Source organism: Pagrus major, chromosome 2 (assembly GCF_040436345.1).
Source record: "Pagrus major chromosome 2, Pma_NU_1.0".
Lineage (NCBI taxonomy): Eukaryota > Metazoa > Chordata > Actinopteri > Spariformes > Sparidae > Pagrus > Pagrus major.
The window spans coordinates 30,601,983-30,890,340 of NC_133216.1; the positions used below are offsets into that span (position 1 = coordinate 30,601,983).

At 40.2% G+C, this 288,358-nt stretch overlaps 2 protein-coding genes and 1 long non-coding RNA gene across 5 annotated transcripts in view; 2 read left to right on the plus strand and 1 right to left on the minus strand.

The window, feature by feature from the left end:
- Positions 1-93,243: 93,243 nt before the first annotated feature.
- Positions 93,244-217,142, minus strand: LOC141008566 (uncharacterized). Of its 2 annotated transcripts, none has more exons than XR_012180086.1 (4): positions 216,824-217,142; positions 171,065-171,116; positions 141,321-141,377; positions 93,244-93,556 (listed from the first exon to the last, which is right to left on the minus strand). It is a non-coding gene; the product is annotated as an uncharacterized lncRNA (long non-coding RNA). The 2 variants fall into 2 exon arrangements; XR_012180087.1 differs by lacking the exon at positions 93,244-93,556 and adding an exon at positions 101,137-101,191.
- A 12,085-nt stretch (positions 217,143-229,227) lies between these two features.
- Positions 229,228-233,106, plus strand: LOC141016322 (transcobalamin-1-like). 2 transcript variants are annotated; one of them, XM_073490627.1, is made up of 6 exons: positions 229,228-229,304; positions 230,551-230,650; positions 230,750-230,806; positions 230,887-231,028; positions 232,521-232,657; positions 232,776-233,106. In XM_073490627.1, exons 2-6 carry the CDS (start codon positions 230,590-230,592, stop codon positions 232,835-232,837), a joined length of 459 nt encoding a protein of 152 aa, XP_073346728.1. In that variant the 5' UTR covers positions 229,228-229,304; positions 230,551-230,589; the 3' UTR covers positions 232,838-233,106. The 2 variants fall into 2 exon arrangements, with proteins under 2 accessions (XP_073346728.1, XP_073346720.1); XM_073490619.1 differs by having other exon boundaries at positions 229,241-229,327.
- Positions 233,107-280,688: 47,582 nt separating this feature from the next.
- The window catches only part of LOC141014543 (ATP-binding cassette sub-family G member 4-like), an 11,061-nt gene continuing 3,391 nt past the window's right edge, over positions 280,689-288,358 (plus strand). The window contains exons 1-10 of the mRNA XM_073488387.1: positions 280,689-280,852; positions 281,160-281,292; positions 281,527-281,577; positions 282,567-282,712; positions 285,903-286,026; positions 286,225-286,339; positions 286,451-286,590; positions 287,427-287,525; positions 287,677-287,845; positions 287,988-288,088. Of these exons, the coding sequence (XP_073344488.1) occupies positions 280,848-280,852; positions 281,160-281,292; positions 281,527-281,577; positions 282,567-282,712; positions 285,903-286,026; positions 286,225-286,339; positions 286,451-286,590; positions 287,427-287,525; positions 287,677-287,845; positions 287,988-288,088 (1,083 nt within the window). The 5' untranslated portion in view covers positions 280,689-280,847. The remainder of the gene's footprint in view (positions 280,853-281,159; positions 281,293-281,526; positions 281,578-282,566; positions 282,713-285,902; positions 286,027-286,224; positions 286,340-286,450; positions 286,591-287,426; positions 287,526-287,676; positions 287,846-287,987; positions 288,089-288,358) is intronic.

The following is a 288,358-nucleotide window of genomic DNA, read 5'->3' on the forward strand; positions in this document are numbered from 1 at the left end:
AAGAGCGGCGGTCAGTAAAAACCCAAATAAAAGAGAAGATAACACCTGGGAAGATTTATAAGCCAGCAGTCATAAGGGAATTAATAGTCAGTTATGGAAAGAATTGGACTGGAAATATCAAAAATCAGATATTTCAATATGCCTCTCATCATTTCTTTGTATGTTAAAGAACCTTCTGTCACAATGTGTTGGAAGAAGTGTGGAAATAAAGAAGATCACACACATATCTGTAGGGACTGCCCAATAATTCAAGGGTCCTGGAAAGGTGTTAAAGGAGGAAAAATGGAAAAAATGATAGAAGTGAATGTCCCCTTAGATCCTCTGTTATTCCTGCTGGCAGCTGTGCGTCAGGAGACATACAACATGGATCAGAGGTGCGTATTGCAGATACTTTTATTGATTGCCAAGAAAATGATGACTGATGTAAAAACCACCAACAAAAAGTCAGTGGATGCAGAGACTTAAACAGGTCTACACAATGGAACATCTGACTGAGCAGTGTTACATTATAATGGGTCGTTGAATGCTCTGTTTCAGTGCCTGTCTCTTTAAGGCCCCCCTCTTGGAAAGGCTGGTCTGCTCTAAATGGTCTGCTCTCATAGGCCCGAGCAGGCACCACTCATGGTGTTTCTGCATCAGATCAGCTGATGTTTTTGCTGGGGGCGTTGCCTGTAGAGTTGTGATATCACAACTTTACTGAAGTTCTTGTGGCTTGTTAAATACAGGTTGAGGATTGAGTCTTTTGATACTTTCACAGTACTCATCTCTACAAAATCTCTACAATATGGAACCTTTAAAGATAACTCTCTTGAATAGTTGAATGTGTTGGCAGGAGTCTGACCAATCAGCTCCTACTACTGAGAGAAAACTAGAATTAACCAAAAAAGAGCAGTTCGTATGAAAATATGTTGGTTCATTGACGACACTGCTAATAACCGTATATATCATTACATACTCCATATGTTACTGTGACTTTTTAATCACATCCTTTGGTGCAGAAAAGATTCCATGGTAATGATTGAAGCTTTTTATGGAGGAATAATGCCAGAAATGATCTGGTACCAGCTCAAAAGTGAGGATGTGCTGCTGGTCTTTGCTCTTTATCATTGTTATTTGACTGGATTTAGACTGTTGCCTTGACCACCCTTTGGGCAGCCCTAACGTTATGTAAAAATCTATATGCAAATAAAATGTAGTCTGGACCTGGAATTGACTTCTCACACTCCTGATAAGAAATGTTACCGTGACTCATTAAGTTTGACCCACTTATTTGACTTCTTCCTCCGACTAACTTACTGTTTCGAGATCTTGTGGCTTTCTCTGGTCGACAGAGTTGCTTAGTTGTCATGGAAATGGATTAGTCTGGAGATTGTATAAATCCATATGATAATAATAATGATACATTTTATTTACAAGCGTCTGAATTCTGGACATGCTGTAATCTTTTTAACCCCGTGGTGTTAAACTTCTCCTCTCCTCTCCTTCTTCCTGTCTCTGTTTATTTCCTATGTTCCACATTACTATCACAGTGAGTGCAGGCTATCTAGACCAGTGGTTGTCACACTGTGTGCCGCACACTGGTGTGCTTTGGGATATGTAAAAGTACTAATAGCACAGTGTAAAAGCCTGCAGAAATATTAGCATCAAAATAATGTAAGTAAGTATTCATTTTGCAGCCTGACTGAATTCAGAAATAATATATAACTGAGTTATTAGTAGTGAAGCAAGCAGTCAAGGCTGCAGCCTCGTACGTAGCCTTAATGACACCTATGTCAGGTAATATACACTGGGTTTATCAGAGCTCTTTCACTGAAGACTGCTGCTGCTTCTAGAAACAAGGCTAATGATGAGAGCTCCTTTGTGCTGAGGGAAGTAGAATCAGGTGATCATTCTCTGTGTGTTCACCTCTGTCACGTTACACATAGTGGTTTGTTCGATCAGTGCAGCTTTAATTCATTGTTTTATTGCTGGAAACACCCCTGTTAGATTACTGAACAACACAAGTGACTCAGTGATGGCTTGGTTTGATTCTGGCTCTAAAACTTAAGTTTCCAGTCCATTCTATGTCTAAGAACAAAGAGTTGTCTGTGTTCATGCCTGTCATTGGAAAGACTCATACAGTAATACATGTCTTTGAAAAATGTTCACATCTCACAGACCTATCGCTCGGGACAGATGGACTTCTGAGTCATCACACAGAGTTCAGAGGGGTGGTCTGAACTGTTGACCAAGAAGACCTGGGGCCTTTGACAGACCTTGAAGCTAGTTTCTTGTTATATTAGCCTTTCTTATTTTAACTTAGCACATCTACAGTATGAAGAGGATGACCTTAGGAGACAAGGCCACTTTCTCTGCAGAGATCGCTGCAGATACTAATAAGGGTTACCGTCTGTTCCCACAAGAGGAGGAATAGTGATAGTTTGTACGTCCAAGGTCTTCAGACACATTTACTGCCTGTGTTACTCCAATGGAGTGCTAACACACTATCATAAAGTTAGATGATTTTAAGAGACAAGAAAGAAAGAAAGAAAGAAGAGAAGAGAAGAAAAACAATGGTTGGCTACATATCAGCAAAGCAGAGGTCAGTTTATCTGACTTTTTGTCCCAGCTATCAATCTCCAAAATCACTGGACCTACACGCCCATAACGAGCCCATAACGCAATCTCTCAGAGGTGTTGACTTTGGTGATTTCAAACTGAACTTGACAAAAGAAAAGACCTGCAACTGAAATCACTTGGACTTCAGCCTTTGGACCTGGAATAACTTGAGATACTCTCTACGCCCAAAGATTCAAAATATATGCAGCTGATCAACTCTTGATTTTCCTGACGGTAGTGCAAGCAGGAGGGCATTTTGTAGTGCATACCAGTAGACCGACAAATAATAATAATAATGAGGTCCTCTTTGGGACCTGAAACACATTTTAGGACCAGGACTTGTGTCACAGAGGGTATCATACGTCTATCTTCATCGAAAATACTACATTCTAAGTTGAAGTTACATGAAAACTTGTTGTAAAAGTACAAAAGTATCAGCAGCAAAATATACTTAAAGTGTCAAAATGAAAAGAAGTTATTAGGCAGAATAATCTGAGGTTTGCATTATACAGTAAATAAACTATATCATTATCCCAAATGTTTCCAACAAAGTTCAAACTAGAGAAATCCACCAGTTTACTCAAGATAATGGTGCGTTTCATTCATCTATCTCTAGTTGCTATAACTTCCAGGGAAACAGCAGAAGTTGGTGGTTGTTCAACAATAAGGACAACAACTACCATGATCCCATGCTGCTTCATGACGTCATCATCTCCTTCTTTTGTTACTGTTTGACTGAGAGACAGCTGGCGGTAGAAATGATATGCTGTGTGTTTAATACAAACCTTTCATATTTAGGCTGAGGGCTGATGTCTAAAAAGTTATGAATGTCATGTTCGATAAAAATGATGAAGGATATTATCAAACTTTCATTTTAAATATCAAAGAGAGCATTTTAAAGAATATTATTGTCCTGTACAGCTAGGGGAATATCAGGTGGACAGTGCAAAGGCTGGAGGTGGAGCTCAGGGCCCGTAGATAAAAAGTTCTGTCCTGGTCAGGAAGTGAATGTTGATGAGCAGCCACACAGAACGCAGTGTTGGATAAAAGGATTGAACCCAGAAATAGTTCACTCCTCTGTAGGTCAGTTTGGTCCACATGGAGTCCTGGGTGAGCCTTGTGTTACTGCTGGTCAGTTGAAGCTGAAAACAGGCTGTGTTCGGCTTCTCGGACCCCTGAGATGGGCCTCAGGTTGCCGAGGAACAAGGATCCACTTTGGACAACAGCGTTCACAGAGCTCAACCAGACCGATCACTGCTGTGTCTGTGTCAGAGACAGCCACCAGGGGGCAGGAGTGACTCTGCAGCAGCAGCGTCATGTCAGGTGACGTTTCATTAAAGATGCATTTCAGGCACTCTTTTGGATCTGTGTCATTTTACTACTGTCTGCAGCCCAGTGTTTATGGTTCCTACAAATGAATACGAATTAATATCTTATTTTCTATAAATGACCCAAGCTTATGTAGTAAAACATGTAGTAGACTTTATTGTAACTGTGAATCAAGACATCTGTAGGCAACAATCAGACATGAGGTGTTTGCACTTAACTGACCTGCAGAGGGTTGTGTTACGTCACCAGCTGTTTGATGCAGAAGAGCTGAGAGCCTTGGTATTAAAGAGGAGCTCAGTGTGATGTGATCAGATCAAATCAGCCTGGAGTCACATAGCTTGAAACACATGCAACCTCATGGATACAGTGCATATATGCATGTCTACTGTTTTCTTTTCTGCTTACATATGTGTCCATGACAGTATGCAACACATGTGCTTGACCTATCTAGTTTTTGGCCATGCTAGCAGCAGAACTCCAGGGATGCTAGTGTCAGTCTGTCTGTCTGTTGGTTGGTTGGTCGACCACTTTGGTCCAGAATGTTTAGTTCAGTAACGATGTTGAAAGGCTGATTCCTACTGACCTCTCCTCTTGTGCCATCATCAGGCCAAAATTAGAATGTGTCCAGTACTTTGGTTTATGACCAAATACCTGCTAAATGAATGACAATCCCTCAGCCTCAGATGAACTTTGAGCTTAATGCTAATGAGCAAAAGTTAGAATGTGAACACACTGAACTAAAATGTTGAACACAATAAACATTAGACTTAAAGGTCCAGTGTGTAGAATGTAGTGGTATCTAGCAGAACAGACTTGGCAGAAATGGAATAGAATATTCACAAGTATGTTTTAGTCCTTGTCCTTAGAATGAGCCGTTTATATCTACACAGGGAGCGGGTCTCTCTCCATGGAGGTTGCCATGTTGCACCGCCATGTTTCTACAGTAACCCAGAACGGACAAACCTGGTACTAGTGAGGGCCTTTCCCGAGATCAGGACAAGCGACTGCATAAAACAAGAATAAACATTGGCGTTGCCTTTCCCAAAGTTAAATCTCTGATGATAGAGAAATGTTTCAAATGTCCTGCTTTCTGCTGGACAGCTCAGAGTAACGTTAAAGATTACAACCAACCGTGGTATATATTTCCCACTACTGTTAATGGTACACAACCTAGATAATGTACAGTGTTTGTTTGTGTTTTGCAGTACATTAGTTTCACTGAAAAGAAATGCTGCTGTATCACATTAAATGTTAGCACACTGTAGCCTCAGTTTGTGGAAACAACCATCCAGGTCGGCTATTAAGCGCTTGTTGTTGTTAGGAGGCAACCTCGAGAGGCTGAAGCAGTATTACTGCCGCAAAGGAGGAACTCAGGTGAAAAAGTATAAAGTGCGACAAAGTCCCTATAGACAGGAGGTTGTGGTTTGATGGTTGGGACAAAAAAGCACAGGACTTTCATGCAGGAGACAACTGTTCAGGTTTCTTTGTGAAGTTTGAGATGTTTTAAGCTAAATGTAGTTAAGTTACATCACATATACCCCTTTCACACTGGCCAAAAAACCCGCTAATATCTGGCTATTTTGTCCAATGTGATTGCAAATGATGGTGATGTGGTGTGAAATAGAGACTGTAACCATTGTTTATGGCTTCTGTGATCTGAGCCTGTCAGCCACCTGATCGGTATTGAGCATGTGCAACTCTGCAGTTGCTGTTATCAGCTATGGAAAAAATGATGTGTTTAATTCAGAATATTACTCATTGATACTTGTTAAAACAAGTGTAACATCCTCTGGATGATGAGGTATATGATCTGCTGATTGCTACTGCTTCCTTTTTTTCCGGTGCGCTCATGATGACGACAAGGGGAAAAAAGAAATGCAAATATTCTCACTAATGTATTTTGTATGTGCTATCATCCAGTAGATGTTCCTTGTAATAGGGGCATTTTAGTTGTAAGCATAACAAGACTCAAGGGCCGTCACACCAATAATGATAACTACTGTATAACAATAACTACAAATATATCGTTTAAAAAATCATTTCAACACAAGTGGATGTAGGAGTTCACACCACAACTACGACAACTACAGTGACAAACAATAACAATTGGATCACTTTTAGAGCAATTTGATGAACAACAGAAGCACTCACAGCCAATGAAATGACATCATTTATTTACAGGGCACAAACACATATATAACGCAATATTTCACTACGAATTACGCATTAAAAAGCAACCCTTAAACCTGAAACTGGAATTCTTCATTTCCGTTTTTCACTACTAGTTACTACTTTAATCAGGTTTCTATGTTTTTGGCTGACAGTGTTTGAAGTGAAAGACTGTGTGAACATTTACTACTGTGATCCGTAAAATTGCATTGTGTTAGATTTGTTCAGAATGCAGAGCAAACACACACACACACACACACACACGCACACACACACACACACACACACACACACACACACACACACACACACACACACACACACACACACACACACACACACACACACACAGTAAGTAACTTGGACCCATCAGGGAGCTGGTTGCTTCCTCATGCAGCCACTAGTCAAAGGTCAGAGAAGGTCAGACTGCAGTCCACACACACACACACACACACACACACACACACACACACACACACACACACACACACACACACACACACACACACACACCACAACAACAACAAACCACTCGTCTCACTATCCGAAGGTCAAGAGGTGGTCAAGAGGTTCCTGACTGTTTCTGATTGGCCAGGGTCAAAGGTCAACAGACTAGAGGCGGACAGCGTGAGGTCAAGAACAGGTGGAAGCCTGTGAGAGAGAAACAAGAACAACAGAGACGAGTCGGAGCAGAGGAGAACAAAGCAGAGAGTACTCAGCCTGACAAAGGCTGACAGTCCTCAGAGCATTGCTTTACCATCATGCTCCAATGAAGGACAATTACCATCAGAGTAAAGGAGGATTACACTGGTTTGAACAGAGGCTCAGCCTGAACATGTGCTTTTCTACACTCACTGATATGGAGACCCTATGGAGTGGTAGACCTGGATGATTTCCCTCTCATTATAAACAGTGTCAGATTAAACAGTGATGGGTAAATTTACCACCACATCCCTCACATCTGACAATTGTATCAGTTTCCATCATGCGCAAATTTTCGAACATTCTAATGTTGATTTTTTATGGATTTGTGGCTACAAAAAATCATGTTTGACGCTGGTAATTGGTATTCTTTCTACCAGTCAAAACAGTTCGCCCAAAAATGAAAAGTTTCTACATTATCTGCGCACCCTCATGCTGATGGAAAGTCAGGTGAAGTTTCGTAGTCCACAGAACATTTCTGGAGCTTCACAGCAAAACAGTGTTGCAGCATTCTCCTAAACAACTGAAGTAGCTGGAGACTTGTTTTAAAATGTAAAAAAAGAACCCAAAAACAAAACAAAATATAAAATGGCTGCCTACTGTTCGCCCAGCATTATTCAAGTCTCTGGACACCCTGAGAGCCAGCATTTTTTTTTTTTAGAAAAGACATTATTTACGCCCTTGACGCACTGTCCAGCTTGTACCCACTGCAAACAGGATGCAGGCTAACACTTTTAGCTTAGCAGCTACAGTGAAGATTTCAGCGTAAAAAGGGTAAAAATAATGACATTTCCAATCGATTTGGGATTTCAGGGCTTTTGGAGACTTGGATTATGCCAAATGAACTGTAGGGAGCCATTTTAAAAATGTTTTTCAGTTGACTTAATGTTTTAAAACAAGTCCCCAGCTACTTCAGTTGTTTAGCAGAATGCTGCAACACTGTTTTGCTGTGAAGCTTCAGAAATGTTTTGTGGACTATGAAACTTCATCTGACTTTCCATCAGCATGAGGGAGATATCTTCTCCTTTGACAATAACTTCTGTCTGCACTGTGAAAACAATCAGAAGTCCACAACAAAAATAGACAGATGATACATTGACTCAATTTCACTAAATGACACTTAATGAGTCAAAACCATGGCAACAACATGCATATCATGCCCCTGTGTCCTCTGGAAAATTTTTTGTCTGTGCTACTTGCAACACATTTTTTGTATTTGATTGTGTTTGATTCTGTATTTGCACTGCATGTGTTGGATTGATGATGTTTTCTTAGTGTGCTTGTCTCTGTCTATTTGCATATGTTTTATTAAGCTGGAGTGCAGTGAGCTCTCAGGGCCACCGTAATAAATCCATTTGTAGCAACTAAAGCATATTTAACATTATGGTTATGGTTAGGCACTCACAGCCCTTAGTTACATTTGGAATGAAGGGATGTCACTGTTTTACTTTGTGAACAGATGTCAACATAAGTAGTGGTGGTGTTATCAACCTTGAATGTTCCTTTGAATAACATTTTTAGGATTTACATTACAAAATGTACTTTCCCAACAATGCCAACACTCTTGTCTGTACTATAAGATCAGACACAACTTACAGGCCTGTACTTTAAACAGGAGCAGGGTGGACGTCTATAGGTGCAGACTAAGGGTGCACTCACACTTGGTCCAGTTGACAAAGCACAATTGTCCCTCCTCCCCAGTCCCCCCGCTGGCCTACACTCACATTGCTCCAGCCACAACTGGGCCTGAGCCCGGTTACTTCTTGTACATACGTCATCACATTGTAGCATCGTGCTTGAGCACGGTACGGAGTGCTCACACTTGTCAAACAAACTGGACTCTAGGGGTCAAACGTGCTTGGACAAATCATTTGCTTTAATTGTGTAATGATATCACTGTACCAATCGAAATATGTGATAGTTATACTGTGTATACTTATGTGTAAATGCAAGCTTTGCAGTCTTGAACAGATCTCCAGGTATGTTGCTGAAGGTCCAGTGGGGATTTGTTTGGCAAGAAAATGAGAGTTGAGATCAAGGTTGTGGTGATGTGGGTGTATGTCAGTGTGTCTGTTCACTAGATCTTAAACTTAATTTAACAAGGCAACTTGCACTGAGATTAGAATCTCTGTAGAGTGAGAGACCTGGACAGATGCATTACACCATATGTGAAGTGTATGATACTCCAACACTGAGGGGCAAAGCGCAAGCAGCAAATGTAGTCTGTAGCTGAACTAAATCTACAGCCATGCTAACATCTCTATGAGGCTGTACTTAGACAGAGCATTGCTTTTTTTGCTAAATAGAGCCAATTGTAGGAAGCAAAATTGCTGTCATTAACATAGTATGCACAGCATCTACACAAATCTTTAGTCTGGTGGTATGCACCTTTACACAGTGTAGACTTGAGGTGAAACATGCAGTCATTTTGGATTTATTTATTTTTACAGAGTAAAAGAAAATGATTGTAATTTGTAATACATGTTCCACAAGTGTACAGAGAGAAGGGAAAATGTCTTTAAGTTTTAAGACAACAAATCTGATTAGAGCTTTTCATCCATCTTTGCTCCCTAGATGTTAGTGTTTCCCACCCTCAGGTGTGCATAAACTACAGGTTAGGAACTTCCTTTTAAAATACAAAAATCTTCCATGAGAAGAAGGTAGTTATCGGTTATCTGTATTGCCTAAAAATTCCATATTGTGCATCCCTAATTTTGACCTGCTGGAGGCGCTACAGGAAATGTCATTAGAAATCATCCTTTGGGAATCATCAATGTCAATGTTTGTGTAGATAACATGGCTAAATGAATACCATTATTTTAACTTGCCAGAAGTAATCACAATTACTTTTCCAAAAATGTCCAGTCACAAATTCACTTGATTAATGAGTGGACCATTAAATACAGCACTACCATTTTTTTTTTTTTACTATGAAGAAGTGATAGCCTGACACAGAAGTGATGTGTAATGCTTTTATGTGGAAATGCTGTGAGCATTTGGAACATGTACAAATCAACTTCACAAACATGAATTAGGCTGCAGGAGTGATACTTTCTTTTACATGTCATGGACATAACTCTTGGTCGCTATCTCTGGTAACTACTTTGAATCCAAACTGAGTACAGCTGCTGGCACGTGCTACAAACATTAGGAACCTCACCCGGTGAAATTATTTCACTGGAGTATTTCTTTGAACACAATCCCAGCCATGAAGCTGATTGGAAAACTGAACACTCTGGGCTTTAGTACAACATTCTACAACTTCTTCACAAACAGACCCCAGAGAGTTCAGATTGGCAGTCACACCTCTTCTATGTTAGTGCTCAATGCTGGAGCCCCCCCAGGGCTGTGTGCTCAGCCTCCTCCCGTTCACACTGTACACCCATGACTGCACTCCCAGATATCAAGAGAACTCTATTGTGAAGTCATGAACGACACCACCATCATCGGCTGCATTATAAACAACAACAAGAGTTCATATCAGGAGGAAATCAACAATCTTGCAGAGTGGTGCACAGAGAACAATCTACTGCTCAACATCAGCAAAACCAAGGAGCTGATTGTTGATTTTAGAAAGAAGGAGGCAAAGACACACCTCCCTGTCTATATCAGTGGAGCTGAGAACAGGTGAACAGTTTTAGGTTCCTGGGAATCAACATCACTGAGGACCTATCTTGGTCATCACATGTCACCACCCTGGTTAAAAAATCACAGAAAAGGAAAACTTAGGAAGGCTTAATTCAACTTCTATAGAGGAGCAACAGAAAAGGATCCTGACTGGAAACATCACAAACTGTCATGGTTCATCATGGCCCAGGACAGGAAGGCTCTACAGGGGGTGATTAAAAGTGAGATGTGTGCACAGCGCCCAAAGATCCTAAAAGACAACACCCACCCAGCCACAGTTTGTTCACCCTGCTGCCATCTGACAACAGATACAGAAGTATCTGCTGCCGTACCACCAGACTACAGAACAGCTTCACTCCTCAGACTGTGAGACTCCTCAACTCATCATCAACACTCCTTTTTATAAAACAGATTCTTTTTCAAACCTAGTTTTGATTTTTTACCCTAGTTTTGTAAAAATGGCAATAAATTTACCTTGTGACCTTGTTACTTATATATTCTATATATTATATAATGGGCAGATATTGCTGTTGACTGTGGCTACACCACATATACACTTACATTATGGGATAAGAGAGTTTTATTTTGTATGCCATGGTTTTTAATGATAACACACTTGAAGTCACTATTCAATTTTTATTACTCTATTTTTTACTGTATATTTCTAGCGTAGTAGATACCAGTGGCCTCTCTGGTATCACTACTATGCTAAAATTATACAGTAAAAAATACCGGCGTTATATGTCTCTGACAGTATCACAGTTGGGGTGGTGCTTTGGGCTGAGTTCAGATTCTCCTTGTCTGCTTGAGGAATCACTGCTCTGACCTTGTCAGACATACAGACAGAAGTGAGAACCAGCCCCACAGGGATCTGTGGCTGCCTTTCTGCCCTTTAGAGAGATTTAGAAGACTTAAAAGTTTCTCGAGCTTTATGGGTATCACAACATCGATATAACCCTGAAGATGAACAGAAAGCAAGTCCAAATCCAAACTGCAATTATTTTTAGATAAGAGAGATTTTATTTCATCTTTTTTATTTCTTTACCTTTATTTTAAGATAGACTCCCATGAGAGAATAATATCATTAATTGACATTATTTATCCAAGGTGTAAAAGAGCACATTTTTCTCTTTGGACTGAAGTTCAAATGTTTTCAACTGTTGTCTGCAACTCTAAGAATTTACTGCTCAGATTTGGCCCCGCTGTCATAGCACCACCCTGCTACATATCACCTTCAACAACTGTTTGATGCATGCCTACTGTTGGGAGGCTAACATCAGTGTTGTGAAAGTTTCTGCTTACGTGATAGATTTGCAAGCACAGTGTTGCTAATAGCATGACGTTTTGTGCTTTCTAAATTCTGATGGCAAATGCTAATGCTAATATCTCTCAATTATATTGGTGACATTCTGACCAGCAACAACATCATAGATCCAAACAGGACTGTTGCTCTCATGAACGGCTGTTCCCCCACTTGGAGTACCAACTGATCCAATCAGAGCCATTGTGGGAAGGACTGAATTACCGTCAGTCAGCCATATTTGGAGTTCTTACAATCTGGTCTCCAGAACAAACATTAAAATTTGTAATTTTGCAAGCCCTGTTTAAACTTTATATTTCATGTGTTTCAACTTTCCGTTTCTTTAGGTTCAATTTTATGTTGTGATGACACTTTATGCTGTGGTTAGGTGTAGTTTCAATAACCACTTGGTTAGGGCTACGCTAAGATCATGTTTTACCTTACTTGGTTCTGTCCTGAAATTGGCCTACAACAGTGGCCTGTTGCTCTACAGTCGTGGTCAGCTGTCACACCAACTCCAGACGTGAAAGTCACCTCATATTCATGTAAAGTGAATGTGATATGACACATACTGCAGAAATGTTCATACAGTGTATTACTATAAGTGCCGGACCCTGGCCGTATGGTTGCAGTTAGTTAGATTTAGGAAAAGAAACTACTTGGTTAGGTTAAGAAAAACATCATGGTTTGGTATAAAATACTTACTGATGTAAATTAATATACGAAGGTACTGATATAACGTATGTTACTTAAGTTACGATACGTTTATGACGTGACCTTGCTACGTTGGATTAAGCACTCTCTTTCAACTTTTGTTTTCACAGTGGAGATGAACAGCCGTCTCCTGAATGAAATTCCTAGCGTTGTTTTTACTTTTCACTTTTTATACTACTTTAATTGAATGCCTCCTTTGCTGTCATAATAATTACTACAGCCACTAGAGGGTGACAGATGTCAATAAGGGACGTAATAAGCTGCCTTCACAGTGGACCTACAGTATATGGTCATTTTCTGATGAGGACTGCCTGGGTTTGCAGGAATGTAGAATGTCAACATTTTATTCTACCGACTGGCCTGGTTCTTAAAAGAAAATGGCTGGTGATATTCTATATTTTTCTTATTATTAGCAAATCCCATGAAAAGACCAAAACAATGAACTGAATCATACCATTGCACTCGATGACTCTGTAGCTCAATCCCCACAGACAGCCATAAATACTCACAAATTCAATTTATGTGTATTAATCTGTAGACCCTAGTGCCCAACAAATGCCACTAACCTAGTGGCACTACCGACCAAAGCACAAAAGATTTACAGATGAGCGATGTAGTGTACTTGTTCTGTTTGAATTGTATTAATGTGCTGGTAGGTAATATACTGTGGAAACAAACGGAAGAATCTAATCCTTGATCTTCACATTGGTCTTGCAAATTCACGGGACATGTGGCCCAAGGAGTAGATTATTATGAAGAAAAAGGTTTGAAGGTAATTATTGTTATGCTTTGAGATAACTAACAAGTAAGCAACTCAACATACAGACACATCATTTTACTATTTTATTTATAGTATCTCTACTTTAAGAGACATAGTAGCTGACACCCACACTCTCTCCACATACACTATTTAAATGCAAATTGACAAAGTTGCAAATGTGTGTGTGTGTGTGTGTATGTGTACACACAGTTTAACCCTCTCTCCCCCTCCAGCTGACATCCACCAACAACGCCATTGTCCTTGTCATTGACCTTTCCAACAGGTACTTTTCAGTCCACTTTAACGGCAGTCAAAGGCACCATAATAATTGTGTCTGGATGGCTATCACTGTCCTGCCGCTGTGGGGCTTTTATTGGATGAACATCCTAGCCAATAGAAGAGATTGGAATTACATCTCTCCTAGCAACAAGGCTCACTGGCTGTGTACTGCCAATAGCTAAGTGACACCCTAAAGAGAAACCATTTAAAAACTATTATTATTTGTCAGTTCGATAACATTATTCTTGTGGTGTGGCAGTGGTTGTTTAACACTTCATTGACAATGTCAATAATAATAATATTAAAATAGCATACAGTACAAGAAAGACAAATTAAGCAAATAAAATGCAATAAAATCAGATGCTTCACAAAATACAATACAGATGCAAAGAGCAGTAAACAAGAAATATAAAACACTGAGATAAGACAAAATATAAAAGAGCAACATTTAGACTTTGAAAATACATTATTCAAATGCTTCTCTGTACAGGTGTGTTTTTAAAAGCTTTTTAAATTGTGGCACTGACGCAGCTGCTCTGATATTTAGTGGGAGTTTGTTCCACAGTGTTGTCAGTGTTGGGGTGAGAACCATAAAAGCATGATCCCCCTTTGTTTCCAGTCTGGACCGTGGTACTGATAGCAGGATTTGGTTCTGCGTCTTGGAGGGGAATAAGGGGTGAGTAGTTCTGTAATGTAAAGTGGAACGAGACCATTTAGGACCTTAAAAGTAATCAGTAACATTTTGAAGTGAATTCTGTAATGGATTGGTAACCAGTGTAATTCAGTCAGGACTGGGGTGATGTGTTCTCCGGTCGAGTGTTAGTGAGGAGTCTGGCTGCTGTATTTTGTACTAACTGTAGGCGGGCAGCTGCTGTGTTGTTTAAACAGGTGAATAATGAGTTAATCTGTACAGTAATCTAGACGGGAGAAAATGAGGGTGTGGATGAGTTGTTCAAATATGTTTCTGGGTAGCACTGGTTTGACCTTGGCAATATTTCTGATTTGTCAAAACCATGTTCTGACTACACTGTTAATGTGTTTCTAGCTGACTGTGGGTTTGTTGTTAGTGGTCCAAGGTGAGGGTTGACAGTATGAGTGATATGATTTGGACCAATAACCAGTACTTCAGTCTTGTCTGTGTTCAGCTGGAGGAAGTTGGAGGACATCCAGTCCTTAATGGCAGCATGACAGCAATGCATAGTGTCCAGCTTATTGTGGTTTTCAGGGTTGAATGAAACACATATATCATATAATCATCAGCATAGAAAAGGTATGACACAGACCAAGGCCAAGGGGCAACAAATACAAACCAAACCAAATTGGACCAAGGACTGAGCCCTGTGGGACCCCACATGACATCAGAGCAGTTGAGGAAGTGCAGTTGTCCATAGTGACTGATGAAAAGCAGTTAAGAGCAGTCCCACCTAAGCCAATCCAGTTTCTGAGTGTGTCTAGTAGGATTGCATGATCGACCGTATCAAAAGCTGTGCTCAAATCCAGCAAAATAAGGACAGTGGTATTTCCAGAGTCTGCGCTCATTAATATATCATTTGTCACTCTAAGTAAGGCTGTTTCAGTAGTTGTTCTTTCTAAACCAGATTGGAATTTATCAAATAAATTGTTTCCTACCATTATTTATAAGAGTTGCTCAGCAACAACTTTTTCAACGATTTTTGAGCGTTAAGGCAGTTAAGACATGGGACGGTAGTTTTCTGGCAGAGTTGGATCTAAACCAGGTTTCTTAAGGAGAGGCTGGATACAGGCCTGTTTAAAATAGTCTGAGACCATAAAAGTGATGCATTTACAATGTTGGTAAGCCAGGGGGCGATCACTCCAAAAGTCTCTTTGAACAGGGCGGAAGGAAGACTGTCATGTTTGCAGTTAATGATATTAACACTGGATACAGTGTCAGCCAAGTCCTTAGGGGTTATGGGTTTGAACTTATCCAACAGTGTGGTGGAGGGTGGGAGCTCAGCTGATGGTAAAGGTGAACCCACAGGAGTAATAAAGGATTTAATATTTTCTACCTTTAAAACAAAACAATTTAAAAACCTCTTGCAGTCTGCTGCAGACGTAGTAAAAACAGCAGCTGGGGCGGGATGTACCAGGCTGTTAAAGGCCTGAATCAGTAACAGACCATCTATATGAATAGTATTTGAGTAAAAGTCTTAAAGTATCTGGCAATAAATATAGCTTACTTAAGTCTCAAAAGTACAAGTAAAAGTCAATTACACACACACACACACATATATATATATATACAGTTAATGAAGTGGAGTAAAAAGTACAAGATTTGCCTCCAAAATGTAGTGGAGTGGGAGTGTAAAGTAGCAGAAATGGAAATACTCAATAAAGTACAAATACCTTAAAATTGTACTTAAGTAGGCTACAATACTTGAGTAAATGTACTTAGATACACTCCACCTCTGGTAGCATAAATAGCTGACTAACTGTACTCCATGTCATCCATTCTGCTTTTCACTTCTGCCCTCCATCTGAATTTCACACGTCATCAGAGTCAAATGAGAGCAAACAGCTTATTAACTCTTTCCAAAGACTTAATTACACAGTAGAGCTGTCACTTGACTCAAAGGTGTTCTAATGTGACAAAATGTATGTACAAATATGTAATGATCTACTTTATAAAGTTCAAAGTGCAACAGATGCAACTAGTCTATTGTTATTGTCTTTGCTAACAAATGAAGTAAACTAGCACGCCATGCTAAACATATAATCATGACACCAAACCATCTGAAAATGTCTGAAAGGATTTTGGATTTGTAACTGTAGATGAATTGTTGGTAAAGCTAACACTGGGCTGCGTTAGAGCTGTGACACTGGAGCTGGAGCTGATCGCGGCCATTCTGGACAGTGCTCGTGTTTCCACCAGCTGCACCGAGGCACATTTCAGCAGCGTCTTAGAAGCTGCTCTCCGTTCTGCTGAGAATACACGCCGAGTCCATTTTTGACGGAAGTGAACCGCAGCCGCACAGAGCAGATTGAGACAGACAGGAAGTCAGACAGCGGAACAGCATTGTACATCCGGTCAGTTTTCAAAATAAAACACCATGTGCAGACTCAGCATCTATAGCACAAACACACTTACAACAAAAATGAAAATCCATGCTTGGTGTGAAAAGGCTTTTAATCAGTTAAAGCAAAGCAAGTGACACCCCTTTTTAGGATTTGACCATTGTGACAAAGGGGAGTCGTGTTACAATTTGCCTAAAATGTCTGTAACACCAGAGATGAAGGTTGCCTGACACACAAAGTTGCCAAGCTTTTTAAGTGTTTTTATCAGATTTGACTGATGATTCTACAGTATACATGCATTTTTATGACCCAGTGACCATAGAAAGTGAAGTCATGGCTTACTCCCCATTCATTCTTGTTACTGAGATAACTGTCTGCCAAGTTGGCTGCTGAATGGCGAGACTTGCTTAAAAGGACTAAGAATCTCAGGCAACGGTTGAGCAACATAGCTTTATTAGGACAAAGTTTTACATACAGCAGCATCTTGTGCACTGCATGACACACTGATCGCTATTCTCGCTAAGTTTGAATAAATGAGTTTCAGTTTTTTTTAACAATATTTCTGCTAATGAGCTTTGTTGACACACAAACATACTCACATTCACTCTTTTTCCATGAGACCTTTTCTCCTTGGCTGGTAAATAAATTAGGAGCACACCATCTGTCTCTGCTGTGGCATTAGATTTTGACCATCACACCATTCTGACACACACACACACACACACACACACACACACACACACACACACACACACACACACACACACACACACACACAGTGCTCTGCTGTTTGTAAGCTTCTGATTTGTATTTACAACCACTTTACTAAAGTGCTGTTGTAACTCTGTAGTTTCCCTCAGCTCTCCTGTATGTTTGTTCAGTCTGCAGACGCCTCCTTGTGCACGTGCCATATTTAAAAAGCCCTGCCTGTAGTACTTTTTAATGATGGTAAATATTCAGAGGGCTCTTGGCAGAAGTGTGCATCATTTTCACCTCTTCAACACCCAACATTCGAGGACAAAATTGCCTGTCCAAATACCACAAGTTTGCTTTCCTTCAATTGCTTATGTGCAATTACTGTGTGTATGTGTAACCCAGTGCTGCCACCTGTCCATAATGTCAGTCTGCTGTACCTACTGTATGTAAAATAATGTGGTTTTTAACAACTTTGCTATGTTACATATGAAATATGTTTATATATACATTATATGTTTCTTTAATAACATACTTTTTATATATTTTTTTTGTTTTTTTTCATTCACTTAAGGGGATTATAAAAACATACACGACAGACAGTGCACAGTGAATCGCCCACATACAGTACATTCTCACCAAAACAGAAACAACATGTGCATTCTTATGTGTTTTTGCACCATGGAAACAAAAAACCCACAACTGCTGTAAACTGTCAACGCAAATGCAGTCCCCATTTCAACATCTGCCTTCATATACTCATCCATGCTTATTTACAGGAGTAGTAAAACAAGAGAGTGTATCAACAGTCTCTTACTTTTAAGCGTTTGCCCCAGGCACAAGAAGCTATTCATGTGAATATGCCATAAAATGACAGCTTTTGCTGTTGTATGATCATAGGAAGGTTTTCAACTCATAAACAACACATTTCTATATTATTTTGCTGTATGCCCTGAGAGGCAAATAAGAAAAAAACACTCTGTTGATCCATTTTATAAGTCTGGTCTAATTTTTTCTCTCTCTCTGTTTTGTTTATGACTTAAGAACAGGTGAAAAAAGGTTTTACCATAAGAATCTTTTTAAGTTCCTTCAACTTTTAGAGGACTTTCTAAGATAATTGTGTGAAAACAGGTTAAAAAAAGTTTTGGCAGGTGAATTTCTGTTTTGTTTTTTGGATGTTTTAAATGTCAATGGAATAAGTAAAAGCTTCAGTATATCAATATCAACAGAGAAACGGTAATAAATGGTAATATTGATTAATAATATCGGATTCATTATTAATTTATTTTGAGAGGATCATTTTTCTCAGTGTTTGTTGTAGTAATTCTCATTTCAGCAACACTGAAGTTCACCATCACCCCATTATCTAGATTAAAGACTTAAAACAGTTGTGTTTTCTCTCAGGTGAGTTTTAATTTCAGGCACTCTAAACAAAAGGTATATACAATACATTGTGTGATAGCAAGTTTTATAACCATGCCATGTCTTTCTCTTGGGAAAAAAAATGTTTTTTTTAACATTGCAGTGAGTTAAATAAAGAGGAGTGAAAGACAACAGAACAGCGCTGTGTTCCTTGCAGAAGTCTAAACCCTGGATGGACAAGTGTGAGAGATTGTTGTCGAGATGTTTGGTGAGGCATGGGTGTGCCTCACAAAGTGCTGGAGAAACATGATGAAAGTCGGTCTCCTGCGTCCAGCCTGACCCACTGGCTGTGCCAGTGAAGCCAGTGGGTCCACCATTAATCATGAAGGGCTGGAACTTCTTTCTGGCAAAGATGAATTGGGGAGGCATGCCAACATGTTCTCACTCCCACTGCATCAAAGACGGCAGCTTGGTCAGTGGCCTTAAGCTTCGAACTATGACGCTACCTACCTACCCCTCTAGGGTCCGTTTTGCGAGGGCTCCATGGTCAAGTTAGCAATAATATGTAATACACTGTCCAGCTAGACTTTCAAAATAAAGGCTCTGTAGTGAAGTTAACAATAATATGAGATATACAACATTCAGTCAGACTTTCAAAATAAAGCTTGCTGACAAACAGTTCACATATTATGACATTTGGATTGTCATTAATGTTGCCAAACGGTCAGTGTATGACCCAGTCACCACCCCCTGACACTGACTTTTCTCTCTCTTTATGATACTAAACTAGTGGGCGAGTGACACTAGAGTGACACTGACCAGGCTGCTGAATTTTTGGCGTTCTGAGTGAAAATGGACTGGATATGCTGTTACCCTGTGCCTTAACTGAGACAGAGAAACTCATCCTATCATAAGTCACTGTATCATTAAATGATTTTGAAGCTGTTATTTTAAGGTAAACTGGTTACTCCTCTATGCATTGCTGTTACTATAGCTTTTTCGATTCCTCCACTAGGAGTCACTAAAGAAAGACATGTTCATATCCCATACATAGGGGCTTTCTTTGTATTTTTGTACTGTAATTGATCACTGATTTTTTCAAATCGACACCAATAATCAAACATGATGGCATTAATTGAACTCAATATAGCGAGATCTAACAACCATTATAGGTATCATTAATAAATAATGATCAAGCAATCTGTAACCTTATAAAAACCAGAGACAATATAATGCGTGGAAAATGTGGAGCAACAAACATTTTTTTAATCATAACTTTTTTTATTTTTTAAAATTATCTTTTCTTTTTATTTATTATTTTTTTCTTTCAATGGCTCCATTTTTTAATACACTCTGAAAAATCCAGCATACCACAGAGGTATTGTGAATCGTGCATTGTGCAGCGTATAGAGATGTAAGTACATGTCAGTGCAACTTTCCTCCGACCCCACAGAGGTGTTGCATTACTGCAGGCTAGAGTGGGAACTGTGTGTTTGAAGACTCCCCGCAGCTTCAACCAATAACACCCCCCACGATGCTGTCAAAGGGATGGAAGGATGGAGCCATCGAGGGAGGAGTAAAAACCCCTTATTGGCAGTGAGGAGGGGAAGACTACTGTAGCTGAAGATATAGATGTACGGCGCAGACTCCCCAGCTGCTCGTCTGGAGGAGCAGAATATGTTTGATGTGTGTGTGTGTGTGTGTGTGTGTGTGTGTGTGTATGTGTGTGTGTGTGTGTGCGTGTGTGTGTGTGTGCGCTTGTGTATGATGTCCTCCTTTAATCTCTGTCAGCATGCTAGGCCTTCCGAGAGAGTCTGGCTGTCAATATGAGCTCATGGTGGTGTCTGACTTAGATGCTTATGTTTGTGTGTGTGTGTGTGTGTGTGTGTGTGTGTGTGAGTGCAGATAGTCTCATTTCCATCTGCAGTGTGAGAATACACCCCTCCTCATACATTTCCCTATCCTCTCCTCCCCTCCATTCTCGGAACAAGGCCCCCACTGGACATAAAGGACACATTTGTTCTCAACCTTGTGCCATGCTTCTCCGCGCCATTGTTCTGAAAGCCTACTGTTAATATCCGTTGCAAATCTGCTTACTTTCAGATTCCATCAATACGGGTGGGGTGGACAAAGAGAAGACTATATGGCCCGTTCAAGGCCCGGAGAAAGGATGCAAACAGAGGTTGTCAGTGTGTTCCTTGACTCTGGGAGGGCACTGACAATGGCAGCAGTGTGCGGCAGCGTGGTGATTGATCAGTCTGATGTTGTGCTGTGTGGGATGGATTGTAGCAGACAGAATTAACACAAACAAAGGTTGAGAGGAAGTGGCATGATTTAGTTGATGGGATTTAGAAAGGATGAATATGAGCTGCGTGGATGTGGTGGGTCTACATCTCCTTCCTGTAATATATAAATTATTTCACACTGTGTCATGATTAAGGTCGAAAAATAGCAGAACCACCTACAGCAGATTTCTTTGAAGCAAATGACCAACAAATGACAACATGCAGCTGCTCTGGGTACAGAAACGATTCCATTCGGTGACATTGAGTTGCAATAGGCTGAAGCAAACAAAGCTTGAATAGAAACACAAGATCCTCGGTCAAAATATAAATAAAATATAATGAGTTCAGGTTGTATAAAAACCGAAGAGAAACATAGTGGTTTATGTCCATCACAAGCCAACAGAGAAAATTAAGAAGGATATGGACTGGAGTCTGTTGGGAATTGGCCGGGCCAATGATGGGAAAAAGCGAAGGACAAAAAAAAAAGAAGCTTTTTTTGCTCACAAACCAAGCTATCATTTTAGTGTATTGAATTTAGATGGTGTGAGTTTAGATGGCTTGAGTTCATAAAATGGATGGGTGGATAGAGTTTAGCATGGCTAAACTGCATTCTTAAAGCTGCACTGATATCTTTATTCCAACAATGGAACAAATGGCTATGTCTAATGTAAAAGGTGTCGCTCCCTCGAGCATTTTACCAGCTTTTAGCTCATCGTTTTAGTTTCACGGTCAATAACTTTACTACTTTGGTTCATCTAATCAGGCTTGTTTTGGGCAGCAGACAAATGTTTTCAATAAAAAGGCTCAGATAAACCAACCATCCTACCTGCCCATCCCAACAGTATACAGATAACGTTAGTATCTAATTAGTGAACATAATGTAGCAGCTCCAGATATCAATTCCTCAAAAAAAGTAATGCATTTCTTTACTTATCACTCCCTGTAGAAAGTATCTTGTTACAGCGCTCATTACATTACTTTTGCGTTACTCCACAACATCACTTGAAATGCATTGTAGCCTAGCCTAATTGTCAATTGAGAATATTATCAACAAACTTTGCATATGCCAACATATCAGCCCTATCCTAATAAGGACACATGAGATCTTATGCTCTTTAACAAAGTAATACCACAAAGCTGACAGGAGAAGTTGCTGAAAATTAGACCAAAGAGCGCTTAACAGAAACATGCTCTGCGCAGTAGGCTCAAGATAAAACTATATCAATACATAAAACAATGTAAAAGGTTGGCATTTCTAACACTACCTGGTACAAATATTAATAAAATATATCGAAAAAATGTCCTTTGGAAGCCCATTTCCACCAGTTAAAGACAAAAAATTGATGAAAACTAAGCCTTGATAAAAAATATATATTCTCATGGTGCCAAATATGGGTATGGGTATGTCAACATAATTGAGGTAAAAAGTATCATTTATGCAGCAGGTAGGCTGAGAGTTTATTCACAGCTGCTGCTGTTCACTCTAACTTTTGTCATCATGTTTTTCACACAGTGAATATTTTTACCTCTGAAAATGTCAGAGCACAAACTCCTGACTGACTCTGTGATCAGAGGACATGTCACGTTTTAAATGAATACATGTTAATAATGTGTTGACTCAGGTCTAAACACAGCTGCTGCTTCTGTTCCTGTGCTGTGACTCTTAGTTTCTTGTGTTGAGTGTGTAGGTCGGTGAAGTTCAGCCCCCTGCACACGGAGTGAATGACAGGGCGATACTGTATGTGTCCAGCTCGTTACATATGTGTCACATAATGTCACGAGCTGTGAATGCAGAGTTGAGAATCGCCAACCTTTGTTCAAAACATACCATATAACTAAGTAGTTTGAGCAATTCATCACTTTAACATTTTAACAATCCACCACATTATACTAACTGTGAACATTTTATTTTCTGACCTGGAGAAAAAAAGTGGTGGAGCGGTGCTCCGGCAGCACTACACTACACCCAGAACACCATGCATGCACAGCAGCAGCAGCAGCAGCTTCAGTGCCCCACCTGTGTCTACAAAGGATGCGTTCAGGCACCTTATGGAGTTTAGACCACCCGCTCAGAACCCAACACACTGTTGCTGTAGTTATATAAAACAGAAGTGAATAGAGTTGAAACCTAAAACTAAGCTTCATGCAGTATTTATGTATACATAGTGTGAGAAAAGCTTTTACACAGCCTCTGTAGCAGGTGGACAATCTATAATAGGAGTGCAAAGACGAGAGATGGACAACTGAAAAGCGTGGCTGAAAAGGCTTCTGTGTAGACACACTATTGCCCCCAGCCTGGTGTTGAACCACACGTGAGATGCAGGAAGTAAAACCATTTAGTACTCTATAAACAAAGTTGTCTGCAGTTACTCATAGCATCAGTACTGTTTTTCCCTAACTGGTGAGGAGATGACAGGCAGGCAGTGCCTAACCCGAACACCACAAAAACCTAGAAAACACAATCAAAGGAGACAGAAATGACAGGACCATGACACTAACACAATTATTCTATTGCAAATAATACAACTGTAAGAATGTTAAGCTTATGTAATGTAGTTTTGCTAAAGCATCAATTCATCAACAAAAAGTTGAACTTTTATACAAGTTATATTTTCCATTTACTGCTCCACGTTACACCACTGGAGTTTGACCCTTGTAGGTTTAAAGATAAGATCAAACATGAAGGATAGTGACACTGAGACATGTGCATGTTACATTGCACATGTCTCAGTCCTGTGAGGAATCTGCCGCTGATAAACATCCCATGTGAGATGTCTCTGTGATACGTCTGAGATCACAGCACAGCACATCAACAGCACATCACTCTTCTCTAACCTTCTGTCAGGTCCTTGTTTTTGATCTGACTGTTATTTGAAGACTTTAGACGGATAAACTATCTTTCCTGGCCCCTGATGCTGCTTCTGTTATACTGATAGATGTGTCTTAGTTGATAATGCTTTAATCCCTTTACATGCTTTCCCCTAATAGCAGTAGTGGTAAATGCGTCCTCTCTCATGTGCATATGACACACAGCTCAGCACTGCAGCAGAGTAGCATTGTTGAGAACAAATCCTGCCTTCTGACGATGAAAACCGATTTTCTTCTTGGTGCTGACAAGACTTACTGTAAATGCTACCTTTAGAGCCTGACTGAGTGCCAAGACCTGACCTGTTTGATCTCTTCTTCACCTGCATCGTTCCATTAGGAACTTAGAAATACCTTTGATCTAAATCTCTCCTCAGATACTTTAAGTATACAAGGGCAAAATGAGACACTTACGCCCAGGACACACTGCCTACCTGAGCAGCATGTGTGCCCATGCTACACAGTCCACAAGAGCAGCGTGGCGCAGGGAGTCACCTTGACCTTTCATGCATGAATTATTAAAACACAAAGTAACAATCATGCCAATACTTTTTTCAACATTTATTGAGTTATTTTTGAGTTACATGTGTATAAAAAGTGATTCAGGAATAACTGTTTACTCCTATTATTCTCAGAAAAATATTTTTCAGCTAAATAAGGTTTTAGAAATACTTTTTATTTGGATTTTAATAACATTTTTCGGCCGCAAGATAGGCAAAAACTAGAAATAATATGGTCTATATTAAATAGTAAACAAGGACAGTTAAAAGCTAAGTACACTAATAAAAGTTAATAATCCATAATTTGTATTAAATTAGGAAAAAACTAGAAATAATATGGTCTATATTAGACAGTACACATACACCGTTATATGCTAAGTAAACTAATTAAGATGTAATAAGCCATAATTTGTAAAAACTAGAAATACTATAGTCATTATTAGATAGTCAACAAAGACAATTATACTTACACTAATAACACATAAAAATCCATAATTTGTATTAAGTTAGGCAAAACCTAGAAATATGTTCCTTATAAGAACATTTTTAAAAAGTGTCCCAACAAGCTGACCTTTATAATAAATTAGACAAAAACTAGAAATAATTCAGATATTTATATCCTCATTATAAACCACACACCTAAATACCTAAATCACACTGTAATGTAAGTTTTTACAGGCTGTAATTTGACAAATGCAGTTCCATATTAATAAAGGTCAGTCAGAGAACAGAGCTCAGAGGACGATGCATTTATTATGCTTTATTCACGTAAGTTTCAATTTATTACAGGGTCATTTGTTGCTACTCTAAAATAAAGCAGAGAACATCTTCTTTCCTAACTGTTCGTCCTTTATTACTTTCTAGAGGTGGATTAGCGACGCATCCCATCAGACCACCTGTTGGTTGTTGTACGACTCTATACTTCTGACAAACATTTCCAGCAACATGTAGTTTTAAAAAGTGGCAGCAGGATAAATCATGTCCACTGTGCCAGTCACTCTTTCATACTCACACATGCCTATGTCATCCTTTGTTGTTATCTTGAGGATTAATCGTCCGACAGAGTCCGTTTTATTCCACCATGACACCCACTGGGTCATTAGCTTAGCGTTAGCTTGTAGCAGGAGCAGCCCACAGCAAGGCGAGAATTAAAACAGGCGTGGTTTTCACACATGCAGTTAGCTCGTTAAGCCACGGCAAAGCAGAACTCTTTAAAAACTAGCAGTCCACTAACCCTCTGCCACCAGTGCAACACTGATTAATCTGAGCATTAACTGTAAACTTTATTCTTACTGAAGTAAACTAACTTCAGTTGCCAACCACAGTTGCCGACCCAAAGCTTTTTAGACATTTAGACATTAATTATTAGACATCTGTAGATTTTTGGTGTGTCATTAAGCACATACTTTACAATATGATGAACAGGCAGTTATTTGCCAGTGTTACCACAGTACTAATGAAAACTAACTTTCCAGTGGTTACTTATGTACATAGAGCTCCTAGTTTTGCAGTGTATTTACTTTGTTATATGTTAAAAATGTAAAATGCAACCAGTTCCAGTTGGCATCCTTTGGGTTGACTCAAGTGCTAAAGGTTTTATACTCTGAAAAGTGGTGGTGAGCATTTTAGTCTCTGAGTCTATGACTGAGCCAGTCAGTGGCAATGACAAGCATCTTGTCTGTCACACCAAAGCGTACATTTGGGGGCCACTGGGACGCTATGGCCAACAACAAGGGAACTCAGAGCTTCAGTGTGGTTGTCAGCTCTGACTAGTTGATGGCCAATCCGACTGGCTTTAAAGTAATTCAGGTTTATACATGATGAAAACGTGTCTAATCCAAGGGAATACCTTTTGAGCTTTAGAGGACCAGAGCAGGAAATCATTTTTTGATGGCCTCTGGCCCAAAGTTTACACACCTGAATGTGTCAGCAGCCTCAAATTAAACATATCTACCTAGAGTAGCAGCTTTGGTTTCTAAGTGGCTAAGATCATGTACAGTACTGTAGCACTTGGCCAAAGGTGTTCATTTTGAAACCATAAAGTTTCATAAGTAAGCTCCTATGTTATAACGTTGTTGCCTGTGTTAATTACTTACTTTTTGGAAACAGTACACTACCTTCTCAGAGATTTCCTAATGGACATTGTGAGGCAAATATGAACAGCAACACTGGTGTAGGAGTCATTATTTGAAACCACTGATGGTCCTGTTACTGAAGGTTAGTGAACTATCAGCTGGCAACTAGGCATCTAAGTGCAAAACTTGACCAGGTAAACATAAGAAGATTCTGTCTGTATGCAGATAGTAAGTGCCGATGTAGAAAGTGGTGTGAGGCAGATGGTAAGTGTGTGGAGGTTGAGGTGGAGGGTAGGCATGTAGCAAGTCCAACTTTCATGCAGGAGGTTTGCCACCTGTCCCAGACCTGTTAAAAATATAACTAGCTATGATTTAGCTCCTTTTAGCTCTGTTCTGATCTCCACCATCTGTTGAGCTAATTACATGGTGCTTAGAGCAACATTATGTAACTTTTTTACCTTAAAATAACAGCTTCAAAATCATTTTTCTAATGATACAGTGGCTTTTAATAGGGAGAATGGTGTCTCTGTCTCAGCCACTACAACCCCCTATCACTTGTGTCTGCACTATGCCACTTCAGTGAGCAGGTAGGATCACAGTGGTTAACACTTTACAGCACTACATCACACACGGCAGCAACTATCGGTGATTTTGTAGAAACTGGATCATTCTTTATGGAGAAAATGTTTCCTGGTTTTCCCTCTGATGTTCACCAGCTGCTCTGCGACAACTCTCTGTGGTTTCAGGAGGTTCCTGCAAGCAACCTGAAGCTGCTGCCTACTGTAGCTACAAGTTAGCTGTGCTAATGTTAGCTGACTCTGCTCGGAGCACGTCCAGGGAGTGTTGATGTTTACACCACTATCACAGCAGCTTTGGACCACCGGGAGGAGGGACCAGAGCCGGTGCCGGGTTAGCGGGCAATAGAACCGGGCTCAGCTGCCTCTGTGGACATCATGAGAGAGGTGAAAAGACCAAAGAGGAAGGACGGAGGAAAAGAGAGAGTAAAAGAGACAAGAGCAAATCTCAGACTGGCTTTGAGTCGTTGGCGACAGCTTCTCTAAATAAGAGGCTGCAGACAGACACAGCTGGACTTGTTGCTGTTGAAGAGTCAGTGACATTAGCTGCATGCTAAGTTATATGTCTTGTGTTGCTGCACTTGCAGAGGTTTAGCCGGTAGCATGTTACTGCCAGGTGTTACTGTCTCTGGTTCAGGTTACAACAAACCTGAGCATGCATGTTTACTTCAAGACATAGGTTTTTAAGACATAACATTGTTACGACATGACGAGTTTGTTTGTAGTTAGCTGCTAACGTTACATTACATCTTACAGAAACCTGGAATTTGTGTTAACGACAGTTTTGCGGCCAAAGCACAAGTAATATGAATTTCTAGCTTCATATAGTCGTGTGATCCATTGTTAATGTAATAATATTGATTAAAAATGACAATCTTATATTGGACATAAAAAATTCATTGAATGTTATTTAGAGTTATGCAGGTTTGTCCAGCATTGACACTTCTGTCTAGTCAAAGGATTGATACCAAGATGTTATCTAATACGTAACATATTGGGTAACATCATCTGTAAATAATAGCATGCCGTGTGTTGATGACTGATGTCACCTCACAGTAATTTCATTCTCATTCTCTCATGATTTCATTTATAGCTGCCAAGGTCCACATCTCTCTGAAGCCCTCAATCTCACCGATTATTCTCAGTAGGAACTTTTATTCTTTTGTTCTTGCTGAAGTATGTTGTGGATGCTTTGCAGGGTAGTGTGACCTGGCACTGCTGCTTCAGAACAATGGATCCATCCGTGTGAGCTCTCATTGTGTGTCTCGTCTGTGTAATGAGGGAAGTTCTCCCCAGTGATGAACCCTCATCCATTTTATTTTAGACACTCGCTGCCCGCTGCCCCGCCTCGCTGACAATCTCCTGTGGTTAATGAAAACATAACAGACTGTTTAGCTGGTTTGGGCAAAATCCCCATCATCTCCCAGTCATACCAGCCAAAACTCCTGGCGGCCCACCCCCTTTGCACTCACCCAAACTGTCCCCCGTCTCTCTGTCTCCCCTTTGCTTCATTTACAATGCGCCCCTGTCACCCCCCTGGCCCTCCACCAGCATGAATGTCAGCCAACCCTATTCTGTTCCCTGCCTCTATATCCTCTGGGCTTCTTCTATCTTCCTCATCACTCCTCAGCCTCCATTCACTCGTCCTCCACTTTCTCACCTCTCCTCAGGCTCTCTCATCCCTCATTTCACAAAATTCTGCCTCCACCCAAGCCACAATTTGTCCTCAATTTGTGCCCCTCCAACCTCAGATCTCTTGGTGCCCAGCCACCTTTGCCCTAATACTTCCCCTTTCCCCTTGTACAAACATTTCTGGCTGTGCTCGTCTCTCTTCCCCCTTCCTTCATCCCCTCATCATCACTCTCTCTCGTCCCTTATCTCATTGCAGCCCCATTCTCCTGCCTTTTCTGCTGTTCTGTTTGCCGATTCAGTGGCTCGGTCCATTTTGCCCGACAGCCCAGTCTGGGGAGGCTGCCTAGTCCCTCTGAATGCAGCCTGGGAGACATAAAGCCCTGCCAGCTTCCGATGTCATTACTGGAACACAACACGGTCAGACAGGCAGACGCGAACACACACACCAACACGCCATGCACATTTCTGCACACACACAAAAGCATGCACATAAACCAACAAACCAACACACACATGCACACACACTGGGATGGAGTGAAAGAAGAGCCTACCAGAACACACTTCCCAGTTCAGTTTTGAATTGGCAAGACAAGTTAACTCACCAACAGTATAAAGAACTTCATAGACTGGGTCATTCAACACAACTCAACCTCCCAGTTCATGTCACGGATTTTCTTGAAAAGAATTAATGTAAAAACTTTTATTAAATTCGTGGGACCTTGCACAATCCTATAGCTGTACTTTTTTAGTTATGTATTTTTGAAGTTGGGCCCTGAGAGCTGAATTTCAGATTCTTTGTATGTGTATTCTGAGCCTTAACAAAGAAACCCTAAAGATAATGTATGTAATACATGTATTCATTTAAATATGCAGAATGTTTACAGTAATCAACATTAATAAAAACATTTTTTTTCACAAAGAATCTTTCATTTTCAAAAATATCTCCACTAGTTTTCATTTTGTTGCAACCACACTTGATTCTGTGAAGTATTAATGCAGCTCTGTCACATCTAGAAGTTATTTGGTCCTGCATAAAAAATTGAATGCCACAGGTCTTGCTAAATGTAGCTTCGACAGTTTTTAAGGTACTTTTACATTTTCCCAAGAGGGATTATTTTAATTCCAATTTTATGTGAAAGTGCGTATATTCATTGCAGACTTAAAAACTTTAAAAATCTTATATTACGCCATCATATTGTAACTTTTGAAAAACCACTGATATGCTCATAACTGTACGCGTCATAGGCTACGTACCGTATTGACATTCATACAAAATGTGTCGTATCATGTTCACACTATGTTCATGAACTGACTTTCATGTCAACAAGACCACAGGCATCTCCAGCTGCGTTTGTGGAGAGTTTAACCAGGTATGATCTTTTCCTAACCCGAATCAAGTGGTGGCCACTATCTACATCATCTACATCTACAGGTACACAACAGATTACCCACAAAATTTTAACTTGAATTATGAATATTTAGAGTCATAGAGAAATATGGGTTTGCCTAACTGGACCTAGGTTGGCAAACAAGGATGGATGCTTTGTGGCACAAGTCAAGAAGTGGACAATATTCTTACTTTGCAAAAACTTGTTGACAGAATGAAGAGGCAAAAAAAAAAAAAAGTCTTCTCATGGGAGGGTAAGGTGGAGCAACATGGTTCATGAAATGTAGTCTCCATGCAGACCGGTGTTAACAATAGTTTCACTAATGTTTAAAAATACTGGCTACAGGTAGCACATTTAAGAAATAAACACTAATCTGGCATGAAAATGTCAACCGCCTTTGTCAGTGGTTTGTGCTGTTTATTGTAAGCAGCTCTCTCTACCTCTGCTCCTCCTCCTCTTCTTTTGTTCTCACACATTTTTGCAAGACCTTCTCGGAAGAGTCTCCGCAGACGCATCATGCTTGAGTTGATGTGATTAGTTTTAAGGCTTATAGGATATAGATGAAAGGATACAGACGGAAGCCTTCTGTTGGCTTTTCCCACTGACAGTTGAATAGGCACTCTGTGGCTTTGAGAGTACCCCACACTTAATTTGCTGTGGCAGGCTTAGATAGCATATGACTTAAGATGGCCACCTCGCACAGAGGTACAGAGATACAGTGATCAGTGTTAGTCAGAGATAGGCCGCTGAACTCAGACAGTATTCATTAAAATAGCTGTTGTACTATTCGGTAATTCCTAAACAGAGAGGTCGACAATCACCTGGAGTACCACAGGGCTCAATCCTCGGTATGGCACATGGCTTATCTCAGTGTACATGTTTTTAAATCTGTCCAAACTATAGACCTCTGCTACTGAAAATACAACAAACCATGACAGAAAATCTAGTGTTCTATCTTTGCTCAGAAAGTACCAGAAAAAGCTGGTAAGCGGACCTTCAGTGATGATTTATCAAACAAAAACAGATATATACCATATACCATTCTTTCCAGATAGCAAAATTGTACCAGACGCCCTCACCCGGCCCGTCATCTGAGCCACGAGCAGGCCATAGCTTGGCCACATGTCAGCCAGGAGCAAATTGACCCAAATCTGGACTACAGTTCATTCTTTACTGGTGGGCTGGATCTGGCCCAGACTTGGTCCAGTTCTGCTTTATTCAGTTCGCTCTTGGCTGACGTGGCCATGCTATGGCCTGCTTGTAGCTAGGATCTGGCAACCAGGAGTGGGCCGCCTAAGTGCCATCACTCCAAGTGGTATGTGAGCCAGATTCAGGCCACAACAAGTTTGTTATCTGGGTTACACCATTCTTTTTTGTTTATCAAAATTTTTTTTAATAGATTTTACATTAGATAAAAAACAAACGTTCTTAAAAAAGAAAACATTACAAGTTTGATTGATATTTCCTGGAGTGTACATAAAAAACATGATTTAGGAAAATAAATAAAAAATGAAGATGTCTGTTTTTGCTAATGAATGATACACCGGCTGAACTGTAAGGGATCACTGTCTTTCTCCAACACCTAATGCATTAGAAAAAGGCCAATAAGGAAGAAGATGAGGAGGAAGGTTTTGCTCCCAGTGTGAGTCTAAAACTCCCAAAAGGCACTGCTGCACCATGCTGCCGCTTGTTTCGCTTCTGATGTTGTGAAAGTGAGAATCTGTCAACAATGCACGATGACAATAACGGTAAGAGACGCACACAATTAGCTGACAAACGTACCTATTTTTAGTCACTGTCAGTATATGTCATCATATGAAATAAACCTATCATGCTGATGTTTTTGTTCTTTCACTCTGAAGCTTATGTGTGATCTAAGATCTCATTATAGGTGTAGATTTTCAGAGGTTTCATACTGTATACGTACAAGCTTTTAGTTTTACATTGCTTTCAAGGCTATAACATTTTGTTTAAAAATGCATTTCATTGTATTTATAAATCTCAGTAGTTACTTTTGTCGTTCCCCCCTGGTGAACATATTAGCACATTTCTATCAGCAGTGTGATGATTGTCCTTGGGTGTCCTCCATCAGTTTCTTCCTTTGCCTGGAAATATTGCAGTTTGTCACCAATTAGAATGAAAATATCATAATTAGAATGCAAGTATAATGAAAGAAATCAGCAACTGAAGAGGAAAAAAAGAGCAGTATTCTAGGAATTACTTTTATTGTGGAAGATTCATTATCCTATAATTAACGTCCACTGACAATGACTGAAGCTTCTGCGCGGAGCAGAGTGGCCTTCATGTTGAAAGGAAGGATGTGAAGGTCAGGGTGGCATGAAAGGCGTAGAGCACATCAGACTTTACTGCTGGACACTGGAGTTTGTGTCCCATCACAAACCTGCAAGTAAACTTTGCCTTTTAATTCACTGCAACCACAACCTCACTAAATGTTTTTGTTGCCTCAAGCTTACTATACCTGAACCACTTTAATCGCCACAATATTTCCAAAAATACTGGAGTTTCTGGAGATACTGGAGTTGCCATTTGCAGATAATGTAGAAAGCAGGTATTTTCTTTTCTGTCATTAAAGTTTTTATTTGAAGTTGGCATTCATCAAACAATACATGAAACAAACTACAAACGTACAGCCATGTTAAATAAAGATACATAAAAGAATGTTCATTTCAGCACATAAACATAGTACATTGTCATTTGACACTAAATACTATATTCGATATGTGCTCAACTATGAAGGATATTAAATAAAATAATCATCTAGATCAGACCTGGTATATTGTTCCTTCATTATCAGTTAAACTGGCTATCATCAATTCAAAGGACGCATTACCAGTCATTTGCCGAACCCAAAAAAATCTGACTCTCCCAGTTAGGAAGAATAATTCTAGCTGCAGTGATGAAACCTGTCAGTTCTAAAGAAAGTATGTTTTTTGTTAAAAACAGTGACAGTGAACATAAAATAACGTCTTTGAATGTTATTCAGGTTCTTTCAGAATGGTCCATTATTACATTTGTTTAGTGATAGGTTTGAAACAAGTGACACAAAAGCCATTTTATACATTTAATATGTTTAATAGCGACCCAATCTACAGAATAAATGTTGGCAAAACTGCAGAACCAAAGATAAATTAAAACTCAGTGTTTCTTTAGGTTAAACATTTCACTCTTCTTAAAATGCTGTGCTTATGCCCTGGTGAGGTTGGTTGGGGTTAGGAAAACATGTTTTTGCCTTAAAATGCCTGTTTTGGTCGCCACAAATGGGGCTGGAGATGTCCCAACTTCACGATAAAACACATCTGTTTTTTTGTTGCCACAAACATAACTGGAAATTGTCCCGAAATATCCAGTGGTGTCAAGTTTTCAAATGTTGAAACGCAGATGCAAACTGCAGTCATCGGTTTGGAAGGCTTGTCGCCTGTAACTCCACCACCATCCCCTCCACCTGCTGACGTGACAGTCAGGTAAGAATCATAAAATTATGTGACATGTTTTGAGGTAACATCAATATGGTACGCAGCCTATGACACCTATAAATTTAAACACATCTGTGGTTTGCAGAAATGCTAACAGCTAACATTTCATCCTGTAGACTGGGCTGGTTTCACCAGATGTCCTGTACATTTACATTAAAACACATTAATGCAGCCTGGTACAATGTCTCATATGTCTTTAGACGATTAGACATGCTTTATAGATTATGTGGGACACCTGGTGGCAATGCAAAAAGCTGTAACCACAACATTGACATTCCATCACCTTGTAGGGTTCTTATGGATAACTAGTTATAAACAGTTTCCTATTTACAAAGTCATGGGGCAACAGTGGCATTCATTTACAGTACAGTACAATACCAACTTCTGAGGAAAACATCAGCTGCCTGATGTGGCTGGAAACTGGACTGATGAGTGTCTTGCCATTAGTAATTTAAATAATTAAAAAAAAAAATTAAATTAAAAAAGTTTTAATTTTTAAATCAATAAAATCCACTGCCATCTTGCACCCAGGCAGATTGACACATAGCATATGTACACATGCACACGAGCCCACCGCTAATGTTAACTAGTCACTGATATCCCGATGCCAGGAGGCTGAGTTAAGATGGGTCACACACTGTCACTGCTAAAAGCCTTGAGCACAGAGTATACAAGGTTGGAAGATGGCAAACATGATGGGAAAGAGGAAAGTAGGATGGCAAATGAGACTAAAAGAGAGGGAGAGAAAGAATAGGATGAAATGATGAGGCAAAGAAGGCCCAGGTGAACTAAACAAAAAAATATGAAGTGTACAAAGGCAGGGAGGAGCACTAGCAGTAAGCTTTTATTTCTACTTATTATCTTTTAACTTACTGCAGTACCACCATTACATTAGATGATACAACTGGGCACCTGATAATTGTGTTAGGTTATGATATTTACTAATAGCAAACAGCAAAAGTCATTGTTGGTGATTAATTGTGTTAGGTATTTCATTAGATTTTTTTGGCTCTATGTGTTGTGTTGTTATGTTATTTTCTATTGTTTTCTATTCTATATAAATGTGAGCAAATACGTATTTTAGACAAAAAGCTTTCTGGTTTGAATGTATTAACTGTTTGTTCAGTAATGGGTTTCATTTACAGCATCAAGTAGTCTGAGACAAAGAGTCGGTAATGTAACTACATTGAGCTGTGGGTGGGAGAGGAGCAACAGGATAAAAAGGACTGAGGATCAGAGAGAGGGAGAGAGAGAGAGAGAGAGAGAGAGCAACATCAAGGGAGAGAGAGGGGTGAGAGAGGTAGACATTTGGAGAGGTGGGAGGAGAGTGGGGCGGGGTGTTTGGGGGGTGGTGGGGTTAGTGCAGTGGAGTCAAGCTGCCGTCTGGCCTAATGTACCCGCAGTGTGATTGGCTGGGATTGCTGGCCTGCATACCTGATACTGGGCTCTGCTATAATCGTCCTTTTCCTGTAGCTGGGCTCGGACAACGCTCCTTTCTCCTTTTATCTCGCCCTGCTCCGCTCCCTGCTCAGATCAGGTTGCTAAAAGAAAAACGCCGCCCGCCACCAACTCTCCAGTTCTTTGCCCCCTCGCAGTCCCTCTCTCTCGTTCTCACACTGCTGCTGCAGCCCTCCTTTTCCTCCACCCTTTTGATTCTTACTCTGTCATGATGGCAAGAATCTGTTCTTCTCCATTCAGTAAAAATCCTCCACACTGGAAGCTGACACAAAATGGCTGCCAAGGGATAAAGAGACAGGGAGCGAAGGCCTACTTGTAGCGAGGTTGTTTGGCAAACTTGATGTAAGAAAGGACTTGAAGCACATTTCTGAGGACTCACAGGTGTTGAAAACAAAAACAATAACGCTGATAAGAGTTTGACAGATATTTATTTTAGAAACCCTATGTTGACATTTCAAAGTTGGTTTTTCCTGATAGTCACCTCAATCTTGTAATTATTGCTTGGTCTATAATTGTGTGGGACATCTTCTCACAAGTACATTCTTATATTCTGCGATAATTTAAAGCTGCACTTATCAATATTTTCATATTAACAATGGGAGAAATCACTATGTTTAATGTAAAAGGAGTCACAGATCAACGCTGGGTAATTTTAAAACAAACAGTTAGCTAAACTGTTTTATTTTAAACTTTCTTTGCTGTCATTTCCAGCTACAGCAGGCAGATGTGTACAGCTAAAAACCAACAACAAAAAACACTGTACATAACCTGCCCAGCTTCAAACAGCAGCAGCTGAACATAGTGGAGCATTTATCAGCTAAAGAGCAAACCATGGTGGAAACCAAAACCAAGCTAAAATAAAAGTGAATATTGTTGTTATTTTCATTGGATGAACAGTAAACTACTCCAAATAAGTGCGTATGTTGTATGTGTAAAAGTCAACTGTTTGGTTGCAATCAACCTGAGAATGTGATGACATGTCAGTGTTGTTCTGCTGCCCTCACATATACAAACAGACACAAAATAAACAAAGCAATGAATTGCTTTTAAAAAATCGTCTTGTCCAGAGATGTGGACTCTAGTCATTGTGACTTGGACTCCAGTTGACTGGAGTCACTGTTTTGATGTCTTGTAACTTGACTTGTCTTTGTTCATTTTATGTTTTCAGTTTAGTTTTTTCCTGTCAGTATTTCACTGTTTAAAAGTGATGGAGATTGAATGAAATGATTGACAATACATTAAGAAATATATAAGCTATTATAACGCTATTTTTTTTGTTATTTATTTTGATTACATGTATTTCACTGAATCACAATAATTATAATTCAAATTCAATTAATCGTGATACTTTCTGAAAGGGTTGGAGAAACTGACCAGTTACATCATTATTAGACAGGTGACAATACCTTGTCTTACGTCTTTATAAAGACTGCAGCATATTGTGGGTGGGGGGATACTGACAGGACAGGACATCCTGACACATGGACCAAATGCCTTGAGTCACATGTCTGGTCTTGTACAATAAATACTCATTGTATGCGTTCTTTATGGGTCAAATCTAACCCGATTGTGCATTTTGTAGATCTAGTGCTCATATCTGCAATATTGTTAGTGTCTTCCAAAAAGACCGATGTGCTCACTACAACTACGCACAGGCAACTGAAATTACTTGGTTAGGATTAGGGAAAGATTGTGGTCCGGATTAGTAGAGATAAAAATAGAAAGCAGCATTGACTGAGAACAATGTTCTCTCGTGTACTACACACTTTACTAGTTGTGGCAGGCCAATTGTATGACTCAAAGGGATGAGTGTTAGTCGAAGAGGTGCCATTGAACTCTGAAAAAGCAGAGATACAGGGAGGAGGTCCAATGTTATCAACAAGAATCACAGGTGGAGTACCACAGGGTTCAATCCTGGGTTCAGTGCTTTTCTCTGTGCACATGGATCCAAAGTCCAAATATAAACTATTAACCTACACACTTCCATCACTGCAGTACAGAGACAGCAAGTTTAGGGCAACAAAAACTACCTGGTTAAAGTTAGCAAAAGATTGCAGTGATGATAAAAATTACAGCCCAGTCTCACACCAAAGGGTGTAGTAGACCCACCGATCCACTAAAGGACAGTGTGTAAGTGTCACGGTTTGCCTCCTGTAGGTGCAATACTTATGAGTAAATAAAGGTGCAGGACCAGCAGGGGGCGATAACGACAGGAGTAAAGGACAAACATGTTAAGAGCCAGAAAGTCCATGTCGAGAGGTCAGGCTTGGTCAGGCGGTTCATTTATCAGACATTCACCCAGGCAAGCAGGGTTTAGGTCCTGCGAGAAGCCAATAGTCAGTAGTGACTTTTAAGGAATCACTTATTTTAGGTGAGATCCATTATCTTTTCCTAAACCTAACCAAGTCATTTTGGTGGCTTTATTTTGTGATGAGACGTTGCATGCTTGTCTTTCTAACTTTCTAACTAGGTCTGTTAAAAAGGTTTGGAGTGATACCATGTTGGGAAAAAAACTGCTGGAAGGAGACAGGATATGTATATGTTTCAAAGTTGATGTTTGTATATAGCCAACCTCGTCCCTCGGGAGTTTTGCACAACAATGCCTGTTTACTTCTACCTTTGCTTTTGACAGATAACAGTCATCATTTGTACGGCCACAAGGGGTCTCTTTGTCAGGAAATTGTTAACATTGGTGTTGGAGCTAACGGTCAATTTGGTATTCTGTCCTATCCTGTCTTATCTAGCGTTGTCCTACATTGTCCTGTCCTGTCCTGCCTCCTCCTGTGTTAAAGCAGAGGAGACACAGAGCGTTGCAGGGGCCAGGTGTTGCTGTGTGTGGATTCTCAGTGTCACTGTGCACAGTGGGAGGACAAAGACAGTATTGAGGAGGCAGGCATGGAGCAGGGAGCCGCACAGGATACTCTTACAGACCGGCCAGTGTTTGTGCCAAATCCTCCCTTCATACACACAACAGACACTGTGTTCAGTTTCTCCCCACTCCCAGCTTTGTCCTGTCTGGCTCTCTTTCTCTGCCTCCCATTCCCGCTACCTCCTCTCCTCCTTTTTTTTTTTTTTGTTTAGAGCAGGTTGGCTTCCACTGGAGTCGGCATCTAGGGTGTAGATGAGAGGCCCAGATAGCAGAGGGTCTAAGAACAGACTTGGGCATTCGAGACCGTTCTCTCAACCTCCAGGACACAAAGAGATGGAGGGTGGAATGAACTTGAAAGAAACTCTGTCGAGTTACACTTCAGACTGCATAACAAAGAGACAAGAAACATCACTCAATATATATTTTATTTTTAGGATGATGTCTTTTTCTCTCAAAACAGCAACGAAAATATGAGCTCAATCTTGAGGCCATATTTTCGTTGCATTTTTGTTTGTGTTGAGGCATCATGAAAAGATCAGATCTTGTTACGTACAGCACTGTAGGTGAAAGTATCAGATTTGTGCTGATAGCATAAGGGAGGCATCAGACACCTGAATACTCAGCATGCCAAAGAAAGGAAATGATAATACAATTGAAAAAGGACATTTAAACAAAAGCCCTGAAAGCACGAGGAAGCCTTCTGCTGTCATGGTTACAGATTCCTTGGAGACTGGCACTTTGCCACGACAAACGTAATTGGTTGAATTAGCCTGATATTCAGGCTGAATGGCCATTTCGTTCGTTTCACTCCATCATTCAGGCTTACATTTCCCTCTTGTTTGCAGTTTACTGTCTTTTTTCTTTCCCCAGTGGATGGCATATCCAGCCTCTCCAACATCATTGTTTCCTACACCGTAGTATGCATATGTTAAATGCACAGTGTGTCCCTATCCCCTGTTATACATGGGTGTGTTCAGACATTTATGACTAGGGGGCACTGACTTATGCAGGGGTGGCACAGAGTATGTTGGAATAGCATTCTTTTACCATTTTTACAGTATATTACATTAATTTAGCTGATAATAAATGCATTGAAAAGGATAATAGTCCTACCAATCACAACACAACAGAGTGGGACCAAACAAATCTCATATAAAGTTTCCACGCTTTACTCTTTTAGTCCTCAAAAACAACTCCAAAAGTACTCCTCAAACAGAACTAAGGTCTTGCCTCTCACTGGGCAGATAGCCAGTCATGGCCAGTGCCATCCCAGGCCCCCTTTCTAGACGCACTCCTACTATTAGAGCACCAACCCACAACTCCTAAACCCAAGCTTTCCTTCACATCAGGGCAAATGTTGTTGCTGCTCCTGTGAATTCTGCACTTTTTGGATGATTCTTAATATCTACATCTAACATCAAGCTTCAGTGCAATACAAGATGTAAAGTGTCCGATATGTAGTGAGGCAAATGTTTGCCCTTTAATTAACCATAACCATAATGTTTCACTAACCTCGACTATACAGTCCTTTTTAGAAAGTGAGAATCTTTAGATGTGTCATTTGGAGTTTCATTTAAAAGTTGGTGTTCATGCCTCAAGAAAATGTGGGAAAAAGGCTTTGCAGTATATGAGTGAAGTTTACAGTATAATGATCAAGTAAAGCCTTCCGTCTCTAAAACTTTGCAATGGGGCAAATATTTGTCGAAAAGGAAAGAGCAATACCAATAGAGAGCTGCAGGGATGACATATTTTTGTAGTCTAACCTGGAAGTTAGCATCGCCCTGCTGGTTCCCTTGATAAAAAGTCTATGGGATTTTTGATTATTGTAGAAAATAATCTCTGTGACAAACACAAGTTTCTGATACTTGCACGCTTTGTTCAGCAAGATAATCTTGACAGATGAGCATCACTTTCTCAATTTTTGAAGCTGAAATGCAATCACTAGAAGTTAAAACGCTTTGAACAAAGTACTTTGTGGTCACATATCATCAACGTCACCACCACTAAGCGTCTTACTATACTATACTATACTATACTATACATGCTTACTATAAACAGATTAATCTACAAGTTGTAAAGTCAGAGTTAGGAAAGTTGGCGATTAATATCGGTCTGTAAAGACGGACGAGTGAGTTAATGAGAAAAAAACCTATTGCAGATTGCTTCCATCCATCCATTTCAACCCCAAAACCTTCTTGCAGTGAGGAGACAGTGTTAACCACTAAGCCACCATGCTGCCCCTTCAATTTTATTTCCCAACTGTTTAAAATCAAATGAAATATTAGAAGCTCTTTCACACTGCAACAGCACTTACAGTCGGTACACATGTCAACAGGTCTGATGATGAAAAACAATGACACTGTTTCCTTGCTGAATATGATGAAGAAAAGTTGTTTTCAAGCTAGGTTTCAAATTATTCTCTGTTTATGTGTTCAATACAAGTTAAATCAAGTTTTATATGTGTCATACTTGAGTTTAGTCATGTTATGAGGTGAGTTAGCTTCGAAGTCTCAATTACTGGCAGTGATTATGCAGCAAGTGGGGACAGCTTCAGTCAATGGATGCATGGATGAATTTTGCACAGTGAGCATTAAACCACTTTCAGATCTGGCGTAGTATTGCTACTCACTCTACAGCTTATGCTTATGAATCTAAATCTGTTTTCTCTGACTATCTGTTATAAGTATCAAGTCATAAAAAATAAGGAGCTATGGCACAAGCATCAAAAGAACTAAAGTTCAGTACTTACAATAAAGAAAAAGAAGTGCAAAGATCTGTGCTTATGCTCACATTTTTTCCAACACAAATCAACTTTTTGCAAGTAATGACTTGAAGAGCGACTTGAATACAAAGATGTAACAGTAACAGTGTACTCAATGTAGGCTGTTGTATTGAATCAATCAAAAATATTTGATATTTGAAGTCTTGAATCAAATTCATTTGCACTAAAAAGAAAGACAGAACCTGGCTTGTAAAGATGGAGATTTCTGCAGTGTGCAACTTTATTTGAAATGGTCAGAATCATCTAGTTCTGCCTGACAAAGCCCGATCACATCACAGGCTTGAGTCCCGACTACAAATGCTCTGATTGGCTCAGTTGTTTCTCCAATCTGGGACGGGCTGCTGACAGGGGTGACACCAGACCTCTGAATCGCTGGGGCAAATTTAAAAAGTGGGCGGGTGATTCAGGGGGCTGGAATGAGGCCACGGTTACATTTCAAATAAAGCATTTGTGTACTGAAATGAACCCCCACCGCTCTGCACAGGCCAGCCACTGAACCTGTTGAACAAGTCAGGTTCAAATGATGATAGTTAGCAGCGTGCATTACACAGTGCAAGACACCTGCCCTGACAATGTTGTACCATGCATACAAATAAAGGACAGGCCCGTCTGATAACAGGCTATGAACTACTGTAGATGTGAAGACTGTGTGTGTGTGTGTGTGTGTGTGTCTGTCTGTCTCTGAGGGGTGTGATCTGGTGTTTGAATGAAAACAGAGAAAGATGACACTGATGTGATAATGAGAACCTCACCCTGTGGCTCCTGGTGAAGACCGCGGTGTCATCAGAAAACAGACGGTGGTGCGTAGTCTGCTCACTCTCTGTCTGTAAATAAAACAGTTAATTAGCCTGAGCTCTGTCAGGCTGTCTGCAACACCTGCAAGTCTCACACATCGCCCATCCCCCATTGATTCTCTTCTTCAGTCTTGAAGCAAGTAAAAAAGAAACCCTTCGGAGACAGAAACGCATTGATGCTGTGTTGTAGCGCACGAGGAGGCCATTGGACATTGCTCCAAAGGAGGAAATCCTGAACTATGCAACAGCTGTAATGTAGCAAGCTGCAACACTGCTACATGCTGAATTTAATTAATTAAATTAAATTAAATCAAAGGTGAAAGGTAAATTAAAGGTGCAACCCAACATGATTAGTGTTTCTCAGCATAAAGTGTTGGACATCTGTGATTCTATCAGGCAGACTGGACAAAGATACGACACATTAATAACAGGAAGATGATTCTCTCGCAAGTTCTGGAATCAAGGAGTGTTTTTGTTGTTTTTCTTTTAACTGTGATTTCTCATTGAAATTATGAACATTTATTCAGAATTACTCTCAGAGATAATGATATCCTGAATCCTGAATCCTAAAAATATGTGCATCATGCCTCTGCATTCAGATTAGACTGACATATTACTCAAAGAAGTAAGATTTCAAGTGCTGATTTTAAGCTCACACAGTATCTCTGCCCTGCAGCTCTCCCTCAACTCTACTACTCTACTACTCTCTCAGGAGTTGTGTCCCACAGTTCAACAACCTCTGTATGGTCTGTAGCAACTTAAGTGGCCTGTGAGTCTCATGAGAAAGCATAAATAAATTAATAAATGGCTTTATAATTTGCATCTCATTTACACAGTGTCACACACTCGGGGGGGCTGTGGCTCAATGCTGGTTTGATATCCCAACTCCCCCAGCTGCAAGTCAAAGTATCCTTGAGCAAGATACTGAACCCCAGATGGGTGGAGTTACCCATTAAGTTGATTTACTTCTGACCATAATAGGAGGCATAGGAGGTAGCTGTAGCTCATCTAGAGTAGGTCATCTAGTAATCGGAAGGTCGCTGGTTCAAATCCCCGTCTCCCCCAGCTGCAAGTCAAAGTGTGAGCAAGATACTGAACCCCAGATTGCTCCTGATGAGCAGGTGGCCACCTTGCATGGCAGCCTCTGCCATCAGTTAATGAATGTTTGTGTGAATGTGCCAAGTGTTGTAAAGCGAGTTACCACACATGGTGCTGGCCTGACCATTGGGAGCAAATTTGGTGCTCAGGATCTTGTCCAAGGACTCTTTGACATGTGGATAGGAGGAGCTGGGGATCAAACCACCAACCCTGTGAGCAGTGGACGACACACTCTACATCCTAAACAAAGGCTGGCCCAAAGTGATGTTATTCTAAAAAAATGAGGGTATATTTGTAATCTGTACATGTGGCCATTTTATTATTTCAGTATTGTACTGGTTCCATCATTCCATTGTATATTCACCTCTAAATTACATTACAACCGTTTCAATATATTACATGGTATTTCTTCTATATCTACTCATTTATGTCTTATGTAAGACAGTTTGATGGCCTTGTTCTTGGTTACCAAACCACCAAAGCTGGAATTAATCGTCAACCTGCTCTACCACCAGAGCTACCATTTAATCAGTAAAGGCTGCACAAAATATTTTACTTTATTTTGTCGTCATTTTAAAAAGTCAATAAGCTGAACAAAAACTGAACTGTGAATACAATCAAAGTGTAACACTCCTTTAATGTAGAGCAAAGAAAGAAAGGCCACATTGGTGTGGTAATACTAATACTAACTTTACCAGTCGACTGATTGCAGCCATTCACTTTTCCCTAACAGTGTTAGTAGATCGAGATCTTGATGATAAATGTGTCTGTATTTGGCATATGTAACACCACCATGAGATTATTTTAACCCAAAGAAAATAGAATTTGTTGGAATCTCTTTCCAGTTCTTTCCAGTCTTTTCTTGAATATTAGTTAGAATATAACTCATTAGTCAGATTCAATAATGAAAATGTATCCAAGAGAAAATGCTTAACACACAAAATGTTACTCATGTTGATGATTCTGAACTAAATATGAAAGTTTCAACCTCTAATATGCATGAATCCCTGAACACACTGAGACAATGTGGTGGAGAAGCTCTGTTCAGACAGCAGCATACTCACTCTGCAAAGCTGCTTTATGAAGTGATAAAATCCAAATCTATGTAAAGCTTTTATGGCAGGGGCCGAGCACGGGTTGGCAGAGCATCAGGGCGTCCTGGGTGGGTCCTTCATGTGGGATCACCTGAAGGAAACTCGTATGGTATCCTAAGTCTGTCTTTTGTCCTGTTTGGGATTTCCATTTCCATTTATTTCATTTACATAAAGAGTGGACAAAAGAAGACAGTGATTGTCTTCTTATATAGATGCATGCACACCCACAAATACACACAGTCATATGTGTGTGTTTGTCTGCAGAATGGATGGTTCCGCTGTGGCTGAATAGATGTTGCTTGCAGCAAATATTGCAGACAATGAGTTCGGGTGAATAAAGCAGGATTTGGATGGAAATCAGTGAGACGAGACGGACAGGGTGTGGAATAATTATGTGTATGTGTGTGTGTGTGCATGCACAAACAAGATGTGTGTGCGTTGTGGTATATGTTCATCTGCATTTGTGTCTGTGGTCCATGCACGTGTACTGAAGTGTGTGTCAGTGTGTGTGTGTCTAAGATAATTAACCATCCACAGAAGCGTGTCATTCCTCTATTGTGTGTCAGAGTGGACCGCGGGGGTCCTGAGGAGGAGCGGAAATGCTGATTTAGTCTCACATTAGTCCATGGGCGCGCTTTTCCTTTTGATTAGAGCAGCATCCTCCTTGGCTGTTAGGTGGCTCCATTTATAAATACCTCCCAAATGTTACCTTCCTACCACCTGCCTGGCAAGCTTGGACACATATTAACACACACACACGCATACAGACACACATGTATACACACACCCAATCGACCTCAAGCTGGCACATCCACCACCCATTAACTGTACCACCAGCAGACCACTGGCCAGCCGGCTCGACGCTTGGTGGCCTTTTCCAGAGGAATTCTTAGGGTGGGTTTTTTTCTTGTAGATATTCCACGCCGCTTTGCGCCCTCAGATTTCACGCTGCAACATTAACATGAGCTGACACACTGGATTAAAGGCAGACAGCTGGAATGCCCGGGCCCTTTGTGCAGCGTGGACCTCAGCCAAGAGCCTTCGCTCTGAGGCCAAGAGAGACCTGGGAAAGAGAGCCCTCCTTGGAAATAAACACAAGATTGGCAAAGGATGGTGGAATGTACCTGACGGAGTAAATCCTTCACTGGCCTGGTCTGGCCTGGCCTAGGTTATCTGAGTCCGGACAGGTGAACCTGAAAGAGGTCAAAAGAGGGCAAAAAAAGAGAAAGTGTGAAGTCAAAACTGTGGAGGAAATAGGACTGCCTAAGACATGGGAGGCCTGTCTCACCTGTTTAGGATGCATTCTAAAGATTTTAAAATCATAGAAATCAGAGCATAAGCTGGTGTTCATTAATAAAAGGGGCATTAATTAAATGTTTAAAACTCAGGAGGGCCAATTAAGAGAAAAAAGAAGGTAAAACTTTTGGTTTTGCTGATGCTCTACATTGTCTTTCAGAAGTTAATTACCATGAGGGACAGTTACGTGAGAATGATGACTGTCAGTTGACTGACTCACTAATGTCCATTATATTATCACAGGTCTTCTAACATTAGGCAACATTAGATTCTAATTGTACCAGACCAAGTAAAGCCTGGGTCAGACCAGACAGTGACACATCTGTGTTAAATAAATGGAGCTGAAGTATGGGGACAGAGTCACTACTGAATGAGCTACACACAGACATAAATCCTTTCCTGGGAAGAATTGTAGACTGTATCACTGTCATTTCAATAATAATTGAAACATTTTAAGTTTCAAAATTTTGACACTACTTCAAAATGGTTTGATCCACTGCCCTCCACCATGATGCAAGTAGAGTGCGTGTGTGGGAATCTGACAGTCTGCCGTTGGTGGCTGACCTCCAGGAAGTAGTTCAAACAAAGGATGTTACATGTTTCTTTACCTCTGCCACGCAATGCAATCAAACACATTTACAATTGGAGTCATGAGAGATGCTGGTAATGCAATAGTGTTCCTTAGCTGGCAGGTGACAGTGTTCGTTAGCAGAGTTACAGCACTACTTTTGGTGTTCCGCTCATTAATAACTCTTAAGAACATATCATGAGGTTGTCCCCTCCAGTGCTGATATTAGAGATTTGCCTGTCGCTACGTAGCTAACCAAAACAGCTCTGCCAGTTATAAAAAGATAACTTCTTCTATTTTGGACCATAGATATATTACCAGAGGTGGATACATTACAGCGAGTCACTCTTGCTGTCAATTCATCCCAGTGGCCAACTGTGGTACTGCAGCAAAAATAATTTTCCCAATACCACCACGATAAAGGGAAGAGACATTTGTAAAAAGATCACTAATTAATTATAACTCTTTAAACTATGATTGAAAGATTTTTTAAAAATATATTTGTATAACTTCCCCAGAGCCTTGAAAAGCAATTGTTATGCATGTCACGTCATCCCAATGTAAATGTGTGGCGACTGAATGACTGAGCTGATGGGTGATGGTGTGTTTAATAGCTTATGTCTTGCTTAAAATAATAAATATGAAGGCATTGTCTAATAATGCAGTCCATCAATATTATTATGTTCTTCAGCGTATGGGTATCAGCCTTCAAAAATCTCTTCGCTCTTCTGTAACATTTCAATACTTAAACACCGTCTTTATCCAGCCTGCAAATGAGATTCACCCAAATGAGTTTTTAAAAGTGAGAAATAAGAGGAAGAGAGGGAGAGAAAGTGGTAGAGTGACACTGGCTTGTTGAAGGTCTCCATGGTAACGGAGCAGTCTAGTCACGCCTCATTATGGCGAGCAGAGTGTTTGTATTGGCCGGCCAGTTCCGGAATGTATTCTCCCCATGCTAATAGCCTTCAGATGCCATCGGCTCATTGCACTCAGCAATGTCACCCAACTCACCCAGACACACACACACACACACACACACGCACCCAGACACACACACACACACACACACACACACACACACACACACACACACACACACACACACACACAATAGATACAAACACACAGAGGCGGGGAGAACAGAGAACTGGCAGTTTTATGGCTTCAAATATTTCCCCCCGGAGATCTGTCTAAATAGATAACATAATCATTCCTAAAGTACTGCTGGCTGGCACAACTGGCTAGATTCACTCCACTAAGCTCTCCCCTGGTTCATGTGTGTGTGTGTGTGTGTTTGTGGTGTGTGTCCATAAGCCCTCATGGATCCTGCATACTGTGTTCTTTTATCATTTGATGACAATGACGCATTTCTTTGTTTTTGTGAAATATTTCCCTTCCATCAGATTTCAATGAATTGTCTTGCTTTTCGTACATACATACCTTCATATAAAACACTGGAGTCAAAGAAAAACCGCCCTTTCCTGATTTACATGTTCTCTGTTTTAGATTTCATTTAATTTAATTTCATAGAAATATGAAAAATTATTAAATAAATGTAATTAATTCTGGAGGTAAAACTTATTTTAACCTCCCTTAGCATTTATAATCAGTATATAAACTGTTGATAACTGCTTTACAGACAATAACACACTGTAATGTAGCTAAAGCTGTATTAAATAATACATAAATAATAAATATAATATATTTTTCAACTATTTTTTCAACAAAACATGTTATAAAAATGTTATAATACCTATCATATCTAAATGGTTATTTTATAGTAAATTAAACTTGAATTATTTCACTGTTTAAAAACAATTACATGCTTTTTAAACCATTTATTGTTTGCAATTACAATTGTAACTGTTTATTGTCCAACTGATGTTTTTAATACTTTGTAAATGGTTAATAAATACTGTGTAGTTCATCTATAGACATTATTTGGATGGTTGATATAAAGATGCAACTGAGTTGCAGTTTTTTTTTAATATTCTTACTAATACTTCTTACAGTTCTTCTTCAATCTCCATTATTACTGAACAAACTCACAAACCACTGATGAAGACCATGAGTGAATGACCAGTAGGTGGACCTTGAATTAAAAATGTTGTGTCAATGTTCTTTTTCCAATCACAAGATTGAACGTTGTAGCTTAACATATCTCCAGTTCTGAATAGCTACAAACCTGCAGGTGATGGATTTGTATACACAGTTGATAAATGCTTTATATAACACATTGTAATGTGTGTTCACACCAAATGCGACGCAAATTTTTCGCGTGACTAGCTTTCATACAAAGTCAATGATAAGAGTGATTAGATTGAAGCAACAACGTAAAAAATCGCATCAAGCAAGCATTCGTGTGGGTTGAAAATATTGAACTCAAAATTTTTGAGTTGACGTTCCCACTAACGTGATGGCATTCACGCTGCTGATTTCCAGACGTTGAACAACAACAACAATGGAGGAGAGGATAATAATCACTAATTGTGGCTGTTTGCGGACACCCAGAGCTGTACGATAGCACATCTACTCGTACCAAGACAGGACAAATGCCGTGGAGGGAAGTGAGCTAGAAGCATGAGTTCAGTCTTTTTACAAGGCTGCATGATGATGTTGTTATTTCAATGTCCTTTTGATCCATTTATTGCAGTCAGATCACAGAGAAATCTCTTTGTTTCGGGTTCATATCGATGTGGTTCGTGGTTTTATTTATTCGCGTTATTCACCTGAGAGGCGATTCAAAATGTATTATCCCGCATTCAAGCTTGCAGGAGTAACACAACAAATTTTCACCTTTGATCTGAACACGCCATTAGTATTTGTTTATGTGTGTACCGGTAATCATGCATCATGATTGCAGCTATGTTTTACTGTGTTCAATCATTTATTAACTGTTCATACACAGTCGTGGACACTAATAAACACTTTACTGCTTTTAAAGCCCTGTGACCTAACTGGCAGTGATTTTAAAGAGAGATAAATTGACATTCTGCTTTCAATGAGAAATACTCCACAAAGTCCCCAACACAAACATAATGACATAAGACAGAAAAGCTATTTGAGGTTCTGGAATCAATAAATTGTTGGTATTTTTGGTTCATTAATGACTTAAATGATTAATCAATTATTTAAAAATACTTTTTTCAGCACTGGTTCCTTCATACTGTTTTGCCTTTTGATTAATCATTTGCTTTGAAGACAGTGTGTGTGAGACACTGATGCTGTGTGCAGTGATGCTCGACTCGATGCTCCTTTCGGACTTCACAGGGATTTAGTTTTCACTGGCAACTCCTGGGTGGCTCAGCATGGTAGCCAAGTGAAGAGGGTGGAGGCGGTCAGAGGGAGAGATGGGATGCAAGGTGGGGAAGTGAGCACAAATAAAGGAATAAAGGAGAGCGGGAAAGGGCAGTAGAGAGAGAGATAGGAAAAAGAGAGGTGAAACCAGGATGAGGAAATGTATGAATGGCAAGAGTGAAGAAAAGGGTGGAGGGTTTTTTTAAGTTATTAAGGGGCCAAAGCGAGGATAACCGCGGTTGGTGGCAGGGCTGAGGGAGGGCTTGGTCCTCCAGACAGTATTACTAACCGTCTGGGCTGCTACACAACACACAATCATAATTGGGCATCAATTTAACTTCACTGAGCTGCATGATTGATTAAAATAAGCTGAATGATTTAATATAATGTATTAAGCTGCCTTAGCTACTTTGAAAGAGCTGTGAAATGAGTGTAATTAAAAAGATGGAGATGTTGTGTTTTTGTACAGTAGTCGTACTGTGCCAGAAGACAAAGTGCCATATTAGCCAGCTGTCTTTTAGAGGGACTTCAGGCTATTCTATACCTGCTGAGAACTCATTTTGATAGGTTTTAATGGACAATGGAGCACTTTGAAGAAACAAAAACAATGCTGTGTTGCTGTGGGCTCCACACTGAGAATAGCTTGCTGACTGAACTGCCGGAATTCTTCACACTGTGTGAATTCAGTCCATACATTTCCTCGTGACTGTTGCAACTTTTCTATTAGACATATGGGACAATTTGTGTTTTATTTTGAATAACATGGACATTATAGAGATGCTAAAGGTCATAGCTATATTTAAAATTAAGCTGGTACTTAACACTGGTTGCAGGAAGCTCCGGGCGGAGCGGAACTCATATCTGGAGTGGCTATGCTTGAAAAGACTTTACTTGACAAATTACATTCCAATGATTTCCATATAGCTCTTAGCTCTCAGCCTGCTAGTTTCCCGTCAGCTCCAGTGTCAGCTAGCCTTCAAGGAACGAGCCACCAGGCTGCTAGCCTCCAGTCAGCTCCAGAGCTTGCCAGTCATTTTCTTTATAACGAGCATTACACAATCGCAACTGGTGTGATAATACTGAGATCGCCACAGTAACACAAGAGAAAATCACCACAACGAAAGACGGTTTATTTGAAATGTCTGGTCGTGACTTAAACATCATTTTCATCAACTGATGACGTATGAGGGGTGTCAAAGGGGAGAGATTTCAACAACTACCCCTTGTAACTCAAGGGCAAGGGGGTTCACTCGAAATCCAGGGGTAGGGGTAAAACTTGGAAATAGCCTTTCTCCTGGAAGTTATTATGTTGCTGCTTTAAATCTATAGGTAGCTTAGTAACTGTTTGGTACAGCCATGGAAAGACAACCATATCCTCCCCCTCTGACAATACTCATCACAAGGGATGGCATAATGAATTATTTACACACATATTACACACACACACACACACCCACACACACACACACACATACACACAAACAAACCTCCCACCTGCTCTTCACTCACATGAGTTAATTTCCCACAGGGCAGAAACACATGCATGCCAAAACTGGCAGAAGCTACAGGTAGGTTGTGTGAGAGCCTGTTGCTAGGCAGACTGCTCAGCCTCCATGTGAACACACAAGGCTGGTAATTAAAAGCCATTTACAACCAGCAACTGAAAGGGCTTAGACCAATACCTGTCTGTGAAGATCACATGCCAATTTTATATTTTGTGCTTGAAGCTGGCAATAGATAAAAATGATGCTAATCCTTTCTAAGCTAAGCTACTTGACTTTTAGCTCTGTGCTTAATGCCAGTGATAGAAGAAGTATTTAGGTCCTTTCCTGAAGTAAAAGCAGTATAAATACTCTTACAAGTAAAAGCCCTGCATTAACAGCCCATTTTCACTCCCAACGTGTCAAATATGGCAGCCTGGTCAGTGGTCTTCTACATTTGACACTGTTGGTCCCTGTCATAACCTGTCTATTAGGCCATGACAAATATGGAAATGGACTGGCAGGCACAACACGTTCAGATATCTCTTTCACAGAAAGATCATTGCATTGCTCTTGTACCACCTCACTGTGTGGCAGCAACAAAGGGAACTCAGACAGGGACAGGTCTTCCAAAACCACATCAGCACCATTAGCATCAGGCGCCACATCTGGACTTTGTGTGGCCATGGCACGCGCAGCCATGCAGGATGAAGACACCTCTGGCAACACTCAAGCTCTCCTTGGACACAAAACCAGACGGACAAAAGTTGCAACAGATGAGGGAGTAGCGTTGGCTCACACTCACACCAGCCAAGCCATTGCCCAAAATAAAGTGTGTACCTTCAATAAGCAACGCTGGGTGCACACCAACAGCTACCTCACCCTTCACCAACTTACAGTCCAGAACCATCTTGAGAAGAGGAACAGGAAGAATGACTGAGAACACTGTCACCGATACCTGTTTTCCCATAGAGCAAGACAGATACCGGTGACAGTGTTCTCCTTTGCACCTTTGTCCCTCAAGATTGTTACAGGGACCTTCACATCACTTCCCACTAAGGACACAAATCCATCTTGAATAAAGGGAGCATAAGCTTCCCAAACATCTTCCTCACAAGTGTGAGGGGTAAACACCTCAGGACCACAACAGTCCCCAACTCCAGAATTCCACCAATTGCATGTGTGCTGTGGAACCTCCATGCTCCCTTATCTGTCAACACTCACCAGCTGCATTTTGAGTGCAGCACAGCGCAGCACTGCCGGATAGCTGGAGTGGCGAGACTGAGGAGTTCCCGCAGTAATTACAGAATCACGCGCAATTGCAATTATACATGTTTGTGTTTTAAACACAACAACACACATACAAATTATTATTGTTCCCAACTTAAGGATTAGAAGAAGGGTGGACTTGCTTTGATTTGTCTCTTTTTAGAGATTTTAGTGCTGGCGTCAACACGGAGTAAAATAAACCAGATGTTCTGATCTTGTTTCAGTGTCTGACTTCCTGTCTACTGTGTGCTGTATTTGGCTGAATTGATGAGCCATGCTCCGGCATCCGGCAAATATAGAAGCCTTGCGTATCTGCTGCAGAAGGGTCTGGACTGCTGGAGCTGCAACAGAGTAGATGCCTCCCTTGGTTTTAGCTTTGAGCACAGCACAATGTGCCTCTCAATGTCCCTTCTCATGGCGATACTTACAGATATCACTAGCATCAACATTCCCACTTGCTTTAAAGTCAGGCTTAGAACGACCTGAATGATACACATCAGAAGAAACAGTATCTGAAACATTACCTTGCCAACCAAAAGCACTGCGCCCCAGAGTGCTCTATGGAACTGCTCTTGTGGGGCAACACAAACTCATCAGATGACACAGCAGCATCAGCAGAGGACAACCTGAAGCATAAGGGCACAGTCAGCATCAGGCCAATTTCTGGACTTCAAACTGTTAAAACAGTAAGAAAAAAGTATTTGAGTCCCTTTCATCAAAGCGTGGCAACAAGCGCACACAATCAGTTCAATGAACCATAAGGGGAATGAAGCTACAGCCTACCAGGGAAAAAACTGCACCTTTTAAAGACTACACAGAGAGGAAATGGCAAGTGTCATCTGGGCCTACATAAACAACAACAGGCAAACAAAAAAATCAATCCAAGAAACATACGGGTACGAACTAACAAACAAACAAACTAAACAGTCATCCCGGCCAGCACTGGTAAACAAATAAACCAAATGCAGCGCTCTTGACAAACTTTACGCACAAGACCACCACATCCTAATGTCTTGGAGCACAAGAAAAAACCTACAATTAAGTGAAAATGCATACAATGTAGATCAATAACATTTTTAATATACAATTGACGCAAATGAGTCCAAACAAACAACAAACTGCCCAACTAGGTACAAAATATCTGAGAATAAATAACTACAAATGTGGAATCTGTCAGTCAGTATTATCAGTCGTGTAAATGTAAATGTGTGAGCATTAAGAGGTGTTGTAGTGTGGAAACAAAACTAAAGTTAAACAAAGCACAGATGTCTGGAGTCAGCATTCAGTGTTGTGCATCAATGTGAGTTGAACGGAACAGTGAACTGAACATAACTGTTTAAACCTCACCACATGGTCCTACGAATAGAGAGGCCTGCATGTCAACCAAAGCCTAATGTGCGGTATCCATGCACTAACAAAGCCTGGAAACAAAGGAAAAGTGCACCAAACCCGGTGTCCAGTAAGTCACACCTGGTTGGTAAATTTCCCCAGGCAGATACTAGTGATTTATAGCATGTATTTGTATGCTTTTAAGCTATATTTATTAGGGAGTTTATGGACTGCCGAGTCCGATTCGCTGCTGGTTATATACTGTAACACATTGTGCTTGCTGCCTGCTTTTCTTTGTACTCATCACCAGCTGATTTGAGCCTCTCCACTTTGTGAAGCTAAGTGTTAGCTTTGTCGCCTTGTGAGAGTACAATAAGCCACTTTTCTATCAAGGAAGAAGGACCAATGGAAGCTGATTCGAGCCTAAGTTCGTTCACTGGCCACTGAGTGATAGAAAGGCACATATTGTGTCTCTTCACAGCATGGTTTCCTCCCCTGAGCATTAGCTCTACTTCCTTGTCTTCCTCTTTCTCTACTAACCCACATGTGCATCCACAAACACTTTTGGTGAACAGATCGCTCAGAGTTAACTTCTTCTCCAAGTTAGTATAGTCCAAGTTCCATAGTTCAGCTCTGTCCAAACCACACCATGATTAAAGGCACGTGTTAGGTCGGCAGGTACTGTTCCGCCATTCAAGTCTCACTTGGTCACCTCCACTGACCAGGCCGTGGAGTGACGTCATCTCCAAGGGGTCACGTCTGCCATCTTGGATGTCTCTTTCTCTCTCCCACTCTCTCTCTCTGACACACACACACAGTTTTCGACCACCCAGTGCAGGGCTCCAAGGCAGTTTGTTCAGCAGGTTATTCTCTCTACGTCAGGGATTACTGTCAGCAGTGGAATATTCTGTTGACCTCCGCATCTTAGCAGTAGAGATTGGGTGAAACGAGCCAGCTTTGGTTAGTTTATTTAAGAAAGGACTTTTAGATAACCTTCAGGATGAGCTAGCCACTCGAGAACAGCCTTCAACCCTTGAAGAATTAATCTCACTTGTTATTTGCATTGACAATCGCATTAGAGAGGGTCAGAGAGAGAGAGGGCTTCTTCCTGTCGTAGGTCAGCTAGCTCCACCTTTAGCCAGGCTCCTCACTCTGCCCAGGAGCATAGACTAATTTCACGCCCCTCATCTAACCCCAGAGCTCGCCCACTGCTCCGGAGGAACCCATGCAATTGGGTTGGTCTCATCTGTCACCTGAGGAATGCCAACGATGCTTCATGAACAAGCTGTGTATATACTGTGGACAACCTGGGCACTTTCTCAACTGATGCCCTGCTATGCCAAAAGGACGGGCTCCCCAGTGAATGAGAGCACACTGGCGAGCCAGACCTCCACCCCCACTAGCTCTCATTACCACATCACCCTGCCTGCCTCTCTCCAGTGGTCATGTAAGCTCCTGCCCATGGATGTATTGATTGATTTCAGTGCCAATGACAGCTTTATTGACTCTACTCTGGTGGAGCAAGCACATATTCCATTGCGGCCCTCAACTTCCCAAAGATAGTCAATGCCCTGGACAGCCGGCTCTTGGCCACAGTGACTCATCATACAGTTCCCATCACACTAGTCATCCTTTGTAACCACAGCAAACTTATTCAATTGTTCGTCATTCCCTCTCCTACCTCACCAGTTGTACTTGCTCACCCCTGGCTCAGATTACGTAACCCCCACATTGACTGGGCATCAGCCGCCATCTCAAGCTGGAGCACCTACTGCCATGCCTGCTGTCTCCAGTCTGCTGCACCTACCAAGGTAACCTCTCCCTTGCCCCCCACACCACCTGATTTGTCTCCAGTGCCCCCAGATTATCATGACATCGCCAGAGTTTACAGTGAAGAGCTAGCATTGTCCATTGATCCTGGGAGCTATGTTGTCCTGGGCATTAGCCCCTGGTAGGGTCTCCCAAGGCAAATTGGTCTCAGGGGAGGGACCAGACTAAGAGTGGTTCAAAAAGATTCAAAAAGATCCTATGAATTGGCAACTACAGGGACAGAGTACCTCGCCTGGTATGGGGGCACCGGGGCCCTCCCTTGGAGCCAGACCCGGGGGTGGAGCTTGCCGGCAAGCATCTGGTGGCCGGGCTCAGCCCGAAAGGACAACGTGGGGCCGCGCCCCTGTGGACTCACCACCCGCAGGGGAGAGCGATGGGGTCGGCTGCAATGTACATCTGGCTGTAGACGAAGGAGGGGACCTGGGCGTCCTGACCCCCGGCTTCGCAGACTAGCTCTCGGTACGTGGAATGTCACCTCTCTGGCGGGGAAGGAGCCGGAGCTGGTGCGGGAGGTAGAGCGGTACCAACTAGATATAGTTGGGCTCACCTCCACACACAGCGCAGGTTCTGGAACCAAACTCCTTGAGAGGGGCTGGACTCTCTCCTTTTCCAGAGTTGCCCAGGGTGAGAGGTGCCGGGTGGGTGTGGGGATACTCACAAGCCCCTGGCTGAGCGCTGCTGTGTTGGAGTTCTCCCCGAGGGACGAGAGGGTCGCCTCCATGCGACTGCAGGTCGCTGGGGGGAAGGCTCTGACTGTTGTCTGTGTGTATGCACCGAACAGCAGCTCAGAATACCCGGCCTTCTTGGAGTCCTTGGGTGGTGTCCTGGAAGGGTCTTCACCTGGGGACTCCATAGTTCTTCTGGGGGACTTTAACGCTCACGTGGGTGACGATGAGGAAACTTGGAGGGGGGTGATTGGGAAGAACGGCCCCGATCTGAATCCGTAGGGTGTTCTGTTATTGGACTTCTGTGCTAGTCATGGATTGGCCATAACGAACACCATGTTCGAGCATAGGGTGGCTCATAAGTGTACCTGGTACCAGGCCACCTTAGGCCAAAGGTTGATGATAGATTTTGTGGTTGTATCATTGGACCTGAAGAGAGGAGCGGAGCTGTCAACTGATTACCACCTGGTGGTGAGTTGGATCAGGTGGCAGGGGAGGCTGCCGGATAGACCTGGGAAACCCAAACGGGTAGTGAGGGTGAACTGGGAATGTCTGGCAGAGGCCCCGGTCCGTCAGGTCTTCAACTCCCACCTCCAGAAGAACTTTTCGCTCATCCCAGGGGAGACTGGGGACATGGAATCTGAATGGACCATGTTCAGAGCCTCCATTGTAGAGGCGACTGCCAAGAGCTGTGGTCAGACGGTCATCAGTGCCAGTCAGGGCGGCAACCCAAGGACCCGCTGGTGGACACCAGCGGTGAAGGAAACCGTCAAGCTGAAGAAGGAGGCCTTTCAGGCTTGGCTGGCCCAGGGGTCTCCTGAAACAGCAGACTGGTACTGGGAGGCCAAGAGGGCTGCAGCTTCGGCGGTCACTGAAGCAAAAACCCGGGTGTGGGAGGAGTTCGGTGAGGCTATGGAGAAGGACTTTCGGTCGTCCTCAAGGAAGTTCTGGCAAACCATCCGGCGGCTCAGAAAAGGGAAGCGGGCCTCAGCCCAGGCTGTTTTCAGTCGGGGAGTGGACCTGCTGAACCGGACTCGGGATATCGTCGGGCGGTGGAAGGAACACTTTGAGGACCTCCTGAACCCGACTAACACGTCCTCTGTAACTGAGGCAGAGTCTGAAGACTCGGGGGAAGACTCGTCCATATCCCTGGCAGAGGTCACTGAGGTAGTCAAGAAGCTCCCCAGTGGCAAGGCGCCAGGGGTGGATGAGATTCGCCCCGAGATGCTGAAGGTTCTGGACATTGTTGGGCTGTCATGGCTGACACGTCTTTGCAATGTCGCGTGGAGGTCGGGGACGGTACCTCTGGAGTGGCAGACCTTTTTTTAAAAAAGGGGACCGGAGAGTGTGTGCCAATTATCGGGGTATCACACTGCTCAGCCTCCCTGGGAAAGTTTATTCCAGGGTGCTGGAAAGGAGGATCCGTCCGATCGTCGAACTTCTGATTCAGGAGGAACAATGCGGATTCCGTCCTGGCCGTGGAACAGTGGATCAGCTCTTTACCCTTGCAGGCTTGCTGGGGGGGTCATGGGAGTTTACCCATCCAGTCTTCATGTGTTTTGTGGACTTGGAGAAGGCCTTCGACCAGGTCCCCCAGGGAGTTCTGTGGGGGGTTCTGAGGGAGTATAGGGTACCGGGGCCGTTGGTACGAGCTATCCGGTCCTTGTATGACCAAAGTGAGAGTTGTGTCCGTATACTCGGCACAAAGTCAAATACGTTTCCAATGGGTGTTGGACTCTGCCAGGGCTGCCCCTTGTCTCCAATCCTGCTTGTGATATTCATGGACAGGATCTCAAGGCGCAGCCATGGTGAGGAGAGTGTCCAGTATGGGAGCCTCAGAATTGCGTCTTTGCTTTTTGCGGATGACCTGGTTCTGTTGGCTTCCTCAGCCCGTGACCTCCAGCAGGCATCGGGGCAGTTTACAGCTGAGTGTGACGCGGTCGGGATGAGGGTCAGCACCTCTAAATCTGAGGCCATGGTTCTCTGCCGGAAAACGGTGGATTGCCCCCTCCGGTTGGGGAGTGAGTTCCTGACCCAAGCAAAGGAGTTTAAGTATCTCGGGGTCTTGTTCATCAGTGATTGGAGAATGGAGCATGAGGTGGACAGACGGCTTGGTGCAGCGTCTGCAGTATTGCGGGTGTTGTACCGGACCGTCGTGGTGAAGAGGGAGCTGAGCTGCAAGGCGAAGCTCTCGATTTACCTGTCCATCTATGTTCCAACCCTCACCTATGGTCACGAGCTGTGGGTAGTGACCGAAAGAACGAGATTGCGGATACAAGCGGCTGAAATGAGTTTCCTCCGTAGGGTGGCTGGGCTCAGCCTTAGGGATAGGGTAAGGAGCTCAGACATCCGGAGGGAGCTCGGAGTAGAGCCGCTGCTCCTTCGCGTCGAGAGGAGCCAGTTGAGGTGGTTCGGGCATCTGATTAGGATGCCTCCTGGGCGCCTCCCTATGGAGGTTTTCCGGGCACGTCCAACTGGGAAGAGACCCCGGGGCAGACCCAGATTTCGCTGGAGAGACTACATATCTCATCTGGCCTGGGAACGCCTCCGGATCCTCCCGGAGGAGTTGGAAAGTGTTGCTGGGGAGAAGGAGGTCTGGAGCTCCCTACTGAGCCTGCTGCCACCACGACCCGACCCCAGACAAAGCGGAAGTTGATGAGATGAGATGATGAGATGAGCTAGCATTGTCTCTGCCCCCCCATCGACCTTATGACTGTGCCATAGAGCTTCTCTCTGGCACCTTGCTTCCCTCCAGTCGCCTATACAGTCTGTCACGCCGCGAGAGAGACCATAGAGAGGTAAATAAATGACCAGGCCCTCCTCCTCCCCTTTCGAAGCCTGTTTTTTTTGTGGACAAGAAACACAAGACCCTGTGCCCTTGCATTGATTACCGTGGCCTTAGTGATATCACCGTGAATAAAAAGTATCCTCTGTGTCATGCCTGTCTTCACTAAACTGGACCTGCACAACACCTACCATCTTTTCTGTATCAGGGAGGAGGATGAGTGGAAAATGAGTGGATGGTCAACTGCCCCCTAGGGCACTTCAAGTACCTTGTCATGCCTCTTGGGTTAACCAACGTTCCTGCAATATTTCAAGCTCTCATTAATGACATTCTCCGGGACATGTTGAACCATTTTGTGTTTGTTTATTTAGATGGCATCCTGATTTTCTCCCGCTCCATGAAAGAACACATGCAACATGTAAGGCTGGTGTTACGAATGCAAGTTTCACTCCCCTGCAGTCAAGTTTCTGGGTTATGTGGGAAATTGGGAGTTGCTGGCATTGGTATTGCCTCTCCAGGAGTGGCAGCACTGGCTAGAGGGCACCAAACAACCATTCATTATTTGGACTGACCACAGAAATCTTTCCTACCTTCATTCAACTAAACGACTCAACTCCCGGCAGGCTTGCTGGTCCCTGTTCCTTAGCTGATTTAACTTCATCCTCTCATTCGTCCCTGGTTCCCGGTTCCCGTAATAGTAAGCTATATGCCCTTTCTGGACTCTACTCCCCAGACTTGGCTTCGGCTGACCCTGAGCCTATTGTGCCTCCTCCCTTGATTATTGGAGCAGTTAAGTGGGAGATAGAGACTTGTGAGGGAGGCATAATGGGACCACCCTGACTCTGACCCTGACACTGGACCTGCCAACTGCCTATTCATGCCTGTGTCACAAATTCGACAGTGGGGTCACTCTTCCAAACTCATCTGTCACCCTGGAGTCGAGCGAACACTCCTGTTCCTCTGTCAGCATTTCTGGTGGCCCAGTCTGTCCAAGGATGTGAAGTAGTTTGTGGCTGCTTGCCCCGTTTGTGCCTGAAGCAAGGCCTCTCATTGCCCCCTGGCTGGTCTCCTCCTTCCTCTGCTGGTGCCAAGTCGCCCCTGGTCCCACATAGCAGTGGATGTCGTTACCAACCTCCCTGCCTCGAATTGTAACCCTGCAGTCCTCACCATAGTGGCCACTTCTCCAACTCGGTCCACTTTGTTCCTTTGACCAAGCTGCCCTCAGCCTTTGAGAACACTGAGCTCCTTACACTCCATGTTTTCCTGATCCACGGCCTCCCTATTGACATTGTCTCTGATCAAGGACCCCAGTTCACATCGCAGGTTTGGCAGGTGTTTTGCAAGGTGCTGTTCACCATCTCTGCTCTCCAACCCCTCCTCCCACCCTGGTCATTGACAGCCATCCTGCCTACAATGTCAGATCCTGGACTGAAGGATCCTGGGTGTTCGATGTCGGGCCGGGACTTCCGGTATCTGGCAGACTGGGAGGATTATGGCCCGGAGGAACACTCTCGCTCACCCGGGCCCTCGTCTTTGACCATACGCTCCCAGATGACTTCTGCCATGGGTTTCCTCTTAAGCCTGGTAGGGCACCCGGGGGCACCTGTTGGGGGGGGGGGGGGGGGGGGGGGGGGGCACTACAACCTGCCATTCATAACAGAACCCTTCTTGTGAGACTGTTTTCCGGTCTGGTTATTGGTCCCTGATTCCAGGGTGGTGCTCTCTATTATTAATTTATATTCATCATTTTTATTATTGATTTTAATAATTACTGTTTTACTAGTGATTATTAATTACTAATAATCAAACCTGCCCTACCGTTGTACCTGAACATAACTGTTTGCAACTAATGAATGTGTAACATGAGCATTGTTATCATAATCGGTCAACAGATACAGCCAAAGTAATTATGGGCCTGCCAGTGGACAACTAACAATCTTGCTAACAACAACAATAACTGTTTTCAATATGAAAAATGGATAAATAATCACAAAAGACACTGCAGGTCAAGGCTGGATTCCAAAGCTGCTGAAAGGGATACGACCACACTGGAGGTCTCAACAGCAAAACGGTACAGGCAAAAAATTTAAGTCTGTAACATGCAATTTTCCAGAGATTCAGTATGTCATAGTTATGTCAAAAGTACCGAAATATCAATATTGATTATTTAAAATTGTTTCATGGCTTAAGATGAGACTGGGACTGAACACAGCCTCTGAAACTGATGGATGCTAGTTTGAAGACAAGGGGATACATAACAGAGGTGATTTACAGCAGCTCTGATCAGGACTATGACTATATTTTCACATCTTACTCTGTGAATTGAGGATTTATTTGAACCAAACCAGATATCATTGTGAAAAGACAAACCAAGACTGTTTTAGTGTGTTTTATTTATTTTGTCAGGTTTGAATAAAATGTGTTTACAAGAAGATATATTACACTCATCTCTGTTCGGTAAATGAGAGGAACTTGAATTCAGACAGTGTAGGGATTTTATTGTTTAGTAAGGAAACAAGGTGTAAAGCTGTTACCTTTCTTTACATTTTGTGAATTTTTTTGTTTAAATAATCAACTAAGTAGCAAACTCGCTGCTTTTATATCTCCCAGCTGAAACTATGGGAGCTATCAAACTATCACCTCTTCCTATACAAATTGGTGATGTCAGACAGGACGGACCGGGGTTAGCTGGTTAGCATGCCAACTTTGAGACATTTCTACAACACAATACATAGACCTCTTTGACATAACGTTGACATTTATTTTTTCCCACTCTTTTGATAATGTTCTGGTCATATCTTAGAAATGGCCCCTTTAAATCAAGTTTTCTTAGTATACTCCAAGTTTAGCTGTTATCCTAATACTAAATTTCCAAAACTAAAAATCGGGAATAAATCTTGGAAAATAAGAATATGTGGCCGAAGATGTGTGTGTTAAAAGTATTTCACTTTAAATAGCTTTTGGAAAATGAATGAATCAATAAATAAACAGACATTTAAAACTTTAAAAGGAAATGATATTTCAAGCTTGTAGTACTCTGATGGTACAAAAATTCCTTGCTGCATAAATTGCAAAAAACGGTGCTCCTATGAACAGTTCAAGTGTGTGTTGGTAATCTTTCCTGACTATGTTTTATAATTTTTGACAAATGTTAATTGATCAAAATTGGTGTTTTTTTGACAGCCCTTATACTGTTTATATATACACATACTATATATAGTGGGTATGTAACAATGTGAAGAATCCCCACGGGGATGGCTGTAGTAGAGTGTGGTAGACAAGTGGCTGTTTGGATAAAGTCTCTGTGGGTTTCCTCAGTGTCCGTAGTGACTGATATGTGCCCTGTGATTGTACTTATCTCTTTGTGGGTTGGTTGGTTCTCGGCATGCGAGAAAAAAAAAAAAAAAAAGGCTACAAAAGACCTACGGCAAAGATCTCTACATTGTTTATGTAGTTCCACACAATTGGATATGAATAGTCTATAATATGAGGCCTTTTATGGTGTGGTTGTGGGGGAATTGCCCTGCTCGTGGCATAGCATGACATACACATGCTGAACACACATGCGCACAGCGATTGTATCGAGCAGCGTAGTTCATCCGAGCATTAAACAACCCCAGCACCTATCTGTAAGACAAACAAACAGTGTCTGCAACCAAGCGCAGACGCCTCTAGCCTGTCATATGGCAGCTGGCTGCAGTCGTCTGCTGCAGGGACCAGCTTGTGTGTGGGCGGCCAGAGTCTCTTTGCTCAAACTGTTATCAACAGAACTCTGGCACACACATCTACAGACTGAAGGATGAGAAGACACAGAGAGAAAGCAAATTTTAAATAAGATGTTTTAATTTAAATTGAAATGACTCATTTGACTCAATTCAAGCAAAACCCTTCCTGTGCAAAATCAATTACATAATTAACAGTAAGTAAAACAAACATCACGACTGCATCATATACATACTACACCTGATAGAAATGTTTCTTTAATTTTCTATACTTTTAATATGATTTTTGCCGGTTGTCTCAAAAAATATTGGTTCTAGTTTCAATACAGGGCACCATAGTATAGTTCCTATCCAACACTCTACTAGGTCAAACACTTATATTAAGTATAAGTCAGAAAAGTGAAATATATAAACCAGTTGCCTGTTTTTTTTTCTTTGAATGGCAATGGCGATTATTTTTCAAACCTTCTGTGTCCCCACAGCTCTGTCAGATGAGTTCAAGAAGAAGAAAATAAAAAATACTTTATTAAACCTTGAAAGGGAATGACTTTTTTTCACTATATAGTTATTTTGCACACACACACACACACACACACAAAATACACACATGCACACACAGGACCCATAGACATGCAGACAAGTGCTAACCTATTATAATCCAAATCTGTTTTATTCCATGCAGTCTTCAGTTTAGACCTAGTGTAAGGCGACACCATGCTCAAAATAACTACACAGAAAGGTGCATCACACCTTTGCTAATATGGGACATAAAACAAATCATATAACTGAGGTCATGAAACTGTCATACCTGTTTTAATACAAATTTGTATCTGTTCATATCTTATTTCAGTTCCCCTGTTTTAATTAACATATTGATGCACCTTTGTAGTTATGCTCCTACACACAGAATTTAGACATTTCCAACATTTAGTCAGTATTAGCTATACAATATCACCATCTCTGCTCACTTACTAACCAGTTTTCGCTTCGTGTTATGTCAGTGTGTGTTACTCAATCGCAGCATGTGATGTTAAGCTGTTAACACTGACTCAGGAAGGTGGGAACTGGCACTCTGTTGGTAAATGTGATGATGATACTAAAGATCACCATCACACCTATAAATGTGTTCAGTTTGGCTCCTACAAACAAAATGTGTATATAATTTAACCCAATCTACTAATTAATCTGGAATATTTGTTTTTATAATTATGTTTTAAAATGTTGATATGTAATATATGTTTCCATACCATATAAGTTTATACAATAGTGTAATGTACATTTTAATAAATACATTATGAACTTAACTAAAGTAATCTTATACGGTATTTGGTAAATATAGTTATATATGTTATTATTTTTTATGACAAGGTGCAGTGCTGTCAGTAGTTTAGTGTGCTCAGCTGGTCACTATGTTTAGGGAAAATGTGATGCTGGTTAATGAACACACAATCTGTATTTTCAAAACAAAAGATGCTTGCTGTGGGCGGAGCGAAGACGGCAGAGCCGATGCTCAGCTGCTGGAGAGAGTCAGTGCAGATTCAGACCTTCTGGAGGAATGAACACCTGGAGACACATCAGATTCTGTATTGATCCAAAGCTGTTTACTGACGCGAGGAGAGCTCAGAGATTACTATTTAACTTTTGGAAATAAAAAGTGGATTTATCTTCACTCAACCTGACTGCAGCAGTGATCCAGAGGTGACCTCCATTGTCAGGTGTTTCTGTTCTGTAATGTTGACTGCTGACTGGAGCTGGAGGGGAAATGTACTTTACTTCATGAATGTAACGTTACAGAGAGGAGAGAGAGAACCAGAGTTTCTGCTGAGTGCTGAGTTCACTCAGAGGTTCACCTGGATTCAAACACACATACACACACGCACACACTTTTTGTGCGTTCCCTTAACTTGTGGTGAATGCATCATTAAACAGCCATTGCCACCATTGATAATGGGACCCAGGCACTAATGTTCATGAACAAGGTAAATGTTTTAAAGTTTTATTCACATTATGTTTAGTCTCATTCGCTGACTTCCTTGCTCATATATATCACAGCCAGATGAAACTCACTGTTAAATTGAGTGAAATAGTTTCTCTGGGTTTAAAAATGGTTGAAAACATTAAGGATTATGGCACACAATTGAGTAAAATGTAGAACAAAGGTCTAGTAGCTTTCAGACATTTTAATACTGAAATGTTACATATCATATCTTTAATGTATTGAATCACCAAGTCCTCCAAATTACTCCAAAATACAAATTGCAAAATACTTTATATACGTTTGTCCATGCACTTTAGAATGAGAAACAAGTGTGCTCTGCTCTGCTATCGGCAGGTCACCGTAACTTATCTGTGCCTTCCAAAACCATTACAAATCACTGTTGAAACAGACACTATGGTAAAGGTTTGGTTAGGTTTAGGCACAAAAAATATTTGGTTAGGTTGAGAAAAAAGTCATGTAGTGGGATAAAATGACTACTTTGTAAACACAAGGTTATGGCTAGGAAACAGTTGTCATCATGCTTTGAATAAAAAACCTTGACTGTCGGTTAAAAAACCAACAGCGGTCTCCCATGTTGAAATCTGAAGTTTTCTTCTCTCATCCATCCACCCTGACATCCTTCCTTTCATTCTTAACCTCATTTGAATTCCACCTTTGCGGCCATCATGATTGCTACAGCCACTAGAGGGCTAAGTCACTTGAACATAAAGAGAAGCTGTTTTGAGGAACTTGCTGTTGCAACTGATGTTGTGGATGCTGCTGGAGAACAGTCTCAGACTTTAACAACAAGTTGGTAATAAACCAGTCTGAGATGTAACTTTTACATGGGTTGCAGCCTACTGTGATACTGTGATCTAAATCTTAAAAATTAACCATCATTCGCTGCCTCCTGGACCAAGAAATTACTCCATTTCAGAATCAGTTGTGACAGATTTTTTCAGTTATTCCCTTGTAAGTATAATGTGCCATGGGTAATAGAATATGAGAAGCTGCTATTGACAGCTTTAACCTCTGAGGAGTCATTAAAATCTAATAATCATCCAACTGATATTAATAACGTTCTAAAATTATAGAAACACTCCAGTTTACTACAACTACAGGAAATTGTTATGGGGAAAGTAGTAACAACTCTTCGAATGGCAGATAGAATGTAGATTATGGGCAGTCAAACATTTCCCCTATGAGTAATTATAGTGTCACATAGAATAATATGGTCATTAGTCATTAATTAGAAGAAATTCAAGCTAATTCTTAAAGGAAAACTTGTCATGCTTCGGCAATAATGATGAACGGGCAATGCAGCCCTTTCAGATGGGGGATAATTAGCTCGATACTTCAGCTTCGCACATGAACAACCCTGAGTTTAAGATAAAATCTCAGGACCAAGATTTAGTTATTCCACACATCACACTTGATCCTGTGAGTTGGGAAATTCACCCGTCTGTAAAAAAAAAAAAAAAAAAAAAAACCTTTGGGAGCCACCTGGTTGAGAGGGCGCCATTTCTAACGGGCACTGTTCATTCATACTGTAGCAGCCTGCGATTGTGTGACTGCGCTGCGTTTCATCTGAGCGTCTGCATGACAGCCTGAATGCAGCCCTCCCTCCAAGATATAATAGGGTTTTATTTGCCCCTTGAGAACCAGTTAGGAAGCCCAAAATGCAGCTGCAGGGCCACAGGAGTGCCAGCCCCCCTCTGGAAAAGAAAAGAAAATCCGAGTGAGGAGGACAGAGGGAACTGGATGAAAGAGAAAGATATGTGTGTCTGTGTGTGTGTGTGTGTGTGTGTGTGTGTATGTGTGTGTGTGTGTGTGTTCCTACACCTATGAGGACCAAATCTACCTGCAAAGATATAAAGATGAGCATATTTAACATTTCAAAGGTTCCCTGTGGAGGTTTTGACCTCTAGTTACACTACTTAGCAGTTCTACGGATGGGTCCCCGTTTTGTTTGTCTCATGCACAAGGATGCACGTGCATGTGACACATATTTCTGACAATTCTCTCACGCTATTGTACTGATCTACAGGTGGCGGCAGCATGCCAAAAAAGTGCAGTGATGTGCCTGCAAATACAGGGAAAATGTAAACAGTGCAGGTTTTTAAACTTCAGGGACAAGGTGGGTTTTCAAGTGTTGATGAGGAATGAAATCCATTCATCATGTTTATTAGACTTAGAAGATTCACACAATGAGTTTTAGTAAGAAACACTTAATTCAAAGATAACTTCTGTTTACAATCAAACTGCAGAGGAGCTTTAAGGAGCTGACAGTATTTAAATTAGCCAGGCTTGTTGAGATGTGGTGTCATTGAAAGGCTTTACTTTTTAACTGTAAGGTAAAAAGACATGAGAATGTTACACTGTAGCACTGATGCTTAAAGTGTTTTGCCACCTATAGGTTAAAAGTATAAACCCACTCATCCATTGTTTTATGGACTACCATTCATCTTCGTTCTTTGGACAATATTTAAACAAGAAGGTGGGGCTTGGGAGAAATGCATACCCTGTTTTACTGAAAATGGGACCATAATTTACAAATATGAACATCAGGCTGTACAGAGGAGGACTTGAAACTAGCAACTGAGACCCTAAACTCATTAGGAAACTGAGGTAATAAATCAAGTGAGAAGTAAGCTTATTTTCCCATAAGCTTACATACACTCTGACTTATTTTTGAAACCAGTGGAGTCCTCCACTTTTAGCCAATAGAAAGAATGCAGGTCTAATGCACTTCAGCATTGGCTTTACTTTACAGTCCCGGAAGCTCCGTCCATTTTTATATAGTCAATGGTTAGTTTTAATCTCATTCAGGAAGGAAGGCCAAGGAATGACAAGAAAGGAAAAACGAGTTTGGTTAATTTTCATTGTTAGAATAATACTACTCCTCTTCTCCTATTGGATGAGGTGACTCATTGAATAAAAAACAAAACTGGAATAAAAAAACACAAAAACAGTACAAGGTACTCAAGGTGTACTCAAGTGAGCACCTGTCCTGGCTGATGCAGATTTCACCCATATGACTGTAGGTCACCTCAAGCAGACTGTTGCAGTCATTCTGTCACATTCTTACTGTGCAGCTGTTAAGAGAATATGAAGAGTCAGAAGAAATAACTAAAAAGAACTGTTGTAAAGTATGCACAAGGTCACTAATACTCCACACTAACAATCAATCATAACAATCAATCATAACCCAGTCAGAATAGAAATGCCTCATGTAAACACCTCAATTGGTAGATCCAGTCAGGCCTAATCTGAATGAATTTTCAATCTGATCGAGAGGGCAGGTGTAAATTTATGACCTTATTCAGGGTGCACAAAAACATGGCAAGAGCAAAACAAAACTGGTCTGTGGCTGACAACTTATTTGTTGGAGGTCTTAAAGGAGTAAAAGATTGTTGAATGCCTCGATGGATGAAAGGCCCAAAACAACAAGTTGTCCAAACAAGTCCACCGAACCACCTACTTACGTTTCAAGGCTACATGTCCTGACGGCAAAAGTGGTTCCGACCCAGACAGGCTAATGGATCCAACGATTGGCGGACATGACTTGCTACAGTGGGGATGTGGGGTTTGAGGACAACTCGTGTGAGGCTGCTGTTCCTACTCAAGAGGACAGCAGCATTACTGGTAAATTCAATCTTGACGGCTAACACTGCCGTTGCAACATTAGCTAATGTTGTCTCAATAAACTTGAACGTGAAAAGTGTATTGACAGTTGGCGCAAATGAATGAATAAACTGAATATTTTCAATACAGTTGGGGAAAAATAATTCTTATAGTGCTTCTTCTGTTATATTTTTGGCTGATTCAGTGCTTCACACAAAAAGTTATATTCTGATTAAATGCTTGGGGACATGTAAACACACATCTTTATCAGATAACTTTTTTTTGCCACCCATGTAAACAGTGAAGTTGGAATCTCCAATCAAATGATTTCAGTCAGATTGAAGAAATATTGTCCATGTAAACGCAGCTACTGTTGGAGCTTGCTGTTTCGATCCAAATCTAAAACTGACAACCAACAAAGTTAGCAGCAAATTAAAAACAAATCTTAATATTATTACAGTTAGACATTTAAAATTATTTGGAAAAAATAGACTCACAGAGCGACTTTATGTTACTTGCAATGAAAGTTCAAATGAGTGCGGGGTCGTCTTGGCATACACGCTGCCATTACGTGTTCAGTGACAGATCATTATGGCAAGCTAGCTGGCTAGCTAGCTCAGACCTGGAGATTTAATTGAAAATGCAAAGATATCAAAACAAAGCTCTCCATGCATTGAGGATAAGGAGCAGATGACAGCGGTCTGAAAAGAGCTGTCCAGGGAAAACTTGGATGCCGACGTCAGCGATGCTCCTTCATCCTCCAGCACCTCTCCAGCCACAGACCATGGACATGATGCCGCGGTAATTGCTACTACTGCTGTAACAGATCTATCAGCATAGACAAACGTGTAGATGTTTAATGAGTATTTTACAGTCATTACACCACTGTGGCAACAACTCAAGGTTTGACATTACTGCAACAGCTGTGCTATAATGTTATTGGGGTATTTATTGCTGCATTGAATGAAGAAATACATTTTCAGCTCACCTCGACCACCTTATGTCTTGAAACTATCACTCTTCCAAGCAGCTGTAAACGTAACCTGTAGCCTGCTATCGATGCAATAATATTGACAGTTGACATATACTATCAATAATATTTTAATTAGTGTAATAGTGTTAATTAAAGTGTCTGGGTGCTTTGACAACTGCCAGATAAAAAGCAAAAGGAAAACCCTCATTAAAAAGGATTTATAAATGAGCGGGAAAATGTGTCAAGGTTCAGAAAATCTGCAAAATTGCACAAATATTTGGAAATAGAAAAAAACTGCTGCAGTCTTTAAAGAAACAGATGTGCTTTTTTCTTTTAGTCATACATTTTACATATTTTAAGATTTACATTAAGTGTTGTCTTGAATAAGACATCCATGATGATTGTACGAAAATCAGCCATTTGTATTTGTCTGTTAAAGTCCACATACATGCATCTAAGTAAGTAAGTAAAGTCAATCTCTGTGTGGGGCAGGGTGGCATTTAGGGTGGAGGCGACTGGTTGGCGCGGCCGGAGAGCTGGAAGGGTGGGGGGCATTCAAATCCCATGAACAGCGGGGCTGATTTGCAGTGAGGGACCCCTTGCTGGCTGCTGTGAATGGAGAGTTGCATACCTTCCTGACTGTCGTTTGTGCAGCAGCCCGTAGAAGCGGAGGAAAAGAATCACAGGAAGAGAAGAGACAGGGAAAGAGAGAGACAGAGAGAGAGGGAAGACAGAGGGAGGGGTGGTTGAACTTGGCTGATAGCATCTGTAATTTCCTCCTCCACTGTTCCTCTATATGTATCAGCCGCTGGCTTATTACTGGCTGACCCTGTCTCGCCTCTGATCTGGCTGTTGTGAGCCGGAGTGTGAAAATAACAAAGGTCTTTGTAAAGAGCTTTCAGTCAGTGAGTGCTACAGAGGATCATATAGCTGGCGTCAGACACACCAACATGTCCTCTTCAACACTCCTCCTGGAGACACCAGCTGGTCCTTCTCTACAAACTCATACTGTGTATGAACCCACAGAACTTTTACGGGACTTCATCACAATAAACTTCATTGGCCCACTGTGTTGATGCAAACATGAAATTTGACTTGAACAAGTGTACAGATGTATTTGTATTATATTTCCATATGTTGCCTGTAAACAATTGCTGCATTGTAACAACCAAATGAATGCATACAGTATAGCAGTCACATTGTTACTGTCCACTGAATATACAGTGATGGTTTTCAAATGCAAATGATACACACTGATTTACAATGAAATAATTATAAGAATAAAATAAATAAATGATTTATTATTTAATAAATAATATAAATTAAAATATAATGTACACTGATCAAAGTATAAATGAGTACTTTGATTAATGTGTGCATGACAAAGATTCAGATGTTGGGAGAGTCAGACAGAGAATATATACTGTGCAGTATATGACACTGTCATCAGTTGTAGACAGAAGTTGACCATGGTAAAGGTCCAGATCATGATTAACAGGTTGAACTCAAAAATCAAAGGGTTCTACCCAGGAACAATGTCGGCAAAGGCCTCTACAGCACAATACACAGGTAGTTCTACAGAGGAACTTAAAGGAGGAGTCCAGTATTTTATTTACTCTTTTTTATTTTTGTCCCTGAGGACTATTGGACCTTTGGCGAACAGATTTGGGAAATGCACACTAGATCAAGAAGAATGATGAAGATAGGGATTAGTGTTGTTACAATGTTGGAATTTCTCATTTTGATACCTCGAAAAATGTTGATACTCAACACCATGTTTAATAACACACACTGGGTTTTGAGAAGCAGTTCTCTGGTCTAACATTGCACTCCTATAACACTGTTGACTCATTATGGACAGTTTAAAAAAAAAAAATCAAAAACCAAATGATCAAAATCATTTTACATTTTCATCCAGAGGAAATCCCCCAGATCACATGTTTGATTATATTAAAAAGCAAAAAGTATATTCATTGAACCAATGACTAATATATATGTTATTCATAAGAGCTTAAATAGCTTCTTGAATAAAAGAGTTGAATGGCAAGGCACTAAAATAAATACTCTTCCCAATTTAAATGTCCACAGAATGAAGTTATGATGCAATATATCAACCTTTATAATGCAATGATACTTTATTTTATGATTAAATATATTTAATTGATGAGTAACAGTTTTATATTAAAAGTTCAATTGTATTTACTTCCCATCAAATTATATTTTAATTAAAAAGTAAGTGCATTTAATTCATCACTAGTTGTTTTACTTTTTTTTAAAGAACATCCAATACATCAGAACCAGAGATATCACCTTTCTTTATTCCACACATTCTTCTGCCTTTTTCAAAACCTGGTGCCTACATCTCACCTGTATATACTGTATGCAGTAGTACTCACCAGAGACCTGCTAACACACTTAAATGTGTAAAATGGGTGGAGTTACCCTTTAAGTTGATTTACTTCTGACCATAATAGGAGGCATACGAGGCAGCTGTAGCTCGTCTAGAGCGGGTCATCTAGTAATCAGAAGGTCGCTGGTTCAAATCCCCGGCTGCATGTCGAAGTGTCCTTGAGCAAGATACTGAACCCCAAATTGCTCCTGATGAGAAGTTGGCACATTGCATGGCAGCCTCTGCCATCAGTGTATAAATGTGTGTGTGAATGGGTGAATGTGTGTTGTAAAGCGCTTTGAGTGGCCAGTAGACTGGAAAAGTGCTATAGAAAAGTCCACTTAGCATAGTCACAAGAGTTGAAGTACCATACTTACCTTTGATTGAACAAAACATTTTTTTGAGTAACGGAGACTTTATAGGGTAACAAAACAATCATGAAACATATGCATCTTTTCATTCAAGTTTATTTGAAACAAGTACTAAAATGGTTGGAGTCCAATCAGTAACTGGTGTTTCTTGCCACTGTCATCACAAACATACTGTAGCTGACTGGCAGCTGCAGTATTTAGTAGTTATAACTGTATTCATCAGTTATACATAAACATGACTGCCACACACCTGCTTTTAGTTATTTTTAGGGATACAGTGATATAGCATTTTTCTGTTATATCAGGTGAATATGTGCTTTAACTTAATATGACTTGTGTTGTTCTCTTCTTTTACTTATATCAGCTTCTACAGTGTCAGACTATAAAATCTAACTTGAGCTTTTAAAATATATATATATATATATATATATATATATATATATATATATATATATATATATATATATATATATATATATATATATATATATATATATATATATATATATATATATATATATATATATATATTGAATTCCCACTATAACTCAACAAGTATTTGTCCAAACAAGCAAAAAGGTGCACATAAGACTCACTTCAAGATGCCATTTAACTACACTCCTCTTTGACAGGGCAAAAAAACAAAACACTTCGAAGTAACAAAATGAATGTATGAATGTCCTTGAGGAGCCTTTAAATCTGTGTGTTCAGACTGCAAAGTAAATTTAAAAGGCGGTGTGATTGTGTACAAAATCAATGGAAATATGTGAATAGACAGAAATTCGGCCATGGGGCTGCAATTTGATGAGAAGATGTGAACAATATGTGCATATCTGTGCATCATCTTATCATATCATCTTCATATATGTAACGTACAGACAGCCTCTCCTCATCAGACGGACCATTAAGTTCCACTGTGAAAGCTTTTTATTACCCTTAATTATGTTTCTTGTTAGGTGACGACTTCTAGTTGCCATAGTAATTATCACAGCCACAAAGGAGGTAGTCAGATAAAGTAGTAGTGAAGAGCGATGACGTCTGCATAAGGAGGAGGTCAGGGGTGGATGGTTGGGTTAAACAAGCACAGGCCTTTCATCCTGTACACTGCAGTTCATGTCCAGTGGGGGTTCTTTTAGCGTACTGACGTAGTTAAGTCAATCACGTACATAATGGAACTGAAGTTGCGTAGGTCACATAGGTACGTTCTAGGGATGGGGGGATATAAGATTTTATCACAGGTGGGGATTAAAACATCCAGGGATAAGTTGATCGTGGTAAATTTCCATTATCAGAATATTCATTGTGAAGAAGGATAATTGTGAATATATTCACATCAGAGACTTGAAAAAGTTGTCAATTGCTTGATAACCTACAGTCCTATGTTGATTTACTGATGTATTTTGAATTAAAACAAAGGGAGGCAGCATCTCTTCTGGCTGAATGCTCGGTTTGCCCAGTGTATCTCCACCCCGAAAAGTTCAATCAGATGTGCGGAAACACTATTGATTCCAAACTAAAGAACAACAGACAGACCACTTAGTTTCCCACTGTTTATGCAGGGGGACCTTATGATTTATGATGACATTATTTAAGATTGTTTGATCATGTGTTTTCACTTAAAAAGGATGCGTGTCTTACTGGTGATGCAATAAAAATATTTCTTCTCTCTATAAATGTTTCTTAACAAAATGTATAGTTATGTGATTACAGTATGTTTTGTATATTTTAAGAGTCTTAAGCCAGTTTTGATGATCATCAGCATAAAATCTTGAATCACATGTACTTTGGCAAGGATAATCGCCTAGCATTTTTGTGACTGAAGATACAGAAATAACGTAGTGAACTTAACCCATATAGAGATTTTTTCTAAACCTACGATTTTTTGGGAACAGCAATATATTTTCTTATAGTTTCTGGTGAGCTGAACACAAAGAAACCCAGGCACACTCCACAGACATCATCAGGGCAGTGCATCTATTTCTACTGTAGCTAGCTTACAGCCAGTGTACAGACATTTTGCTCTTTAGGTCAAATAAACCCTGATAGTCATAACTATTACTATATGCACTATACTACAACTAAGCAACAGACCACTTGCGTACTTTGGACCTTTGTTAGCAATGTGTTAGCTTCAACGTGTAAACTTAGGGGCTGTTTACGCAGCAGTGGTTTTTGATTAAATGGTAAACTTTTGTTGGGGGGGGGGCCTGAAAACGCAACCGTTGAAACTAGGTTCCAGAAGTTAAACGTCGTCATGTAAACTGGCAACACGCAACACAGCCCCACTTCCCATATGTGTATTACGTTTTCAGCCTGATAACCACACACAATAGGAGGACTACTGTACGAGAACAATGGTGCACTATCAAGCTTTGTTTGTGTTGCTGACTCTACTGAGTTTATTAATGCTGGTGTTGTTCTTCAGTGATTAATTGGAAATTTACACCACTACCTACTTGCCCAGCACTCATACTAACATTTTTTCAATAGTTTTTTTAAGATCTGTGCACGAAGATCTTTTACACAACGTTTTCCTTTCTAGCATAACTGTTGTCATTTTAACAGGGCCTTAGTATTGGCCTTGTAAAAGCCTTATCGGTCGTGCCTCCGTCTGTACTATAGAGCTCCTATGTCCCCTGCAGCCATAAGCAGCTCCTGTATGCTCGTATAGTTTCAGTTCCACCAAATCCTCCCGTCAGACAATGCTGCTCCGCTTGGCTAACGTATTGTTCAGCCTGTGGGAACCAGCTTCCTATACTAAGAAACTGAGGAGAGAGAGAGAGAGAGAGAGAGCTTAAACGCCTGCTCGTTCTCCCACTTTCCACAGACATAATAGCATTCTTAGAGTGAGAGAGCAATGAAAGACAGTGGGAGAAAGTTGCACACTCTTCACACTTCAGTGGTCCTTACCCCGCTCCCCTCCCTCCGCTACCTCCTCTTCTTCTTCCTCCCCCTACCTTTTTTCCTTCCCCTCCAGCACACACACTTTTCTTCTTAGGGGATTCTTTTGAAATGGGACAAGGGAGAGGGCAAGATCAAAGGAGGCCAATTGCCACACACAGCATTCCCAGCCTCAGCTCTGTACATTTACACACACACACACACACACACACACACACACACACACACACACACACACACAACCATTCCTTCTTTTCCAGCATCCATCTTTTGTGATGTTGAAGATATTGTCCCTCAATCACTGCAGTGTAATTGAAAGTTATTTCCAAGTCTTTGAATACTGTACCTCTGACTCAGAGAGGGAAACAGAGAGGTTGAGAACCCAGGTGTTACCAAAAATCCTGCACACACACACACACACACACACACACACACACACACACACACACACACACACACACACACACACACACACACAGCTCTGATATCACAAACTTTTTATGGCTCTACTTCTTCTCAATTAAGTTTATCACCATTTCATCAAATTTATCTTTCATTTTTCAAACTAAATAATAAAATGAAAGTAGTTCACAATTTCACGGCCATTTCTTTGTCTTAAATATATCCTAAAAGTGATGCTGGATAGACAAAGTGACAAACACAACTTTGATTCCAAAAGAGTTGGGACGTTGTGATGACAAATGTGTGATTCACAAATGAAACAGAATTTGATCATTCGCTAATCCTTTTTGATATATGCTCAATAGAAAACAGCACAACAACAATATATTTAATTATTATTTATAATTAGTTATTCCGAATTTGATGCAGCAACACGTTTCAAACATGGGACAGGGGAAACAACTGTTATGTTATGGAACGCTCCAAAAACACCTGTTTGGAAGATTCTCCAGGTAAACAGGTTCATTGGTAACAGGTGATAGGATCATGATTGGGTATAAAAGAGGTGTCCTCAAAAGGCTCAGTCAAGGTTTGAGCTGTAATCTGAGCTTTGTGGGGGTCTCTAAAATTATTAACTTTAGGCAGCCATCTTTCTGGCAGCCTTGTTGTAGATAATATGGGCTGGTGATATATGTTGTGGCTTCTTCCTCCAAGTGGGTTCATGACACGGTCACAGCTCTCATGCTCTCGACAGACATATTCTACTGGGTCCTATGGGGTGGCTTGGTGGTAAAGGTGTAAATGTGAGGAGTATGGGGTGTAGAAGATGTGTTTCTTTAGTGCTGCCCTTGATGGATGTAATTTCACTGCACTTCATTCTTCCTTGAAGGGTTTTTTCTTCTTCATCCACCCCCCTGAGCTCCTGATTTCCTCTTTTTTTGACAGCCCATACTTGCTGCCAGAGGTCAAACCTCTATCCACTACCACTATCTTTTTCTCCAATTAGTTTTCCTGTTTCGAACCCTTTGTAGTGGAGAGAAAAACAGGAAACAGTGGGAGGCCAGGGCTAAACCTTTGGGCATCTATATGTCCTTGAGCAACCAGGATACTATATGTGATACCTTCTGCTGAACAATGCACTTGCAGAGCCCTCTTTCCACACGTCTATCCCCCACCAAAGCATCAGATGTGATGAGGAGCTAAATGTGGCCTCACACCTTCTGAGACACCATATGCTACCTTGCTGTATACCTTAATAACTATGTGGCACCTCTGCTTGTTAGAGTCCTCCCACTGGTTTTCAGGGAAATGAGATATGGACCGCAGATATGGAACATTGAACGCTGGATTGGATTTAGAGGCTAATGTGATTTCCGACCATGATAACAAATGTATAAAGGTCAGTCGGTAAACTAGTACTTAAGGGTTCCTCTGCTGGAGGTCAACATACAGATTGATAATGCAGTTTGTGCAAGTTTAGATTTGACTGATTTGAATCCACGAGGTTTTTTGATGAATACAAGTAGTTTAGGATCTTACAGAACAAACTTCACCAACTCCAAATTCCAAAAAAACTGATGGCTGCAGCAAATTATACATAAATAAGACTCCTTCAGTTTTCATTTCTTTGGCGTACCATGGGCAGGAAATGTGAGGCATGAACTCACCAGCTGTACTGCCTGCAGCTGTACCACATGATGGCCAAGGTTATCATAGTCTGATTGCACACCATAAGCCTCTGGGAGGAATGTTACTGATATAAACATGCTCCTCCCTATTACTGTTCAAGTCAAACTTTTCTTTATGGAGCTCACTAGCTTCAATACTTTTGAGGCCCGAAGACGTCAGTTCTTCATTAGGTCCTCACTCTGCATGCTGGCATTTGCACCTCGATTCTAAAGCTGGGTTTAGACTTCATACGAGAGTGCCACTGTAGAAACCTCCAACACTAAATGGCTTTATCTCATGTAAGGCCATGTCAGGCTTTAATATAATTGCGTTTACTTTGCGTTGCACAGCAATGACAGTCTGTACACATACTTATTTTGCCTTGTCGTGTTATTGTGTAGGAGACTTTTGCTGTTGTGGCGAGCAGATGGTTTGCAGTAGAAATCACTTTGTGGGATGGATGTCACTGAAATGGAGAAGACTACTGAGTCTTCAACCTCCCTAAAGGATGGATTCACCCATTATCTCCTCACCCCCATGCTGATGGAAAGTCAGGTGAAGTTTCATGGAAAACATTTCTGGAGCTTCACAGCAAAACAGCGTCACAGCATTCTCCTAACAACTGAAGTAGCCAGGGACTTGTTTTAAAATGCTAAAAAAATAGAAATAAATGATTAAATACATACATACGTAATATAAAATAAAATTAAATGGTTCCATACAGCTCCCCTGGAGTTATGTGAGTCTTCGGATGCCCCGAGATCCCAAATTGATCTGAAAAGAAATTTTTAAAGTGAACTCTTGACTGGAGCTGCTAAGCTAAAAGCATTAGCGCTCACTGATGGTGTAAATGACATCTTTTCAAATCAATTTGGGATCTCAGGACTTTTGGATACTTGACAAGCTGTATGGAGCCATTTAATATGGTTTTCCTGCCTACTTCAGTTGTTTAGGAAAGCACTGTTTTGATGAACCTGCATATGTTTTATGAACTACAAAACTTTATCCGAGCGTCAGTAGATAATGACTGAATTTTAATTTTTGGGTGAACTTTTCCTTTAAGTGTTGCACGCTTACTAGACATGGCTTTGAGCTAGCAGCAAAGATGAGAAATGTGGTATCTCTATAGAATTGATATGATTTCACTCAAATGACAGTGACAAGTGGATTTTAGCATTTTCATCACACCAATGTAAAGTGAATCCAGTGTTTCCCCTGTATGCATTCAACAACAGCTCAGTGCAGCTGTTAAATAATGCATTAACTGACTAGCTCTACTTTAAGCAGCCAGAGTCACTGTCATTGCCACAGTTTGATCTTTCAAAAGTGAAGCTGGCAGCAACAATGGCTCCGCTACCTGGCTATTACAACAGAGCTCAGTGAAGACGTGGAGACGCAGCACAGTTCAAAGGTTGGCCACTCCTCCTTATCAAAGGGCTAACCCTCTTTGTCTTAATGGTAAGTCTAATATTTAAGTGCGTAGTCAGAGAGAGGACATACTGTCCATCAAAAGGATCAGATAACTTAGGGATGACTAAACTCTTTTATCTGAAAAGATTTTATTCCACATCATGCCAACTCACCTACAGGGAAAGTGTTAAGTTCGCTATAACGTTACATCATTTCTCTCTAAACTTCCCAGGAGGCAAATTGATAATCTCCACCAATGTCCTCCAAGCATGACTTTTTTCTGTAATTATTTGATGCATTGGGGGAGACGGAACAAACACTCCAATAAAGAAAGTAATATACCATTAAATGTACCAAAAATAATATTCAAAATAAATGTCAGCATTAGTTAATATATAAAATGGGACATAAATTATAAATATATATTTTTAGTGGAACTCTATTCATTTATTTACTTTCCCATTTATTTTCCATTTTATTTATTCATGTATTCATTATAAAATGTATGTATTTATTTCTGTATTATTCCTGTTTAAACGTATTCCCACAAATGCATCTATGATTATTTGTCCTTTAACATTTTTGTATGCATTTCTGCGTCATCATGCAAACGAGGGGGCTGTCACTCAGAGCCAATCACAACCAGGTGAAACAGGAGAAACAAGGTCTCTGCAACCAGGGATCTGATCTGGATCATACTTTATGGAGAAGATATTTTGTGGTTTTATGGTTGAGGGTTTTTCTGATGTCTTCCAGCTGATGATCGTCATGATGAAGATGAGGTTGGTATGATAAAATGAAGTGCGAGAGGAGGCTGTTGTGCCTAGCAGGAGATTTTTGATGTTTGCTTAATCAAGTACTTTACTTCATGTTTTCAATTATGAAACAGTACGACAGGGGTTAGGGTTGGGACAGGTGCGACAGGAGAGGCAAGACCAATCACTGGACATTGTATTGATTAAACATTATTCAACATCTACAACTGTGTTTCTAAGGGCCTTCATGTGTCAGCGGGATAATCAGATAGTAAAAGATAATGAAATCACAAGTGCTGGGAAACAAACCCTCTGTGTGTTCGTGTGTGTGTGTGTGTGCGCGTGAGAAGAGCAGATGAAGACGAGATTCTATTTTCAGAACAGTTAACATCTCTTCGTAGACATGTGACACATACACACACAGACTGTCAGATGCATGAAATCACAATGTCACACTTCATGTTAAATAAGTAAAATTCATGCTCGCTGCAACAACAACTCAAGAATAGAATCCAGTCCTCCTGAGCATTGTCTGAAGAAAGGCTTGGGGTTGTTTTCCAGACTATTCCTGCAGAGATTTTGCAGGAAAAATTAATTCCTTTTCCTTCAGTCGAAGAAATGACAAATTAATCTCTTGTCATGTAAATGTGCTGCCTCATTGTGAGGTGGACCCCTCCCACCACCATGGGTTAAAATGTTGCCAGTATTTTGCACTAGACTCAGCAGAAGCCATTCTCAGCAGGTGTTGATGAAGCAACGTCTTCTCATTTGTTAGTGTCGTTTCAGACCATTTTAACAAATTATGCTTTTAAAAATTGATTGGGACAAAACCTGCCAGTTCAAAAAGTGGTGTGTAGCTGCTCCCACAATCCCCAGTGTAAATGACACCTATGAGTACAAGAATGAATGTCAGAACGAATGTTCAAAATAACGTTGAGAAGAAGAAATGTGTCTAGACTGTATTGCTGATCAATTTAATAGTTCTTTTGAACAGAAATGTTCCTGTGTTTGAAAGAAAAGCACATTTTTGTCTATAATAAAGGTCTAGTCGTTTTGAGACATTTTTAATGCAGAAACGTCACATATTAAATCTTTATGCCTAATCATGCCTAACTGTGTAATATATGGATTGACTTTTCATACTGAATCTTCCCCTCCTACAAATTTCAGTACAAGAGTTTTCTTACACTTCATTGTCCTTTGTCATTTTAATTAGCAGCAGTCAAACCATAACGCACAGTTTTGCAAAACAGATGAATCCTAAAATCAACTCTGCACCTAAATCTTCACGCTAATCCAGAATAAAACTCCATGATCCATCATGAAAAGTGATCATTAAAAGTCTCTTGCTAAGTACAGATGAATCAGGGCTGTGTATTAACAAGGATTGACTGTAAGTGCATTTCTAATCCATAATGATGGCTATCGCTCATGCCGACATCTGCTCTTTGTGGTGATCAGGAATAAATACGGGAAGTGAAAACGACGCTCGCCTTAATGATGTGATACGATAAAACAGAGCTTTTGTTCAACCATGTAGATCTTATGCAACTAGAGCTAATCTGGAACTTGAAATTGGGATACAGAAAACAAGAATTAGTGTAGAAAAACAGATACAAATTTACAAGGGATGTGAAAACAGCTGCTTCAATTGCCTTTGTTGCCTTTGAACTTCCCACTCGCGCCGCCAGAAATCAGTGCCAATTATGCAATAAGCTGAAAAGATACAGTGCATCTTACAAAACATCGGTACATCAAACACATTGTACTTTCATCATTCACAGCAGCTAAAAAATATCTGTGTTAGCCAGGGGAAATGGTGTTAACGCACAGGAAGAGTCATCTCAGCTGTCTAGACATACTGACAAACAGAAAACCCCGAGCTACGGTGGGCTAGCAAGAGGAAGTCATTTGGATGAAACATGGCTCCCCAGTATAAATAGCCTGCACAGGGCATGTGTACTGACAGATTAAACCATCTTTGAAGTCTGCCATACATCAGTTGAAAACTCCCTTCCCCTGCTCTTTAAGCTAATAAGCTTAAATCTTCCTGCAGCCAAAGCTGCTCCTCCATGAAAAAAAAAAGACGAAGATGTGGAAAAAAAAACCTTTTAATCCCGGCTTTGATGATACATTATGTGCTGCTGGAAAGAACACTCAAAGTTCCCCCTGAAACTTAAAAGTGACATGGACCCCATCAGGCTGTTCTGGATGGAGGAACCAGCAGAAGGAGCGTCCACATGACAATAGCATTGGCAGCTGGAGGGTTTGGGGGGTTGGGGCGATGGGGTTGTACAGAGGGGGAGTGGGGGGCATTTTTCCATTCTCCGTTTGTCATATAATCACTTGTATTTCAACCCAACCCCATTCCTCAGATATGACGGTGGCAAACAACACGCAGACACAAGCATAAACTAAACATGACCCCGCTTTCTGCATGTGTAGCACTCGGCGGCTCAGCGAGCGGAGATTAAGCTTTGAGGAGACGCAGCGTGGGGGCCGAGGTAGTACGGAGAGAGGAGGGAAGGGAAGGGGAGAAACGAAGAGCGAGAGATAAAAAAAAATGAGGAAGGAGGGTGTGAGAAGGAAAAAAAGCAGGATCACAGAGGGAGGAGAAGAGGGCTGAGAGAGGGTGAGAAAGGAGAGCGGGAGAAAGGGGAGGGAGGTGGAGGGGGAGGCCATGGAGTTCAGATTCGACTGTCATTTTCCAGCAGAGACAGAAAGAGAGAGAGAAAACAGAGTGGTGCAAAGATCTGCTTTCGGGTTTCTATGGCAACAGCAGGCTATTATCCTCAACTGTCATTTGTTATGAAGGGATCTGACTTCAGCGAGGGAGGAAAAGGAAGAGAGAAAGAGGACAGACAGAGAGGTCAGGCCTCCTGTTTACCTTTGGGAGCAGAGAACGATCTGTGAAGTCATATCAACTGAGGTGAAACCCAACAAATGGCTGCCTCTCCTCAAATCACATGACAACATCAGGATCCAACACTGATACTTATCATTATAGTATTCAGCATCTTGAAGGCGGACTTTCCTCAACATTATTAGAAATCTTTTTTCATGTCAGGATCGAAAAACAGCCATTTGAATGCAAAGTTAAAATTAATGTCATGTCATATAAGATCATAGCAGTATAGTGACATGTTTTGGACCCATCCCACAAATGATGTGTACTTCACATTAGTTGTGAAAGAGGAAATCAGACCCCTCATTCATTCAAAAGCAGCTCACCAAAATGTGAAAATATTTATTCATATGAAAAAGTTTAAACATAATGCATCATAGTGTTATACCAATTATTGGCTTAATCCAACCATGTACAGTATATCATGAATATGTAGCATCACAATGCTCTTTTTAAGTTGCTGCTGGTGTATAATAAGTTTTGTATAGACTGTTGGAAAGAATATTCTATTACAGATACTGATTTTTCTTATATACTGATTAAATGTTTTGCAAGTAAAATCTTTGTTTCTAAAGTAACTGCTAGCTGCAGCTGCAAAATAAATGTAGTGGTGCAAAAAATATAATTTACTGTAACATTGTGCTATTAGTGCTATAGTAAAATATAAAAAGTCATATTTCCATCTCCAAAATGGAGTTTTGAATTGAAGTGAAGAACTGAAGAAGCCTCTTGGATGAGAGGTGAACTGTCTTCAAGAAACTGAAACTGAAAGTCCAGTTCTCTACGATACAGCACTTAGAATTACCATGACCCGGATGACTGAGAACCTTCATCAACAGCTTGCTTCAGACAGGTTATCAATCACAGAGAACAAACAGCATCAACACTTTTATAGTTAACAAAGACAGGTGTTGGTTGTGTACTGATACAGTTGTAACTGCAGACCTGCAACAGTAAAGTCATTTTGACAAATGAAAATGTAACCATGATGTTTTTCCAATGAGGGATTATGTCGAGTGCATATTAAGTGTGAAAGATATTTGTTAACACTGGAATTCAACTGCAACCCAATCAGCAGAATGAGTTTGTTTTCACGGTTCATGATGGATCAGTTCTCATTACAAAACATAAAAGGAACATACAACCACAACCAGCAGTCATATACATCTATCATATGCGTCGACCAGAGACAGTGGTGATGATCTCCCTGCACATATATAACTGCACTGCACTGTGAGATGGGCTGGATATCTCAAAAGTGATCCAGTAAGTTGACTTTGAGTGAAGTTTCTTTTCTTCTCTGTTTTTTAAAAAACGTTAAAGCCTTTAATCTGCCTTTCTGCCTGATGGGGATCTTAAAACAGAATTGTGGAAAACAGTGGTATCGTCCTTTAATGAACCCCTTAAAGGAGCACTCTGTAGTTTTGGGGAAGCAATTTTCGGCCTAAACAAACTAAATAAACAAACTGTCTTTGTTTTCCTCTGAGAACAGCTTGTTTATTCAGTTATGGAAAAAGTACATATTTCTAAGTTTGTATTTTTACCTCATCAATATTATAAATATTACATTTCTGAGTTTGAATTTCTTCTCCAAAACTACATAGTGCCCCTTTAAATAATTGAACTTTGTAGCTATACCTTTAAAATTAATTCACATAAAACCACCTGCATTAATAAATCAAATAAAACTCTAATGTGAATGAATATCATATCTCATGCTGAATAGCCCATTATTGCATGTGCAATGGCAAACAGAAACATTGGTCCAACTCTAAACCACTTCTCATGAAGGGTTGATCAAAATGGCTGCCTACTGTCCATATAACAATACATATATTGTGTAATGCAAGGTTAGGAGCACTTATGGAGTGGGAGGACAACAGTAGAAGAGGAAAGATAACCAAACTCAACCTGTTTTATGAATGAAAGGAGTTTCCACATATACCATGGTTACTACACATGTATACAGTAAGTGAGCCTCTGCACACAGTAGCAAAGAGAAACTGTTGCTGTGATCAAGGTGGAAATGATTATGGAACAGGAAGCGGCTATTCCAATTGGAAATGGATAGTCCTGGCCTTGTAGAGTACATGGAAAATATCCCTCCCTTATTTAAACTGCACTCATTGTTCAGCAGGAGCAAAATAAACATATACATACATGTACATGTACAGATTTGGTTTATTTTCAGCTTACTCAATGTCATGTGAAAGAAAAAGAGGTGGAGAGTTGTGTGGGGGAAAGAAAAAAGAGAAATGTAGAGTGGACTGGTGGGGGTGGTGGACAAGAAATAAGATATGAAGAGGTGGGTGGTATTTGGGTTGAGATGGAAATATCTCTCTCTTGTTTTCCTCTTTCCTCTCCCCTCCTGTGTATCTCTCTATATCTCTGCACTCCTCCCCTCAGTCGGCTCCTGAGAGTATTTGGGGGCCGGCCCGGCCAGTACTCCAGGTGGCCCTCTCCAGAGCCCTGCGCAGCGCTGGAGGGATGGGCTCTACATGCCATGCACTACCTCAGGGTCAATGGGTTTGTTCTGGCAGGGACGGCAGCAGTGAATGGGCATCATTACAGTTTCATTACAGCGGGAACTGGCTGAAATGAAATCTGTATTTAACGTCCAGAAGAGCCCCTGCAACTACTTGAAAGCCAGGGGGAGAGAGAGACAGAGGGAGGGAGAGACGGGGAAATTAATCTTGATGGGAAGCAAGAAGGACGTATTTTCCGGTATTACATCTGGAGAGACCTGTTGTAGAAAGCTTTTTTCATCTGTGAAGGAATTCACAGGGATGTGGATAACAAAGTTTTTCTCAGACAGTAAATTACATCTGGCCCAGTTGTGTTCCACAAATCACACTTTAAATACCTGTCCAAATCAGCTTTTGTGCCCCCCTCCCCCCCAAATCTTCAAAATACATTACATTATGGAAAACATTAAATATGATAATCACGTATGGACAAATAATCCTAACTAACATTTTGCAAACATAGAAGTTAAAAACACATATAATAAAATCACGGCCAATCATGTAAGCTATGATGCCTCCCTCTTACTGTCTGACCAGGTTTATAAAACTAACATTAGCGCCGACTCCACTGCAGAAGCGCCCTCAGCTAGCATGCATGGTAGCGGCTCAGCATTCGGACTGGAGCCTCATCTTTAATTTTGCATGGTCGTGTGTAATTTGGATAAAAAATTCAACCATAGTCAGTGGACGGCTAACAATGACAACTGTTTTCAATACAGACAACTGGATAAACAACCACAGAACGACCCCCAGTGTCGAATTTATTATGTATCAAAGAGACTGCAGTTCAAGACAAAGCTTCTGAAAAGGATATGATCGCACCGGAACCCTTGTTGGGATCAAAAAGTAAGTCTCTTAACACTCAGATTTCCGCAGATATTAAGCATGTCCTACATAACACTGTCGACCCCAGACTACACGGTAATGAGGTGCATGCTGTTTTTCTCTTAGACGGTCATGCAATTGTTAAATAAAATTAATTAATTAAAGTCTTTTTGAAACGTATAACAAACAAAAAAAAAGATACAAAAATATTTGATTTGAAAACAAATGATCTAAAAACATCATGACAGAATTCAGCTGGGTGTGGGGTTGTCACTGATTGTAATGGTAATAAGAACAACAAGACAAAACTTACCTTAAAGGTGAGTGTCACGTCCTGTCAAGATAGCCAGCAAGGAACATGCAGGTGCTAGTCAAAGTGCTAGCATGTTGTTCTCGGGATCTCCATGAATTATTTCAGTGTTCAGATTCATTCAGTGTATTCAAAAGATGGATAGTAGCTGCATTACTACTGTATTACACATCCAGCAGCTACAAATAATCATTTTTAAGAATAGGATGTTATCAATATTGATACTGATACTGCTCATTGATATTTGTTGCTTCTCTTCATTATTTGGTGCAAACAATAAAGAGATGACCAAAAGTTGTAACTAATGTAATTATAACTTCATAACCTTTGCAGAAATTATAGTTTATAAGGGCTACAGCTGAAAACATAAACAACCAAAAGCAATACAAGATTTACACACTAAGTTTAAAGTTAGGCTACCTAGCGATTAGCTAAACTAACTGGCCTGTAGTGAAGGGCTGTATTTCCTCCACAGCCCTGTGACATTCAGCTCTTTCATTATCATTAATTCGTGTTCACCAGGCAAATGTAAAGCCAATATTCAGTCTCTTTTGGCTGTTTATGGACCATTAACTCCACCACCTATAGCCGCTAAATGCTCCACTACGTTCACCAGCTAGTCACCAGCTGTGTCTGTCTGCAGAAAACGACACTCACTGAGTTCACTGAGAGTGAACCAAACACTAAAGCGGCAGGTCTGACATAAAAGTATCAACCGAAGACACTTCAAATAAAAGTGGATGCTACAACACAGATAATAAGCCACAATAGTCCTCCATTTCTGATCATCTTCAATTCCATCAGAGGTCAACACTTTCAAGGTGGCTTTCTATTTGCCAACGTTTGATTTGTGTGTCAAAATTTACCAATTCAAGATTAACTTGATGCAAAATAATGTGTGTGGATTTACTTCAGTGGATGCACTCTGAGAGTTCATCCACTGATCAAGGCAGTTTCATTTATGTTACAACGACCTGTGACATTGCCAGAACTAAGTCTGAATTTCTGAGAACTGAATTTCAAAAGTGGCACTGCTGTTTGAAAAAAGATGTGCAGTTTTAAAACAAATTAACTCAAAACATAAAAATGCAAAATTGGGATTTTAGTTGCATGTTATAACATTCTTACATTTATCTTTGACCCTATAGCTCAAGGTAAGGCATAGAAAGGAGTTCTGTAGTGGTAACACATCAACATGACAGAACTCATCTGGATGAAATGATAGAGAACATTGCTGGTACGAAGACATAAATGTCAGATCTGTTCAATTTCAAAACAAACTCAAAACATGAAAAAAGCTAAATTAAGATCTTAATTGCATGCTAGAACATGTTTTTATAATTATGTTTGCAATTGCACTGGATAATTGCACCCATAATAATACATTTATATCATGGTAACATTTCAAAACTCACTCTTATATTGGCTTTATATGATGGATGACAATTCTGAAATGGAGCTGGATGTGCCAGACCAGGCCCAGATCTGTTCCATTTAAACAACAAATGAACTCAAAACATAAAAAAGATAGATAAAGATATTAAATACATGTTAAAACATGTTTTTTTAAACCTCATGGCGGGGTGTAAGGCACTATTATTGTCATGGTAACGTTTCAATACTAACCCTAAAATTGACTTTATATGACTGAGCGGGGCCACAAATGCTGAACCAGTCCCAGATGTGCGTGTGGTATCAGACATGTTGGTTTGAGATTTATATCACTGATGGCCACCGTCTGCAGTCCAGTGACTGACAGGACACGTGATAGATCTTATGAAAAGGCAAAACATGAATAGATTTTCTATCTATCTATCTATCTATCTATCTATCTATCTATCTATCTATCTATCTATCTATCTATCTATCTATCTATCTATCTATCTATCTATTTATCTATCTATCTCTCTCTATATATATGTATATGTATATATGTGTGTGTGTGTGTGTATATATATATACATATATGTGTGTATATATATATATATATATATATATATATATATATATATATATATATATATATACATATATATATACTGTATATATATTCAGTTGTGTGTGATTCAATTTGTCTTTTTGCTTATATTAAAAAATAAGTATGTGAAGGAATGGAAACACACAAGATGATATGTGATGTTATTTCAGCTCGAGGTCCTTGAACAGCTGAGGCCATGGCTCTTAAATGCCAAGCAATTGTCAAAATCCACTTTTTCTTTAATTAATATACATTTCAGCATATTCTGGACGTACAACATAATGAGCACTTTCAATTTTACTTCCATAGCTACAATGAATAAAATTTAATATGGCAGTTTTCACAGCCAAATCAAAGTGTTGTACAAACACTTTTGGTGAGAAAGATATACAATTGGCAGTTTTGACATTGTATTCAGACTAAGCAGTTTTATGAATGACATATTCCGTGTTATTTATCCACTCATGATGAACCCATTATAGTCTGAATAAAGGTATTTAGAAGCTTTTCACCCTCCAGAATCCTGGTTTGTCTCTTTTGCGTGGAGGTCATTTCTAATTCACAACATATATATATATTTGTCAATCACCACATTCAGTACCAATGCAGGAATTAAAGTGTGACATTATAATATTATATTATTATATTATAAATGAATCTGCCTGTTTTTGACACTGAAGAAACAATACTTTTACAGTGGTTCATATTCAAAATGTAACCATGACTAGAACCTCTGTTTTACCTCGACCTCGTAGTTTAATTGCTTAAACTTAACACAAAAGGCCGTTGCCCCAATAGTTTCTTAGCCTCAATTCTGTTTTTTAAGAAGGTAATGAATACCTAAGTTATGCTTGTCATTAAAAAAAAAACTGTAATTGTAATTTGTATTGCCCCTTATATTATATGTTCAGTATGAAAACAGAATTCAAAAAGGTTGGCAATGGACACTTTGTAACTGCTTGATAGTAATGTTCTGTATATTATTATTTATTTATATTAGTTATCTTTTGGCATTAGGTTTTCCCCTAAACATGTTTAATGTCAAAGAGTTAGATGAATGTTTCAACATGAACAGTTTCAAAAACATATATTTTGATGTAATTATTAAAACTACCTGAATATAAATACTGTGACTATGGAGTAATATGTTGTGTGTACAGTAGATAGTAGGACTTTGCATACTATAAGATTAAAGAGACAGTAGTTGAGCTGTGCTAAAATGAAAGTGAATACCACCCAGTCTTATTTAATTTAGTGAAACAAGAATAAGCTCTTAGACAAAGCGTAACCAAAGTAAACCATCATAATAACCTGATAATTATAAATAGTATGTTCCTCAATAACTGAATTATATTCCCTTTTCTCAGGAAATAAAAAGTTTGAGGTAAAACTGGCATTTTTGCAAGCAAATCACGTAATTATAACCATCATCAAAAAACAGAAATTTATAGTTAATTAAACTTTACCTCATAGTAATTATAAACACCATTTACAAACATTGTAATGTTTTATAAACCATGTATTAAGTTGCAACTAAATAAATTGTATTGTAAAGTTCAACTGATGTTAATAATACTGTAAATGGTTAATAAATACTGTGTAGTACATTTATAAACATTATTTGGGATGGCCATAACAACAGTGAAATAACTATTAACTGAAGGTTCATTAACTATAAATGTACCATTTAATAATGGTGGTTAAAGCATTACCTTTTGCAAGTAAAACAACTGTCAAACCTACAGCAATAGGCCGTTGAATGCAATGTAATGTGGAGGTTTAGGGCAGACTTGAGAATTTAAAATTAAATTTAGGTTAAAATGAAGACTTTCATGGGCTGGAAATCAAACATAAGTAGTATGTTTAATGTAGATGTACGGGACACCACAATGTCTTTGATATCTGTAAAATTCAACAGTCAAGTTATGGACTATTTCTTGTCATGTGTCTTGTTTCTTGTCATGCATGTTGTAAAGTAATACATTCTAATTAATAAGGGAAAACATTTGTGAAGATAGAAAACTAATCTCAACTCATTATGTGACTATTTTTTAAAGATTAGGTGATTTATCATGTCTGGTTTTACTGATAGAAGTCAAACATAATGAATCATTGTTTTATCTTCAGTTTATGTCATTTATTCAAACAAAATTTCAATATTAAACAATTAAATATTCACAAATAATGAATGAACTTGGTGGATCAGTAGACAGCTGGATTTGTGTCGAGGAGTTCAGAAGATCAGACAAATCAGGGCTTTCAGTTCAGCCTCAGTGGGATGAGCTGCTTTGAAGGGCAGAGAACACAAACTCTTTACAGAAAGTCATGTTGAGGAGGTAAAATATGTAAAGAAATGTTTATGACGTAACCTTGACAGTGTGGGATGGTGGTACCAAAAATGTGAAGCTTTTAAGAGGGGAGCAAATATTTTTTGTATGTGAATCCTCAATAAGAAAAAAAAGGGCAACAGAATGGGTTCATTAAGTTGCTTTCAGGCTCACATCAGTAAAAGAAAGAATGTACATTTCAGTATTACACAATTTAAAAAATCCATATGAAGATACAAGTCTACACATTTACAAGGTCAGATTTATTTAACATTTTATAACAGAGGGTTATATAATGAAGTGCAGTCCTCGCTGCTTCACAAAATGTTTTTATAAATGGATGAAGAAATAAGTCATGAAAATAAAACTATATTTTTGCCATTAAAATAGCATATTGATCAAAATTTCATGAAAAGGGGGAAAGCCCATACTGTAATAATCCATAATCAATGTTAAATGTATAAAAGTGAAATGTGTAAAGAAAAGTGTGGTGAAAATTAGACGGACACGACTGCTGTCAACAAGACGAAGGGACAGATTCCTTCCTGGTTGATAAAATAACTTGGAGCTTAAATTTACAAAGACAGCCCTGAGCGGTCCAGACAGTGACACCAAGAAATGTTGCTCCTTAATTATCAGAAAGGAACTTTTATTCTTAATGTGAAGCCTGTAGAAAGAGTATCCTTTCACATTCACAAAGATGACTTTATTCATTTACCTTCAGGCCTGCTCCAGTCGGTTTTAGGATGCTTCACAATAAAAGTATGTTTAGATTCATAAAAGCAAGAGTTCTTTCTTTTTTCTTATTAAAAAACGCACCGTTTTGTAAAGGCTGTGTTTGGACAATTTGAAGTTTAATGCTCAACTAATACATTAACACTGTTAACCACAACAACTTAAATCCTTTAGCCTCGTTTGAGACAGAAGCGTTAAACCTGCACCTCACCACCACTGCTCTATACACTGCTGTTGTGACCCATTAATGTCAGTTTACTTGATCTGAATTATGCAAGCATCTCTTCTTTTTCTGTTTGAATTAAACAGAAAGATCGTCTCAATTCAACAGCTTCAAGGATGAGTTAATTCTGTGCAGAGTTAATACCTTTATATTGTTGTCTAAATATAGCTGTCTATTAAAATGCAATAATTAAAGATATAAAATATCTATCAACCCTGAAAAAATAACACGTCGATTGCAGCCTATTCACAACTAAGAATTTTGAATATTGTTGTGTAATCTCAAAGAGGAGTTGCATAAAAAAGAGCCTCAAATTAAAAGAAAAATAGGATTTATAGGTGCAAATGATAAAAAATCATATCCTTCTTTGTGTCCCCTATCAGTTGCTTTCTGTCATTTCTCCTCACCCGTCTGTCTCAACCTCCCTGCCTCACTCTGTCTCTCCCTCTGTCTCTCTCTGAGCCCTGTCCTCAAATGGCTTTTGGCCTACTTTCGGCTGCAGTGAGTTCCAGTGTGTGTGAGCCAAATCTCAGCATGGATTTACAGGCAGAGCGAGCGAGAAATGGAGGGATAGAGAGAGTGAGAGACAGCGAATGAGTGAAAAAATTCATGTCGAATGAGATAGAGATTCAGTTTTGTGCTGTCGGTATACTCGCTCTGCCGCTGTATCTTTGCTCCAACAGTCATAGGTAACATTTTCTACAGATTTGATCATGCACATAAACAGCAGGTTAAAATAATCCTAATTATCTTGGTCAAATTTACAATAATCATAACTCTCATGTATACATTCAATGAGCTGTTTATATGCATTTAATCCTTCCCCTTGAGGCAGTTTGTGGTGTGAAAACTATTGAAATTGAGCCTCATGACAGCAATATTTAAATGAAAATGGAAAATACTGGCAGACGTCCTTAAAATATGATTGCATCTAATTTCAAAAGGATGCATCAATGCATCCTATTAAAAGCTGTAAATAGGGATTGATTTCCACTGTGCTGTTTGTTTTCTATAATCAGAGGGCTCCATGGCGACCACACACCGAGGCGGTTCACAGGATAGCTGTTAATGAAGTCATGTTGAGGAGAGAGGGGTGGGAAATCAAAGTGTTGAAACAAAGTGACAAACTATCAAAATATACTGTGTGCACGCTTCCACTTTATTCCAGAGATTAAGTTATCACAGAACAGATAGATATGTTGTACTCATGATAATCTTTTATACCTTTTTTTTAATCTGCTAAAGTCATTGAAAATACTGAATTTAAATGATTGATATTGATGATGGGATAATGTACTTTATTGTTGTAACCTGTTTTAAAGATAGGAACCAATTTCATATTGATTGACCGATTGATAAACTTACCTGTTAGGAAATAGAAACCAAAATCATTTATGTTTTTTTCATTGACTCTGGTGTTAACATTTAATCATAGAATAAATGTTGTTGGATCAAAAATACCAGATTACATTTAATATTCATGTGTAGAGAATAGAAAGACAACAGCATCTATTTCTGAGAAGTCATTTCATCAGTTCATTTTAACATATTAAGCTTTAACATTTCACAATTTCATATGAACATATGGTTCTACAAACATTGGTCTCTGAATTGCATTGATGTAAAGATAATTCTAAAAAGGAAAAAGTTAATAATTGAACTATTTGCAAGTGGCTAGAATTACAAAAATATCACACAACCACCTATGAAACAGAAACAATTGTAATACATTTTTCTTTTACACAAGCAAGTATTTAGATCTCATGCTGCTGTCCATAGCTCACCAAGGACTGTTTGTACTATTTTGTCTAAATCCAATAAACCCAATCCAGAAAAAAAAAAATAATAGTCTCAGTCTGACATTTACGTGAAAGGGTTTGCAACATGGAAATTTTTTTTTTTCACCTCACCAACCAAATCTAACCTCACCAACAAAACATGTATCAGGAATCTCTTATCTTGACAGTTTTTTTCTTTTTTCAGCGACATTAAAGATCTGTACAGCCAAATGTAGACTGCACGATGTCGTACAGAGAGCAGCTCTGATGAAATAATAGAAGGCGCTGATCAAACGCATATAATGAACATCAGTTATTTGCATTATGATAATGACTTTCCATAATATGCTAAAAAATCGATCTTTAAAAAAAGCAGGAGCTGTAAGTTTCTTCTTTTTCAGGAGCCCTGACTGTTTATAAAGCAGTACAACTAGAGGACATGAGTGTTGTTTTTTCACACTTTGATACAGTTATTAACCCTCGTGCTGTATCAGCTACACTCTGCCTATATTCCCGTCATTATAACTATGGCAAATGTTAAACCAAAAGCTGACTATAACAAGTCCAGGCAAGACCTCCTGCAGTGTTGTAAGTAATTCTTGGAAGTGTGATGAATCACTGAGGAAGAGGAGGCAGGTTGAGGTTAGATGGACACCACAGAAAGTTGACACTTCATCGCTTAACAATTTTTGGAATTAATGCCATGAAAGGATTGGTTGCAGCATTGTGGAGCATGTGAGGGTGGAATTTTCCTCTAAATGTGAGCAATAGAAACTCAATTAGCATAATGCATGCTATAATATTAGCATGACAATGGCGTAATGCTCACTAAAATGTTAGCATAGGGCTATATTACGCATAATAGTGTAAATATGAATAAGCTTGGAGTATACTATCATGTGGCATAATGTATGTAATATATTGTAAGCATGATGCCTTCTACCGCTCAGCACTTTGTACACTAATATGTTAGCATGAGGCAGTATTTCCCAGAATAGTGTACACTAAAATGTAGGCTTGTAATATAGTGTCACAGTATTGTTGCCTACAATCACTTCAAATACTGTAATACTGTATTAAAATGTCAGCATTGAGCCGACTGTCAGTTAGCACAGAACATGCTAAAGTGCTGCCATCAATATCATTTAGCACAATGTGTGCTATGTGTGACTGTACATGTGACAAGAAAACTTCATTTGATTTGACATTCACAGATACTTAACGGTTAGCATGGCACATAGCCTGCTATCAATATATGCTTACACAGCATAATGTGTACTAAAGTGTAAGCATAAACCTTGAAATGACTTAGCATTGTGAAAAAGTGATAGGGCAACTTGATAACAATAATTATTCCTGTCAAATCGTAGCATTCTTAATATGCTTTTCTGCCTATGATAAAGTGTTGGTACAGAACCATGTTAATTTCTTGAAATAATACAAAAGAAGGACATTTTTAATAAAACATTTTATTAGCATCAAAACATTTTAAAAGGCATAACTCTGGAAAGGCATCTTGATATCTCAGCACTGAAGCCACATTAACAAAAAAACGATAATAGGTCTACTTTGGCTACAAGTCAGTGTGTGTGTATGTGTATAGCAGCTATATGTATGTACATGTCAAAATATCATGTATGCCACACAAATATATGAAGCCCATGCATGTGTATGGGCAGTCGAAGCTTGCTTCAGTGCAGCTGTCATATCCGTCTCAGGTTCATGGACCATTCCTCGACATGTCCTGACCTGGTCTAATAGGCTGTAAGAGAGAGAAAGACAAAGCTGTTTCAGAAAGTACAGCACATGCTGTATGTACAACACGCCAGCAGCACGCCACAGTGGTACTACTGAAGTTTGGATTTCCTCTCCTCCTGTTGAAATCAATGTGAACACATGAAAAGCAATAAAAAGTTGATTATAAGCCGAATGTCATACTTCAAGTAAAATTAGTATTTGGATTACTAGTTAAGTATTTACAGTATTTATATAAGTCTAATTAGCATGACAAACACAAGTTAATAATGTAGTATTGTGATATTGTAAGCCATTTCACAGCCATACACAGATGCACGCATCCAATTTCAGATCATATGGACTAATTACTGCAAGCATAGTGAGACTAGTGAGAACTTGCTTGTCAACCAGCTGTATTAATGTCTTTATTTCGGTCCATTTACTGTGCGATGTCTTTGTGGTCAGCAGAGAGGATGTTGTAATATATCTTGGCAGCTCTGCAGAAACAAATATCACGCCAAAGAATTAATCTTGTTGAAACAGATTCAAGACTTAAAAAAGGTATAAAAATACCTCCACAGATAAAATATACAACATGCCAGATGACATGCCTGTTTAGAAAAAATCCCACAACTCACTCAGAGCTTCTATTAATAAGCATGACAGTTGAAAGAATTGACAATCATGTGAAACGACAGCATCAAGGCTTTATTTAGACACAACTGTAAGACGTCTCTATTTCAATACCATTCCTCTGAAGAGAACACTGCGCTTACTGTACTGCTCTCACATCAGTGCCATATTTATTGGAAGGGGGAAAAAAGTGTCATTATCTGTTATATGTTATATTGTAGTATGATGTAATATCTAGTTATGATCTTTATAAAGTTAATAACAGCCAAAGCAAAATAGAAGTAAAATGTAGAAAACAAACATTAACTTTCCCTAAATTCTCTGCTGTCATACAGATCACATTATATAAAAGTAACATGATCATGAAGTCTACATAATCCATACACTATAAATTCATAGCATATAGACTTATGTCATACACTATACAGTTAGGTTTGCCATACACATCAGCTCTGGTAATGATATGCGGTAAGCACACACATTGTGTTTCATCTGCAGTGACTTAATAAAAGAGATGCACGAAAACAAAAAAATCCTCCGTAACTTGTAGATTTGAGGTTCACGTTGTAAAAGAAATGGAACATGCTAATGACAATACACTCTGACTAACACAGACAACACACAACATTCTGTGTAACTGAGGTGAACAATGCATCATGATCTCACAGCTGGATATTCAAAATCAATCCTAATGAAGTGGAATTAATTTGGACTCATTTCAAAACATTAACACTGTGCAACATATTGAAAAGTTACATGTAAGACATAGAACAGGTGAGCTGAAAGCCAGTTAGTAAAACAGTAACACATGAGATCAATGTGCTGAGAAGGTAAAAAATGTTGGCAACGTGTGTTGTGTCCCAAATTGCAATACTGTACAGTGTAGTATTAAGATGTATATACTAGAAGCACATAAAGTATGGAGTATTCTAGTTTTTACAGATTCTTTAAGATACTGTACATCTGCAGTGACACTTCAGTTCCCCTGGGCTGTTTTTCACGATTGATTAATCTGCCTTTTATTTTTCTTGACTAGATTTGTCCATAAAATGAAAAAAAAAAAAATAGTGAAAAATGTCTCGTTTTTTCTGACCAACAGTCCCAAAACCAAAGATACTCAGTTTATAATCATGTATGACATAGAGCAACATGGAATCTTCACATTTGAGAAGCTGGAAACTTTGCTTAAAAAGATAATTAAATGAAAATTTAATTTAAAAAGTTTTGAATTAATTTGCATCACTCAACAAAATGATTAATCAGCTAATTGTTGCAGCTCTTAACAAAAGATTCAGACCACAAGGTACAATTTGTATAAAAACGAAAATCCCATACCCACAAGAGTCTTTATGGGATTTGCTGTTATTGGAGCCAACAGAAACAGAGAGCAGGTACGTAAGTATTTAAACATTTTTTGAAATGACTCAGATACAGTCAAAGTCTCAGATTCTGTGAGACTTGTTGGTGTTATAATATCTTGTTCGGATCCAGCTGCTGCATGACAAGCCCATCGTCATCAAAAAGATTAGAGATATAGTCCTTCAAAAACTTGCCAGCTCAGTTGAATAAAGAAATAGAAACCAACTTGAAGCCTCAAAATCAAATCTCTTTCTGTGCAGACTCACAATAGCTGATCACATCTGCACAGCTTCCTCGTATCAATGCTGTTGAGGCAGAAAATTATCCAAAACGTTGAGCTCTTTTGCTTCAAAAACACCCAGAAAAGGTTTGCAGTTTTTTGGCTGACGTGGCAGTAAAGGGTTAAATGTTGATTCATCAGGGGATTTCCAGTGTGTCTTTAAATCCAGCGTGACCTGGAGCAGGACAACACTGACACTGAAGAGGAGACGGGCTCAGCCTCAGCCTCCGGTCATCACTACCTGGATTTCTATTAGGTAGAGACAAAGGGAACAGTTTTAATGCAGGTGTTTGTATGTGTGTGTGTTTCTTTGTGTGTGTGTGCGTGCATGTGTGTGTGTGTGTGTGTGTGTGTGTGTGTAACTGCTGACACATTGTTGGTGACATTAGTCTCTCTGATTAATGAGGTTAGTGTGTAGCCTGGTTAATCTGCTGGTGTGATCTGGCTGCACACAATCCCCAAGCTCCTTTAAACTGGCTTTAGTCAGGGTGGACCCACACACACACACACACACACACACACACACACACACGCGTGCACACACATACAGGCAAATCATGCTGAAAATGTACTCGTCCACCCGACTAGCACATTAAAAACTTCCAGATTGCAGACAAGACAGCATACAGTTTGGCAGCTGATACACAGACTGAGAGAAAAAAAACAACAAGAAAAACAATGAAAGCACTGGATCTGCCCCAAATCCTAAATCTCTCAAAGTCGGCCAAGATACAGTTCTGAGAAGCACATCAACAATTCCAGCTCTGTGGTGGATGAATACGCCCCAGGTGTGCCATTCCAAAAAGGACCTCCATGGTTTTCTGGTCATAGAAAGTGGGCATGAGCCCACGTGGAGCTGCGACGCCATCTTGTTTCACCGACAGACTGGGAGGAAGGGGTAGTGAACTCCTCTGCAGTGGGAAGAACTGCTAAACACACACACACACACACAATCACACACACACACTAACAGACATTACAGACATGCTGACAGATACTGTAGGAAGCAAGCGTGCACACACACACACACGCTCACGCTGACCAGCTCTGATTATTGATGAGTGTGCTTCTCCCGCCTGCAGCTGAGCCGAGAGTGTGCGTTGAAGGGAGTGGCAGAAAAAACTGCAGAATGGTGACTGTAAACTCAGCACGGAGAGAAACCAGCCCTGCCGCCACAAAGGAACGTCTCGGCTTATCGCCAGCCGTCTCTCACCTCAATCGACGCTCTAGATGTGCGGATCAATCTCGCTGATCAATAATTTTGCTCTTTTTTTTTATCCAATCAGGTTGATTTGTGACACGTTGTCTCGTGGCGCCTTGGGCGTAACCCTGCAGCAACCCGTCCCAACATAACCTCCCTGCGTACACCTGAACTACTGCACTTGAGACTCCTTTTGACAAGATTTAGGTCTTCCACTGGATGTCCCCTGCACCTTCCAGTCTACCTTAACAATGGTCCACCTTAAAAGGGATTTCATCAATCAACAGCTGTCTGCTGGCATTCTGACTCAACCGATACGGGAGTAGCAGATATTTTGAGCCACAAAAGCTGCATTTAGACAAGAACTGAAACTGAAATCTAGACGAGGAAATCTCTAGACGAGGAAAAGCCAGAGACATACTGGTGCAGGATCTCAGTAAGGAAGGTGTCATTACAGGTTTTACTGACTGACACACCTGACGCTGCTCAGTACAAGGTTCCCATAGAGTCACCACTTATTAAAAAAAGGAGATTAGCATTTGCGGCACATTTTTCTTAACTCTGTTGGAAATGTTAGATCAGATCTGCTCACAGGCTTCCCAGCTGGGAACCGCATCATCTCCATCGTGTCAGAAGGCGACGACACTAATCGACACATATCCTCTTTTGTAAAAAAATTCAATCCACATTGGTGAAGCAGATTATCTAGGCGGGTATATGCCCTGCTCAGTCTGTCTGTCTGTCTGTCTGTCTGTCTATCCTCCATGTCTGCCTCAGCTATGGGGACACAGTGTACAGACAGTGTGCGGAGCAGTCGAACAATGGAGAGCAAGCCTGCAGCCCCTTTTTCGAGCTTACCGGCCAGACATTAACTGCTCCAGGTTAGTGTTTGTTCACTGGGCTGGACAAATAAAAAACGATTTTTAGGCAGAGCGTTGGCAGAAAAAGAAAGACACAGGGCTGACAGAGGTGTTACATAAGAGAATTGCTAAAGCAGCAGATTAGCAGCACAGAGGGGGTTCAAGTTATAATCCATATTAGTTCATTAACAACCGGACGGAAGCATCTCCGGGAATCCACCAAGTCACGGTTGATGCACTGAGACACAATGAAGCATCTTTTGCAGCATCATATCCAGCTGTTGTGAGCTGAAAAAATGAGAGTGAAGGAGGGAAAATGATAAGTATATCTTTCAAGGTCAAGAGTGAAAACAAACTGTAATGCTTGTGATGTCAAAAAAAAAAAAGACATTTATTAATTGACATTAATGAAGCCTCAGGGTCACAGTGATGTCAGACGTCAGTCTTAGTCTCTGTTGCACACAAGAGATGCAATCTTTGAAGCCAAGCATGTCCGAATACAAATCTTACAATGTCATTACATAAAATCTAAGATAACAAACTGCAGAACATTTCAAACCAAAAAACAAGTTTTTCATATGCATCTATGTAGGGCTTTGCAGCACCCAGCACAACTTCCAATTCCAAAAATCTGAGATGTACAGCTGTACAGGATTTAGCATCTATTTAAATGAATAGAAGCATCCATGAAGAAGAGTTACCATCAATATTCATGCTACGCCCCATTAAACCAGATATTAGCTACGGTGTGACTGGCCTAAGTCAAATATTGATGAATCGTGCTGTCAAAGAGCTGCTGTTAAAAAAAAATGCTGCAATTGGCTCTCAGGAGAGCGACAGCCTCCTAAGAATAAACTGTAAGGTTCAGAGGAGGAAGATATGCTCAGCTAACCCCCCACAACCAGTTGGAAGATTCGTAAGAGAAAATAACCTCATGGCTCAAAGAAAATTGACGTGCACCCAGAAGAACCGCCATGTGCTGCCTTGCTACTATAACCAGCAGAACTGTCATTCTAAGTCAGAGAGTTGGAGTCTTGCTACTATCGCCGACAGGTTGCGGCTACACACCACAATCAAATCAACAGTTTCATATTCAGAAACACTTCACGCATGAATCATGGAGGGTGTCGATGGCGTCGTCTAGCGGCAAAAGGCGCCACAGGGTATCCTCAGTGGACATCACCGGCTGCACTGTGAGTGTGTTCTTGCTGCTGCCTTTTACATTCGTATTAGCATGAGTGAGTGAGCTTTGACATCGCTGAGGGTTCACTGAGGTCAAGCACATAATGTACAGAGCTGTCATGGTCACGCTCTCAACATTACTCTGTGCTGCTCTCAAGTCATAAAGGTACATGCACACACACCGACAGCCAGGCTCCTGGAGAAACAAAGAGCTACCACACTGACAGATGCTTCTTTACTTAACAGTATCAACTGGTGTATGAGGAGGCTAATGCTATCACAGCAGCATAAAGCAGAAGTTTAGCTATTTCTTTAGCAGCACCTGCGGCAGCGCCTATTCGTTTTAGTCCGCAAGTGATTAGGATGCTAACAAGCATCGGGATCCAATCAGTATTCCACCTGAGGCTGGTTTGTAAAGGTACCTTTGATGATAATTATGCTCCCCGGATTGCTAAATAATTAGCTTAGATGCTCAACCTGCGAGTATTGAGTATTAGCCTGAGAATTCCATTGAGGTGGGAAGTCATTTAAATTAGCATGTAACATTAAACCTGTTCACTGAAAAGCAGAATAAAAGGCATTCAAGTGTCAGACCAAAATGCTACATTAGCATGGCACCATAATAAGTGCTTTATTTGTGAGCACGCGAGGAACATCACACTAAAGTTTGACAATACCGACTGACTGATGGTTCGTGGTTAAATTCAGGCAAATCTCAAAGGCAAATAATTAGCGCAGCCCTCGTGCCAGTGGCCAATACTGATACAATCAGGCCTCTGTTGCATTAAGAAGATAGCTTCCTGTCATCCATGTAGCTGCCTCGGCTCATCCTGCCTTACCTTTGTCACATGACCCCTAAAAACAGAATACATGCCACTACATCCTCCTAAACCCGGAGATTTCACCAGTCTGTCAATAGTATCTACTTAATACACATTTCATCATGTGTGATGATGCATGCTGCAGCAGACAGAAAACAGGTGACATGCAACATACAGCAGGGTGTGAGCCAAACTGAAAAGTGTGACACGGTGAGCGTATGGTGAACGCCTTAGCTCACTGCGCCATGGCCTTCCCCCTCTGATCGCCATTGTTCGCGGCAGGAACATGTGGGAGATAATGCTGGCCGTGCATCCCTCTCAGCTCCCGAGAGCCTAACCCGTGGACATGAAAGCACAACGTCACAAGTTAGGGTCTCAGGGACGGAGAGAGATGCATCTTCCCATGGACTCCTCTACCTCCTCATATAGCTGCTTTCAGCATTCAGGATTTTTCACTCTTTCTTTCTTTTCTATTAAATTCAAGAGAAATCTTGTTCCTTAACAAGAACGCGTCCACGTACTGAACCCGTCTTTAAGTCAAACGAGGACTCAGAGCGTCTGAGCATCTCTTGCATACAGAGCGAGCGCTGCCTCTTACAGACATGCAGCTACGCATCACACACACACACACACACACACACTCCTATATTACATGCATTAATTGAGCATGCTCATTGCAACCTCCACTCCCCCATATGTATCCGTGAACATACAACAAGTGCAAGCCTCAGCCAGACACAACATTGGCCAGCCTCCCCCCCAACTCTCTCACTCTCTCGCTCTTTCTCCCTCGCCCCCTCCCCCACCTCAGTTGAACAATACAGCACTTTGAAAAATGCCTCCTGCCATCAGGTACAGAGCTCGCTGTTGTACAGTACACCTAAAGATCTCCCGCCGTCTCAGGGAAAATCAAAATCAGCCGATGATTGTTGATCATTACCGCAGACGTACAAGATAAAAAGCCTGCGTGGATGCATCGATTACAGCATCGAAATCTGAAGCTGGGACCGCACAGCATCAAACAATCCCTCTGACATGATGACTTGCATGCTCGTCTGACTGTCACGTCTTTCACTGTTAATAAAACCGTTGAATTCATGCTTAATCATTGCTAGCGCAAATCCCCGTCCAGGCTGCACAGAGAAAAGACGATCCAGATAACAAAGCTCTATGGCTCCTTCATGCCACCATGGTGGTCTGAAGCTTAGGAAACAGATGGGGAGCTGAGAGGAAAGTGGAGAGGAAGAGTATTCGTTGGTATCGACTCACCCTCCCCTTCGGATCCAGGATGCCTTCTTTGCTCGTTGTTCTTCTCGCTGGCTTCCTGCTCAGGAGGGGAAGAAATGAGAGACAGAGAGAGAAAGAGAAAGCTCAGATTTAAACTTACAGCATGCCAACAAGATTCCACTTATTTTCAGAAGAAGAAGGGGCTTTTTTATCACGAAAAAGCAAAGCGCGGAAGAGGTCCATCCATCCGGCGAGCTGCTCGAAGTCATGCGAAATAAAATGGGAAGAGAACGACGGACGGAGACAAGAAAGAGAGGCATGAGGATGGGTGGTAGGACCGAGCCGGAATGAACCATGTGCACACTCTCTCTCCCTCTATCTCTCCGCTCTCCAGCTCTCTTTCACACACACACACACACACACGCACACGCACACACACAGAGGGAGAGTGAGCAGGCCGGGGAGGAGAGTAGCGAGAGAGAGTCGGCGAGACGACCTTCTTCCCAGAAAACGAAACGCTGAAAGGAAGTGAGACTTAAAGGTTAGATAGAACAGGTAGACGGCAAGGGAAAGTGAGGGAGTGTGAGTGAGCGAGCGACAAAGAGAGTGATAGAGAGAGAGCGATAGAGAGAGAGAGAGCTAAAATAAAAGCGAGCATCGAGCCGCGGAATCAGTGCTTGCAGCCAGGGCCACAGTGCCAGTGAGCATACCAGTATGCTGCCTCACCGAAGGGAGATGGTGGAGGGGGTGGCGGTGGGGGGGGTTGTTGGTGATGGTGGTGGTGGTGGTGGTGGGGGTGGGTGGGCGGTGGGGGTTGTGGGGGCGCTCACACACATGCATTGCATACACTAAGTAGTGACACACTCATTTGCCTTCCCTCACACCCAAGCTACTTACTTTTTTCTCCAAACCTGTAGGTCCAAGGCAGGTTGGCGAGGGAAACACACACACACACACACACACACAGGCTCACTCTCTTCTCTCTCTCTCTCTCTCTCTCTCTCTCACACACACACACACACAAATCCAAGTTAAAGGACAAAACCAATGCGCCTGCTGATCTCTTGTCTCGCTCCTCTTTCTCTCTCCTCGCCCTTTTCCCTCGCATTGTTTTCTCTCTCTTTCAATCACATGCAGCGCTGGAAAGGAGGGAAGACAGGAAAAAAACATAACCCCCCCCTCCTCTCCTTCTTCCCAATATTAGCACCCCACCTCTTTCACTCAGTCTTTCTTTCACTCTGTCTTTTCCCCCCTCTGCCTCCTTTTTCTTTCCGTGTTGATCGGCACGAGGAAAAATATTTTTTTCTTAAAAAAGGCAAAAAGGGGGAGAGAAATATCATCCATAATTTGCCTCACAGCTGTAATTGCTTACAGCCAGAGGCCCACTTTTCCTCTGTGTCAGACGAGTGAGAGAGAGGGAGAGAGAGAGAGAGAGAGGTGAGGAGGAGGGGGGAGGGAGGGAGGGGGATAGAGAGAAAGTAGTCCTCCTTTCGTTGTTTTTTCCACCTTGCCGTTGTCCGTTTTCCACCCATAAAACAAATCCTCTGTTCTCTTCTGCATGCATGCAAAAACAAAAATCCACTTTTCCAGTTTTTGCACTCTTTCATGTCTTTTCTTTTCTCTCATTCTGTGTCTCACACGAGCCGACATCATTCACACTGCCCCTTCAGAAAAGGAGAGAGAGAGAAAGAGACAGAGAGAGCGAGAGAGAGAGAGAGAGAGTGAGAGAGAGAGAGAGAGTGTGAGAGAGAAGGGAGCATAGAAAAATTGCTACATGATGTGCTTTGGCTTATAGAGGCTACATTTAATCTCCCCCAGGCTGAGAGAGTGAGTGAGTGAGTAAGAGAGAGAGAGAGAGAGAGAGAGAGGGAGGGAGGAAGGAGAGAAAGAGGAGAGATGATGGGATGATGGGGGGAGGGACAGATGGAGCAGAGAAGGAGAGCGAGACGTACAACCGACTCTAGGCCCAAATCAGCGACGGGGCCCAGAGAGACTGGGAAGGGGGAAAAAAAGAGAAAAATCCCTGAGACCACACTGCCCTCTTGCTTTTCTTCTGCTCGCTCCCTCCCTGACTGACTGATCGACCGACTGCGTCTGCACCCCGGCTAATCTCCAATCCTCTTTGACTGCTGTCTGGCAGACGACGCATTGTGCCGTTTTCTATCTCTATACAGCTGCAGTTGCCGGAGAAAACTGTGCATCTGGATCTACAGCGCGCTCAACCCCCCCTCTCTGCAAAATACACTGACGTTACCAATTTTAAAATCTCCCTGTTGACACACACATACAGACACACAGCACAGCTATCCTCATTTAACACCTGCTTTGTGTCCAGATAGAGGCAGTCTTCAGCGAGGCGCTAATATTAGCATGCTTTGACGGTGAGAGCCTGCAGCAGGCAGACAAAGGCTCACACACGCCTGCACACACACATGTGCATACTGAGGCATGCACACACACACACACACACACACACACACACAGCTTCCTACCTACCTTCCAAGTAGGAAGGTGCAGAAAGACACCAACTATGAACAAACAGAGAAAGTACTTAAGAAGAGGGTTTTCATGGCTATGAAATGTAAATACTTTGATTAATCTTCGTTCAAAACTCCATCCACAAGCTGAAGGCTAAACTTTGCATCCAGGTAAATGACAGCTCATCCATTGATTTACCGATCCCATTTCACCCTCTTCAAGCATTCGTTATGTGCTGGTAATGGCCAGGAATCAGCCCCGGCGAGCCAAGTAGTACATCAAGAGAGACCCAGATCTGTCACACTAGCCCACGCATCCGAGAAAACAGCAGCAGGACTGCAAATAAGCACACAGCACCGGGCCTGCAGAGCCAGAGAGGCAGAAAACAAACATACAGTGTCAAGACTGAGAGTGTGTGTGTGTGTGTGTGTGTGTGTGTGAGAGAGAGAGAGAGAGAGAGAGAGGGAGAGAAAGAGCACCCTGAGCAGGGCAGGGTGACACGCCAGACTTGCTGGATGGCTGAAGCAGCAGCACTGTTGGCCAGTGTGACTGATTGACAGCTGTCACATCTGACGGATGGGCCGAAGAGGGCCGGTGTTGTAGAGGTCATGGGGGTTCGTTGCTATGGCAACAGTAATGATGAAAATAATGGTTCAGGAAGAGGATAGCTGTAGTGTTACTGTAATAGAGTTAGACTGAATGACTGAATATCTGTTGTTGTTATTTTGAGTTGCATTTAAAACATTTAATTTCCTTTTGTTTTCATTTTTTAGAGGAAACTGTTAAAACTTTGACTTTAAATTGTTGAATCTCAAATTTCTGATTTTGAAATTACAAAAAAATGATAACAAATCTTTAAAATGTAAAAGTGCAATCACAGTGCAAGGAAAGCCTTCGAAAAACATGCAGTAATATCACTTAGTAGTAAATGCATAGAAGCAGTTAAAGTAAACGCTGACATTTATTGATTTTTACACGATAAAATGGGAGAGAAAAGTAGAGAAAACAAGTGGGGAAATCTACAAAATGGAGTAAAAAAAAAGTCTGGTGGTTAGGGTTAGGGCTAGCACACACACACACACACACACACACACAGATGGAAAAAGGAACAATATTTGTATATCTGCTACAGAGAAAAAAAAGAGGAAATAAGGGGAAAACTGAAGGAGAAGACAGACTGCCTCATACCCTACGACGCTCTAACTTTCTGCTCTGGTTTGGATTAATGCATAATGCCACACTCACACACTCTCACACATGTGCACGCACACACACAGTCATTGAAAAACTACGCAAGTGTACATGTCACTTTAGGATAGCCTTATATGCTTTAAAGTCTCTTGTTTCGTATTTTCCATCGTTTGCCAAGTCACCAAATCTTAACCTCCAACAGCTGTACACTTCACAAAGGTAACCAACAGGGGGCAGTCTTTTGCTCCTCTACCTATTACCTCAGCTGCACACACACACACACACACACACACACACACACACAAACGTACATCCTGATCAACTGGGAGGCAGGCGACTGCCAGGCCTCAGTATACTCTCCGTATATACCATGTGAAGGCTAATACATACATGCTGCTGCTGCCTCACTGGGAGTTTTCAGTGCTATGGATCCAGCAGAGCCAGGCCAGCTCTATTACCACACATCAACCAGGAGATTCACAGCAATATAAGGAATTTACTATATTTCTTATCATGAAGAGAGTAGAAGAATAGGAGATCGTCTTTGGTATGAGAGGACATGTGTAGAGGGAAGGGACTGAGCAGTGAGAGCTGCTGTGATTGATTTTCAGAGGATTTCAGTAAAATAATTAATAAAAAAACTGTTTTTATGTATTCAAAAGTTTGACATGACAAGAGATTCCCTTTGAAATAAATGAATAAAGCAGCGAATCTAATAAATCTAAAAAGCCGAGCCAATGCCATGCTGTGGAATCTGAAGAATCTTCTGTGTGTTGCTGTAATTGTTCAGTAGATTTCCCATTCCTCCATGAGTGTCACAATATTTCACATGTCAGATAGTATGACAGCAGTAGCTTCCACGCAGTCTGCGTCTGCCCATTGGAAATATTATGACAATAATTGTTCACAGTGACAACTGATTTCACTGCCTGTAAACGGACTGGGATGCTGCTGTCTGAGGCTCGTGTTCACATTTCAAACTCTTCTCCCTTTTGTGTCTGATACCTTTTTACAACGGCTATCTGTCATCACACAAACAACGTGACTGAAGCAGCGAAACTTCTTCCACGCAAACCATCAGCGTTAATGAGGTTACAGCTGAGCGAATAATAAAATGTCACCTCGCAATGAAACTGAACTGGTGCCTGAGACAGTGAGCGTACTTAAAAGCTCTCACATGTGAGTCCTATCAGCTCTGCAACAATGCTGTGCCTCTGATCTCTACCTGCCCGCCACACACAGACCAACACCACCTGACGTCACACACACTGACACATCTTACAGGTCAAAACACAAAGATTTGGGCCTTTTAGTAATAATCTGATTAGAGCTCGAACCATACTGGATTTTTTAGATTGATATCGGGTAGTATAAAATTCTGATACCGACATATCAGCCAGTATTATTATTTACACATTTACATAAACACACATTTTTTGCAATGTTTCCGCAAATGTGGTCATCAACCACTTGTGGTAATACATGTAATGGAGGCAGGATATTTCACAGTTTATTGCATTCCAAAATGACCTTCGAGCACTGAATCAGTCAACTTCACAGTGAATTTAATAGATATAAATTATGTTATTATTATATAAGTATATCTTTCTGCATTATGTTCTGTAAATAAATGTTTTCATATCAGGCCATATCGGACATCATATCCACCAACTGATATGTCGGTCGGGCTCTGAACTCTGAAATACTGGAGCTCTGAAATACCATCCAATCAGAACTGTCTACTTATAATACATTTCATCACTTCATCATTATAATACAATGATACTAATAATTACAGCTGTAGCAATTGGTGGATTTACCGATCTGTTGATTGTCAGAACATGTATGGCAGTAATTGATAAACCTCTGATTAAGTCAATTTTCCAACAAAAATACCAAAAATGTTCCAGTTGCAGCTTCTCATTGTTAGAAAACGTTTCAGCAGGTGATCAAACAAAATAAGCAATTTGAAGACGTCACTTTGGGCTCTGGGAAACTCTGACTGACACTTATCACTAAGTTCTGACATTTGATGAACCAAACAATCAATTCATTGAGAATACAATCATCACGTTAGACCGCCGCCCAAACTTTTTCCTCTGAAGGGCCAAAACTCAAACTTAACGTTGGACCACGGGACAAAAGCAAAACACATATTGTGCTGTAGTGTTAAGATGTAAAATTATACTGTATGGAAGCCCTGAAGACAAGTAAGAAAAATAAATAAATCATTTATTTTCTAAGTCTGATCTAAACTCTTTTCTCCTGTGTCAAAAAGCAGGTATTAAAAACAAAATTTTTTTTGCCATGATAGTCTTTCTAATTTCCTCAATTCTTTTTCATTTTTATTTGTCTCTCAGGGCTTCTGTAGCACTGAGATCCCGAGTTCCCTTGATTGACTGACTTCCTGCATAAAATGTCCCTCTTCCCACTGTGCTCAGATTATGACAAATAATGTGTAATTTGGAATGCTATGTATTTAAAGAGCATTTTTATCTAAAAAATAATAATAATAATAATGATAATTTTTCATAATACCTTTTCATAATACCTTATGGTGGGCTGACTTTGGTCCCCGGGCCCCAGTTTGGTCAGCACTGTTTTAAATAATAATTAAACAAATTTAAAAGAGCTACAAATATATACAAATATAAACTCAAATATGCAGATAAGTACAAGTAAATATAAATCTGAAGGAAACACTGAGGACGTCTTTTTTAAAACAATATTTTGTCATGTTAAAAGTTCACATTTAACACTTGTAATATTTCCATATAGACCCATAAATATCAGCTTCAGTATCAGTCTAGCCCAGAGATGAACCGATTATGTACAAACACACACATGTCATAGACGAACACACTGGCATCACTGAGCCAAAAGTGGAAACCAGAGCTTTCTCTGCTCCTGCTCCATCAGCAAACAGCCTGGATTGTTATTGACCATGTGGAGCGTATAGTATCTTGTGTTGGCAGGCTTTTCTTTTTTTAGTTTAACTGCTACAGTAACATTGTATTGTATTGATCCAGCTGTGCAGAGCGCCATGCGTACCTCAGGGAAAGCTAGGAGGTTGTACAGTTATCTCCTGGGGTGTAATTCTCAACTATACAACCTACTACCTCAACCTGGGAGCAAGCAGACCTGGACACCAGGGCTTAATGGCTCAGGGAAAGTCAGGAGACACTTGAACCAGAAAGGGAAGTCAAGTTGTACATGCTAACTGGATGCACTTTTTACTCAAACTGCTTTTATCCCGTCTCAAAGCAATTATAACATTTTAAGAGGTGCCCTGGCAGTGCAACTGTGTATCTTAGATACAGTCTCCATACACAAAGCAGATAAACATGTCTGACTCCAAAGCTTCTCCAAACTCTTTACGTCACTGACCCCAAAACACGCAAACGAACCCCAGCCTGCCCCCAAATGATGATCAGATTTTCTCCCTTAAAGAAAAGGCTCACAGTTGCTCATTTCAAACTGCTAACATGGGAGGTTATAGCTGTTTGTGAGGAAACAAGCATTACAACTGTCATCCGTATGCACTCTCTAATTGGGTCGACGTCTACTTCATTAACACTAGAAAGGCCGAGCTGCAGCTAATTGACTGTTGAGTAAAATAGCCGCCTCCTCGGGAGTTTTCTACAAACTAACATTTGAAATACACACAAAGAAATTGTAGCTCTAATTATATTTGCTTTTTTAATTGACTCTTTGTCTTAACCCCTCGAGGTCCAGTTAGTTTATGGACTGTGTGGAAAATGTCAAGGACCCCTGGAAGACCAAAACCCAACTTTTCCAAACTTTGGGGTCAGTTAAGAGATTTCTGAGGTAGATGTATTTATACATGTTTGAATTATTTTTATATAGGTTTTTAGAAGGTTTGTTTACAGACATAAGTTGAGAAAGGTTGAGACAACGTGTTCAAGAATGTAAAGATTAAACTTTAAAACCAACCTCAGAAGCAATTTCATCCGAGGAAAGAGGGAACGATCTAGGCCAGGACTAGTTTCTTGATCAGAAGAAAGCAGTACTGCTGCTATCTGTGACAGGGAAATGGTTAATAAAGTTGGTGAGAGCTGGTGAGCAGCCCCCGCTGTGTTTTGCTGATGCTGCTCAGGTCGTTGGAGCTGCACAGACGCAGACCTGTAGATACAAGCTTGTGGTGTCAGTTAACACAAGTTCGGATCTACGGGTTTGGGGCCGTGAGCAGATGACTTCATACATCCATCAGCATGGCGAGACCTTTTGTACTTTATCTTTCAAGAATCCTTTCTAATGGCAGTAAATAAGTGCAAGTTAGATTCTATCAATTTAAAACTAAACACACAACTCTTAACACCACTTATTGCTGAAAATTAGATGCAAATAATTAGCCTAATATTCAACAAAAATGATGAAATCTCCTATACCAAAGATTTGAAAAAAATCACAATTTATCTAGTTCAAAGGAAAGAGAGTGTAAACTCAGAATAAGGTGAACTACAGATTGTAAATCATATCAATCATTAAATAATGAAAAACTTTGTTAAAAAAAATAAAAACTGAAAGAGGAAATTCCCTGCACTTATAAAATGTTCTTCACAAAATTGTGGGTGGTCATATTTCATTCAGAGAGTTGCCACCAAACTCCTGATCTCATTTTGATCCCACAATGCACTGCATCATTTCTGACTGAGTACACATTGAACTTCATGTTGTACTTAATTATTTGCTTACAGATTATTATTATGCCAACACTTGTATATCACCCGAGAGAGTCGTTTCAGTGAGTGATAGGCGGAAAAATCCAAGTGGCATTTTAAGAGGCATGTGGCTGAGCTCAAATGAGACGTAAGTAATATAAAATGTTGAAAATAAATTGCAGGAAAAATTGCTCTCATAAAACACTGTGTAGGAGTTTTTTTGCTTCATTAATACCTGTGGATATTTAACAGGACTCTGTGATGACATAAACATGGCTGACTGTACAGTAAATACTGCAAGAATAATGTGAATTGTCTTCAAATAATTAAGTGACCTCAGATGGCATGTTTGATTTGTGATGCTGTTCTGGTCACCTGATGTTCACTTTCTGTTTGAATACATAAAGCTTAAATCATATTAATGATTTGTGTTTTAAAGAAATACATTGACAGGGTGAAGAATCATGGCACGGTTCTGGATTTCTTAATTCTCAAATCCTCATGGCTGTATAAATCCATTCGTTAAAATAAATAACAGCAAGGAAAACTATTAAACTGAGATGATAAACCACCTCCACGTCACAGGACTGTTATCTTGATATAGAAGAAAAATATGGCCATTTTTTTCAAATGTTACAGTACTCAAAGTGATCGCTCACTTTACATTACAAACGTTTCTCTGAAGGTAAAAAGCCACAGTCGACGCTCACATTTGAAAAGCACATAAAGTTCAAATCTGTTTCAGCACATTCCTGACTGATGTGAATAGAGTTGTCGCTCTGCAACACAGGCAACAAAATAAAACTTGTAAAACTCGGAGATGAAAAAGAGAGTGAGTGGTCGAATTTCAACTTTCAGACTCCATCTGAAGTTCTTTCTCCTTCCCTTCCCTCTGCCTGAATTTAAATGAGACGTCTGACTTTGAAGCTGTTGCCAAGTTGCTTAAAGTATGTCAGTGGGTCTTTGCCAGCGAGCTGAAAGACACCTTGAGATTGGCTGAACAAAGAGGTCAGCGGGGTCCACAGCACCCTGCTGGCCAACGCCGCCACCGCTGCACCGGCATGTGTGTGTGTGCGTATGTTAGTGTGTGTGTGTGAGCACGACAAAACGAAGACCAGCTAAAGGCCACCACCTGCATTATTTTGCCACTGAACAGCGCCAGCGGCCAAACCCAGCGGCGCTACGTCCTGCTCGCCCAAATCTACCCAGCAACAGAGGTGGCGTGTATAAAAGAAGGGGGGTGGGGGGTGGGGGGGTCAACAGAGGTGAAGAAGTGAGAGGTGAGGAAGTGGCATGTCGTTAGCACTTCATAATATCACGCAGTGCAGACAGATAGCCCCGGCTAGCCAACAGGTAGCGTTCAGTTTAGGCCCCTTTCACCACAGCTATTACACAGTAAACATCACAGAAACACTCAGCAGCCACACTGGTGAATATTAAGAGCCACAAAGCAAAGACGTGGAGAAAGCTCGGAGCACATTGGTAGCATGATGACTTACCGATTTGTCTTTATGTTTAGTTTCCAAATGTTTCTTTGCTCTACTCTGCAGGGCCTACGGTGCTTGGCAGAAGGTATAGGCAGTCATGTCCACTGTGGCCCATCAAAAAAAAAACAAAAAGAAAAACAGCTCAAACATGCAACTACAGTAACAAAACCACCCCGAAAGGGAGCTCGGGGAGAGGGTGGGAAAGAGTGAGACAAAAGAAAAAAGCAAAGAGGGAGAGAAACTGGTGGGGGGGAAGAGAGGGTGGGGGAAAAGTAAACGATAACAGAAAAACAGACTCGTTTTTTTGGTGTTTTTACAATTTCGGTTTACCGCCGGCTAGTAATAATAAGTATAAATAAGCAAGAGGTAATCTTTCTGCCTGTAAAACCTCTGAAATCTACAAGCTGCTTCCCTGCACTACGAGCAAATGACAAGCAACATCTGTTTGTAAGACAGCCAAAATCCCACCCTTAAAAAAAAAACAAAAAAAAAAAACGGAGAAAATTGGCTTGATTTTTCTCTCATTTTCAGTCTTGAAACTGCAAACTCTCCTTGTCTGTTTGACTCCCTCACTCGCTCAGCTGAATAAGGCAAAACAGAAAAGAGAAAGGGGAGTGTGCAAATTCAGCGCAGAGAAAATGCAGCCATGAAGCCATCCTCCTGTCACCCCTGAACCTCTCCCCTTCCCTTCTTCTTCTTCTTCTTCTTCTTCTTCTTCTTCTTCTCTCTCTTTTTTCCCCTCCTCCTCCTTGCATACTCCTTCTTCCTCTTCTTCTTTCTCTCCCCCCCTCCCAAAACGCGGGAGAGACAGTCCAATCGAGGTATAGCTACTTACTCACTCAGTCCTTCTCTTCCCAAACGCCCCACTACTCCGACACATAAACACTTGGACACACACACTTGTATCCTCGTCTCCCAGAGCGTCCCACAAAGCCAGAAGCAGACTGACTGGCTTGCACGTACACACTCATGGATGCACTAACATAAGTGCACATGAAGACATACACACGCACGCACGCATGCACACACGCACACACGCACAACACACACACACACACACACACACACACACACACACACACACACACACACACACACACACACATTTCTTGGAAAGCTTCCATGCACCAAAAACAAATACCAATCTTTAGTTAGCCTCAGCTGCGAATAGAAAAGAAGGAGTCATTTCGGGACTTGGCTCTAGTTTACCGAGGCACAGATACAGACCATTTCTCCATATGCCTGCCTTTCACAGCTCGGGAGCAGCTCCAGATTTGACTGTATCATAATACTGCGAAAAACGTCCTCTGTCACTGATATCTTACGATAACATCCAGCCCCAGTAATAGGACCGTGAGAGTGGCCGACATTCGGCAAACCAGAAATGCTGGACTTGTTTGTCGTGTTGTTTAGTCTTAGAATTAATAGGTAGGGTCGTGCAGCTCTCCAAATCCTAGTGACAGCACATGAGCTCTGTTCCATTACAGGACATAAGTGGGTGCCAAGTGAATCAATACAGCACACGGAGACAGAGAGACAGCTTCAATTTAAGCTGCAGTAGCAAAGATACACATACTCTACTGAGGTGCTGCAAGCTTACCCTGTTTTTTCCAAATTAAATTCAGGTAGAAGGTGGAGATATATCTCCTAGAACTCAAACCTGAGAGCATAATACGAGCTGCCTTCTTACAGCAGTGAGTGACTCTGCACTAACGTCCACAGAAAGCTGGACTCACTGAAATGATCTGTTTCCCTCTCTCATCTCTTTGGCATTCTTTGGCATGGGGCGTCACAGACTGGCTGGTTTGGTAAACAGGGGCATGCTGACATTACATTACAAGAATTCTGGGTATTCAAGTGGAAGAAATAGATCGCCCAGAAATAAAATCCAACTACTCATCTGGGTAATTATGGATCCCATTGCATTTAAGGTCAGAGACCAAAGAACTACTCCAAACCTGGACCAAAGCAGTCCTATCTTTCAATGAACATGCCCTTTTTTAACCATATGCCAAAAGACAAACTTTCAGTAAGGTAGGCCAATCACAGCGATTCTGCTGCCACAACTCCTCACAAAGTATATTCAGACTAGCCTGAGTTTATGCCTCTCATGTATCATTATTGCACTGGATCACTTTAGTCACAAAGATCCTTCACAATATCTGAAAAACTATAAAGGTTGTTCACTAACTCCTGCCACTGTTTTGAGGATCCTCTCCACAAAGGTGTGTATGCAAATCATAATATCATAACAGGTGCATTCGCAAATAAGCATGAAAAATACTGAGAAGAATATGAAGATAAACGGTACTCCAAAAAATATGTTTTTTAGAATAACTATGTTATTTCCAACAGGATGCGACCAAGAAGGTCAATAAATTTATAGTCGATGTGTGGACCATGAAGACTTAAAGGAAGACTTCACACAATGATGGAAGTTCAGTCATCATCTCCTCCCCCCATGCTGATGGTGAAGTTTTATAGTCCTCAAAACATTTCTGGAGCTTCACAGCAAAACTGTGCTGCAGCATTCTGCTAAACAACTGAAGTAGCTGGAGACTTGTTTTACTTTTAACTGACATGGGGATGAGTAGATAATGACTGAATTTCCATTTTTAGATGAACTTTTCCTTTAAAGTCGAATCAATGAAGTAGACTTCAGAAATGGCTTAAATCTCCCATTATTGTGAGAGGCACAAACAAATCTTTTCTGTTTTTGGTAAAAGGGACAGAGCATTGAAATTAAGTCAACAGGCAATGGTTCACCCATCAATGTGTCGTAATTAAAGAATGATTATGATAAAGCAACTAAAAACAAGCTAACTTTCTGTGTGCTGTATGTGGACATACAAACTTCAAACATCTGTATAGCTGAGTAATCTTTCCCTTCAAAGGTTTGTAAACTGTTGCCTTTAACTGTCATTTTGGGGTCACCAAAAACACTTCAAGTAATCTGACAAGAAAACAGCACCAATACACGTGCACCAAACCAGGCTAACCACTGATCGACTGGTCCTGTGCTCTGAATGAGGGGCAAAAGAAGAAGCCTCCGTTTGACCTCTGGTCCATCCTTCACTGGCCTTCACACACTGACTCCAGTCCGACCTCTGGCACACAGATAACTAGCATAAAGTTTCCTTCAGGGACTAGAAAACAAATAAATGCTATAAACTCAAAGTCGATCCACAATAATCTCGCTGTAATGAAATTTTACTGTGTCAAGCCTTCAGCCTGAGTCGGTCTTCCTGAGATGTGTTTGCTGCAGTCCTTGTAATCCCTTCAAATTGCTTCTCATACAGAACTGAAAGTTGTATGGTGCCATTTCATAGATGGTGGATTATGGGTTCTGCCTCAAATGCACACGATGAACCCAGACGGGAGTTTTACTATCTTGGACTGTAAGCGTGACTGTTGGGTCTGACTGTAGCAGCTCTCTGCAGGCTGACTCCATGTTACTTTAAAAGAGCTGAAACATTATAGAATGATCCTCCTTGTCCTCCCACTTAAACACTTCAGGATTAATCCTCGTCCAACCCTTAATTTAAACAGCTCCTTATAAACTAAACCCCATGCAAATGAGGACTCTATAAGTGTGCTGTTTTACATTTTTGTTGAAGTTTACTGGCACTTTCTTTCATGCAGCGTGAGCGGCTTGTCTTTAGTGTCTTCAGGCGGAGACTATCACCCCTTTCCAAAATTCAGTGTCTGTACCCTTTCCATCTTCTCTCCTCTCTTCTCTCCCTTCTCCCTCCGTCTGATATTCTGCTCACGCACAACTGCGGCAGCCCTCCTCCAATCGCTGGCATTAATCCACACCTCAGACCCCCCAGACACACTGTCTGCTCTCCCACAATGCACCTCAGCTCCAAAACTTTCCCAGACACATTTGGCCCCTTTTATTTTTCTCAGTCTCCCCATGGCTCTTCATCGTCCAGTTTCATTTGCTCTGCCTCTTTCTTTCTCAAACTCTCTAAATTTCCCCTTTCTTTCTCTCCATTCAGCCACGGCCTGTCTGACAAAAGTATCTCCTAATCTTCCCCAGAGTCCATTTGACATAAAATGGCGGCTCCACAACCGACCAATGCTGGTCGTCCTTCTAACAGTGGAGAGAAGAGCTACACTCTGAATCAGTTATTTTTTTTAGATTTGAGAGTCTCAAAGACCAACAGTACAGGATCCAGTTTATCATGGGGCACAATCCAAAAAGTGTCCAATTCTGACAAAAAGAGGTTATGGCAAAATAGCTCTGCATCTGGATCTTGTTTGGTGGTTCCTTTTTTTCATTCCGCCCAAATCAATTAGTTCCCTCATTTTTATTGGGTATAATTGGTCAAACGTAGACATTATGACATTACCGACAAGATATTTCCGACACAGCTGCAACCAGCACGTCATCATCAGTTAAGTCACCATATAGGTCGACTGTGATAGCAGCCTTTTACAACCAATATTTATTCTTCTCTGGGGGTAAGTATGACGGCAGCAAAGGAGGAAGTCAGGTGAAGTAGTACAAAGACTGGCAAAGTCTACACCGGGAAGAGGACAGGTTGATGCGTGGCTAAAACAAAGACAGGACTTTCACCCATGAGGCCACTGTTTCTGTTTCAGAAGTCAACGGTGAGTTACTTTAAAGGGGCTCTGTGGAACTTGTGTGTTGTGCTGGAAGCCGGTTGTTTTAGTTTATGTCAGCGGCCTCCATTTCTACCTTAGCTACTGTTGCTCTCTGTAAGAGAGCTGAGAGAGACACTCAAGGACAAGTCACATCCTTTGGACTGTTGCGGAAAATCCAGTCCCTCTCAAAGAAATCCACAGTCATAAAACTGCTTCAACAAATAGTCCACAGGCTTGTAAAGGCGACTGAGAGAGACGGGGAGGGACTCATTTTTCACAAAACGTTACAATCACATACAGTACGTCAATAATATAAAAGTAATTAATACATGTAATTGCAACAAACTAACTACATAGAGCCAAAAAACATGATGCAGACAAAAGAGTAAGAAAACACTTTTAGAAGTAAATAATGCAGGTTAAGGCAATGTGGCCTCCTCAAAAAAAATACAATCCAATGTTATTCACCACATTTACCTTTTAGAATGCTTGAATTTCCAAGGTTAAATACATCTGATTTCAAGAACCCGTGGAGGCAAAGAGAGCAACTTCAGACAATCCCATTTTTTACAGTAAGAATAAACCAGAGCTCCAAACATGTGTATCAATACCACTAGGTCACTCTGATATCTATTAAAGGAGGATCACAGACATAAGTCATAAAAGCAGAGGAGCACCTGCTGACGACCACCACAGAATGAACTTATCAATTGTTCTCCTAATCTTCGATGGGATGCCAAGCTCCTTAACATTCTTGTACTGCACAGTCACTTATTTATTGCACGGTCACTAATTTATTCTTTGGAAATCGACTTGTAAGAGAGAAAAGACCCCTCTGGAAAGGCCACTAATCAGCATCTGTTGGCTCGGATTGGTAGTCTCCCCTCGGTGTTTTCCTCATAAGGGTTTTAACGTTTATCTGCGTTTATCTTATTTGGCTTCGGTCTTGGGAATCTTGCTGTTGTGCTGGGAAAAGACAAAGCCAAGAGGATTGAATCTAGAGCAAAAGACAGACATGATGGGAAGGACAGATAGAAACTGAAATGAGTCAGCCCTGCTGACTGATAAAGATTAATCTAAGACGCAACTAATAAGGAATGACTTTTAATTTATTGAGATGTGATTACAAGTTAACGTCCAGCTCCCTCCCACCCACAAAGACTATATATTCACTTGCTTAGAAGTTGACCAGTTTTATTACTAAGCACTGAGAGAAATAGCCATTTTCATGCTGTGTTTTGTCTTCAGAAAGGTGAAAGGAGCAGCCCAGTATCTGTAGAATCAACACTCATGTAAGACACAATCTTTGCCATGTGCCAAAGTTTAGTATGAGGGCATTCACGGTGAAGTTGCGTTCCCTATATGCAGTAGGTGATTTGATGAAATGTAACATGAAAGCAGCTTACGTTTGTTGTTTGGCGGCAACCTCTAGTGGCTGTAGTAAGTATTACAGCTGCAAAGGAGGAAGTGAGGATAAGTAATCTAAAGAGTGAAAAGTCTGTATAGGCCGGAGGTCAGAGATAGTCGTGTCAAAGAAGCACAGGGTGTTTATTCAGGAGACTGAAGTCAATGGTGAGCTCTTTTAACTTAATAATGTAGTGAAGTTAAGTTACTTAAGTAATGTAGGTGACGGAAGTTACAGACTTAACATAGGGAATTTATGCCATGACACAATGTGTGCCTAAACCTTATCAAACTGTGAGTGTACGATGAGGGTCTCTTATGCCTGACACCGTACGCTGCAGTGATCATGTTGTTTTTGGAACAGTGATGCAGTTTGTCATTTTGTAGGATGCTGACCTATTCAGTCGTTTCAGTATGAGGATGTGTTAGTTCGACATGTACAGATATAGAAAGTGAGAATATTACAAAAGTGGTATTAGGTAAGTGCAAATAAATTGAACAAATCCAAATTCGAATTTTTCCTTGGCAATGGCAATTGTGGGACAAATAAAGGATTATCTTATCTTATCTTATCTTATGGCAAACAAAGTATTAAAGTATGGCTATTATTAGGCAACTAAAACATTTGGTAAAGGTCTGATTAAGAACACAAACTCTGTTCTCCTGTATCACAGTAAGATGCCCTACATATGTATCCAACACTCCATGCTCTTTGGATTCACACAAGTTCCTTATTTGATCATTGGCATTAGATGCAAATGATGATGTGTGCACATTTAAACACTTAATAGAGGTGAACAGTGGCTTCTTTTGTTAAATTAAAAAAGGTTTTGTAGAAAATCATGCTTCTGTTCCCCAAAATAAGGTATTGTTACATACCTTATCCAGGTAACTAGGGCACTTCACTTTTCACTGAAACACATAATGCAAAACATAATCCTTTATAGTCACATATACAAACAATCTGCATCGTACGGAGGTGGATGATGATTCCATGACATCACAGAGTCATTATTGGCAGCATACATCAACGAACAGATTCATGGGTCTAACCCTGCCGCCCAGCCTTTGTTTGCCTTTCTCGCTGTCCTTTTGTTCTTTCATCGTACCAAACTCTCTCTCCTCCTCCTCCCTCCCCCCTTCCTCACAATCCCTTTTGCCTTCCTTGCCTTTCTTCCTCTGCTCGCCATCTCTCTGCCCGCCCTGCCACCTATCCCCTCCATGCCCCTCCCCCCTCTGTGTTTGTGTCCTCATCTGACCCTGCTCTTCCTGAATTGCTGTCGGTGCCCATTTGGATCGGGCACAGCTGGTGCTGCCACTGAAAGCAGGGTGCCATTACCACCACTGTCTACTGCCTGTCTGAGAGACACATCTTCATGATGATACAGTATACACCCTATTTCTCTGATATTTTATGGTTTCCATTCACTAATTTCACATACTCCTGCATGTTTTTTATTTTCTGTTGTATCTCCTTTTTTCCTGCTGTAATGACCCCATTCCTCCAGCAGGAATCATTTAAGTTTTATCTTATTTGCTCTGCCAATTCAGGAAATGTAAAGAAATTATAAAAAAACAACACAGATAGGAATAGAAAGCCCAAAGTGTCAACCATTTCTGAAGAGGACTATGATATGTGGATGATAGGAAGAGGGCATCTGTGCCCCTCTCAGTCCAATCAGATGTCACGGGTCGATAAAGACCAGGAAGTAGAGACTGTGTGTTTGCAGCTGATTGGATGGAGTCGTTGCAATAGCTCACTTTGTGCCAGTTGCAGATAAGCTCAGTGAAAGCAAAGGAGCAAAATCAGAGGCTGCTGCGCAGAGCAGACTGCTGCAGAGACGCTCAGATAACACTCAGTGCTCATAAGTGCATGATAAGAACAATAAGAGCTAATTGTTATAATACAATGTTAAATATTTAATGGGGCATGTGTGGAGTCGATGACATTTTTGTACATAGATACATGTGATTAGATTGTAAATCATTAATCTGTGCTCCTAATGGGATTATAGTTTTTGAAGATTGTTTTAATTCTCAAAGGAAGTCGAAATTTCTCTATAAAAATAAAAGCTCTTGCTGAACCGAACCCTCGCCAGTCTGTTTTTGGCGCTGGGCTCTGCCTGTCAGGTAGCATCAGCAGCTCCAGCCTCAAGGACGTCTTTTTATAGCATGCAGAAGATATGACAAAAGTGCTTTTATTTTACAATGTCTTAACAAGGGCTTAAGGAGGCTTGGAGGTGAAAAATGATGATGTCTGCACCATAATACACTGAAGTTATACACTGAAGGTCCATCGATGAAACAGGGACCAAGGCTTTCAAAGCATTCTGGATAGCATCATTTTATACTTGACCTTTTCAACAATGGCTTCCATAGAAAAAGAATATAATACAGGAAAAATGGAAATTAAAATAACCATAACACTGACAGCAGCATTGAACTCTACTGATGGAGAAGTCCACTTATTCCATTTCCTCGTAACATAAAACAACCAGGCTTCGGGCCATATACAGTCCATCATCTATCAGCATTACATGTTTCAGTTTTTATATCTCAACCACGTATGCTGAGGATGTAAAATTAGTGATTAACAATTAGTGACCGGACAGTGCGGTTAGTGAGTTAAAATCACTTACTAATGAACTGCCTTTAACATATTCAATCAGTATAAAACAGCCTACTAAATGAACGATTATGTTATTACCAGCAGACCGTTCACAGACCGTCTTCTCTGCATCACAGGAATGTATTGTTCCATGTATCCATGTGCCAGCTACTTTTGAACAAAAAGTGTTTCTAACAAATGTAAATTCAGCTTATGTCCACCACTCAATGTTATATTTACCAGTAATTCTTTAAGGCAAACTAAAGAAAAAAGGGAAAGAGACACAGTAAAGTCTATTTTTTATGGTTCACGTTTGATTCAAACAATAAAGAAATAAAGTAAAATAACTGCTCGGATCAAAGATGGACAGAGCAATGCTAGCAGCTACTGTACTGTCCGTATGCTTTAACAAGGAACAGAAGAGCAGGCTGCTGAGCTGAGGGGAGACTGCTAGTGAAAAGATCCAGGAGGAGGAGGATTTGTGTCTGGCTCTGTCTGTTATCTTATAAAGTTTACCTAAAGCAGTGTTTAACTTTAATTATGGTAAATAAACAGAAATAATACCATATGGAAGAAAGAAATGTTGCTGAAATCGTCCACTATGTTGGCTGCAGTAGTCTTTTTGACGGCAGGGCAAAAGGCACTTGGGCTGCATGACTCATCAAATTTTGTAAAACAGCGATACAGTTGATTTATCACTTTATTTAATTTCATCAGAAGTGAAGAAAATTAAATAAAATCCATCTGCCTCACAGTCCAGCATTGGACAGTCTGAAGAGACCCAATGCATTAAGGGGTGACTGAGTATGTGCAGTAAGCTGACGGTGCTAATGTAGTCTAAACCCAAGATTTCTCACAGACACAAAATCCACATACTGCAGCTGAAACACAAAACATACTCAATTACATCACAATTAGTATGAATAGTAATTTAGTATGCAATTCCGAACACACACACATACGTGGCAGAATTAAACAATAAGTCAGACAGAAACAGTGAGATTCAGCTAAACAGCTTATAGCATATGTTATTTATGTGACCAATAAAATAAAATAAAATAACACCCATTACAGTAGAGGACATAAAAGTTTTCAGGTTTTTATCCCTGATGTAAAATGTACATGCAGAATCTTAAACAGGGTTCTTTGTGCATCTAACAGCAGTGCACAGCTGGGTCAGGTGCTTCTCAGTTTGAGGACAGCGAGGGAAGAAGGGACTGATTTACAGCCAACAGACCAACACTGAGTCAAAGTGAAGGACTTGGTTTTGAATGGAGAGACTGATATCAACATTTTGCCAGACACAACAGACTGACAGGAAGGGGAAGATGGCAAGATCACATCTGTCATTTTACATTCATATACAAAAAACACAAAACAAAATGTCTGAACAGATTCAAGCATTTCCATCACAATGTGAATCCGGTCAGAATGGAAGAAAGTCTATTGGTCATCATGACACATTGTTGGTTAGCAGCTCACAGTGGGGTGAATCAGCATGTCTGTAGATGTTAAAGGAAACAAAACAAACTATTTTTTATAAAAAGACAAAAATCATTAAAACATCCTGACAGCTTTTAGAGATTAGAGTATTTTGTGTAGGTGCAAAACACTGACTGGGTAATGTTTATTTAAGAGGCTATATGATATAATTTAATGTTTATTTAAGAGGCTATATGATATAATGCAAACTGCTGAAATGAGTCTAAAAATGTTTTTATTTTCAGCCTGCAGCCTTTGGCAGATGAAATGCGGTGAGGAAACTGTAGCTACGGCGTTTTTAATCCCACTCAGCCCATTACATCCCAGTATTAGCATCTGTATGGTATCTGGCTCACAGCAACAGATGTTTTTTTTTTTGCTTTTGTTGCGTTTTTTAAACTGTGATTGGCCAGTAAATCCTCCGGCCCTGTGGACAAATCTGCCTGTGAGCAGAGTCATGCAGACCAGTTTTTGAGGCACACAGCTGCATGGAACCAATCAAATTCCAGGCAGAATTTTCTCTGCTGTCCAATCAGACAGCAGGACTTGAAATTAACTTTGGAAGCAATTGTAGCTTGAAATAGCCTGGGTGGCAGTGAAATTGACTGTGATCCTGAATGTAGCGTAACACAGTTCATGCTACAGTATGAAATGGATGCTGCAGTGCCGTCACTGCAGGTCACAGCCCGGCCCTGCCGCTGCCCTGAGAGGACTCCAGACTCCATCCACTTCCACAGTTATAACCAACGTGGGCTACATTTTCCAAATAATGATGGAAGTCTCTGTCTGACACCAGTGGTCATGCCAAAACTTTGGTCCAATCAAACTATCAAATCAAAGTATAGCTCACACAACAGTGTGTGACTGATCTGGCTAAATACCATATGTGAATGAAAACTCAGTTATGGGAAAAAACTGGTAACACTTTATGATAACCATCATTAATAAATGGGATATTTACAATTAAACTTTAGTTAATAGTTATTTCACTGTTATCAAACAATTACATGCTTTAGAAACCATGTATTTATTTATTAAACAACTGTAAAGGTTTATAAACATCAGTGGTAACTTTATAATGGCCATCCATATAATGTTAGATTATAGATGAACTACACAGTATTTATTAGCTATTTACAAAGTATTATACACATCAGCTGTGACTATACAAGCAACAATTGCTTAATAAATGTTTTTTTAAAACATGTCATCGTTAACAGTGAACTATTAACTTAAGTTTAATTAACTCGTAAATGAACCAGTTATTAATGATTGTTATTCTTTAGCTTATTAAAGAGGACCTTCACATAAAAACATTGTTTCTCTGAACTCTTCTGGCCAAAGTCGTGTTTTATCTTTGATTATACCCACCTTCACTGTTGGACGACATTCCTGTAATCACACCCAATATTTGTCATGATGATATCAGACTTTACTGACCTACTACCTGAGTACACTTCTATATAAACTTCAAGTGGAGGTCGGCAAAAACAAAGACTTAAACTAGTGCTTAATTTCTCTTTTCATATTTTGATTGCAATTAAAATCCCTCAAAACCGCGTTGTTTCGTCTACAGGATCAAATATCTTCAGCTACAATATTTTTCAGCATTTTAGGATTTCGATTTAGCAGTAGCCAAGTTGAAACTGAATTTTGAGTTTGATAGCTGAATAAACTAAATATGCCCATGCAGTTTAGAAAAGTAAATGATTTAGTATGCAAAATAAGTTTGAAGTAAAATAAGATGCTCATTTTCTAAACCTGGAAATATTGTATATGTTTTTCTTCTCCTGCTATCACTCCAGGACTCTTCGTATTTCTCTTTTAACATTGCACTTGATTTATTCAACATGTATGAAATGCAACACTTTCTGTCTGAAACCACTGTGTTAGAAGAGAGACTGTACTTTGACTAACGACTGCATGGTGAGATGGTAATAGTTATTTCATGCATAGCAAATTCAAAGTAAGTCCAATTACACAAGAAGGTTATGCTAATTGTAATAATTGTCATTAACAGCAGTGTCTAAAGGCAAAGGGAATCCCTGTGTTATTAACTGAACCTCATTGTGCCAACACTGCTTACTCACACTTTAAAAAAGCATCTCGATTTAGTCATTCAGTAAAAGGCTTTTGTGTGTCACAGTGGGTGAACAGCTCTAGTTGAGTGGGTTATGGTTCCAAGTTACTGTATGTTACCATGACATGATAATACATGGATTGTTTTAGGTACCTACTCTGGTAAAGTACAGTGAAAGGAGAGTAGAGTATTTCTCAAACACTTCTTTCAGTCAAATACTCCTTCACTGACACTCCAGTTCTAAATTTGTTTACATGAACTGACTGTAAACTGGATGATTTATTATTTGACAGTATTAATTATAAAGTGTTGCTACAAGACATAATGATTCTGACTTAATTATTGTTCAGGCCTGGTCTTTTAACCCTTTTTTCTAAGTTTTCTGTTTTATAATGCCACTTGGAGGGACAGAAGCTGGATGTTTTAAATGATTACATTTTGAATGTGACCTCTTTCTCAAACTAAGCTCTCCTCACTTCAAATTATTGACAGGAAGAACAAAAAACACAAATGTATATTTTCATTGTTAAATAACCACAAAATACTGGCAAAAATAAAATGGGTTTTCATTGCTTTTATACTGCATTTTTATTTTTGCGAAGAGGTTTGCAGTTTGGTTACAGTTTAGGTTTAGGCATCAAAACTACTTGGTTGGGTTTGGGAAAAGATCATACTTTGGGCTAGAAAACTATATCCACTCACATAAGTCCAGTCACATAATGTGTGGCGCAAGTATGTCACTTTAGTAAAGTCCGCCAAGTGAATTATGTACACTAACTTATTTTACAAGTGAAGCAAGAGGGGGACTGTACCAACAGCATCAAACTGAGAAGTGTAAGGCCACTGATCAGGCCGCTGTATTTGCCGCATTGGGAGTGAAAACGGGCTGCACTGTCAGCTGTACTGAAGAGATTTTAAGCAAAAATCAGGCCACTAGATAAAAGACATCAGTCAAACAGAGTTATGTTCTGTATTTGACCTGCTTCCTTTGCAAATCCATATGTTGGAGGATTTGGGGGTACTGAAGTAACCCTGCCCTCTTCCTCCTTCTCTCTGTCGTTCCCTCTTCCTCCTTCTCTCCTCTCTTCCTGTCATTTTCATTTACCAGCCCCCCATGAAGGACAGCCACTGTGAGCTGACAGTCTGGCTGCCTGCCATTCGTTACTCTGCCAGTCGATTTTTCTGCCTCCCCTCCCACCCACTCCACACCAATACCCATCATGCATTTGTCAGACACTGTCTGGGTGCTGCTGCTGCTGCTGCTGCAGTTGTGAGATGAATACAAGAGAGAAAATCAATGCTTTTGTTCAATCTTATGTTTTCAGATGAGATTCGTTTATCGCTTTCGAGCTGAAATGACTTCAAAATCCTGCTGATTTGCTACTGAACCCCAGATTATAATAGCAGTTAAATGTATCTCACAGCAGAAAATGGAAACATACCATCAACAGTATCAGTAGTATTGCATTCAATTAAAAATCACAATGTGACATTTGCGCTTCAAGTTTGCTGACAACAATTCCAGAGATCCAGCAGCAAGGGAGTCTGGCATTGGGCCGGAGAGCGAAACACAAAGAGAAACGTCTGATCGTCAGATAGGAGAGATCAGGATGATTTCAAGGCTAGAATACAGCATGCTACAGACAAGCCACTCAGAAAAGGAGGCAATCCCTGCATGCAATCATCCCACAAAATGATCAAAATGAATGCCTTAGAGCTTTTTCCACTGTGGAACATGGTGACCCCTGTTTTGTGGGTATGGTTCTGGACAACTGGGGCAATTCCTGCTTGTTTCCATGGCTTCTCTGGACTGTACTTTAAAATTAAGTAGAAACTAGGCTGCCTGCTGCAAGGTTTGCCAAACTGATGGAGCCAAGCTGAGGTTGTCCATTATCAACGATGCTGGGGCTATCAGCAGAGTGTCTGAAGGCTTTCTTTCTTCTTTTCTTTTCATCCCCACTCGCACTGTTGATACACAACCTCATCGCCGAACAAGATGACACTGGATACTCCGTAAATATTCAAAATGCAATATTATCCTTAATACATAGTTCACACTGACTGCAAAAGTGTTTATAGCTGTTCAGAGGAAAACACTGGAAGGTGGGGTGAAAAGCCAGCGTCAAAGGGAGAGGGAGACATGGGACTGCATGCATTCATGTTGTTGCAGTTGGTTGTCAGTGTTGGAAAAGTTCCTTTCAAAATGCAATATATTACATATGTTACAATATTACCTAGAACCTTTTAAAATAAATGAACGGCCTTGGACACAGGGATGAGCAGGCAGACAGAGGATCACTGTCTGACATATTATGAGAAAGAACAAACATCTCTTTTTTCTTTGCCTTTTTATTTTAGTCCACAGAACATGGAATGCATGGTGTGATTCAAGAATGCAAATTAAAGTGTGCTCGGAGGATTAGGCTCATTTCAGTCACACAGAGACTGAACACAGAACTTATAGGCTCGGCTATATTAAACACACACAAAGCCTATGTTAATATGCTCATGTTGGTGTGGATGGGTTCTTAAAATAACAATAAATGCTTGACTTCAGTCGGTAACGCGGATTGTAATGCGTTAAGTGACATAACTGCAGTAATATATTACTGAAATATTATAAGTAACGCGTTATATTACTCTGTTACTGCTAAAAGAAATATATTACTGTAACTGTATATAACTGTACTATTACCCCCAACACTGTTGGTTGTACATGCAAAAAGTGCTTGAAGTAGTTGTGTGGAGATTGATAATGGTATTTTGTATTTGTATTTACCACAGTGGTGTTGCACTCAGAAACTGTGGGGGGTGCCAAATCACACAAAAGGATCATTTCTAGATAATGTTGCTTTAATAAGTAGCTAATAATGCAGAATGCTGGTTTTGCCAAAGGAATTTTTTCTCAATGTGTGTCAAATAAATGTTTGTCTTGGGAACGATCATTTCAAGGTTTGTAGGTCAGGGATCTTTGCAGCGCTACAGTACTTAAATGCTGTTTGTCATCATTTTACCTTTCTTAAAAAATTGCAGCTTCCTGTGATTTTGATATTCTACTTATTGTGATCTTGATTATACTTGATTGTGCAATCAACTCTACTAAGAAAAAACGGAATGATTTCCACTTCAGGTAGGGATCCTACAGCTCGGTCTTATTGCCATGGTGTCAAATACCAGCATTTTGTCACATCCCTCAGTGTCTCATACAGATACGGACAACATGAGACGATCACAACTGCTACCAGCAACTGTGTTGGATCCTACTAAACTTGCCTTCATGATGCACCTTTTGTATATGTAGTGTATGTGCATTTTTTGTACGATTTATAAAGCTGTGCGTTCACATGATTGTCTTTTATAAATTTGTATCATTGTGGAAATGGGTGCACATGCAGGAGCTTGGTTTCCACTCCAACAATTATCCATAAATGGATGTAGAAAGGCCCTTAAACATCTGTTTGCGTGTCAATACATTTGGCCAGTCCACCACTCATTAGACCTGTCAATGAGGAGAACAGCAAAGAAAAGAAAGTACAGCTGATTGGGTCACATCAGCAAGGTTCTCATTATGTGTGGCCATTACGCACGGCTGTAGCTTTTCATAGAAGGATGATCAATGATTGATCTATAGCGCTCATTTTCACTTTTCAAAGTGCGTCGCAAATCAGCATCAAATGAAAAGATCATTAAGACGTAATTAATGACTCGAATGTAAATTAAAAGAATGATGTGTCACTCATAAATAATTTAAAATGTTGTTTATAATTGCGCCTCTGAGAGACATTTTACTGAATGCTGTGTAGACTGGAAAATACTAATCAGTCAAATTGGCAATCAATCTACAGTAAACAAGGAAGGTTTTTTTTTTTTATGTCTCTCGCCTTGTATTTCATGTCCACCTCATTGTTTCACCTGCAGCTATCTCCAGAAACACATGTGTACGCTGGTCTGAAGTATGTGTGAGGTACATACATCCTCTATGCACATTCTCTTTTCTAAATACCAGTTTATGTTTCAGACACGTTTTTTGTGAGTGCACATTGTTTAAACATCTGAATGTCATAAAGATGGACATGCTCAAGAAGTATGTATAATCCCAAAAGGACAAGGAATAAAATTGTTGCTCACTGTCTCACAGTTTCTCTGACACAGTCTGCATTATATAGCAGCACAAGATTTTTGGCAAAGGTTTCTGGCACGCACCAAACACCTCTCCGGGTGCCGATCTTACAACTGAAGTTGTTAAATCCCAATTTCACTGTTAATGGTGCATTATTAATTGTAAACACCCTCATAATGAGTGCAGCCTCTGTGAATGGCCTCCTTGGTGTATCTAAATCCGGTCTGCTTTAATCAAACTGTGATATAGCTCAATATAGGCACGAGACTTCTCTTGCCAGAAAGCCCTCCCTGTTTATCTGAATGGCAGAAGGCCACATGATGTGCTAGGAGGCTGTTAATACAGAGAAAGGGTGACCATCGCTAAATAAAACACATGAGGGAAAAAAGCAAAAAAAGCCATGGATGGCTACTAATGAACTTCACATGCTGTAGGCTTGTTCAGAAACGCAAGAAAGATGGTACACATCTGCATGGCTCAGTGGAAGAAGACGATAAAAATACATAGTAGAGTTACACGTCTCTGTATAGAATTTTGCATGGTTGCATGGTGAGGAGGTTTTTTTTTAATCATTTCTGAAATACATTATCTGTCTACAAAACCTCTCAAACCTTGTATTTGTAAGGCTGATTTTCAGAACTGGTAGGTGGCATTAGTTCTAGGAACATGTTGAGGCACTACTGGGTTGTGAGATGGCAACATCGTCCAGCACAGGTCTATGTTTATATATTTACAGTTTTTTCAAATTGCTAAAACACAATTTTGCAAACTAGGCTGGTTTTATCAAAATACTTAACACCTCATACATCCTGCAAAATGAAGCACTGCAACCAAAACTACATATAGCATTATCAAAATCAAACTTTTGCACCAAATGGCACACACTTCGTTCATATTACCAGATTTTTGTCTAACCAACTACACACTGTTGGGCATAATGAAAAGCACTCTCATCTTTAGTATGCTTTGAAACATTTATTTTTTTATTTTTCACCAAACAAGTCAGTGCAACATATGCACAGCAGATATATTTACATTGGAGTGAACAAAAATGCTCACAAAACAGTAAACTGAAAAAGAAAATTGCAGAAAAAATATAGAAAAAAAAGAGGCAAGAAAAATAATTAGGCAGCATCTTGCCGGACAGCTGGGTCTGGCCACAACGCCTCGTCCACATCACAGGCAATATCTTCCCTCGCCAGACATCGAGGGAAGAAGCGCCTTGAGTGCCTTATCCATCGCTACAATTGTTTGGCTAGGTGGCACATATATTAGCTAATTAGCTCATGTAGTGTCATTTTGAATGGCAGTGTTTTGAAATGGCAAACGTGACTTTATGTCAGATTGTTGTGTCTTATGCAGAGAACCGTGTTCAGTGCATTTAAGAAGTGCCATTTTGAATTGCAAAATGTGTGTAAAGCAGAAAAGGTGTTTAAAATTTTGGAGACTTGAGAGGAGGTTTTGCTCTCTGTGTGTCAGTTTAAATATTTGTGCTATGCATGTCATTTTAGTGTGTTAGCAATTGGAAAAAACTGTAATCCTCGTCCTACTCCTCTCAACAGCCATCACAGACTCCAATAAACAGGCATGTAAGACAATGAAGCTGGCATATCATTAAACACGACTGCTTTAAGCAGCTGCTCTTCTTGTTCAGCGTGGAAAAATACTGGTGAATATAAGCTCAAAACGTGGATATAGTGTGGTCCCTAATATATAACTCTGCATAGGTTGTGCGAGGACACAGTGTAATTGATGCTGCTGGATCCTGAGTGGAGTCAGCCAGCCGGAGGATGCCTGGCCCAGAGACGAAACATGCCAGGAATTTAAGAAGACGGCTCAGCAGCGGCTCCAGATGTAGGCAGAGTGGGAGGCTGCATTAGTTATAGAAAAAGGAGTATAGGGAGCGAAAAGGAAGGGGGAATAGTGATGCCTTCTGGTATGAATGGAATAGAAGATAGAAACAGAGCGAGATTGAAGAGGAGGGCAATTTGTAAGTGAGGTCCAGAAGGGACGCAAAGGAGGAGACAGAGGGAATAGTGAAACTAGAGGAGGGGAGGAGGTAGGCAGGCAGAAGAGAAAGAGGAGGAACAATGTAGGTAGGGAATAATACAACGAAGGGCTTACATGACCAGTCTGGATGATCTATGTACAGTCTATTTGAATATGTTGAAGCAAATAACAAGTCAGAGAACACAACCGCAAGTTTTCTCACTTGCTGTTGTGTTTTCTGTCTTGTTGTTGTGTTTTCTGTCTTGCTGTTGTGTTTTCTGTCTTGTTGTGTTTTCTGTCTTGCTGTTGTGTTTTCTGTCTTGCTGTTGTGTTTTCTGTCTTGTTGTTGTGTTTTCTCTCTTGCTGTTGTGTTTTCTGTCTTGTTGTTGTGTTTTCTGTCTTGTTGTTGTGTTTTCTGTCTTGTTGTTGTGTTTTCTGTCTTGTTGTTGTGTTTTCTGTCTTGTTGTTGTGTTTTCTGTCTTGTTGTTGTGTTTTCTGTCTTGCTGTTGTGTTTTCTGTCTTGTTGTGTTTTCTGTCTTGTTGTTGTGTTTTCTGTCTTGTTGTTGTGTTTTCTGTCTTGTTGTGTTTTCTGTCTTGTGTTTTCTGTCTTGTTGTGTTTTCTGTCTTGTTGTGTTTTCTGTCTTGTTGTTGTGTTTTCTGTCTTGTTGTTGTGTTTTCTGTCTTGTTGTTGTGTTTTCTGTCTTGTTGTGTTTTCTGTCTTGTTGTGTTTTCTGTCTTGTTGTGTTTTCTGTCTTGTTGTTGTGTTTTCTGTCTTGTTGTTGTGTTTTCTGTCTTGTTGTGTTTTCTGTCTTGTTGTGTTTTCTGTCTTGTTGTGTTTTCTGTCTTGTTGTTGTGTTTTCTGTCTTGTTGTTGTGTTTTCTGTCTTGTTGTGTTTTCTGTCTTGTTGTTGTGTTTTCTGTCTTGCTGTTGTGTTTTCTGTCTTGTTGTTGTATTTTCTGTCTTGCTGTTGTGTTTTCTGTCTTGTGTTTTCTGTCTTGCTGTTGTGTTTTCTGTCTTGTTGTTGTGTTTTCTGTCTTGTTGTTGTGTTTTCTCTCTTGCTGTTGTGTTTTCTGTCTTGTTGTTGTGTTTTCTGTCTTGTTGTGTTTTCTGTCTTGTTGTTGTGTTTTCTGTCTTGTTGTGTTTTCTGTCTTGTTGTTGTGTTTTCTATCTTGCTGTTGTGTTTTCTGTCTTGTTGTGTTTTCTGTCTTGTTGTTGTGTTTTCTGTCTTGTTGTGTTTCCTGTCTTGCTGTTGTGTTTTCTCTCTTGTTGTTGTGTTTTCTGTCTTGTTGTGTTTTCTGTCTTGCTGTTGTGTTTTCTGTCTTGTTGTGTTTTCTCTCTTGTTGTTGTGTTTTCTGTCTTGTTGTGTTTTCTGTCTTGTTGTTGTGTTTTCTGTCTTGTTGTGTTTTCTGTCTTGTTGTTGTGTTTTCTGTCTTGTTGTTGTGTTTTCTGTCTTGCTGTTGTGTTTTCTGTCTTGTTGTGTTTTCTGTCTTGCTGTTGTGTTTTCTGTCTTGTTGTTGTGTTTTCTGTCTTGCTGTTGTGTTTTCTGTCTTGTTGTTGTGTTTTCTCTCTTGCTGTTGTGTTTTCTGTCTTGTTGTTGTGTTTTCTGTCTTGTTGTTGTGTTTTCTGTCTTGTTGTTGTGTTTTCTCTCTTGCTGTTGTGTTTTCTGTCTTGCTGTTGTGTTTTCTGTCTTGTTGTTGTGTTTTCTGTCTTGTTGTTGTGTTTTCTGTCTTGTTGTGTTTTCTGTCTTGTTGTTGTGTTTTCTGTCTTGTTGTTGTGTTTTCTGTCTTGTTGTGTTTTCTGTCTTGTGTTTTCTGTCTTGTTGTGTTTTCTGTCTTGTTGTGTTTTCTGTCTTGTTGTGTTTTCTGTCTTGTTGTTGTGTTTTCTGTCTTGTTGTTGTGTTTTCTGTCTTGTTGTTGTGTTTTCTGTCTTGTTGTGTTTTCTGTCTTGTTGTGTTTTCTGTCTTGTTGTGTTTTCTGTCTTGTTGTTGTGTTTTCTGTCTTGTTGTTGTGTTTTCTGTCTTGTTGTGTTTTCTGTCTTGTTGTGTTTTCTGTCTTGTTGTGTTTTCTGTCTTGTTGTTGTGTTTTCTGTCTTGTTGTTGTGTTTTCTGTCTTGTTGTGTTTTCTGTCTTGTTGTTGTGTTTTCTGTCTTGCTGTTGTGTTTTCTGTCTTGTTGTTGTATTTTCTGTCTTGCTGTTGTGTTTTCTGTCTTGTGTTTTCTGTCTTGCTGTTGTGTTTTCTGTCTTGTTGTTGTGTTTTCTGTCTTGTTGTTGTGTTTTCTCTCTTGCTGTTGTGTTTTCTGTCTTGTTGTTGTGTTTTCTGTCTTGTTGTGTTTTCTGTCTTGTTGTTGTGTTTTCTGTCTTGTTGTGTTTTCTGTCTTGTTGTTGTGTTTTCTATCTTGCTGTTGTGTTTTCTGTCTTGTTGTGTTTTCTGTCTTGTTGTTGTGTTTTCTGTCTTGTTGTGTTTCCTGTCTTGCTGTTGTGTTTTCTCTCTTGTTGTTGTGTTTTCTGTCTTGTTGTGTTTTCTGTCTTGCTGTTGTGTTTTCTGTCTTGTTGTGTTTTCTCTCTTGTTGTTGTGTTTTCTGTCTTGTTGTGTTTTCTGTCTTGTTGTTGTGTTTTCTGTCTTGTTGTGTTTTCTGTCTTGTTGTTGTGTTTTCTGTCTTGTTTTTGTGTTTTCTGTCTTGTTGTTGTGTTTTCTGTCTTGTTGTGTTTTCTGTCTTGTTGTGTTTTCTGTCTTGTTGTTGTGTTTTCTGTCTTGCTGTTGTGTTTTCTGTCTTGTTGTTGTATTTTCTGTCTTGTTGTTGTGTTTTCTGTCTTGTTGTTGTGTTTTCTGTCTTGTTGTGTTTTCTGTCTTGCTGTTGTGTTTTCTGTCTTGTTGTATTTTCTGTCTTGTTGTTGTGTTTTCTGTCTTGTTGTGTTTTCTGTCTTGTTGTTGTGTTTTCTGTCTTGTTGTGTTTTCTGTCTTGCTGTTCTGTTTTCTGTCTTGTTGTTGTGTTTTCTGTCTTGCTGTTGTATTTTCTGTCTTGTTGTTGTGTTTTCTGTCTTGTTGTTGTGTTTTCTGTCTTGCTGTTGTGTTTTCTGTCTTGCTGTTGTATTTTCTGTCTTGTTGTTGTGTTTTCTGTCTTGTTGTGTTTTCTGTCTTGCTGTTGTGTTTTCTGTCTTGTTGTTGTATTTTCTGTCTTGTTGTTGTGTTTTCTGTCTTGTTGTGTTTTCTGTCTTGTTGTTGTGTTTTCTGTCTTGTTGTTGTATTTTCTGTCTTGTTGTTGTGTTTTCTGTCTTGTTGTGTTTTCTGTCTTGTTGTTGTGTTTTCTGTCTTGCTGTTGTGTTTTCTGTCTTGTTGTTGTGTTTTCTCTCTTGCTGTTGTGTTTTCTGTCTTGTTGTTGTGTTTTCTGTCTTGTTGTTGTGTTTTCTGTCTTGTTGTTGTGTTTTCTCTCTTGCTGTTGTGTTTTCTGTCTTGTTGTTGTGTTTTCTGTCTTGTTGTTGTGTTTTCTGTCTTGCTGTTGTGTTTTCTGTCTTGTTGTGTTTTCTGTCTTGTTGTTGTGTTTTCTGTCTTGTTGTTGTGTTTTCTGTCTTGTTGTGTTTTCTGTCTTGTGTTTTCTGTCTTGTTGTGTTTTCTGTCTTGTTGTGTTTTCTGTCTTGTTGTTGTGTTTTCTGTCTTGTTGTGTTTTCTGTCTTGTGTTTTCTGTCTTGTTGTGTTTTCTGTCTTGTTGTGTTTTCTGTCTTGTTGTTGTGTTTTCTGTCTTGTTGTTGTGTTTTCTGTCTTGTTGTTGTGTTTTCTGTCTTGTTGTGTTTTCTGTCTTGTTGTGTTTTCTGTCTTGTTGTGTTTTCTGTCTTGTTGTTGTGTTTTCTGTCTTGTTGTTGTGTTTTCTGTCTTGTTGTGTTTTCTGTCTTGTTGTTGTGTTTTCTGTCTTGCTGTTGTGTTTTCTGTCTTGTTGTTGTATTTTCTGTCTTGCTGTTGTGTTTTCTGTCTTGTGTTTTCTGTCTTGCTGTTGTGTTTTCTGTCTTGTTGTTGTGTTTTCTGTCTTGTTGTGTTTTCTCTCTTGCTGTTGTGTTTTCTGTCTTGTTGTTGTGTTTTCTGTCTTGTTGTGTTTTCTGTCTTGTTGTTGTGTTTTCTGTCTTGTTGTGTTTTCTGTCTTGTTGTTGTGTTTTCTATCTTGCTGTTGTGTTTTCTGTCTTGTTGTGTTTTCTGTCTTGTTGTTGTGTTTTCTGTCTTGTTGTGTTTCCTGTCTTGCTGTTGTGTTTTCTCTCTTGTTGTTGTGTTTTCTGTCTTGTTGTGTTTTCTGTCTTGCTGTTGTGTTTTCTGTCTTGTTGTGTTTTCTCTCTTGTTGTTGTGTTTTCTGTCTTGTTGTGTTTTCTGTCTTGTTGTTGTGTTTTCTGTCTTGTTGTGTTTTCTGTCTTGTTGTTGTGTTTTCTGTCTTGTTTTTGTGTTTTCTGTCTTGTTGTTGTGTTTTCTGTCTTGTTGTGTTTTCTGTCTTGTTGTGTTTTCTGTCTTGTTGTTGTGTTTTCTGTCTTGCTGTTGTGTTTTCTGTCTTGTTGTTGTATTTTCTGTCTTGTTGTTGTATTTTCTGTCTTGTTGTTGTGTTTTCTGTCTTGTTGTTGTGTTTTCTGTCTTGTTGTGTTTTCTGTCTTGCTGTTGTGTTTTCTGTCTTGTTGTATTTTCTGTCTTGTTGTTGTGTTTTCTGTCTTGTTGTGTTTTCTGTCTTGTTGTTGTGTTTTCTGTCTTGCTGTTGTGTTTTCTGTCTTGTTGTGTTTTCTGTCTTGTTGTTGTGTTTTCTGTCTTGTTGTTGTGTTTTCTGTCTTGTTGTGTTTTCTGTCTTGTGTTTTCTGTCTTGTTGTGTTTTCTGTCTTGTTGTGTTTTCTGTCTTGTTGTTGTGTTTTCTGTCTTGTTGTTGTGTTTTCTGTCTTGTTGTTGTGTTTTCTGTCTTGTTGTGTTTTCTGTCTTGTTGTGTTTTCTGTCTTGTTGTTGTGTTTTCTGTCTTGTTGTTGTGTTTTCTGTCTTGTTGTTGTGTTTTCTGTCTTGCTGTTGTGTTTTCTGTCTTGTTGTTGTATTTTCTGTCTTGTTGTCGTGTTTTCTGTCTTGTTGTGTTTTCTGTCTTGTTGTTGTGTTTTCTATCTTGCTGTTGTGTTTTCTGTCTTGTTGTTGTGTTTTCTGTCTTGTTGTTGTGTTTTCTGTCTTGTTGTTGTGTTTTCTGTCTTGTTGTTGTGTTTTCTGTCTTGTTGTTGTGTTTTCTGTCTTGTTGTTGTGTTTTCTATCTTGCTGTTGTGTTTTCTATCTTGCTGTTGTGTTTTCTGTCTTGTTGTATTTTCTCTCTTGCGTCTTTGACTTCAGACCAGCTTTTTGTTGGTCTATGGTGCTGTCGCTTTCTGCTGCCTCAAGATAGCAATCTGCCATCAGTGCGCCTGACCACACCTCCCTTTAAGACAAACACACCCAGGGGCGCACAGGTGGGCGCAGGTACATTTACTATTTACACAATGTGTGAAAATGACAACTGCGTCAGTCTGAAGCTAGCAGTGACACTTGAGCTCCGCTGTGTGCCACTTTGTGTGCCGTTGCAACATCTCACTGATTTTGATAGGACACGTCACAAATGTAGGCTACTGTGACTGACTCAGTCAGCATGAGACGTTCTTCTGATATTATTTATCCCGGGTGCACAGAACAGCTTTAGTGCAAATAAATACAACCATGATGTAGCTAGCTACTACAGTCAGCCCACATTCATGAGCCAGCCTATCACTCCTTTGCAAGAAAACACAAAGCCAATCCTAATAGTGATATTGGTTTGGGGAGGCGGGACTAGAAGAGAACAAGATCACCAAATTATTGCCAGGGACAAGTTATTACTCACTGGATACTGGTAGGGACATGTCCCTAGCGTCTCTACTGCATTCTACACCCATGACTGTTACATGTCAGTAGCACAGCTGCCTGCACATACTGTAATGCAGATGTGCAACTCTCAACAGAGGTGAGAATGAAGTGAGACGTCTCACTCCTTAGCTACTATTGTTATCAGCTCTGGAACGTTTATGTGTCTAATCAGGAATGTTATTCAGACTTTGTTATTTGTTATCAAGACAACAAAGGTGCTGCACAAGAAAGGAGTCAATTTTTGCAATTTTTCACAGATTTACCTGCACTTAAAAAAAAACTGCATGTACGTACCAATTTGGGTGCACAAATTATCAGATTATATCGCAAAACCGTTTATTTTTTACAACTTGTCCTCTGATCCATTGGGCATATTCTTAGCTTTTTTGGATTTCAGCACTTATTCAGCCAAGATTCTCCAAGAATTATGTCCACATTTACATCCAGCACCAACTTATGGTGGCAATGCAGGAAGAAGTGTGCGCCTTGTGAAGTGAAGCACAAAGTTGGGGAGAGGATGGGCATGTAAGACTCTAACATAACTTTAACCATACCACAGCCATATCTTCTAGCTCTAACTAGAACCATTTGACAAAAAAATCCAAAACACATTGGGTGTGTCAGTGAATGTAAACCCTGATTTTGCAGAATAATGCAATAATGTGTTGTTGTGTGTATGGCAGTTTAGGTTGATTATTTAAAATAATATTTTATTTTAGCACAATGTCATCATCAGCAATTGAACCAGAGCCACAAAATAAAACCCAAAATGTGATAAACTGCAGTTTTTTTAAATGCTTTTGTGGGAACGTCCTGAGAATACATTTGGTTTTAGCTGCAGTGTCTAAGTATATTCCTGCATACTAATTGTAACCTGGTTGACACAACTGGAAAGGCTCTTGTGAAATGTTGTCAAACCCACAGTAACAAGATGTTGCTTTCATTGTCAAAAGGATTAGTACTGGGCAGACAGTTTTCATTTCATGAAACAGAACACTCCTATAGTTGTGCCCTGACATTTTTCTCCACAGCCAAACAAGCTGTAAAATGAGAGGTCTGGGCAGCCAACCTGCTTTACCTTCAGTATTGCATCCACAGTACATACAGCTGGCTAACCAGAGTTGTCAGCAAAGTAGCTCTCAGTGCTGATGTCAGGAACATGTGGAAGCCAGAGGAATCCAGTCAAATGATGCATCAGTTCAATCGAATAGACAAAATGAAGCAATGCATCATTCTACAGACAAACAGTAATCAATTATACAATAAATATGTAATCAATAAAGCTGTATCACAGCCATCATTCCAAACGTGGACAACGCTGACTGGATGATACACACTTTTCCATAAAAGGTCGATATCAACCCTTCATAGAAACCCAATTTATCACATGGAGAGGATTCTACAGCTGTACTTGTTCTCCAACTGTGAATCATTTATCATGCAAAGTACTTGAGTTCTCTGGTGCATTTGGCCATATGGGAACATTGTGATGCACTTTATTTCCTAGACAGATGATAACGGGTGAGGGAACAAGGCAGACAGGAAGGAGGAGGGGGAACAGTGCTGTCTACGACTTCCTCCAGCTCTTAAAGCCCTCAAGAAGAACAATGATTTCTTCCCCTGAATCTGCTGCAGCACTCCAGCACAGACAACACCACTGGGAGGTGTTTGCCAAGAAAAAGATGGAGGAAGAATACCCCCATGCCTTACTGAAAACATTAACTTCCACAGAAAGCGCTGCATGGAGGAAGCTGTTCAATCAATGCACAGCTCTTGAGAACCATTGGCTGGCAAACGAGTGATGGTAAAGGTTAACACAACATTGATGACATGTATATGTGAATGATAGTGATGAATTGAAAAAGGCTTATTGTCTATGACTATAGATGAGTATATATTCAGATAGACAAATGTAAAGGCAACAGAAACTGTGCTGATCAAATTGCTCTATCTGGAATACATAGTCTCTATTATCACTTTTTTTCTCCCTCAAGAGGACCAAACACACAGACAGAGGAAGTTGGTGTTGTTCTCTCTTAAATAGACAGTTTTGGTAAGAGGAAAAAGAGGGGGAAAGCTCAAGTACTAACGGCAAAATAAAAGTTTACAATGCATCTATCTTATCCACTTAAATAACGAAATGGAGCAGGACAACTTCTCATTCCCAATAACTGAGACTAAAGACTCATCTGTTTTGAAACAAAGTCAATTATATTGTGAAAAAAAAAATTCCAAACTACATGATAAGATGTTCAATTTGATCTCTTCCCTCCAAAATTACACATGTAATTGTTATCTGATCCAGCACTCTTAATAGCACTCTCTTTGTAACTGCATGTAACTCCAAAACTGATGATTCTTACAAATTGATTCATACAAGTGTTTTCTGCCACCACTATGGTTAAGATACACCAAGCCTACATCAAAGAACTAGTGCCGCCCAAAGTTGACTCTTCTCGCAGCAAAGACTACAGCCGACAGATAACTAGCTTGTACATTTTGCACCAGTGTGAGAGGAAATTATTCTGTATCCCACCAGGTGGCAGTAGTCTGTATTCGTCATTCAAAAAGAGAAACCATAAGACTCAGAACTGACCCTTGTTTTTTCTCGCTAATATGGAAACTTCTGACAATAAATACCTGATAAAAAGTTGCAAATGGCACTGACAAAGAGCTGAAGGTGAAAAGTAAGGAGAAACTGCACTAAACGAGTGAAATCATGGCTACTACAGCGACAGGCTCAGAAGGTTTTCTCTTTCTTTTTCGTTTCTCTTCTCGTGCACTGATTCACTTAGCCGAACAGCCAATCAGAGTGATTTCTCTTAACGATGGGCTCTGCTGCAGATTCTACATGCTCAGTCGGCGAAGAGCAGCCAACAAGGGCTGACTAGTGCCAAAAGTGTGGAACACTTACAGTAGCAACAACCAGGGCCACAGAGCATCACTGACGGCCTGACAATGGTGTGTCAGGGTCCTCAGGCACTGAAACCAATTTGTATAAGTTAAGGAAATGATCAAGGTAATGGTAAAAGGAAACCAATGCTGACTGTGGAAATGGAAACTCTTCTTCTAACCTACCAACCTTTTCCAAGCCAAGACCACTTCTCATGACCAAGATCTACCATTCAGAAATGGGCTTAAAAAAAAGCCCAAAGACATTTAATTCTGAATAATGCTGACTCTTTTCTTTTTCTTTTTTCCCCCAACAGTCCATTATTAAAGATTGATTCTTACAATTGTATTTTTTGTCAAGGCACAGTACTGAACATTAAACACAGTTTATTCTAACTAGTTAAAGACAGCAACATAAGTCTCCCCACGACACCTCATGCCAACAAAAAGGAAATAAATAAGACATTGAGTCCTATACACAGCATGTCATTGCAAACCATGCAAACCTTCCTTAAGTCTGTGTGATGACTGTGACTGCACACTATCAGTCCATACATACGTGGCATAGGTTTCATACCATATTGGCATTTGTACAAAACATGTCATACCACGTTCACATCACATGTTTATTACCTGACTTTTCTATCAAGAGGTGGAGGGGACAGTGGGGTAGTTAGAGGCGACAAGGCTGCCAAGCCAGTGGCCGCAGTTCAAGTCTGCATTTCAGCATTTTTAAGTGTGAAACCACTGGACACGATAGTGTTTCAAGATTTGTAAGCATGACACCATTGGATATTTTAAATAAGGCCTTATGACAATTTCCAGCCATGTTTGTGGCCAAAACAGGTATTTTAAACAGCTCTTTTTTTTTGTTGCCTTAACCAAGTGTGTTTTGTGCCTTAACCTGACCAGAGCACAATCACAGTGTTGTTACAAGAGAAAAAAAAGAAAATTGTTATATGTATTCTCATTATTATTCTGGAGATTGGGTTGATCAGTAAGTGTTGTATAGTTGGACTCATAGTTAGAGTAACCTAGTCTCACACAGCCAGTCAGTCGGTCAGTCAGTCAGTCAGTCAGTCAGTCAGTCAGTTGCCTGTCAAACAGGCAGGTAATGTGCTTTGGTTTGATTCATTTCATCTCTTAAAAGGTCATCCCACAGAGCTAAGTGGAAGATTTTGCTTTCAGTGCAGGAGAGCATAGTACATTTTCTCCTGCTCAACAAAAAGTTGAGCTTTGCTCTGGCTTGAATTATTATTATTTTTGGCTTGAATCACTTTGCAGTTCAGTTATTTTCCATTAGGTAAGGAAAATGCATTCATCAACTTGCCAGTTTCAGCGTCAATATCAATGACACGGATTGAAAATGGATGAAATGATGAAATGGATTTGTGATGAATTTGACAATGTCCTCCATGCCATGCATTTCCTGAAAAAGCCTGTCAAATTCACCTGCCACTTTATCCACATGGGCACAGAACTGTTCAGGTTTAGCGTGCCTCACATTCTGCGCCCTTCTCTCCAGGTTTGGTCAGTGTGTCAGTCTCCCATTTTAACTGAGCGTTCACATACCCAATTTGGCTTTGAATGCATTGACAGTGCTAATCATGTGTTCCACCTCTCTGTCTTTACCCTGTTATTTAGAGGTGAGTTCATTCAGTTTGGCCATCAGGTCTGTAGGAAATCCCAAATCAAGAAGCCAAGCAACAGTTTTTTGTGATGCCCGTTCCCGACCTCCAAAAACATAACAAAGTTCAGCATGTAGGAGCGAGTCACCAGAAATAGCATCAACATTGTCTCATAAGGATTTGAACAGTCAGTGCTAAGGTCCTTTTGACCCAAACCAAGCTACGTCTTGCTTCCCACCTGCTGATTAAAGTGAAGCCACAGAGTTACTGACAACTCCAACCCAGGCTGAGTTAAGGAGGACTGACCATGGACCATGACTGTTTCATCTTTTTCCAGTAATCTCAACCTTAACTGGGTGGATTTGGTGGTTCAGTTACCTCTGACTGAACTGAAATGAGAATGGGTGAAATTAAAATATTTCTAGTTCAATCTCCCATTTGTAAGAGTAAGAAAGAGCTCCTTCTTTCACAAATTTCACAGACTAAACTTGGGAAGTACAGTATGAATGGGAAGTATTCAAGTGGAAACCTCAACAAAATGGCCTTGAACACTTGAATCCCATATCTCCTGCCTAAGCTTACTGTAAAGAAAAATATTTTTCTTCTACTTCTTATTGCTCCCCCAGGGGGTGTGGACTCTTAATGCCCCCCCACTGCACTCTGCTTCAGCGCTTTCTCCCGGGGAATGCCATTGGCATGAGGCAAGAAATCTTTTTACTGTACAGCACCTTTGGGCCACACACACATACACACAAAACCGCACACACACGGGTCACGTGGCATCAGTGTGCTTTGTTTGGATTGTGAACATTTTCTACCTCTTCAGAGCAGATTAAAAGAGAGAAGCTGCAGCCTGAGGCATTTCACACCAGTGACAGATGAAAGGTCTTGGGCTGGTTTCACAAAGACAGGCATTGGCTATGGTTTGGATCTAATAAACTTCAAATAGATGATCACCTCACAAACAGTGTTCCAGTTTTGGAAAATCTAGACTACCTAGAACAAATCTGCTACCAAATCTGGGTAAATTAAGACTTTTCAGAATAAGAGCATAGTTCTAAGATACAGTCACGCTAGCTGATGATGTGTGCCTCGTGGCAGAACATTTACAAGATAATTTTATTTTAGTGAAGCAGTAACCAAATTCCTACTGGCTACTGCTGTCTCTTTAAATTGAACCCTATTATAGCTTGCTCTACAGGATTGTTAGCAAACTACAAATTAAGCTTTTTTCCCCTTTTTTGTCAATTGTCAGCAGGTGTTACTGTCAGTTGTGAGCAGGTTTTTTCTGTTGCTCTTACAGTAGTTCAGACGTATCCTGGGAGAGCAGGGCTTAACTTTCTAGGCTTAAATTTAGTCCTCATTTTGTCCAACTTCCCCACATTACACCAGTCAAGAGTGAACTGGTTTAACTACGTAGACCAGTCATACATATCTTTGTGAAACCAACCTCTGATTGGACAGATGTGTGGGTGGTTCAGTTGGGGTAAGAAAGCCATTGATTTTCACATGTTTGTATGAGCCAGTATTCAAAATCAATGAATACTTTCATGGTTGAACGCCTACATGTTGGTGGATCATGTGCGAGCTGTCAAGATAGACTTTGCTGCAAGTGTCACATCCGCATCAAAAGGCAACAAAGATTAAGGAAAAAAAGCCAAACAGATTTACAGCCATTCAGTATAGTGAAGGTAACTGGCTTACCTTTTGTGTATCCCCTTATATGCCCTCAGTCTTCAGCAGTAGAGTCCTCCATGATTACTAATGTAAACAGAAACAATTTCAATTAGAGCAACCAAAACAGACACCACACCTGAAACCCATGAATTTGACTTGACTTGACAACCATCTTCCATGTCCCAATCCATTTTAATATCCACAAACTCAATCATGTCATTGATATGCATGGCAGGAAAAATAAGAATGGACTGACACTGGAGAGAAAGACAAAGATTATCTGGATGATGACCATGGTAACTTGGATTAAATCTAATTTTAGCTCTATTGAAGGACTTGACTTTTAATTTCTGCACAGAGCTCCAGCTCGCCATTCATTTTGCACTTTTGGCTCATTCTATTCTCAACAGGTTCAACAGACCTTCAGTCACTCTTTGATCGAAGTGCATTCAGCTACCACAAATAATGACTCCAGAGAAACTCAAGTACCAAACAGGTTCTGCTTTTCTTTCTACAGATGCTGTGGGTCAGGCAGTCAGAACTGTTTTTAAGAATTCTGTTTGTCTTCATTATAGAGAGAACTGGAGAGGGTGACACCGCATAGAACGAGAAGAAAAAGAGGGCTTAAAACACTTTGTGAAGGAATGAATAGAAGAAGTATCACAGAATTATGATGACAAAATTCAGCTTGACACATTTCATGTTCGGGTCAATGACAGGACATGCATACTTTTGATTATTTCCTTTTTTTTTAAAAATGTATCAGTCTCCTATAAAAACTACCTTATTTGAATAGATTTTCAGTATGTTCCAATAATATATATTCTTTTATGTTTTGGCAGGTTAAACCTTCAAAATGAACAGATTAAGAAAACTGTGCAAAATGGTGTTTTTTTTAAATTTGCAATTGTATTTTATTTTGAATTTATTATCATTAAGCTTTTGAGATAATTGAGAAACTTGTATCCTCTAAAAAGTCGAGGTCGCACAAGCATACACATGGCACTTTAAAGTGAAGTGGTAATAACATTAAACAAGATATTGAATCATCAAGAGATTCATGGTGACCTTTGTGGCTGAATGAATAGTTTATGTTGAAGAAAATAGCTATTTTCAACTTGTAGGTAGGCTGACCTTCCATGTCAGGTGGTACAACTGAAGTAAAACTAGAAAAATGTAATTTTATTATAAAAGTCTTTATATACCAGCTTAGACATTATCATGCTTTAAACTACAGTTATCAGAGGAGGAAGAGAGAGTACAAATTACAAAAATTGTTCTGTCCAGAACAGTAAATCATAAAATAATAGACAGGACACAGTCACTCAATCTGCAGCAGAAAATTCAGAAATGCGAAAGACCCACAGAGCCTCTTGGAGACAATTCGTTAGATATCGTCCTTTCTTTGTAACACAGTCAATAAGTGTCAATAAGTGTCTCTTATTCAGATCAAAGACATACGATTGACATACAATAAAAATGAAAAGCTATCACTATGACACCTAATTTATAGGTTTCAGTAGTGACATCTGAGACATTACCAATAGCAAGTCGCTGAGAGAACCAGCAATATGTCAAAAACTAAACTAAATGGTAGTTTACCATCTCTAAGACAAACTGTGACTTTCTTGACTTGCACAATTATCCTTTTAACTGACAAACATCATATGTGTAATCCACGAAACAACTCAAATGGGATCAAAAATGTAATAGTCCCTCACCAGCGAGTACTGTACACACTCTTTTCCACAATAAGATCCTGTGGGGCACATCGTAAGGGGCGGGACTTCAAGATGTGGAAGAAGTGCCAATTCAAAAGTTCTACATGAAACTGATTGCATGGGGCAGTTAAGAGTTTGCCACAGTGTAAAAACAGAAAGCATACAATAGTTCAGGGGAAAGGTTCTCTCCGGCAGGTAACCCACGATCTCAATACATCCACACAAGGAGCCAATATAATTGTTAGCTAAGCTAGGTCAGCTTTCTAGCTACGTTAGCTAAACTGCAAGTACAAACAAAAACAGCACACCGCTAATTTTAATACTTCATTGTCTTCCTTGTAGTCCCAAATTAGCAAATATTGGCAAATTAATTAGCTGCCAGCTTCTTTGACATTAAGATAATGTGACCCTGAGAGTGACGTAGGCCTCACATGAACACCACAATCTAGCCATTGGTCTAACGTTGTGTAATGAATACACCTGCTCCATCTCTCTCTACCTCATCTTCTGCCTGACTCTTTAATCTTTGCATGTATGTGTTAGTGTGTCTCCTAGACACACTACGTCCATACCTGTCCTCTAAACGTCCTCATTGGGCTCCCACAGCTGTGGTCAAGCTGCCTGTCTGTCTTGCGTTAGCAGGCAAGCGAACAAGATGTTTCTAGCCTGTGACTGATATCCTGTCTGTCTGTTCTAGACTCTAAGACTGACTACTAACAGTGTCCTCTTATCATTTCTACCATATGGAGACCACTTTTTGGCCAAGCTGTGGACACCGCTGTGACAATTATGTCCACACTGACTGAAATTGAAAACTCTCCAGCATTGATTTCCCATGCTTGTCCCAGTCAGCGTCAAATTGCAGCAAGTTGGCTAACTCTGACTAATTTAGCATTCTTGAAATCTTTGACTGTACCTCTTCTATTATTTCTCTATATCAGGACACCTTAAACAACAAAGGTCTTTGCATAGGCAACATTGTGTGTGGCATACTGAATAATAGAGAAGGAACAAAATGGCAATTTACTGTGAACATCACTCTAATATAGAACTGCTAAAAAGCTCAAAATGGTGTTTGTGTAACCGAGGTTACTGACTGCTACTGTGCGTTTCAGAACTGACCCTTGATTGACACTAAACCATTCAACAACAATAAGAACAGTAAATCCATAAAGCAGTGACCATTATATGAAAGCAGATAGAATGAGGACAAGTCACAGTACGAATCCTGCATATTCACAATCAAAAGAGCAACAGCAATATTTTTAGCTGTGATGAAAAAAGCACCAAGTCCATTATCTGGCTAAGTATAACAGGAAACAAACAGTCCTTTTAAGCCTCTGTGAAACCTTTCATCTATTTATACTGTGAGAGGCCTAAATGAACTTTGCTCACTTTGTATTCTTTAACAAAAAACTGAGTGGAGGTCGGCAGTGGCCTGCTTTCTCTGGTCTCCTGTCCCTTTAAAGACAATGACCTGACCAGCAGGGCAGCTTGGCTGGAGATGAGAAAGCAGTTATTTCCAGCACCCTCCTCATTTATTTGTGTACATGTTTTAAGAGACCTAAAGCAGCAGTCTGGATGCCTGGGTGCCATGCTGATAAAGCAAGATGGGGACTCTGTGCACTTTACCCAGGGCCCCTGAGTGAGTCGAGGGGCAGTGTGGGGGGGCTTGGACAGGGGATCAGGGCTCTAAGCCAGGCGGATACACTCGGATGGATAACATGTCTTTAATGCTACTGATGGACTGCCCAACTGGCGCCCCGGCTGCCTGGCAACGTGCCCAGCGTTCTTCCACTGGCTGAGCGGCTGTATAGCTTGGATGACTGTTGTGAGACAGACAAGGAAAGTCAGGGGTGACAGACAGACAGAGAAACCACAAAGACAGACAGACAGACAGACAGATAGACAGAGACAAGCTCAAACACACAGGACACACAGAGGCCAAAGGCAGAGACAGACTAACAGATGAGGAGAATCACTGAGGGACAAATGGGTGGAATGTAAAGGTACATAGATACACTCAGTTCATGCACATTTGAATCTAGGATATGAGGTTAATTAATGCATCACAGAGGTAGCCAATAGCATCACACTAAAGTCAAACAAGGCTAAATGTCTGACTTTAAATGTGCTTTTTGGAAGATGTTTAAAGCAGCATCACAGAGCGGCCATGCTGGTAAAATATGACTCTACCATGTGCAGTTACTCAGCTGATGCCAGCCTACAAGATTTCCTGATACTGAAGTTAAACCATTCTCAACACTTTCTTATCTGTCAGAGCATATCCAACTTTTCACTTTAGCATTTCGTCACCACAGCAAACAAGCTACAATTTATTTTCCTGATATCCATTTGAGATTGTGTGAAAAACAAATCTGTTAGAAGAGACTGACCATTCTGAAGAAAAACACAATATTACTCTCCTGGAAGAGTTCAAGCTAAATGTGCTCAGTCAGCCTCGAGCTGCAGTCTGAAATAACAGAACGAGAGAAAAATTGGAGAGAAAGTGCAGATTTTAGAAGTTGGAATGCCATGCATCAACTGATTCACATTAAGTGAAAACTGAACCAATAAGGTTTACTGCAACAATGTCAAACATTTCAACTCTTGTCCAGCAGTTATACACAAAGAGTTCTTCGTGGTCCAATACTTTCCTTAACTATAATGGCACTCAGTAGAGCACCTACCTCCGTCAAAGCCCAACAGGCCACTTTTGTACTCATTCACAGATACCAGCCACCAAAATATGGCATTTTTTTCATGAAGTTCCATGCATTATTCTCTGAGAAAATAATGAAAATGCAGAAAAACACCCCATTCCTGTCTTGCACTGTTAAAGTGAAGTGAAGAAAAAAAATCCTGGATCCATCACTTATCTGGATCAGCACCAAGACCTAATGGGGTCTTTTCTGGGCCGAGATCCATCCTGCATCCTGCTGACAAATCAACCAACCGAACAAAAAATGGACACAGGTGAAAACATAACCTCCTTGGTGGAGGTAATGATTAGTACAGACTAGTCTTTGTACTTAGAGGTCAGAACAAGCATCCTAGCACTAGTCTGAAGTTGTGAATTTAGTCAGATACGATCAATAGTGAAAAGAGAGCAAAAGTGAAATCAGAACTTCCAGAAGCAACAAAACCTCACTCAAAATCACACTGACATTTGTGTTAACACAAATAAATCCAGCCTTGGAACATTATCTTACTCAACAGTACAATGTCTTGTAGTTCATTCTAAATGTCTAGATAAGGATGGTACTTTAAAAAACAAAAAAATAATATTGTTAATTTAAAATTTCTACTTCAAGCTTTTAACAAACTGCGCTTCCCAAAAGCCCCAAGACATTCCTGGGTTAAACATCGCAAGCTCAACATGAGGCCAGTCAAGTGGCTGCAGCTATAGACATGGAGCAAACCTTCCAAACCATGTTATCGACCTGGAAATCAGAAACGATCAAGGTATCACTTATGATAACTACTTCCAAAAAACAATCACCACTGGCTCTTTGCCTGACACAGGACTCAAACCCTGGTCACCTTGATGCAGGTCCCTCTGAATAAACCTCCCAGCCATCCCCAGTCTCATCCTAATGCAGACTTTGTGGCAATTGAATTGTGCATTGTTCCCATCATTATTGCCCCCCGCAGGTACTGCACCTTCATAGACGCATGTACTGTTTGCGCCTAGGTGAGCCAAACTGTCACACTCACAAGCTCACCTCTAGTGGATCAGCTGGTAAAATGCTTTGGCATGAGACTTGGCTGAAAACTTAATAGGAGCTGTAGTTTCTTGTTTTAAACAAATTTATCGTTTAACTTTAGCATATGCTATAGCAGATTATCATTTATTTTAAAACATTGGTTCCCAGCCATGGTGTTGGATGCCTCGATGGGTCCTAAAATGAATTCAAGGGGTCACATGGGGATTTAACGGATTCAAAAAAAGTCTCAGTCAATGACATCTCTCCTGTAACTTCTGTTTTTTCTGATGAGGTCTTAAATGCTTTGGCTGGTTTATATTTCTTTTAACCAATCACAATCGTCTTGGGCAGTGCTAAGTCGTGGATGCTGCAAAATAGTGTATGAGAGAACTTGTTTTGCACGTAGTGAGTCGATCCATGCATTTAAAAAGGCTAAATCCCCGCAAAGGAAGGTAAGAGCTGCTAGCTCACTTACGTTCATACCGTTAGTGATAGGGTAAGGGTAACATGCCATGTTAAGTGTGTAGGTTGCTAGATCGGAGGTTGTTATTGTGTCCCATAGCAACAATGGTGATTTTGAAAACAGTAAGACTCAGATAGCACATGGGAGGAGAATGCTGCTTGAAATAGGTGCCCAATGGCAGGATTATACTTACAGTCTACATCTGGTGAGTCAGACTAAGATGTGTCAGCTCCTAAACCTCTTTACCCTAATGACAGTCTCAAATTGTTATATATAGAATCCTGACACAAAAATATGATCGGTTTCTATTGTTTACCTCTTTGTAATTAGCCATGAGCAATGTTATTATTGGCAACATTAGCATTAACATGGAGGCTTTCTTCTGGACTGTAGGTGTAGTATAACATCTGGTTTTATACCAACTCAAGAGGCTCTTTAGAATTAGCCCTCTATGTTGACCAGCTAGTTGCTAACTTTGCCTTTTTGTAGTTTAGTGCCAGACAGGTAGTGCACAAAGGTTTTATCAGGGCTTTCTCACTGAAAACAGCTGCATGCTGTGTCTTCAAATGAGATTAGTGAGAGTCGGGGCCAGAGAGCCAAAATAATGAGCCAATAGAGGCTCAAAGGAACTGCAGAGTCAGGCCATTTATTCTTTGACGCTTCTTCAACACAAGCTACCCCTTTCACATTACACATTGTCATTATATTAAAAAAAAAATCTTTGGTTCATCTTAAATAGTGTATTAGTAACAGTCTTTATAAAAACATTGGTCAGATAGTCTTATGTTTTTAGATACAGAGGATCTGGATATTATGCTGGGATTTATTTATCTGTGTGATCCTAGAGAGATTATTGTAACCAAAGCAAGGGATTCTTGTTCTTTGGTTCTGGTGGAGGTTTCCTCAGTGGGCAGGGCCACACTCCAATAACTCACTTCTCCCCAAAATGTAAACACAGCATGGTTAGGAAATCTAAATGGATTCAACCTGAGATACCGGGACACAGCCCCATTTGGAATTATTTACTTATGACCAACCTATCAGCAGGAAGCTTTATTTAAAATGGGCAGAATAAATATACTGTGTACAGTTAGCTCTAACAGGATGGACTGTGTGTATTTGGAGGGCTCTTAAGGAAATCAGGCTGTGTTTAGATTATCAGACATTTCAACTGCTGCGTGTTATTTAATAAATAAACAGCTGAAGCTCCGGGTCTTAGATTCTGTTATGTGTTTGCTTCAACATCATTGGAGTGGTCTGTTCAAGCGTTTACCATATATTATTATAAACCCTCATCTCTGCTCACTTGATACAAACTCGAGCTCCATCTGTACTGTTTGTGTTGAAGCGCAGAGAGTGTGAACTGAATAAAGCACGACCAGCAGCCAGAGTCTAACACAACAACACTGTAATGTCTAGCCAGTTTTGCAAAAAATGTAAATATGGTACAGGCGCTCACTGTACCTCATTTTTATACTTATATGATCATTTGTATCATATATGAGAGATTTGAAGGATAATTAAAGGACAACACAAGTGATATAGTAATTATGTGTAAACGTTCTATGTGATTATGGCATCTTGAAAATATTCTGGTATAATATGTTTGTAGAAAAATGAGACAACATTGGGGAAAATTCATATAATTGGAGATGTGTTGCTTTCAGCTCATTCATGTCAGTGTAACTGAGGTTGCTTTCTGCCGAAAGGGGTGACAAAATTGGAAATTCACAAACATAGCAGAGATACTTAGCTGCAATGCTGCAAATTACCATTTATAAACAGAAATTTAGCATCACTCCAATTTGTCCATTCAGCACGATTTTTCCCAAGACTAAAGATGTAAATGAGCCCAACCGTAGTTCGTCTGATGTGCTGCTAAATAAGATTTAATGCTGACCTGTTTTGACATGTGATGCAGATGTCTAGAAGGTAATGAAGCACAAAAATCAACCTTGCAAGAAGAAGACTGTATGTGAGAAAATATTAGTTCACAAGCATGATGCTGTCAGCTCAACAAGGCGATTGATTTATGAATAATCTACACAATGTATGATTTTTGTGAAAACATTTAAAATTCTTCTCACCAAACCATTGCAGTAAACTGAGTAGAAAAGAAAAACACGCTGAAGAGTCTTGCTGGTCTTATGTCTACTGCTATGGTCCTGAACGGAGAGCTCTCGTAAGGTAACTTAATGGTGCATCTTTTTAATTTGCTGCAATGTTCCTTATTGATGTTCCTATAAAGTGTTGTCAGCTGTTAAGATTTGTCTCATTGAGACGTTGTCTCGCTGTTTTTCTCTCGCTGTGTCTCTCTCACTGTTTGGACCTTGCTCTGTGTGTGTTTGCTAAAACGATGAAACTAATGAAAATTGATTTTTCCCAAATCTTACAGTTTAGATGCAGTGTCTTCTGGGCAGTGGTAACTCTGCGGTCATAAAATTGTATACATTTGTATACACACCCCCTGAAGTCAAGTTTGTTTGATTATTGTGAGTGTCTGTACCATGCTCAGGCAAGGTACACTTCCTTGGCCCTGGCACGGTAGGAAGAGGTGTGTTTCGGCACGGTAGGGTTGCTCATGCACAGGTGTTCAACATGGATATGAAGTATAATCATAATAATCATGTGTATTACGGCGCCTTGCATAATCAAGAAATCCAGGAATGTGAGCGGGCCGTCTATGACCAAAACAACACAAAATTAACCACAAAAAAAGTCAGTAAAGTTAGTCACACTACAACGTGATGACGTATGTACAAGAGGTAACCGGGCTCAGGCCTGGTTGGGGCTGGAGCAATGTGAGTGCAGGCCAGCGGGGGACAGGAGAGGAGGAACAATCATGCTTCGGCACAGTACGGAGCAACTGGACCAAATGTGAGTGCCCCCTTAGAAGCTGGAACCAACTGTCACAGAGATAAACAGAACAATCATTTTGGACCCGACAAACATTGTAAAATAATGAATTCCCAATCATGGTAATGTTTTGAAGGAAAGGAGATACTTTACTCTTTCCACAAGCACTGTAGTTTTTTTTTTTTTTTTTTAAAATGATTCGTCTACATAACAATGTTATGAAAATGACCTTTGACCTTAGTTGTTGTTGCAAAAATATTGGTTAGATTAAATCAAAAACTATAAATTAAACCTGTCTCTGAAAAAGGAGGTAAGAATTTTAAGAATAGAAATTGTATTATTCATTATAAGAGTGTGTTTTAGTAAAGCAACACTGATATCATTTTGGGACATTTTTGCCCTGAAAAAAACCATTCCAGGCAACACTTCCTCCAGGCTGTACCCTCTGCAGTCTCCACCAATCAAATGCTTCAGTTTACTGTTGGTTAATGCAAGTGTCATGGTTGGATTTACTTCTACCAATCCTACTGAAGGAGGCCTGAGAGAACGGAGAGAAATATGTCCCCTGAGCTTGATAAACACACTGTACATTGGCTGGACCCCAACTGGCACTGCACTAACATGCTTTTGCAATATGGTATATGCTAACTGCACGCTAACAGACTGACACTGTGTACTGATTGCAATGCATACTATTTATTGGAAGACTGTTATGGGCTTAATGGAATAAGCGGGCTAGCACCTATTGTTGTTATTGTTCCTGACATGGGGTCGTGGCGTGTAGCCGGGGCCACTGGGCCTGTCGGCTGGTCGGTTGGAACAGCTGAGAATTGGCCTCAGAGCTGTGGGAGTGGCCTGGCCCAGATGGCCGTCCTATACAGCCCAGGGATTCAATACCTTTCTTTCCCCCCTCGCAGACCAGATGGAGACCATTACAGTGGCCTGAAAGACCTGAGAGAGCGAGCGAGAGAGAGAGAAAGAGAAAGTTAGAGGCAGGGAGAGAGAGAGAGAGAGAGAGAGAGAGAGAGGGGTGGGGTAGGTGGTGGTGGGGGTGTCTCGCCTTTCCAAAATCTCTAATTACCACAATTGTTGAAATCTTTTCAGCCTGCTTTTTTCTTGCTTTTCTGATACAAAAAGCTCCCTCTCAACATGCACTGCAAGCTCTCCTGAGAATTCCTATAAGAGACCAGACTGTTTCACACAAGACAGAAAGACAGAGGGAGAGAGAAAAAGGAGAAACGCAGAGAAGGGAAGGGGAGAGGAGAAAAAAAGCACATTAAAGATATGCAAATCCAACTGTCTGGGGTGAGGAGCATTAACCAGCGTTAGTAGGATAGCTGCCTCTATTTTTAGTGTTTGCATGTGTGTGTGAGTGCACGCATGAGTGTGTGTGTCTGTCTCTCTCTGCCGAGGTGTGTGATGACTTCCTTAAGCCTGGGCTTTCATGTTCTGGTGAGACAGTCTGGGCGTCGAGATATGTCGGCAGAAATATTCTGCCTAATTGAGACACTTCACAAATGAAGCTGTCAAGCCCGGGCTTCAAACAGAATACACAACAGCAGTTGAAAGAGAATTTCTAGGACAGCAGTGTGAAGGAGTTTCTTTCTTTCTTTTTTCTAAACAAGTACAGTGCGTTAAATGATTACAGGTTGGTTTCAGGACAATCATCAGAGTTGCCAAGGATGTTTAAAAAAGAACTTCCACAGAGAGTCGAGGAGAGTCAAAAATAGCAGGCCTGCCAATCACGTCTTCAAGTCACATAAAATAAGTCAAGGGGAGGGATGCATTTAACTCGCTTATTTTGTTCACATGGTTTTGACATTACCCAAGGCCAATGTCAAAGCCATTAAATGTAGAGGACTTTCAGGTGATGTAATGCAGCGTCTGGTGGCCTTTCTAAGTTCCTGGAAGCAGCTTGCCAAATGTACAACATGGCCTTGTCAACATTCAGAGCCCAGAAGAGGCTTCTTTAAGATACAAACTGACCGCTCTGTATTTTATTACCTCAACCAAGGAGGATATGTTTTCACCTGTGTCTGTCTGTTTGTTGGTTGGTTCGTCAGCAGGCTTACACAAAAACTACTGAACAGATTTCCGTGAAAGTCAGATGGAGGCTGGGCCTCAGTCCAGAATGGACCCCATTAACTCTTGGTGCCGATCCAGATAAAGGGGTTGATCCAGGAATTGTTTTCTCATGTTCTTTAACATTGTGAGATGAGGCATTTTTCCACATTTTCAGTAAGGGAATAATGCTGGTATCTATGAGTGAGCACAAAATGGGACTGTTGGGCCTACACAGAGGTATGTGCTCTACCCAGTGCTGCTACTGTATTCTAGTTCTCTCTGTTCTACTTGTTCTAATACTTGTGTTTACCCACTTAGTCATTATACCCATATTACTGATGATCATTTATCAGGGAAAAAAATTGTGTTCATATTTTGTGGAAGTACGGAAGTCAAGTAAGTCATCCCTACTTGTCGAGGTATTTGGTCAAAAATACTGCAATATTTAATTTTGTCCCAAAGTCCACTTATGAAGAACTTTTGTGGAGAATTCAAAGTTTGAAAACTGTGTACTGTTCATGTATGTATTGCGATAGCCTAAAAATATTGAAATGTCATTTTAAGGGCATATCATTCGGCCCTACTTCAAAATGCAGCAGGTCTGCAATGTCAGAAATTAAGGAACAAATTCTCATAATGTGACGGCTGCTATGACACACCTCTGCAAACCAAACAATCAGAACGTCAGAAATGACTTGGGATACACTGTCTGGTGTGACCCACCAGTGAAATTTTTGAAAGAAGTTTTGAGGGAAAAAAAGAGGTTTCATTAATGGGTGCTTTACAGGAGATTCAGTTATTCTACCATCAGCAAGATCCACCATCCAAAATGACCGACCATTCTCATCAGTGTTCAACTAGGTTGAGATCAGTGACTGTAAAGGCCATCGCATATGCTTGACATTAAAACCAGTCAGCAAGCCCCCATGCACTGTATGGAAGCATCTGCATTTGTCCTGTTTCTCCGCTCATTTATTCAGGTTTTTACCTGAATTTGTCCCCAGTCTGTACATGTACATACAGGTAAAGTTAATGATAATGGAGCTTTTTAAATAAATGTAAGCATATTTTTGGTGTTATCTTAACAGATGTGTCTGTAAAATAAAACCAGGACTGCCTGTTCTCATCAGAACAAGGAAGACGTAGACACATATTGACCTTTCCTAGGTGGCGACTTCTAGTGGCTGTAGTAATTAACACAGCAGTAAAGGAGGAAGTCAGGTGAAGTAGTATAAAGAGGGACAAAGTCTGTATAGGGAGGAGGTCTGGGATGGACAGTTGAGTTAACTTTCATCCAGGAGACCACTGCTCATGTCCAGTGTGAAACCAAAAGTCAACAGTGAGTTATTTTAACTTACTAACATAGTGACGTAACATCATGTACATAACGTCATTTAATTTACATACGTAACGTAGGTACGTAATAATTGAAGTTACAGGAATAACATACACTACAACAGTCATGTTGTTTTGATATATGTTGCTTAGGTATGAAAATGTGTTGGAAAATCCTCTCTGTACTCGGCACTAAACTGATTCTACACATGAAGATCAATTTAAAATAGTTGTATTTTTATCTTCTGTGGCTCTGGAAGAGCTTTCTAAAGTCTGAGAAAATGACCTTCATGATATCATACTGATGTCACCATGGTTACTGAATCCCAATGTTGTCTTGAGACTTTAAATCTCTGACAATAATCCTGTGATAAAAGCTGAGTGTGGAGTTTGAAAGGCAGGGAGGGTCTGATGAAAGATACTATTAAGATGCATTATGGGCATGACAGGAGCTGTGGGTTTGGGGTGTGACTCATGCCTGCCTCTGTTGATTTAATTTTGACCATTAAATAAGCCTCACAAGCCTCCCAACTTTATCAAAGTGAAATACAAAATCCCTGGAGGAAGGTGAAAACATGAAGCAGGCAGGTTGGTATGTCCATCCCACCATCATGCTGCAGGGAATATGCTCGGCACACTGACAGACCTCCCTTAGAAACTTTCTTTCCAAGTCATGCCTGTTGGTCATACGGTCCATTAAATTAGACACAATCCAGGAAGTTGAACGATTTGGTGAGATGAATAAAAATGACATAGACGGGGAAATGATGCATTTAGTTTCCCGCAATATGTAAAAAAAGGTTTGAATGAGTTTCATTTCACAGTTTCCTCAACATCAGCATAATATCAATTTGAACTGTACTCTGTACTGTACTGTTTTTTTAATGCATAGCAGCAGTAGAGCACTACACACTGATTTCCTCGTGATAGCTGATGACCGCAGCAGAGCTTGGGGCTACTGTAGTGGAGGTGCATAGCTGTGTGGAAAGTGGATCAGTAAAACAATATGTGAGACTCTGCTCTGAAACTTTCATCATGAACTTTAATACTTGACTGTGTTTGTCAGTGCAGTCTTTGTTTAGACAAGAGGAGCCGAGCCCTGAGAACAGCAGGCTACTGAGGGCCTGCCACAGAGTGTGATACCAATGGCTACGGATAGCATATGGCACCGGGAACTAGATACAACACAAACAAACACAGGACACAGGGATGGGCAGGCACAGACGATGGGATTACATAGGCTGTATATTGTGTGTGTGTGTGTGTGTGTGTGTGTGTGTGTGTGTGTGTGTGTGTGTGTGTGTGTGTGTGAGTGTGTGTGTGTGTGTGCATATTCTTGACACTGCATGCTTGTAAGTGTACTTGTGTACACTGTACAGTATGTGTATACAGCTGAGCTTTTTCCAGCACCACATGTCTGGACTGTCTTTGCTGTAAATACTGGATACTTTTAGCAGATGTGCCTGCAAGAAGAAACTCCATCGCAGTGAGCATATACATGTAGATAGGAAAAGGTTAAATATTAATGAGAGAGATTGTAACAGACACATCAGCCTGTGGCTTGTGACACTTGACTGTAGCTGGCAGCGTCACATTTCTAATGCACAATAAAGTGTCCAGAAATACGTGGCTGAGGCAGAGCAAAGAAATGCTACAAAGTGCTGCGTATCTGACAGGCACAGTACATAACAGTATTTAGTATATCAACACAACTTGAAGAGTATTATCTCAATATACCTTGGCCACATACCAGAGTAAAGACAACTAAAAACTGTCATTAGTTTTTTTTTATATTACATTTTTGTTTCTGTCAAAAAGTTTTGCATTGTTTGTACAGCCTCATCACCGTGTGTATCTTTTTGTTGTTAACATTTATTAAGGTTTTTTTTTCACCCCCAATCAAAGTATTTTTCTTTCTTCCCATCTACTGTGTCTGTGTCTGTGTCTGAATCTGTTGATCTGGGTGGCAGTTAAACTGAACTGAACTTACTTACAGTAGAAGAATGAAAATGGCTCCCCACTTTGCGCCAAAACCCCAAGAATCTCAGAGATATCTTTTTTAAATTGTTGCAAAAATCTGGATCATATCTGTTTACTTAAGAACTGCTATATGCGTGGTATTCACGACAGGACTACAAGCCAATTCATATAATATATCAGCTCAGTATTTTAAAAGTACACCTGTGAAAACCAGGCAGTATGTACAGTCATTTTAAACAGATTTGAATCTTATCCTTGAATATCGAATACACAACTATTAGTCATATCTCAAAGTTTCCATACACGGATACCACACGTTTAATGCTTTCCTTTTATTAAAATATATGAGGTGAGACATCTCGGGCGTATACTGTGATATGCTGACACCATAAATGTGTGTGGCATTCAAATTACGGTATCAGTCATATCTGGAAGTATCTAAACTCCATATTCAGGTAGTATCAAAGTGTTCCCAATCTGGAGATCGACGTGATCTGGGCATGATTCATAGAAGGAGAGTATCCACAGTCAATTTGATCAGATTGTCTATGTATATCTTAAATTTCCACAGATACGGCATGAATAATGCTTTCCTGATTTTACAGGAATGCAGAAGAGCTCAAATCCAGTGTTGGGCGTAACTTGTTACAAAGTAATCTGTTAGAATACTCATTAATTACTTTCTTGTTGTAATGAGTAATGTAACCATTAGTTCTGCAATTCAAGTTATATGTTATTCAGTTAGTTTTATTTATAAAAGTAATCCGTTACTGGATTTTGGTCTTTCCCTTTCCTTTTGTGGCCACTAAAATAAAATAAAATCCCTGAAGCATTGTCTCTGTTTCTGTTTCTGTCCTGCTGCTCAGCAGGCGGCTGTGTGCCAGCCGAAGGTAAACCTACAGTTGTGTCAGTGCGCACGTAGCTAGCTAATTCGATGTAGCGAGATGGCAGAGAGGACAGCATTAAGTTCATGGAAATATTCACATTATTTTGAAAATTTGGGCGAAAAGGATGAGAACAACATCACAGTGACATGTTGCCCGGAGGACAAGTGCTTGTTGTATTGTTTTCATTGACACAGCTGTATCTAATACTGTCTGCCTCTGCCCAGTTCACTGTCAGATTGTTAGCAGAGTAAAGAGCTATAAATGTTATATTGTGTCCGTCACTCTATTATTAGGCTGCAGAGTTCCTGATTGTGAGCCGTAAAGAAGGCTACAAAATGACAGTAGAGTCAATACATTCAAAGGTTCATGTACAGTTGGCCAAGGGAGTAGGTTTGATTTTGTGATTGGTGGGGACACAAAAGTGCTCCAAGGCAGCACTCCTGAAAGTTGACGTTTTTTTGCATTAGCAACATGGGTGAAGCATTGCTATTCAGATCATCATCACACTAACATTTGTCACAGTTCTGAATCTCATGACTAACATATCCATCATTATTTAACCTCACCTGTGAATTTCCAGCCTCTCTTTCAGCTTCTCCTCCTCCATCTCCTCCAGCATCTCCTTCTCTACCTCCTCCTGCCTCTCTTCCTTCATCTGCTCCAGCCTCTCCTTCTCTACCTCCTCCTGCCTCTCTTCCTTCATCTCCTCCAGCCTCTCCTTCTCTACCTCCTCCTGCCTCTCTTCCTCTACCTCCTCCTGCCTCTCTTCCTTCATCTGCTCCAGCCTCTCCTTCTCTACCTCCTCCTGCCTCTCTTCCTCTACCTTCTCTGGCCTCTCCTCCTCCATCTCCTCCAGCCTCTCCTTCTCTACCTCCTCCTGCCTCTCCTTCTCTACCTCCTCCTGCCTCTCTTCCTTCATCTCCTCCAGCCTCTCTGCTGTCTGTCACCTCACAAAAATATGTTGATGCATGACATGAACAGATACATTAGGGATACAATGATCATAGAGCTTGATGGTACAGTTATTGCCTGAGCAAAAAAGGCTTTTACTAAATATTAAGATTACTTAATATTAATTAATTATATTTTATAATTATAAAATCACATGATCATCTAGAATCTGAGGTTTTATTGTATTTCCACCACAAATTGTCTTTATTTGTGTTTTTAAACCGTTGCTCTCTTCTACACAAATACATGAAAATAAGAATTAAAAATAACTTTAAAAAAGTGTATCTCTTTGGCATTAAATATTCTCTTTTATTCAATATCTGTATTGTTGAGCCTCTACCTATACACCCTTGAAGTAACTTACACTTTGACTCCTAAAGAAGTCTCTTATATCCAGTTTTCTTTTCTTTGACATCCTTCAAATCCTATACAGCACACACGCACGCACACGTACACGCACGCAAACAGACACAAACACAAATGTAAATGACACCACTGATATTAAAATCCATCTAGCTGATGTGACCCAGGAAGAACAAATGCCGAACATGTTGACAACTTACACTGGCAGTTGCAGATAACATGCACTGCCTCTCGTCCGGTCCAACTAGCAGGTTGCAGGTAGTTTTTACAAGCAGAAGGAGTGACAGTGGGGACAGCCAATCACATGTAAGTTAGCGAGAAACCGGCAGCCGATCAGGGAGCGGTATTTAGGTTAGAGGCGGGACTTCTAGCAGAGACCGACATTTAACCCTTTGTGTGCCATAATCATTGACTAAACACTGCGGACAGCGGGTGTAATGATAGTGACTACACAGTAGCTGCTGAATATTGGTAGGGACGTTTTACCATCATTTTTGGTAACTCTAAAGTACTCTGACGTGTCTAACTTTTCTCAGATAACGCAGTAACATAAGTTACTTTTTAATGGCAGTAATCTTGTAACATAATGAGTTACTTTTAAAAGTAACGTTACGCAACACTGTTAAAAAAATCAGAAAATATCTTTACCCCTCATACTGATGTGCTCCCAATCTGGAGATAAGATATGCTCCAGATATGATATTTTACAATGCTGTGATCAGACAGTATCTAACATGGATTTTAGATATTTGTAAATATCCGTAAATAAAACACGTCCAGATTCTGGGGTATTTTGCACAGTGATATAGCATGTATCGCTAATTGACAGTGGTGGTGGTAGCACGCCAACAAATATAGCAATGCCACGAAAATTGAAGAATGAGAACACTACAAGCTGTTTACTGTCAATGGAGCAGGAGATGGAAGCATTTTTTCCCCAGAGTAGATTTACAGTATTCTTTGTAATGATTTTGTCAATGTTCCCGTAAACGACTGTAAAAACACGAGTCTCCTGAATAATTTAACATACTTGTGTTATGGCCAATTGTTTTAAGATGTCTGCTTCATTTGCCTTTTTTTCTGTAAGTTTGGCATGGTGAATGGCTCTAAATAATAAAATACCCATGAGCCTTAGCTACCGTTGCTAGGGACAAATAGCTAGTTAGAGGTGCGAATCAGAGCTGTACATTAGCTGTGATTTGTTGTTGCAGTTCGGAACAAAATACCGTTCGTTAAGTTCATCCAAAACTGACTTTACTATGAAAGTTAAACATACAATATGTAAACTCTGCCACTAGGGGGCTCTCTATGAAAACAAAACAACAGACATTTGCTGAGTGTTGTGTGGAGGGCCTGACGGAGCAGGGGGGTGTAGCTGCTGTTCAGCTTCTCGGAGCCAGCTAGAGAGTCAGGTGCAGGCCTGACCCTCTGGAGAATAAAGACCTTGAGTCACAGTGGATTCTGCTCTGATCTGAAACTGTTTACTGATCGGAGGAGATTACTATTTAACTTTTAACATTTAAAATCTTCACTCCTGTTTATCAGCCTGACTGCAGCAGTGATCTGTATAGGTGACCTCCATTGTCGGGTGTTTATGTTCTGTAATGTTGACTGCTGACTGGAGCTGGAGGGGAAATGTACTTCATGAACATAATGTTACAGAGAGGAGAGAGAGAACCAGAGTCTCTGGTTTATGTCTGAATTGGTGTGTGCTCACTAACGTGATCTTATGTCTAATGTACAGTAACCCAAATTAACACCTTAATGTAATAAGTTGTGGTGAATAAACCCTTAAATAACCACCACTGCTGATGAAAACCTATCTGGTGTGACTAAGATACTTTTATGCAGAAAATGAATGGGACTTTTATTTCACTGGAAATAAATCCTCCAATTTTGCAGCTCTACAGGCTGATCACTGATTTAAAACTGTCCTGTTATACATTTTTAATGGGCACGATTTTTCCGTGATATAAAAACCTGAAAAATGACAACAGCACTGCTGCTTGAAATGGGTCCAGACCACCTCAACTGGTGCCAGATCAAGTCCAAGTGAAGCATGTAGAGTCGTTACTGATGTTTTTCTTTGTTGTACAAGAGTCTATATTTTACACTAAACTTTTGATCTGTCGGCTCGTAACAATCCTTTCTTCTGAATTGGAATCAAATTGAAAATGTTGCCTTCATGACAACACTGGTGTAGCTGTTTAAAGGAGCTGTCAGGAGAAGGATTAGCATTTGCTGCAGCAGGACTCTGGTGGATCATAGCCAGAGGAGAGAAAGGCAAGTGGGGTCTGACAAAAAGCAGGAGGCCTAAAGTCAGCCTGGCCCGGGGCGAAAGCTGCACTCCACAGGGACACAAACACACTGAACTCAAGCCCGAGTCTCCTCTGATAAACAATGAGCGAGAAAACACACACTTGTGGGCAGCACACACGAGCATACATGAAAATACATGCAGCACACATCATGTTTGGGGAGGAGACGTTAAAGCCACGGGCCTGTTGTACAAAAGGATCCTTTGTTCTATTACTGCAAAACACACACACACACACACATACACACACACACACATACAGTATACACACAAAAATGTACGCACACATAGCAAAAAAACATGAGTGCTGCATGCAAACCAGACAGAGCAGAGAGAGGCTGCAGGTTCAAGGCTGTCGGGACTGTTGAAGTCTGAAAGTTGCATGTGTCTTACACATCTGTGTTGTCTCACTTGAGTACAGCTACACTGCATATCATCCTGTACATGCATCTAATGTTACATGTTAGAGTGTGTGAGTGTATGTGTGTGTACACTGAGATAAGACACTGAGTGTGTCTGGTCACCTGACGGCAGGTCCTGTCAGGAGGTGAAGATGAAGTGTATGGAGAGAAATGTCCCTCTGTGTCAGTACCTCAGTCTGGCAGCTTCACCCCTCCTCCACCCTGCCAGCTAACGTCTCTCACATACACTCCATTTTTAAGTTGATTTAACTTAGTTGAATATGGAGACATCACATAAATAAGCAAGGATGTAGAAAATATCCCTTTTTAAAAAAAAAAAAACTATATTTGTCATTACAATGTAAATTTGCAGCATACAGGTAAACAATTAAGATAACTAGACCCCCAGTAATCAGATTAGCAGCACATATGAGCCAATACAGCACATTTTACTTTGTGTGAGTTAGATTTGCAAGGCAGCCAGCGGCCAAGATAAAATGTTGGCAGTTAACGTCTCTGCGTATCACAGTTCACATTTGTACATGTCATGATCTAGTATGTACCATACTGACATTTCTACAAATCCTGTCATATCATGTTCACAACCACAGTTTGAGAATATGTTCCAACATTTGTAAGTATGACACTACATTATTGGCACCAAAAACAGATATTTTTGATGGGAAGTTGGGACATCTCCAGCCATGTTTGTGGTGACAAAACCGGGTGTTTTTAAGGTGACCTTGTGACAACTTCCTGCTGTGTGTGGGGCAACAAACTAGATTAATGAGATCTTGGGGCAATTACCAGCTGTGTATTTGATGACCAAAACAGGTTTTAAGCCATAACATGTTTTCCTAACCTTAACCAACTGGTTTCTGAGCTTAAACCGAACCAGAACATAAGCTCTGCCTTGATAAAATTGAAAATTGAACCTAGAGAAATGGAAGTTGCAACATAGAGACATTTAAAGTCAAATATTTCTCCTACCAACATCATTTTCAGTGGACATTGGAAATGAGTCAACACTGTGGTAGAGATTGCTACAAGCAGTTAGGAGTGACAGCATTTTTCATGTAATTCGAAGAAATATGACGGGTTGCGTCAATCTCATCCATGACTGATGCCACCATTTTTCTCATTCATGCACAGGAAGATGTCCCATCTGCAAATCTCGGGTTGGCTCAGTTTCTCAAACGATTGAAACAGCCTGTCAATGAGCAAACAATCTGGAACCAGGCTGAAACAATCTGACTCCTGTGATCAGATCTGGTGAAAATATTGCTGAACTCTTGGTGCACACACACATTATAAACTGATTCAGACTGGGTGCATATCAGCCTCAAAAAAAAGAACAAATCTTTTATTTCTTTTATTTCATTTCTGAAAAATAAAAGATTTGTTCTTTTTTCAATGTTTCAACCCTGTTCTGCAGGATGGTAGATGATCCATCCATCTATTTTGATGTCATTTATTTGTCCTATTTAGCAAAACAACTAGGTTAAAACCTCCTTTTGATCAACACTTTGGATTCTTATTAGGGGTGTAACGATACATCGATCGGGATCGATATATCGATTCAATGATCAACGATCCAATAGCATCGATGCAGAGTGAAAACGTCAATTCATATCGCCGCTATCGTTAAGATACACCTTTATTTTTGAAATTCCCACAGCATGTTTGTGTCACCGTTTCTGTCCATGTGCAACTCCTTTCTACACAGTGCTTTCTTTTTATTAAAAGGAATCGATTGTTTTCCATTTAAATGTCTGGAACCATTAATACAATAATATTTCCACTGAAGAGTCAAATGGCAAATGAAATCATCTAATATCAATCGTAGGCGCCTATATCTAATTGAATCAAAATCGTATCATGGCAGACTTTGTGATATTGGCAAATATCGGATCTTTGTCCAAATAATCGATATAATACCGTATTGTGATGAAACTTGTGATTTATACCCCTAATTCTAATTTTTGCTCCCCCCCTGACCTTTCCTAGTGAGCCACCAAAATCTTCACCAAAACAGCTCTAAGTGTACTGGGCATAAAATAAAGTGAGCCATAGCGCTCCATAGTGGATACAATCTGGATTTTCATAACCCAATGACCTTTCATTTTACATTTCTAGTGAGACAACTTATACAGCTGTCAAAATGGCAGAAATTTTGTGTTCATTCCAACAATGCTTATGCAATGAATATCTCAGCCATAAGGGCTGCTCGGCTGCTTTTAAAAAAAACATATTTTACATACAGTAAACACAGGGTGTGCTGTGGATTTCTGAGGCATACTGAGGCAGAAAAAACATGTATTTAAGGAAAGAGGTAAAAGCGTAGAATATGAACAGATGGGGAGGGGTACCAGAGGGAGAGGCAGCACTTGGTCAAGGCCCAAACCTAATTGAATGGATAAGAAGAAAGACAGATAGAGCTCACTAACTGATTTTTAGGCCTACAAGGGCAGACAGAGCAGAAATGACTGTGACTAAAAAGTATTTAAAAAATTAAAAAGATGTGAGAGCTCTTCTACTAGTGCTAGATCAAGACATTAGTCTGCCAGTATCGTCCTTTCCTAAAAGAGTTAAAGCACTTATTTATATGACTGTAAAACAGCTTTTTGTTGCATTCTTCATGGGCAACCTTCATAAATTCCAAACCTTTGATGTTATACTTTGAATGTGAATTTAATGCTAGTTATTGACCATTAAACTCTGCTCTGAATAGTGATTATCCATTGCTTTGGATTTGTCCACATGCTGAGGTAGTGTGCATGTGTAAAGAATGATACTTTCAGAAGTGTAGAGGGTGTCTGTTTGAAGCCTATTCAAACCAACAACACAAGAACAAACGTGTAAGGACTGGATTAAGCTTGGTTTGTTAACAAGTAGACACTCTGAATGACCAAACAGTATAATATTTCAGCAGTGCTTCGGATTTATGAATGGTCCAGTTTGTGTCCAGAGAGTGCACGGACCTCATAATGACTATTTACAAATGCATCCTATATTTTCATGTATTGAACATGAATCACTGACAGGTGAGGAAACTAACTAACATTTTAACAAACTAACATTTTAAGAAAGGTCTGCTGGAGAAAATAAAAGTAAGCTTTCCAACTGACTCGTTTAGCTAACGTTATCTCAATTAGTTTGCTAGTATCAGCTGATAAAATATTCCAGTGATGGTTGCCATTTCAGACAATAAAATCAATGCTTGCTGCCTTGAAATGAAAAGCTGCTTTTGTCTACCTCTGTCAGGGCAGTGTTTCAAAAATAACAAATAATTGGAAATAATTCAATCGGTCACTTATCACTGTACTAAGGGAAAGCTCAGCCTCAGGCACAGTAACCATAACTGAGAGTTAAGATGATTGTTGAATTTACTATCATGTTGAGCAATAGTCAGTTCAAGGACAGAAGCACTGCCTGAAAGATGAACAGATCTGTGATAATAATTCCAGATCTATTTTTCAGTTTGTATTCCAACTTCATCTAATCCATACTGTGACTGTGATAAATGGCTATATGCTTTATAAGCATATATAGTAATATCAGCGCTTTACAGAGAGACACAAATCAAATCATTGGAGCTTTTAGTCCCTGTTGGCGAATCAAAACAGTGCGAGCACGGCTGTGAGCTATTACTAATAATATAGATGGTATAATACATCTGGGAATGTGAGTTACTGACAACCAAAGAAAGAACATTTACAACAGGAGTGTGAGGTAACGCCTCTCTGTCTGACTGTCTGTCTGACTCTGTCTGCTCCTCTGTCTGTTTCCTCAGCTGCTTGCCCCTCCTCGTTCATACACAGTCTCTCGTCTTTAAGACAAAACCCGATATTCAACAACCTAATATTCTTGTATGCATGTTTATTGATGTGCCACATTTTAGAAAAAAAGGCTAACATGGCTGTGCACCAACATACATTCAAATACACAGTACTCTGTGCTCTGGGCGGCCGTTCTTGGTCTGTAATTATTTGACACTCAGTAGATGGCATTTGCTTGCATGTTTTCGCGCCCGCCCACACAAATACACAGGCAACAAACCCATATGCATCAAACCAAAGGTGCACACACACATTCACACTCTAGCACACACACATACACGCACATCAACTCTGCATCCAGCATCAGCCGCCAGCTCCAATGTCTGAGATGTAAGGAAGACAATGAAGGTCAGGCAGACAGATGGAGACAGGCTATTAAAATTAAACAGTTGGATCTAATTATTATTAGGTGATGAAGACTGGTTCTCATTCACTTTACATTGAACATGCAATCATAACGTGTTTGTATGCTTTGATGTTAAAGTTAAACAAATGTGATGCCATCGATGGCTCAAATTTTTTCCAGCAATAGCAATTCAATGCATTTTCTATGTTTCTATGCTTAGCTAATAGCCATATAGCGTACAGACTAGCGAGTGGCATTAATCTTTGTATCTAAAGGCTCATTTATGCTCCACATAGATCAGGATATAGAGAGAGACCTCTGCGTTCATTTGTTCTGTGTATGAACATATTTTCTCAAAGCTTACAGATGCAGACCAAACTGCAGTATCACCAGAGATTGTGGGTGTCAGTATAGCCGATAGTTCAAGTAAGATAAGGACACATCGAAGAAGTCCAAAAAATGGCAGACAGCAGAAAGTCTCTCTCATCGGTGACAGTACTGAAAATAATTATCCATCCATATGTCGGGATGTATTAAATGGCCTCACAGACCAATATCTACAATGCTTTTGCCTCTTTCTTAACAGGTAACACTATCAGACTATGAAACACTATCTTGGTTGTTGTCAGGATTTCTTGTTTCAGAGCTGCCCCCTACTGGATGTATTGCTTATCATCCATGCTAACATAAAGCACGCAGCTATGGTAACATCGTTTGAGATGGACATAATTGTTTCTGTACATAAAGGGGGCATTAATGAGCCTTAAGTCTAAGGCAAGAAGTAGCCAAGCATATTTCCCCAGATTATGCTAATAACTCAATTATTATAGTTTTTATTATTGTTTATTATTGTTCACTTATTGTTTGGTCTATTTTAATCTGGGTTTGTTTCTTTAACTTTCTGATGTGAATAGTAGATCAAATGATGTGCGCTGAATCTAAATGGGGTCTTTGGTAGTGACAAATCCACAGGGAATTATCATCTAATTCTGCAGGACTGCTTTAGCATCTTTCAGCCCATTGTTTTGTTTTCCAGCCAGCAGACTCTGCTCTCATCAAACCCATTTCTAGCCCAGCAGGAAGCTCTGATAAAACTACCTACTCAGCACCAAACGGCAGACAAACAAAGCTAGCGAGTAGCTGGTGAACACAGAGGAGCATATGCCAGCCTAAGAGCCAGATATTTTAGTCAGCAGACCAAAAGAAGAGAAAAAAAGAGATTGAACTTGGATTGGACCACCAGTTGACGAGGAACACGAACTTACATGACAAATTATTGTTGTTTAATGATTCTATTTCAAACCGTGTCGAACAGTTTGAACAGCAAATCAATCCATGGTTTGCTGAATCCCTTTCATACTTTTACCGCACTGAAGCAATACGATCAGTGATTCAGCTCTTAACAAACACTGTACGTCTGCTCTGCTCGCGCTCATCAGCACAGAATCCACTTTCCTCCACAGTTCTGCATGAAAAGTTTGCTTCTTAACTTCTCGAGTTATTAGATTTGACTAGCTCATTTTTCATCTTGACAGCTTCATTAAAGCACCCTGAAAAAGCTCAAAATATTTGTGTGTGTGTCGGTATGTGTGTGATCACGAATACAGTCTCCTTGCCCATTTCCCTCAAGTCTGCTCGTCCCTGACGATATTTCAAAAGCCGTTTTTTTTCTAGTTCTTTCTTCCCATCTCTCTCTTTCAATATGTCCCTCCTTCACATCCATTGTCCCTCTCTTCTCCATCATCCATCTCACCGTGCTTCATTACCCTTCACTCTTCCAATCATTTTCTCTACAAGCCACCTCCCTCCCCCCTTTCCTCACCCTCCATCTTATCACTCTTTCCTCTACTCCTCCTCCATGATACTTTTTTTCATGAGAGGAAAAAAAAAAGCCCACACAAACACTTGTCTGCTGGCTGCCCGTTTGTCTCCAGCCTCTCCAAACCTTTCCCTGCTTTGGCATTGGCTGGCTGGAGCATCTGCTGTATTGGTATTGGCTGGTTCCAGCAGGTGAGGCATAGCTGTGCCACTTAATCAATGCCCTGCAGTAAGGGAAGCATGTGCCAGACACACAGTGCAGCAGCAGCAGCAGCAGCAGCCGTCAGCATTGGCAGCTCTCCATGAAGCTGAGCATGGGGATGGCATGACCTTCAGACGGCCGAGACCAGCAGGAGAAAGACACATGCACACACACATGCACACACAAATACAAGCTGTGCATACTTTCTTTGCAAATCACGCTCTTTCCCAAAATGTCTGCAGGCCACGCCCAAACTCCACCTTTCCTCTGCAGAGGCCAATGCTCAAATTCTCACAATGGAAGAACGACACCACGAAGTGTGGCAAGTGGGCATGACGGTACTTTCTGAAGGTCAAGAAGAGGCTCTGATGGCACATGCACACACACAAACACACACTGCAGAGGCTGCCAGGGGCATGAAACACAAGTGCTACTCACTTCTTTAAAAGCGGAAATCATTTAGGAAGTTGTAATACTGGAAACAGTTTTGAAATGATATCAAAAAGATATTTGAGTCCTGACATGAAAAAAGATTGCAGGTATGAAGCAGGATATGACATCATATCGAACACCTTTTTTTTTTTACCAGCAATACAAAAAAATGTGTTATTGACAATACATTGCCATCACATCTGTGAAGACAAAGGGTGGCTCAGTTTTGGGGTTAAGTGGGATAAACCAGAGGCAGAGATACTGTGTGAGTTGAGAAAGACGTGCACAGTGTTCTTAAAACAACGAGACATCAGTTTCGAGGCTGCAGCAGTCGCTGTGACACACAGCTCATGAAATTTGTACTCTTTTTGTCAAATGTGAACACACAGACATACACATTTTTTGGATGTGATTATATCCAATGTCCACCAATCTACTAAAACAGTCACTGATAAAGAAGACGCCAGAAAACAATCAAGTTTTCTTCAGCATCAAAGTAATCCAGGTCTGATCATGTAGTGTGTTATAATCATCGTGGGTTTTGACATGTGAACTTTGGTAACGTATTACTGTTCTTTTGGAATGTGGCAGCTTGTATTGATGCCAGTGCTGCCAGTCTCTCTCTGTATGTGGGGGTTCTCGGGTCAGCCACAGTTTGGATAGGGTCTAATTATCCTTGGGTCATTTTGAATCGAGTCCATTTTACATTTTTGTAAATATGTTTCGTTCTCTACATCTATTGCATGTCTGGCCATCCTGAAGAAGAAGGATACCTATCCCTCTTCTTCAGCTCTTCCTTGAGGCAAATTATGATTTGTTAGTCTGGGCTACATAAATAATATTCAATTGACCTGACTATTTTATTGCAAATACTTACGTTGGCTCCATCTTTTGGATCAGTCCAGCATTGTGGACCCATGAACACGCTCGAAGGAACACAGTGCAACAGTGTGGCTCAGTGATGTGTTTTTCATATTTTTCAGACAACAGTGGAGCTCTATAGGAAGAAGATATGTCAGGCTTTTGATACAGTACCGACCCAATCATCAGAATAAATGTTGGCATTGTACATTTCTGCAAACCACTGATATGCTGAAACTTTACATTTCTTTATGTTGTAACTTTATCTTTCGTCAGGTTAAATTTCCAGTGTTATGTTGTTCCGATGCTGTGCTCATGCTCTGATTAGGTTTTGTCACAAAATCAAGATCAGCTTAAAATACTCTCCAGATGTTTGCAGAAATGTAATGAAGAAATGTACACTTGAGGTTCAATCTGAAATTCAGGTAATTATTTGGGGTTAAACCAACAATAACCGATTTTTTTTTTGGCCACGTGCAGGCCAGAGAAACAGATTGTGTGTCTGGTTAAAATATTTTGATTAAGATTAGTTGCTAGCAGGGCTGTGGCTGCCATCATATCAACATCTATTTACCATCTAAATGTTCAGTGGGTTACAGCCAATTGGCAACAAACCCCAGACCCATTCAAGCTCTTTCATTCAGGAGAGATAAAAATACCCCCTATACTGTACACAAAGTCATTTTCACTTCTTCACCCTCTCTCCCTCAGCTCCCTGCTCCTCCTGTCTCAAACACTCCTCCCACATCGTGTCCTCCTCCCTAACCCCTGACCTCCCTTTGCTCTCCCGCCCTCCTCTGCTCTCCCCTCTCGTGAGCCCCGTGCAGAGCCGGCAGGCCCCCCACGTTGCAAGCCTATTAACAGACCTCAGTTCGCTGTAATGATGCCTCTCCTTATGTCTGTGCAGCTGCTGCAGTGCTGAATAGGGAGGATAAATGTGGGATCCTCAACATCCGCATCATTGTTTCACTGCCACTCTCTGCTGTCATGTGTGGCAGACAGAGGAGGGAAACGATGGAATCATCTGTCCACACCTTGTCCATTTCAAAAGTCTGATGTTTGGTTTCGATCGATATATCGGGATGATATTTGTATTTTTTTGATATGCTGGGTATAATACTGCTTTTTCAGATTTGTATAGTTTTCAATCATGTGGTGGAGATTTCAAGAATTTCTTGCAGTAAAATTGTTACTTTGTCACATTCATTTGATTAAATTTGCAGACACCTTTCTACCATGACAAGAACACACACTCTCTGAGGGATGACAGTCATTCCAAGAATAAAAGACTGAAAGAAAAAAAAAAATTAAAACTCATGAATTGGACATCAGGCAGTAGTAATTCTAAAAGATAAGCAACTGGCTATTGTTTAAATGAGTGTGATGGGTTTTATGGGATCATACTAGCGAATAATCCCATAATTCTTTGAACTCATGAATATAGTTAATTGGAGCCACTGATAAAACAGGTGAAACTGTAATTGTTACTCAGTCTGTTCTACAGAAATTTGAACAAAAGGAAGAACAGAAGAACAAAACATTAAAATATTCTAGTGTTGGGTCAGTGTCGGCACTCTTCCCACTCAGAGGAATGAGGAATGAAATGCTTCTACAACAACAACAAACCCAGCACATGGGTTTTTGCACCATTTGTATCTGTGTGTACATTATGTGTCCATGTTCCATGGGACAACAGACAGCTGCTGCAGGGTCCATCAGTCAGCTGCTGTATTTATAGGGTGATGACCATAGAACACTAACAGCTGCATCACACAGAGAAAGAGACAGACAGGGAACCAGACATGTTCAGCACTCATCCCTTCAATTCTGCCAGTGCTCAAAATGACTGTAGAACCTTTGAAACTCTGCACAAACTATGCATCTACACAGGATTTCAAAGTCGAGCTGGCACATCAAAGGCAGTGGCAGCAGGGGAGAGTAATGGGACGTGTCCACTGCAGCACTGAGGAGGATAACATGTCGGTTGCAAATAAAACATCAATAAGGAAAATATCACAACTTGGAGTGATAATAGTGTCGAGGCTTTTTGATTATTATGAATGATAAAACCCTTGGCCACATTATTTTCAGTGATGAAATGCAGATTCTTCATTGTTCTCTTGTTTTCCATGGTGATTCTTTTGAAAATGTGTTTTGGTTTGTATATATGTGATGACTTCAGAGTTGTAGGATTCGTCATTTGAATGCAATGGACTTGACCCATTTCTTGTGAATACAGTACTACATTTAGGAAACAGTTCTCCTTGGTGTTAAGCATTGTAGATGTTGGATGATTTGACAGTTCATGAGGATATTGATTTGGTGACTTGTTGCATGGGATCATGGAAAAACCTTCGGCACAGCTGTGGCCCGCCATGTAATTGTTGGCTCTATGTCATGGTGTCACATCTTGGTGTAGGTCTTTGTAAGTGAAGCGTTGACTTTAAAGTCAAACAATCCCGAGGTGAAAAGTGTGTATTACTAATTATGAGTGGATTACTTCCACAGATTGTAAAAAATATATATATTAGCTGTAAATATAACCACAAAACTACACACTTTATGAAAGTAAACATCAGTGGCAGTACGTGGAACCAAGTGTAAGCTGTTTGATTCAGTAATCAAGATTCAAAGTAAGATTCTAAAAATGCAACTGCCCAGAGCGTTCTTACAGCCAGTGCATCAAATACAGAAGCCTTGTCAGAGGCCTGACTCTGAACTTTCCCACCAGAGACTGGGGTTTGCTCACTGTTTGAGACCAAGTGTCAGGAGTCACTTGTTTTTAAGTTATATTACGTCAATTCGTTAATGTTGTCAAACTGCAACCATTTATCAACGTAAATAACAGTCCAGCAGTCGTAGTATGTGACCTGTTTGTCAGCAAGCTTTATTCTGAAAGTCTAACCAGACATTGCAAATGACATATTATTGCTTACTGACCATGGAGCCCTGCACATCCAGAACTGACACTGGAGGAGCAGGTAGAGCATTATAGTTAACAGCTTAAGACCACTGACCGAGCTGCTGTATTCAATGAGTTGGGAGTGAGAACCATCATCAGTCTCATCCAGTTCAATGAAGATAAAATCTAGAGAAATGTACATTTCTCCTCAGCCAAGAGATTTGATAATAATCTCAATAATACACCTCACACTGTAACACAGTCTGTCTTCCCAGAACCTCAAACTCTTCTCATCTCTGTACATTGCATGACACATCAGTACTTACAGATCACTGCCAGGTGTCATCTGCAGGTCCCAGTCTGCTGTCCTGGGAGCTCCTGATGAGGGGAAGAGATAGGACTGGTTAATATCTACATGATCATAGACATTACAACTGAGGCAACTGCAAAGTATCTTCTGAAGTCAAGCGTGAACTTGAATGGGTGGAGGTTAACTGTCAGCTGACCTGCCCGCTCAGATTCTGTGTCTCATGAGTAAACGAGAATTACCGCCTTGTGGTTGCATGCCATCGACATCCGTCGAGTTGCAGTGAACATCCATGTTTGTGCAGACTCATATAACATTGTGTAGTTGAGTGTTTTCAAGTAACTTCATAAAAAGGTATTAGGTGTAGTTATCACTGCATTGCAGTTCATCGTCCATCAGAAAAACAACCATATAGGAGGACTGTGAAAGCAGATTATTACAAGTCATTTTACATCTTGTCAGGCAGTGACATCTAGCGGCTGTTGTTATTATAACGGCTGTTAAGGAGGAAGTCAAAGTAGTATAAAGAGTGAAAAAGTCTGCAAAGGGAGGAGTCCGGAGCAGACGGTCGTGTTAAACAAGCACAGGACTTTTAATCAGGCCAGTACCCCTGGCCTCTGGAATGCACTACCACTGACCTTACGTAGCATAGAGTCCACTGAAGGTTTTAAGAGAGAACTTAAAACCTATCTTTTTAGCCAGGCTTTTTACCGATGTTGATGTTCTGGGGCCTCTGTGAAGCTACCTGGATTTGTGCTGTTGTGTGTTTTTTGTTGTGATCTCTGTATTCTATTGCATTTTATCCTTGTTGTAAACAGTGATGCCGGTAACGCGTTACTCTAATCTGACCAATTTTTTCAGTAACAAGTAATCTAACGTGTTAATATCTCCAAACCAGTAATCAGATTAAAGTTACTTATTCAAGTTACCGTGCGTTACTATTATTTTTGTCATTTTCCTTAGTAAAAATATATATTTTTGCTTTCTTCTTGCATCTCGGGGAGTGATGTCACGTATGCGACAAGTCACGTTTTCAGCATGACGACAACTCACGTGTAACACCACGCAGCAACACAAACACATCAGCAATGGAGGGAGGTGAGAGATGCGCGTTTTCGAGCTGGAAATACAGTCATAATTTTGAGTTCGTGTCAGCTAAAGTTGAGAATATTAAGGTTCGTTGTACACTCTGTGCTGGCGACAAAGTACTATCAAGCTTCAAAAACACGACGTCAAATTTGAAGAAAAATTTGGAGTCGCAGCACAGTTAAGTTTACAGAGCAAGTCCCACCAGGTGGTGTTAAGCAGAGAGCTGCGAGCAAAGCCACGGCCTCGACTTCTGCAGGAGGTCCCCCACCTCCCAAACAACAAAAGCTGGACTTCGGTGCAAAACAAGTAAGTGAGGGAGAGTTGAAGAAGTTGGTTGGGTGGTATGTTGTAGAGGAAATGCTGCCCTTAAACACGGTTGACTCGAAAGTAACTTGTAATCTAACTTAGTTACTATTAAAAACAAGTAATCAGTAGAGTAATTAAGTTACTTTTTAAAGGAGTAATCAGTAACAGATTACTTTTTCAAGGTAACTGTGGCAACACTGGTTGTAAAGCACTTTGTGATTTTATCTATGAAAAGTGCTATATAAATTGAATTTACTTACTTACTTACTTAAACTATTGAAGATACGTCACATACATAACAGTACTGCAGTGACATATGTAACATTTCTGTTACTTGAGTAAAGAAGCTATAAAAACCCAAACCAATATCTTTTTCTAAACCTAATCAAGTAGTTTTAGTGCCTAAACCAAACTGTGACCATACAATGACGGTCCAGTTCGCCTCTCGCTGGTCCACTGCAACAGTCATGTTGTTTTGGAGATGGTGACATGTGTCGTGTGGGGAGTCACTGGCAACCTGTTCAGTTATTTTGGTATGACGATGTGTTGCTATTTTGACATGCATGATTCCAGTGAATAATTTCTACCATTAAACATGCTGACTTCATTTAGAGACTATTTTACAGAGGGGTACAGAAGACTGAGACGTTCTGAGTGAATTTATACCTAAATAAAAATGATTTTTCCTTATCTACATAAGATACCCAGATACAAACTGATTGTTCGTTCAAATGGAGTAAAAAGGTCTGCTGTGAGACACACTGATCCAGTCTGTTCGGTCGGGATCAGGGCCGAGACTGACCTTATTGCACGTATCAGGTATGAGTCAGATGTGACCGAGCTACAATTAAATGATGCTTTTTCATCATTGTCATTATGAAATCATTTGAATTCATCATGTCATGGAGATTGCTACCTCAGTTTTTTAGTGCCACAGCAAACTCTTGCCTCATATAACCTCATTTAAAAATTATTCCGATGAGTTCCACACAGAGAGATATAGATTGTTTTTCTTTTTAAATAAAGCATTGGTATTGGATCAGTTATAGGTACAGGAAGATGAGATGAGGTATCTTGACGGAAGTCACATCAGGACATCCCTACAAATTGAGCTGTCTAACTGAAGGACGAGACATTCAAAGTGTCCTGCAAATGAAAGAAAAGCAAGCTAACCCTTAAAAGGCAGTAAAGCTTCGTGTGGAATTATTTCAAGGTTACAGGCAAGCTAAGTGAACTCAGAGCCCCATGTTAGATACAAGTATGAGCAATGAAGGTACAGTAGCGTATATTAACATATGCCGTCAAGGTGCCCTTCAGCAGGGCTCTGAACCCCCGACTGCTCCTGTAGAGCTGCTGCAGACTGTGGTTCTGCTGGACAGCCCTGTGTGAGTTAGGGATGCACACATTGTGACAATCAAGGCTGATACTGGAGTTTAAAATATCTATTAGGCCAATATTCAATGTTTTTTTGTTGTTGTTGTTTTGGTAACATGATTAATGACTGGTTCATGTATAGAAATAACTATTAACTTAAGTTTAATACACTATACATTTACCAATTATCAATAATGGTTATTAAAGTGTCACCCTGTTCTGTCAGGGAAACAGTGAAATCTTCATCATCACATATAACTGGACTGTTTCAAAGTCATTCAGCCCTTCATTACACTTTGAAAGAGCATAATTTTGTTCATACTTTAAATTTCTGAAACAACCTTTTAAAGCTTCTTTCTCATGAAAAAGATTATTTTCTTGAAGAGTAACTGCTCCAAAAGCCTTTCCAGCTCTCTATACAACCACGTACTCAATGAGAAGAATGTCTCAGCACATAGCCTCACAAACTGATGGCACAGATGTCACCGGTCAGTAGCTCATGAATGTGCCGGCACAAAATTAACGTGACACAACAGATAAACATAAGTAAATATTCTATTTGCAGATTGGCCAAAAGCAGTCAACAAGGTTAAAATCGGTCAATACTGATGTTCAGCCCATAGTGTAACTTAGTGCAGCTATATATGGAGCAGGAAAAGAGCAGGTCATTTAGTCTTTCACTGCACAAATAAATGTTGTAAAAAAACGAATATTGTTGGTACTCAGCCCCGACCTGCTGACACTGAGATGATATTGTGTTTAAGACTGAGTTACTTTGTGTGCAGTAGTTGATAATTCAGTGCTCTGTGGTCATACCAGTGATGCTAATTGATTTCTTATCACAGACTTTTCCTCTGTCGAGGATGCAGCCTTTCAATTGAGCACTGTGCCTTGTTTACAATGTATATAAGAACCTTAATGAGGCTGATTACAACCATTTTGGTGCTACTGACGATGAATGTAGCACAAAAACCAATGATGAACGAGAAAGCGGCTGCTCTGGATTTCGGTTGAATCTGAGTAACCCATTAAAATATGATACATCCCATCGCACACGCTCAGTCTACTCTGATTAATTGGCATACGGTTAGAAGTTGGCTTTGAGGTGCTCTAAGGTCAGCAGAGACAAAGATACAGAGAGACAAAGAGACAGAGAGAGACAGACAGACAGAGAGAGACAGAGAGACAGAGAGAGAGAGACAGACAGAGACAGAGAGAGAGAGAGAGACAGAGAGAGAAAGAGCGAGGGAGGGAGAGGGGGGTTCATCCTGAGTTTGAGCTCAGCTGTGATGTAACTGTGGACGATGGCTGTGCCGCAGTCAATTTAGGAGGCGATATCCTCAAATGGCCTCGACTCCCCCCTCCTCCTTCCATCTCTCCCTCCCTCCCTCCTCTCCTCATGCTGCTGCCATCCATCTCTCCCACACCCCTTTTTTTTGCTACAAAATTCTCAAACTACCCTGCTCTACCCTCATGCAAACTCTAATATGATCTCCTCTCCTCTTCTTCCCCTTCTCTTCCCCCTCTCCTGCTGTCAGCTCGTCCATGCCTCACTGCCTCTGCTCTCCTCCTGCCCAGCATCCCTCCTCTCCTCTCAGGCTGCACCACTAACCTACACACATATACACACTTAAGAGAACAATATCTCCCGCTAAATTCACTTCAATAGGACTCTGGCGGCGTGAAAACGCGTTAGCACGTTGCAAACTGTCCACCCCCACAGTAAAGCTGCTCGTCGGATAACCTTACTGCTTTTAATAACAGTATATCCCCCAGACGTATTTAGCTCTACTATATGTTTATGGCCCCTCCACACATCTCAACCTCTCCCTGCACCACTCTCATCATCGCTCGCCTTTCCACTCCCCTCCCTCCCTACACATTTTCTTTCTTGCTTCCGTTCTACCCCTGCTGTCTCCTTGTGCTCGCCTGGCGATTCAGGTTTTTACGTTTGCTGTGGCTGGAGACAACACCGCAGATCCAGAAAAGAAAACATTTTAAAAGCCGACAAGCACCAGTTTACTCATTTAAACTGATTACTTTAGATGTCAAATCATTTAAAACCCTATAAGAGTATTTTGGATGATGTGTAAGTGTGTGTCTCCATAAGTTCAGTTTTGTGTATGTGTGCACATCCCTCTCTCCTCTCCTCTCCTCTCCTCTCCTCTCTCTCTGACTGATGGAGGGTGGGGTAATCTGCACCGGTTGCCATGACACCAGACAGCCCTTGCTTGGCGAAGGCACGTAGCTTCCTCTCTGCTCTATTTCCCCGGAGCCCTCCACTCAGGAGTGTGTGTGCAACTGTGTCTGTGTGTGTCTATGAATCTGTGCGAGTCATATATGATGCACATGATGCACGAAGCTAAGTGGAAAAATAGAACATGGGGCAGGAATATTTACTTTCTCTATATGTTGAACCAAGGGGGAAATAAAGCAAACAGCGGCTATCTCAAGGCAGAGAAAGCAAATATTTTAGATACACGTCTAAAAACAGTGTTCCGACTGGAAATTACTACAAACTGAATAGTCACATTTTTAAATCATCTGTAGAGGAAGACATTTTGGTGAATCGTAGTGAACTTTATCCATTCCTCATGGGCTCACACACCCTGAAACCCACTCAAGGACCCCTGGACCTCCCGGAGCAGACGGTTGCCACATATGTCTACAACAAATCTTCTTTTATGAACCGGGTCGTTTCCTCTCTTAACCATTTTTCATTTTAATTCAACCTCACTGTTAAGACAACTTGTTCTGGAGCCCAAACTGTCGAGGGCAGCTGGGACGTTTGGGCTCCCAGCGTTTTGCAGACAACACTCTGCCTCCTGAATCACCTCATATGGAGTCAGTATCGGTCAAATTAAGAGCTAGAGGCGTTTTTTAAAAGATGCATCTTCATTTTGTTTTTTTCTTAATTTTTACACTCTGCAGGGATTGGCTGTGGGAAATAAATTACTGCAGCTGAAACAATCCAATCTATGGATGGCTGAAATTTATTTTTTATCCTTCACAAGTTAGGTATATGCACATATCTATCCTTATTTCACAGTTTAATTTAATACAGGACTTAATTCCCCCAGCAAATAGCTGTTCCCAGACCTGATGCAATTACTTTTCTTAGTCTCAAAAGGCAATCACAGTGTTTTGAACCACTCTCCTCACAGCTCTTGGAATCCTAATAAAAGTGTCCATGCCAGCTCCCATCCATCTATCTATCTCCAGACTCCAGCCTAGATGAATAATTTAGCAGGCTATATTTCCAGCCATCTGCTTCCCCCCCTCTCTCTCTCTTACTCACTCACTCACTCACTTACTCTCTCACTTGCTCTCCCTTCTCAGTAAAAGTCTCTCGGTTCGGATTCTGCTCTCAATCTTATGTGTCTGGTCAATGATGGGGTTACATGCAAAATCACAGTAAGAAAATGTGCAAAATATATATCTTCAAAATCAGAGCTTCCACCTCTCGTCACTACTATTTTGCTTCTGCTGGAGAGTTCACCATTATATGACTGAATTATACATTCACAGCAACAAAAAATCTCTTCATTCATGGTCAAAATAAAATGCATTTTCATTGTGGTTTGTGATCTGAGATAATTTTAAGAACGCTGTGGTTTAATCACAAACATGACTCCATATTTACTGCTGCTGACTGCTGCTGGACAACAGCAGGATGCAGCAGCACCTCTCTAACGATCCCTAAAGCCATTCTCTGGCTAATCGAAGCCAGAGGAAGCCTTGACAATACATATACATCCTGGATTAAATCATTAACTGTGATCAACATCTGCAACACTGCCTGTCAGAGCCCAGCAGAGGTCAGCCAAGTTCCTCTTTCCTGTCAGCATAATGAGCAAGCAACCACATGCTCCTCCACCACCATCGTTTTCATTATCTGTGTGCAACAATTACGCCACCTGAGTAATTGACCGTCCTCCCGTGCTCGCAGCTGCAGTACGAGGATTACAATCTAAAGGGCAAATTAATACATGATTACATACTGTATATAGGAGCTGCTTGATTACACGGTGTCAGGAATTTATGTAAGCAAATAAAAGTAACTGGGGCGAATGCAGGGATGGTCTCAGTTCACTGAGGAGAAGGCTGGGAGGAAGAGCCGCAAGCCCAGCAGACAGACAGACAGACAGACAGACAGACAGACAGACAGGCTGAGGATGAGGAAGAAGAGGAGGGTGGAAAGTTTAACAACACTGGGCAGAGAGAGATTTTCAGATTTGTGTTACTTCTCATATTCTCCCCTTACATTAGAAACAGAACCAGGACTAGGCGTGCGGTCCTACAATACAGACCGTAGATCTGTGCTGATGAGCTTTGGTCAGGAGTGCTCTGATAACCATTCAGGTTTTGTAATCACTTGAGTTTGCGTTCTCACAGTGCACTGAGCATTAGGACGATATCATTTTTTTTATAAAATACTATGTACAAACTACAATGGCTTTTTTTGTGGATACAAAAAAGTCTAATAGAAATTCTGGCAATAATTGGAAATTCCAAATTTGAAATATTAAAATATTCTTAGGTTTTTTTTTAGCATCTCAAGTCTTTCCTCTTCACACATCGATCAGTATCAGGTTTGAGTATCTAGTATTTGAGTTGGCACTATTTTTTAAAATAAAAAGCAACACATTTTCTATCCTTCCCACCTTATTCAAATGTCTTCCATCTACATATTTATGCACATTAAAAGTCACTGTGTGCACAGATATCTATATCAATATCAATATACATAACACCAATGCAATAACTTTACCAGAATCCATTGAAACTACCAAAGACACAGGGCTGTTTGGACCCAGTGTTAGCATTACTTTTCGTATTGCTGTTGGGTTATTTTCTTAAATATGAAAAGCTTGGTAAGTGTTATAATCTACTCTGGCTCCTCACATGTCACTATTTGTTACTGATTGTTAATGTGTATTTGCACTTTTGAATATCTTCTTTATATTGTTTTGCTACACCTTGAAGGTAAAACCTGTGCTTGTAATGTCTTAGAGTAGATCCAAATAACCTGTTTGAGCAGACCACAACAGTAATATGAAAGATCGCACTAATTATGGGTCAGAACAAGCTATTAGTACCAGGTCGAGATAGCCTAGGATTGTGATGAGCTACGTAGGCTGACCCAAAAATGGCTCAAATTGCTTTTAGTGCGAGGATAACCCTGACCAACGTCACAGTCAATGTATGTTTTACCTAACGCATCTATTCAATTCAATTCAATTCAATTCAAAGGGGCTTTATTGGCATGAAAGTTTTACAACAATGTTGCCAAAGCATTAATTAACTACATTTTTCAGTCGTTCTACAGTAAAATACATTTCTTTTGAAATTTGAGAACAAATGTAAGTGTAGTTCCTCACTTTACCCTTAAAGTGCCCATCTTCAGGGGCAGCCTCTCTCAATCTGCCTCTTTCTTTGACAAACATACCATCTCACTTCCTGCAGTATACATTCAAGGGCAGAGACTGGATGATTTTACATGATTTAAACAAGTACTTTAGTTCTGCTTTTCTTGATGAAGCATGGTGTTCGGGAGAAGAGCAGTTTAATTTGGATGAATTTGGAAGTGTTTGTACTTCGCTTTAGTATTTCTATTTGATGCTACTTTCCAGTCTACTACATTTTGGAAGTAGATATTAGCTTCAGTTCCTTGTTACATTTTAGATTAAAAAAAAGTTAAAAAAAACCTGAAATGAGTCTATTCAATGGTTTATTCTTCCCAATCGGTTGAGCTACATTAAAATACGCTTACATGTAAAACCTGCGTAATAATAATCTGATGATAAAATATATTACGTATTACATGAAAAACACTTAATAACTGTGTATTTTTACTGAAGTAAAAGTTTGAAGGCAGGAATTGTGCTTGTAACTGAGTATTTTAACAGTCTGGTACTGTTACTTTTACTTGAGTAAAAGACGTGTAGACTCGTTCTAGCACTGCTTGCACTGAGGCACACTGGTCCACACCTTGCTGTGTGTGTGTTCTCAAAGTTACAGAGTCAAATGGAAGGATGTAAAACTGACCATTCCAATATAAAGGCAAGAATTTGTGCTAATGCTTTTGAGTGTGCGTGCTAAAAATGGCCCACCATGACCTGAAAGAGACCCCATGCCCCGCACACACACACACACAAACATGCTCTCTCCTCTGATCTATCTATATTCATGCTATCTGTGTTTTTCTGCTGGCTGGCTGCTGACCCTGCTGCTCAGGTTAGCTGGCAGCCTGACAGACTGGCTGACTGGCTATAAAACTGGCTGGCTGATTTGCCGGCTGGGATGCGTCTGCCCTCGTGTAGCCCCTGCAGCACTAGCAGCATCTATTACAAATACACAAACAGTCTCTTCAGCGCGACCTGCGATGACCGGCTGCATGTATTTATAATCCGCTCTATCCTGCGGCAATTAAACCCCCTGAACCTCGGCACATTGCAAACACCACAGTCAGGGAGAACTGCAGGCAGCACATGTCTGCTCTGGCCATCTTGTCACCTCAGTAATCAAACCGACGAGCGGCCAGATGCACTTGTAACCCTTTGCTTTCTGTTCCCTCAGACACCTCGCGGCACAGAGACACTAAAAGAGACACTAAAGCCTCTGGCTCTTGGTATCCTGTTTCTAGGAACCGCAGTCCACTGTGGGCTGAGGTGGGGGTGTAGGGGGTGGGGTTGGAGTAGGAGAGTAAGTGGGGCGGGAGGGTGGGCTCGGTGTGCAGAGGTGGGCTGTGCATGTGCAAGGCTCTGCACACAATGGCGTCCGAGCAAGGTGTGCGTGTATATCTAGCACACAAGAAACATGCGTGCATTTTGCATGTTTGCATGAAGAATATGATACTACGACACCCACTACATGTTGCCATGCCTGTAACCAGTGGTTTCACTACTGCTGCAGGGTTTCAGTCCAAATCATGTCAGTTTGCATTCTGATGTGTCAATCAAGCAAGTGAAGTGAACCAGACATAAAGAAAGCAGAAAAGAGACGCAGTCCACCACTGCGCTGTGAAATGACTGCGAGGTAAAAGACAAGTGGGTATGAGGAGAGGAAGAAAGAAAGAAGTGAGGAGAAAGGAGAGAACAAGGGGAGAAAGGAGAGAACAAGGGGAAGGAAAAAAAGGCTGGGGGTGGTGGTCGTGGTGGTGGTGAGGGACAAGGACAGGAAAGAAAAAAGGGGGTAAGAAAAAGGGAGGAGGAAGAAGAAGAGGAGGAGAGGCGAGACGAGGAGAAGGAGCAGAGGCAAGGCGGGGGGAAATAGAGAGAGTGGAGTGAAGGGGCTCTGGAGGGGGAGCTGAGGGGGAGAGGGTAGGGGAGGTGGGGGGCTTCTGCTGCTGCTGCTGATGCTGGAGCACAGCGCGGCCAGGCTGAACCGAGTGAACTGCAGTGGAGGTCAGGGAGTCCAACATTCCTCTGGAACACTGTGTTTACACTGCGTAGCAGAGAGGAGGGGGCCGGGCCCAGGAGTGGGGGGGTACGAGGGGGACGACGCGCAGGGAAGGAAATCATCTCCCAGAGACACTCCTTTCAGGGAACGTTTGTGTGTGTATGTGTGTGTGTGTGTGTGTGTGTGTTTGTATGTGTGAGAGTGTGTGTGTGTGTGTGTGTGTGTGTGTGTGTGTCGCTTATCCTGTAGCTGGAGTGCGTTTCTAAAGCACCGGGGTAACTTGATTCCAAACTCCCCTCATTGCCTACCCCACCCCCCTCACCCCCTCACCCCCTCCATCCGACGCCACTTAAATCAACCTTAAACTTGGTCCACCTACGCCGGCGGAGAGCCGTGTGCTGCGTCCGTCCTAGAAATCACAGGATTAAAGCAGAAAAAGTGTGTTATCACTCTGGTGCGATTACACCTGCATTAATAATGTATGTCATTTATAAGCTTTTGATATATAAAAATGAAAATATGATTAATACATCTACAAGTTGTTATTAGAGGGAATTTGGAGTGTGGAGCTTTTAAAATAAAAGGATAAAGAACAGGAATGGAGAGTGCTCCTTTGCCTCCTGAGATTAACCTGAGAATTACTACAAGATTAAAATCAGATAACAATCAACAAAGTGATTTAATTATGAACATTAAGAAACAGCAACAATCTCATAATTACGGTGCTGTGTTTGAGTGAGCTGATTTCATACCAAATAACATGCAACTTCAGAATTTAAGAGTCACTGACTTTTCTTTAATCTTTCAGAAAGAAGCTTGCAAACTTGCTGTAATTTGATATTTTGTCAAATATAATTTCAATTATTGTGTTTTAAAGATTTTAATTAATTTATATTGTATTAAAATGTATCTAATAATGAGAAATAAATGTAAAAGTCGACAAGAAAAAAACATTTCTTTACTTTAAAAAGAATAAAAGAATCTTTTGTAGAGAAACTCTGTTTGCACAAAGTAATTAGCATGAAGTTTTACATAACAATAATTTAATAAGAATATGTAAGTGTTTTATAAGTCACCACAAAATCAAATGATATATTGGTTTTCTACTTTTTCTTTACTGAAAACATTAATAATTTACCTGCAACAGCCGAATTACAGAAACTGATAAATTAAAAGAACTAATGCACCTTTAAACTTTCAAAAATCCTCAATTTTGATGACGACCACACCAACAAAAAGTTTTGTCTTTTCAAACAACAGCAAACCAGAGAGCGGTCACAGCGCAGGCTGTGAGCCCTGCAATCATCTCCTACTATACTCCTGCACATACTTTCATTCATCTATAAAGATGTTTCCTTTCCCCATCTGCTGGTACAACAGAGAAACTACAGTGTGGCCCGTGTGCACACACTGCTGACACACAGACACTCCGAGACATTTAGAAGTCTATGAAAATCACCTCAGTCTGTATTTATACCATATAACCTTTAGTATTAAATGAAAATGGGATATTTGGTATCTCTCTTAAATTGCTCATTGTGTTTATAATTGAAAAAATGTGTAATTTTGTCAGACGTGTTAACTTGGGACAATACAGTAATTAAAGTAAGTAATAAAAGTGGCACTTAAAACCAACAGTCCTCTTGGTTTAAAGCTGCAGGAAGCAGGCTTTCTTCCAGACACATCCAGATGAGATGAAGAAACTAGATCACACAGAAAAGGTTTTTCCATTTGTATTCCACGCGGTGCCGGCCAGTTATTTTCCAGACCACTTTGATACAAATATTACCATTTAAATCAGATCTAGCCGGTGACTAGACTCAGTAAATATTTAGTGTTTACTGTGCCATTGAGGAAATTATCACCGCTGGCATCAGTCAGAATGACATTTCAGCGAATCAAAGCAGAGCAGGAGACAATTGGCTGTCTGGGCTCCGGACTGAATAATCAATTTGTCCCGAGACTGCTGCATAGCAACACTCGTCGCAAAGGAGCAAAATATGCAGAAGCATCAACAGCAGACTAAAGTTTAGGGATGTGAGACTCTTAACTTGATTAAAATCTGAACCCTTTGGCCTCTATTCCATGTGTTTGTTTCCTCAGTCCTGGCACAGCAGGCGTTTCATTTCTGAATATCATCAATGTATGGTAAGAGCTTCAGCTTCAATATTCTACTAATCATTCAAACATAGAGCACATCAACTACAGTTTGACATCAGGTGTCAACTCTGGTTGTGTCTCCAGTCAGATGAGGAAGAGGCTGAGTCATGCAGCTGACTGTCATTTGACCAGGATTTCCCCAAACTGTTCAAATCAGAAAATGATTGCACAAATGCAACACTGACAGCTGGACAGTAGAATGTTACTGCGGCCTTGTCAAAGAAAAAGGACGTTAAAAAAAATCAGTACAAGTGTTAGTATTAATATTTCTGGAAACTTGGCAGGTTTACTTACTTACTTGACTTATTGTGATATTTTAAGGACAAAAAAAAAGAGTTTTAGACAAAAAAAAAAATCAAGGTAGAAATGTGCTTTACTTTTAGTATGTACACCAAAATATACAACTGGCACCAGAACAATTAGTAACATACAGGCACATAAACATATAATATAAATATTTTTTAAAAATCTGAAATTTGAAAAATTATGATCCAAAAAAATCTAGTGAGTGGACCTTGAGTTCTTTCAAACTTTGGAGATATAATTTATAGAAAAGAAGAACAGTTACATACATCTTTTTTAAAAAAATTTTTTGTTTTTTCTTTAAATACTTAGAGTCTATGGTCATTCAATTCTCAGGTGTGTATGGTCCAGTATTTCTAAAACAAAAATCCTGCATTCAAAACCTTACTTGAGTAAAAGCAAAGAAGCATCAGCAACAAAATGTTCCTAAGATATCAGAAGTACTCGTTCTGCAGGAAAATGGCCCATGTAAATCATACTGTATATTACCGTGATTATTAATATAAAAGATTTGGAACCACTGATTTGATTGTGTTGTATTTTATCAGATTATCATGTTAAATGTCAAATAAATGTAGTGAAGTAAAAACTACAATACTTCCTTCAAAGTATGTAGAAATAACAAGTGAAAACAAAAAAAATCTAATTAATTACAAGTACCTCAATATTTCACTGAAGTACTGTACTTGAGTAAATGTACCTAGTTACTTTCAACAAAATGGCACAAACTCAAAAACAAAGAAACACACTCTAGAAGGACTTCATCATGCCCTTTATGCTAGTTTATGCACCAGCAGGTGGATGAAAAGGTGGAGGGGATTGTAAGAAAAGACCGGGGCAACAACCCTGAACTGCTCCAAAGTCTGCACCCTCACTGGAGGCATGAGCACCTCCCCTGGGGTATTAACAACCAGCGCCAAAAGAGGAGGAGCAGATAGTGCCGAACGCCACCAAGCTTGAAGCAGCCACGGCGCTAAACGGGCGAACAAGCTTCATGCCAGACATCTGTCGCTTTTCCCTTCTTCTGCGTTCCCATCCCTCGCTCCGGGAAAAACACAGAGGCCTGGGGAAAAGGTGGACAGAGAAGGAAATCGGAGACAGAAGAGATGGGCGAGGTAGGCGTCGGATCAGGAGCGAGCCCAGAAACAACAATGGATGGCCGCAGCTTTGACAATGCCTTTCCAACCCTGACACCCGGCCACCGCTCCACCCTTCCACCCCCCACCTCCCTCCAGAGAGCCAAGACCTTTGCTCTTTCTCCATGACAGGCAGCATTCTTTTGTCTGGGTCCGCCAGACTCTGGCCGAACCCAGACAAAGGCAGGAGCACAGAGGGGACAGAGAGAATGACAGAGCGGACAGAGGGGACGGTGGAGGGGGGTGATGAAGGGAGGGATAGATGAATGGAAGGGGTAAGATTGGCAAACCGTGCTCACCTTTTGTCCGACACTCTCTCTCTCTCTCTCCCTCTCTCTCTCTCTGTCTTTGTGTGTGTGTGTGTAAATGTGTGTGTGTGTGTCATTCATTTTTCCAAATTTCTGCATGGCATTCCAGCGACAAAGGTTTTTTTTCTTTTTTAAGTGAGAGTCACGAACGCCTACAGTGCGATAATTAATAATTTGGTATTTTCATTACCGTGTCAAATGTTTTTCTTTCCCCCCTCCTCCTCCTCAATGCTGTCTGCTGAGTCCAGTGTGGTCCACTTCAGTCCTGGTTGGTGATGGCATTAAGAACAGAGGAGAGGAGTCAGGTGATGTCGCTTGTTGTTTCAGAACTCTTCTGTCTGCTTTACCACCCAGTTACATCATCAAGTTTCCTCGCCCCCATCTTCCTATTTTACGTAGTGCTTTCACCTTCACAGGACACTATGGTATGTTAACTGTGTCAGAGAATGGTGATGGTCCTCACTCCAACAACATAGATACACACAAATAAGTGGTAAAGTAAGTATCACACAGTTGCCTGGAATGTAAATTGCTTGAATTGTCAATAATCAATACTTTTTCAATACACAGTACAACAAAGTAAGTCACTCGTAAGTGTGAATGCTTTGCTCAGCTCTGAACACAGAGACATATATCAGCCAACTCTGCAGCTATACTGAGCCTGTTAGCCTCTTTTAGCACTTTGTTTTGGGCATACTGTTTAGTTCAGTCTCACAGCACCGATCAACATTTGTCTCCAGCAGCCAAGATAAACCCACCATATGCCAGGCTACTTGTTCAGCACCAAAAGCAAAGGGAGAACCCCTCACATCCAGCAGCTGAAGACCTAAACTTAGGTCTGAAGGTAGAGCTAAGGTAGAGGGAATAGGTTACACCCCGCCTTTCCAAAACCCCGCTGTTCCAAAAAAGCTATTGGGGAACCCCTGACCCCTGGAGGTGTTTCGGAATGGAGGTGTTTCAGAATGGAAGGCCGTCCCCGAGGGAATATTAGCCTAACATCGTCATGTATAATGACACGACTCCAAATGAATCCTAAGGTTGCTCCACATCTACTGTGTAGGATCACAGGTAGTTCAGCTAACTACATCTTAGCACCTGTAGCAACCTCTTGCTAGCTAGCTACGTGCTCGAAACCAGCTGTTTTGGTAGCTTTTTCTGGACAGCTCCCAACTTTTTTCATGTTTGATATTTGTGATCTTGGTGTCTGGCAATTTTTTTTTCCATAAGCTAACAAAATACCATTTCAGTTAGAACAGGTGTACACCAAAATATCACATAAAGTAATTGACTATGATTGTGATATTTAGCTAATATACAGTAGTAGACTAGCATTAAAGTAAATTAATGCTGATGTTCCTTTGAGAACTAAGAATGCCATTAGGCACTTAGAATGGCGTGGCAAGTATCTTTACTTTTTTGGTAGTAGCTAGGCTTTTTTATGCAGTACTTCAGTGTCTAACAAATATAGCTGTTCACCCTCAAACATTTGCTGTGATATCACGCAAGCTAACATTTTTACATTGTATCAGACACAAAGTGACAGGCTAGTAGTAGGCAGAGCTGTAGACTTGAATGTTCTGACTTGTGACTCGATTTGGACTAAATTGAGACTTGAATGCCCAAAGACCTGACTTGAAGGGAAAAATCCGACGAGACCTGAAAAAAGTGCAATATTTTGTGTAGTTTTGCCTTCAGGAGCTCTGCCAAACTAGCATGAATGAAAGTGTCATGAATAATTAATAAAACAAACTAATGCACACTTTCAGCTGCAGCTGCTGGCAGCAGAATTAAGTGCAGAAAACTCTAAATTCAGATGGAAGGAATTAGCCTTTCATTATAAAATGAATTAGTCAATACACATAAATGAGTAGCTTAATAGTTTCCCCTCTTCATATCCGGCATGTCGCCTATTTTCCTCCCTGCAGCTGTGAAAATGACTGTGACGCACAATCATTTATTATGTAATAGTTCCCACTTGTAGTTATTTAGAGCTCCTTTTCATTTTTGTTAAATATTTAGGATTATTATTCATATGTTGATATTTATATGTGCACTTGTCTATTGTGACCTAATAATTGTTAGAGAGAGTCAGTTTCTTTAAGCCACGTCTTCTTTATGTTTCAAACAAGGTGTCAGGGGGGCGACCGCCTGCTGTGTGACGAATTATTGATAAAAATATCTAATGAAATGTGTTCTGTGTAAATGCTCCTACAGCTTGATGATAAATGAGCTTTACCACTGAAAAGACTGCTTGAAATGAGTGTATTACACCTGTCACTGGTACATGCATCTTATAAACACAGCTGTGTTTATTATGCCTTTATGTGCGTCATAATCCTCAAAGCGTGATCTAACTATTGAAACTGAACTAAACTTTAAATTAAGATCAGTTGAGTGCTGACGAGAGCTGCTAGTTAAGTTCGACTTACCCTCATGCTAATATTTTTCACAAGCGAAGCAGTTTAAGCCTGATCCCTTACGCAGCCTCATTATTATAGCTTTTGCTGAAATGTTGGTCACATCCAGGATCCACACTGATCCAGGCATTAATGTGGGATGTGAGAGATGTGCTCATATCAGCACAAGTGTACCTTCTGTCTGAGCGTTTTCATTGAACTATTCGACACGTTCAGATACTTTGATTGGTTATTTGGTGTGTCTTTGGCCATTGTGCTACTGTAATTTTCATACTATGCACTGATGGACCAGAAAAACAAGTCACATTTCATTGACTTGAGACTTGAATTGGACTTCAAGACTTTACAACAGCTCTTGCACCCCTCTTGATAGATCATCATATATTGGTCACATCCTATTTTGTGCCTTATCAGTGGGTTCTGGAGAAGAAAAGCTCAGATCTTCAAATCCCTATCTTCTCTGGTCTGCCGGGATCTGGCTTAATCCCAGGCTCCGAATGGATAAATCACCCTTTACCTGGAAGTCTTGGTTTCAAAAAGGGTTTCACAGGTGTCACTGAGGCACTTAGACAGGAATTTGATGTTCCATGCAATCAAATGTTATAAGTTAAGACACTGTAGTACGCTGGTACAAACTTTTGGCCCTCCCTAAATGGTCCCATCTGGCGCTGACAATCTAAAGTGAATCTGAAACATTTTGGGACCTGGTCATGAAGCTTCTGGACTCCATGATCTTTTGCAGCCTCAGATTAAAATAGCCACTTCCCTGTCCCTTGAATCGACATGGGAAACTGACTTAAAGGTAACTTTTACACAGGCACAATTGGGAAGAACTCTTAGGAATGGGAAAAAAATGTCAAGGTAACTGCGAACAAGATTGATCCGATTGAAAATTTTAAATATAATATAATGTATTATATATAGAATATAATGGACTCCATCTCAGCTGCATAGGGTGGGTTTGGTCCAGAGTACTGGAGGTGTCTCGACACCAATGGAACTTTAATACGCATGCTTTGAGTTTGGAGTTTCCCAAAAATTCAGGGGTTTCGGTCTGCTATATATATCACTGACGAAAAAAAAAGATCGCAATTTATCTGTGTCTTGGATGTATATATTCATGTTTCCACCTTATTTTGGTGCTCTGTGTGAACGGTTATTTAAATGTTTGACTATGTTTTGTCCATTGTGTAAACAATAAACCATTAATCATTAAAAAAAAAACAAAAAAAACTTTAACACAGCTCTGACAGGAGGTACGGGCAATCACTTTGTCTAAAACAGTAAAGTAGATTTACTGTGAGCTGAGGGTGGAGGAGATGTTTCCACCTGTTCATTAGCTTTCTCAAATCAATCAGCACTGTCCTATAGGACATGGGAACAGGAGGACAGACGCATGAGGTCCACAGGGCAATGTTACACCTTCTACTTGCACACACTCACACAAACACAGTGCTGTGTCACCTCCGATAGTACACCACCGACGGAAGACACCCCTCCCCTCCCCTCCCCTTCCTTTGAGTGTGTTCCAGCCCCGAGCTCTCTTGCAGGGCTATAACTCATAAGTTGCTATAGTGGCCACACTATACTGCACCTTGTGCTGGGGCACATATGTAGGGCAGCACAGCCCGTGTTTTTTAACGGCTCAGCCGAGAGAGGAAGCCAGCAGGAAGTGTGTGTGAAACAGGCACAGGGACAAGAGACGACGTTTTCCACTGAAGGCGGTAAATAAATAGAGATGTAACAATGAACCCAATGAACCTCAAGTGGAAAGTGGCTGTTTCCAGTCCATGATCTGGTTTGTAAAATATGTTGAGACAGAAGTTTGCGTTGCTGAACTGATGTAATAAGTTGTCATGTATAAATTCACCCCAAAATGTAAATCCAGTCATCTTCTCCTCCCTCCATGCTAATGGTCAGGTGAAGTTTCATAGTCCACAAAACATTTCTGGAGCTTCACAGTAAAACAGCGTCGCAGCATTCTGCTAAACAACTGAAGTAGCTGGAGACTTGTTTTAAAATGTAAAAATACAACAAATGTGATGGCTTGTTCTTTCTAAGTCTTTTTAAATGTGCCATCTTAACAGGTCTCCACTTCTTCACTCACACGTTGAAAACAGTCCAAATCACTGCACTGCAGTCTCTGGTGCCTCTGCCTTCATCCAACTGATTTATTCTCACTTTGAAACAAAATAACAACACTTTTATTCATCTAATGTGAGGTCAAAGACTGCACCGATGCTCCATTCTTCACATTTGCTGAAGAGAGACAAAAGATTCACCCCTCTATCACAGCTGATCATTTGATTAATCACATTAATTAGGCGTCACTTCATAAGTCAAAGTAGATCTCTATATCAACTTAATAAATTAGCAAATTGTGACACATCAGCATAATCCAAGTCTCTGAAAGCCCCTCAAACTACATTGATTGCAGAAGACGTTATTTACTTTTAGCTGAGCAGCTTGTTTTTTACAAATCTCCAGCTACTTCAGTTGTTTAGGAGAATGCTGTGAAGCTCCAGAAATGTTTCGTGGGCGACAAAACTTGGGGGGAGGAGATGATGACTGAACTTTCATTATTGGATGAACTGTCCCTTTAACGTGATTCAACAGATTCAAAAGCAAAAATGATGCCCTCTGATTTCAAACCTGCAAAGACACTGAATATAAGTTGCGGAATATGGAGCCAGAGAGATATAGGAGCAAAGATAAAGTAACGCAGTGAGAGTAAGTTGTCTGAAAGAAGAAAAAATGAGAGGAGCGAGAAAATAAAGAGTTGTCTGGTGCCCAGAGGAGTTGAAGAGCTCGATACTTCTAAAGCCTTCACTTGTACAGTATGTTTTATTTATGCTCTCCTCTGCTGCTCTCTGCCAGGCTGGCTGGCTGGCTGGCTGGCTGGCTGGTTGACTGAATCATGAACTCAATGGGTGAACAGATGAAACACTGATTGACTGGTTGGATGACCTGATGGCCAGCTGACTGACTGACTGATGTGTGATGCATGATAGCAAGTTGGGAACACCTGTCTGCCTCACACTGAATCACTGAAAGAAAAGGTGTTTGTTTGCTTCTGAGACTGTCTGTCAATCATATAGACACCGGAGGTCAACAAACAGCGCTCTGCATCATTTCAACATAATATATTTTCAACAAGCTTTTGTGTCCTCAAACAGGTTTCACTTTCAACCTTACGATACATTCATGATTTAACTTAAGTGTCAAGTTGCAGTGTACATCCATACCAGTCCAGACCCCTTTGAAATATGGAGTGAGGACTTTAATAAAAGGTATTAAACATAGTTCTCGGTCATATGGAAGTTTTCAGTGTATCGAATTTCCAGTGAGAAACATGCTGTCGTCACTCAGAGACTATTTTTTACAGCGGAGTACAGAGGACTGACAGAGAGCTTCATCACACGGAGCAACGACAGTCACCCGAAGATCAATATCAGCAGAGCCGATGAGCCTGTGTTGGACTACAACGCTTCATATATTGACGTCGCTCCAAAGCAGGGATGAATTCTACAACACGGATGCTTCACACACACGTTGAACCCCGCAGCACTTTGAAGGTGGACGTCCAAGATTAGTGTCATCAATTCAGTATCTGACCAAATGTAAAAGTTGAATAATGGCCAGAAAGTGTTATGATGACACAGTGAAATTGACCTTTGACCTCGTGGATATAAAATGTTATTACTTCATCATTTTATCCTATATGGTCAAAAATGTGACAAATGTGGATTATATTTTTTATATGTTGGCCATCTGTTCTATCAGCACATTAACTCACAAATGTAAATGTTGAGGCAACATCATTAAAAACAGTGTTGGGGAAACAAAGACAAAATGTAAGAACAGGTTTTCAGGATGTAAACAACAAAACAGGAAGACAAAATAAACAGGTCACGCTGTCTGACCATTTGGGTTTCTTGCCTCATACTGCACCTATTTTTAGTGCTGTCGCTGTTATAAGTTACACAATGATATGATTCAAAGATCAGCTGTACAAATAACACTCAAACATGTTCTGTTCTTCCTTTCTTTTTCAGTTCACTTTAAGCTATCCCAGTTGTCTCCTACATTCCTCCTTAATAGGCTGCTGTAAATCACAGTTAAACAGTTTCACTGTTTCATTAAGGCACGAGCCTGGACTGACAAGCTGTATATTGATCTAGGGCCTTAAATTGGTGGAGGACACACAGAGTTATGTGTATACAAAGGTGCAAAAAATCTCATTATAGTGTGTATATGATGTCCATTAAACATAAAAACACTTTATTTGTGTCACCTCACCCAATTAATTCTTAAAACTAGACACAGGGTTTAGTGTTGAGAAAATGGCCAAGTCAGGGTCCAGTTTAAAGAATGTTTTTATTCAACTTTTATTCCACTTCACAAATCTGACTTTTTGGAAGATAAAGCTCAAGAGGATGGATGCCTTCCATTGTTTTACATCATGTCTCTATGAGTCAGTCCAATTCATTCATCAACACTTTCAACTGGCAGCTGGCTTCTACTCATGAGCTTAAAATAAAGAGTCATTTGCAAGTAAGAAGATCCTATTTGGGCAGAACAGCCAGAAAACATGCATCAAGGTTATTTTGTGTTTTTGCCCCCCTGGAGTGGAGCTTCAACAGGACTCCTGCAGAATCCCTCAGCTTCTTCAAACACAGATTCAGATTCACCTCCTCAACAAGTGACTGGACTGACGGGAACCACCAGTGAAGAGAAGTGTTTCCAGTGTTTCACATGGAGCCTCTAATGTTTACTGTCAGTTTAAAATACCATACCTCACTGTCATGTCTCATCTTTGTTTACACACATTCTTGCACCTGTTCTAAACTCTCTTTACCCGTGCATGTCTTGTGTTGTCTTTTTTTCTTGTTTGACTTTGTCCGTTGCCTTTGTTGTTTGACTATGCATATCAGTTTAGTTATTTGCATTATACATAACTTCTGCCAAACTGAAACAGACATCAGTGCATGTTTTACAGTAGTGAGGACATCAGACAGATGCAAATACAGTATATGCTATAAACCTAAAAACTGTACCAACACTTCACCTTCACATGCACTGTATCATAAAATGTATTGTTATGCTGCTGCTACTGTGATTTGATTTGATTTGATTTGATGGTGTTGTCATTATTTCCTTCATGCTGGTATTTTTTCCCTGTTTTGGCTGGGTCTCACTACCCTATTGAAATAAAGGTTATTTATATACAAATCTACAGTAGCTACTTTCCCTTTTGTCAAGTTGTTTCTCATACTGTATACAGTACTAGTGTCTACACTACCTTAGACTTTAACGGTCACGCAAGTTCATTTTTTAGGTATATTCCCTCATTAATTCCAGTGTTTTCTGCACTGCACTGCAATCATTAGCATGAGAAACCACTGAGGTGGCCATCGAGTGCTGATTCCATGCAGTGGTGACCTGTTGTGCCTAACAATCAGTATTATAAGATAAACAGACAGAGGCCAGCTGCAGGTGTTGAAGCATGTCTATACCCAACCTGCGTTACTGCGTGTATGTGTGCACATCCAAGTACTACATATCAAAGCTAGCAGGCAAATAAAGAAAAGGAGACATGCAGTGAACCTGAAAATAATGCACACATTCACTATAGTGTCCGATCAGTGGAAGTGAGAGAGTCCTCAGCTTGCCGTTGGATTTCTGAACCAATATTTGATCTTGCATGATTAAATAACGGCAGTTCTGTGTCTTTATTACAACAGACAAATTCAATCTTCAACTGCACTGGAAAAAGCACATCAAGAAAGAATCAGTACAAGGTGTTTGTTAGTTATTCACTTGTCTAAAAACAAGTCACACTGAGATGTTACATGTTAGGTGATTGTGTCTTACATTAATAAGTGTGATGAGATATTTTGACACATATACACATGTAAGTTTTGAGTTTTTGCAGTGTGTTATAATTCCAGATTGTCAAATAAATAGAGGTTTCTACATTGGAAGAATTTACCAAACTACTGCAATTAATGTAGCTCGATAAACCTTTTTTGCAGCAGCAGCAAGTGCAGCATTTAGAGTAAAGAGTCATCCACTGTAAATCATTTGTGATTGCTTGACATGCTAAATGCATACAACATAACATCCTACGAATGTCATTAACTAACATGTGCCTTAACTTGTCCTGGCAAATTCAATTGATTTGCACTTGTTAGTGTAATTAGGCCCTGACACACGGAAATGACTTATATAAGAGCATGTCTAATTTTTTACATATATGTGAAATATAAATTTAAGAAAAAGTTATTTCTTAAACATTTCAAAATTATTGAGCTATGGCTCGTAAATGCACAGTATATCATTTCTACCACTAGAGGTCTCTCAATCAAAACTAAACTATAGATGTGTGGCGTGGGATCAGAGGAGTTTGTCTTCAACCAGCATTTCTGATAAAAACTATCTATGTGACTCAGGGAAAAGAGGATACCGTCCAGGTAATGTTTATACGTTTTATTTACGTTATGTTTAGCCACGTTCGCTGTCTTCCTTTCTCATTCTCTGATTCTCTCTGGAAGTTGTGGCGACAGGTGAACGAATGAAACACACCCGAACGGTGAGGCAAAAAAAAGTATTTCTCTGAACATTGTTGGAAACATTTGGGAAAATATAAGTACAAAATGCTTGTTCCTCACAAAGGTCTAGTAGTTTTTAGGCATTTTAATGCAGAAATGTTACATATTATATCTCAAGGATTATATCCTAAAGGAAGGTTACTTTCTTAACATAACTGTAGAACAGATGCCTCTAATAAGACAAAGCGTGAAATATTCAGGTAATGCTTGTTGAACATGATCTTTATGAAATCTGTGTCTGCAACAAAAATTTGCATTTCAGAGCGGGTGCTTATTTCACACATTCTGTGAGACTGTATTAGTCCCCAGTCCAACACACACACACACACACACACACAGACACACACCACCTGCATCCAACCTCTCCAAAAGCCTCCTGCTGTCTGCCACGCCCTCCTAAACCCCTCTCCCTCCTTTCTGCCATTATGAATAAAGTCCGGGTGGAGCCCCTGCCTCCAGGATCTAAGCTCCAGGCAAGCCCCTCACATCACAGCATGGCTGCCCCACATTCCTCTCACTTATCTGGGGTAGCTGAGCACAGATGGCCCCCTGAGAGAGGTGTAGATATCGAGTTGGCAGGGAGGCTTTGGGGAGGTCTGCTGGCCGCCAAAATAATTACCTGTCACACGGGGCGATAGTTTGTGGTGAGAAGCAGTCATTTTTACACCATGAAATAAAGTAGTCTTGGGGATAGTCTTCTTATCCACCCTCTCTAGCTTTGCTTTAATTTACTGCGCTCTCATTCGCCTATCTTTAATCATTGCACTTCCTCTTGCTGCGCTGGTCTCTCACATTTCTCCACTATTCATTACCAGCTGTCAATCATCTGTCCAGCTAGGCAGGCTTACACATGAAACTCTCAAGCAACTACAGGCAAGAAGTATGATTAACAAGAAGCAAAATAGGACAGAGCATGGCCAGATAAATGCTCCCAGCCTCGTGTGTAATATGAAACAAACCTCACATACCGCTTCCATCTGTGGAACAGAGTCAGACTTTATTTTGTGTTGCTGGATCTTCAGACTTAAAGCAGCATTTCATCCAAAATGACATCTGGTTCAGTCAGTGATATCCAATGATGCTGTTTAATTGACTGTATAAACACTGTATATCATTGATTCATACTTGACTGATTGTCAGTGAAAGTAATCCGTTATAAAACTCAGATTACTTTTTTGTTGTAACAAGTAACGCATTACAGTAGTTCTGCAATTCAAGTAATACGTTATTTAGTTAGTTTTTCATGGTAAAGTAATCCGTTACTGGATGTGGTCTTTCCCTTTCCTTTTGTGGCCACTAAAATAAAATAAAATCCCTGAAGCATTGTCTCTGTTTCTGTTTCTGTCCTGTTGCCTAGCAGGCGGCTGCATGCCGGCGGAAGGTAAACCTACAGTTGTGTCAGTGCGCACGTAGCTAGCTAATTGGATGTAACAAGATGGCAGAGAGGACACCAGTAAGTTCATGGAAATATTCACATTATTTTGATTTTTTGGGCAAAAAGAACAAGAACAACATCACAGTGAAATAAAAGTTTAATCGTTCGTATGTACGAATCTGTTGTTGTTGCCCATGCACTTTCATCGTATTTGTGCTTTTATGGTTTCTATGTGAGCACTCATAGTTTACTGGTTCATTAGTTGCATGTTTAAATACCATATACTATTAGAGCTGTGTTGTATTTTATTCATTCTCACAGCTGTGCCTAATACTGTCTGCCTCTGCCCAGTTCACTGTCAGATTGTTAGCAGAATAAAGAGCTGTAAATGTTACATTGTGTCTGTCACTTTATTATTAGGCTGCAGAGTTCCTGACTGTGGGCCGTAAAGAAGGCTACAAAATGACAGTAGAGTCAGTACATTCAAAGGTTCATGTACAAAGTCACAAAAAGGTTTCACCATTTTTGGTAACTCTAAAGTACTCTAACACGTCTAACTTTTCTCAGATAACGCAGTAATGTAACAAGTTACTTTTTAATGGCAGTAATCTTGTAACACAATGAGTTACTTTTAAAAGCAACGTTACCCAATAATAAATGTGAAACAGACACATATGAACTAAGTAGCCATCATATCTAATGATAATGACCTGCAAGTGTTTACGGCATCACAAAATGTGTACTCCTGATTGGCAAAAGTACCAAAATATCTCCACTGCAAATCTCTATTTCTGAGAAGTTGACTTAGCTGCTTGCCCTGTTACACTAATGAGCAGCATCAAGCTTTTTGGTCATGTAATGTCTCGGCCAATAATGTCAGATAAGGTGACAAGTTTTAGTGGACTAACGAGCTCAGCACACCCACATTTACGAAACATCAAGGTAGCATTGACATTATCCATGGCTACACTTTGTCATTATTTATAGTTGGTTAGATCTTACAGTAATTTCTAGACAGATTTAGATTTCATGATCTGGGTGTTGAAGAAGGAGTGCAGGATTAATGTCGGCTGATGTTCGCTCAGGGACTATTACTGTGTTAATGTCATGTTACCGGACATTTTAGCTGCATGGACAGGCGAAAAGCCGCCACACGAGACCCCCATGACAGGTCGTCTGATGAGTCAAGTTTAAGATAAAATCAAAATAAGGTGCAAAAAATAACACTAAGAAAGAATCAGAGTAAAACTTTCTGTTTCTGTGAAGAGTCTAGTGTGATGTATGATGTAAAAGATTTTCTATCTTGTTTAAAAAATTCCAGTTGATTCAAAAATACTGATGATTGGCAGAAAATATGAGCTACATCACAGTGCAGTCCAAAACTCTCACTATCAACCTTCAAAATGCTCCAATTGAAAAATCAAGACAAATGTTCTTCAGGCAGAATATTCCAGATCAAAAGCAGCCTCCCTGAGCTGTCAAAGCGGAGTCCTGCTGACTGACGGGCAGGGGGAGGGAGGGTGGAGCAGTGGAACAGGAGAGGGAACATTCATACCAGCTCACATGCACCTCTCACACGCCTCATGACAAAATAAACATTATCTGCGGTGCTTGGCCCCGCGCCAGCATTCAAGAATAAACAGCCAGCAAAAAAAAAGAATAAATAAATCCATCCGTCTCCATCAGCCCCTGTCACGCCATCCGGCTGCGTCAATAAAGTTTCACTCAACCGACACTTTTGACTAAACATTTCACCTCTGATGATGACAGTATAGTTGCTACAGAGCAGGGCTGGACGTGGTGACTACCACTGCTCATGCTAACTATCTAGCTTTTCTTTCTTCTCCTTAATCAAACAGAATCGAAAAAACATACAAAACACATGATTGTTTGTGAATTTGAGTATTTTTTTTGTGGCTAGAAAGCTCAGAGTGACTAACTGTAGAGCTAGTGACGGAGCAGGTAAGTCTCAGTTTGGCTGAGCTTTTCAGCTTTAAGCTTCTGCCCACAACTTTGCTGCTGTGACTCATTATCACTGTTTTTATTCACATCATTTTCAGCAGCACCAGTACACTGTAGTTTCCACTACAAAACAGTTTTACAAAACCCAACCTGCCATGTTTGTTTAATCATTTTCTAAAACTTCTAAAATGCCTACAAAATGATTTTTTTGTCAAAATCGTCGATTTTGACTTCATGGGAATTTTAATGCTTCTTCACTAACTGGCTGGAAACTTTGTCTGCTGTTTGGTGTGTAATCATTTTTTGTCCAATAATCACTTTCTTAATTTTTATGACGCTACCATGGAAGTATAAAAAGGACACTGCCAGAGCGTAAAGTAACTGCTATCTACTGCTAACCAGCAGCTAGCACTTGTATTTGTTGACTCAGCTCCGAGGGGCCAGGAGCTGAACCTGGCAAAAAAACCTAGCCGCTTCATGGGAACTTTAAAAACACTTATGTTGCTCTGTGTCTGCTCCTATGTATATTTGCCATTGTTTCTCTAAAACGGTCACTATAACAACTTTATAGGGTGGTAATATGCTTGTGTTGACGCAGTGATAAACATGATCAGGATACGTTAAATTATTTTATCATAACGTATCAGTATCATATCTAAAAACACCAGTTTTCAAAGACCCATATAGATCAAACCAGGTGCAGGTGGCTGGTTAGCAGCTCAGACCTCTGCAGTCCCAGGGGATCCAGCCTTGGGCCTCCCCAGCCTACACAGCCCTCCACCCACACCACCTTTGGGATTCAGGCTAGTTTAATCATATTTAACAATACTGCTGGTTTACTTTCCTTTCCGCCAGGAGCCAAATGTGACCGCCCTGTAATTGCTTCCATACTGCACCCCCACCCCCCACCCCCCCGCACTGTGCAAGTGTAAATACGTTAGAATGGCAGGTAGCTCGGGCTCCTCCTATAGAAAACACAGGCTCCTACTGTAAACAGGATTTTTTGTTTGAACCCAATGCTCCCTTCAAACTCCCTCCCTGACACCTAATATATAACGCGTGTGTGTGTGTGTGTGTGTGTGTGTGTGTGTGTGTGTGTGTGTGTGTGTGTGTGTGTCTGAGGAATGCTTTGAGAGGCTTGATGGATTCTACCCAGAACATAACTCCCTTTACTAAGAAATAAACAAGTATGATTGAATTATGATGCAAGGTGCCTATGAATTTTCCAACACACTTTGGTCTTCTGTCTTTTTTTGTATCAATCTGAGGGCATGTTGCTGCTCTCTCTGGGGCCTTCAACAACATTAGTTTGGCTGGAAATAGCCGTCTCCTATTTCCCAGAATTACCGCCGTGGGTGGATGTTGAAAGCAGTTTGAAAAACAGCACCTCTCATTTCTTTGTCTTTCCTGAAACAAGACACTGAACAGGAAAATGTGGCACAGTTAAATAGAGTAACTGCTATTGAAATTTGTACACTTCACCCGACACCTTTCACTGCTAATAAATTATTGAAATTCTGTCATTATGTATTTCAGCTTCCTGCAGCTGCATTAACATTCTAACATTCTCCACATTCCTTTACCACTCTACATATCAATACGTTTTTTTACTGAACAACATGTTTTATAAATGTGACAGATTCAGCTCTGACTCGTGCTTGTAGGAGGCCCCAAGGACAGGGGGATGGCAAAGGGCTGAATTCACTTCTCTGAAGAGTAAATGCTCTCGCTGCCGACACACACAGAATGGAGTGTCTATTCATAAAAAATCACCTCTTCCTTAACAAGGTCATGCTCCAAATTACCTTTAACTTAACTTCCCTCAACCTTCTGTATCTGGTTACTCCTGCATGATCACTTGGCTTGAGATTTCACATGTAATTTGTCTTTTTTCATGCATGAGAGCAAGTTGTATATGATATATCTTGCTGTGAACACTGTTTGATAGACACTTCAAGGTTGGTTGAAAATAGTAGAATTGTTCACAACAAGGTCTCGAGATTATCATCATAACCATGTTGTTGCATTTGAAACTTGCTGTTTGGCTATTTAAATGCATTTTTTTTAAATGTAAGCATCACCGACCAAATCAAAAATCGATTACAATTAACTTTCAATTTCTGTCTTCAATTTCAAACGCAGTATCGGGGATCCCCCCTCCAGCTTGGTTTATTTTCTTTTTCAAAGATCCTTTATTGATTTATCTGGAAACACGGTTTACTCGGGAGAGATATAAGAAACTAAACCTTGTAAGAAACTCAATTTCTATCTTTTGTTGTTTTTTTGTTAATATCCAGAGGGTGGTATTATTTTTGTTCAACTCTGGATTCTTTATTTTCAGTGAATATTATTTTAAACCTGGATAAAGCCTGTTATAAAATACCCCTATATTTTCAAAAAATAATTTGAAAATGTAAATGACAGCTGTCAGGGCATAAGAATCTGCTGATCTTTACAAATCCAAATGAATAGTCTAACAGTGGCAGAGCTGTCACTGCTGAAAAACGTGTGTTTAAATAAAAAAATAAATTGAATTGGGGGAATCATGACACCTCTATTTTGTAAAGTAAGCTATAAGCCTTAGGAAATCACTTAAAATGGAAAAATTAAATGACCCAAATAAAGACTAGACAGCCCTCTAGAGAAGAGGGTTTTTGAGGATCTGATCTTTTTTAATGTTACTCAGTAGGCCCTGTGGTGGTGTCAGAGCTTGGGGTCAGCCAAAATCTCACAATATATTGGTTTGTCAATAGAAATAGGACTTTTTTCCCTCAAAGGGCGTAAGTGTGTAAAACCTGCAGTGAAGCTGTCACACTAGGAGACTTTCATTAGTCTGCTTTTAAATCAGAGCACGATCCCAAGGAACTAAGTTCATATTGGACAATTCAATACTTCACAATTTACACTGAGTGCCAAAGTACAAAGCATTGTAAAGCAGTTGTAAAGCATTGTGGCAGTGTAGAGTTTACAGTACAGGCGGCAGGCAGAAATGAAGGCGTTGAGGTCGGCTTAGTATTAGCATTAGTAATAGTCTTTTTTGTTGGCCTAGCTAGCGCCATGGCTGTAGGGTTAGCAATGTCATGTCAAGGTTTTCCACCCCAGAATGAAATGTCTCAACTAATCGACAAATTGCCGTTAAATGTTGAACATACATTCATAGTTGATGTTAGAGTTGTAATGGCTTTGGTGATCCCCTTGTCACTACTTGATCTGTGTAACGCATGTGCAAGTGCGTCCACCATCTTGTTAGGTACAGCAACACCACTTGGACAAACACACAGAGAACTGCAGTAAACAGGCAGTTTGTGTAGTTAGCTTATGATGCTTTTATTGTTATGCTTTTTTCAATTCTATTCAAACACAATTCAAAGGACAGTGCACAATAACAGCCATATGAACATAGAAAGATATGCTATGCAATGACCAGAAACCATGCACCGCTGTCTGAAAGAATCATTTGCAAATCTGACCATGATCATAACTAAAAATAACAAACTTTAGTTTCACTACAGTTCCACATGTGGTTTGTCCTGGTGTTGCCATACCTAGCTTTCCAAGATAGGGGACATGCTTGGGCATGAACTATTAAAATTGGACAGCGACTCACATCCGGGATTGACACCCTGGCTCTTCAGAGAGAACCGCCGTGAGGTTGACATTTTTGGTGGGTGGTGAAATGTTTAGACAACAATCAAATCGACTGCAATGAAATGTGGTGCAGACATTCACAATGACGTGTAGTTTACCCTTAAATTCAGCTTATTCCATAATCCATCCAAGGTCAAAATTTTAATTTGTCCTTTGGCTTTATGACCAAATTCCTGAAAAACTAATAACATTCCCATCGGCCTCAGCAGTGCTTCGACTGTAGACTCTTCATCTTGTCTTAAAAAAAGCCATGCTATAATCACAATCTTTCCCTATCCTGAACCGCTACATATAGTCCCCATGTCCAGATGTTATAGGAAGGAAGTGAAAAGGTGTTTTTATTGAATTTTACCTGCGTTCTTTTTCCAGCACAAATGTTTTTGTCTGCTTTAGTTTCGGTTCAGGTTTAGATAGCCTAAAATTCCATTTCACTTTGCTCAAAATTGTTCTGGCAAAAACAATGAGTGATTAGAAAATTAGTGTTTTGGGAACCACAAGGTTGAAGTTAAAGACACTGATACCACTGCAACATACCAAGGACTGGCATCTTCAAATTCTTTGTGGTATTTGTTCCAATCAAATCTTAATGACAGGCTGGAGATGGCATAGTTCCCTTCAGCCCTGGCTCAGCCACAGCTTTACCAAGCCAACATCCTCCCAACACCAGGAACTCTGGCCAAACACAGCACCGCGGCTTGCACCCTGCACCAAGGCCAGTCCAGTGTAGTCTAGCACAGTCCAGCCCAAGGCCAGACTCACTGGGGAATTTCAGCTGAATTCAATTTCACCTCTGGCCTCCGTCGCAGCAGCTTGAGCCGTGGCTACACAAAAGGCCAAGTTTCACATTGAACGTGAGAACCCCCTCATCTCCTGACCCCTATTACCAAATGAATGGAGCAGAAAATGGAACTGGGAGCACAGAGGGAGCCACAGGAGTGAGTCAGTCCAGGCAAAATGGCTCATTTTTAGAGTGCTTGGTTTACCTTTTAACGTTCGCTGACAGTACAAATTTGTCTCTACATGTCTCTCTGAGATGAACATACATGCACGGATGTCACCCAAAGGTCATCCAGAGGGGATGTTATAGCTGTTCATTGTTTTGAAGCTTTGAAACCAAGCCTGTGACATTATTGATAAGTCTCACCCACTCTTAGGCTGAGTACACTGAGCATCCTCGGCCATTAGCTCATAACATCAACTGCGCTAAATCCACTACAGGAAAAACTCCAACAGATCAATGCAAGAATCAACACCTTTGTGGCTGCTTAGAGGCCTCTGACTCCTCGCATCACCTCAGCACTTCTTTCTCTTTCACTATAGCTTAGATCCATTTAGGTTTTGCCAGAACTCAGTGTTTAACCTTGGTTACGCTTCTCTATTCAACCATAATGTGCTCCACTGGCACGAAAGACTGGAAAGCAAAAAAATAAGCCACAGCAAAAATACCGAAAAAAGGGCAGTCTCTGCCAAATTGTGGAAACACATCATTAAAGTTCAGTATCAGACAAGAGCAAAGGCTGTGATAATAGACCTAACACATATGGCTTAGTTTAGAAACAGCCCATCACACATTTTATGCAAGACAATATAATTCTGAATAAGGGCTGAGTGATGAAGCCTTAAAATAATATACAATACACTATATATATCTCAATATTTTGAAATCTCCTCAAAAGCACTTCATAAATTCTAGGACTGGACAACAAAATCAAATGTGACAATATTTTTGACCTAATTTCTTGATATCAATATTGTGACAATATCATTGTAGGTATGACTTTGTTTAGAGCCTCACCGATTAGTAATAATTTTAATAATAATAATAATATGTGATTATCATTTTTGGAGCCGATGCCAACATTAGGGAACAATACGTTTTATATGGATATATAAGCCAAAATATACAGTACACATTTTTTGCATTGATCCCTAAATGTGGTTATCAAACACTTGTGACAAAGATATCTAACACAGGCAGCATATTCTACAGTGTTATTGTCTAAAAGCATACAGAAACCCCAAGCATCTTTTTCTGCATTATAATTTATAAAAAAATATAATGATAATAATAATAATAATAAAAGTTTTTATATCAGTGCATATGGAACAACATACACAGATACTGATGTATCTTTGATAGGCCTATACTGGCAGATAATATCAGCCAGCCGATATATCGGTCAGGCTCTACTTTTGGTAATTTCACAAAATCTGAACACAGTAAGATATTTGATCAATGATCATCAGTAATGTGGATATAATGACTCAGTGGGTAAACACAATTATAAGAACAAGTGGAACAGTCTGTCAGTCAGAAAATGCAATCACTTTACTGTAAAACCAGGAAAACTTATGGCATATCACCATTTAACAATATCCAAAATCTAACACCACATATAGTCTCATATCACGCTAATGTACTGTATATACGATACTGATATATTGCCCAGCCCTATTTTGAATATTTGTAAATTGGGGTGTTGTTAAGGCCCTGATATTATAATCAAATGATCTACCTGTTGTAAAGTTTTAGGGCTTTTACATAACTGTGTTTTATTTTTCATTTTAATTCCCTCAGTTTATCTATCAACTAACATCTGTAATCAGATCAATCAAATTAACTTTTTAATGTTTGTTTTTTTATCCGCTAAATGTGCCTTTTCTTTGTCAGAATATCATTTTGTATTTTTTCCTTTTCTTTTTTTTGTAACTGACTCAGTGTCATTGCAGATGAGGGTTACCCCTCAATGATCAGTTGTGTAAAAATTCCGGTTGAACGAATGAATGAAAACATGTTTTTTGAATCAGCTTCTGCCGTGAGCAATTAAAATCAACACGATAACAGCTTTCTGACAAATGTTGAAGAGTTTTGACTGATTTCCGTATTAATTTATTTTTGTGCTCTTCCAACTGGTTCTGAGCAGGCGAGTCTCAGTTAGAAAAGGTGTTTCTGTACTTCAGTGCAACAGTCAGGATTTAGTCAGAACATGTTCACAGCTGTTGGGTTGTTTGGTCCCAATCAAACAAATCTGATCAGACCACAGCCACACAGTCCAGAGTGTTCAACTCTTCATAAAAAGAGTTTTTGGCTTGTTTGTATTTTAACTTGATTGTTAATTATTGTGTCATGAATACTTAATGTTAGAGATAATTATTAACACTTAAGATTTGAATCCAAGTTTTTTGGAGTTTTAAAACCATAATGTAAAACAGTTACAATAATATATAAAATATCATTCTGCTGCCAATTTCTATGGAATTTCTTTTAGTTTTTTCACACAGATTGGTCAAATCAGATATGTGCTGTTAATACTGATGGACAGAGTAAATAATGTCACAGCTTTAGTAAAAATATTTGTTGTCAGCCCTTCCAAAAATGTGTCTTCTTTGAGTCGACATTTTTTAAAGAAGTTGTCTTTTATTTATAGCAGCCAGCTTTAATCCGAACACAGCAGTTAGATGCTGTTAGTATCAGTGCTGTCCTCCTTTAACCTCGCAGCACAGATGGAGGAAAGACGAGGAGAGGTGAATATGAAGGCAGGGTGGGGGGAGGAGTGCAGGTTGTGGTGCTGGGGTTTAGGGCCGAGGAGCAGTAAGAAGAAAAACAGCAGAGAGAGCCTGAGAGAAGCTGCAGCCACACCCAGGGAAGAACTGAGCATGCTCTGTAACCTCACTGCTGCAGCATCAGGGGGGCTTACAGTTATATAAAACAGAATAGACTGTACATGTAGAGATACACTGAAGTGAAATAACAAGTTTGTTGTCAGGATTTGACCATACATTTTTAAAGAGCAATGTTAATATTATTTTATTTAAACTAGGAAAATGTCAAAAAAAAAACATACATTTGAGGTGGATATTCAGCAATCTAAAATTTGACCACCAACAACAATCAAACTGATAACAATAATGATAAATGGATAATAGCATAATACAACAACTGATTATTTACACAGTGTGTGTGCAGTATGTATTCACTGATGTTCAATAAAAGACTAAGCTCTGAGCCACATGTTAAACCATTATTGAAACAAGATGAGCTGCTTGTCTTTGTCCTTCAGTGTGAGGCCACAAGTGTGGCAGCCTGAGAGGGACACTTGATCTATAACTGAGATTAAAGGTAAGGGACTGACAGTCATAGGACCAGCACCACCTACACTGTGGACACACCATATGTTCTTATTATTCTGATCTGCAACACAGGACTGTCAACTGGCTCCATTTCTCACCTGTGTCACTTCATGTCTTCTTCTCTCTTTTATCTGCTCTGCTGAGCCGCCGGCTGCCAGGATTCAGTCCAGTAAAGCACACATACTTTCAGTCTCTTTCACTAAGCAAGAACGCATCCAGTTGAATAATCAAAATGACTGCTGAGTGCAGGGATGTAGTCGGGGTGTACCATTTTAAATTGTACAAATGATCCTTCCTGTTCTGCTTTAAAGGCTGAAGTCAATGTTGTTAACATGAATCCACATATATACAGTGAGCAGTTTCAGACTGATGGGGCAACAGATTTTCACTTTAGCTCATCACTCACAGACCACAAGTATTCATATCACATCACGCCCAGTAAAAAAAAAACTCCCAGTTTTCGAGACTAGTCCAGGAAAGTCCACTTTAGTGAAATAATGACAAAAATTGTTGCAACAGCTATTTACACTTTAAGACATTAAGATAAGGTGGGGTTAGATACTAACTGTAATTTCAAAAATTCTGACACATACAAGTTTCCTATTTTCCTTTTAAGTATACATACATACTCGCAGGTGTCCTTGTGGGTGTGTGTGTATATATACATATATATATATATATATATATATATACATATATATATATATATATATATATATATACATATATATATATATATAAATATATATATGTATATATATATACATATATATATATATATATATATATATATATATATATATATATATATATATATATATATATGTATATATATATATATATATATATAAATATATAAATCAAAAATCAATCGAAGTGAGCATTCAATTTAAATTTTCGAAATCTCCTACTTGCACGTGTCCTGGTGGGTTTTACAGCCAAGGAAACTCAAACTGTTGTTGACTCATGACTCTTCTTTTTGTTTGGCCCTATGGCCTTTGGCGTAGTACATTCCCCACAAAAGTATGGCAGTTGTCAGGGCATAAGACCAATGATCTGTTGATCTTTACAAATTAAGATTTGATAGTCTTAACAATGGGATAGCCATCAGGGCAGAAAGAAAGAAAGTGTTTAAATCAAAAATTGAATCCTATGTTACCTTAGAATTGAAAGTCAAATTGAATCGAGGATTTGGAGAATCATGACACCTATAGTAAATATATGGTAAATTATAGTATATCAAATTAATTTAAATTATAGTATATTAATGGTTTTATTACCACTGCCAGTAAGTAGGATATTACAGAGAAACCACAGCTGACATATGAAGACAAAACTCTGATACCCATCAATTCAACCTACCATGTAGTTGTGATTAGTTTTTGTTGGTAATTACTCAGATATAAGTGCATATGTCCTAGGAAAGCGGGCAAGCAATTCTTAAACATCATAATTAAACTCATCAATTGAGGTTGCAGTTGCAGTACCCAAGGTTTATGTGGGTAACAGTCTAAGTTTAATTACGGACTATGTAGAAATTAAGATAGTATTTTCCAACAAAACTGTTAAGGACATAAGGGCTCAGATCAACTTCAATTTTTTATTTTTTTATTTAAGCAAAATAATTGGGGATCATATGTGGCCAGAGTGTAGTTACAGCGGGGACAAACGGCACATCAGAAGGGCTGACCTGGGCTACTACAGAGCCGACAGCACATTGACACATTGACTGCACAAGTAACAGACATCATGCATATTTTAACATTAGAGAAACAAAGACTTCTCCAGAGTTCTTGGGTCTGGTTCAACCAATCATGACATAAGGTTTAAATATCGATATGAGGGATCAGGGATTACATTTTATTTGCGTATATCAATCTCAAAACAAACTCAAATCGATAATTTCATTTTTTATTCATCCTTTTTAAAACTCCACTCAATTAATTCATACATTTCATTCATTCATTCCCTGTCAACCTCTCCACTATAGGATCAGAGAAGACATACTACTTCAGCAATCAATCAGCAATGCACTGGTCATAACTCTCTTATCATTTATTAAAACATCCAGCCAATAAGACAAAAGGATCTTGTTTGCAAACCACAGGCAGCCAGCTAATCAGTCCACCTAATGTATGACATTCTGATTGTACAGTAAATGCTGATCACATCTATTATCTAATGAACAACAACACTTGTCCTGCAGACTACATGTTGAAGCTGTTTCTTAGCCTTAGTGTATGGTGTGCTGTAGGCCTGCTTATTTGCTCCTGGGTTCATTTTGTTGCTGACCAAAAACATGTTCTCAATGTTAGTTAACATTTCTTGTTACAAGCTATTTCTCAAAACAATTTTAACCAATTATGCTAACCAGTTAAGTGGTGGGGACAAAATCGGCCATTTCAAAAAGGTCCCCAGTCCCACAGGTCCTCAGTGTAAATGACACCTATAGCAACACCCATTTATAATAGGGTTAATTAGATTTATCTTAGACACTAGAGAATCGCACTTCTTAAATACTGGGTACATTATTGCAGATGATACAATCGACTCAGTAAGTAAACTGAAACTGGACGTGAATTAAGTTTTGGTGGCTGACCTCATGCTGTCGACTGCCATGAGGTCATATAGAAGATATAAAAAGATATGTTTTGAATGTTATGTGTTATTAATGTATAAATATATGAATATATTGACTTCAAGCTAACTGTTACTGTTCTAAGTGCTGTATCGTAGGCAACTGGACGTGTTCGAGTTTTCCAGTTGCCTACCATATAGCATTTAGAATTACCATGACCGGGATGACTGAGAGCCTTCATCAACTGTTTCTGTTGTTTCATTTCGTATGAGGCATTTAGGCAAGTGATCAGAGGCAAAGCAAGTGGCCAGACAGGGCCCTGCCTCTCCCCTCCCTCCTCCTCCTCCTCCTCCTCCTCCTCCTCGTGCATCAGAGCCCGTGGTCATTATTGCCCTCCAGACTGCTTTTATCATCTCTATAAATCTCTGCTGGCTCAGACACGGCGTAATGAGGAGACCTGCGAGGCTGTCAACCCGCGACTCTCACCCCCGCTGAGAGCCAACGGAGGGGTGCGAATAAAGGTGGAGGGAGGCTGAGAGACGGACAGAGATGAAGAGCGAGAGAGAGTTAAAAAGAGAGGGCAGGAGTCACACACCCACCGCTGCCACCCACACACACACACACACACACACACACTCACATTCAGACAATACCTTCTGCTTAGAGGCTTGAATCTGGAGAAGAGTCACAGTGGTCAGCTTGAGAATAATCATCTTCCAAATAAAAGCTTTCAGCACTTAAAGAAACAATCTGTGACATTTCCATATAGCAGTCTGTTTCTCTCCTCTCCATCACTGATTCACCTGAGACGACCTGCATCCAGTTCATCACCGTCCTTTACATTTGCTGCTCAAAGGCCTTCCCTGGCATAAAATTCTGTGCTGCACAGGAAGTGACGCACTTTACATTTCTGCTTGTTTACAACAAACAGAACAAGACCTGCAGATTTTGTATGAGCAGCAACGACCCCCATAACGGATCAAAGATTTGAATGCCACTTGAAGGAGGAGGTATTGTGCGAGCTCTTGGATTGACTGATTGAAGTGTTTGTTCAGAGCTACATATGAGTCAGGACGTTTTTCATAATATACTAGTCAAATCACTTAAATTAGCAAATGTTTCGAAATACTAATTCAGACACTCAATTTACAGACTTTGTTTAATAAATGTAATAATTTGTACCTTCAGTTGCTTGATTAGTTACCTTGAAGTGATCCCTTGAAGTTTATTCCATGCGTCCCCTGCATACAGCTGCTGCAGACTGTTTGGCTTTAACACAGTTCTATTTTGTTCTTGGACTGAGATATGTGGATTGTAATGGCACTCGGTAGAGCGCATACCTCTGCCACAGCCTAACAGTCCTCTATGATTCAATCAAGCCTAATCAAATACCGAACTCGATCTAAGATCCGCTCACACCAGCCACCTAAATACACCTGATTTTTCATCAAGATGAATGAGGGTTGTAATTACTACATTCAGAGCATAGTGCAGTGCAGTGCATGCCAGCTGTAATGTGAAGCCAGGATTTGTAACTTGAGGGCATAGATGAGTAATCTGAGAGAAAGATTTAGCCAAATATTTTCTCCTTTGACACTGACTAGGCGTCATAAATTTGACATGGATATATTGATGAAAAATACTGCACATTTCAGTTTTAAATCCTTTCTCTTTAACATTAAATAAACATGACTACTTGAGCAACAGTCAAAGTATAATTTCAGAATGAAACACGTTTAAATAAGATTCATTTAGAATTTAACAGTCAGACATCAACTGCTCTGCTTTATCAGGACTGTGTGGGTGATTTCATCAGCTTTTATTGACAGTCGCCTGGCAACATCAGCAAACATCCCTGCACCTGTCATTACACTTATAATCAAATACTGCTGAATTATGATTGGTGCACATTAGTATGTGATATCACCTTTTTCTAACAAGGCTCCGCCTACTTCAAGCCAGTGAAAAGAGCAAACAAAAATACAAAAATATGAGGCAAAAAAGAAGTTTCAAGCAAAGGAACCAACCTTTTCATTTTATAGTTGCATAATTACGAGCTAATTGAGAAAATATTTTTTGGCAACTAGAACCATTGTGGCAGGTACAGGTGAGCGCTTAATGCTAAATTGCAGTGTAAAAAGCATTAGCCTCCATAAGCTACTGGTCATACCATACCAACTAAGGTTGCAGCAAAGGTATGTACTGATTTCAGTAAGTGTGTTTTTTATTGCTCATGAATTCAACTTGTCCTTTCTAAGAGAAAGGTTGTTTTATGCTCTTTAAAGCTCTTAAAAGCTGTCAGATGTGTGCTGGCGCAGCCTGGTGGGTGGGCCTAATGGGCCTGACCCCACTCACTTGTCCAACTGGCCAATCCTAAATGACCAGGAGAACATAGAATTTCTTTTATTAAAATTAACATTTAAACACACAATTACAACTTACAAACAGATATTTGTGACATTTGAGCACATTTTTAAATTAGTTGATTTTATCAGCAATTTGTGAAAATTCACAGATACTGATAACTTGAAAAATGATGAATACCAGCCCGATAATCAGTCTACCCCTATTTGAAAGTGTCACAATCAACCAGGTGCTCCTTCCACAGCATGATATCAGTCATTTCTGCTTGAAACTGGAAACTGTCAAAGGTAGGCACACAGTATTAACTTCTGTAATTAAAAGGCCAAGCCAAAACTAAAATCCTGGCCCCGAGTGCAGCCTGAAACATAAGTAAACTTCCGCTAAAGGACCTACTGCCACCAGGAGGCTCCAAACTAAACAGTGTTTTGTTTGCACACATTTCTTTTCGAACTTTGGATTTTCTAGCTTATTTTTAGTATTGATTGTAGTATTACTGTATATCATATTGTACCCTGGGCCTCAAAAAGATTTGGGCCGGCCCAGCAAATAGTAATTCTGCAACCTCTTTATGTAGTTTTTGTTTTGATTCCTATGTTCTGCTGCAAAGGCTCATGTCACCAAATTTTGACTGTTTTGAATTCATGACAAATTTACACGTAATGAGGTGTGATTATAATCTACGTCCCCTAACAAACCTGCCAACCTGACAAAAATCCTTTCAAGGATGAACTAAAACCGTCCTGTCCGCCTACCGTGAACATGTCTTTTTTTTTTTCCAGGAACTGCGTGTACACAGCAGGTGGCTGGTACAACAGCTCGGGGGAAAGTAACAAACAGCTCTGGAGAGATAGACCAGCGCTGACCTCAGTGACAGGGTCGTTTTGTGTGTGTATGTGTGTGTGAGAGAGAGAGAGACAGAGTGTGCGAGGCAGCTGAACTCCTCTACCTCTCCACTCTGAGTGTTGTTTCTGATGTCAGACAGAAGAGCCTTACGTTGCTGCTGACGCCCGTGCAGCCGGTAAACCAAACACACTCTCTGACAGCTGATACATAGTATGGACTTTGACCTGCGCCGAACCTCACAACAACAGCCCCGTCATCCAGCGTCAGCTTGGCGCGTCCCCCGGTCCAGTCTGATGCCCTCCCACACTGTCAGGAGCCGTCTCCAAACCGCCCACTCTTGCTTATGTAAGGGGATAATCCTGTGCAGTCATTAAAGTGATGCACTGCACTGGAGGTGTAGAGGCACATACGTAACTATTCGATGCCTATGGTGACATCAGTGCATTAATGTTTGATAATCATAATACCTCACTTAGGATTATACCTCCATACTCGGCCGAAAATCAACGTCCCACAACCTTGACTGTCTCTAAAATGCAGCGGAATATTTGAAGAGCTCCTCTGACACTTTAATGACCCCTGCTTCTCCAGACTCCCTGGCTCTTTCTCAGACATCTCAATCACCTTCCCCTCTGGTTAAAAAAAAAAAAAAACTCATTTCACATGAACGCTCGCTGTGTGGCTCCTCCAACAGAAACAAAAAGACAGCCTCTCCATCATCCGGCAAACCATAAGCTTCCCTTTATCTTCCCACCCTCATTAAACTCTGAATAACTCAGCAGAGAGGCAGAAAGAGGAGAGAGAAAAGTGATTGAATTCTGCTGGAGGAATAAAAGCCCCTTGAGGTTGCCATTTTGAATGTGTGCCATGTTGAGCGGGCTGGATCCAGAGATCACCGAGACAACGGAGCAGGGAAGAATGGTCTATAGACAGAGCTCCAGGCCAGCTGACCCACTGTAGATAATGTACCATGGATGTCATGTCATTGTACTGAGAGGCTAGAGTCATGATGATGACCCATCATGACCTCGGAGGGGAGGTGGGCAGAGGCAGAGAAGGGGCTCTGAAAGGGAGGTCAGAGGGAAATCGTGGCACCAGACTTGATATCTCTATTCAAAAGCTGCACTGGCAACCTGGTCGGACTGAATGCAGCCCAATTATTTGAATACACCAGTGATCCTGGGAAGGGGAAGACCGCAGAAAGGGGACACAAGAAAAGAAAAATGGGTTTGACATTCAGGCAGGCGGGCTGAGGGAGGTAACAAGTTCACGGCCCTTTCAGAGAACATGGCCGCCTGCTGTGTGATGGATCACGGAGCCTCAGATGGGCCATCAGGGGTGGGACCCAGGCTGGAACGCATGGGAACCCACTTTCCCCCGGGGGAAAGGGAGTCACCCTGACGGTTAAATAAATGAACTCCTGGTGGTTCTGATAGAAGCAGCTCCAACAGCTTTCCCCATATGGAGCAACAATACTGCTGCTAGTAAATAACAAGACTGATGCTTCTGACAACGCCTCCATGCACACGGATTGATACACTTCATGTATTTATTCTTAAATACAATGGTCAGAATATGAAAAATATGTCCTGAATGATGCTTACATATGAATGCAGTTGAGCTAAAAAGGTAATCACTGATAAAAACACAAAAAACATCACAATAGGAGAGATGACAGGACAGACCCTTTAACTAGAATGGCACTCAGTAGAGTACATACCTCCGCCAATTTTAATTCAATCAAGACCCAATATTGAACTTGATAGCCCTGTATCACTCTAAATTTGAAACTCTCTACTTAACCATAATTTAATCCATATGATCCATATCAAATTGTACTCACTCATAGATACCAGTCAACTACACCTTAACATCCATGCATTACCATATATTAAAGAAAATGTTTGTTGAGATCTGCACCAAAAGCTAATGTGGTCTATTCTGGGCCGAGACCCATCCTCCATCCAAGTTTTGTGGAAATCTGTTCAGTAGTTTTTGTGTAATCCTGCTGACAAACCAACCAACTTACAGATATGGGTGAAAACATAACCTCCTTGGTGGAGGTAATTAAAATGAGATGCACCTGATTAGTGGAGGTTTAAAGGAGTATTCCAGCAATTTAGTAATGGTGTTCAGGGACTTTGGGGGAGACAGTTGAGATATTCTGACTTTTCGCATTAGTTTAGGGTAAAAAAAAAAAGCTGAAGCATTTCCCATAATCCAACACATCAGTATCTTCATGCATCTCATTTGTAGCACAGATTTTGTTCACTTCAGTCATCATAAGAAAATTTTAAAAATCCACAATTCTTTTTTAGAAGTGTAGTTGTCACATGTTTGCTTTAGTTCTCAGAAAATACTGGGGGAAAAAAACAGACTACTTCAAAAAAAAGAAAAAGAAAAATTAGGGCTGCACAATTACTCATACTATTATCGAAATTGCAAAATGGCCAGATGCAAGATGCAATTTATTTGATAAAGGTAAAATGTGTGACAAAACAGCATTATATTAAAGTACAGTAGCACTGCAGAGATGTCCTGGTCTACACATCTCATTTTCCCAATATAAAGAACATGTTTGCTTGGAACAGAACCCAACAAATGTCGCATGAAATGTCACTGAAATTGAAAATTTTGATGCAAATGGAAGCTAATCGTAAATCATATCTCAATAAATCGGTTAGTGTTGCACAATATGATTATGTTTTTACCATATCGTGCAGCCCTGGTCTGACTTTAATATCTTAAGAAAATTAAAAGAAAATAAAAAACTTTACAAAAGAAGAAAAAGAAGAAAGAAATAAACAATAAAAACTTTGTTTAGCAGCTTATACACAAATAACAAGTTTAATCTGAGGGTGAATTTTTTTGGTCAATCCAAAGTCAAGAGGGAAGTTTCATTCTTGAGTCACATTTAAACTTTATCTGCGTCGATTTCTCATCTTTTTCATCAAGCAAGCTTTTTAAATTTACATTCTAGAAGTTCAGTGTGGTATTTATTCTGTTGTGCCCAGCCCGCACTTACAAGATACGAAATAACTGTTTCAGTGATTAAACAGTTGTGTGACAAGAATCTCGACTTTTTACCATTTACATTCATTTTTCAACAAAAAATGTTTGATCCCAAACTAGACACACACATCTGCCACAACCTGCCCTCCATTAAACACAACTCAAGCTTTTCACAATTATCCATCCTGCAACCCTGAAATAGACTTCTCAAGTGTAACCCATCCTCATTTACTGCATGTAAAGTGTGAGCACAAGTGCGTACGAAACGGAGATATTGCGAGAAACACCCATTGTAACCTTTACAAGCATGAGGATGGAGCAGAGGGGATCAGCTGCAGTATGTCTGGTATGCCAGAGATGACGACAACATCCCTTCTACTGTAAACATATTTAAGTACTGCTTATCACTGAGCAGGAGGTGGCAGGAATGTTATACTGACAAAACATTCATCATTTTTACCATCAACAGTAACTGTGACAGATGTTGTGAAACTGCTCACAAATGATTAGTTAGCCATCGTACATTCTGAAATTATTTAGTGGTCAAAGCATATAGTGTACATAAAAGTCTGAATGAGTCTGAATTGTGGTTATCAATTAATTGTCATTTTTCAAGCTAAACATTTATTATTTCCAGCTGCTCACATGTGAAAAATGAGAAAGATATTGGTTTTGAATTGTTGGTCAGATAAAAAGCTGTGTGATTATGTCACCATTGTCACTTTGGGCTGTATTGTACATCAAATTGGACTCAAACTGGACTGGATATGTACTCTGATTGTAGAAAGAATCAAAGCAGAGCTTGTTTTTTTTTAAAAAAACAAAACATTATTGAACATCAAAATGTATCTATTTTGACAAACCGTAAATTTAGTTTGAGTAATTTTTTCACCTCCTTAGATCTGAATATTTCTCCTCTGTGACAGTGAACTGAATATTTCTGGGCTGTAGACAAAACAAGACAATTAAGGACGTCTGATCGGCATTTTTCACCATTTTCTGAATTTAATAGACTGAATCAATTAATTGAGAAAATAAGCAACTGCTGAAATCATGAAAATATGATGAAATTAATCATAGGTTGCAGCCCTAAAACATTTATCCAATTAATAATCAGCACATTTATCAATAATGAAAGTACACATTAGTTGTAGAGTGTCGCGATATACCGATATTAACGATAACTGTGTTATTTAAAAATGAAGAACCAAAATTATGCAAATGAAATATACGTATGTGCATATTATAAATTGTATAAATAATAAATTGCCTCTTAAATCTTTTCCTTTTTTTCTGTTCTCACTTTTCTCATAGATGGAGGCACATAATGCACGTTAAATACATGTTAATACTGGTCATGAAAAATTCTTCCAAGCAATTGTTTTTTTGTACAGTTATGGTTACAGACTCTCTCTACCTCACTACACGTATATTCTGAGTGGAATTCTTTTACCAAATGGGACAAAAAAACAAAATCAAAGGAAGTTTAGACATGAATTTGACAGGGAATTTTTTTTTTTTCAAATTTTCTACAGATATTGCGATCATATTGTTATCATCATGTAGTGAAAATCTAATATGACACAGTAAAGCCATATGACACAAAAAATAATTACTACAATTAATATAACAATAATAATAATAATAATAATAATAACATCCTGCAAATACAAAAGTCACTCTCCTCTCCCCTATAGGATCATAGTATCTGTGGTGCACCTAGAAATAATAAACCTGTCAACTACACGTCTCCTGGGAAGTCACTGCTGACACTTCGTTGTCAGTGGCAAGGCATGCTGGGATAGCTAATGGGACAGGCCCTCAGGGGTGCCTCGGACAGAGGACAGCACTAGACAGGTGAGCTGTCTGACAGCTCTCATATGAAATAAACAGTCATTAATAATAACCTCTCTTCCTGCGCTGACTTAAAACCACACACTGATCTAAGCAGTAAACATCACACTGACTTAATGTTATTACAGGATAATTCCCCAAATCCAATAATATTATTGGATTTGGGGAATTTAAGGTAAGGCCAAGGCGCCTTCAGTTGAAGGGAATAAATGTAATAATGAAACATCGTTAAGTGCATGGTTTTGAAAATATAAGAAAGTGGGTTATATCCTCTTGGATAGGAAAATTAAAAATGAAAGTTTTATGGTAAAAAAAACAAACAATTGAGCAACCGTATCTGACAACTGAAAACACCTTTTTATCCAGCTGTCATCCTGTCACACACACCTCATTCATTCTGCACCCTATTTGTGAGCTTTCATTCAAAACTCCCTTCACAAAACTGCAAAATGAACCATGTCTTTGTACCTCCGCCGCAATCACCCCCCCTTTCCCCCCAGTGAGAGTGAGCACCTATCCTTCGGTACATCTCTGTGATTTCTCCCTTACTGTGACCACGTGGCCGCATTCGGCGAGTTTGTCCTCCCTCAACACGTGTATGCATGTGAACATCTGAGCTGGTCAACTCAACACTTCCCATATGTAGTGCTGAAGGGAGCAGGTGGGGTTTCAGTACTTTCACTCCGCTGTGGGTGCCATCGGTCGGATGGTGCTGACAGTCTGTCATGCAGTCTGTCAGTCAGTCTTGTTACACAATCCCTCACAAGAACACCCACTATTTTTAAATTCAAACTACAAGCAGATGTAAAAGCACTGTGTGCACAATGTACATTAAGTAGACAGGAGCTTGGCAGCAGAAAAGGCAGGTAAAGGAAAGAAGTTGTTTGGTGTTTCCTGGGCACTGACCTGGACAGCATAGCAAACACAGCGCCGGTCAGCCTCTCATCTTGCTTCTCTTCTCAGATTTCACACTCCAGCTCCTTCCTCACTGCCTTTTGAAGTTCGTCCCTCCGCTGTTTCTGAGGTAAAAGTCGTTGGCAGAGGAGGGAATGAGGGAGAGGAAGAGGGAGATGGGAGTGAAGTCTTTCTCTCTTCTTCTTCTTCTTCTTCTACTTCTTCTTCTTCTTCTTCTTCTTCATAATTTCTTTACTTCCCCCTTGTTCTATTTTGCACTAGCTGAAATCTGCACCTCCTCTTGCTCTTCCATAGCAAAAAATCTCTCCACACACTCACTAGTGGGAGAGGAGGGGAAAAATAACATTGCGAGAGACAGAGAGAGAGAGAGAGAGAGAGAGAGAGAGAGACAGACAGACAGACAGACAGACAGACAGAGAGAGAGAGCGAGAGAGAGAGAGAGAGAGCAGCAGCAACAAAAGTCTGCTCAGTCACCTCGTCTCCCTCCTGTTCAAATTTAGAGGCTGGATCTCAGGCTGCAAGGCGAACTCTACTGGGCATGCCCACAACCGTGAGGCACACTTTGTAATGAACACTCACTTCCTCTCTTGGTCTTGCCTTCCCCCTCCTCCCTCACAGCTCTTCTCTCCCTCCCCTCCCCTCCCCTTCACTCCCCTCCCCTCCCCTCCCTCACCTCTCCCTATAGCTCTCGGTTCAAGCAAGGATCAGGAATGCTGCTCGGACCAAAGTCCACTCAGCTCCAAGGAGCAAACCCCAGTCTCACACTGTGAACACAACAGTCTGAAAAGCAGACTGTATAGTAAGGCAAGAAAAATGTGACATAAATTCAAAAATTTTAAGAAAATGTACAGCTGAAAAACATATTTTTAATCATAAACTTCCCTACCTGCCAAAAAAAAAACGATATTGTTGCCCAGCTGCATATTTCCAATCCATGTAACTCAATCATGTGCACATCAGATGGCTGTCTAGACTTCAGTGATGTAACACCTAATCCAAAACTAATGCACATGTCGCTCAAAATGGCAAGGCAATCAAACTGATAATGAAATGAGCTCATGTAAACAGTTTCCTGCATCCCTTCTGCTTAATAATAAGAATATTATCCAGGCCTATGTGGCATCCTGTTATAAGTCTGGGTTCTGTTGTGCACTGTTATTGAAGACACAGTAATTTTAATGAAACTCAAGCACATACATCCGACAGATATGTTCGGTATGTGGAATCTGCTGTTTTTAAAGCAGCAGTGTGTACAGAGATGTGTGATGTATTTCTTTTAGCTAGTCAGACTCCTGCCTGTGCTATCTCAGGCTCCCCACGCTGACCCAGATTCTCCCCAGCAAACTATCAGGACACCATGTATCAAAACCAGGCTATGGAATGAGGACAGCGAGTTCAGAGAGTGACAGACAGAGAGGGAAAGAGAGACAGGCAGAGAAAGTTCCCCCGGCGTCTGTATGATGCTACTCTTGGAAAAAAAAAAGAAACTCAAACGCCATCTAAAGTGACAAGGGGCAATGCCAATGAAAAAATGCTTTGGAGCGATTTAAAGCCGGCCAATTTGGGACTTGATGGGAACATAATGACAAAATAATTCTGCTGCTCAGATCTGAAGCGTTGTGAATCCTCTGTTGAGACAACAAAGTAAGTAATCCCGTAGATGTCCTGAGCGGAGAGTAATCCATCTGGAGCATCTGAAGGGCGGCGATCGGGGCCAGGTGGAGGAGGAGGACGTCCAGACGGCTGTAGGCTTGACCCCAAGAGGTCAGAGGTCATGGGAAACAGCGGGTCAATATGAAGATGAGAGTTCAATGTCACGGCTGGGTAAGCCAGAGCCGCATGTGTCCTGGTCGAAGGCGGCTGATAGAGCGATGGGGAGCGCGGGGCCAAAGAGTAAAGGGATCAAATTTAAAAGCTACGAAGTCTCAAACAAAGGAAGAGAGGGGTCAGTCAAGCCTGAAGGAGTCAGAGTCGAGCTTCATGCACAGATATATTGTCAGTGTTGATTTAACTGTGGGAGTGTAAACATGGAGGGAATGCCATGTCCGTAGGATTTACTAGGCAGGATTTAAGGGTCTAACGTATTGAAGTGGAGTAGTCTGTGTCTCTTGAACACATCTAAAGTCTTTATACCTGTTCAGAACCCCACTTTAGGTTTTTTTTTTTGGTAATCCAAATGGAGATAAGGGCACACACTCTCAGACAGTCTGCTTTGGAAGGCATTCACAGCATTTAGCTAGATTGTACAAGACTCATTCTTCTTTCTTACAGTAACAAAAAGTAGTTTTGTTAAGAATGAAACAAAGAAGGGAACTTGAGTGAGATTTCAGTATCAGAATTCAGATTTTAAGACAGTGTTTAACAATCCCACAAGCACTTTGTTTAAGTTATTTTAGTCAGAACATTAAAAAATAGAATGGCACTCAGTAGAGTGCATACCTCTGCCAAGGCCCAACAGTCCCCTTTAATTCAATCCAGTCTAATCTAATAATAAATAAAACATAATATAATCTGCTAGATCTGGATATTTATTTTGATCCACATCAAATTGTACTCATAGATACTGGATAACTTAACACGCCTGGTTATTTTTCCATCAAGATGCATGGATTATTCTCTGAGAAACTAACTAAAATATTGACAAATGCTCGCAATGCTAAAGAAAGTCAGAAAAAAAATTACTGGATCTGCACCCAAAGTTAATGTGGTCTGTTCTGGACCAAGAACCATCATCCATCGAAGTTTCATGGAAATACTTTCAGCAGTTTTTGTGTAATCATGCTTACAAACCAACCAACCAACAGACACGGGTGAAGACATAACCTTCTTGGCGGAGGCAAATGACTAAAATTATCAATAGAATGTGAAAAAAATGGATCTAAGGTACATCTTGGGTGTTATGTTACCCATAACACAGGTCATTGATGCTAGCAACAGAGAGGCAAAGATTTCCCAAATCTCAACATGTTGTGTAGCCCTTTGTTTCAAAGAAGCAGACTGATCCAACTTCCTCTTTGTAGTCAGGTTCAAAATATACACATTGGATTTGTAAAAAAAATTAGTAACAAGTATGCAAGAAAACAGTCACTAAACATGCCCAAACGATACCCATGCATGAGGTCTTCATAGGTCCACCTGGTCTGAGGAGGGCTGCACAGTTAATCGAAAAAATAAGCAAAATCATAATAAGGCTAAGTCAAATCCCAAGAAGCTGAAATTTTTTAATAAAGATGTAAGAAAACATGTTAGTTTGGTGGAGACCCAAGTTCAACATCATTATTAACATCAGTGGTCATTTTTCAGTGAAAATGATGCAAAAGTGATCATACCCACTAACAGTGAATCTAATTACAATCAAGAAATCTGTCAATATAACAACAATATGATTTTTTTACATAACCGAGATTTGACCCATTAAAGCTCAGTCCAAACTATGTTCAGTCTAACCTGGTCGGCTAAGGCCTCCTTCTGACGTTGGGTCTGTGTCAAAGTCTGTTTCCTAAGTTTATCCAGGCGGACTAGCTATCAGCTCTGATCACATGGTACATCATAATTTACATATTTTGAACCAGGTCTGACTGTCCTTAGGTTCAGTTTTTGAAAAAAATTGATACACACTGAGTTTGGATGGTTTTTCCACATGTCCTTTTCTAATCTGACTCAACTGCTCCACTGCAACAGATACTATCCCCTTTCTCAACACGTAAGAATGTGTGTTATGTACCAAATGCTTGCTGATAACATGGCGGCTCTGCAGCCTCCTGTCAGGAACAGAACAGACAAATTGGCCACGGCCGTGTCAGGACCATCTGAGCCTGCGGCTGCAGACCACACTGGCCTGCTCCTCTCAGCTCAATACTGACTCATTAGCCCTCTCACCCTGGGTCTCTGAGGACCTGTGACCCCAGCTATTGTCTGGCTCGGGCCTAACCTGATGAGAGCCCGAACGGCCAAACAAAGCCCTGTCATTAAGTCAGACTTGGCTGCCCCCTCAGCCACAACCTGCAGCCCCTGCTGCCTGTCTGGGATGAAATGAAGTGGGTCAGACAAACACAACGCACCGTTCATCAACCTTAACCCCCCCCTCCGACAACCACCAGCCGGACGCCCCCCACCATATGAAAGGGCAGGGAGTGACAAGCTGTTTACAGGCAATAGAGGAAGAGTGTCCATCCACCTGCTCCTGTGCAAACACAGATGTGTGAGGTGTATTGGTGAAATGCAGCGAGCCAACACTAAGTGCTCAGTGACGGGAGGTGAAAAGCAATAATGGTGGAAAGTCAGTTGTTTGTTCTCGTTCTCTCAGTCAATAAACCAATAACAAGTAGCTAAAGAACACACAGACATGTTGAACTGGCTAAGCAGTGGGCTGCCTGTATTTAAATATGGTACCGCCTTGCATTGATCCTATCTTATGAGTCCAACAAAAGAATTGAATCCATATACAGTACAATGTTGAGACAATGATTTCATTTCTAATGAATGTGAAAATATTAAGGAATCAAAATCATTTAAAATATTTTACCATTATCATAACATCGCTACTAGCCCAGCACCATTCACCACTCTAGTTTATATTTTTGACCAGTAGCTACTGTAGTAATGAAAAAGAAAATCATTCTTTTAATATCTTCATGTTTTGGAACAGGCAATTTTCACTATTTACAATAAAAAAAATAAAAAAAAAACAATATATTATGTCTTCAAGCACTTAGGATCATTTTTGGCAAAATAGGAGATAAATGGGTTAAAACCTCTATCACCACAGCCACTGAAAATAAAATATACTTTTAAATATAGTCAAAAAATTAACATGATTTGGACTGTTCCTTTAAATTCCTTGCAGTATCTAAGAATTGGCCACCTGTCTAATTCATACTCAAAACGAATTAAGGTAAGCATATCACCAAAGTGACCGCTAACTCAACTAGCTCAGTTAGCCGTGCAGCTAGTGTTCTGGACTGGGAGCTTGGGGACCAGGGGGTTGTGAGCATTTACACCACTGGCACAGGACCTTTGGACCAGGACAAGCCTGATACAGCCTGTGACCATGCTAACTTCAGTAGATATCTCTGTAATACTATACATAGACATCATAAAGTCAAAACTGTTTCTACACATTCTGTTTATAATTGTATTCATTTTTGAATGTTTTTAACTAAGATTCTTACACATTGCACCTTTAATTAAAATAATTAGCTTTGGACTATGTTAGCATAAAGTTCTAAGATGTAAATGCTTTTCAGGCTTTACACAACCTCTCTTTAGCAGACTCAAACCGAGGAAGGACAAAGAGCAATGACGTTGTCCATGTTGGACTAATTGTGACTGGATGTGAAACTTAAATAATCCTGCTCAAACATTTTCACCCATTCATTAAACAACTGATGTGTTGAATGTGGTTAAAAGCTATCCTATTGACAAAACACTTGAGGCACCATTAGCAATGTCTGAACACATCCCTCAACAGCACGCTATAGTAGCACACAACAGCTCACTCTTCTCTTCACAGTACATGTTCTAATAGCTGATGAGACATGTGGTAGAAGCTTAGCAGCAGAGGCAGTGCACAGGACTTTGGTCAAACTGTGACAGATAGAGCATGTGATGGGCTTTAAAACAAGGCTAAAATCGTAGAATTCTATAACTTCTAAAACAGGAGGGTGAGACAGAAGATTTTCCTCTTGTGTTATGCAGTGACTGTTTAACAGCATGTATAGGAGTAAACCCACACATGGAGCACTAGCATCACCCTTTGGACTGATGTCATACTGCAGCCAGCCTATCAAGAGAATCTCTCAACATCCTCAGGTTAGGGTGACTGTGTGGTAGCAATACACAGCATCTATGTGTCCCCACTTTATATCACATAGTAATTCCAAGCAGATTTTATGTGTTAAGTGTTCTTAAAATGAAAATTAAGTAGACTCGATTTACTTCAATTTTGAGTGTGCAGTTAATGTACACTTTTCTCCCACAATGCAAAGCACAAAGGAGATGAGGGGAGCTGCGCACAGCCACAAAAAAATGATTTGATTTTAGAGGTGACAGAAATTGTAGATTACAAAAACTATTGAATCTTTGGAATGTCATTCAGCTTTTATCTTTTTCTGATGTTTGTCACTCCAAATCTGATTGCTGTATACAGTATCAGTGCATTTAGTCGAAAACAGCACACTGATTGGGAAAACATTGTTCTGTGACAAATAGTATACTGTAAAGTAAATCCAGCCAGCCATCAGAGGTGATCAGTACATGTACAAACAAATCTATAACACTGAGTCTTCAAACTGAACTGAAATCATCATTGTCAATGACTGATCAGTGTGACACCCATGTTACACTGTGGTGACAAAATCCAGTAATAAGCAACTGTTGTCTTCTTCCTAAATGCATTAAAGGTATTCCAGAGAATTCTCTATAGCACACCAGCAAAACAACTGTTCCATAATGCAAATAAGCCATGTTTTCATTAGTGATTCATCTGCTGGTTATTTTTCTCCAATGAATCCATGATGCGTCACAAAGCAGTGTAATACGACATCAAAGTTTTGTGATGTGAAGTATGGAGTGCCTCTGGGCTTCGTTCTTGTCCCTCTGATGTTCTCTCTTTATATTTCATGTCTTGGCTGAATTACACACAGCAGCTAGAATTTGAACTTAAACAAGAAAATTTGACGGCCGCCGACTCCATGTCCATGTCAGATTAGACCATCCATGCTTCTGATGAATTAAAGACTATCCATGGTCTGATGATTTCAAAATCTTAAATGGCCACACTCCTTATACCTGTCTGATCTCCTTATTCCATCCTGTGCTCTCTGCTCTCAGAACACAGGCCTCCTGTCTGTCCCCAGAGTTTAAAAGAAGTCAGCAGGCTGTGGGACTCTGTCCCGTCATGCTCCCTTCTTCTGGTATAACCTTCCTGTTGACATCAGACACATCTGACACTGCTGAGGCCTTTAAATCCAGGCTGAAAACGCAGTTAGTTGTTTCTTCTTTGAATACTCCAGGCCTCGAACCTACAGTTTTACCATTGTCCTTCAGGCACACCGGTCTCAGTGAATGTTATTTTATTATTTACTGTTATTGTTATTCTCAATGAATCTGTTGAGCCTACTCATAAAGTCCATGTTTGTCTTGAGATGAGATTACTATAAACTACCACATCTCTCTGACCCTCTGATTGCTTGTTGTCCCACAAGCACAGCTGTTTGCCTGTCTCTCTCTTTCACTTCTCTTTCTCCTTCTTGTAAAGCCCTTCGAGGCACATTTGTAATGATACTGATTCTGGGCTATACAAATGAAATTGACTTGACTTGACTAATAGAAAGTCTAAAGTGAATCCAAAGTGAAACCATTAAATAGCTTGTTTTGTCTGACCAACAGTCCAAAACCCAAAGCTATTTCATTCCCTATTACATATAACAAAGAAAAGCTACAAATCCCTCACAGAGAGACGGTGGGACCACACATTTTTGGCATTTATATTTGAAAAATGACTCAAATGATCAGTGTTCAAAGTTAATTTTCTCTCCATTAACTGATCGATCAATCTGCTTATATTTGCAGCTCATGTCGCTTTGAGTAGCAATGATTCATGAGATTGCTGTTGTCACTACAGCCCCACTGATACTGGCCAATTAAAATGCAGATTATGAAGTTATGAAGAATTCCCAGTGAGGATTACTGCTTCAGTACACTGTCATTATAGACAATAAAGTTTATTGTTAAACTGTAAAATATCCTGCCTGTTTGATAACCACACTTGACAGATTATTGCAAGAACTGTGTGTAGGCCACAGAAGCCGATATATCAATATGGGGATCTTTTACTCCCTAATATCGGCATCTGCCAAAAGAATTAAGCAGCGGTCGGGCTGTAGTTCCAACATTCATATAAGCGGGCCTTAGAGAACCCATGCACTTCTATTAGCCTCCAGCTAATCTAAATGACCTCATACTGCTCCTTATCACGGCCTGCAAATTGTTCTATAATCTTCTAATCACAAATACACAATTACTCTTATCAGGCTAAGTGAAATGATTCATCATGACCTACCTGCTCAACTTGGGTCATCTCCATGTGGTGCAGCAGGACTTCCTGAAGCCTTCAGTGCCTCCTGTTGAAGCAGCACAGCAGCTCTGAGCAGCGTCACCACACCAGCTCCACTTTTATAGTCTGGATCCTGCAGCACAGCGCCAATTGAGGGAATAGATTTCCAAGACAAAACCTGCACCTCAATTGATCCGACCTTGAAAAAAAAATAATACATTGTCACCGATGACGCTCTTTGTTAATGCTGTTGTTGGCGGGGCCGAAGAGTGATTCACATCCACACAGCCAATATCAATCGACGCGCTGTTAACAGACACTCCTGTCATTACGCGGAGAAGGTTATCAATCCGGCGTTTTTGACTCGATAACATGAAGAAGTACAACTGATGTCATTTCGTGGGCTTGAGGATTAAAGTTCATCAGCCGATCGGTATGGACACATTCCTGGAAATGATGACGCACTCAAAGAACTTTTGATCATTAAGGCCCATTTACCTGCGCAGCGTCCACACGGTAATATTGGGTTTCCAGTGCTTTATTGTTGAAGGGCTCCACCTTCTTTATTGGGAAACGGGCCACGATGATTATTCAAACGTCTTGAAGACTATCGAGCTGCCACAACAAGGCGCAGAGTGGACTGTTTGAAAGTTATAGCTGCTCTCACGCTGTGAAAAGCAAGGAGGGGCCCGGCCGTCTCCAGGGGCCCCCTCACCGATAATTAGCGATCAATCACGAATTAGTTTAAAAGCTCGAAAAGAACACCGAGAGCACTATTAGATTTCAAAGATTCACTGCTCTCCAATAATTGCTTTGGATTTTTACAAGGAACCAAGGTCTTCCTCTTTGTTTATCACTGCCATCAGGAGGTTCTCACCTCGAGCCCTCAGTTAAATGCACTTCAGGCCTACTTATTTGTTTGATGTATATAATACTTATTAATAAACGTAAGTTTCAATTAACTAAACAGAACTACAGAGCTGTGATTTTGATCTGCTGGGCCATCAGATGAATTATCCTCCTGGCTATCATAAAGTTGACAGTTCAACTAAATCAGAAACCACACCTCACCTGTACAGAGTGGCACAAAGCAACACAATGACATTTAACATACAGAACAGATATGATAGATGACAAAGGACCAAAGTATGTAACACATGGACAATGAAATATTTAAATATTTAAATATAGCATAAAATATTAACATATAAAATAATAATTTAAAAAAATATGTTCACAGCTGGGATCAAATATGATCGTACAATACCAGAGGCAAAGAGTCTAAATGTACCGTGTATAAAACACTGGTATTATAAAACAAATCATAAGATAGTAAGTAAAACATTGTATTTACTTTATTGTAGTCATTAAGAAGCAGATGCAAAATTGTATGATCATAATCAGTATATTAATCAGTGTCATTCCATTTCATTAGAGCTATTTTGGGGGCACTAGAGGGCAGCAGACACAAGCTGTAAACACAACACTGACTTGGTGGAGAGGCATAACATCATGTTCTAAAGTTAAAGGGCAACTCCACCAGAAGAAGCTGCATGTCACTTAGTGGCTGAGTTGCATTGTGGGTAATGTAGCACCAGGTTTTGAAAAGCAGTCCAGCAGTCTAACATTACACTCCTCTTGGACTCATTATGGACAGTTTTAAAACAAATGATCCAAAACAATATAGCAGAACAGAGATATAACCTTTTTATTCCACACATTCTTCTTTCTTTCAAAACACAGTGCCTACATTACCCACAATGCAACTTAGCCACTGAGTGACATCACTGGAGGCAGTTTATCAGATTACATGCAGCTTCCTCTGGAGTCACAAAAGACTTTATACTACTTTTTCACACATCCGTTATTATCAGCGTATTCAGTAATATTCCTCAGACCTGTAAACATGCTTTAATGGTTAAAATTGGTGGAGTTACCCTTTAATTAGCTGATAGTAACAGTAGAGTAACAATCCACACTGAGTGGAATACCTTTCACATTACACATGGTCATTTGACTGTTATTAAAAACATTGATTATAACCTCTGGTAAAGGCCAGCGTAAAACTATTTATAAAATATAAACAATATATTAAAAATAAAAAACAGGGCAAAAACTTAAAAGGAGCTGTTGGTAACTATCAGAGATGAACATATCCATTTGTTGAGTATAAGACACACATCCAGAGATGTACTGTAACTAAATGTGATGAGCAGAGTTAATGAATCTCATCAGGTTGGTAATCATTGTGAACACTTATTCATATAATATTGTACCTCTTTCATTACATTACAACTTTTATCTAAATGATGTGGTTCTTTGCCTTCTAATAAGACTTTTAAACAAGTTTTTTCTTTGTATTTAAAAGCTCCTGCACACTATGCAGTTAATTCTTTTGGCTGGTCAGGCTTCAATCTTCTGAGACTTGGATGTGTACAGACTGTGCCTCACTGCCGTCTCCTGACCTTTCTGTAAGCTGTGTTGCACCTGCAGGGCTGACAAAATTACACTTTTATCATTCTTATTAATAAATGGAATCTGGTGACATCACATAATTTTAAGTATAGCTCCACCTACCATAATCCTGAGCAGAGGTCTGATAAGAAATAACTGAAAACATGTGTGTGCCTGTGCATGATTATGGAAGCACTGGTGGGTTTTAAATAAATGACTAGACTGTTAGTGTCTCTTGTCAATGTTTAAATCCTGTCTTTAAGGACACCTGCTCATCCTGTCATGGTCACAGTTGTTCCCTTTTCTTCCTCCTGTGCTTATGATGTTCCTGACTCAGTCATTCCTCATCTGACCACCAGGTGTCCTCGGTGTGCTTCACTTTTGCACACCTGTGACCTCCTGCCTCTTCAGCTGCTGCTAAGTTATTAGGATCTTCTTCTTCTTTTTCGTCTTTATTTTATTTTTATTTTCCTTCTTTCATCCCTCATTCATTTTCCCCTTTTGTCCCTCTTTCTTCTCCCCTTCTTTCTTTTAACTCTTTCCTTTATTTCTCCTTTCTACACTTCCTTTTCTCGTTCTTGTTGTGCTTGGTTCTGCTTTTTCTAATCTCTGAAAATCGAGAAGAAGATTGAAATACTTTTTTTTTCTTTTATCTGTAGTTTTTTGTGAGGGTCCCTTAAAGTCTCCCGATTAATGAAGGGGTGCACATTCTGATAACATGAAGATGTTAATTGTATTTTATCCTCACATTTCTAGTAACCAGTCTAGGAAACTCAGTTCTTTGAAACACCAAACAATGCTGAAAAAGGCAGGATTACCCAAAAACGTAGAAGGCACTTTCATAGATGGATTTGGATGTTACAATCCTGATCCTGTGGATCTCTGAGCACTGTCAGAATATCCCAACTGTTTTTGTTGGTTTGAACTGAATACATTTTAAAATATATCTTGTGTAATATTAGCTGCACTGGAAGCAATCAAGTCAACTGCAACTGGTTTGATATTGCATAAAAAAAAAAAAAACTCATTTGAGTTTGATGAGGTTTTGTTTTGAAATGCACAGACAGTGTAAACAGAGATGCATGCTTTACTGAAGAGAGAGTTTTAAAACACATACTAATACGTACTTGTTTTAAATCAGACCTACTTTAGCTTGTTGGTAAACTTTATAATAATGCCATTAATAAATGGAATATATAGTTCATTAAACATTGATGAACACTTACTTAACTCCTAACAAAACGACAAAATGATTTTCAAACCATTTATTTAGCAATTGTAAAAGTTTATAGACATCAGTTGAACTTATATAACAACATCCAAATAGTGTTTATAGATGAACTACACAGTATTTATTAACCAATTACAAAGTCTGAACATCAGTTGAACTTTAGTTAACTGTTTTTTAAATAAATGTTTTATAAAGCCTTTCATTGTTTGTCAAACAGTCAACTCATGTTTAATTTACTATAAATTTACATTTTATTCATGATGGTTTTTATAAAATGTAACCAGCTTGTTGGATAAGTGTGTCGTCTGAAAGGTGAAATGTTTGACAGTCACTTGACCTCAGTCAAATTGACCATGTGGATTTTGTTGTGGTAAACTCCATTTTGGAGAAGTGAAGAAGTGACATGATGAAAAATTAAAGGATTTGTACTTGTGTGTTTGTTCATTGTGGTGTTACTTCCTCCAACACTGTAGGTGGTTTCTCAGGCTCTCTCATAAGGAAAGAGTCACTTCCTCTTAGTGGAATGTATTACTGTTAATGAACATGCTTAGTTGCTCAATGTGTTTCCTAATGTATGATTGTGTTTAAGCATGTGATTACCTTCAGTTTTGGTATGGTGTGATTGTGTGGAGGAGAGATATATAAGTAAAGTAAGTAATCACCCAACACTCAAAGAGGAAGGACCTTCTGTTGAAATCAATCAACGGCTCCAACTGATACGTCTGTCAGAGGTGAGAAGGGAAAGCTGAAGGAGGTTAGAAAAGTTTTTGTGATGTATGTTTTCTATTTAAATGAAACTTGCTAACTTACTTTTTGGTACATCTTAAAGATATATTTTGGTGTGTTTGGCATGAGGTGGTTTGAGCTACCCAGCTGGTTCACAGATCTCTGTGTGGCCTGAGCTGCTGTGCATACATTAGTGGGTCCTGCCATGTTATGTTAAAAAAATCAAAGCTGTCTCTTTGAATTGATCCCTGTTCATTCCAATGACAAGATTTTTACAGTGTTTTTGATGTTCCATGAAGACATAAAAGATGTTTGACGTTCAATCAGGTCCATAAGACAGCGTATCTAATCGGTTGCTGTACATCCCCTTAAATAATACTTCTTCTCAGCAGGCACACTGCAGGCATTTGCTGTTAATAATGGAAGCAGAGATGCAAGTGGAGTGAAAGGAGACATAGACAGGCAGCAGATGGATGATTTTTGTCAGCCTAGAATCTTGTATTAAAGTTGGGAATGGAAAGATTGTTGAAACCAGCAAGAGCAAACTTTATTTTGAAAGTCTCTCACTGAGATGATCCCACCTCCTCCCCTCAGGTCTTCATTATGTTCAACCAGCACTCTTAGCTTTTTAAGTCTAATACATACATAAATAAACAACACAAGCAAAATAACCGTCACAAACGTACCTCAGTCAGTAAAGGCTACCCAACGTGACAGTAACTGCTGTAGGTGTGTGCTTTGTGTTAACTGAGTTAGCTTGACTCAGGAGCTGTTGAATTCAGCGGCTGAATGAAAGTCCGTCCCTGCTGCTCACCCGTTCTTTAGCTAGCTGTGTGCTGTGAGCCTGGCACATTGCTGTCATCGCTAACCGTATCCATGTACCTCAGGTCTCATTCATGTGTAAGAAACAGCTATTATTATCAAAATGACTGTAAACAAGGAACATGGCTGTTGTTAGTACTCACTGCTGTCAGGCCAGCAAACCATGTGCAATGAGTTCATGGGCAGAGTATGTAGGCAGGCAGGTAGCCTGTCCAGTCTTTTCACACAGGCCGGATGAGACAGTTTGATGGTGTTATTAGAGGCCTGCAACAGCCACACATACTCTGAGAACATCTGATTTATTGATTGTTGTCAGGATGTCAAGAGATTTTATCCAAAAATCTTGCGTAAATACATTCCACATTTATACAGGCTTGGTAGAGATCGTTTAAGGTTCTTGAGGTATGTTTGTGTTCATGTCTGTGTAAGTAACATTTCAGGTTCAGAGTTTGGTTCCCAGACGTCAGGATGAAGACGCCTGCTCTGCTCTCTGCAGCCCTGCTACTGGTTTCTCTGATTCCAGCTGCAAGTAAGCTTCAGCGCAGTTTCTTTCAGTATTACTCAATATTAAAAATCCTGTTCAGTGAAACAGTTCAAATGGTTTTCTTTTCCTGTTTTCTTTTTGAAGGGTCGCACAAGACTGAAGCCAAACCCAGTGGACAAAACTGGGGTCCACAGAGGACAGGTCACCAGTCTGTGACAGTGTACACTGTTTTTCTACTCCCTATTTTATCTTCTCTACTTACTTTGACCTCCTTTTTTTAGGTTCTGATACAACTCCCTTTACTGTCCTTGTGACAAACTCTGTGACACCCACCCCATGCAAGAACTACAACACTTCCGTAGTCTTCAGAGGGATCTTGTTGGGTGGAATGAAGAGACTGCAGGACTCAACCAAAGACTTCACGTAAGTTCATCACATCAACTGTTTCTTTAAGCTGAAACACTAGTATGAAGTAATAACATGCATTTTTTAATTTAGATGAACACCTTCTGCTCCATTTTTTCACCAATTGGAATTATACACCTACAGACTATTCGCAGAAACACTTTTATTTCTTGTTCTCTCATTTTGTGTTTCAAAGTCATTTTTTTAGCGTATTTGGGCGTCTCTCAAATTGGAGAGTGTCATCAGATAACTGTTGATGTGAATTGACTCATGACTCACCTTGCTTAACCATACTTCCTCCAGTTGAGCAACACAACAACGAGTCAGAATGTAGTCAGGTTGGATTTTTGCCTAACTAATCCAAACTTTAGTCTGTTCACAGCGACACTACAGTAACTGTGTGTTTTCTGGGATCAGTCAAAAACCATTCACACCTTTAGCTGCTAGACAGCAACAACTTTAGGGTCTCATTTGACAATTTACGCTTACAGATTACTTTTACTTTTACTCTAAACTGCCTTTGAATTGTATGTATTTTTTATACGGCCCCGCTTTACAATATCTTTGTATCTGGCTGCACTGCTATGCTAACAGAAAGACATAGACAAGTCATTTTAGCTAATCCTGAATAACATGCAAAATAGGGTTGGCCACACAAACACAAGCTAACCAAAGCCACCATATAGCAAACCTTTGATTGCACTGGTGCATTCAAATTAATCCAAGATGAGTCTATAGTCCAAAAACAATAGCTGTTTTCCAGAGTTTTCCCTTGTCACTCATTCAGGTGATACAAACAGCATGCTGCCTCTGTGGCCATACTCTTTTTTTATTTCTCCTTCCACATGTGGATGTACAGTAGTCTTCTGCTGAGGCTGATCTGGGGATCAAAAAGTTTTCTTATCATTCCTCTGGAACTGGAACTTTGCTGACAAAATAACGGCACCAGGCCCTGCTTCTTCCTGTCCGAACGACAGCGCCCCATTTGGGCTGAACTCTGCAGGAACTGTAGCAAGTGTAACTGTAGGCAGTAGCAGCATTACAAAATGCAGAATTTAACAGTGCAACAGCTGCTAGTAGACAACAACGTCTGTAATTTGTTAACTATGTTCAATTGACTGCTACCAGTCAAATCATGTCTTTGTTTTTTTACCAGAAAAAGGCAAAGTATTGGGGCCAGCAGCTTTTCCAAAAGTCTCTGTTTTCAGGCTCTGAGTAGTGTGGAAGCCAGGTGTAAACGTAGCAAAACGTATGCATTTGAAAATGAATGGATGTAGCCTCACTGATGAATGCCTCGATCATCAGGTGGCGTTTTCTGGTTTTAGTCTTATTCTGTTTTTTCTCCATTCGGTTTTTCTTTCTATTCACTTTCATTCTTTTACTTTTTAGTGCCTGCTGTGTTTTAATGCTTCATAAAGCATTTTATAATGTCTTTGTATAAAGGATGAATAACACTATACACTACTATCATATCTAAGGCCTTCATCAATCATTTCCTGTTGTCCTGCAGGTTCACCTACACAGAGGATCCAAACTACGGCCCGTTCCTGCAGAGTGTCAACGGTTTGCATGGAAGTCAAGAGAAACGTACCTACTGGGAGCTCCTGGTAAAGAAAACTGACGGACAAATCATCAGGCCTGATGTTGGTGAGTCAACCAAGAAGAGGTCTGTCTGTCTGTCTACTGTCATTTAATACACAGTCAAAAACTCTCCCCCTCATTCTTATTCTGCCTGTAAATGAATTTGTGTGGATCTGGTTTGCAGGTATTGGATGTTACATTCCCAACAAATATGAGCAAATCATCCTGAACTACAACAAATACTGAAGAATCAGCAGCCACACAACATCAAAATGGGACCTGAAGAAGAGTCAGATTCAAGTGTATCATTCTACTGTAAGAATTCATAGCTGAGCACACGGCCTTTCATGTTACGAAGCCAAGTATACACATGGAAATGAATCATATTGTTGTATAACTGAGATGGAAACAGTAGATATTTTGTTTCTTTCTTATGATTATTTTTATGGGATTTCACCTTCTGCTGGAAATCCTCAGTTTGGGAGCGTGGTCATTAAAATATACACTTAAAGTTATTTGTGCATTCATTGTCTGTGGATTTACACTTTAATCTTCCTTATCATGTCTTCTGTCAAACAATGAGTCAATGAAGAACGGAAAAACTCCTTTACCGCTGAAGTTTAGTAAAGTTTGGATTTTTCAGTCTATTTTCTGCTACAATCAGTTTGCTGTTGACGTTTCTGCAGACGGATACATTCAAATATGTACGTGTCATAGGCTGCATGACATATTGACATTCCAACCAAATGTACCATATGGAGTTCACATCACGCATATAACCAGTGACCACAGTTCAAGGCTGCATTTCAACATCTGTAAGTGTGAAACCACCAGATATTTTAAAGGAGACCTCGGGATAACTTCCAGCTGTATTTGAGGTGGTATAAACAGGTATTTTAAGCTAGCACATGATGTTTTCCTTACCTTAACCAAGTGTTTTTTCACAATATAAAAAATAAAATTGAAACTTAGGAATGTAAATAGACAAAAACATACAACATACATTGCCAACAATACCGTGGCAAACACTGTAGGTTGTTCTGTAAATAGTGCACACTGGTGAAGATGCTTTCCTGAGTTGTTTGTGTTTTGTCTATTTGAATGTGTTTTGTTAAGTTGCAGTGTGTTCAGCCCTCAGTTCCACCATATTAAACACACACAGGGGTTATAAAAGAACCAAGTGTCCCAAAATCAAAAGTACTTCCTCTAATGAAAATGCATCGCTGCTATCATGTCACTTGTTCAATATGTCCTCTGTTCTTTGCACGTCACAGTACAGGGTGTCTTCATGTATGATGTTACATCCAACAGCAATATGAGCTGCTCAAAGAGGACGGATCTTCTGTGGAAATTTTAGAAAACTCAAATACCTAGCGTTCTTACACAGTGCCAACACAGAGCAAACAGGAGAGTGACTATCGTACTGTCATTCATCAGGTTGTCAGAAACACAGTTATAACTGTCTGCTAACATGTTAGCTATATCAGCTCTATGAAGTGAAAATATATTAATGTGTCTACAGCCGGTTCTGCTGCCACTATGGGGCCAAAATACCTTTAAATCATCTTTAAGTTTATGTTAACATAACTGTCCCTGAAAATGATATGAATATGAATAATTATATGGCTATAATTACTTCACTGTTAAACACACAATATGTAAGTTATGCCACTAGGGGTCTCTCCATCAAAACAAAGCAAAAGACATTTTCTTGCTGATGTGGGGGAGGGCCGGGTGGAGCAGCTGGGAGTAGCTGCTGCAGCTGCTAGAGTCAAGTGCAGAGCCAGACCGTCTGGAGGAATAAACACTCGTAGTAACATCCGATTCTGCCCCTCACCTGTTGTGTGTATCCTCTTCAGGTCTCTGACATATTCTACACATACAGACATTAAAACTGTAGTGAAATGCTGGCATGATGTCCATATGACTGTCTACAGGTCATTTTCAGGTCGATTTTTGATCTGACTCTCTAGCAGTCATGCTTGACACGGGTGTGAGAAGTGCGTCTCATGCATCGAGTGTGAACTGTCTAACCTGTAAACATGGACGCTGAAATGAAAAGTGAGAGGTAACGACACGCAGCAGCACTGCACACATATCCAGTGTGTCTAGCCTGTAAGCTCAGTGCTGTCATAGTGCAGCAGTTTTAGAGATTTGAGTACAATGAGAACATGTAGACATGAAAGGTTTTCTGTAGAAAACTGAGGAAAATAAAAACAGGATTGGGAATACAGGTATACCTATCTGATAATGCACTGAAAAACATTTCAAGCAGTAATACTTGCCATACCTGACTCAATCACCATTGTAGTCTTTTTGATCTGCAGAGCAACAGAAATCAGATGTGGCACATATCAACGCTTTCATGCAGCAGCTTTTATATTGAACCTCCACTGTTTATATCACACAAGGAAGTAAGTAGAAGAAGACACATCCTGGCTGGGGAGAAAAACCAATGGCATATAAGTATGCTCTCAAGAAAGTTGTACAAGATTATTTAACTCATGGGTCTTTGTTTATTTAACAGTTGGTGCTTTCCCAGTCATTGGGGAGAGTTGGCACATCCTCGGAGGTTACAACATTTTTCATGTTTTTAAAACTCAGCTCATTAAGATGGTTTATGCCTGCACTTGATAATGACAACATTAATGCATCTAACCTTTGGTGCTTCGAACCTTTTCCTGTCATCGCTCATGTAAAATGTCAGTATAGCCAATCTCACAGCACATCTGTACTCCATCATTGATCACGATCATCAGTCATCACAGTATTTATGAACCACCATCAAATTTCATATTGATCTGTTGTCTGACCATAGACACAGAAAAAAACATGTAAATGAAAACATCTAAATTGTGAATTTGGCTGCATATAAAACAGTGAAGGTTATGACAGAGAGCAGCTGTCTCACTTCTCCCCTTTTTATGCACATTTTCAAGCATAAAACAAATCTGAGTGGAACAGAACATTCAAAGAAAAAAATGTTGATATTTCAGAAAAAGTTTTTACACTACAGGTAGAAAAGTCACTAAATGGGTGGAGAAAAGAAAGTGCAGTGGAAACAGACTTAAAAGAACAAATCATGTTGTACGTGACGCATGTGATTTAAATATTCACTGAAGCCTCGGCTCCAATGAAGACACAAAAAATAGACCCACAAACACATCAGATGTGGAGCGATGAGGAGGCTGTAACGGCTGTTCCTAAATGCCATATTTCCATTCTGTCATTTAACTGCACCATCTTGTTGTGCCCTCTCCTTCTGAGAAGCTGCACCACCAGCAGTTTTCTCAAAATTCTGTTAAAATCTGCTCTCCATTTGGATGGAAACTGAGTGCTAGCTATAAACATGAAAAACAAGTTTTATAGTGTGTGTTAGACAAAAAATTCAAAATTCAAAATTTTTTATTAAGTCTATTGTCAGTCAGGGACATGCAGAGGATGTTAGAGGGGCGAAATTCATTACAGGCAATATTTGCAAATAATTTAATAAATATATGCCTGGAATGGCTCCTTTTGTGACACTGTTAAAGGGATATCAAAGTGTTTGTAGTTAAAACAAACACATGTTAGAAGTTTGTTTCGTCACCCACCCACCAACACACACACACACGCGCATACACACACACACTCACACACACAGACAGAGAGAGAGAGAGAGAATATCTGGATAACTGGATATGAGCTGACTCACATGACTGCATGATAATTTACCACTCAAAGTCAATAATAAAGTACCAAAATACCAGTTCTTTTAGTGGACATACTTTCACGGTGTGTAACCACAGGAGTTACATCGCAGCGCGTGTTGTGACTGCTAGCTGCAGTGGTTCTGCTCAGTACTGTAACAGTAAAGTTGTGGAGTCCACATCAACAAGGACCTTTCTTGGATGTCAAATACCTGCTTCATTGTGAAGAAGGCCCAACAACACCTGAGTAGGCTGAGGACGGTAAAATCTGTTGTTTGTTGCTTAACTTGCAGCATGTAAGCAAAAAAAAATGAAGTCAACACTTCGACACTGTCAGACTTTATAAAACAGGCAGCAGAATTCATTATCAAATAACTTTCAATTATGATATTGATGTGAGAATGTATCAGTAGATTAGATCTGAGAAAATGAGGTGTCTGTGAATCACAAGGACCTCTCTTGGACGTCAAATATCTGCTTCATTGTGAAGAAGGCCCAACAACACCTGAGGGTAAAATCTCCACTTTCTGCCTTTGCTCAATTGAGAGCAATGTTGCGACCCCAACCGGGAACCTCAGAGCCTGTACTACCAGTCTGAGAAGCAGCTTCTTCCCCCAAGGCTGTCGCCAATCTGAACCTGGCTAACCGAAGAACTCTACTACTGACTCTCTTTTTGCACTGCTGCTTGTTTATTGCTATTTGACAGCAGTTTTACAAAATTCCAACATATACCACAAGTAATACAAGTTTGTAGATCTGTTGTTGTTCTTGTCTGTGTTTATTTTATGGCATGTATGTCCCCGTGCACCGTTTTGGTGAGCCACAGCATTCCTATTATTCACATATGTGTCTGCTCATTGAGTTAATGACAATGAAATTGGATCAAAATGAACTGGGGTCTACACAGACACCTCATCTCTCAGATGTCACTGATGCTCTGTAGATGCCGATGATGTTCTGGGCAGTTCCAGTCACCTGCAGCAGACTCCGCCTGTCTCGTCTGTGCTAATGCCATGCCAATCTGTAATGTTTCCAGTCAGGATGTGTTACAGTTGCTCAATTGTTCATTGTTAATGTTTGTACAGACTGTTTTGGGAATGTGAGAGGAAATGTTATATGTTTTTTCAAGACGTCCTCCTGATGTGTGATGATTGGTTGTTTGTGTATGATGTGATGTGTGGAGGGGATTATAAAAGTTTCTGACCAGGAGTTTTCCAACAGTACCAGGAGCTGCAGCTAACCCGAAGAACAGTTCAGAGCCTGACAACTTGACAAACTTCTCCTGCACCCTTCCAGGTCTGTTAGCGGTTAGAGTGAGGAGGTGAAAGAGGGAAAAGGGAGAAGGAATAGTTTTGATTGTTTGGCATGAGGTGCTACTGTAGGCCTGTAAGCAACCTGTAGCTGCCTCTGACCATCGGACATGCAGCCTGAGTTAGGGTTGACATGTTTTCAATTTACTTATTGTTTTTTTACTTGTTGCAAAAGTAGCAGAAAAGGCTTAAAGACAGCAGACACTTCCAGTGCAGTGTCAGTGACAGATGACTGGAACCTAGTTGAAAACTGGTTATAGAAAATGCACAATCTTGCATTAACTTGTATAAAACTAAGGTGAAATTAAATCTGCTTTTGTGCAAAATCGTGTCATTTTAAGGATGATATTCTTTGATGTTGCTCCTTTGTCTCTGTTTGAAAGTGTTCAGGTTGACAGTCTGCTGTCTGGCTGACAGGATGATGACTCCAGCTCTGCTCTCTGCAGCCCTGCTGCTGCTGCTGTTTCCTGGGCGTCCAGCTGCAGGTAAGCTTCAGAACAGTCATTCATTTCAAAGGTTTTTATCATCACTGAATACAAAAGTGTCATAAGCCATGGCCATTGAGAAGGATACAGTTTTATTCTTGCAGTTATAGAACAGTGTTTGTCCTCTTCTTATTTTATTGTCTCCACCAACTTTGACTCATTTCTTTCAGGCTTTGGTCCAACTAACATTAGTGTCCTGGTGACAAACTCTGTGACGAACTCTCCCAATCACACCTACAGCACTCATGTGTCTTACAGAGGAATCTTACTGGGCGGACTGAAGAGACTGCAGGCCTCCAACTCAAACTTCACGTAAGATCACCACATCCACTGTTCCTTTTCTTTATCACCAGCATGAATAAGATGTCACTTAAATGAACACATTTTGCTTCATTTCTCACCTGTTGTAACTCCACACCCTGTGAAGGCAACAGCTTTCTTCTTGTTCGCTCATTTTGTATTTCAAAGTGGCCTTTCATGTGTTTTGGCATTACTCTGAGCCTTCCTTTAACTGTCAGATTACTTTTTTACACTTATCACACTTATATCTGATCACAGCAGAGTATAGCAACTACCCGTATTCTGGGATCAGTCAAAAAACATTCCACACCTTTAGCTAATAAGTGATGAGTTAAAAGGAAAAGTTCAAACAAAAATTAAAACTCAGTCATCATCTCCTCCCTCCATGCTGATGGAAAGTCAAGTGAAGTTTAGTGCTCCAGAAAACATTTCTGGAAGTTCACAGTAAAACAGCATTGCAGCATTCTCCTAAATAGCTGAAGTAGCTGGAGACTTGTTTTAAAATGTAAAAAACAACCCTCGACACACAGTTAAAGGAACATCTTTTCGAGTCAGTTTGGGGTGGCGAGGTTTCTGGAGGCCTGGATCACACTGGACAAGCTGTATGGAGCCATTTGATGTTTGTTGTTTGTTGCTTAACTTGCAGCATGTAAGCAAAAAAAAACTTAAAGTCAACACTTCTACACTGTCAGAATTTATAAAAGATTATCATTCATTATCAAATAACATTCAATTATGATATTAATGTGAGAATATATCAGTAGATTAGTTCTGAGAAAAGGAGGTGTCTGTCCTTCACAAAGTCATTTCCTGTTGTCCTGCAGGTTCACCTACACTGAGGATCCAAACTACGGCCCGTTCCTGCAGAGTGTCAATGGTTTGGCTGGAAGTAATGAGGAGCGCACCTACTGGGAGCTACTGGTCAACACAACTAACAACGAAATCATAAGACCTGATGTCGGTGAGTTAACCAAGAGAACACCTTTGTATCTGTCTTTTAACAATCAACATCGGCTGTATATTGTTCTTTCTGTAAATCCATTCTTAATCTTGTCTCTCCTTGATGTTGTTTGCAGGTATTGGATGTTACATTCCAAATGCAAATGAACAAATCATCCTGAACTACAAACGTTATTAAAGGATCAGACGCCACTGGACATCAAGATGGGATTTTTGGGATTATTATCAATCGACTATTTGTGTTTGTTGTTCAGTGAGAACTAATATCTTAATACTTGACCCTTAGTGTGCTGTTTATTAATAGCAGTGAGTGACAAGGAAATAGTTGACAATAATTGTTAATTTGATGATTATTTAATGGGACTCCTTCACCTGATATTTCCTGCTTGGCAACCTGGTACTTCCTCATGAAGATTTCTTATTATTACTTATTGCTGTGGAATCACATGCTGCTATCATGCACTTGAAAACACTGTGTGAATCCTTTTGAATTAAAAAAAAAAAAAAAAAAAAAAATCTCATTAACAGCATCAAAACTGTATTTAGCATTATTACATGTTTCCACTCTGTTTCCTGGTTAAATCAGCAGTTTATCAAACTAATGCAACAATGCAACCAAACCAGGCTAATCAATGCTAACACTGCGTCTCTTTAGATGCTACACCTTCTTGTTAAGCATCACTTTGATTTAGTGTTCAAATAACATTAAAGCTTTACTGTGTTTTTCATCAGACATACAATGTGAGTTTTTGGCACTTGAATGTTGTCTTTGCTTCTCCTGAAAGCATCTTGACTTCAGATTTCTTTCAAGAAGTGAAGCCTTGTTTTCACAAGGCAACCATTTTTCTTAAAAGGAGTCTTTTTAAAAGGCAATACAGAGACACACTGACTGTAGCGAGTAAGGAAGATTTAAAACTTCCTTATTGTAACTAAAAGTTGTTAAATCAGAAAGAAGCTGCTTCAGTAAGATCAAATGACTGCAATGTAAGTGTGACTTTAAAAGAACGGATCCATCCTGAAATATGTATGAAGTGCTGTGTATGAAGTGCAAAAAAAAATGTGCAAAGTTTAACTAAAGTGCACTGTAAGAAAAAAAAACGTTGTTTTTACGGAAAAAAACTGGCAGCTGTGGTTGCCAGAATAATACTGTAAAAAATACAGCGGATTGTAAAACACAATACAGAGCAACCTGTAAATTTTACAATTTTAAACTGTAATCCTTTACAAAATAACATTATAAAATTTACGTACAAAACCGTAAATTCAACAACCATTTTCAGCCAAATTAGCATGACTATGCCTTCATTAAAGCTATTATCTCCTGTACAATTTACGTGCAGCCATTGCATATTTTACATCTAATCCCATTAAATTTCACTGGAAAACATCAGAAAAAAGGCATTATTAATCGGTAAAAGCCTCATTGTAAGACAGTAATTTGACTGAATTTTTCTGCTCATTTTATTAAAATATTGTGTGTTGTGTAATATATTTTGTAGTATTAATAGCGGTGTTTTGTAGTGAAATAAACATCTACATACTATCACTGAATTCTTTGAGTAATGTCTTCATTAAATGAGTTATTACCAGTTAGACAGATAAACTCTGACACAATGTCAAAGAATTTAATCTGTAACATTTACTGTTAAAACTAAGCCAGCTGGGACAGATAAAAAGTAGAAGATTGACCGCTTCTATATTTGATGGTTACATTTTAAACTGCCGTTTCATTTTAGGTTTGATTTGACCATAAATGTGAAGAGAACTGTAACCTGTGGTAAGCAGCAACTTGAAAAACAAATACAATACCAACTTGTCATTTCAAAACCCAATTTTATTTCTCAAAAAAGGTATGGAAAATACTTTTCAACAGTTGTATGTTTTCTTTTTCTTAATTTTAAACTATTCCTTTCCTTTTACTCTTGGAAAAAAATATTTGGAATATTCCTTGAATATAAAATAAATGAATGTGCAACCATAGTGTCACAACTTTTAAAAAAATATTTTCATCTGTAACAATAATGCAAGCTGAAGTAACTAAGCAACCATAAGAAACCTTAGTTAAAAGTGAGGACTCTGGGCTGCAAAAAAGTATTCAAAATACTTTTCAAAAACATTTCAACAGTTGTATGTGTTTTGTTTTTCTTAATTTTAAACTATTTCTTTCCCTCTTGGAAAAAACATTTGGAAAAGGCCTTGAAGATAGAAGAAATACACGTGCAACCATACGGCCCAACTTCAAACAAATATTGTCATCTGTAACACAATAATGCAAACTTAAAAGGATAATTCAACATTTTGGCAAATTGTCCCATTATAACTATTATATTACTATTCCTTTCCTTAGGCCTAGAATATAAAAATACATGTGCAACCATACTGACATAACTTCAAATATGTTCACCTGTAATACAGTAATGCAAGCTCAAGTAACCTTCTTGAATCAAGGTGAGTGTAGACAGGAACTGCTGCTCTTCTCCACTTCCATCCCTCTGTGTTGATGGAGAAGGGGCATCTTGGAAAAGAGAAGAAAAACAGACAACATATGTTAAGGATAAAATACACAGGCTTACAGACACACACAAAGACAGACACACTGAGACTCTCAGACTGACTAACAGACTAAGATGCACACTCAAACAAAATCAAACTCATACAAAGATTTTCATGTAATGTTTACTGTTAAAGTTTAAGGACCCACCCAGAGAAAAGTTTTATTTATGACTCTGACATCACCCCAAATCATGGCTTACTTCATTCCATATTCAGACGTCCCGCCACTCGTGGTCAGAAAGGTCTTGGATCAAGGTGAGGACTCTTGGGTTCAGGTGTAGACGCCTAGAGGTACTGCTTTTCTCAACTTTTGTGCCCTTCTCTGGGTTTATGGAGAAAAAACACCTTGTGGGGAAAAAAAGAAACGAAAAGAAAAAGAGACAAAATGTATTAATCCTTATGTCCTGTTAAGACTCAATGAGTCCTCGCCTGTTATTGTTGAAATAAAAATAAATATTTCTAATTTTTTTCAATCTGAGATTCAAATTCCTTGAGTCCTAACTTTTTGAAGGATTTTATATTTAAGATGTTTTTTGGTTATGTTATTTTGCTTCTCTCTCCCCATGACTGTTTTAAACAATACAATTATTTAATTACCCCTTTACAGGCCAGTTTCTGTGATGTACACCAATTTCTATACAAAAAACATCCCAAAAATGAAATATTCTCTGTTCAAGATTATTGTTTTTTTTCTCCAATGTTTACAACTGTCTTAGGTCAGACAATGTTTATGGGAAATATTAATTTTTCTTTTACTTTTTTGGTAGTGTTAGATATAAGTAAAACAAAAAAACAACAACCACAACCTTGTGCCACATCAAGTCCTCATGATGGTGAAGCTATAAATCTTTAATTGTTTTACATTTTAAGATTTTGTTGTTATGTTATTCAACTTCTCTCCCACCATGGCTATTAATTTCAAACAATAAAATTAACGAATGAACTAATTCAAAGAAATTGAACTTTTTATTTCAATCTAACACTTTAGTAAAATGCAGAAAAACTGATTTTCCTCATAAACATTGCCTGACCTCAGACAGCTGTTGTCATAAGAAAAAATGCTTTTTTTTCCATTTCTAACAAGAGAACATTTCATTTTGGGGCTGTTTTTTAATAGAAATACATAAACCGGCCTGTAAAGGGTTAATACATTAATTTTCTCATTTGCAATCAACAGTCATGTTGGGAAATAAGTCAAATAGCATAACTTAAAATATAAAACCATAAGAAGTTACGACTTCATCATAAGGACTCAGTGAGTCCTTATTGGACATCATGCTACTTTTTTTTGTCGTTTGTTGTTACAATCCAAAATTACATACCTTTGCAAGAACTCCAGGGTGGAAGCGAGCTCGGATGGATAGTGAATGTTGAAGGTGTAGTAGCTGCCGAACATCAAACATATTGATGACACAAAGGAAGGGATGTTCTCTTGAACAATTGTCCTGTCAACACTCAGCATGAATCGGGTGGAACTGAAGCAGGATCGCCCTAAAAAAAGAAAAAGAGGGAAACGCACAGGATTTAGTTCCCAACAAAAACAAGCACCATGAATTCATTAAACAGAAAACAGACCAACAAAAAGTTAACTTACCACAGACAATGATGGTAGGAGTTAAGGGGAGCTCGTTGACATGGACTTCCCCTGCCAGACAGGTGTCCCCCACATTGGAAAACATCATCTCTTCCTTTTCTTCAAAATAGGCCATCAGCAGCAGGACCATTTCTTTAACATCTTCAGAGCAGCCACTCAGCTCAGCACCTCTCAGAATTTTCACCCTTGTTGCAGCCTGCAGGAACTTCTTACTTCTACTCATGCACACTGTGCTCATGTAGTTCAGGAGCCGTTTCCCCTTCAGGTCCACGTTCTGTATGAACGTTTCTTTAAGTGCTATTCCAGTGAGCTCCTTGAAATGCACACTCATGCCAACTTCACTAAACAAAGAAGGCCAGTCTTCCAGGAGGTTTTTGATATTTTTCCCTTGGTTTACTTCTTTACGCTGTGTTGATTTCATTAATTGTTTGATCTCCTCCGGATTCACATTGATTTGCTGGGACATCCGCCTCAGTTTTTCTTGCTTCTCTTGCTGGCTCTCCAGGGTCTCTCCAAGAGGCAGGAATTTTATATCCCACTTGATGCACCCATAGGTGTCCTGGATCGCTGCTCTTTGTTCTGGAGGGACTTCATCTGTATCAGAATCCTCTACACAACTCTTTCTTTTTCTTATTTTTGGAGTTGTAGATCTTTTCACATTTTCTATTCTATTTTGCAGTTGTTTCACAAGAGAGTGGTATCCTGGGCCTATAACATCTCCCTCTATAACGTCTTGCAAAGCTTTTGGATACTTTGCCACCATCTTTTTGGCAATGTCTGTTGAGTTCCTCTTACTCACTGAAGAACTTCTTCGCATCATATCAGAAACAACAATGCGTACCATCTCCCTTCTTAGACGAGGGCTCGGCCGTTTTCCCCTCTCTAGAGTCTGAATGAGTTCTTCTGGGAACTTGCCCCATGGAACCTGGTATGTATCTACCCAGTCAGCAATGGAGCTTCGGCCACTGCTGGCAGATGCTGAAGATGAACTGCCTGGTGACATGGACTCGATGGATGGTTGAGGTGCTGGTGATGGACAACTAGATGCACTGCTACTCTCTGGAGTTTGGCCTGCAGAAAAAAAAACACAGACAGACAGACACACACACACACACACATTAGGAGAATATTTGTCTTTCTAATGGACATTAATTGCATCCTATGGTGGAATACTTACATCTCAGCTTCCACGCAGCAAGCACTTTTCTGGACTGAATAGGCCTCAAAGCTGTCAACAAATCACTTTCCTCGAGAAACTGAAAATCATCACTCGTCTCAATGCCAAGGGACTGCAAGGTCTCCTCCAAAATATCTTTTGATACCTCAGCAAGGTCAGGCAAGACCTCATTGATGGCACTGCGCAAAAACGTTGGCTCCAAGTTTGTCATTTCTGGTAAAATGAGAAAAATAGCATGCAATGTTTTAATGTTTTAACAATTCTTCTGTCATCATTTATGTTTTTCCCCCACCAGTGCCCAAGATCATCTTTATGTGGAGAAGATGCTGTGCTTCAGTGCAATCATTTGGTGCCCATTAACCATGTAGGATGTTAAAGGATAAAAATCCACCAACTCACTGATTTTAAGACACTGCAACATAGCACAGTCTTTTTTTGCAGAGTACAGATGATAATCAGAATGATAGTCAGGTTCAAATATATCCAACACAAAATACACTTCTGCATCATTTTTAATTAAAATAATGATAAGCTCTCCAAACTCCACAGTCTCATCATTTTTTGACACAAGGAAATGCCCTTTTTTATATGCTGTTCCTTTGTACTGTATTTCTGTAGAAACACTTGTGTTGTTTTCTGAGAAGCCACATTCACTCACTGCTTGTTTAATTGTCTCGCTGTAAAGGTTGGGGTAAAATGTACAGCTATCTTTGACATGCAGAGGCTGACTGCTTCCAAACCCCACTGAAATATACGCCTGAAACATCTGATGTCTCTCAGACAAAGTAAGGCAGACATTTTTAAAGTTTTTCAGGTGTCTGGCACATCTTTTAAAGTAGCTGTGCTTACTTTCGAAGCGCATCGTCCAGAGGCGTATCAGGGGGCCAAACTTCAAGATGAGTGCCGGATAGTGTCGCAAATAATGATGCTTTGGCTTTAATTTACACTCCGGGAACAAACACTTCCTTGATTCCAAATATTCTTGGATTATAATGTCAAGATAAACTACCTGTGACTGAGAAATCCTTTGTGCACAAACCAGGTCGACGATATCTTTAAGTTGGAGAGTTAACTGCCAAACCTCGTCGTCAGGATTTTGTACTTTGTCGCCAATTAAAAGAGGCAACAACCTCAAAAAGTTCCAGTTCTGGATGGCTTGGCCAGAAAGCTTGGGCCCCTCATTGACAGTACACGGCTTTGTCAGCGCATCAGACCCTTTGTACTTGAACTGAGTGATTCGCCGATTCAGAAGTGTATATGTAAACCACTTCTTTTGCTTAATGAAATATTTCAAGTACAGTGCTACATCATAGGCTAGCACTCCCTCAAATATATCATGTCCTAAACAAGGAGGGAGACCGGGCTGACAAACATGAAACGATTTCAAGGCATTGAACACAGAGTTTACCTTAATGCCTTTGAGGTCTCCTGTCCCGTCTCCAGATGCGATATCGTTGACAGCTGAGTCGTAGGTTTCAGGGGTGCGCTGTGGACCACAGACATTGGGATCATTTTCAAACTCACTTCGTGTAATTTCGCAGTATCTACAAAAATACTTGGAGCAACTAAAATTCTCTGTAAACCCCCCAATGCCATGAGACCCGAGGTTGTCACCTGCAATACAATACAGTGCTCCTTTAATGGTTTTATTGCCCACAGAGATTCCATTCTCCTCCAAATCTTTTAAATCCTCTAACATCTCTGAGAAAAGCTTAGAACATCCAAACTCTTTTAGGTCCTTCTCTCCGCACAACAACACAAGGGACATGAGGTCAGTATTTGACCGCACATGAGCAGGAAAATTTGCCAAAGAAAGATAGACAGCTAAGACTTTATGCTTTTTTTTAGCAGAGCCAAGAGGATTAGCGATTTCAAACGCATCCTGATACATAGGCTGTGTCCAAATTCAGGGGCTGCAGCCTTCAAGGCCGCGGCCTTAGCGGTCCACGAAGGCCGCGGCCTTCGGAGAGACCTTGAAGGCTACATCCACCGTTGTTAAATGGGACGGTCTAGCCTTCGGAGTATTTCCTGGTTGCGTCACCAGGTGTTCATGCATTAAAGTCTGTTTTGGTTCAAATCTATCAAACATGTACATTTATTTGTGTGTGTACAATGTGTCAAATCTGAACTGAATTATCAACATTACAAAATAAACATGAACCCATTGGTGAATAACAACTATGTTTACCACAGCATTACCAGCTTCACGTATTTTAACTGAAAGTTAAACTTTGGAGGTTTTATAGTCTCTTGAAGTTTAACATATCTGGCGTTGGATGTTCAAATGAGTAAAAACCGAGTATAAACCCATTACTTAAATTTAAATGTCATGTCTGCGCCACTTGATGTCGCCATTTTCTCTTGCTTCCTCTTCTGTTTCGGGACTGAGCAGCGGTGCGCAAAGGATCTTGGGATATGTGAGGCCGCGAAGGATAGTAGCGGTGCGTCCTCCTAAACGAGGGTGGGGAAGGCTGCATGTGTGGGCTGCATGTGGAGCAGCCTTCGAATTTGGACAGCCTTCGCGCAGCGTTGTGACGTAATTGGCCTTCAAATGCGCCCTTCCTGGGCTGCAGCCCCTGAATTTGGACACGGCCAAAATTATCTTAAGGCAACCTGCATTTTCAATGAAGAACTTGTTTGACTTAAAGGTTTGTCCATCATTTATGTCACCAAACTCCTGTGAGTCTGTTTCTTCACTCTGCTGTGACACTGAATTCTTCCACAACTCAGATTCTAATAAGGTGGTCAATGTTTGCTTCACTGGAATGTAGTAAGCATATCTTTGTGACATGTTTTCATCAATACCCAATGTTAGTTTTTTGGGTTCAATGTACTTGAACATATGTTTGAATGTCTGAGCTCTTGCATATGTTGTTCTGAGTGGCCCTTTATGGCAGGCAGAGAACAGATCTGAATCTCTCACACAATCGCAGATTTTAGTGATGTCATCATCTGTTAGACTCATGTCATCTTTTAAAAATGAATGAAGCTTATTTAAAGTGTAATCCTGTCCTAACTCATGCAGATTTTGCATCTCTTCAACAATAATCTGTATTGTTGACGCTGGGAGAAGGAGCTGACCTTGCAATCTTAGATAGAATAAACAAATATTCCTGAGGAAGGTCTCACTGAAATTCTGTGGGAGTTCACCGTTTTCACTAGTCGATGGAGGATCTGGTGAGACTTGGGAAGCATCCTCACATACAGCGCCAGGAGACTGACACGCTGTTTCCCTGTACATATCATTTATGTTTTCCACAGAACACGTTCTGTGTTTGCGTGACATATGAGCAGTGAAGGACGATTTCTTAGTGAACACGTTTTTACAACCGATTATAGGACATGATACAGCTCGCCCTTCAACTACATGCTCTTTCAAATGGAGTAGGAGCTCTTTTACAGTCTGAAACTGGCGCGCGCACAGCGAAACGGCACATTTCAAATTTGTGACAACTGCTCTACTGTGTGTCGGTTCAGGCACGTTGTGTGTGCGGTAGAAATGAGCTTTGAACGCGGCATATGTGCAAAATGTCCGTTTACAGTCGACGCCCAAACACTGAAAAACACAGCGTGGTTCATTTCTATGAACGCGGCAATGCAGAACATAGCCTCTTAATGTTAGCAGTGTTTTGCTACAAAAACGGCATGTAATCATGTTCAAGTTTGAAAGCACGTGTCAGCTAGCTAACGTTAAGTTACTCACGGTGTCCTCACTCCTCCTCCAGCTCGTTGTTGCTGTTTTCCCTCTTTGCTACTCCGTCGTCCACGCTCCTCTGTCGACTGGCCTGCTCCCGCTCGCTGTCTCCCCCGTAGTCGTCCTGCTACTCCGTCCTCCGTGCTCCTCCCGTCTTCTCTGCTACTCATCTGTTGAATTGCCTACTCCCGCTCGCTGTCTTTTTTTTCCGCCAACAGTCTTCCCTCCGTCAACTGTCGACTTGCCAACTGCTGTTCGCTGCCTTCCCTTCTCCAACCGTCGTCTGCGTCTCTGTTCCTAATTTACTCTTTTCTCTGCCTCTTTGTCCTTCTGTTTATTCGTCTCAGCTTCTTCTCGTGTGTTTGTTGCTCACTGGACGATTTGGTCCTACAATTCCGCTCGGCGCCAAGCACTGCCGCGTACGTAGCGCCCTCCAATGACAGAAGTGTTCAAAAACGGTGCTGCTCTGTGATTGGTTCCTGCAGTTTTAAATTCTAACAAGCTCTACAGACCTTTTTAATGCACCTACCCTATTTACCACAAAAGCGGTTTGGTTTGTTTTGTTTTTTAGGCTGTATAAAAGGGACATTTAGGGATATAAATGGGGTATTTCTTCTCCACCCGTAACCCCCCCCCCCACCACCTCCCCGTACAGTATGTCCCCTCTGGGCTCATTATTTAACCACAGACTGTAGAAACTAAAACTAAACACTACCTGATAAACTGATATTAGGCTATAGCTAAGGCTAATTGTTTCATGATACAAAAATAGGGAGCATGAAGAGCTGTCAGTCTAGTGTCAAAATATATTTTTGACCATGACTACAGTTCTTCTAGCCTATAGGTTTCAGTTCTAAACTTGATTCTCAACTATTAACTGGAAATTACAACATATTAATTTGTAAAATGGTATACAATTTATTTCAGTTATTTAAAACAAGCCAAATTGTAATTTTAACTGTATTGCGTTGGTTCAAGTATTACAATTTTTCTATGTTTATAATACAGTAATATATAAATTCTACAAGGAAATATGATCATTTTCACATAATATTAACTGTAAAATTAACAATTATTAATTGTTCTGTTTTTTACAATATATTTCTTTAAAACATACACTGATTCATTGTTTTTCTTTTTACAATTTTTTTATGTCACAATTTTACGGCATATTAATGTTAATTTCACAGACATTTTTTACAGTGTGCTCCTATTTGTAACTGATCTTTGTTACTGAAAATGATCCTTTCTGCAAATAAACCAGGTGAAACCGACAACTACTGTGATGCAAGATCCAGCCAAGTGTGTTATACTTTCTTTGTCATGAGTTGTGTTCCAACTCCACCAAACAGGTTTTAAATCTGAAGTGTACGCCCTGTCAATGTGAGTCAGTCAATTCAACTTGATTATTTGAATGGGCTGTGTTGGTCCCAAGCAGTGCAATGCACAATAACCAAAAGAGCTGCTCGCTTTTTGTAAGGACAGATGATGTTGAAGCAGCTCAAGAAATATTACTGAAACCCAAACATTGGTATTAAATTGCTGTTTTTAAGTTTAATTGGCATTTGTGGTCACAGGTTCCTGTTTGTGCAAAGGAGCAAAGCACATGTTTGTTCGAAAACAAACAACTAAACTATTATTAGCTTCAGTCCCATTTCACAGGTCCACACCTTAAAAGAATGCCAGGACATTTGGAGAACTAAGGCTCAGGTGGGTGAAGTGTCCTCTGGCAGAAGGCAGCTTATTATTCTTGAAGTACAGGCTACAGCTAAGTGTGTCGTTTCACAGCACACTTAGCTGCCTCTTGTTGTCAGAAAAGTTCTGACACCAGGATGTACAGTACACAGGAAAAGTTCCAAAGGATCAAAGGATCAGATGATCTGGTTCTCCTGCTCTGTGACTCATATTTCCAAATATTTTAGCAGACTGCTTACACTGTAAACACCCCGTCACCTTGCATTGTACTACCTTTACAAGGTCAACTTACGATAAAAAGGTGGTTACCAGTCTCCATTAACCAAGATGTTTGCCAATGTATTAAATAAGGCAGAGCCCAGCCTCTGTGAACAACAGACACCATCAGAATCAGTCTCAGGATTAAAGATTGTTTCACTAATCTAATCTAAATCATTGTTACTGGGAGTCATAAATGTGATTGTGTGTTTTGGTGGGCGAAGTGCAGATTTTGATCACTCCAACAGTTCATTTTGAAAATGTAATAAACAATCCTGCAAAATATTCTAAAAGCAAAAATAGGCTTTAAGTAATGACTGGTACTAATGAAAAGCAGATAGTAGTTATTTGGCTTAAACATGAATAACCACTGGTAAGGTCCTTAAAGACCTTCAGATAATATGGCATTGTCTTTGTTTCACTCCTACTCAATTCATTTGCTCCAGAGGCCTTAATAGTCCCAGGACATCACACCCAGGCGCTTCACAACCATAATCGTCAAAGGAATCAGTTTGTTTCCATGAACAAACAATCGGCACACATTCAGTGACCCTTAGAAGACAGTATGGAGACATCGCAGCATTTTTAAAGGGTCAGTTCACCCAAATTACCAAAAAAGACCACATTTATCTCTAATGCCATCTCGCCATAGATTTCATTAATTTGTCCTCCAATTAATTGGAGGTAAATGGAATTTCACTGGAATTTGAATTCTCAGAGCAGCAAAAAAGAAAGAAAGTGACATAAAAAGTTGATTGGCCCTCTGAGACCCCTGAAACACATCGGATGCTGTATATTTAAAACACAATCAAGTCAGCAGTTTCCTTGACAACTTCAGCTTCAGTCAGAACACGAAGGAGTACTTTATTCACTCAACATTAAACACAGATGCATGTTGTTTGATTGTTCACTTATGAAATACTTTGATTCAACACTGGCTCTGGTCTCACGTTGATGTACAGTGGTTTGCCGACTCTTCACCACCTCGTAAAGTTCAGGATGATTTGCTCATTTGCGCTCGGAATGTAACAACCAATACCTGCAAACAAGATCCATGAAGTTTATTATAATCTGATATACTGTAAAATTAAAAAGAAAGCCTGATAGATGGACATTTTCAGTGTGGACTTACCAACATCAGGTCTTTTGGTGTTGCCATCTGGAGTCTTGACCAGCAGCTCCCAGTATGTATGGTCTTTATCATTTCCAGCCACACCATTCACACTCTCCAGGTAAGGGCCGTAGTTTGGATTCTCTGTGAAGGTGAACCTGCACGACCAAACAGGGGAACAATTGATATCCACATACAGTAGTAAGAAGAAATCATGAAGAGCAAGGTTTCAACAGGAAACTGGTTAGGGAGGTAGTGGGAGAAAAAGAGCTCACAAAACTGTGTCTTACCTCCCCACATCGATCATTGGGGTAAAATGAAGCAAACAAACAGAAGAATCCAGCTGCTCAATACAACATTTGGAACTGGAACTTGTTGGATGCTCTGTTGAGGGGAGTGTGCCCAAGAGCTGGTGGTTATCAATTTAACTATAGCCATGGTGTCTGACTGGTGTTACAGATCAACATGTGTCCAAGTCCCACAGTCGGCTGAGTGTGTTCTTGATTGTTCATTTTGGTTTCAAGAAGAGAACATGTATCTGTCAGACATCTATCTATCTTGTGTCTTAATAAACTAAGCAGCCTATTTGAGCGAACTGGTGTTGCCATAACTATGCAATAATTATGCTCAGCATTATAAATTATAAATCGTACTCAATGATATTTTTGTGTCAGCCTGCTACGTAGTCATGTTCATGCCAAACTCAAACTCTGATGGCAAGATAGTGAAAGGATGTAAGATGAAAGGTCAAAAACGCTACAAACGTGGCTCTAAACAGGAAACATCAGGAAGAGAAGTGTGTTTCAAGCAGCCCTATAGTGCTCATGCCTACTCTAACAGCACCTGCTAACCATCAGCAGCAAAAACCGCGAAAACCGTGAGCTGAAAAGAGTAGACCTGTGCTACTGTACTTTAAGATCGGCCATGATTGTTTCCCTGAGCTCTCTGGTTGAAACTAAAGTCTGCCACACCTTGCAGATTAAAAGCTCTTTTGTTCTCTCTGTGGATCAGTGTTGTTAAAGCTTTAAAGATATTACAGATTAGGAACAGTGATTCATCATACTGGCTCAGTTTTAGTTACAGTATGGCTGTTTTAATGTCAGCAAGCATCACAAAGGACTACTTGCGTTGCATGTACACAGAACTTCCTGTGTGTTAGAGAATGAGGAAAACCACTGTAAAAATGTGTATTTTGTGAAATTATTAAAAAGTGTGTTTTGTAAGATGAACCATGAATGCAAAGAATCAATAAGCAAGTTTATCTACTTATACAGTGATTTTGCACTGCATACTCAGTATACGGTCACTCTCAGATGACAACTGATGTTACGGTCTTACCTAAAGTTTGCATTGGAAGCCATGAGTCTCTTCAGCGCACCCAGCAGGATCCCTCTGTCAACGATCCGAGTGCTGAAGGTCGCAGGAGGGATGCCTAGTAAGCTGTTCTTCACCACCACCTCAATGGGAACTGATTTACTTTCTGAAATATATGACCAAAAACACAAAGAGATTTTTGAATATGTGTATATTCAGTAATAATGAAAATCATTTCAAATAAAGTTTTATCGAATCATTCTAAAGCGTACCTTCAGTCAACGTCCCAGGAAGCAGCAGTAGCAGCAGAGCTGCAGGCAGCAGAGTGGACACCATCATCATGGCTGTTAGAGCGGAGACTCAGCTGCCAGCTCACAGTCACGGTGTTTTACTCCAGTCCTCACTGTTGACACACCCGTGCAGAGTGAGTTATGTTGATCTTAGTCTGACAAAAGGTGATAATGTCTTCCATTAATCCAGCTCAAATGTCACCTTGATTTTATGATATAATGTTTGCACTGTTGCATTTTGTGAACTACACTATGAGCGATGACATTCAAGTATACATGTGTCAAGACACTCTTCCATCGCCTCCCCGCGTTGGTGTTTTATCTAGGTATCTTAACTCTTGGACTTAAAGTGGTGGTGGCTAGTGAAGAGAGTGGCAGTAGTAAGGTTCAAAGAACCAAATATATTGTAAATCTTGAGAATGTCTTTGTAAGAAAATGTTATGAAATTTGCGGCCTTGCATTGTTGTAAAGCTGGACGACTTGTCGGGTGGAGGTCAGCGTTGATGGATGGTTTCTCAAATGTGCCTTTTCATGAACACTCATACAACAATCATCTGACCTCTTCTTATATCTGGTATTCAACACAGATACACTCAGTGGAGAGGCTCTTCAGCCTGAATCTGAGGAGGAATGGGTGTCTGAGACACGATTAGAGAGACTCCTCCTGATCAGGTATACTGCTTTAGTGATAAACACATACTGTGAATCTGCTATAAACACATGGTTTTCTATACGAGCAATTTGAGTGAGTTTGTTTGTTTCATCTGTAAAATCGGGTTATGCCATTTCAACATGATATTCTCCTTTCAAGTCTGTTAACATAACCTCACTGTTGAAGACCAGTGTCTTATTATTTAACTTATGATATAATATTTTGAGGTGAGCTGTGTTAGGAAGGCCATCCTCTTTTATATTGTTTCATATAATAATATTTTGAGGCCATTACTGCACACAGCATGTTTTCTGTGAAGAGCTTTTGGGCTGGCTTTCACCAACCTTTCTGTCAGCTTTGTGGTATTAAGTTATTAAAGAGCATTAAAAACAGACCAAGTGTCTGTCTTCCTCCTTAGAACGGTGCTGATATGTGAGCATAACTTGCAATTAATGCATGTTAGGCGCATTAACACAAAAGTAATGTAACTAGTAGTGTAACAAGTTACTTTCTATAGGGAGTAAATAAGTGAAGCCTTGGGTTACTATAAAAAAAGTAATGAGTACTGTGTAATACTTTTTTTTTTTTTTTTTGAGCAACCACCCCATCACTGGTACCATCTACTGAGCATCAATGACATCAGTGAAGTGAGATGTCTGCACAGAGCCCAAAGATACTAAAAGACAACACCCACCTGTTCCCACAGTCTGTTCACCCTGCTGCCATCTGACAACACATACAGAAGTATCTGCTGCTGTACCACCAGACTACAGAGCAGCTTCACTCCTCACACTGTGAGAAACACTCCACCATAAAAAACTGTTTTTTTCTCGTGCAGTGTAAAGAGACTACAACTTACATATCACTGTACGAGCCTGTGTTGTATGATGACAATCAGATAAACCCAGCACCATTGATTATTTGTTTTATTATGCAGCCTAAATGTAGCGATCCTTGAAGTCCTCAGAGATTCAGCAGGTCATTGTGACCGTTGGCAAGCAGACAGAGAACATACACACAGATATCTGTTACTGCTGCTGTTTGCTGTTCACTTTGTGAAAGTAGGTGAAGGTGCTGATAAACACCTGTGGTGCTGTTTCTGAGGCCTTATCCTGACGATCACAGCGTCTATATTAGATCCATGTATTATCTGAACTGGCAGATCCAGTTTATTTGTCAAAATGCAACTTGTACCCACTATAAATATTTTGCTATCTATAACATGTGGCCCAACCTTTTGATATGGTAATTAAAGGTCTACTCCACTCCAGTTTTGCTGTACTGCATATGTGAAGAAGCCTTTTGTGGCTGCAAAGGAGGCTGCATTTAATCTGACAAGTTGCCTCCAGTGATGTCACTCAGTGGCTTAATTGCATTATGGGTAATGTAGTTGCCATGTTTTTGATAAGGAAGAAAAATGTGTGCAATGCCACTGAATGACATCACTGAAGGCAATTTATCAGGTTACATGAGCCCTCCTCTGGAGCCACAAAACACTTTATACCATCAATACTAAAACACCCTTTAATGTGTAAGATTGGTGGAGTAACCCTTTAATTACAAATTTTCCTGTCTTGTTAATGAGGTCATTTTCCAGCAGGGGTCTCTGTACGCCTCCAGGACATTTCATTAAATTGCTGAGATGGATGTGTATCACTGCACTTCTCAGATAACCACACACTACTATTCTTCATAATAATCTAGAATGTTATTATTGTAAATGTTGACTTGGGAGCATAAACCACAATGTTCTTCACTTCAATGTCTCACAACGGACACTAAGGCAAGGCTTTTCTAGTGTCAGTACAGTATTATATAACAAAACTTGGTATAAAACCAAGGCTGTGCAGATTTTATTGATATATGAACATATTGAGTTTTCTTAAAGGAATGTAGCTGTAAGAAGCAACAGCAGCAGATTGTGAGGACATTTAATTTAAATTCATTTAAATTTCCCCGAGCCCTGCATGCCTTGTCATGTTTAACTGGTCATTGATGAATGTCATCAGATTATATTTGAAAGAGTCAACTCTGACGCCTTTTTTGAGTAACTTGAACCAACACACAAAAACTGTTTTATGTCATGCCAAAACTCAAAACTTCATGAAATATAAACAGGCTCCTTTCACATCAGCTTACCTTTGTTATGTTATTGCTAATATAATATTTAATCATCTCTAAGATAGAACAAGTAAACTTTCTTCAAGAGCCAAAAACACCATTATGTACCGGTGTTAAGTGGGCATCAGATTAGAAATGTGTTTGATTTAAAGTGAGCAAAACATAATGAAATAGCATTCACACTGTGACAAACAGAGCACTCCGTCATCGCCAATGTGCTTCATATAAATGTGCTGAAGAAAGTGCATGTCAAATCAGTTGATTAGTTTATGAACAATACATGTTGACATGTATCTTTCCTCACAGTTAACAAATAATACACAATACATCATACACGTGTGCTAATGTTGAAGCACAGATCAATTCAATTTTACATCTCTTTAACAACATCTCCTGTATATGCAGGATGAAACCAGGCACATTTAGAAACAGCCAATTAGAGTCAGCTTGGATATTTTGCTACAATACACAATAACTAATTTATAAAGAGGGGAACTGATGTTTATTTCATCAACTGGAAGCAACCCTGATAGGGAATAGGGAATACAGAGGAAGTCCTAAGATGTATGATAAGCACCTGGATGAACCTTCCATCATGCCTACATTGGAGGGGTTGAAGGGACTTCATCTGGTTCACTGTCTACAAGAAGTTCAATAAAACAATACTGAGCTGCTTGGAGTCTCACTAAAAACTTGGTACTTCACCTGGATGGGTGTGGTTTTGCAGGACGTGGCAGTGCACACTTCGGTGCGCTTGGTGACAGTCTCACCCCGGGCTCTGAGTGCACGTTGTTATTTAATAATTTGTGTATTTATCTTCACATCTATGTGACTGTTTAGTTGGTTGTATGAGAAGTTCGCTGCTGGAAAAACTTTCAGAACAGAAGGCTCCAAGGTGATATAGTTTAAAGATGCTCAGTTACTTCAGTCTCCAATAAGTTGTGCTGGATGAATGGATCTTACACATGACTTTCATACAAGCAACTGGAGTTTGTGTCTCCTGTGTGTGTAGTTTTATGGACTTTTATTTAGTGGATTTATTTTGTTTTCAGATATTTAAACGAATATTTACAGTGTTCAGTTTGGTTTGGTTTGGTTTGGTTTGGTTTGGTTTGGTTTAGGCAATAAAAGTACTTGGTTGGGGTTACACAACAAAACGCTCCCGTTAGGTTTGGGTAAAGATCATTGTTTGGATTAAAAAAGTGATTGTTGACTTTTGGTTTAACACGGGAGATGAACAGCGATGATCACAGAGAATAAAACATCCACTCTGTTGGAAGTTAAAACTGACGAGACCCCCTGGTATGCACACAACTCACTGTCACTGTGTGCTGGAGGATGAGACTGAAGTTTACAGTCAACTATTAGAGGAAGGACAGTGATCCAGTACAGCCCAGAAATGGACTCTGTGGCCCTCTAGTGGTCTCTTTTTAAATACAGACGATTGACCATCCTGACAGTGCCAACTAACTTACAGTCATAATGCTGCAGCACGAGCAGATCAAGGAAATATTCTTCTCTAGGAAATATTCTTGTTCATAAAGGAAGACAGAAAATCCACATGTACAGATGATTGGCCTCAAAAATGGTGGATTATTGATGGTATGAGAGAAAAATGTGTCAGTTGGGTGTGAATGTCCAAATGTCCTCTGGATTGCAGTGATCTGCAAAGCGTTTCTATCCTGACTTGTGCTGCTCTATGAAGACCCAAGTTGGTAATCGATTACCTGGAGACTGGACCATTTGTTGTATAAAGTCGGTGACACCAGGCCTTAAAAAAACAAGTGGAGTAAAAGGTTGATTCTCAAACGTCATTGGGAAATAGATGACTTATCATCTCACGGCTGGCACTTAATGACAGGATATAACACAGTTTTTGCCTTGAATGCCTTCTTAGTGAAAGTTAGATGAGAAGATGAGAGCCACTCTCACAATTTTCCTTAAAGGTCCAGTGCGTAGGATTTAGTGGCATTTAGCCAGGTGAGGTTAGATAGCAACCAATTAAACAACCTTTGTCTTACACTCCCCTATGGTTGCCATTAGGTTAAAAAATTTGAAAGGCCCTCTCAAGAGCCAGTGGTTTGTCCGCTCTGGGCTACTGTAGAAACATGGCAGAGCAATATGGATGACTCTGAAAGAGGACCTGCTCCTTCTGTAGGTATAAAAGGCTCATTCTAAAGTAACACAAACACAAGGATTCTTATTTTCAAGTGATTCTAAATATAAATATTCCATTAGAAGGAGAGAGGAGAGAATGAAGTTAAGATAATTTTTATGACAGTAGATGATATGAGATAACTGAGAAGTACTTGAAACTTATAGACTATACAGGGAGTGAGTTTGTGATTGAGGGGTGTCTGCCCTGAGCAGCAGCAGCAGCAGCAGTTACATGGAGTCCAGATAATTGGTGTGGTGGTGGCTGATGACTCTGATGTGCCTGATGACATGGTGAAGCAAGGAAATGTGGGAAGACTGGGCAGTGATGGGGAGGTGGAGGGGGTGTGCGAAGCAGCAGCATGAATGAACTACATGCAGAGAGTGAGTCATATTTTAAAAAAGAAAAACAGCAGCAAGATGATAGGCTACAAGGGAAGGTGTGTTTCTGAGGTGTTGGATAGATGTGACCAGCATGACCCCAGATAATGACAGCAGGAAATTATGAGTGAGCATGTGTGAGAGGAGCAAATGATAAAACTTTCACTAGGGCTTCACAATAAATCCCCCTGATCCTACACACTGGACCTTTGAGGCAGCAGCAGGCAGCCAGTTACTTTAGCATGAAGACTGTGTAGGGAGGAGCAGCTTCCCTGGCTATGTCCAAAGATAACACAGCTGCCAACCAGCACCCCAAAAGATCTCCAATTAACATGTTACAACGTGTTACAATGTCAGTTTTTTAATTCAAATAAAAAAGTGTAATGAAGCAGCAGTTTTTCAGGGGGACATGTGCAGAACAATTTTTTTTTTACTCCGTATTTTGTATTAATTGTTGTGCTTTAGAGGCACTGGTTGGCAGATTGTGTTACCTTTGTACAGAATGCACTTTGGATAATAACATCTGCCAGAACCACTCTCATCAAAAAGACTCATCATTTAGCAAGCTTGATTTATTGTATGATAGAGAATATGAATGAATCGTCTTGAACTAGTTATTTCAAAAGCTAAATTACTTTTTACTTGCCAGACTGGGTCATGTCTGCACAATTCCTCAAGGCCACAGTAGCAGAACAACCTTCATTCTTCTGTCAGAATAATAGGGCAAATTTCCACCATAGACGAGGAACTCTTCTTTTAAAGGAACTTGGGGCAGGATTTGTGAAAAAATAAACATGCATTTTAAGTTTTTTAATGCTAATGGGTGATGAAGCGTTCAAAACCAAAAAGAATGAGCCCACCCACGTAACTCTCCATTGCCTTGAACAGGCTGTGTGCTGCATAATGTACTGCAATTCGTGGTCCGAATTTCCCACGCAGTCTTGCGGATGTGACGTCCGATGACGCTGAATGTGCGTCCTTGGATACGGGAAGAAGACAAGCGCGGTGGACCCAAGCTAATGTTTGGGTAGTAATGGATTCTGCTACGGCCAGCAAACGACCCACCACCACACAAAGTCCACTAAAAAGTCATACTAAGAAGAAAACAAAGGTTTTATCAGCGGCATGTCGTGAGTCGAAACGAAATTACGACCAAAGCCAGGCTGGCAGCCGCGTTTGGCTCATGGAGGCAGCTTCAACTTTATTCAGGACTGAAAACAGATGCTGACATGGCTCATCTCCTAGTAACCAGGTAAGAAAACATTACAGGTCATGTTTAGAGCTTTGAAAATCATATGAGATCACCGAGGACTCGGAGTGACCTAACGTGCAAAGTAGCGTTAGCTGCAAACATGTAACTTAGTCCACCGCTGTGTAACACTGAAGAGTTACAGCCTCCGAAACAGAAGCTGTGGCTACATGGACAATATTTCTTCAATCTGGTTGAAATTATTTTGATTGGAGATACCAACGTAACTGTATACATGGACATCAAATTAAAATAAAATGTGTGTTAACATGCCCAAAGCAATTAATCAGAACTCTTTTGACATGCGCAAAGTGGTTCCACCTGCTGGTATTAGTATTCAGAAACCCTTTCAAACTGGTCATACTTTGTCACCTGGTGCTGCCCCTCCAGAACAAACCTCACCTTCCCGGGGTGTGGCTATATGTCTTTTCAGTAGATACTGAGACATTGAACTCAAAATATTTACTCAATAATAGGACAATTTGAGAATGTCCACTTGCAAGCAATCATCCAGTTTAAATCCCCATCCACCGCAGACGTCACTGTGGGTGTGAGGCATCCCGTCTGAAGTGCCTCAACAGCCCTGTTTGACACCAGGTATGTTCACCGGAGAATCCCTCCCCTGTGGCAAGTTAGACGGACAGTTAGAGATGAATGAGAGACAAGAGGGGGGGACAGAGAGAATAGTATGTGTCTGTACATTGTATGGTGGTGTGTATGTTTACAAGTATGAACATGTCAGGTCAACATGTAGTAGTAGATACAGTCTCTGAGATATGTGTTCCTGGTTGACGAGTCGTGGCTTGTTGCCATTTGTCAAATTTCCCAAAGCCTCTGAGGAATCTCCAGCTTCCACAGGATGTGTCAAAGCAGCCTGAACCTGGAGACATATGAGCACACACACAGGAAGACAGGTATCTACTGAATATGGCCTTCAATCACAAAACATAAATTTCATCAAAAAGGTTTTATGTCTAAAGATAATTTCAGTGACTGTCAATGAATTCAAAACAAGTTAGAATTCATTTTAATTGTTGAATCATTTTGAGGCTGATGTAAAGTCTTTATACACAAATAAAAAAAGATTTAAAAAAACACACATTCAATTTGTATGGAAGCCCTGAGAGGTAACTAGAAAAAAATTCTGGTGATTCATTTTCCATCTGATCTAAACCTTTTTTTTGTTTGTTTCAACTGCCAAAGCTTTCCTTCCCCCAACCTGTTTCACAGATGAAGAAAAGGAGGATTAGAAAGAAAGATTATTGTGGTAAAACTTATTTTTTTCACTTGCTCTTAAATAGCAGAGAAAACGCTTTAGATCAGATCTAGAAATGGATCACCAGAATTGATTGTTTGTTTTTTTCACTTGCCTCTCAGGGCTTCTGTAAATTTAAATCAAGGTCCACTCACAGCTTACTGAGCTTTCAGTCACATCTTTCTCAGTGGATGGAGTGAGACAGAGCAGACTGAGCAAACTACTGATGAAGAGTGTGAGATGTGATTGAGAGCTCAGGAGGACTCAATTTCACAGTATTGACTTAAAGATCCTATGTATTTATTTTGATGAAAGTACCCTTTTAAGGTCAAGAATAGTTTTTTGTCAAAGTGTTAAAAATGTCATTACACTGATTTGTCTTAAACGTTTTCATCAATTCATAACTTATCACTTTAAATAGGCTAGAGTTTCACAGTAAATGGTTTCTATATTACTGGAGTGGAAACCAGATCTTTAGCCTTCAAAATATTGCAACAATAAAGGATAAAATAGTATTTTAAGGTTTAGAAGGTGTCAAATTCAGGTCATCCAGGAAGCAGTTGAATATATAGAGAGTTCCTGTTTAAGCAAGTGACATGTTTACAGATATTAGAAATTCATTTTGATAATAAAGATGATACTACTACTACTACTACTACTACTACTAATAATAATAATAATAATAATAATAATAATAATAATACCTTCACATAGCCTACCTTAATCTGAGTCAATATTAGTTAGTCTAACTTTGCACACTTTGAAGTAAGAACTGGTGGGAAAAAGCCTTCACGCTGAGCAGGTTATAGAAATGAGGCTTATATAAACATAAGCCTACACCTGTCAGCCATGATGAAGATTTGAAAAGGCAGAAATCCACATTTCTACGAAGCAGAGGAGTCATTTGTTCCCCCTTGTGACCCGGCGCTGACAGGAGGCTCTGTACAGTAAGTCCAGTGTCCCTCCTCCATCCTCCTCTCCTCTCCTCTCCTCCCCCCGCCCGTCCCGGCCCGACCCGGCCCGCCCTCCCCTCCCCCCCCGCTCTGCTCGGCTCTGCTCCGGCTCCCGTGCAGCGCTGCTGTAGATGCGGCAGACTGGAGCCACACGCTGTGTGACAGTGGATGCAGCAGCGGGGAGGATAACAGCAGCAGCAGCACCCTGACAGACAGACAGACAGACAGACAGACACCGCGGAGGACAGAGACACTTCACCCGGCCGTCAGCAGCCACTGTGAGCTCCTTTCCTCTTCTCTTTGATTTATGAGCTCCTGACAAGTGTTGCTTCTTATCTCAGGCTGTCCCCTGTCCACTCAGACAACTCTGTGTAATGATGTGTTCCATGGGTGTATGCAGTCCTTTAACAAGCTTTTTAAAGTCGTTTGTAACATAGCTTACAGCAAAGTGTCATTTATTACATCCAAGTAAAGACAGTGAGTATAAATTGTTGCATTTTCAAATGTAGCTTCAAATGTATATTAAACTAGCCAGGCTATGTCATTCACTTTTAGCCGATTAATTAACAATATCACTGAGAGCCTCCAGTCAGCCATTGTTCCTGTGAGATTCATAATTTAACTTCCAAGAGTGAGTAAAACTGTGTCTACACAAAAAACAACCAGAGGCTGTCATCAGTCTGATGAGTAAGTGTCCATACTGACTTTGACTTGTGAGACTGAAGGAACTGTGAGACAACATCTCTTGTCTCAGACGTATCATATTTATTAGTGGGATGCAAACAGTGCTAAACCCAATTTATTCACCATCATTTTACACAGAATTCATGCTCATACTCATACAGTTAACATTTAGGATGAATAAGAAAAAAAATACCTAAAACAACACATTTTCTGTTAGTGAGGTTAGTATTCGTCCTGTTACACTCACTGGCATGAAACATGAAGTTCAGCTTTTCTTTTAATTATCCCTTCAGTGCTGATACAATCTCAATCAGCTGAGACACGAAGGTTTGAATGCTGTATGAAATGGTTACACTCTCTGAAGAAAATGTTCGTTCATCATTGTGGAAATTATTCTGTTGAAAGATTTGAAAGAGTTGAAAACAGAGTGAAGTCGTGGTTGATGTGGCAGTTGGAATTGAATTACTGAAAGAAGTTGAAGTGTCAGTTTAGGTGTTAACACTGAGTGATGTTGAAGTTTCATTTGAAGTAATAGTGCTGTAAGGAGCTGAACTCAGTGCATGTTGAAGCAGTAAAAGGAGCTCAGCTGTCAGTGATAACAAAAAAGTTTCCACTGTGTTGAAGTCCTGAAACAGAAATCAGTGCTAGTTCAAGTGTTTGAACTGACTATGATATACATTATACTGCATGTCATTATATATAATATAACTCAAACAAAACAAGATTTATGAGGCCCTCACTGATATTATGTTTCAAAACATATTTTTGGTATTTCTGTACTGTATTTTCTTGCTATTCATCAGCCGACAAATCTGCCCATTTATCTGTAAAGAGCCATCAGTGCTGCAGGGGTGACGTATCTTTGTAGACTAACCCTGACGATAGCATCGCTCTTGTTCCATCGAGAAAAAGCCTATGAGATTTTTGAATTGGGTTGTGGATTTTTGTAGAAAATAAACTTTGTGATACTTGCACGTTTTGTTCAGCATGATAATCTTCACGGATGAACACCACTTTAAAGATTTTTGAAGCATAAATGCAAGCTAGAGGTGAAAAGCTAATGTTAGGCTACAATCAAACATCGTGGTCACATACCTTTGACGTCACCGCCACAAAGCGTCTTACTACACTATGCTATACACACTTTACTATAAATTGATCAATCTATGAGTTGGAAAGTTAGAATGACAATGATTTGCAGCTACAGTCGGCCTGTTTAATTCTGTACTCACATTTGGACACCTTTTTTGAGACACGTAAAGACACTTCATAATTCAAATGAGGATATTTATTGACATATTTTATGCCATAGAACAAAACAAGAAAATCTCTTTAGCTTGTGTTAACTACAGACCTTAATTCAGACATTTAACCAAAGACCCATTCAAACACCTATTGACTCAGAGAGGATGGAAGCAGAGGTGCCATAATGCTAACTTATTTACAGTATTTAGGACTCATTTCTGTGGCACTGTATATTGGTTGGGCTCTAATGTATTTTATGAGCTCAGTATATTCCCGTACAGTAAAGTTGTCTTCAGACTCATCCAATAAACATGAAAAGACCTTTTAAGAGTGAACGAAACAAATTTAAAATGTTTTCACATTTGCTGTTATTTGCCTTGTGAGGATCGCTGATATACGTTATTATTATTATACATTAGTGCTGCCACTGAAGTCTCTCTTTATTCATCACGTGATCAATCATTAACCGTTCGGCTGGGATATTTTGCTACTGTAAATTAAAGTTCTTTCTCTTTGAACTTTCACAGAAACACCGACCCTCCCCCTCTCTACTCCAACTTCTGTCTCATGAGTAAAAAGTGCTGCTGTAGCTTATGGAGCCGCTGTGAGCTGTAGCTCTGACTAGGAATGTACGTGAGCTTGTAGGGTTTTTTTTCTGTTAAAGCCTCCTCAGTGAATTAGCTCTCATTCTTACAAAGTCATGGGAGACCAGCACTGTTAACCCACTTCCCTGGGTCTGATCTTCAAATCCTTACGTTCAGTCTTCTCACGTTATGTAAGAACAGTCAGTCTTTCTGGGAGGCTGCTGTTCACTGGCAGAACGCTCAGACAGTATTTAGGAGTTAAAGTCAGACACGTGTAGCTTCTTTTCTGCATGCTATTGTGTTATCTAAATGTTGGTGTTCAGTTGACACAACAGTACTTATTCCTGCAGCGCTTACTGTACTTAGACAGGACTCATAGCAGTCTGTGAGTCATCAAGTACTCATCACCTCTGCCTCCAACCTACACAGAACATACATTCTCATTTATGTACAGTAGTGTTGACTGACTGTCTCAGCCATGTTGTTGCTGACTATCAAAGTTGAATAATATAAAGAAAAATACCTGGAAATGGACATGATGTCAGCTCTGTGATTATTATATCAGTGATGTGGAAAATGTGGTCTGCAGCCATAGAGTATTAAACATATCAATCAATCAATCAATCAATCCAACTTTATTTGTATAGCACTATTCGCACATCAAAGTAACACAAAGCGCTTCACATAATGAAAACAATAAAAACAATACCTTCCACCCCCCACCAAGCCCGGCTGAGCGCACACAGTCATCAACGCAAAAGGGGGACACACCAAACATCAAGACACCCCAAGACCCATGCACAGCCCCCAGAGACTCAGCTCTGCACCCAAACCGCCAAACCCATACCATCCTCCATCCAAAGAAAAGACAATATGTGTTTGGTACTGTACAGAGTTACTGCACTGAAGAAGGGAGAGTATATGTCATTTGGTTTTCCTGACAGATATCACAAGGTCAGGAACTCGAGCTGGTCGGAATGGTCTCAACTAGCACTGACTCTATTGGACCTCAGCTTCAGCCCAAGTTGAGGACACTTAGCCAGTTCTTACTAAACAAATGGACCCTCATACAAAAGGTTTGAACAGACTCATTAAAGCTTGTTGAGGAGTCATAGGTTGTTCACTGACTCTGTGTGTGGTCCAGTGGTTCCTCTGGTCATTACTGTCACTCAGCAGGATGTCTCTGGGTTGCTGGGGGCCTATTTTTGTGGAGTTGCATGATCTCACCATGCCTGCTTGGATTTTTCAATGATCAGTCCACAGACGTTCAGTTTGTTAACATTAACAGTTGTCTGTCTCTATGTGTCAGCCCTGTGATTGACTGTCAAATTTGGACAGATTGGAATTTGAATACCTTAAAAGTGCCATATGTAAGATAGTTGATTGTTGAGTCTCATTCACAGGCTGTCAGATACTGATGCTCTGGGTTGGTGGCTGGCTTGACCTACCAAGACTAAACACTGAACTATCTATTTATAGAATTGTTTTTGCAGCTTTAAGACAGGGATACTGTACTGTATAAACATTCAACACTGTCAGCTTAAAGCTGTCCAAAAATATTTATTTTAGAAACTAGAAGTTTAATTCTGTTTCCTCTTCAGCTTTTAGTTTTGCTGATGTGATGTGTCACGATATTTGTTATTGAGTACACCCACCCACTCAATCGCGATCGCGGATAACCTGTGTTGTCCACCTTAATGCACGCACACTGGCATGCTGCGCATTTTCCCTTTTTCTTTCTCCTTTCTTTTTTCTGTCTCCAAAGTTGCAGTTGTCGCAAAGTTGTCTGCTTTCTTTGTCCACAGTATGATTTATGAAGTCAGCAGAATTACACTCCACGCATTTAGGTTTTTTTCAACTGCGATTCCATTGTCATATCAGCAAGTGAGCCGCTTAAGGAGACAATCACAGTCAACGTGCACCATACAACACTGCAACAACCACATGTACTTACAAGTTTGTCAAAATAATAATAATAATTGTAAAATAGGAGAGGTTGCATCACAAGCAGTGTGTTTACAGGTGGGATGTAACACCAGAGAGCGTCTCTCTCTATCTCTGTCTGCAGAGCATGTGTGACAGACAGTAGACAGGCAGAGAAGAGCGAGGGCTGATTGTCACCTAGTTAATTGATTGATGGTGATGATTCTGACAAATTGTAAAAATTACGTTTTGTTGCACATTTTTCCCCAGCTGGGTAAAAGTTAGCATTCAGAAGGTGATATAGCATAGAAGCAGTTCCTTTTTTATTATTATTCATTTATGCACTAAAATTGTTTAGTTGTACTAGTGTGATCAGAATTTGAAAAACACATTCATGCTTACAACTCATGGAGCACAGAGGAAGTAGATCAGTGCCCAGCAGCAAATATGTATCAAAATCTCTATTGAAGGAGACCTTTTGTGAGAATAAATATTGTTATTACACCGTGGAAGAATCTCCTCTGATAGTAGCATAAATTGTGACCGCAAAGACAGTCTGCAGCTGCCAGACTTTTAATGAAAGAGGGTTTCATAGCCTTTCATAGTATCTTCACACACTTCACTTACCCTGTGCTAAGACCTCAGTTTCAGGTTTACTTTACAGTTCTGTTAAAGACAATCCTAGTCAGATTCCACATTGAGAACCAGTGGCACTGTTGGGCATTTTACATCCAAAACACAAAGTTTTAAAATCACTTCTGTGCGTTCAGGTTATAATCAAGTTCTTGGAATATTCAACACCAAATCAATTTTCAGAAAGTTACATCCTACCAGTCTTGTGAAATAGTAAGTATGGAGCATCATTTTCAACACAACCCATGACTGTGTATGTCTCTCTCCAGAGGAATTTCCTTAAAGGTGCACTATGAAGTTTGGGGAATAAATTTTAAGAGAAGAGAACAAGAGAAAAATGGAAGAAAAACATCAGTTATGATTGATTTTCATGACTGAAAAAATCAGAAGAAACAAACTGTCCTCAAAGGGCAACACAATTTCACTGTTATACTCTGTTGACATTTGCGGGGCCCTTCTAAGTAGCCACCTCTGATGACGGCTTGTTTATAATGGAAATATATCAAATACATATTTTTGAGTTTGTATTATTATCTTATTAATGTTGTAGATTTAAACTTTCTGAGTTTGATTTTCCAAAGTACATAGTGTACCTTTAAAACAAAAAAACAGCTTGGGGATCTATCTTACGCTCGGCGCAAAGCAGTACACAGCGCAGCACAAGTGTCATTGCTAGTTTCAGACTGACGCAGTTGTCATTTTCACTCCCAGCGCCCATGTTGTGTAAATAGTAAATGTACCTGTGCCCACCTGTGCACCCCTGGGCGTGTTGGTCTTAAAGTGAGGTGTGGTCAGACGCACTGATGGTGGATTTCTATCTTGAGGCAGCAGAAAGTGACAGCACCATAGACCAACAAAAAGCTGGTCTGAAGTCAAAGGCACAGTCTGTTTCCTGCTGTTTAAAGGACGCATTAGATGGGCCCACACAGGCGGCTTCACACCGTTCATACACTCTGATTTTATGATTACTTTTCCATGAACGCAGTCATGTCACTGTAGCAAATATCGTGGCACATTTAATCAACAAATCTAAAAGCTGTAGATATAAACTCAGTCAGCAGTTTTAAATAATCAAGGAAGTTTATCAGCTGTTCCTTATGTGCAAAAGTGCATGTTAATGTAGAGATACAGCTGCTGGAGGATCTCTGCAGGTGATGTCATTAATATTTTCCTCATTAAGGACGTATTTCTCCCCTCTCATCCCACCTGTTATTGATCAGGATGATACTTTTTATGACCCGTCCCGTCTGATCCATGGACTGAGAATCACAAACACAGAGAGGGACACAGCAGCTCCTCCTCCTCCTCAGTTTAATGTCAGTGTATTTTTTCATATGCAGTCAAACAGAGTTGTCGATGGGACAGATGATTGCCACTGGTTAATATGTGTCCTGGCACACCTGGCTCTTGAAGGAAATGGGAGACGACACTCGGTTTGTCTTACGCTCGGTGCAAAGCCATGACACTTGGTTTGAATTATGTTCCGCCCAAAACACACCCATGACTAAGTCAGAGTCTAAATACCACCTCTTTGTGCCATGTACCTCACTTTGCACCCAGATTATCCGCTGTTTAACTAACAAAATGGACTTGGACTAAATAGGGCCCTTAGTGCGAACAGAGGGCTAAACATTGAGAAAATATTAGCTTTTTCAGAACTGATTGGCTTAAAGGAATAGTACGATATTTTGACATTCTTGTCCATTGAAAAATTCAGTACCCTTCTCAGATCTGCTCAATATTAAGAGAGTCATCCGTGACTTCCTAGAGGTTCCCAGCCAAGACGCCAAGAAGTAGTATTTCTTTGATGTTAGCCCTGGACTGCTAGCCTTGAGTATTTTGAATCATGGGCTATAGGTTAGAGGCAGAAAAATCTTTATTTGTCCCACACGATCTTTCTCAGAGCAACGTAGTGAAACCTGTTCTCTGCATTTAACCAATCGCTGAGGGGATTGACTAAACATATGAAGTAAGCCAAAGCATGATCTTTTTCAAAGTAGTTTTGGTGCCTAAAGCTAACCAAACACAACCCTTTGCATAACTGAAGTAGCACCGAACGTTGCATGATTATTATTGCTAACTAGACTGTGGAGCCCTTCACGTGGAAAGCTAACACTGGAGTCGGAGTACAGTGTCATTGTTGGAATCTTACAGTAAGGCCTTTGACCTCGCAGCCCACTGGGTTACGCTGCCATCAGTCACCATGCTGCCCACTATGGTTCAGACATTTAGTTCATACATATGCATTTAGTGCTGTACCAGGGTGGTTTTTAGTCTTATTTTCAAAGCGACCTGTGGCACAAAAAATCTGTAGCTTAGACTTTTGTTCCGAGTTCATTCCAGTTAAATCAGGCATTTGGCATGATTTTGTATCATCACTTTGATGTCTCCATTTAGCTGACCACTTTATTTGATTCTAATGTGCCTTTAATCCAGGGCATCAAGTCTTAGAGTCAGATACAGGTGTAACAGTACTGTACTGTAGATAATCTGAAGCAGTACGATCCCAGGTCACTGAGTTCTCTGCCTCTCCTGTCTCCCCTCTCGTCCAGAACAGTGCAGTCCCATCCAGGTTGACTCGTGACATGTTGGCATACGTAACCTGTCTCTCCATTTCCATGGCTCCTTCTTATCAGGACCTCTTGACACCCAGAAAATACTTTTCTTTGGCTTCTCTCTCCTTGCTGTCAGTGAAATGTGTCTGCGTGTAGGTGTGATCAGGAGGGCAAGTGAAGGAGCAGTCGATTCCCATACATTAGCTTGGCTTGGTGCTTGGTGGTGTACCTGAGTCTGCAGATTTTTTCCCAAGCTGGTAACTCCAGCCCCCTCCGGCTCTGAGCAGATCAAGGGTAGAAAAGAAAGTTGATTTTAATCCCCAAGGGGATTAAGAACCCCATGAGTGATTAAATGAGACTTCTGTCTCAAAAAGGACAAATTACTGTACCACCTCAAACTTGGGAACCATTTTTACAGTGGTCTGCACAGAACAAAGTAGATTAGACATATCTCCATTTCGATGATCATTAATTACCTCGCGATCACAGGGTAGATTGCATATTTCTGCTGCTTAGAGTCCTGCCAGGACAATGGAAATGGATTTTGTCTGACGCTGATCATACCTTAACTATCTTTTCCCAGGAAACGTATATACATTTCCAAGTAGAGGTGCTCAGTACATGTACAAACAAATCTTTAACACCAGATCTTCAAGCTGAACTGAATGTACAAGGTACAAGGTAAAGATGTTGTCATTTTTTTTAAATCACAAGGATTTAAAAAACAAAACAATGTTTAAGTCCTTTGACTCCTGCTACATGTATTTTGGAAAAAGGAGTGTTGAGGGTGAGTTGAGGAGTCTCAGCCTGAGGAGTGAAGCTGCTCTGTAGTCTGATGGTATGGCAGCAGATACTTCTGTATCTGTTGTCAGATGGCTGAAAGATAACAAAAGCCACAGAAACAATCATGGTGTGATAACTCTGTTGCAGATAGATTGCTGCTGAGGTATTAACCTTCTGAACATTGCATTCATAGCAGGGCTGCAACTCTTATTTTCATTATTAATCAATCAGTAGTTATTGTCTTGGTTAAGTGGTTAATAATTTGGTCTGTCAAAGGTCAGAAGAAAATGCCTTGTTTTGTCAGACAGTTGAGAAGCTGGAACCACCCATTTTTGGTACTTGTGCTTGACAAATCACTTAAAGCAAAGGTTGGTTAGTTACTTTATAAGCATTTTTGTATATTTCTTGAAAACATTCCAACATTGTTTAACATGCCAACAACAATCAATAAATGAAATGCCGTGAGAAAAAAATAAGAAAGAATCTGGTGCTTGTGGCCGTCACAGGCCTCTAATGAACCCACTCCCACTCCCACACTTCCTATGTACCTGCCTACCTGCACACAGTCTGCCTGTGCACTCATTGCACATGACCAGACTCCTTCACAAGGCTCTGTGGTGATATATTGCTAAAGCTAAGTGATGGTCGCACAAGAATGGCAGAGAAAGTGCAGCCATAGTACCCTGATGCTAACATACTAACTTGACAGTGGTGTGTACAAACTTCAAATTTCCATAATTGATTAACTACACCTAAAGCAACATTATTTAGAAATTGTCATTTTGTACGGTTTGGCGCCCCCCACAGTTTCTGAGTGCAACACCACTGTGATAAATACAAATCCCAGGTGAATAACAATAAGTCAGTTGTAATGTAGGTGCTCACTACAAACTAAACACATGTCATCATAACAATGTTATGTGTTGAAAACTTGTATGTTATAGTAAACATGTACAGTATGTACCGCTGTGATCCGACCCTCTCACTGAAGTTACACAGAGCAGAAACAAGAGAGAGAGACACTGTTTACCCTGTTACAAGACACTGTACCATCAACATGACTCTGAAGCTGATATTTTAAGATGAACTTTTTTAAAAGCAAAATGACAGATATTCAGTGACTGTAGCATCTCCAGTATGAATATTTGTATTTATAATATATTTATGCTTTTTTTCCCGTTTTAAATAGTTAACAGAATATCTGGGTTTTGGACTTTAGGCTACAGGAAAGTTAAAGACCAAAAAAAGACCAAACTATCACGAAGAAAATAACTGGCAGATTGATTAATAATAGAAATTCTCATTTTATTATTAGCAGCAGCCCCATCTCTATCCAAAATAGCTGTGAAATATTCATTGCAAAGTGCAAAACGTTCATGCTGACTGTATCTGCAAAAAAATTGAATGTATTTATGGTCATGTTAAGAAACTCAAAACACTTGGTTTAGCTTGGAGAGAGCTTGCCAACTTGCTTAAATATTAAAAACATCAATGGCGACTTTTAGACAGGATACAGAACCTGGTCTCTGCTGTCAAAGCGTTTTTTTTATACCCTACCATCCACTGCCAGCTACAACAAATATTTTAAGTGATATTGAGCAGTCTGTGCTCACCAAGGAATACTGTTTCTACTCTGCTCTCTCTCTCCCCATCTCTCTAAAACACACACACACACACACACACACACACACACATGCTGTTACTTACCACCATCTCTGCATCATCAGCACTATGTAGACACTCAGAGGAAACAGCTCTGTTGTCTCTCCAGTCTGTCTGTCCACTGACAGTGAAGCAGTGTCAGGCTCAGGAACAGGACTGTGTGTCAGAAAATACAGTTAAAGTAGTTGAGTTAACCTCTACTGGGAATGTGTGGGGAAAGACTCCTCACTCGCTCTGTGAGACGTGATCTTTGCATTGTTATTGCTTGCACAGATGGTTGCCACTGAACATGTGGTTGATGATAATGTGATGACTGCAGCAACAGGATGAATAGTTAGAATTATCTGCTTTACTGCCAAAGACATCATTAGATGTTCTTCTAGCAGGATAAAGTCCTTAATGCTGCAAAAAGAAAACAAAGAGACAAACACTGGTGCCAACTCGGTGGCTTTGTCACTAGAATTAGCAACTTTCCAGACCCTCCGAGTGACTTCGTTTCTAAAAAGCAACTAGCAACAAATTTAGCGACTTGCTCAGGGACACTGCAAACAGCAGTACAGTTGTAGTGATGTTCTATGGTTATGTGACGCTCTCGCCCCGACACTTTCTTATGTCTCACTCTTTCTCTCTGAATCAGGGTCTTATATGGCCTGTAGATACTTCAATAGTTCATTTGATCTTCTCCTTCCCTTTTGTAGGTTTTTATTTTTCACTTCAAACATATGCTGTCCCTGTAGTGAGTTTGTGACTCTTTGGCAAAATATTTCTCTTTATACCTTTTACATAGCTTAAAGTGATCTCTCACTGCAACCCACACAACAACCAAACTTTATGGAAATGAGTATGCGATGACACCATCAATATGCAAATGAGCATACAATGTCATCTGGCGACTTCTAGTGACTTGCCAGCTTCTCTGATTGGAAGAAGAGGCAAAACTGGGGACAAAAAGTTGTCTCAAGGGATATTCACTTGTTCAGTATCGTACCAAACGTCTGGTGATCTTCTAGACTTCAAGGTTGTGCAATTGGTTCCTTTGAGCGTCATTTAAGCAAATTAACAATAGTATTACATTTGATTCTGTGTAAAACAGGTGCTAAATAAAATGTTGGGATCAGCAGGTCTGCACAAACCTTCATAGGAATCCATTCAGTAGCTGCTATGGTTATTTCATTTTGGATGAGATGGATCCCTACAGACACAACACTAGTCTTGGTTAAAATGGTCAATTTATAATCAATCTGAAATAGACAGCCAAATCACTGTTCAAATATGTCGGGACACTCATTTTGCTAAAACGCTGCGTCTTAATCTAATCTATGATGAACATTTGATTGGAATTCACACTCACCTCACTTTAACCTCTACCACACATACACACCAACTCTTTAGCCTGCAGCAACGATAAATCATATCATCATTATGTGAATTATTTGTGTTTCCATTTGCATTCTTTTCATAGCATCATGAACTGTCTCCACATGTTGACTTTAGAGAAATTAAGATGTACATTATGCTGCCAGCTCTCAGGCCTGTTATTGTATCTTAACAGATCATCTCTCTGAAAGCTAAACTATATGACCCTAATAATCTCTGTATGTGTATTAGGGCCCTACCGATTAATCTGCCAACCGGTTCAATTGGCTGGTTATAGTCTATCTGAGAATAATTGCTGTCGGACAAAAGTTTGCCGATAGACGTCGATGTTAACACTTTTATTTTTCCTAATAAAGTGCAGGGAATATGACTTGGTTGAGCGCGCTCCAACTCCATTGTACTCTCAGTAACACTCACCTCACTGTCTCTACAGTGGGGACCACAGAGTCTGCCTCCAAGTTTATAACTAGTTTGTGAAATAAACAATGACTCCATAAGTTTCCCGTTTCAATTCAACCCACTTGTCCAAGACTCATGACGTGCTTCGTTGTGTCGGTCATGCTTATCTGTTTGTTATGTTAGCAAGGTAAACCTAGCTTAACATTAGTGCAGGCCAGCGGGGGAGAGGGGAGGGGGGACAATCTTGCATAGTGAAATGCATCACTGGCCTGGATGTCAATGAATAACGTAACGTTAACTCCCCGTCCTTTACTCTCCTGCAACAACCGTCATGTCACTCTTACTGATTATAACTTCACTTTGCCATATAACGTTAACCTTATGACTGAGCACATTAAGGCTTTATTCACAGCAATTTGTTGTTGTTTTTTACATTGGATTAACTCACGTTACATTGAGAGTTCCCCCTGCAACCAGCAGCAGAGGCATTCGTCCTAAGTAATCAGTAAGACGGACTTAGGACCGAAGGGGGCATGTGACAAGATAAATGTCATAATTCATTTATAGACTTGCCCTTTTTGTATGTATTTTTTATCTCCCAGAGGTTTACTGCATTCTTACACGTCACACAACACATCATCACCACATTGATGTTTGCGCTAATTTTTGACAATAAATGTATTCTACAACAGTAAAATGTTCTCCCTTCAATTCATATCTTTGTCTCAAGTGTTTGAACTATATTAAGGGATCAAAAAGATTTATCACTCGATATATCGGTTGACAGAATTCTTTACTCCCTGATATCAGTATCGGCCCCAAAAAATCCATATCAGTCGGGGCCAAATGTGCATATATTATATGTGTTAGCATTCCGTGTGTAGCGGCCATGTTCTTTTGGGAGTAAGGACATGCCACCACCACTACTGAAGCAGATGGTTTTGAAAACACATCATTAGCTCATTGTTTTGGCTTTCCTTCCATGCCAACACTGGATTCTCCAGCCATGAATATGAAGAAAAAATGTCAGCCTTGCAAAGTGGTGTAAAGGAGGATGCTGAGCTTGATTAAAAAATGTACATGGTATTGAGAATCCAAACACAAAGGTCCTAAATGTAGCTGTTTTTCTTTTGGCATGTCTCCCCTTCTTCTATTTTTTGGCATAAAGCTAAGCTGCTGACTGGTCCAAGTTCCCTGTTGTTTTGTTGTTTCAGAATTTTTATTAAGTGACCTCCAAATATACCAGCAAGACACCAAACCCTAAGTTGCAGGTGTGAAATTAGACATGTCAGCAGATAATGAACCATGACTGACCCCTGTCAGTCCGATTTTGCCCTTCTGACTGCTGTTACCTTTTAATCCTTCTCTCTCCTTCATCCACACCCTTCCTCCCACAGACAGAGACCTGGTATGGACAATAAGGCGTTGGAACCTGATTCTGTGAGTATCCCAATGGAGGAGGCCATTGTATGTAATGGAGGCAGCCAACCCCAGCCTCAGCAGCAGCAAGAAGCATCCATGTTGATCCACCTGAAGAAGGTTGAGAACCAGATCACTGAAGCACAGCGTTTCTCCCACCTCCCCAAACGCTCAGCCGTGGACCTGGAGTTCAATGACCTTTCCTACACCATCCAGGAGGGACCCTGCTGGAGAAGGAGAGGTAACAAGCATCTATCCATTCCTCAGACACGTTACTTGTTGAGTCAGTGTGTATTTTAACCCACTCTCTTCATACGTCCATGGTCTGAATTGTGTTAAAAACCTAAAGGCATAAAGGTTACACACTACAGTGCCCACAGAATGTAAAGTCATTTTCACAACATATCCAACAATGCAATGGTATTGTGATAATAATAATGATATATATGAGAGGATATGAAACTACACCTGTGAATGATGATGCATTCAGTGGCAAGGACAACACCATCAGTGAGATGTATGTGATAGGTTATTGAGGTGGAATATGAGTAAGATGTTGAGAAGGCAATTGAGTACAAGTGCAATGTTGATGAAGTGTGGTGTGGGGAAGGCTTCTTCAGGGATCAGCGGCAGCTCCCGGGCTGGCAGACCCCCTATAAGAAACAGACAGAGAGAGAAAGACAGAAGAAGGGGAAGAAGGGTGAGGCAGGAGAAACGAGAAAGGCGGGCATGAAGCGTGGTGAGGTTTATATAGGCACATGACAGGAAGGGGAGTGATTGAGGTGTGGTCCTGCTCCTGAACTACAGCTAAAACGTTTATCTCCATAAATGCTGATAAGTCAACAAATTATAGCTAAATACACTGTTCTTGTGTATTGCTGGGACAGTTTGCGGTTCTGTTTGGTTGCAACCGATGTGGACAAATTGAAATTTTGACCTGATGATGGTGCTAGAGGAGAATTTAACAATATTATTACATTTGATCCTGTGTAAAATAGGTGCTAAATAAAATGTTGGGATCACCAGGTCTGTACAAACCTTCATAGAAATCCATTCAGTAGCTGCTATGGTTATTTCACTTTGGATGAGATGGACCAAGTACTTCCATCCCTACAGACACAACACTAGTCTTGGTTAAAATGGTCAATTTCTGCCTCGCTGATCTTCTCTGATCATGGATGTAAATAACATAACCAGTGAGGGGAACTATAAAAAATTCAATCAGACACTACTGTGTTTATATTCAATCTGAAATAGACAGCCAAATCACTGTTCAGTGTGAGCGGACTTATGCCATGTTTTTGTGAAACCATGAAGATGTGGAACATAGTGATCATATACTGTGGACAGATGGTGGAAAAGTGAGCTATGCTGCAGGAGGGGTTTGGCAGGTTTCTTTGGACAATGTGATACAGCTCATGAAAAGATTGAAATTGTAAGTGACCAAATTCCTCGCCAACTTTCAAGCCGATGAGGGCTCAGTCTTTCATACTAAAAGGATACATTTTGATTCGTTATTACTTTAAAACTGTAGGGCTGCTATGATTCAAGACAAATATACATTTACAAATGCCCTGTTGTTTGGGTTGTGATGTTTGCTTTGTTCGCAGTCAGTTGAGTTGTGTCATGAGCTGTGGATCAGACATGGCAGCTTTTAGGACACACATCAGTTTTGCAGACATCTGGTAAAACGGCCAGGAATAAGAAGTGGTAGCTGAGTGTCAGCCTTGCACTGTTGCTTCTGTCTGGCCCAGCAGCTGCAGTGGGGTATATAACTCACCTCTATTTAGCCTTGTAGTAGCTCTGTTCCCTGCAATTGACAGTCAGCGTGAGAAAAACCCTGTTACTGGACATATTCTTTATTCAGAAATTGCACTAAACTACACCAGTAGCACATGACCGACTGACTGAGCCTCCAGCAGTGAGTGCTGAACTGATGCTGATAGTTACTGTAAACCCTGATAATTATTGATCTTTCTTGTCAGGATCTTTTCCCTACATACTGTAGAGACAAAGGGAACAGAAGAGAGAGCAGGGCCAATTGTTTCTGATGCACTGCACTTTCCAGGATCCATCAGTGTCCATGGATTTCACACAGAGGCTCAGTGGACACTGCACAGTGGAGTCATATACTGTAATATGCAAATACTGTAGCTATACACATACTACCATTTTGTATTTTAGTCAATGGAGATCAACATTATCTACTATTTAACCTGTTGCAACAGTGGTGAAATCTTAAGTCAGAGATTGGAGGGGACCTCCATCCAACCAACAAACAAACAAACAAGTTGATAAGGGTAGTAACAGCACTGTTAACGCTACACTGGTTAGCTGCTGAACAGCTGTGTATTGTGAACACAGCACATCGTTGACATCTCTCACCATATCCAAGAACCTAATGTCACACTCGCATCGTCGCATGTAAGAACACTCAAATCAACGTAAACAACAAACATGGTTACTTTTTTTGCTGTCTAGCTCGCTAATAGCTGTTGGCAATTTATCCACTCAGACCCAAACCTAAACCTTTACAGAATACTGGAGCCATGAAAACTAATATTGACCTGTTCTCAAAGAAATTGTGCCTTTAGTACAGCTTTTTTATATTCAACCACTCATTCAGCGGAAATAGTGTTAAGGCTGTGAATGTGGGTGAGAGGCTGTTAACCAACCAGCTTCTATCTATGAGCCTGATGTGAAGTGTGTACTGTGTGCATGTGTTTGAGCGTATCCTCTGAGGTTTCCAGTAAGTGCTGCATTGTCTGAGACAGTTTAGGTCATCAATAATGTAGCTGACTGGGTGGAGAGGAGAGGAGAGGAGAGGAGAGGAGAGGAGAGGAGAGGAGAGGAGAGGAGAGGAGAGGAGAGGAGAGGAGAGGAGAGAAAAGGAGAGGTGAGGTGAGGTGAGGTGAGGTGAGGTGAGGTGAGGTGAGGTGAGGTGAGGTGAGGTGAGGTGAGGTGAGGTGAAATGACACATAAATATAAATTATTTTCGAGCTTTGAAGAAACTACAGGTAGACACTTATGATGATGAATGATGAATGCATTTCACTTTCTGACGTGTTGTTCAGTCTCAGACTTCACATGTCGTGTGTTTCAACTTGTTTGAGGTGTCTTTTTAGTAGAGTTCTTTAAAAAACAGTGTTTCCACAGCCACAGTGCAGAATGTGACCCTGCAGTGTGTAAATGAAGCACACACTGAGCTTGTAGTATTTTTACAATGGTACTGTTGCTGTGGTATCGAAGGGTTTTGACTCCTTTCACTGGTCAATATTTCCAACTTGTTGAATTAATATATACCAGCAGCAGATGAGGAAGTGAGTCAAATAAATATGTCTCACCATTTTACTTTATGCCTTTACTATGCCTCGTATGTTTTAATCCATGAATACATGGAATCTGGTGCAACTTGGCCCAAATAATAGCACTTTACGGTTAAGATGACCATATAATTCCTTTTAAGAATAATCAGAGGAAGAAGCAGAAGGAGATTCTTTATCATCACATTCATACTCATTTTGACCTGATAGTAGTGGTAAGCAAGGGCATTAATCACACTCAGTACAACCACTGAAATTCGTTCTCTGTATGTAACCCATCCCTGAGGAGCACTGGGTAGCCACCGTGCGGCCCCTGGGGACCAACTCCAGATCTAGACCATGTCCTAACCCTAACCCTAACCCTAACCCTAAGAGCACAGGCATGAGAATTAACTTAATCAACCTCCTTGTTGGAAATAAGGTGCAATAAAGGCATGACTGAACACTCTGGGTACCATTAACATACCTTAGCCTCAGCACAAAGTTATTTCTTGGAAATGTGACAAATGTCTGATTTAAAGTTTAGCAGCTCTAACAAGCCTAAACAAATTCAGTAATTCTTTCTTGAATAACTTACACAGGGGCCAACCAGAACATAGCTGTGAGCCAAGAATAGCAGCAAATGTATAACTTGTAGCAACAGTACATAAATATATTTATGTTAAGCATGTAGATGTATACAAACACTTGTACATTCAAAGTCTAAAATAAAATAAGATAAGATCAAAAAGTTGTCAATTTTAAATCATCAGATTCCAATCTTAGGAGGAGAAACAACAGAAGTAAGACAAACTGAAAATACAGTGATTTAAACTGCGATGTTTCAAGACATATCCCACACAGACATCACTGTTATATACGTCAGCTATCACCCTGTTGAGGGTGACAGCAGTCTATCTCAGCATGCACTGAGCAAGTGTCAGGGTAACCCCTATATTAAGTCAGGTCAGCTCTGGGACACTAAAATTGCTAGCATGGTGAGCTGCTACAACTGAATGTTGGGCTCTCTCTGTTGGGGACAGTTGTTAATGAGTAGCCTCGAGACTTCTAGTTCCAAAAACATAAAATGTAGTTGTTGTAGCACAGTACAAATACTGCTCCTGTCATAGGTTGTAAACGATATATTGTTGAAAACTGATGCAGGCTAGAGCTCAGTGTTGTTAGACTGAATTTTCAGACAGGTTTGTCATGGTTTGAGTTTGTGGTTCAGTTATTTCTGCACTTTATAGTGCAGGTAAAGTGATGTTTTCCACATTAATGAGATGTATTACTTCACCCACCAGCAGCTCATCTGATATTAATCACAATGTTTAGTTTTATTTTTATGACCTGGACCGCCCAATCAGCAGATTTCTTGATCCATCACTACCATGATAAAAGCAAAAGTGTGTCTGCAGTTTAAAGTGTAATCAAAGGGAATATAGCTTAGGCCTACACTTGGAAATTAGATTGAAATTAACTCAATTCATGGGTGGGTTAAAATGAAGATGTGATTTTTTTTGCAGTTAGTACTCTGCGTTATTTCAGCTGCATTATAACCAATCCTGTCCCTGTTTAAATATCCTTGAAGCGGGCGGCAAACAGTTTTGCTGGATGATCACTTTATTTTTTCAAAGGCTGATCTCTGGAGAAACTCTAACAGCTGCATCTGCTTTGCTGTCTGGTTTTGTGGTTTGTGTGAGTTCACTTCCTGTTTCACTCTCGCAGGCTTATCTCTCATTGGACATGTTGGAATGTGATGCTCCTGCTGATATATGCAATGCCCCCTTCGTTGTTCCCAGGTTTCAAAGCCTTACTGAAGTGCCTGTCTGGGAGGTTCTGCAGTCGGGAGCTGATAGGAATCATGGGGCCCTCGGGGGCCGGGAAGTCCACCTTAATGAACATTCTGGCTGGATACAGGTGAGAGTACCTAAATTACCTTCTATTTTACAGTTAAGGTAAAAGGTCAATGATATGAGAATAGTAGCTCTTTCTTATCAAGGAATGTGATTTGTGGACAAACCACCAAACGAAGGTTTGCAGCACAAGAAATCAGCTTTCATCACACACACATCTATGACATAGATACTGCTATACAGAAATTAAAGCTTTATTTAACTGGTGTGTTATGTGTTTATACACTGCTTGGCCAAAAAAAAAAGTCACCACCTGGATTTAACTAAGCAAATAGGTAAGAGCCTTCCATTGGATAATTACTGCAGTGATTAATATGTTTCAGCTGGCAACAAGTCATTTAACCCTAACTGATGCAGTGAGTAGCTTCTCATTTCTTTAACAACCATGTCAGAAGACATATTCTGTGGTCGTGGAAAAGCTGTTACTCTGTTTCAGAAGGGTCAAATTATTGGCCTGCATCAAGCAAAGAAAACCACTAAGGAGATGCTGAAACTACTAAAACTGGATTAAGAACTGTCCAACACAGTATTAAAACCTGGAATGATAGTGGTGAACCATCATCAATCTTCAAGAAAGAAATGTGGTCAGAAAAAAGCTTGAATAATCGTGATCAGAGATCACTTAAACTTTTGGTGAAATCAAATGGTTAAAAATCAACAGTAGAACTCACGGCTATGTTTTATAGTGAGAGTAAGAGCATTTCCACACGCACAATGTGAAGAGAACTCAAGGGATTGGGACTAAACAGCTGTGTAGCCTTAAGAAAACCACTTATCAGTGATCAAAGATTGGACTCATTGTATTTCATGTTCAGTTTATTCCTTCCACTACAGTCTATCTAGCCCATTGAACTATCCAGTGTGTGTTTATGTGTCCTTCCTGCTGCCCAGGGAAACAGGGATGAAGGGTCAGGTCCTGGTAAATGGGAAACCCAGGGACCTGCGGACATTCAGGAAGATGTCCTGCTACATCATGCAGGAAGACATGCTGCTGCCACACCTCACTGCACGAGAGGCCATGATGGTGAGCTGGCTCATAGCACAGCCTCAAAATGTTAAACATGTTAAAGTGTGTCTTTATTTTTTAACTTTGTGTAAATGAAACTCGTAATAAAGAGGTTAATAGTTATTGTGCCAATATGCTGCAGGGATGATCCTGACCTGAGGCTGCCATCTACTTGTTCCCTTCTTGCCTGTACAGCTGTGAAATACCTGTTGCATTAAGACATTGTGACACATTATTTCCTCCTTACTGCAGGTTTCAGCCAACTTAAAGCTGGATGAAACTATGGATGTGAAGAAAGAACTGGTGAGCTAAACAAACATCGACTAGCTTTACACAGAGTAAAAGATAACACTGTATTTCCTTAAATAGCAAACAAGGCCTTGTATAAGAGGCAGGCCTTTATTTCTAATTCTTTGTTTAATAAGTAGAAGTGGTTACATTTTAGTAAGATTTTTTTGCCAAAGCTGCACTAATCAATAACAACAAATCAAATGACTGCAGTTCCCTTCAGCTCTATGAAATGTTAAAGTATCTTTCAGCTTATTGTTTCCGTTTAACAGTCCACAATACTACTGTTTTACTGCATTGTCATGCAGAATGTCAGGAACTTAGCTTACAGCTACAGGCAGCTCTTTTCAGAAAATAACTCTGATGAAACCTGCTGTACACCTGCCCAGCACCAAACAGCAGGTTAGCAACCAGCTGGTAAAAAAAGCAAAACAATCTGCAGCTGAAGAAAATTATTTTTTATGACTTGGTGGAGACCAAAACAGAGCTAAAAGGGGAAGATTTACATTCATTCATCACTAGAAACATGAATAAATGAATGATAGTGTTGCTAGCTTGTTAACCAACTCTGAATAAACTAAATTAGCCAGTACTGACAATTTCAATATGTCAATATTGTCTTTCAATTGACCCCCACGTTGTCAAAAAATCACATTAATGCTCAATTAAATTTTTGTTGGGGAGTTATGTTTTTTATTTCTAATATGACTTTCTCTGTAAGGTAGCTCCATTGTATATCTGTGTGGATGTTCTATGTTGGTTAATGACATAATCAATGACTGAGTGATTATGTCATCAAGTATTAAAATACTTTTAGCTCAAAAAAGCCACACACTGTCTATGCTTTGTGTTTTTGAATGCAGCACACAGCAACACTCTTAATGGCTTTTTCTTCTTAATGTCTGCATCACTTATAAGCCATTGCTTTCTAAGAAAAAAAGAGAAGCTTTGATGTTCAAACAGGTTGTTAATCCCCTTCTCTCTCTTTGACTTTCTCTGTCCAGGTGAATGAGATTCTGACTGCATTAGGGCTCCTTGAGTGTGCTCACACTCGTACCAGCTCGCTGTCAGGTGGTCAGTGTAAACGCTTGGCTATCGCTCTGGAGCTGGTCAACAATCCTCCAGTCATGTTCTTTGATGAGCCCACCAGGTGAGACAGACAGACGATGGTTACATTTACACTTCAAAACTGTTTCAAGCATCTCAAAGGTGTTTCCATGAAATTGATATGTTACTGAAAATATTATGTACAGTGGACACTCACTGCATTAAGCAGTAAACTATTGCAAAAGTATCCAGAGGAAACAGTGTGTCAAACTGGGATTGAAATGCAAACAAAACTTTTAGAGTTCTATTTTTTTACTACCAATATACTTTGCCAAGTTCATTAGTTAATGGACAAATAGTGAGAACATTGGGATTAAAAAATGTAATTCTTTTGTTCCAGAAAGTTCCAGTTTGTCCAGACAGCACATCTGGTTGCATATTTAAAATGCATCTTGTGACAGTTAGACATATGGTGTTGGACTGACTTTTGAAACCCAAACAATTATACTCATAATTACAGTGGTGCCATCTGGCATATATGAGCTGCTGGATGCTCTGGGACCATAGCTCTCTGAAAAATGATCTCTTGAAGAGAAGAATGACTAAAACAATCTCAATAACTCAACAAAGATCGAGAAGTTTCTCCTTTGGAATCTTTAATAATTACCAAAGTAGTACTTAGCAAAACTGCTGCCCCCTTCACCGTGTCTTCTTAAAGGTGTACTATGCAGGATTTTCCTACAGAACCATTTACAAAAACAGTTCCTCTTGATAATCCCTTATGACACACTAGAAGTGTGTGGCAGTGTCTCTTTGTGCAGAGACCCTTCCCTCTGCCTGTATTCTATTTTCTTCTTATTTTTGCTGTGTTCGGGACATTTCTGGGCATCAGCGATTCTGGTGAAAGATAGTTAATTGTTAGCTGACTTGCCAACCCAAAGTATCTGTATTTGATGACCTGGGAATGAGACTCAACAATCAACTATCTTTCTTGCTTACTGCTCCTTTGAATGATAAGTTTACAAACAGCAAATCCTGCAATGAATCCCTTAAAGGACGTAATAATTAAAATGTTCAACAAACCCCCACAAGCTAAACTTATTTGTAAGAGAAACAAAATTCCTGGGTTGAATTTCAGTTTAAATGTGCAGTATGTAAGAATTTTAGTGAAAAAAGTGTATTGTGTTGCAGAGACATATATAATGAAGTTGGCATACTATCCAGCTAGCCTCAGGCCATCCCGGTCCAAAGCTCCTGTGCTAGTGATGTAAACACCAACAGTCCCCCAGTGCTCCGAGCCACCAGTCTGGACAGCTAGCTGCGTGCTGTCTGAACTGATGAGCTGGCGGCAGCTGCAGTTAGCAGCAGTTAGCAGGTACTCTGGTGATATGTTGCCCCCTACTTGTTTTGAATATGAATTGGGAAGGTGGCCAATTCTTACATATTCTACCTTTTAAATTCCATGACGGTGAAGGTAAGCTGGCTAAACTTTGGCTTTTTTAAACCTAACTCGTCATCTGAACGACAAACCGTGTGTCATGATTAATAATATGTCCTTGCCAACTGCCAGATCTTAGCATTTAACTTGACGAGTACAATGTTAGCATTAACGATAGAAAGTACGGCCAAACCTAAAATACACCCACGTTGGTAAGTGAAATAGGATGATCCTTTAAAGGTTAGTGTTGCAACCAATCTCTTCCCAACCACAAGAATAAAAGCAAAGAAAAAGTTGTATACCCAACACTGATCACCAAAACAAAATTAGATCACCTTAAAAGAAACATTAAATATTTGGGGAAGTATGCTTATTTGCTTTCTTGATAGATGAGAAGATACAACTCTCATATCTGTTTGCAAATATGAAGCTACTCTCAGCAGCTGCTTCACTCAGAAAGTGAAGGGTCAGAACAGGACAGGACGGTTAGCCTGACTCTGTTCAGAGGCAACAAAATCAGCCTACTAACACCTCTCTTTCTTTCCAGGGCTTACACAAGAAATATTCCAGTGTGTAAAATGGCAAGCACAGCAGTTTGCATATAGATTAAGTGTTCATTAGTGAGATATGGAGGTGCTGGTTGGCAGATTTCTGTAATCTGTGGACAGAGTTAAGTAGTGTTGGCAGTGCAAACCATGTGTTTATAGCAGATTCACAGTATGTGTTTATCAAAAAGCAGTATACCTGATCAGGAGGAGTCTCTCCAATCGTGTCTCAGACATCCATTCCTCCTCAGATTCAGGCTGAAGAGCCTCTCCACAGACACACTGAGTGCATCTGTGTTGAATATCATAGATATAAGGAGAGGTCAGATGATTGTTGTATGAGCATTCATGAAAAGGCACATTTGAGAATTTTTTTTTAGCTGACCAATCTGCAGATAATTGTTAACCACATATTTGTTTGATAAGTAAGTGTCATATGATTACAGTAAAGGGTTACTTTGTAATTGCGTTACACTCGATACTGGAGCTAGGCTAGCTTTTTCTTCCTGTGTCAGGTTTTCATGCTAAGCTAAGCTAATTGGCTGCCTGCTGTAGCTTCACATTTAGTGTGCAGACATGTGAGTGGTATAGATCTTCTCATACAGGCCTCAAAAAGAAAGAAAATAAAGAAAACTTTTCTTTTTACCATGCAGTAGGTCATTTCTGCTGTGAGGGGTCTCTCATTCAAAATAAAACAAAATACTTAGTCGTGTGGAATCATGGGAATTGTCTTCGTTGTTAAACAACCACCATTGCTGATGAAAATCTATCTGCTGTGACTCAGGCAGAAATGTTCACAGATGGGGCAATGTTTTTAAAGTTTTATTCACATTATGATTAGTCACGTCGCAGACTTCCTTTCTAACTGTTCTGAAAGTTATAGCAACAGCCGACCAAACAAAATTTGGGTTTCTGTGGTTTGAACATTGTTGGAAACGTTTGGGATAATATAAGTACACAACTCATCAAAAAAAAGCAACAAAGGTAAAGTCATTTTTACATATTTTATTTTAGAGGCAATCAGTGATAGCATGATACATTATATTAAACATTAATGACATATCAGCCAGATGTCTACTTACAGTATTCTTTAGTAAGTTCCTTTAGTTATATGATGCCCTTGCATGCATGTCTCAGGGATAATTTTACTCATTTAACGTAGATGTAATAAACTCTCAGAGTACAAAATGAATCAATAAATGGGGTTCATTGTCACTAGCCTGGCTCTTACTCGTTTATGTCTTCCCCTTAAATAACTTCCCAGCTGCTCATTAACTTTGTCCCTCCTGTATGTCCCTCTCTCTGTGCAGTGGCTTAGACAGTGCGTCTTGCTACCAGGTGGTCTCACTAATGCGCTCTCTGGCGCTGGGAGGACGGACCATCATCTGCACCATCCACCAACCTAGTGCCAAACTGTTTGAAATGTTTGACAAGGTACACATTTGTCAATAAGTGAGGGAGTCAATGGATGGCTGGACATTGTAATTTGTATTTAATGTATGAGAAGATGTGCTGCACGACAATACTGCAATATTTTACACAGACACTGGCTGAAAAGAAAAGAAAAGAAAAGGAATGACAGTTTGATTTTTACATCATCATATTTACTTGAATATTTTTGTCCCTCCACAGCTTTACATTCTCAGTCAGGGACAGTGTATCTACAAAGGCTCAGTCCCTTACCTCATCCCCTATCTGAAGACTCTGGGCCTTTATTGTCCTACCTACCACAACCCTGCAGATTTCAGTATGTCCACCTCACATGTATTCATGTATCTGCTGCACTTTGCTGAGGAGGATCTTAAACATTTCTAATTCCGTCATTATCTGTGCGTCTCTGCTTTTCCCTCTGGTTCAGTCATTGAAGTGGCATCAGGGGAGTATGGAGACTTGAACCCTGTGCTGTTTGAAGCAGTCCAAGGTGGAATGTGTGCATTAGAGGAGAAGAAGCAGCAGTGTGAGAATGGCCCATCACTCTGTGCAACAAAGTGCCCGATGGTATGTAGTATATGATGTGCTGCTGTACTGTAGTCATGGCTGGATTACAAACTGTGCAAAGCAGGCAACTCTTCTGGGGCCTCAGACCCTTAGGGGTTGATATTATGCATATGTGATACATGTTGTTTAAAGGAATAGCTCAGCATTTTAGGAAATACGCTTATTCGCTTTATGCCAATGGCTTAGCTTATTTTAGCACATATACTAAAATAGGGAGAAACGGTTAGCCTGGCTCTGTCCAAAGAAAATCATCTATTAGTACTTCAATAATGAACTAACTGACAGTTTATATCTCGTTTGTTTAGTGTAAAAGGTCTGAAAAGGAGTGATTTGGGTTTATGACATTTATGTGCCAGACTATTTCTTGGTTGGACACAGTGACTTCCTAGAGTCTTCTTGTGCCCGAGAAGTTGCAAGACAACCAGTTGGGAGTCCAGGAAGAGTCAAGACATAGAGTTGCAAAGTAGGACAGTGCGGCATTATTTACAGTTGAAGCACATATCTGGTCCTGTTATGTGAACAATTCACAATGGGTGGAAGCTAAAATATTACACGATAGAAAAACAAATTGAAGCTTAAAGCAACATTATGTATCAACATATCCAATGTCTTGAAGTAATCATCAGCTTGTGGGTATTGTAGTTTTTAGACTCGTCCATCATGACAAAATAACAGACAAAACATGTTTTCTCAGAGATGAAGTTGTAAGGATTAAAACTGGTGGTCACAACATAAACCTACAGATTGTTGAACCATCACGGAGAGCCCTGTGTTCCTGTGTGAAGTAACAGACACATTTGTCAATGTTTGAGTTCCTCTGCTTCCATTTTCCCCAGGACGCCGGACACATAGAGAGCCATACTTTTGCCACAAGCACACTAACACAGTTCTGTATCCTCTTCAAGAGAACCCTCATAACCATCTGTCGAGACCAGGTGGGTGACAGCATCTGTTCAAAAATACTTTATACACTGTGGCTGCACACTGTTTCCAAAAGCAAGAAATAGTATCCATCTGCCAGATTGTGTCATCTTAAAATAAAGTGACATTACCTAAAACAGTCATCTGCTTTTGTGTTGTGCTCAGGTTTTGACCCACCTCAGACTGATTTCCCACATTGCCATCGGTCTGTTAATAGGCTTGCTCTATTTGAACATCGGCAATGATGCCAGCAAGGTCTTTAACAACACCGGGTTCCTCTTCTTCTCTATGCTCTTCATCATGTTTGGAGCACTCATGCCAACTGTGTTAACCTGTAAGTCGAGGGAATGTACTCATTTTCTATTTTGTATTAATATTGTTGTCTCAATCAATGAGACACAGTCTCAAAAAACCCCATGTGATGTGAGTTTATATTTACAGATGTATATGAACATTTTTTCTGCACCATCTGTTAGTTCCTCTGGAGATGTCTGTGTTCCTGCGGGAGCATCTTAACTACTGGTACAGCCTGAAAGCCTACTACCTGGCCAAGACCATGGCTGACATCCCATTCCAGGTGAGCTGGCAGTGTTGGGGTGGAGGGATGGTTTGCTGACATACCTGTTACACACAGCTAATACAACTACATAGTACAACACTGCACTCTGGTGTTAGTTGAAGGCACCACCACCTTCTCTGTTGCAGTAGATCACACTGTGCAGGGTTTGGCCACTGTAAACCTGAAGTTCTCTGTCCAAGTTCAAGCTTCATACATTGATCAGGGGCTGGCTCCAGAAAAAACAAATGCAAATTTGACTATAAAATATACTAATATTGTCTCGTTATT

Excerpts from the sequence above, each read along its gene's own strand:
- LOC141016322 (XM_073490627.1), top strand. The coding sequence starts at position 230,590 with ATGAAGACGCCTGCTCTGCTCTCTGCAGCCCTGCTACTGGTTTCTCTG. Across the intron at positions 230,651-230,749 it reads TTCTCTGATTCCAGCTGCAA|GGTCGCACAAGACTGAAGCC; the intron begins GTAAGCTTCAGC and ends TTCTTTTTGAAG. Across the intron at positions 232,658-232,775 it reads AATCATCAGGCCTGATGTTG|GTATTGGATGTTACATTCCC; the intron begins GTGAGTCAACCA and ends TCTGGTTTGCAG.